Source organism: Anas acuta, chromosome 7 (assembly GCF_963932015.1).
Source record: "Anas acuta chromosome 7, bAnaAcu1.1, whole genome shotgun sequence".
In the NCBI taxonomy this organism is placed as follows: Eukaryota; Metazoa; Chordata; class Aves; order Anseriformes; family Anatidae; genus Anas; species Anas acuta.
In genome coordinates this window covers 24230977-24466526 of record NC_088985.1, presented here as the reverse complement: position 1 = coordinate 24466526, position 235550 = coordinate 24230977, and the positions used below count along the sequence as shown (strand labels likewise).

Here is a 235550-nt window from a genome sequence, read left to right as displayed (position 1 = left end):
CCAGAGACCGTGTGCAGTACACCACATGCATAGGAAGGGAAGGCAATGTCCTTCAGCACCCAGCATAGGGAGCAGAGCAGCCTCCTCTACGTTTTTGGGGGCAGAAGCTGCATTGAAACAGCTCCCTTTAATGGGGTGAGCTCCCACCGCATTCTCGGTCAGAAGCTGGCCCCGTTCCTGCTGCAGAGGAGACCTCCACCAGCCGGCCTTCTGCACTGCTCCAGCTGGAGCCGGCTCAACAACAACATGACAGGAGCTCCGAGGAGCTGAACCGAGGCCCAGAAAAAGACCGGCGTTACACAAGCGCACCTCGGATGCCTCTGAACTCGCTTCCTCCCGCAGCCATCTGGCTGCAGCACACAGCAGAGCCATGTGCAGCTGCAGCCACGCACCGGGAGCGAAGGAGGCAAGGAAAATTCTGCTTCGTGCTCCCTTAAAGGAAAAGTTCTCAGTTCAAGATCAAGATCAAGCCTGGTTCTGAGGCTGAGATGAGATTTGCAAGGCGTGGGTGCAGCTTTTCTTTCCTTCACTGCCAACCTAAGCCCACTGTCTACGTCCAGAGCACATCAAGGAGTAAAGAAAATGTGAATCCCTTCTTACAGAAGGGATTCTGCAACAGAGGGAGCAGGGATGCCTGTGTTTATAACAGTTTCCTAACTGCTCGACACTGAGAGGCAAGTGGAAGCAGTACTGGGATCCACCCACTCCCCAGTAAATTTCTTTAACACTCCCACCGTGCCAGCTGAACATCCGAGAGCACAAATTACTGGCAGCAAAAGCCTTACCTGCTCTGTGTTGTAGGGCTGCAAGGCAAAGGCAGCGAGCACGAGACAGCCAGCCAGTGCCTCCTGTCAGTGCACAGTGAGGATAAAAGCAGAGAATTCGATCCTTAACTGGTAACACACTCATTAAGCCTCAAAACAGGCAGTTCTCTTCCTCCTGAGCACGTCAGATATTCCAGCTGACCATATTAACACCTGGCAGTTATGACCATCCTCAGCAGCACCAAGGCACAAGTTTCCACATCCCATTCTTGCCATCCCACGCCAATCAGACGGGACATCACCCAAAACACACAAAGGTGTGCCAGCTTCTCTCCCTCTCTAGCTCTGCAACCCCAATTTCCCCCAAATTCTGCAGGAACCTCCCTTCTCTCAGCTCACATCACCCACAGGTGTTCACGTTACACCTCTGTTCCCTCCTGTACCACCTCCCACAAAGAGGGGAACCTCACACAGCCCCCTCCACCACTCAGCCTTAACTCCAGAGTCACTGCTCTAACCCCCCCACAGCCATCCTCTGGTCTGCAGTCACCAGCTGCAGACCACAGCTCCCACCAGACACATTCCTTAAACCACAAACGAAATCAGATTTTGACCTAAAAATCATTTTTTTTTTTTTTAAATTTGCTTTTATTCCTGTTTGACACTACGAACTACAACTCCACTCAGAAAGCCCCAGAACATAAAAAGCTACTCCCCAGGAAGATATATACACGTATAGATTTTAAACATTTTTTAAAGCAGACAGCTCAAAGTCCAGAGACCATTCGCCTTGCTTATTTTTGGCTTCAGGTATTCAGTGTTCCCAGGACTGGGGGATGTACAGAATGATTGCTTTGGAAAGTACTGTGATCACTACGTAGAAGTTGTAGAAACGACTGAAGTCCCTTTCATGCTGAAAAACTCACCCTGCACAGATTACACTTTTTTTTAGGCCTGCCCCTGGGCCCTTGAAATAGGATATTTGGTCCTATTTGTAGCAAAGAATCCTTGAAACAGGCAAATAAAAAATTGTGGCTAGTGATGACAGAGTGTAACAAACTGCTCATGGGGCAGATGGGTCTGCCAACAGCCATTCCAGCAGCAAGGTCCCATCACCCTTGGCACCAAACCCAACAGAGCTCTGACAAGTGCAGTGGTTCAGACAAACACACCACAGCACTGAACAGCTAGCATGGTCTAGCATGTCACCTGCAAAGAGAAGATGAAGAGCTGAATATGCTTGTTTAGCATGGGAAAGAGAAGACTCAGGTATTAGAAGGTTGCACTCCCCATAAGAAGAGGGTACCAAAATGGAGCTATTTTATTTATTTTTGAGAGCATTTTCAATTCAGAAACCATTGCTGTTGCTCTACTACCATCAGATCTACCTGTGACTTCTCATGCATTCAGTCCCAGAGCAGAACACTTTGTTACGACAAGGAAAGAACACACACACACACACAATTATAGCTGCAATTCCTAATTTGAGAGATTATTTCCTCTGCTGCTAAGGCTATCTGCCAATACTTACCTAGTCAAGTAATTTTCATTTCATTGCTGAATCAATTGAAGAACACTTATGCCAATTTTCAAGCACTTCCCATGCTCAGTGATCTCTTCAGTGCTCTAATTCCGTGACAGAGCAGTGGCTGCTGCATTTAATCAAAACAGCCTCCCTGTACTTTTCAACTGCTTTTGCATACTTGATTCTTTACGCAGCACGCATTTGAGGAGGGGTGTGATCCAAGACCTTCCAGTTTTTGCAGTTGGCTTACTTTGGACAGCCAAGTCACTGCCATTTCTGCTGCAACTTCACGAGAAAGGCTGCAACACCACAGATAGCTACATGCAACACCTGATATTCTGAAGGAAAAGTATCATTTTAATGTAACATGTGCTTACTGGATTAGGAGAAAAGATTTTAATTACTAATCTCCCTACTTAGTTTGAATATTATGTTCTACACATAACTGTGAACTTCTATGGCAGGTGGAGGGATGTTAAAGCCATTCTTGTGAAATGCCCTTAACTTTTTTTTTTTTATAATTAAATACACCCTTTTACTTGGCTGTAAAACCCATCTCTTTTGCTTGGTGGCAATTCTTCTATGCAGGAAGCTGCTTGCTTTAGCCCATTCCCTGGGTATTTTCTTCCTCACTTTGTTGCTGCTGCCAGGCTGATTTGGGTTTCAGTAACTCTCAAAAACCAGCTGCTGGCTAGGAAAGAAAAGGCATGAAAGGGTAAACAAGTGCTGTTGCAACAAAGTTCCCACCAGCTTTACCAGAAACCAAAGATCACCTTGAAAAGACCAGATTTTTACAAAAACAGGTAACATTCAATTGAGCACTGCCACTCTGAAGATTTTGGAGTGAATATTTTTGAAGGATCTCAGAAAACTCACCTATGATAAGCATCAGCACAGGTAAGTGTCCACCATGCAACACTGCCACCACCAAAACCCACGAGAAGTTTCTGTGACAGCTGATCACACATGGCGTGACGCAACACACACTGCCGAGGCATTTTTGGTTTAGAAACCTCACACAACAAAAATACACGTTTCTTATTTACATTCAATTCTCAATTTTTATTCTATTTCTTGCATGGTCTTCAAATACAGTTTTACAGGTCGTTTTTTTCTGCTACAGATACTGTTGATCTAAAAACAGATTAATGAAAGTGGCATTCCAACCTTAATGAAAATTCTTAACCATGAAAGATATGTCAACGTATCACTTTACAATCCTAGAATGATGGTATCGGCCTGACATTCCATAGGCTTATACAATTAACTTCTATAATAATAACAAAGTCATACGAAGAGAAAATGTGGCAGTTCCTTAAGAGCCAAGAAATAAGGCCACAAGCATCCTATGCTGTAATGCTATGAATCCAGATAAAATAAGTTGACTCTGGTATCCATGAAGAAACAAACAACAAAAAAAAAAAACCTCTCCCACCTGATAAATCAAGGTATCAGCTACTCAACATGCACTCAAAGCTGGATTAAAAACTAGTGGCATTCAGCTCTGACTTACATGAAATCCCATAGCACAACCCCGTACCTCTCTCTAAAAAAAATGAAATGAACTTGTTGCAACTTAAATATTTTGCTACCGCATTAAAAAAATTGTTCACATTCTGCAAAGGAAAAAAAAAATAATCCTGCACGTGACTGTACCGGAAGGCCAACCACAGCATCTCCTTACAGGTTGCAGACAACATTACTGTAGTCTTAATGCCGTTCGTTATAGGCTGCGTAACTTCTCTGCAGATGGAAGCTCATATAAGGAACTGAACTTCCTTTGCGCACCACTGAAATACCCCAGGAAACTTCAAAAGGAAGATTAAGACAGCTGATGGCAGCAGGTGAAAGAAGCAAGGTACTGCGAGGTGTATACCGTTGGCCAATCACATATCTTGGACACTGGGACTTCTGTGAAATGCTGATTTCACAAATGACACAGCTACCTCGCTACCAGATCCCATACCATGTTGATTTTATCACATAGCCAAACATGTCAGACCTGGATAAAAACATTAAATTCTTGGAACATTTAAAAGTAGGTAACCATTTAAATAATGTGTAAAAATGTGCTTATTGTGGCATTTCTTATAGAAAAGTTATCTGATACAAATGTGCAGGACTTGAAGACCCTGATTTAGTCAAACTAGTACGAACAGGCTTTGAAACATGGTGACTGTTCCAAGGATAAATCCCAGCTGTGGGCCAGCTCTCTCCCTCTCACCATCTTCCATCCACAATTCTGTACTAATGCCACCAAAATTGACAGGTTCAGCAGACCACCCTGTGAATTGCTGTTTCAGTCCCAGAATGATGATAGCCTCGAGCAGCGGCAGCCTTGCAGGGAACAAACTGACATCTGAAGGAAAGATCAGTTGGGATCAGCACCCCTTACCCAAGATGGTCAGTTTCTAGCCCTGGACACGAGGCACAGTTTAAAAAAAAGAAAAACAGGTCAGTGCTGAGGACAAATTCACTCTCCATTGTGGTTTTGTTATTCAAAAGTGCCATCTTGGACCTATACCTTTTCACTTTTTAAAAGAAAAAGTTACAAAAACTGGTAAACAAAAAGTTAGTCTGCATACAGCTAAGTTTATATACACTGAAATTTACAAGTTTGTCATTAAGTGACTTCTGCCACAGACCACTGCACATTTGTCCCTAACAAAGCACAAAGCTTGAACCAATGGTCATTAGAAGTGACAATGGGTCATTGCTTTATCAACAAGCATAAAGATAGTCAAAAACAGAACTGTAGCTACTTATCTTTAAATTTGCTGATTGACACAAGTAATCCCTCCCATTTCCGCAACTTCCAGTTGCATCCTACTCTACAACAGAAACAAAACTGCATCTTTACAGGTACTTCTGATAGAGACCACTTCTGATGCTTGAATGCAGAGAACTGTTGTCGACCACAACGCCGATTGAGAGGGATTCCTCCGAGAAGCTATAGCCCATGCAAGATTCCTTGGCACTTCACACACGACCAGGAGAGGACAAGGTTTCTCTTTGTTAAAACAGTGTTTTCAGCAGCATTATCCCCTTCCAACAAATCATAGTCTGCACGTGTGATGGGTGATTTTCGCATAGCCCTCTCTACCAAGCTGGCTTATTGCTGGCTCTGTGCAGCTAGACCATATGAAGATCCCCACCACTACCTGCCCAGCTGTTAAGGGACTACAGTACTGGAACAGTTCACTGTCAAGCGCTTCACAGGCTTCTCCCAAGGATAACAACATCCTTTGGAAATCCTTCCATTTTAGCAATTTCAAAACAACCCAGCTTGCTGTAAAATTCCAGGATTCTTTTATCGTCTGGTCTCACTTCACAAAAAGCCCCACGGGAGCCTGAAGGGGGAAGACAGACAAAACAGTAAGGGAGAATTATCGTAAAAAGCACAGACATCAAATATTATTAGAGCTCCCACCTAGTTTGACATTTAAACCCAATAAAAATCACTGATCCATTTCCATATGCAGCACAGTGCCCCCAAGGAGACCAGATTTATGGCAACGTAGCTGACCATTCCCCAAAGGGACTGCATAGTGCAGGTATCCTGTTGGTTTGAACAAACCATCTCCCTCTGAACATCTTTTATTTCACATAAAAGCATCCTGAAACCCTAACATTGACTGAGAAAACAGCACTACAGAACGGTACCAAATAGCACAACAGAAGACCTGTGAACCTCAGGTGTGCAGTGAGGCAGATGGCCAAGAACTTCCCCATATCGAAGGTTTTGGTAATCATTCACCACGGCACACTGCCACAAATAAGTACCACTGCCAGCAGAGGAGATATGAATATTTGTGTATTGTTCAAGATGCAACAAAACGTGCTTTCATTGCCAAGTTGCTCCCTCAGTTCTTCCTATCTTCTAATTTGCAGGATAACAGCTCAGGCAAAAAGCTGCCTCTTACTGAAGACAGAAGCATAAGTTAACTATCCAGAAGTCTTTTATAATGAGTTACCTAAGACTAGAGTGCCAACTATGTTAGGAATCCAATCTCAGGCTGAGATTAACAGCATATTAGTGTAATGATCCCAAATTTGTCCTGCATCCCAGAACTAACATGTAATTAGGAAACAAGCAACGCTGAGTGCAATAAGCTTACCATTAGCCTTTAGAGAAGAGAGCAGGCAGGCCATCATACTTTTGGCCACGCTTGGATCCGTCACTTTTTTGTGGATATCAATCTTTATCAATGATGGGAAGTTGGCAAGGAATGATTCTGGCAACACTTCCTGCTCTTCATGGAAGCTTAGCATTATTTTCTGAAAAGAACATGGGAAACAGACATTCATTATTCAGCTTTTCGTTTTCATTCGTCTTTAAGGAAAGCTGTTTTGCTCAGTGAGTACACCTCTAAATCAGCACACTTTACAGCTACACCTGATAGTCTACCTGATGGCTAGTTTTAAGTGCCCTATCCTCCTTCCACACATTTGTTGGCTCACAGCAGCCCAGAACCATCGCTAAGGCCTATGCATTTAGTTACACTGTTTGCCCCAAAGACAAATTTGTTTCTAGCTTTATCACTGAAGGATACTGTTAATCACTGAAGGCTCCACAATTACCCTGAAAGGTTTTTGAGAGCATGACATCAGATAGCATGGGAACTGAACAGTTGCATGAGGCAAAACACAAGTAGACAAAGCCAAAATGAAACACACTCATTTTCCCTGCTGGTTACTGAATTTTAAAATCTTTAGGGAACACTGGCTAAAGTAAAAAAAGCTACCTAACTTTGTTTCTCATGGAAGTAAAAGCTGCAGTCGTAAAAGCCAGAACTAAGGCTTCGTCACACGAGGACTCATAACATTAGTAACTTATGTGCTTTTTTTTTTCAGATCAAGTTTAAATACATTCCTCTTGATTCAACACACTGCAATGTAGAAGAATAAAGTCAGAAAACTTATAAACTGCAGAATTAGCACCACTTCAACAGCAGTAGTTGAGCAATTATACTTTCTAGTCATACCCAACTCAGGAACAGTGACATTTGGAAAGAACACCATTTGCTGCAAGTTTGTTGGTGGTGTTTTTTGTTTTTTGTTTTTTTTTAAAAAAAAAAGAAACACTACTTCCCTTTCTCCTTTATTGAACATACATGTAAATAGTTGCTGATTTTCACAATAAGGTTAGTGGTTTTTTGTTTGTTTGTTTTTTAAGTGAATGAATGAAAGGGGAACTCCTAATTCTTACGCTATCAGCATTTTGTCATTGACTGCCAGTTCATCCCAAAGCATGCAAGGGAAAGAAAGGCTAAGAAGTGATGTTTCTGTGCCTGCTTCTGCTACAACTTTGTCCAGACTTCCTTCAGCACGCAAATAAGGAGCATTTCTGAACATTAAGCAGATTTCTTTTCTTGTCAAGAATAAATCAACTAGAATTTTCATGATTTCTGACAGTTCAGTAACCTTACTTCCTAATTTCTTCCAAAACCAATTCAACATATCGATCTTTAGCACTTGTTATATGCAAGATGTCATTTTGCACTGTTTACAGCTATCACAACCACCTCGTAGATTTTAACATCAAGAACTAGCTTGCTCTTTCATTTTGTTTCCATACTTAAACTAATGTGACTCTCAGGCCTTGGCCCTGCCTATAGCATGCGGAAACTGATACCCCATACTGCTGGAGAATACATGTGATCTTTTATTTTCAAATATGTAGTCTTTTATAAGCTAAGATTCTCTGCTGGTTTGAAAGTTCCTTTCACTCTGCACTTCCCAAATTCTACCATATACCTATTGCAGCCATTTCTACTGAAGTACACCTCATGGGCACATTACAGCACACAAGTATATCTGACTTGTAGTTAGTAATACCAGTGTCACAGATACCAGACACCATGCTCAAAGACTACAGAAAGGTATCAAAATTGAATTACACAAGCACAACTTGTAAAATAAATAAAAGGCCTGCCTCTGAAAGAAAGATGAACACAATTCAGCACACAATTCTCATCTCATGGGTTATACCAACCTCTGCCTCAGACAGCTCCTTGTCACTATTTGGTTTAGTATATTTTTCTTGCATGAAAGGGATCCAAGACATTTTGCATTTTTTAATGAAAGGAGTCACATCGACTGTTCCCAAAGCATAGCCACATATGCCATCCTCATCTTCCAAGACGAAGCAGTAATCCAGGCTGAGAGTGAGTAGACCTCCCACTAACCTGCAGAAAGCATCCAAATTCAGTCAGTCAGAAGATCAATTTGAACAGGTATGCTGTTCAGGTATTCTGGAGAAAACTCTGGGGTCATCCAAAGAAGTGACAGAGTCCTCCAGCAATGCAATTAAGCTTCTACGATACATTAATTAGCAGACTGATACACTGTCAAAACTCAGCAATGAGCAGCAGCAGCTCAGGATCCCACAATTCTTTACATACTGCTCTTCTGACTCACCAGACAAACTTTCTTCATGTTATGTGTCATTTTATCTGCTGCTATTACCTCCCTGTTCTTTTTGGTTTTTGAGACCTGTTACACATCATCTTGTAACTACCTTCCTGTCACTCACAGAGCAGTCTCCATAAAAGAGTTCCATCTAAAATAATCACTCAAGACAGTAAAAATATTCGAAGTATCTTGAGCTCCAGAATGAGCAGAAATGAGCTATAATGCTTTTTAAAAAACCTTCATTTCACTTGTCATTGTTTTAAAATGGCAATGCAGGTAAGTAATAAAATGTATTTCAGAAAAAAACTTCAGGCTGTTGACTGGTAGGTTGGTCCTCAAAAAGAATTTTCAATTTTTTGAAGAACCACGAACCAAACGAGGCTGCAAAACATACCAAAGGGTAACCACAGACTACAGACACGCATGATATACTTTCACAAAATCTGAAGCAATATGATATTATGATGCACACGTTTGATAATAGAGGTCTCTGCTCAATCTTCTTTCTAACAGCTCACAGCAGGTGACTGGAGCATAAACCAGCACATAAGTGATAGAAGTATCTTTCAGAAACTAAAACTTCAATTTCTTAAGGACTGCAGAGTGCAGATTTTTCTTTTTTTTGAATCAGAAGAGGTTTTTGTTCTACATACACATGCATACTTCTTAAAATTCAAATTAAATTCGATGTCAGGACTTCACCCTTCAGAAACACTTCTGTCAGGTTGTTCATTTCTAATACGTACTTGTCTCCAATCAAGTCTGGCAAACTATGGAAAGGTTGATCAGCTCCATCAGCATACATTTCTCTGCAGATCTTATATACAGATGCCTAAGAGGAGAGAGCAGATGATTTCAAGTCGCTGAACTCAAAGGATAATAATTTTGTTTTAGAGATTTCATTAAGAGCTCTATTGTAAACTAGTACTGACAGAAATACAGGTTACACAGAACAGGAGCGCACGTCAATAAGAAAGGATTGATTTTTAATTATTTTTTTCCTCCTTCAAAGTTAACTCAAAGTTGCCTATCAAAAACACTGTGGTTAAGTTCAATGGCAGGGAAAGAAAAGCTGGGGATCAACTTTCTCCATGTTGCTACAGCAGGAGATTAATCCTGAGTATTAGTGCACATTAGTGCACACTCAGTGCACATCACAATACCGTTGATTAAAAAAATTGCTTTTCAAGATCTTCAAGGTTTCAGTGCAATAAATTTAACCATTGAAGGACAGGTGCATCCTGATGGACTTCTTCAATTATAAGGCTTTTAGCTGAATCTCTTTAAAAGGGAAAACTTGAATCAGTTACATTTTATATAAGAAAAGCCACACATTTCACATTTTTTACAAAAGTAGCTTAAGTACAGTCCTGAATTAAGGTATTGAAAAGGACCATTTTGCTGCCCATGAACAGTACAGGACAGATCTAGACTAAAGCTAGCAGACAAAAGACAAGTCTTCATACAACAGCTCAGTCTGTCTGAGGGGCTTCAAAGTCAGGATTCATTTAGGCTGAGGCAAACAACCTAGATAGTTATGTTTCAAATTAAACGTGTTTCATTTCAAGGTAGCTGCAAAAGCAAAGTTTAAGCCACATTAATCTTTACATTGTTTAAATTATATTCATAAAGGGTGCTGACTTGCCCCATCAATTTAAAGTATTCATGCTGAGACAGTATGAATGAAGCTACATTACAGATTTGTTGAGGGACATAGGGGAAAAACACTCTTGTAATTGAAGATTAATACAAAATTCCTGTTTCAAAAATCAAATGCTCCAAGACAGACTCAATTAACAATCCTTTCAAAAATCAGTTAGAAAAGTCTGAATAACAGCTGAAATAACACACTTTCACAACTACATTTTGAGATGCAGTATCAACTCAAAGTTCTGCCTACGTAGCTCTGGAAACACCAGGAATTACCAGAATGATTACTAAGAGAACAGGTATACACACCCACCTCTACAGTTAAGTCACTGCATGTGTTCCCACAGCAACAGTTCCACTACTAGCAGGGAATAATTTTAACTTACTGTTCAGAAATAAGTAAGGCATCACATAAAAAAAAAGGGATGGGAAGGGTGGGAGACTGGGAATCAAGCTGTGGGTATAGCTGTACTGTTGTACAGCTGGCTGCTGAATGGTAGGCAAGTCACTTAACCTCCATTTTCCTGTGAGCCTGCATTTATTTGTGCAAGATATCCGTACATCTGTTTCATTACAGGCTGAAGGAACTTGGTAGGAACCAATATTAAATGTATCAGTAACAACAATAAGAGCCAAAAGCAATTACCTCATCTTTAGGAAAGTAGGGTCTTATGGTGTACACCTTGGAAGTAGGCGTTAATGGAGGTGGTTGAAAAAAGAGGTCATTTGCCCCATCAATAGGTAGCAAACGCTGTGAAAACAAAATACTTGATATAAGTGTATGAACACCAACAACCCATCACTCTTGGGCGTGCACTGCAGACTCCCAAATTAACATTTGCTACTTGCAGGCACCCCAGAAGAAGGTGGGGTTGGTAGGCTTTACAAATGCAAAGACCTTACTTGAATAGGAAATATCCAATTGGTGTTTTTAAAATATGCAATTCAAACAGCATATTAAGAGTCTGTTAATCTTATCTACTTTAAAATACTTTTACCAATCATATCTACACTATCTCTGCACAGGAACATAGAATGTCAGGAGGAAAGGTTTGGTCTGAAGAGGGTTAACTGGCCAGAGGAGACGCTTTATCCCAAAAGCAATGCGCTGATTCAATTTGCTGCGCGCAGAGCACCTGTGAAGGGGGAAAAGTATAGCACCTGAAAAATCCATGAACAAATTCGAACATGGCATAAAACAGATTTTTGAGCATTTGCCAATTGAAATCTTTCCAACAAAAGGCGTTACAGCTTTATTTAGAGAGGAGCCAAAATTTGCGTCGCTATCCCTTTTTTTGCTCATGGAATTCCCATTGGCAGACAAGCATGCGCGCATTGTGCAATTGCGGGCGCAGATAAAAATGCTGTGCGACCTGCAAAGAAACAATGTGAAATGTACAACTAAAGCCGCTGCGCTTCGCATGCGCGTGGGACAGGCAGCATCTCCTTGAGAAATTACTGTAGAAAGGGGAGGAAAATTATTTTAAACCAAGCTGTAAGGCTAATGGGCTTTGGACCAGAAAGCCTTCGGCAGACCAATCCTTCCAGACCTCTGATGTGCAACAAAAGGTTTCTCATAAAACAAAGAAAATGTCATTCAGTTGTGAAGTCATATTGATACCTGGAACTCTCCTGCTAGACCACCTCTAAAGGCCCAGGGTTCTTGGTCTCCACTTAAGAACTGTGCTGAAGATTGACTACGACACCCTGTTGAGATCAGATCCAAGCGGAGAATGTTACGAGAAGGGGGATTTCCTGGGTGTCTTACATGTGCAAAAAACTAACACACTTGTGGAAAAAGCTCTCTAACTGAGCTATAGTCCAGGGGTTTGGTAGAGGCTGTAATAATGTATAATTCATAAAGATTTTGTGCTCATGCACTAAATGCAGCTTTTGATGTTACGTAACAGACTAGTTTTAAGAACTAGTTTTTAATAACACATCTCATTCTGGTCCAGAAGGCACAAGAATGGTGCTACATACAATGGCACCACCTCACCAGGCTTTTTGTACATTCTTTTGTTTGCCCATTCGTGGCAGAAATGTTTTCGTTTCCAAAAAGAGAACATCTTGGAAGCTGCTTGTCTCAAAAAATAATGCTGTAAGTTTTAGCAGCTGAAGACCAAATAAAATTCCATTATCACAGCCCCTTGAAAGAAATGGACCTTTCTGAAGTCACATTTTAGTAATTATTGTTTCTAATCTTGTCAGAAAACTAGGACCGGCAATACGTGCAGTCTGGAACAGCTTGGACAGCCAGGACAGTTTTATGAAACAGCATTCTTCAGAGAGACTAAACGTATTTACATAATCCTGGCCACACCTTCACAATGCTGTTGGCAAGTTAAAAAAAATAAGCTGTGAGTTAATTCCAGTTACCACTATTTAAACTAGTACATCCTGTTTGCCACAGATAATACTAGCTCTGCTTTTTCAGCCTCTTGTTTTTTTGCCTTCAAGCATATCAAGAGGAAACAGGGTCCCTGTTGAACAACCAGCCACAGCAGGCCCACTAAAAAGTGCTCAGCATTAGTTTACACTTGCTTTATAAAAGAAGCTTCCACTAGCTGTTTGACTTTTAATACCGTTCCACTAGCAAGGCACCACAGCCTTCAATGGCCATCATAAATGACAACTCTGCTGGGGGAGTTAAAAGATGTGCAGTATCTCGAATGGAAATTACCTGCCTAATTTTCTGACAAGATGAGCAGCGCAAATACTCTTTTCCTTTTGTAGACAGCAGTTTAACTCCTGTTCAAGTAACAGTCCTAGATCAGTACAGACAAGTGTGTTGTGCTAGTCAGAGAGTCCCAAAGTGTGCCAAGTTTGACATTTATGAGAGTTTAGGAATACGAATACAAACTACCCTAAGGATGGACAAATATCAAAAGTGATCCAAAAATCAGAATTTGGTTTTAGTCCGTTCCCACATTTTAGAGTTCTCACATAAAAGAATTCCCTTCACAAGGGAATTTAGTCAATAACTTGGAAGACAGTATCTGTCTCTCCTTTGAGACTACAACTTAACTAGCACTTCCAATTATTACAGTAAAGAGCTGCGTGAATGAAGAGCTGTATAAATGAAAAACATAGTTAATGCCTTAGTCGCTGCGCAAATGTGACTTCAGTTCATGCCTATCACATATCTAATCTATCTGAGCTGCCTCACAGACAAAACCTTTCCATTTTAATTAATTAATGACGACGCGCTGCGAACATCTGGCGCTGTCCATCCAATAGCAGAAGATACTTGTGCTGAGGATTCTCCCATCTGTACACAATGGGGAAGAAGACAATAGAAGTCATTAGTAATCCATAGTACTGTACAGCCACACTAATTTAAGGGACTGAATGCTAGCTGGACTTGGGAGGAGAGGTGAAAAATGAATGTTCAGTGGACCATTAAGCACACCATTGTGAAAACTCATTTGTTTGGATTTGGCACGTACTTCGCTCCATATGTACTCATATTAATGATAAAATGCAAGTTAAGGACAAAAATACCTCCTCTCACAGAAGCATTATTAGCATAAGCCTATTTAACTGTACGCATCAAAAACTCTTAAATTTAATTTTTCAACTCTCTAATGCCAGTTTCAGTACTGGAAAGGGCAGTGCCAAAGTTAAGAGCTGGTATTTACAGAGTTAGCTTAAGGCTAACTATTCCAAGTATCTGATGCATTTAAGACTTGAACCCAACTTTACAGGGACATGGAATACCAGAAGTTATTTCAGCCAAAATTCTGAAATGCAGTCATAAGTTGGTCTCTCAATCTTTATAAAGACAGCAGTGATTCTTGTGTCCTCTAAAGCTTTGGTCTAGAGTTTTAAACAGATTAGGTTGTCAAGAAAAGAGCATTCCTCATAGGTGAAGGTCAACATACAGCAAGAATAGTAAAGTTGGGGGAGTTGTGTTACACTGGTCTTAAGAATACATACCCGCTAAAGGCAGAGATGTTAATTTACTAGCTTCCCTTCCAAGATAGTTTTCTTCTCTGTACTTTGCCTAAGGCAGTTCTAAAAGCTCATTTTCTTTCTCAATTAATCAACCATAAGTACAGAGATCAGATATTTAATAAGCACAAAACTAATGAAATTGTTGAGTCGGAACTGACTTGATGACTTAATAGGTCTACTCTGTTCCTATTTAAACTTCTCAGCTTTTAAGAGTATGACTTAATAACAATCCAAACACTAGGACTGGACCAAGGTTGTGTAATGGTTAACCACTGTGAGTTTTTTTTTTGACAGCTACAAGAAGTGTGACATAAGACCATCAGCTTTGCTGCCTGCTGTGTATGTCAAGCAAGTCCACAGCATATTCCTTACAGGTGGATTGGAACCTGGAAGTGAAATGAGGTCACTAAAATTACCCAGGCCATGCTGGTGCTATCTGCCAACTCAGGATCCCCCAAAAATCTTTCAGGAAAAAAAAAAGCGCATTTAAAAATCAGTTTAAGTCTCAGACTAAATCGGTCTAGAGAGCTCCACAGTTTCCACCCTCTGCAAAAAAAATAAAAAAGGCAATTTGGAAAGTGTTTAAAGGAAACTATTTTGCACCAGAATAGCCTTATGCTAAAGCTCGCATGCGCACAGGGCTGGGAGGATCGGCTTCCTCTTGGCCAGGCCCACTGAAAGGTCGCTTCTGCAATTGTTCCTTTGAAGACAGCAGTAATGTCACCGCGACAGAGCAAGCAGCAGGTGGCTGATGTGGTCACATTTCGTAGCGTCATTTCCAATCATATGCCAGGGTACCCAGGGAGTTACGTGGCATAGTCCAGTGTGCATTCAGTCAAGAGTAAGTTAAAGTCAACACTTACGTGTCAGATGAGATTCAAGTTTCATTAGCCCAAGAAGAAAATCAAGGTCTCCAATCTTAAGCATCCAGCAGACTTCACTTTAATACCAAAGCAAATTCACAGCAATCATTGCTTCAAATAGTGAGACAGGAAAACCTTTAAAACAGGGTCAAACCAGACCCCACGTTCAAGAAAACACATCTGCATAACACTTTGTTTTCCCCGTGGGCTAATTAAAAACACAAAAAAAGATATGCTATCTGGGATTATAATGGCTCCCAATGCACCTACCTAACCACTGCACAAAAGATTTCACCATTGACATAATACTCTTGATATCCCAGACGTAGGAGTACATATCATACAGGATTGTCCTGTTGGCACAATTGGAGAGGCGAGTGAACATTCCCATCACCAAGCTGCACATCTCTTCAAACTTAGCTGCTCGGTTACGCCATTCTTCTATCTATGGATGGAGGCAAAAGATCCACAAGATCAAACACGGCTTTGTCTACGTATGAAGGATGACTATGCAATTCCCTATTTTGTTCTATCAGCAAAAATATCACACCACATGTGACTCACGGGTATTCTCTACTGCTGTTAGAAGTGAAGCCAGTACAGGGATCATTGTCCAAATGCAGACACAGAGCTGCCTTCAGTGCTACACCACTTAAAACAGTTACTGTGACCTGTGGTTAGTTACACACTACCCTTCAGCTTCTAGGAAACAGAACATCCATTTCCATTGCAGACAACAGACAATATTGCTCAGGATTTTGATTTAAAAGGAGAGAAACAAGATTAGGTGACACTCACTTTTTCAGCATCCTTTCCTTTGCAATTAACACTGACAACACTGCTATTTGCTCTGAGCCACTGGAATTCTCTCAGCATCTGTGCACCTTTGGGCCCATGCTCGTAAGGGAGATAAAACAAGTCAGCAAGAAGCTGCAAGTCCTCTAAAGTCACTGGTTCTACCGTGTAGAGAGGCTTTTCGTTTGGCCCAGGCACAAACTGGTCTTTGTTAATCTGTTCATCAGTCTGCATAGGGGCAATGTCACTACCAGAGTCTTCCTGCATAGACATCTCTGGGGACTTGGATTCAGCTATGCTCTCCTTATCAGTATCCATTGGCTTCAACTCCTCTGCCATCTTTGCTTCAGCAATATCTGTCAAAATCTGATTAGCATTCTTGTCTGCGTCATCTTGTTTTTCCACAACCATGTCCATTGGCTCCTCATCAGATTGCTTCTTCTCTTCCTCTTTTACCAAAGCTGGTGACTCGCTGCTCAGCGCTGCCCCCTGACTCATGATGGGTTCTTGGTAAACTGTGGTAACCACAGTTGCTGCATTTAAAGAGGATGGTGCCACCAGAGGCCCTACATCCCCTACAGTAGTTTTAGCTCCACTGTGGGCCACTTGCCTACCTGAGAATAAGAAGAAACAAGTTTAAAGTTTTCAGTATCTGCCAACTACCATTCAAAACAGCAACTTCTGCAAATCATGGATGGTTCTGCTATCACAGCATCCAATCAGTGCAGCTCCCTTCTGGCACTTTGCCTATTGGCTTCTGTCACTGTAATTCTAACTACAGACTTCGCATTTCGGCAAGCTCCCCCTTCAGATAACCACTAAGCAAAGATAAGGAGGAGGGGAAAAAAGTTACAAAAAATAGTTAAGGTGTACTGCTAGCATCAATTCTGACTACAACAGAATAAAAAGCTTTTGAAGTTAATTTTTTTCCTCTGTATCAACTGACCTGATGTTTCTATTTCTATGGAGAATAGACTTCAAAATAAAAGGATGCTTAAATACTCCAATCACAAAAACATCTTTAACCTAGGGAAATGAAGATACTGAAGGCTCAGCTTGAAAAGGTCTTGGGCAACCTGTTCTAGCCCCCAACCTATTCTGCTTGAGCAGAGGGTTTGGACTAGGTGATTTTAAGAGGTATCGTCCTAAGCAACTCCATGAAAGCAAAAGAAAATGACACCTTGACTACCACTCCTCATTCCATGTTTTTGCTGCAGTTGAGATTTAGAAAGCTCTGAAACACTACAGCAGCTGAAAAGGATAATTTGATAGAGTAGAGATGGAAATCAGGAGATGTTCTTCCAGCTCTACCATAACAGAGAAGGACACTCTGATGACCCAAAACCTATGTTTGAGAGAAACAGATTTTACCTCAGATACCAAGCTCCCATTGCTACAAGAAAAAAAAAAAAAAGTGTACAATGCTGGAAGGAACCCAAGTGGTTTCTAGAGACAGAAACTCAAATAAACAAAAGCCAGCTCAAAGCAACAGGGAGAACGTGGACTCTTCTGGGGCAGTACTATTGTTTACAGTCATCTGTAATACTCTCTTCAAAAAAAAAAAAAAAGCTACTCGATTTTCTGAGGTCCCATGGAAGTCTAGTAACAACTGAGACCAACAAGATCCAAACTTGTCCCTGTTTTGTATCAGAAATGCCAGAGGATCATACTTGATGGGTACTTCAGCTGATCAATTGGGCCACTACAGGCACACTGCAGAATGTAAGCCGTCTGTCTTTATTAAGGTTTCCCCACTGAGTAAGGTAGTAAATACAACTGAAAAGTATACAGATTGCTGCCATCTGTAAAATAGTTTTAATCTAAATACATGAACTGGTCATTTAATGACATTTTTCTACCAGAATGATACTAAAATCAAACTCACTGCTGTATTGTTGAGGTACCCCAAATTCCTGTAGCCATTCCGTTAAGGCCAACTTCAGGGCCATTTGTGGGCTGTAGAGAACGTCTGTTTCAATGTCTTCATCACTCCCCTCATTTTCCAGTTTAATCTGGATAGAAACTGTACTGTCTTCCGTATCAGCTACAGATAGAAGTTTATAAAAAAAATGTTAACATGCGAAGTTTATTTAAAATACATGTAAAAAGATGTTAGAAAAGTCACTTAAGAGCTCTCAAACAGCCTTACTTCACAAGGAAGGACAAGGAATTACATCCCACTAAGACAAAATAGAAAACTATGGTCACCTCCATCAGCACAGAAACAGGATACAGGAATTAGACATTCTGGCATCCAGTTTCTCTTTTAATCCGATCTGTTTCTATTACAATGAAATAAAACCCATGGTCACTTCTGTCAAATTTAAGCTACTATTATTGCTCTTATTGATTTCCTGAGAAGTATCTGTAGCATGTTATAAAAAGCACTCAGTAAACAATCTGGATGCTTGCTATTTTTCAGGCAACCATCATCCTTCAGTTACAGTATAGAAAATGCTAAGCTATCTTAAAAAGAGACAGTTGGTAAGGAAAGGCTAGAATAATCAAAAATCAGTATGATGTATACAGTTAAACATATGCTGCAGCAAGAAGTTATGCATACTTACTCATTACCACATCTTTCCTCACTCCATTCATGTTAGACTTGTACCAGGTTGCAAGCGTGTGAATAGCAACGTAATTGGCTTCAAATTCACAGTTTGGATTGGTCAAAACTCCCTTTAGCCGAGGGATGAGCTCGGTTGACCGACCTTTGTAAGGTCCAAGAAAAAGCCTCTTTTGATCATAATCGTTAGCATGAATGTTATCCCAGATAACTGGTGCTCTCCTGATGATCTTAGAAACTTCTTCAATGGACTCTACTGGAATGTCTTTGGATACAACTTTCGGACCTAAGAGTGAAACAGGATGATCAATCAGCAGGCTTTGCATATACATCTCCCACCCTGCATAGATGGACAGCGGGTGGCTTTTTGCTGGGTTGGTTTCTTTGTTTTTAAGACTTATGGTAACACCAACTCTGAATTTAAGACAAATAACCCAGTTACTTTTACCTGTCCATAACACATCGATGCCAGGGAGCAACTTTTCTCCTACAGTCCGTAAATACGGAGACTGGGCGACATTTGGGTAACAAAAAGTTCCGCAGTACTCTGCAAAGGAAAAGAGAACATCACTTATCAGTAAGATGCACATGTGTGACTATACACTATCATATGAGAAGTGAAGCCTCAATAAAATCCCCAAATCCCAACAAGTCTAGATAGAAAGGAGATTATAAATGATACACAGCAAAAACATCAGAAAGCAAAAAATTGCTCAACTATCAAAATTAAGAAAACCACAAGACCGATTATAAAGTGCAAATAAACTTTTAAAAAATAGAATGTGATTTGTTCAAAGAGGAAATCTGCAACAGAACCAAAGTATCACAGGCAAGGAGATAAAGTAATTACATCGCTACTGAACTGAATTTGCCTTCCAATAACCTGTGCCACCAAACCTAGTAATATTGTCACCCTTACAATAAGATATTCTTATAGGTGTTAGATGAAGCTTAAAATTTGGAAAAAAATAAAAGCAGTGATCAGACCTGAGAGTCATCTGATATTTCAGAAACAAACAAAAAAAAATCAGTAATGAGTAAAAGCAGGTAATCTTACTAAAACTTGGTACCAGTGAAAGAAGCAAATAAATCAGAATATCCAAGTTACAAGGAATTCGCAAGAATCACTTGGTCCAACTCATAGGTCCCCAAAGGACCGTTGTCCAAACACTGTTTGAACTCCAGCAGGCTTGGTGCCATGTGCTGTATCTCTATTTTTAAAGAATTCTCAAACTAATAGCTATCCCAAACGAAAAAGGAAACAGACTGCTACATGCCAATTAGAAGTGTAAGTTTAACCTTATTTTTGGTTCAAACTTATTCAACCATTCTATCAAGCTGCCCTCTTTGCTTGGCAATAAGCTTTTCAGAGATGTGCAGACTTGGAAAAATCTCTACATATATTTGAACCACTTCAACCTTTCTTTATAAGTCCATTTCTTCATATGACCCCAAAATAATCCTTAAAGCAGTGATGAAATGTTAAACCAGCTTTTCAAACAGTCAGATAACAGCCCCCCTCCTTTACGTCTGAATGAATTCATCTCGTTTTACCTGTAGGACAGAAAAGGAATGTGTCCGGTTCTCCTAGATATTGAAAAATTTCGTTTGTTATTGAGACTTGAGCATGAGCAAAGGAACTGAAAACTTCTTTGTCTGCTGCACACATGTTGTGATCAATATCATCAAACAGCAGTGCAAAAGATCTGCAGCCAAACTGGGAAACCTAATATAGGAGACAAGAGTAAAACCTTATTAAAAAAACAAAAACAAACTACAGACTTTTGAAATCTAATCTGAATTTACAAGAGCATAAAACATTTAAAAAAATAGAAAAAACATTTGAGGAATTATTCTTCAGTTTATAAGCTTGTACAAAGGAAAAGATACAGGAACAGGGGCGAAAAGGCACGAGAGACAAGACAGGCTTTGTTAACTGTTTACAATGAATGCCTGTCTCTGATCCACCGCTCCGCTTTTCTCAACGTTGTCTCTGAAGACTTGCAATCTGTTCCAGTTTTTACAATCTAAGCTGATCTCACTGGACAGACAGCTGGAAAAGAGCAAACTAACTCTGTAACAGCATTCGGACAAAGGAGAAGAGTTAATTACGAGAACAAAGCATATATACATGTCAGGTCTACCTCTGGAGGATTTATTGTGGACAAGAGTTCTTGCTTTGTAAATGCATCTTAGCTTTAAGGTCCTAAAATAGTCTGAAGACAACGTCCCCAGAACAGCTTTCAGAACCTGATAAAAGACTATTTTCAATCTAGATGATCTACGGTCATTTCTGCAACATAACCCAAATTTACCCATTCAAATTGTTCACTAGGGCAACCGAACTAATGCTAGTGCTGAAAACATCAAAGCAGCTAGGAAAAACGTGCAAGAGCAAGTAAGGCACTGAAGTTTTCAAATGAAGTAGCAGTGTAACTGCAGTAAGCATGTGTCATTTACCTGGTCCAGCTTGCGTTTCAATGTGGATACCTCTTTGGGATTTGAGAAAGTGATGTCAAGTCCAGGCGAGATTGCATAAATGAACTCTATTTCATGTTCTCGTGCAGCTGCTATTAGGGTCATTAGCTGCTCTGAAAATCAAATTCCAATATTTCAGAGGTATGCTCCAATAACCAAATCTCAATTATATGTAAATTTTAAAGTGCATAAGCCAGTTTTACTGCAGTAAAAATAAATTGAGGCATTTGCTGGAATTCCTGAAAACTAACACAGTAAAGAGTGCCAAAGTACTTAAGAGTTCACAGAAATGATGCCAAAAGAAACAGAACTGACCCAGTGTTATTTTCCACATTAATTTTTTAAAAGATATTTTAAAAATTCTCTTGATCTCAATGTTGTGTGACAAATATGGATACAGTCTGTTTCTACGGCGTGCACGCCAACAGTTCTAGAACCATTACTCATTTTTTCTACTTCTGTCATGCATACTAAGAGACAATCCAATGCAGTAATATCACCCTGCATGACGCTAGTTCACATGTTATTCCCTTGACTGAAGCTTGGTACACATGAAAAGGGCTTTCTTAATACCACAGGACAGAACTAGCTGTTTTAGGAAAAAAAATTAATCTTCCATGCAATAAATGGAGAGAATTAGTTATATAGCATTTAACAATATTGTTATCGGAAGCTATCTTGTGGTACCCCCTAAATTTCTGTAGTGATTCAAAGTTGTATCCAAAGATTATTTAATTTCAAGTGGGTATCTTTTTTCCCCTCAGCCAAGGACAACGATAATCCCACAAGAAAAAAATACCACTGTAGATCCTGTAAAAGCCAGGAGTGGATAAAAAGCCTCACAGCACCTTTTACACAGATCTTTTATGTTCTGACTAGCCAGAAGCTGCTTTTCTAAGCGGTACTCTCTTCACTGAGACAAGAACATAATGAATCACACAGAAGGGCATACTATTCTCTCAATCTTTTTACTTTCTGAAGCAAATAATTCTGTTTCACAATATGGCCCAGATGATCAAGAGCCAGAGGAACAATTCTAAGCAACCTTTTCCTGAAGAAAAAAGGTAAATTTACTGAGACAAAGCCTGAAAAGCAATTTTAGGAGTCATCTGTGGAGACACAGTTAAAAGAAGCAAATCCATGCTTCTAACATAACTCCATTAAATACAGCTGCAGGGTACTGAGAACAGGTCTCAGCTCACTTTTGGAACTGGCTACCGTGATTAAATGCACAACCATATGCAGCAGTGACCAATTCATTAAAAACAATCTATGTATCAAAAGTGCAGAGGGGAAATAAAAGTAATTACCCGCTTCCTCCACAGAGTACATTTCTCGCCAGAACATCCTGTGCTTGTAGTCATCCTTTGGAGCATACAAGTATGTATTTAGTCCCCACTTCTGAAGTCTAAGAACAGAGGATAAGAGCCTTAATTGAGAGAGCAATCTACAAGTTCAGAAATCCTATGTTTTATTCAATTTAATTATCAGGCCTTTTTTTTTCCTCTTCACTGAATATTGTGCTATACTATCAAATCACATTTTTATGAACTCTGCATACACCTGGTATCTGATAAATGCAATTAGCAAGATAGGAAGGTGAATACCCCGGAATAGGCACTACGTAAAAGGTTGCTCTAGGTTAGGCCTGAAGAGAATTGCTGTTCCAAGTGGAAGATTATGATTATATTATACTGGAATGTGCTGCAGCGAGAAGAAGCATGACTTGCCTTCTAAAAAGTTCTTTCCTCTGCTCCATAACCCAAGGTCTTCCATAAAATCCTAGAGGAAATAAGATTAAAGTTATCCGGTTAGATGTTAGATAATGCCTGCTCTGTGAAATATTCTATTACAACCATCTTCTTCTCTGCCAATAAGCTACTTCTGAACACTCATCAAAAAGCTTCCCCAAGCAAAAACAAAAATCTAGCTCCACAGCATTAGGAAAGTGTAATAAACTAAGCTGATCTAAATTTAAAATGCAATTATAACATATTTAATTTCTTATGATTCGAGGCCTGATAATTTTGGGCATGGAAGCAATTAATTTTCAGAATCCAAGCTGTATTCCTGAGCAGATGCCCTTCACAAGTCAAGTCAGCATTATTTCAGGGGCGGACTGAGCAGTCAGAACCTAATTAAGCTATCACTCCAGACACCTCTAAGGTAGATTTGATTATAACAAATACTGGAAATATTTACCAGCTCAAAAACACTCAGCTGTTGATACAGATTAGGATTCTAAATACAAACACATAGTATACAAATGTGTACTGAGTAATTTAAATTAATAAGTAATTTAAAATGTGCAAGAGACAATAAAATGCTTAGGTTTTCATTCTTTTTATTCAGATTAACAGGTTTCTTGTCAAAATTAACTCTGATGTTAGTATTTTTACTTCCCAAATGCCCACATCTTCACAAGCTAACAATGTCTTTGAATAATCATATAAAAACACCTACGCAAGTAATTTTAGAATATTCTATCTTCACAGTCATGTATTTCTACAAATATTTTAATGGATTCTGGTTTAAATTCCTTCCATTCTAGAAACATAACACTAAAAAGCACTCTCAATCTATTTTTATTCAAGTAAATTCACTTAGACCTCTGTGCAAACAGTCCCATCACAAGTGGGCACTTCAAAACAAAGCTTCGGCTTGGCAGCCTGTGCAAAGACCCAAGATTAAAATAACACTGAAATTTAATAAGCTCTTATTTCCAAACACGAACGATGAATGATGTTCTTAATACACAGAGCTCACTAGTTGCCACAGAACATCAGTTCAAAAAGTAGGTATCTTCATTTTCAGAGCTATTCACCACTGTAAATATATATCTGCTCTTAATAAGGCCAAAAATGCCCTCCTACGGCCTGAATGCAACTGAAGCATTTTCTCTGTCTTAAGTATTTCATTTACCTAAGTGACCAACGCTCAATTTAAGAAGCTTAAAGCAGGCTCAAGTTTTAAAAATTAGCCTCCCAGAAAGTGAACTTAGGCTAATTGGCACCAAAAAGTGGCAAAGCTAACTATCACTGACACTGCTAGGTGACAAACCAAGGGCAATTAAACAGAGCAACAAACAAGAGAGCAGTTGCAATGCGTAAGAGACTCCAAAATCATTTCACCCAGAACAAATTTCTTGTTTTCACTTGTTATCTAATTCTTACTAATGCTGCCCCGAGGAAGCTCAACAATCCACAAACGGAAAGCATTACTGTGCTATCTAGTCAGCACCACCCACATCTCATAACTGCACAACAATTTGTCTTCCTTACGATGCCATTGTTTCACACCTAGTAAATTGAAGTAGAGCAGAAGCCTCCTATAAAACAAAATGAGACACAAAGAACACACCAAAACCTGGTTCAATAGAAGGCTGAGAACACGTTAATCAGAACTGATACAGTTCTTCCATCTGTCACCACACCTCTTACATTACTGACGTCACCAGCTGATGACAATCCTGGGATGCTTCTACCTAAAATCGACCTCTTTTGTATTGATCCCTCAAGACTGCATGGCAGGGTCATACAAAGGCAACAGATCACATCAAACACTTGATCCCAGGTGCCACGCTCTCCATTATTAAAAGCTAGGATCTCTTGGAGGCTGAGCACCATGGCTTTGCATCCAGGACTCTTAAATCCTATTATTCCCAGAACGGTGCACTGGACGCATTACAAGTTCTTCCCACTCTTGGACTGCACACCCAGTATCCTTGCCTGATATCTCCCTTATTTCCTGCCCCCCACATCCCTTGCAAGAAAAACATGCAGGCTCTCCAGCTCACCGTTTAATTAGCACAGACAAGAGATACGGTGTAACTGCTGCACCGTGTCCAAGTGTGTATCCTCACTCCTGAAGTTAATCCCTGCTTTCTCTGAACCCTGTAATTTTCCTGCGTCACTAAAGAGACCATTATTTTTCACCCACTACTGTTTACCTCATTCACCGCAACTGCTTCTTTTGTTTTTAAAATCCCTTAATCCTTTTTTTCCTGTACACATTTTTAAGGTTAAACAGAAAGCTCCCGGCTAGCACTAGACTGCTTCAGTGGGCAGGGGCCATTTTCTCGCTTTGTTTTACAGCGTAGCCAAGAACACCTCTGTTTAAAGCAGCTGCACCAAAACACACGCAAAGGAGGTCTACAAGGTAATTAAGACAACAAAAGGATGGTTATGATATACACAGCTGCTTTGACACATTCCCGGATGAATGTGTGATACCACGGTCAAGGTATACGGGCAGGAATGTGAGAAACCACCCTGCCACAATCTATATCCTTGATTTTTTTGCTTATCTCCAAAGCATCTTTCTTTAAGGAAATAAGTTCAATAACTAAGCTGAGGAATTTCTCTCCATGCTGACTGTATTTAAGCTCTAGCAACACTAAAAACTAGAGGCATTAACTGGGCCTAGCGCACTCTGCACGAGGACATTTGCTAGAGCCAAATGGCCTTCTCTTTTTAAGATATGAACAAAAGGCATTCTGCAAGCAGTGCAGATACTGACTTTGATAAACTGCCTGCTTCACACTCTATTCCATCTGTTAATCATTTTGGTCTCCTGCTGGAGATTCATTATAGGTACAAAAATAATAGCAGTCGGCAGGAATTCAGAGCTATTCCAAGCCAACGTTTACGTAGGGAGCAAACCATTTTTCTTGCTGGCTTTCAAATATCTACCTTAACCAACCTGCCAGAAACACACGTATGTTCTGTAATTACTGAGCAACAGAATAAGTCCCTTTATTGCGAAGCTTCTAGAACAATTTAAACCTCTTATTAACGCCCCTACGCCAGCATACAGAACAAGCACCGTTGTGCAGCACAATTAAAGCGTTACGCTGCATTACTGCGGAGAACAGGGAGCGCTTAATATTAATTCCAGAGCAGATGTCTCTGTGATCACCTATTCCCTATGCAGGAAACCAAATGCGAGCCTCTGGCGTGCAGGAAGAGCATGCAGAGCTGCGATAACCCCACGGCAGCTCCTCTCTCCCTCCTTCTTCCCTCTTTAACACACCAAGCGAGCAGCAGCCGTGCCCCATACCCCAGCCAGGCCTGCCCTCGCCCCTCCGAGGGTGCTCCCTGCCAGCGAGCGGCTCCCAGCCCCAGCCGCCCCAGGGCCAGCAGCAGCAGCAGCAGCCGCCCCGCCCGGCAGCCGCGGCTCCTCCCCGCCCCAAAGCCCTCTCTAGCGGCCAAAACCCGCGCACCACGGGGCGGAGGCGGCGGGGGAAGGAGGAGGAGGAGGAGGGGAGGGGGAGGGGAGCAGCCCCTCCGTCCCTCACCTTCCACGACGCCGCAGAGGAAGCGGCGGGAGCCCAGCGCCGTCTCCGTCTCGGTGTCGGTCTCCTCGCCCCCCTGTACCGGCCCCACAGCAGCAGCAGCAGCAGCGGCGGCGGCTCCCGGCGGCTCTAAGGGAGCTCCGGGCACCGCGGCCGGGTTGGGGCTGCCCTGGGGCTCCTCCAGCGCCGCCTGCCCGTCCTTCTGCACCATCCTGCCGCCCGCCGCCAGCACCCCCGCTCTCCGGGCCGGGCCTGGCCGGGCCCCTTTGTCTCCGCCGCCGCCCCGGAGGCCGCCGCTTCCTGTTTACGGGGCCCTGCGCCTGCGCGGGGAGCCGGCCCCGAGCGCTCCGCTCCTCGAAGAGGCTCCCCCACCGGCACGGAGCGTCCCGCCGCGGCCTAACGGCCCCCGCCGCGCTGCCGGCCCCGTGCGGCCCGAGCGGCGCCGAGAGACTGAGGGCGGGCGGGCGGCGCGGCGGGAGTTACCTCACGGACTGAGGGGGGGGAGCGCACTGCGCATGCGCGGAGAGGTGCGCGGCGCGCACTGCGCATGCTCAGAAGGTCTGCGAGGGGAGGGGGGAGGTGGGGGGAGCTCGCGGCGCACGCGCGAGGGGGAGTGAGGGGCGCGGTGCGCATGCGCGGAGTGCCCCCCTCGGGAGGGGGGGAGGTGGCGGGGCAGCACGCAGGTGCGGGGAGGGGGAGCGCGCATGCGCAGTCGGCTTTGTGTAGGGAAGCGGCGCGGAGGGGGGAGGCGGGGTGGGTGGGGCGGGAAGTGTTTACCCCGGAGCCGCGCATGCGCAGCGCGGGAGCCGTATGGGCGCATGCGCGGTGCCGGAGCGGCGCCGCTGCTGGGCGGGGCTCCCGCGAGCCCTGACCTACTTCGCGCGCCCCGCAAGCTAAGCAGGGTCCGGCGGGGCTGGCGGCTGGATGGGTGACCGCCAGGAAGGCGATGGGCTGAGGAGAAAAACAATGCCAAGCTTTAAAGCAGAAAAAATATAAATTGTAATCTGTGCTTACTTGCCAAATAATTTGTAGTAGGAGACCGCGGGAGGGTCACCTCACTGTGCCTCGCCCCGCTGTTAGCCCTCCCTTAACTACCACCCCCTCAGCCTTGCCCCAGTCCCCTGTCCCATCCCAGTCCTTGGGGAGCAGGAGCAGAGGGACCCCGGTGGTGGCTTTTTGGCAGCCCCCTGCCGCAAGAGGGCACGGCGAGCACACGGATGGCATCGCCCCCCACCAGCAAATCCCAGTTCTTAGGTTAGACTGGGCAGGCTGGAGGAAATGCCCTCGGAAATTGCCATCGCTATGTGTGGACCCAGCTCATTGCCAGCAGCTGCAAATGGCCGCCGGGGAGCCAGAGGCTTTGCAAAGAAGCTCACGGCTTTCACAGCCCCACACAGGCCGTTTTCCCTATATCCAGAGCCCAGCCTTTTAGGACATTTGTCTCTTTAGCTTTTTGCGTTTGGCCATCACCTCCTGGAGCACAGGAGGCAGGGTGCTGGGGGGTGCCACCACCCCACACCGGCTCCTACATCCCTTTCTTAACACTGCTTTTTTCCTCTTTGTTTTACTTCAGACCATTTTTTCCTCACTTCTCAAGGCTCCACTTTCCCCAAAACCCTGCCCCATGCAGCCTCCCTTCACCCTATTAGTGCTTCCACAAGGAACCCTATCCCTCCCCCCCATATATCTGACAGAGGCAAAGACATACCAGCAGTGTGCATAGCGTGGTTAGATTTTATTGTCCTTTTTTTTTTTTTTTTAACCCATAATATTATTATAATACAAAATATACAGACTGGAGATGCCAAGCGGGTCGTGGGTCACCATGCCCTGGGGCGAGGGTTTGGGGGGGGTCACGCCATGCGACTGCAGCGTGAGGGAGGAGGCATCTGCTCCATGAGGGGGGGGACAGGAGGGGTTGGGGTTTGGGGTCGGGGTACCTGCCCTCCCTCCCAGCCGGGAGCGGGGCGGTGAGATGAACAACGTGGCGAATGAACCTAAAAAACCACAGCAACGTCTGCGAGGGCTGGGCCAGGAGCGGTCCCGGTGGGGGTCAGCCCCATAGATCAGGGCCCCGTGGGGTGCTTTGAGCCCTGACACCAGGGGCTCGGCCTGGCTGTGGGGCCTGGCCAGATGCTGGCCTTGCTGGCCCCGTCCCCATCCATCCCAGCTGCCCCTCAGCTGCTCGGGACACGGGGCTGGAGCAGCAGAGCTTGGGCACGTCCCCAAAACCCATGGGGTTGCACAGAGGGGTTGGTGTGGGGTCATTAGCCTGTAGCATCCCCATCCCGGATAGGATTTAGAGGTGTACACGGGCAGGACAGGCTCACCTACACGCACCCAGCTCCCAGGAGCTGTCGGTGACAAAAGCAGGGAGTCCCAGCACCCTGCTCCATCCCCAGTCCCCTTCTCCCCCCACCAAAACCCTAACCAGGTCCCCCAGGAGCAGGGTTTGCTGCCCACAGCTCACGCTGTGATTACCCCTGGGTGGGCAAGGAGAGGGACAGGAGAGCAGGGTGGCTCCTGTCCCACGTACAGGACACGTCCCCATGTCAGGGCACGACTGGGGCAGGGGAAAAGGGGAAAGCTGAGGCACTGATGCCCTCTGTAAGACTCTTTATTAGTTCCTAGACAGTGGTGCTTTGGGGTTTGGGCTGGAGCCAGTGCTGGGGCTCCCGGGGAGGGTTGCGGTGTGGGGGCCGTGGCTACCCGGGATGCTGTGCACGGGGGAGCCCCTACAGCAGCATTCCCTCCGGGATCGGGTGCAAGGATGCTCGCCCAGGCCAGATGCATGCCCTGTGCCAGTCGTGCCCACACTCCAGCGCCTGGGGGCACCTGCGTGGGGCTCCCCGAGGAAAGCGGGGATGGCCCAGGGGGAGGGAACGTCCCGGTGCCGACCACGTCTCCGGGTGGCAGCGGGGAGGCTCGAAGGAGAAGTCGAGAGAGAAGCAGGTTCTGGGCCCGGTGGCAGGAGAGCTCGGCTGGAGGCAGGTCCGGGAGCTAGATCACGTTGTCGAAGAGCTGCATGGACCGCATGATGTTCTCGTCCTGTGGGGAGGAAGGGGGGGGATTGGGGCACAGAGCGGCTCCCGGGGCAGCTGTCCCCAAACCTGGTGTTACCCCATGGCTCCTGTGGGGCAGCTCTGACCCACGGGATGGGAGCTCCAGGGATTACAGTGTTCATGTTCAATCTCTTCTAGGATGCCCAGCCCTTCTCATCCTGAGCAGAGCTGGGGGCACGGAGGGGTCCCCCCGGGGACAGGGAGGTGGCCCAGCCTCAGAGCAGAGCCGGCGGTGGCTTTACCTTCTGGCAGGACTCCAGGAACTCCTCGATCGTCACCACCCCGTCTTTATTCCGGTCCATTTTCTGCAGCCAAGCACAGCACAGAGGACATGGCAGGGACAGCTCCACAACCACCCTGAGCCCCCTCAAGCCCCAGGCAGGACCAGGGCGACATATTGTCCTGCTGCTCGCGCGACCCCTTTTCATCCCCAGCACAGGGTGTTCTCTGGGTACCAGCTTTGGGGCAGGCATCACAAAGCCCCGCTCACCTGGAAGAAGTTCTCCACGTGCTCCCGCGGTGCCTCCTCCCGCATGGCCGGGTAGGTGTACTTGCCCATCATGTCGTAGATGGACTTCATGATGTCCAGCATTTCCTACAGGGAAAGGAGCAGGGCTGCAGGCTGGACACGGGGCTGTGCCTCCTCCCAGCCCCCAGCCCTTTGGGGTCCTGTTCACGTCCCCAAAAGACCTGCGAGGTGCTCGAGTGCATTCCTGCACGTGGGCACCTGCCACCCCAGCGACACGCCGGTGCTGTGGGGTCAGGGGAGCTGACCCCATACACAGACCTGTCGGCAAAGCCGAGCTCGGTGGATATCGGCACCCACCTCTTTGGTGATGCAGCCGTCTTTGTTCAGGTCGTAGAGGTTGAAGGCCCAGTTCAGGCGGTCATCAATGGTGCCCCGCAGGATGATGGACAGCCCGGACACAAAATCCTGCAAGGACAGGAGGCAGGGGGGTGTCACAGCCACTGGGGGGCTCACGGATGCTGTGCATCTTTCACCCCACCCAGAAAAAATATTTTTTTATATTGCTTTTCACCATTTTTCCCACTTCCTCAAGGAATTAAACTCCCCCAGCACCTGTGAAGCTGCACACCCATTTAGGCAGCCCAGCCCGCAGTACCCAAATGGACGAACCCCCACCCCAGCCACCCCCCAGCCCCTCCTCGGCTCACCTCGAAGCTGACGGAGCCGTCGTGGTCGGTGTCAAAGGCGTTGAAGAGGAAGGTGGCGTACGTGCTGGAGTCTGGGGGAGGCGGACAGTAAGGGGGGGGGTGCCGGTACCACGGCCCCAGGGGGGGGGCACGGGGATGGGGAGCTGCGCTTACCTCCCTGCGGGAAGAACTGCGAGTAGATCTGCTTGAAGTTCTCCTCGTTAACGATGCCGCTCGGGCACTCCTGCCAGGGGAAATCACAGCATCACCCCATCAGCACGGGGCTGGCTCGGGCTTCCCTTCCCCTAAAGCCCTGCAGTTTCCCCTCCCCTTACCCCCAAAGACCTCCTGGATACCGCTTTCACCTCCGAGGTCCCCAAAACCCTTCTCAAGCCCTGAGCACTGGCCAGGACACAGAGCACCCCTGAAGGCTACTCACGTTTTTGAAGCCTCGGTACAGGACCTGCAGCTCTTTGCGGGTGAACTTGGTCTGCTCCTGGAGCTGCTCCAGCCCCTCGGGGCGGTGGCAGACGGTGGAGAGCTCAAACTCATCCTCGACACTGTCTGCAAGGAAGCCGGTGGGAGAGAGGGCGACTGAGGCCAGCGCCATGCCGCGGGCAGATGTGCTTTGCACCGCTCAGGGCGGCAGCTTTTTGGGGTGCCCTGCTTGGCCAGGGCCAGATATACACCAGGAGGGGCTGCTCGGGGACAGCCTGGGTGAGAAAACGCCCCCAGTGCATCTGCCCCACGGAGCTGAGACCCTGGATGCCCACATGTCCGTGCTGCACTGGGATTTGTATCTGCCCCCCAACCCCAAATACCCCCCACAGCCTTGTTGGGACCCTGTCCTGCCCTCTGTGCCCCCCCCTCCACCCACAGCTTCTCCCCATCCCCATCCCTTCATCCTTGCCCCCCCATACTCACCTCTTTCCTTTGGGGGGGGGGGTTCAGCTCATACCATGGGGCAGGGGGACCCCTGGTCAGGCTCTCCCGAAATGCCAAATGCCCCCAGAGCAGCTTGGGGGGCTCTGTCCCTGCTCAGCCCCCTCCCTCCCCATCGCACCTCCATCTCCGTACCATCACCGAGCTTCCAGCCACATCCCCCAGCCCTTCAACCGGCGCCGGGGGGGGGGGGTCCTGCCACCCCCAAACAGCTCCAAAGCGGGTCCAACCACTGTGCATCCCTTGGGAGCCACTCCAGGGCGCTGGAAGGGGGTAAAAACAGCCCGGGAGCAGGCAAGGAGCGAGGTGGGTGCAGAGCCCATCGGATCGGACCCCTCCGGGGGCAGGACTGTGATCCTGACCCCCCCCTTCCCTCCCCCAAAAAAAAAAGCCACGGGGCAGGGGGGGCGGCAGCCAGCAGCACGGCTGGGGAAACACACACACACAAAGGCAAGAAGAAGCCACTTGCTTTCGCTGAGCGAGGGGATGGATTTGGGCCGGCAGCAGGGCAGCAGTTTGAGGAATCGCTGCTTCAGCGCTTTTTTAGTTTGGCCCGGCGGGTTGCCTGGAAGAAAGAAGGAGTCACCGAGCAGAAGAAGAGTTAACGGAGCGGGGCCGCAGGCAGCTCATGCACGCGGGGACGCGGAGCAGGGAGGCAAAGCCCAGCCCAGGCTCTGCTCGGCCTTTCTGCTCCATCCCAGGACCAACCCAGCCCTGCTGGTCCCATCTTGGAGGGGCCAAGTGCTGAGCACCCTGGACACCCATGGGAGCACGCCAGGGCGCAGCAGAGGTGCCCAGAAACCCAGGGCCAAGCTCTGCCCATCAGCCCCAAAGCCAAATGCTGCTCCCCGGGGACCTTTCCGCACAGGGCTGTGCAGGATGGAGCCCGAGATGGGATGTGTTGAGCCCCAGCTGGCACCCTCCCGGGGTGCTGCACCCTCCCCGGGGTGCAGGGCCGGGTTTGGTCCCGCTGGCCCTGGAGGGCCAAACACAAAGCATGCGCCCAGCCCAGCCGTGCAGCCCCACGTGCACCCCAAGCCCCAGACCCTGGGCGAGGACAGCCAGGAGGGGACGGGAAGCGGGGCTTCTGCCTTTTCCAGGGGTCCCCTCGCTCTGCAATCCCCTCCCCGGGACCCTCTATCCTCCATCCTGACCCCGCTGTTGGCGCACGGCCACGCACCCGCTCCCCGCTTCACCCAGGGCCCCGCAGAAGCCAGCAAACGGCGCAGGATGAGCAGCGCAGGCAGGGAGGGGAGGAGGAGGAGGAGGGGAGGAAGGCCGTGCTGGGCTCCAGCCCCCGAAGGCAGGCAGGTGATGGGGCGGGAGGTGCGAGGTCCCTATGAAATCACGGCTGAGTGGGTGGCACCAGGGGTTTTAGGGGATGGAGATGGCTCTAAGAGTTGGTGGTGAGGGCCAGCACCTTGGTGCTGGCAGGACCACGTAGCCTGGTCCTGTCTAAGTGAGGAAAGGTTTTTTTTTTTCATCCTCTAAGCAGGCATCATTTGTGCACAAAGCCTGATTTTACCCCAGCTGCTTTTCAGGGGGGTTAACTCACAGAGGGACATCGCACCTTCAAACCTGCCAGGGATGCTCCAGGCTCAGACCTGTCCCCAGCAGAGCCGAGCTGTGGGACCAGCCCTGGGGGTTCGGAGCAGCCCCAGGATGGGACGGGATGGACGGACAGACAGAGGGACACGCAGGAGGGTAGGGGGAAACCACACAGCGAGAGATGCAACAGAGAGTTAAACCGTGGTTGGACTCACAGGGGCAGCAGGTATAGGCACGTGCAGTAGGTCAGGTCGGGTGCAAGTTACACTTTAGTTTGTTATAAAGGAAAAAAAAAGAAAAAAAATAATAATGATGTGGGCATTTTCTTAAAGGAGGAAACCGAACAGGGCACGATTCCGGGGCACCCAGGGCAGGGGAGGGAGCGGGTTCAGCACATGCAGCTTAACAAGGAGAGGGGTGACCGGGGCTGGGGCTTTGCTGTCCTGGCTTTGGTGCCCCCGAGGGCTCTGCTGGGGAGGACACGCTGTCCCCTCGCTGTCCCCTCGCTGTCCCCAGCACCCTGGCTGTGGCGGAGGACGGGGAGCATCGCCCTGCCGCTGCCAGCCCTGGCACACGGCTCCTTTCTGAGCGTCCCCGAGAGCTATCGAGCGGCTGGCACGGAACAGCAGACAGAAAATGCTGATGGTGTTTTATCTGCCACCGGAGGCCCGCCGGGTTAAGTGGCTTGTCGCCTCCCATGCATCACTCCACATCTTCAGACCGTGCTCACACACCCAGCCTGCATCTTGGGGCAGCACCCGGGGGAAAGGTTTCCCCATCCCCACCTCCACGTGCTGCCGAAACGAAGCCTCCCCTTCCCTCTCCATCTCCCCTGACAGCCAACACGCGCTCGCAAGGCGGAGACGGAGCTGCCCCGGCCGCCGGGGGTGCAGGATGAGGCCAGCAGCAGCCCTGCAAATGGCCCTCATCACTCAGCCCTGACAGATCGGAGCGGAGCAGGGCTCGAGGTGCCTGCTTGTGGCCGCGGGGGCCAGGAGGCAGCAGACGGCCATCCATTAGGAGTGAAATCAGGGCTGGCATCGCCCGGGGAACAGTGCCCAGCCTGGGGGTGGGCACCCAGCGCAGGGGGGCAGAGCTTATGGGACAGCCAGGCTGGGATACAGGTGCCAAAGAACAGTGGAGCCCTACAAAACCCCTGTGCAGGGCCACGTCCTGCCCCATCCATCCTGCCCCATCGCCCCTATCCCCCTTTGCCCCATCTCCCACCCCAAAATCCGCCAGCACGGAGGGGAGGCGATGCGCAGCCCCTTCCCCTCACAGCATCCTCAGTGCCGGCCGGGATGGGGCAGAGGGAGACTCCCAAACCCCAAATCACGGCCGTGCAGAGTCTGCCAGCTTCTGTCTTCATCTGAGACAGGCTCAGAGCTCGGAGCCAGCAGCTCGGAGCGGGAAGGCAGCCAGAGGAGATGAGACAAGCCGGAGCACCGAGCGGCTCTCCGCGCTCCCGCCCACTCCAGGCACAAGCAACAGGTCCTGCATCCCTCACCCTGATATATTTTGGGGTCCTCGTGCTGGCCCCGTCCAGCCCTGCCCTCAGCACCCACTCCTCGGGCAGGATAAAGGGGCTGGGGGCTCTTTGAGCCACGCTCCCCCCCAAAAAAGGCACCAACCCTACAGCAGCGGGGGAGCTTTCCCCACATGGTGCTGTGCCCCACATCCCTCCCACCCTGTCCCAGCTCCCACACCCGCAGCATTTTTCCCCCACTATCTGACAAAGCACCCCCAGACCCCAAAACTCCTGGTAGCCTCCGTCCCCACACATCACTGCACCCCAATACCATCCCCCAGCCTCACGCTCCCAGATACCCCACTCCATGGCATCCTGCACCCCAAAACCCCACATCCCAATACCCCTATACCCCCAGCCCAGCATCCCTGTTACCCCTACACCCCAATGCCCCCCACACCCAAGCACCGCAACGCTCCCAAACACCTCACCCCCCAAACCCCAGACACCCTAGGCTCCCTCCCACACCCCAATGCCCCCCAAAATGCCCCAAAACACACTAAGCCTCCCCTGAGCACCTCATAGCTCTGTGCACACGCTGTCCTGGGACAGGAGGCAAGGAGCAACTCCACCAAAACATCCACATCCCATTGCAACCCCATCCCCATTGCGCCCCCATCCCCATTTTTTGCTCCCATCCCCATTTTCACCCCCGTCCCCATTTTTCGCCCCACCTCCCCCGGTCAGGTCGATGATGCCCAAGGCGTGGAGCAGCTTGAGGCTGGAGCAGAGCAGCAGGATGATGCCCACCGTTTGCAGCCCCTGAGGGTCCCAGGGTGCCCCATTAACCGGCATCCCCCCCGCCGTGCAGCCCCAGCTGGTCTGGCAGCTGCAGACCTGGTGAGCAGGAGAGGGCAGGGCAGGGGAGGGGAGGGGAGAGCCGCCTTGGCCCTCCCTCTTCCCTCCCCAGCACCCTCCGAGGTCCCTCAGGGCACCCAGGGGAGGGGAGAGCCCATGCATGGACCCACCCCAAAAGCAGTGCGTGGTGGCAGAGACCCCAAAGCCGAGCTCTGCATGGGGACCCCCCCCCAAGCTCCCCACTCACCCTACTGGGATGATACCGTGCCTCATCCCACACCACCAAACCCATCCCAACACCTTCCCATACTCTCCAAATTTCCCATTTTATCTCCAGCCTGCGATTTTCTCACCTCCTGGTGGCCGAGGGACCTCCCTGCCCCTACATCACAGCCACCCCCGGTGCAGGACGCAGCCCCGTTTCCAGCCGCGTCCCCTCGCCCCCCTCACATCAGCGACACGCAGCGAGAGCCCGGCCGGAGGGAATCGGTGTGAAAAGTGATTAACGCGAGGCCGGAGGGGAGAAGAGATTCAACAAGCTAATTACGTCTGGCTGGGCTGAGCGGGACGTGACACCGGCGCACGCCGCAGGCACCGCGGTCCTCGGGGACGCTCGGTGCTGGAGAAGTGCCCCCAGCCCAGCCCCAGGGTTACAGGTGAGGGGTTCAGGATGCGGGGCCAGGTCCTGAAATGAGGGCACAGCAGCTGCCATACGTGGCTGCCCCGTTGCATCCCTCTTTGGGAGCAGCTCTCTCCTGATTCAGCCGCCAGTCGCTGCCCAAACCAGCTGAAAACCCCTGGGAAAGGCAAGGCAAAGGGAAATCCCGGGTGCATCCCAATCCAAGGACCCCAAGAACTCAACCTGGGGCACCTGCAGCCACGCCAGGCTGGGATTTGGCACTCCAAGAACTCCCCGAGCTTCATCCAGCTCTCACCGACCTCTCCAGGACCGTCCAACCCGCCAGGATCGATGACACCCTGACCCCCGGGGACCCCTGGCACCGTGCCCCAAAGAGCTGGTCCTTCCCCCAGCCAGGGCACCGCGCTCCTGCCAAAGGCATTCCTGGAAAGCAGGAGGAAAACGGGAGGAAAGCAGGGCTGGGCGCAGGGCTGGGTGTTCTCCAGCACCGTGGGGATGCTCCAGACCTCGCAGACCTCGCAGTGGCCAGCACACCCCATGCTGGGGGCTCTCCAAGACGACCCCCTCCTGCCCACCCCGGGGCACTCATCATCCCGCTGCGTACAGCCTGCAGCTCCATCTAACATTCACCAGAAGCTCGCTTACGCAGGCGGCTCCCCCAGCCTTTTATCTGCCTGCCCAGCCCTGCTCGCAGCCAGGCCCGATTGCTCCTCGCTGAATTATTGATATCGCACTTGGGGAGCCAAAAAAAAAAAAATCGATGGTGTTTTTCTTCGCCTGCCCCTCCCTAAGCGTTCAGCCAGAGTGGGCTTTTGGCAGGGGCTGGGAGCAGGGCAGCAGCCGGGGCTGGGGCCAGGCTGGTGGCACAGGGCTGTGAGGAGGCTTGGTGGTGATTAACCGGCTGATAAACCACGCCGGGGCTGGCACCGACCGCCCCGACCTCCCGGAGCGCAGCGCACCCATGGGAGACATCAGCGGCTGCATCCATCAGGCACTGGATGTGACCCCAAGGGGGACGTACAGCTGGGAACGGGTTGCTCAGGGCCACATCCCGCTGATTCTGGGAGCCCACCAAGGATGGAGACCCCCCCAGCCTCATCCCACTGCCCTCTGTGGTCCCCCAGGGTTGGGGACAAGCTCTTCCAGAGCTCCATCCCCAGCCCCCCAGGACAGCACCAGCACAGCCTGGGCACGGATGAGACCCCAGGGATGGGGCAGGGGGGGCCCAGCCACATCCCCAGCACCCCCAGGCAGGGGAGGCAGAGCCACAGGCGGTGTCGCTGGCCCCGAGCAGATGGCAGGGCCCCATATCCATTAGCGGCCCTGAGCCATTAGTGTAGGGTTTCAGGCTCTTTGCGGTCCCTGGGCTGCCGCTGCCAGCCCTGCACGCCGGTAAACAACAGCCAGGCAGGGGACTCAGCATTTCCCCACCCCAAAAAACCCCTTGGGATGATCCCCAGAGAGCAAAGCGCCCTACCTGCCACCTCCTGAGCCCAGGGGGGTGACCCAGCTCCTGCCACAAGGCGCAGCACCCAAAGCGCAGCACCACAACCCAGCTCAGTGCCCAAAATCCCAGCCCTGCCCCAATTTTCTGCCTCTGGAGCAGGGCGCTCCTCGCTCCTGCCTTCACCTGCTTGGTGATGGAGCAATTGGTGCCAACGCGGGGCACCTGGGTCCCCCTCCTGTCCTTACAGCGGGGCAAATCCCCGTGCTCCCCGCTGTCCCCACGCCGCACGGTGACACCCCGAGGGTCTCAGGGGTGTGCCACCACCCCTCCCGTCCCCTCTGGAGGATGCAGGACCCCTCCCCTGACTCGGACAGGCAGAGCCACTTGGGGGGGACGTGGAGAGTCCCCAGGGGACATGGGTGCAGGGCCAGCAGGGTTGGGACCGGGGGGCTCCTCTTGACCTCCCCCATCCCCAAAGCAGCAGAGGGACCCCTCTGATGTCCCCCCGTGTCCCCAGAGGGGCCAGCACCCCCCGCCCCCGTTACCTTCCAAGGACACGGGCTCGAAGAGGCCGAATTGCTCCAGCACCTTGACGAAGAGGACCAAGACCACCAGCACCGCGATCATCTCCAGGCCTTCCAGGTTCATGGTGGGGGCGTCTCATGGCCCCGCGCCCCCCCTGGCCTCCCTCACCCCGACGCAGCGGCCGCCAGACCACGCATCCCTTGGGGACCGCTGTCCCCAGGGGGGGTTGGTGGCTGTCACCCCTCTTTTTGGGGACGTCTGGGGCTGGCACGGGCGGCTCCGGGAGCTGGGAGCCAAACGGGGCCGTGCCTGCGCGGGAGAGCGGAGAGAGGCCAAGCCAGGGGGGGGTGTGGGGTGGCGGGCCGGGGGGGCAGGAGGCATGCCCTCCCATCCCAATGACACCACCGCCATCGATTTGCTTAATGCAGTTGCTACGGAAACGGGCCGCAGATATTAAAAGGCATTCGGTTCCCGGGGGGGGGACACGCACACACACACGGTGGGGACAGGACGCTGGGCACCGGGTAAACATCCAGGATGGGGATGACTCAGGCTTGTCCTCTGCGCCTCTCCCCATCCCATCCTGTGCACCATGGGGACCGGCACCCCAAAAACACAGCAGGGGCTGCTCCCATGTCCTCCCGACCCCCGGGGCAGGATGGAGCCGGGGGCACGGGGAGCCCGAGGGACCCGGCCAAGGTCACGCAGCGGCGGGCGGAGGAGCCGGGCGTCCGAGTGCCTCCAGCAGGCAGCCAGCGGGGCTAAATTTAGCTGCCATGCATTTTTTACAGCGTCCCAGCCCTTGCTCCAAGGGTGGCCCAGTCCCACGTGCGGGGACGAAGCAAGAGCAGCCCCGGTACTGGTGGGGAAAGCGGGGAGCGGGGCTGTCCCCCAGGAGCTCGCCGTGCCACGGGGCTGGATTGGGGTGGGGTGGCCGTGCCCAGGCTATAGGGCAGCCCCCTGCCCACTTATAGGGTCCTTCCACCTCCTGAAGGTGGGACCATGGGGAAAACATCACCAGGGGAACCGAGCGGCTCCGTGCCACCGGGCTCGGTGTCTCCTCCAGCCCCGGGGCCTCTGCTGCCAGCAGAAGATGCCAGCAACGCATCACAAGTGGCTCGGGGAGAGCACCGAGAGCCCTCCCCGGGGAAGCATCCCTCAGGCTGGAGGATTGCGGGGCTGGCAGCTCCCGTTCTTGGAAAGCGGCGAGTTTCCAGGCACCGAGGCTGCTCCCAGCTTCACCTCCGCCCAGGGTGACTCCTTCGGGGACAGGGTGGCCCTGGCCTGTTGCACTCTCGGAGGAAGTTTCCCCTTTTTTTTTTTTTAAAGCCACTCCTCTGGCCGAGCCCTGCCTGCATCCATCCGATCCTCTCCCCCAGCCTCCCGCTGCTCCCACGACTGGCAGCTGTCCCATGTGCTACGAGACTATTTAAGCAACCTATTTTTGGGCAGAAACAGCCCAAACACCCCCAGAGGAGCCCCTCCAGCCAGGACTTGTCCCTGCAAAGAGGGTCAGCTCCTCCGCAAGGGAATTGTCCCCCTGCTGGAGCTGCTCTGAGGACGGAGGGGACGCATGGGACAAACCCATGGAGCTGGACCCACCACCACCTGCAAGGGATGCTCGAACGGGCAGCCAAAACCCACTCACCCTGGCAGAAATGGGACAGGGCTGTGCCCCCCAGCCCCCCCAGGAGCATCACTCCCAGCGTTTGGCCACGCCATGGGAAGAGCCCGGAGGCCCTGGCAGATCCGTGCTGGCAGAGGTCACACGGGTGGATGGATAAATGCGTGCCCCGGGCAGGAGAAGCCCTGCACAGCCCTACACAGGGCCACCTCTCATGTCACACCCCGCTGCTTGCCTTGGGGTGTCACCGTGCCACGCACCCAGCGTGCACATCCCACTGCAGTGGGGTTCGCCAGCAAATCTGGGACCCCTGCAGCAGCCCACAGCCCAACGCAGCAGGTGAGGAGCCGGGATGTAGGTCATGCCCAGAGGGACCAGGAGCCCTAAAACACAAGGTGGGGCCCCCAGCATCACCGATTTGCTCCGAGGTTAAATGGGAACCACTGGGGTGGAGGCACCCGGACGTCCCCGCGGCTGGCACCGGCTGCTCTCCCGCAGCAGGACCAGGACGGGCGGGCATCAAGTGACCGAGGAGGACAACGAGGTGCCCCAGAGACGGGTCCCCGATCTCTTTTTCCCACACCAAGTGCCCAAGTCACCCCGCCAGCTGGCTTGCGGAGGGGGGACGGGATGGCCCCCGTGCCCCCAAGCCCGTACCTTCGATGCCGCTGATGATTTTGAAGCAGCGGGTGGTGAACCAGTAGGAGATGAGCAGCAGGATGGCGATCAGGGAGGCATAGAGCAGGCTGTCGTTGTGCAGGGATGTCCTCTCCATGGCTCCATCCCCAGCACCCGCTCAGCACCCCCAGCCCAGCCCCAGCTCGCTATCTGGGGCAGCCCTACCCCGGCAGCCCCCCGGCCACGGCGGGCAGGGAGGCGGGCGCGCAGGCAGGTAATTGGGGGCGGCGTGTGAGAGCCAGGCTCCCAAACCAATTACCTTAATTGTGCTCAGGCAGCACATGGCAAAACGGTTAAAAATAACCCTGCCGGCCCCGGGGGGAGCCCAGCACCAGCAGAGCAGAGAGGCAGGGGGCTGAGGGGGGCTGAGCACGGGGAGGGCTCGCCACACGTGCGGCCGTCGCCGTGCCACGAAGGCTGCTCCGAGTTGGGCAGCTCCCGGTGACCCCAGCGGGAGGAGCACAGGCTGAGGAAGGGCTCAGCTCCTCGATGTCACCCCACAAGAGGAACTGGGAGTCCTGGAAACTGGGATTCCCCCGGGGGATGATGCTGCAGCCCAGCAGCAGCCGGTGCCGGGATGTGCGTGCCCGTCCTTGCTGCAGACACCGCGCCTCGAAGGAAGGCAGCTCCTGCCTGGAGAGCTGGGTCTGGCAGAGCGGCGTGACAATCTCACCTCCTGACCCCCCCAGTTTGGGATCAGCCTCATCTTTTTTCATCTTGGAGCCAGACCCACCTGCCTGGCTCCTGCCCTGCAACGCCAGGGGACATCGCACAAGCCCCAAACCCCACAGGACAACCCACATGCGTGCCCGAGACCCCTCCAGTCCCCAAACCATTTCTCAGCCACCCCGTGGGACATGTGGCTGGGGAAGATGCCACCCAGGATGTGCAGCCCAGGCTGGCTTAGGGGAAAATCACCCACCCTGACCACAGGACGGGTGCCCCTAGCCCAGAGCCACAGGGTGCTGGGGCGCAGTGGGGTTTGGCTGTCCCCCGGGACGTGCCATGGGACCCATCGGGTCACAGTCCCCAGCACAGCTGGGTGACATCTGCCCAGGCCCCTCAGGTGCTGCCGAGCCCCCTGAGGGGCAGCCTGGTGGATAAAAGCCTCTCTCTTTTATTTTATTTTATTTTTTTTTGCTTCTCGGGGCCATCATCCATTAGGGAGAGTTAAATTTAGGTTACAGCTGATCCCTTATTACCTCGCTGCTAATCAGAGCGCGAGCAGATTATTAATAAGCACATTAAAATATTGGCGAAATGCTATTTCGGGGAGGTGAAGTCACAGTTTTAATCTGGTTAATTGATTGAGTCATTTCTCTTTTCCCCCCATTGACGACCTGCCCTTGCCTGGCTCCCTAGGGTGCCTGGCCGGGGGGCATCCCCCCCCCCGGGTCCCTGTGGCCGGGCACCTGGTGCCATCCATGGTGAGCTCCGTGGCATCTCCTTAGCCTGTGCAGGGAGGGCAGAGGGGCTCATCCCCCAAAAAAGGGGCAGGTGGGGGCTCAGAGGGGGACTGGAGCAGTGGCTGGGGAGGAGGAGATGTGCAAATCCCACATCCCAGCCCCAAACACCAAACCTTGGTAGGGCACAGACCTGCCCAGCTTGGGGTTTCCACCCACTCCAGCTTTTCCCCAGCACAAGAGGACCCCAAGAAGAGGGTGAGCAGTGGCAGCTGGTGACCCACTGCCAGCCCTGCCCTCCGTGCCTGTCCCAGCCCAGCACGGCCACGGGGACATCACGGGGACAAGCCCTTGGGGTGGCTCAGCGTTGCACATGGGGACACCCGCTAAGGATCGGCCCCATAGAGCCCATCTGGGCTGGGTAGGGAAACCCAGGGCGGCAGGACGAGGACCTGGAGGACATCCTTGCGTGTTGGGGGACAGCAGCACCCCGAGGTGCCCCGTCACCTGCAGCTCTCAGCCGACTCATCCCCTGCTCGGGACGAGCGGGATGGTGCCCGATGGAGATGGGCACAGCACCTTGGCACAGCTCAGATGGGAGATGGCACCCCCATGTCCCCACAGCCCTGCCACCAGCCCCCAGCACAGCACCGCGGGTATCCCCACCTTCCCTGTTCCCCAAGGGGCTGGGAGAGAGGTGGATGAGGAGGGGACGGAGCCCGGCAGGATTCCTGTGGGCAGCCTGGCTCCTCGGGGAGGCGGCGCGAGTGCCAGCCCTGTTCCAAGGAGTGCCGTGGCCACATTGGCCCAGCAAGGCCTTCCCCGTGCTCCCAGCTCCTGGGCATCCCGGGCACGAGGGCGGCTCCTGCTCCGCACGCACCCCAAGAGCAGCTCAGGGCTTGGCCCCAAAGCAGGGGCTGCCGTTGTCCCCGGGGTCCCAGCACACACAGGCACACCACGACCTCCCCGAGCCGTGCCCACAGCAGTTAGGAGGTGGCTCCTGGCCCTGACCAGACAGGGGGTGGGACGGGGGGCTTGGCAGCAGAGGGGACTCAGGGAGGGCTGCGGGTCCTGCCACGGCTGTGCCATCCCACTGAGGGGCACAGCCCTGTCCCCAAGGCCAGGTGGCATCCCAGGGCGGAGGGGCAGGACCAGGGCACCAGGAGTGTCCCTGCCCCAGCTCTGCGCACAACCAGGGCTCCTCCTGCAGCCCGGAGGGGCATCAGGGAGGGGCACGCCGGCTGCGATGGACGCGTCCCCTCCCCAGCTAAAATATTCCTGGCACCCCAAGTCCTCAGGGGACCTCCGGGGGCTCTCATCACCCCTACAAGCATCATTCGCCTTGCTCCCCATGGAGCACGCTGCGACCCCCCTGCCTTGGGGCTGAATCTCTCAGCACCCAAACGCCCCCCTCCCCAAATAACCCCGCAGACACAACCCCACGGAGCCCCCCTCCCGCAGCACGGAGCCCCCAGCCCCCAGGGCAGCACCTACCTTGGGAGAGGGTCCCGGTGACGAACTGGTAGAAGGAGCGGATCACCCGGCCCAGCTGCCTCTTGCAGCGCTGCTGGCACTGGCTCATGGCTCCAGCTCGCAGCGCTGGGGAGGGACCCGGCCTCAACCCCCCCAAACCCAGCCACCAAACAGCCCCCGGCTCCTCCGAGTGCCCGGCGATGCCTGGGGCAGGACAGAGCCTTCCCAGCCCGCAGCGAGCCCGTGGGCATCAGCGGCGGGTGCAGCAGCCCTGCGGGGAGGGCAGCGGCAGCGCGGCAGCCTCCAGGCCCTGCTCCCGGGTGGCAGGCAGGCAGCCGGGAAGTTTTGTGCCGGGATGGTCCCGGGAGGCCGGGCTGCCAGCCAAAAAGCCACCAGGGATGGCTCTCCCCAGGCGGAGGTGCACCAAAGCTCAGCCTCAGCTGCAGGGCAGGCAGTGGGGTGCCAGGGTGAGACCCCCGGAGCTGTGCCAACCCGCTGCCCCCTCTGCAAAAAGGGTTGCGGGGAGAGGTGGGGAGCAGCAGCCGGGGGATGCTCGGGGCTGGGGAGCCTCGGGGAGAGGCAGGCGGGCACCTCCCGGCTGGCAGAGCCCCGGCTTGCCCCCGGCTCGTGGTCCGCCCCTTGGCACCAGCTCGCCCCAGGAGCCGAGGCAGGTTGGTATGGCAACCCGCAGGCTCCACAGGTCCCGCTGGCCAATGAGGCACTGCTGCATCCCGGGGCCGCCTCTCTCCAAAGGATGCTCCTTCCGGAGGGGAGCTGAAATGGAGAGCGTCCGGCATCCCTGGGCATCACCCATCCAGCGCTGAGAGCGTCCTGCAGCCTTGGGTACCTTGGGTACCATCCTTGGTACTAGGTGCCGAGAGCATCCTGCATCCCCAGGCATCATTTGTCTGGCACAGCGAGCATCCCACATCCCCAGGCATCCCTCACGGCGAGCATCCTGCATCCCCGGGTACCTCCAGCGGGCTCCACACAGCGAAGGAGAGGAGGTGCAAGGATGGGAAAAAGAGGATTCAGGCTCCCACGCTGCCCGGACTCAGAGCTGCTCACTCCAAAGCTGGGGCTGGCAGCGAGCTGCTGGTTTGCACGGTGTGTCAGAGCCAGGAGAGAGTCTGGCGCGTGGCAGCAGTGGGATTTCCCAGCTCCCAGAGCCAGCCCGAGATGCTCCGTGCCTCCTGGCAAGCACGTCCCTTCCCCGAGCCCCATTTCCCCAGCTGCGGTTCCCTGCTCCGCATCGCTTCCACCCCCCGTGCCAGCAGGATGGCAGCTCCGCGTCCATCCCGGCTCTATTATCTCATGAGCTTCATCTCTTATTAATGGGGGAGGAAGCGAAGAAAAAGGGACGTGATGGAAATTACAGCTTCTGCTCCCTTGGAGACGGAAAGGGTGCGCAGGCACGAGCCGGCCAGGCACAGCCGGAGTGCCCAGTCCCTGCCAGGAGCCCTAAGGGGCAGGGCAGGAGCCCCCCCAGGGTTGGTATGGGGTAACCTCACCCCCTGCTCCCCAAAAGAAGGGGCATCCTACCTCCATCAGCCAAAAGGTCGGAAATTTGGGCTGCCAGCAGTGCCCAGTCCCCTCCTGCCGCCCCACAGGGACAGATCAGGGTGCCCAGACCCTCGTCCTCGCCTGTGGTGCCCAGCACCCAAAAAAACCCGTGGGACACCAGAGAGGTGGCAAACAGCCACAGGAGGGTGCCAGAGCCCACAGGACACGACAGCAGCAAAGTTGGCAGAGAAATCCCAAATCCATCACCCCGCTCCTTGGGAGCAGGTCTGCGGGAGGTGGGCGATGCCAGCACCATCCTGCGCGCCCTGATGTCCATGTGGGACAGGCGCCCCAAAACTGCATGCACAGAGCACCCCACGGTGGCCTTGGGGACACGGCTGGGGAGAAGAGCCCGGCACCGATGTCACCCCCCAGCCCTGGCTGCCCCACCAGCACCCTTGGGTGCTAAACCAGGCTGGAACTGGAGAGGGGTTCCCAAAGAGCATCACCCCTTTGGTTCAGCCCTCGGCTCTCCAGGGGGGGCCTCGTGCAATGACAGCAGGCAGAAGCTTGCAGGGACCCCCTGGGCTGAGCCTGGGGACTGTCCCCTCCCCACCCCACATGCAGCAGGGGGGTTGCAAGGAAGGACCCCACAGCAGCTCCCTCCTGGTTCCCATCCCCAGCTCCCTCCGAGCGCACGGTCCCCGGGCTGGCAGTGGGGACACCGCCTGCCACCCGCCCAGGAGAGCAGCAAAGCCACGGGGTCACCCTGTGCCACCTGTGGGGTGACAAAGCCCAGCGGGGTGACAGAGCCCATGGGGGTGACAAAGCCTGTGGGGTGACACAGGCCGTGCAGTGGCACCGTGCTGCTGCTGCTGCCTGACGCTAAGAGGAGCCCCCGCACAGCGCAGAACCAGGCCACGGGGAGGTGAGCTGGGGACAGGGCTCGTTCAGCTGCCTGGTGGCACTCGGGGGACAGCGGGGGACGTGTGCGGATGTGTCAGCCACGTGTGCGTGGATATATGGCCACGACGGTGACAGCTCTGCCGGGGAGGGGACACGCACCACGGTCCCCCCCCAAGCTTCCCCGGGCCATGGCCGTGGGGCTGGGGGCTGCCAGGAGAGCGCTGGGGGCAGGGAGCAGCCGGGGGAATTTGTGCTGCTTCCCTGCCATGAAATATTCATCGGCACAGCCGCAAAAAGAGGGGGGGAATCAAAGGTAAACAGCAGCGGGGGGAGAAGACAGCGCTGGCAGGCGGCACGGCGCAAAGTCTGTGGGGTGGCTGGGGCAAGGTATGTAGGGCTGGCACTTTTATGGGGTCCCTCGTGCACACACAATGCCCATCCCACTGTCACGGTGCCGTGGGCATGGGAACACCCCTGGGAAATGCTCTCAGGTGGCAGAGAGCCCCCCCAGAACTGGGGCAAAAGGGATGAGGAGAGGCACGACTCCAGCCCCTGGTCCCCAACAGCACCACGGCGCGGTGTCCCTCCAGCCCTGGCCACGCTGCCTCCTCCCAGCCCTGGGGACCTGCAGCCTCCGGGAGGCAGGGGAGTGCCGAAAACACGACGCCACGATGCCGGAGGAAATAAATAAGGCGGCTAATGAGGTAATTTGCATAGCTATTAGCAGGCAGGATTTGCAGCGCATCTGACATGGGATGCGCCGTCACAGCCCGGGGCTTCAGCAGGTGCTCGCGGAGGAAATCGTGCGCCACCAGCTGCAGGGGCCCTTTGGTGGGCCTGTCCCCTGATCCGGGGATGTAACGGGGACAGGAGGGAGCTGAGCAGGGCACGGAGCGGGGCAGACATCCCGCTGTCCCCAGGGGTGCAGGGGCAGCTCACGTGCTGCGTCCCGAGCTGCTGTGCCAGGGTAAATGCCCCGTAACGCATCCCCGTGTGATGGAGAGGGGTGGCGTGCAGGGCCACCCTCCCGCAGGCTGCCACAGCACGTCTGGCTTTGATCAGCGACCTGCCGTGACAGCTCGGCTCGTTCCCAGCTGCTGGAGCTTGTTAAAAAATGCATGTGGTGTGATCCCGCTGCTCGGGGAGGTGCTGCCAGGGAAGGAGCCCAGCCCCGAGGCTGCTGGCCCCAAATGCCATCCTGCCCGTGGCTGGCACGCAGAGGGAGATGGGGCAGCAGCCCGGCACTGGTGGCACAAGGCTGGGGTTGGGGACACGTCCAGAAAAACCCAAAGACGGGTGTTTGGACAGACAGACACCAGCTCCACCAGCAGCTCGAGCCAAAGCCCCCCCGAGCTGCACGCCGGGGCATCCATCGCACCCATCACCGGCCCATGGGAGCTGAGCTGCTCCCGTCCCAGCCCCCAGGTTCCACCAAGGCTCCTCCCAGGCTGTATTTTTAAGTCAGTTCTGCTAAATATTTCAAGGATTTACACAGAAAAGCTCTCTGTGCTCCGCAGCACACGGGCGGGCTGCGGCACCCCCGCCTGCGGGGCGTGAATAATTCATTGCACCCGGGGAGGAGGGGACGGGGCGGGCTGGCTTCACCACCCCCAGCCATGGGTGCACCCCGAGACCACCCCAAGACCCTCAAAGAGCACAGCTGCAGCACCTCCTAATCCCAAAAGAGCACCAGTGGGGCTCATTTTGCCCCTTGGATGCCCACCCGCCCCACGGGGGTCAGCAGGGTTTCCACCCCCGGCACAGCACCCCACACTTTCCATGCCCCCAGAGCCTTCCCTGCCCTCTCCAAACCTCACCTGAGCAGACTGGGGAAGAAAAATAAATCTCAGCTTGGCCACAGGGATGGGAGCAGCGCCTCGTTACAGCCCCCACCCTGTCCCCAAACCTGCCAGAGACAAATCAGCAAGCCCCGTGCGATTACGCACAGGTTGTGCTCCGATAAACGGCACCGGGCTCATTTCCGTGCAATCAGCGCCAGCTCGGCGGGGTGACGGGAGGTGGGGACGGCGGGGACAGAGGTGCCGGGGATGTCACCTCGCCTCCCAGGCACGTGGGTCCCGGGGGTGTCCGTGGGCTGGCAGCGTGGCCCCCTCGGTGCAGCACCAGGAGCGCCGGCACGCAGCGGCTGCACAGCTGGAAGAGCAAGATAAGGTGTCCCACGGATCCCAGGGAGGGAAAACAGTCTTCAAAAGGCAGGGATCTCCCCCAAACGGACTCGGCTTGAAGGCACGGGGAGTGTTTGCTGCTATGAATAACCCCGGTGCTGCAGCAAGGGGCCTGCTCCCTGTTCCCGGAGATGCAGCAGGGAGGGAGGCTGGAGATGGGGCCGAGACCCCAACCCACAGCTCTCCCCCCTTGATGTCCCCACACCGGCAGCCCCCCAGCTGGCCTGACACCCCCGCTGGGTGACATCCTGCCTGGGGGGGATCCAGGGGTGGCTTTTTTCAGCCTCAACCCCAAACACTTGGGATTGATGCTCCCCATGCCAACCCCTCACCCCCTGCCCGCTCCTGCCCCCCCGGCCACAGGGCACCTCCAGGGCACGCGCTCAGCCTGCTGCAAGCCCCGGGGGGGCCCTCAGCATATGCCGTGTTAAAGTGACGTTTTGGGGACAGGAAAGCTATTTTGGGTTGTTTCCGAAGCAGTGCTACGGTCTCTGTTTGCCTGCCTCTGCCGCAGGGAGGGATGCTCTCCCGGGGGGGTGCCGTGGTGCTTGGCTCCCTCCAGCCCTGGTGAGAAAAACACAGGCCTGGTTTGCAGCCTCGGCACAAGGGGCAGGAGCTCCCAGCCCCGCGGCCAGGTGAGGGATGGATCAGCACCAGGGGGGAGCAGACGCACGGCCGGACACCCCCTAAAATAAATGGGGGCTCCCCTTGGGTCCCCCAGACAGCAGACCCGCAATGACGGAGCAAACCCCTCTGCTCCAGCACCCTCCTTGTCCCCACTTTTCTGGGACACCCCAAAAATAAGCAGAGGGGCTGAGCAGCCACCCCATCCCCAGGAGCCCCCAGGTGCCCCCGAGAGGAGCGAGCGAGCCTGGGGAGAGCTCAGCCTCCCGGTGCCAGACCTGCCGAGAGGCTCAGAAATAAATCTGTTAATAACCAAATATCCATCCCGCGCCTGAGCTCACGGGAGGACTTTCAAGTCTAATTAGCAGCAGATTTGTACCAGCGCTGCCTGGGCTCGAGGGACGATTTGCGGAGGCTCCCACGGAGCGAGAGGCTCGGCTGGATTTAGCCAGCAGCCTCCGGCTGCCAGCACTGCCTCCAAATCCCCCCGCGCCCTGGGCTGGGGGCAGGCAGGGCCCAGGTAAGCCGAGATGAGAGATGCCCCCCAGGCTTTGATCTGTGCAAAGCCTCAAAGTCAGGGCTGCAAATCCTTGGCAGCGCTCAGCTCCTGCAGCAGGAGGAGGAGGAAAGGCACCGGCACCCCAAAGCTGCAGGTCGCCCCCTGCTCTCCTTGCCCCGCTCATCCGTGAACCCCCCAGCCCACAGCACCCTGCCATGAGGCATCCCCAAAATCTCACCATCCCCAGATTTTGCATTTCCAAGCCCAACGTCTCGTTAGCAGCAGCTAATCATGGTTGGAGGTGGCTCCCAGGATTTTGGAAAGGTCTGCCAGCTCCCCAGCCTGTGCACCCTTTCCCACCCCACAGCATGTGCCCACCTGCACCTTTATCACCCCGTGAGTCCTCCAGCATCCCGCCAAGATCTGTGATCCGCTGCCCCGCTGAAACACCCCCACTGACCCCAAACAACAAATACCAGCACTTCTTATCTAGCACAGACACGGGGGTACCCTCGTTTGGCTGCGCCCCCCCAGCAGCCCTCCCCGTGCCCCTCTGCCACCTCCCCAGCACCACGGGGTTGTTCGTGCCGGCACACGAGGGGTTAACGGCCCCTCACTTCCCCACGGTTATTTAATTAAGCAGTGATAAAAGCCAAGATGTATTACGGGAGAGTGACAGCGGGCTGTAATTACAGCAGGGCGGGCGGAGGAAACAAACAGCGGGGAGGGAGCCGCGCGGCGTCTCGGGGATGGGGGGTCCCCGAGTCCCCGTGCCCCTTGGGCATCCCGACCATTCCCATTTGGGGTTTCCAATGGGTTTCTTTTAAATCCTGGGCACCGTCACCTCCCTCTAGGCCCCGAACCCCCCCAGGGGACTGGTTGGGGACACGGCCACCTCTCTCCTGCCCGTCCCACACCGCTGGCCCCTGCGCAGCCCCCAGCCACCTCCCTTCCCATCGCCAAACCCTGCTGCTCTCAGCCTCTCAGGCTCCCCATCTCCCATCGCAGCACCCTCAGATGAATAAATTAACCCTGGGAGGGGCAGGGGGGCACCCTCTATGAGGATTTTTAGGGACCGAGTTGTTCCCTGCCCTTCTGGCAGGGATCTGACCCTACTACGGAGAGCATCTCCAGCCAGGGCAGCAGCACGCACACCAAAACCAAGGGGGGGGGACACTTCTTATCCCCACAGAGCCCCTTGCAGGAGCCACACGAGGAAGAACAAGCACCGAGCAATGGGGCAGGACTCAGCCCTTTGGGGAAAACCTCCCGGGGAGCTGCCAGCATCGCTGCCGGCACCGTGCGCCCATGGGGCCGTGACCCCAGCGGGGCCAGGATGGTCCCAGGGGATGGTGGCACCTCGCTGTCCGCTCCCATCCCGACCCCGGGGGGCACAGGGGGGAGCCGGGCAGGCGTCACCCCCCGGAGCAGCGCTGGCGCCCAGCCTCCGAGTTACGCAACGAATTATTCCGCTCGCATTAATGACTTTGCGGCAGAGGGGGAGCTGACATGAGTGATTCCCGGAGCCTGGCAGTGACTCACTTCGCACCGCCGAGGGGAGACGCGCCGGGGAAATGTGAGGCGTGAGCCCCATGTGTGACCCCAAAACCCAGCCCCAGCGTCCGCCCCTCTGGGGTCCCCGCAGGTGTGCGCAGAGCTGGGGGGGCTGTGCCCACCCGTGTGCCCCCCAGGCACACCAGGACGGGCGGCTGCCCGCCGTGGTTTGTAGGATTTCCTCCCGGAGCAACCTGAGAGCCACCGAGGGCCGGCCAGCCCGGCCACACACCTCCTGGGGACCCCAGGGGACACGCAGAGGGGGTCAGCACACCGCCACCGTGTCCCCAGGGGGCATCCTGTGGTGACGGAGAGCTGGGTGGATTATTGCTCCGGGGGCTTGCTGTAAGCGAAGCGATTTTTCAAAACGCAATCTAGGAAGAAGCAATTATCCAGGGGGGCCAGGAGCAGCGGCTCATCCGCCTAATCTCGTTAGGGAGCGGGCTGGTTCTCATCTCACCCCACTGCAGCGACCGGGTGAGAGCAGGTGAGGGTGTCCCCGGCTCCTGCGGGGTCTGGGGGGCACCCATGGGTGCGTGGTTTGGGGATGGGAAGGGGCAGGTAAAGGGGACAGGAGCAGGAGGCCCCATTCTGCCCCAGGGAGGCTTGGTGACGGGTCCTGCCAGCCTCTCATCATCTTGCAATGAGGCCAAGGGGATGTGGCATGGGGTATCCTGACCAAAACCACCCTGCTGTCTCTCCTCTGCTCCCCTTGAGCACCCTCAGCTTGCAGGCAGCCACAGCAGCCCCAGTGTCCCCAAATTGGGGAGCGGGAGCAGCGTGGATGGGACACCGAGCTGCAGCAGCAGTGCCAGTGCTGTGCCAGAGCCGGGGATTCCTGACCCGGCAGGTCCAGAAACTGGGCAGCTCCTGCCGAAATGGGGCTGGGGTTGGGTGAAAGAACAGACAGAGATGAGCCCAGGAGGTGCACGCACAGCCCCGCACAACCTAGGGCACCCCAGCCCACGGGCACTGCCCACAGCAGAGGGGAAACGTTTGGAGAGACCAAAATTCAGAGACGCTGAAGGTGCCGACCCCCTGGCCCCCAGCAGCTCATGGAGAACGAGGCCACCCCCTGCCCCGACTCCCCTCCTGCTAAACCCACCCTGGGGGCTCAGCAACCCCTTAACAGGGGATTTTGATCCCCCCAGCCCAAGCTGGAGCCCCTCACCGTGGCGTCGGGGCTGCCCGCACAGCCCCCCCAGGCAGGGCAGGGAGATTCATTTGGCCGGAGGCTCATTCATCTGCAGCACAATTAAAGCCCGGGGCCGGGATCCGTGCCGGCGGCGGGAGAGCGATTTGCCAGCAGATGGATTTATCATCTCCCAAGCACAGCAATTTGGCTTAAACGAAACCAAACCACTTCTCCTAATGAAAACACCGCTAATGAGCGGAGCCAGCGAGGGAAGGGGGGTGAGGGGTGGCTCCGCTAACAGGGTCCCCGCTGTCCTGCGGGCTGGTGCCACCGCCTGGTGCCCAAATCACGAGGCAAAGGCTCTGTATGGACCTGGCACAGCCCGTGGTGGCCCCTCATCGTGTCCCACACCACGAGACGTGATGCTCAAGGAGCAATTTGGGCCCCTCTATTGCCAAAATCCAGCCTGGCCATGGCAGCATCGCCCCCGGTGCCCACCTCTGCCCTGGCTGCTGGGGGTCACCGCCCCACCTCCCCACCATCAGAGCCCCCCAGGAGCTCAGCATCCATTTAGGAAAGGCCGCCGAGCCCCGTGAACAAGCCAGGACAGCAAAGAGGACCGAGGCAGGGGGGGACAGACGCCGGAGGGGGGGTGGCAGCAGACAGACGAGGCGGTCAGGCAACGCTCCCATCGCCCTGGGAAGGTGCAGCATCTGCGGGGACGTTTGGCACAGGGGGACCCCACGGGAGCCCCCACCCCGGTGGGAGCCCATTCCTCGCTGTTCCCCACCCCAACCAAGGATTTCCCGGGGACATTGGGGACCTGGATTTGGGGACAGCCCGGCTTCCAGCCCAGCCTCACCGCCGGGCAGCGGAGCAGCAGCGGCAAGCGGAGGGGTGGGCGCAGGGGGTGGCAGCAGCAGCAGGGAGAGGAGGTGGACTGGGGAGCAGCAGGAGATGGGCAGCAGGCTCGGATCCCACGGGGAAGGACTTGGGAGCTTGTGCGAGGAGCTCCCACCCGGGCTGTCCCAGCACCCCCTCCATGCCTCTAAGTGGGACAGCAGAGCTGACACCATCCCCCTGGCGGGTGTGAGTTTTAGGCTGGGAGATGCCTTAAAATACGTGCACTTCTCATCTCATGGGGGCTCCGAGAAGTGCCAGAGCTGTGGGGTGCCCACCCCTCCGTGGCACCCCGGGAGGCAGGAGGATCCCAAAGCTCTGCGGCTGGTCTCTATAGCAATTGCTCACCCTCTGCTAGCGCTGCGGCTGCCTTCGGGGTGGAGCAAAGCTGTTGCTCGGCGCCCCGAAACGCTACGGGAGGGAAAAAAAAAAAAAAGCAAGGAGGAAAAGCAACCCTCCTGCAGGTGAATCCCTCGCCCTTCCACCCAGCAGCTGAGGGTGCCTGGTGGGGACCCCACGCCGGTGCTCGCAGGACATGGCGGGGAAAGGCTCACCCCATGGGGTGACGTGGAACCCGTGGACACCCATCCCTGCTCCTCCTGGAGCATCAGCCAGGAGGAAAAGCCCCCTCCGGGACCCTCTATTCCTTGGGGAATTTACCTCCGGTCCTCAGGGCAGGGCGGCCCTCGGGTCCCATCTCTCCTGCACCGAGCGCCATGGCCGGAGCAGTCCCAAGACACGGGCTCGGGGCTCTGCCCGCGCGCTAATCACCGCTGTCATTAGAGGGCTGGAGGAATAATGTAATTTATGGATGGCTTTTATTTCTCGCTGGCGTCATCTAACTCGCCCCGAAATGGACCGCTTTAATTTCCTACCGGCGGAGCCCTTCAGCTTTTCTCTCCTTAACACCCCGGCGGGCGCACGGCCCCCGCTCAGCCCCCTCTCCCCACGGCTTGCACGCTCGCCCTGGCCTCTCACACCCACGGCCACGTGCAGCCCCCGTGCTGCCACCGCCGCTCCGACCGGCACCGGGCACGGCGACGCTGCTGGTGCGTGGCCAGGGCGAGCTGTGGGTGCAGCCGGGTTGCCAGCAGCTCTCGAGATCTAAAATAAAAATCCCCGTGAGCCGCTGGGGGTTCCTGCAGCTGGGGAGCCCTTCTTGTGTTCAGCCTCTCTCCTGTTTGTGTGTCTGGCCCTTCTGTATTTGTGTATAAACGGGGGTCTTGTCGCCCTCACCCCTGTTTTTGGGGGGGTTGGGGATCAGCTGCCGGCCCCGTCTGCAGCAGCAGCAGGTGCTGGAGCTGCCGTGGGGACATCTCGTGTCAGGTCTGACATCAAAATCATCTCTCGGTTCACAGCTCGCACTGCAGATGTCCCCGGACCCTGCTGGAGCTGGGGGCTGAAGGAAAACCCCATTGCGCTCATTCTGGTCCCCAAACGGGGCTGAGACACCAAACACCAGGGGGACACCACCTCCACCCTGGGGCTTTGCTACAGCCCCAGGGGCTCCTCCCTGCATCCCTGGAGGGAACCAGAGAGCCCAGGCCAGGGTAGCAGGCGGGGGCTCGAGCTATTAAACCCTGCCCAAAGCTCAGGCTGCGTCCCCCTCTCCTGCCTGCATCACTTCTACGCTCTTTCTAGGAGAAAAACAACTTTTCTCTACAGGCAGGGACAGCCTCGGCACGTCCAGCCAGCACCAAAAAGCCACCACAGGGGGACCGGACAGCGATGGCACATGGGTGGCGTGTGCCTTCCCCATGCCTCGCTGTGAAATGGGACAGCTGCTTCCAGCCCTGCTCCCCAGCAGCCCCGCAGCAGCGGGCACGGCTCTCCCCTGCCCAGGTCCCTGCTGCACACCTTGCTCGGAGGCAAACCCGGGTGGAAAAAGGGTCTCGGAGAGACTGGAATTTATTTTTACATTCGGTTTGATTTAAACCCATATGGGCATTTTAAAGTTACCGGAGAAACCGAAAGTTGTGTGTGGGTTCCAAGTTCCTACACAGCTCAAAAATATCCTTCCCTGCAGCACGCCCGTGCAGGCAGCGAGCGGCATCCCCCATGCGCCGAGCTGCTGGGAAAAGCGGCGTGGGGGTCCTGCCCTGCTGCCTCTGCCTCCTTGAAGCTCCAAAGCAAAGCCCGAAACCTGCAGCAGAGCACGGCCAGAAAAGCACCCTGGGGATGGGGATCTCCCTGTGTGCACACCCGCTGCCTGCGGCACGAGGGCACCCGACTGCGCCGGCCACGGAGAGGCTGGGCTCCACCATGGGCCCCGAAAGCAAAGGGGGAAGCTGCTGCCCCATTTCCCAGCTGCTGGCACCCTACGAGGGGATGGGGCTCGGCCGGATCCGTGGAGAGCACGCGGGGAAGGAGGGGAGCCACGGCTCCAGCCCAGGTACCGGACAGCAGGGCACGAGGTGCGAGGCAGGGAGGTTGCGGTGCCGCGTGGGAAGCCGGGCAATTCCCTGCTGGAGGCAGAGGGTGAGGTGGGGGGGATGCTGTAGGGTTGTGGATGGGTCATATCTGGCCTCTCCCTGCCCCACAGCCACCCCAGCTCGGGGGCTGAGGTGCTCTGCCCCACGGGAGGCTGTGATTGTCCCCAGGGAGCACCGGGTGCCCGGTGGAGGAGAGAGCGGGCTGCGGAGCCGCTGGGGGATTTTCTGGGTTGGGGACACCTCTGTCCCTGGGGGACCCTGCTGCTGGGGTGCTGCTGTGGGGTCTGGGGCATTTTGGAGAGGGCCCAGCACCAAACCCTGCTGTCCCGGGCGGCGATGCGGGCTTGGGGGCAGCCGAAAGGGCTCCAAGCACCCCTGCGCGCCATGGGGACAAACCCTTTCCCTCCGCAGGGCCACGACCCCCCTTTGGGGCACCCAGGACGGGGGCTGCCCCCCTGCTCCAGCACGGGGGTCACCGCCACCCTCCACCCCCGGGGCGAGGCGTGCGGCGAAGCGGGGCGGGCAGGGGCCGGGGCTGGAAGCGCGCTGGGAACGGGGGCTGGGGGCAAAGGGGGAAACCCGGGGGGGGGGGGGTCGTGGTCCCCGAGCGGCTGCTGCACCTTCCCCGGGGGCTGCACTCACCCGTCAGCTGGTCGTAGGAGCCGTCCAGGTCCCGGGAGTCGGACAGGCTCTCCTTCCTGCCTTTGCTCCGCATCTTCTTGGCCGGGGTCGGGGGGATCCGCGACGGGGCGCACGGGCTCCGCCGCCGGGCAGGGGGTTGGGGACACCCCCCCGGAGCCGCCGCCGCCGCCGCCGCCTCCGCCGCCTCCCCCCGCCCCGCCGCTCCCGGCGGCTGCGGGAAGGGGCCAGCGGAGCCGGGAGCTCGGCACGGCTCGGCACGGCTCGCAGGAGCGCGCCGCCGCCGCCGGGGCTGGGCACGGCCGCCCCCTCCCCTCCCGTCCTTCCCCGCCTCCTCCCGGGAGCCGCCGGCCCGGCCCCGCCGCCGCGGGGAAACTGAGGCACGGCCCGGGCCGGTGGGGGGGTGAGGGGGGTGAGGGGGGTCGCGTCTCGGCCGCTGAGATGCGCCCTAGGGGGTGCGGGGGTGGGAGAGGGAAGGGGAGAGGCGCTGGGGGATAAATCGGCTGTCCGGGGGATCTGGGGATGGTCGGGGGGCTGCGTGGGGATGGGGATGGGAATGGGGATGGGGAAGGGGACAGGAGATGGGGAAGGGGATGGGGATGGAGAATGGGATGGGGAATGGGACAGGGATGGAGAAGGGGACCAGGAGGGATGGGGATGGAAAAAGGGATGGGGATGGAGAAGGGGACCGGGATGGAAAAGGCGCAGGGCAGCAGGAGGAGCGCAGGCCCCCACACCCTGCTGCAGGGAGGTGAGGGCACCCCAAACACTACTTTTTGGGATCCCCAAGGGGGTCTTCACCCCTTCCTCAAGGAGACGAAGCCCAGGCTGGAGAGGCTGGTCTATGGGGGAGAAGCTGGGCTGGGAGCTGGCCGGAGGCAGAGAGGCCGTGCAGCAGCCAAGACACCACAAAGGCGCAACGAGGGTGTCCCAAAACCCTCCTGTTTGCACCCAAAGGAGGGAGCAACCCCCCCCTGTGCCACCCTCATCCCCAGCACGAGTTTCCCACACAGGGTCACAGCAGGGTTCCTCCTTCCAGCCCCACAGACGGGGGTGCAGCAGCAGCACGGGGGGGGGCAGGTGCCTTGCAGGGGCTCGGTGCTGCCAGGAGCGGGGCTCACAGCCCCACGGCCACATCTGGTGCTGGGTGCTGGCGGTGCCACTGCTGCCCCCAGTGATCTGCTGCCATCTGCGACCGAGGGGGACTGGGGGGACGCAGAGTGTGCTGCAAGTCCCCACGGCACCGTGCCACAGGGCCTGGGTGCGTTTTGGGGGCCGATGGCATTTGGCATCCTTCATCCCAGGGAGGACGCACGGGGAGATGGAGGGGAGCAGGGGCTGGGGGCAGGCAGGGCACCCCGTTCCATCCCATCCCATCCCATCCCATCCCATCCCATCCCATCCCATCCCATCCCATCCCATCCCATCCCTGCTGGCCCCCGGGAGCTGCAGGGCAGGAAGGGAACGCGGAGCAGCGAGGAGGGAGGGCCGGCGCTCACGCGGCGGCGTGTTGTCAGCGTGCTTTGGTGTCAAGCCATGAAAGAAGCCGCCTTAGCGAGGCAGCGATGCTTAGCAACTGCCTGGATCTAAAAATAAGAGCCATTTAGCGAAGAAAACGCAGCGGAGAAATGCTCGGAGAAGGGCTGGGGAAACACGTTCCCTCCCCACCGCCCAGCCACGGAGCTGGCGTGCAGCAGCCTGGCTGGAGGGAAGGAAGCTCCTGGGACAGCCCTGCCGCTGCCCCTCTGCTCAGCCCAGCTGGGGCAGGACCCCAACCACCCCAGGGACCCCCTGGGGACCCCCACATGGCCGGGCTCATCCATCCTCGCCCACTGCTCCCTGCTCCAACACATCCCCAGCCGCATCCACCAGCAGCCCCCAGGGACTGGCCATGTCCTGGAGAGGTGTTGGGGTGGGGAGGGCTGTGGGGGCTCACCTGGGCAATCCCACCTCGCCTCCAGCACCCTCGGACCCATCCCGCTGAGCTGCACGGGGAAGTTTTCACCTTCTGGTCCGTGGGGAGGCGAAGGTGGCTATTTTTATCCCGGCTAAGTGCTCCTGCAGGCGAGTGTGAGATGCTTTGCCAGGCTGGGGAGAGGGGGGAAAGGCTCGGTGGGTAGCACGGGGTGGGATGGGGAGCAGGGATCTGTGGGTTCAGGAGGGGAGCAGCCTCCGGGGGTCCTGCAGGAGCTGCCCATGCTGCACAAAGGGGATTTAAAGGATGAGCGTGTGTACGGCAGGAGCTGGCAGCACCCAGCCCCTTGAAGCTCAGGCCGGTGCAGGGGGCCAGGGAAAGACGTAATTTACCACTTCGTTAGGTAACCACAAGGCAGCGATCCGCCCTCCCAGCCTTGGCATCGCCTAATTGCGTATCTCCAGTCCTATTAATTCTACGGGAAAAGCAGGGAGCAGGACTGGGAGTCTGAGCCTAGCTTTAGGAAATTTTAAACGTGTAATTGCTGAGTGCTCTAAATCATGGGGATTTATCCCCTGTTAACAGTATTTTAAAGCCGTGGCCATCGATAGCCATCCTCGGGCCGTGCTCCCAGCACGTGCCATCAATCTTATTTTGGCTGTGGTCACCTCTGGGCTGTGGCTTACGCTCAGCAGCGAGGGGCAGCTCTGCTCCCCCCTGCCAGAAGCTCCAGGAGGGAAGGGCAGAAACGGGAGCTCCTTCAGCCAGCTTTGCCTCCTGCACAAGTCCCCCCGGGGAATTACCGAGGACACGGCTGGGAGCAGAGGAAACTCACAGCCCTGCGAAGGTGCCCGGCTCCACGGGGAGCGCCTCCTGCTGCTGCGAGACTTGGATCCGGGGGGAATTTCAGCTGCGGATCTCGAGGATAAACAGACGCCTGCAAGCTGCTGGGGGAGCCTCGCAGGCAGGAACACTGCAGGAGAAAGGGAGCCTCAGCTGTAACGTGCTAAACCAGCAGGTGTGAGAAATCTGGGCACGGGGGAGGGAGGAAGGGGTGTGCACACTCTGCGCCCTCAGCTGCCCTGCCCAGGCTGCCAGCAAGGAGCGAGGCCCCAGAAAGGCTCTGGTCCCGCTGCTGGGTGGGCTGTGGGGGCTCTGTGCCCACCCTGAGTGTTTTTTTCCTGCCACTTCTGCAGGACTCGGCAGGGCTGCACGTGGCAGGGAAAGGGGTGAGAGCTCACCTGGCACAGCAGGGCTGGAGGAGAGCCCTGCCCTGGGGGTGTCCAGCACCCCGCAGCCTCCCCATCCCCTCCGTGCCCCCGTGGGACTCCCGGGAGCTCCCAGCCTCCGGCAGCAGGGCTGGGAGCTGCGCTGCAGCGAGCGGCGAGCCTGGCTCATTTAATCTTTTCAATTGAATTCAATTTCCAGCCACATGATTCAATTAGCCCTGGAGGGACGGCACGGCAGAGCAGAGGCCGCAGAGCGGGGCCCGGCCTGGGCTCCAGCAGCCAAAGTTGGGTGAGAGGAGCACGGCGAGGAGCCTTCTCCAGTCTCCTGGCCCAGGTTTCCGTTCACGATGTACTTTGGCAGCTGCTCACCCCCTGAAAATGTCAGCGAAGGCAGTAATTAGTTCCCAGCGCAAGTTCTGGGGGAAGAGGCCAGCTTGCCCTGCCCCGCTGGGATGCCTGCAGCCCCCAAAGCTGAGCGTTTCCACTTTCCTTCCAGGTTACCACAACTCCTCACCTGCCCAAACCCCACCACCTCCCCAGGGACAAAACCTCTGCCCAGTTTTCTGGTTTGATCCATGTTGGGATGAGCAAATGCCCTCATCCTGGCTGTGCTGAGCAGGGCTGTACTGGGCAGAGCTTCCCACTGAGCACCCCGAGCCCAAGGTGCCTCCTCCAACAACCCACCACGGACTGGGGACGCCTGGCACCCTGAGAGCTGCCTCTCTCTCACTTTGGGTGAAAAACGGGGCTTTTAAGAGCTAGGAAAGAGGAGCTGGTCCCCAAAAATCACAGTGGCACTTGCAAATCAATTTTTAATAACTCCCTCCAAAGTTGAGCCCAAACTCAATTTTTCTCCTGCAGAATTTGGTCATTATTTTGTAAAATATTTGTCTCCCTGCAGCGGCTGCCTAATTTAAAGGCAGGAATCTGCTTTCTCCCCCCCTGCTCCCCAAGCCTCAGAAACAGCTCTTCCAATAATAGACTGGGTTATGAATTAGATATAATAAAACACCCGCAAACTGCTCAGATCAGATACAGGGAAGTTTGGGGTCACGCTCCACGTCCTGAGGCTGAGTGCTGGAGTTAAATGACTCTCTACTCAGCTCAAGCTGGCCTCAAAAGACAAGCAGTATTACGCTGATTACCAAAACACGCAAATCTGTTGCAAAACCTGTGAGGAGGAGTTTGCTGGCTCCAGCAGCAGGGAGAGCATCACACTGTGCACAGGTCGGTCCCCGTGTTCCTCCCTCACACCCGCAGGCTCTCAGCCTTATGTGTGCCTTAATGGCAGCAAGAGGGGCTTGGAGGAGGCTGATGAGTGCTGGCTGCTGGCTGCCAGACACCTGCAGCCTGGAACGAGGAGGAGGCACCACAAGCAGCCACCGTGCCACCAAACGGGGCCAGGGCCACCCCAAAACTCCCCGACTTTCCCCTCGGTGAAGGACAGACGCTGCACATGCTGGCCAGGCAGGGCTCTGTTATTTATTGAGCTCTAGATCTGTATGTACATCCATTAACAGCGCTTGGTTTGGTGACAGTGTGACAAGAGGACGTGCGTGACAGCCTGCCCCGGCTCAGCCCACCCGAGGAGCTGCTCCCAGTCACAGCCGGGGTGTGCCAGTTCGTCCCAGTAAGGGAGCACCGTGGGGAGATGAGTCCTTGGGCAGCTGAGCCCAGAGTGAAGAGCTGAGAATCCCAGAGGTGAAAAGCTGAGAATCCCAAAGGCTGCAGAGGCAGAGCCAGGCTCATCCCTGGCTCTCAGTCTCCCGTCTAGTCTCAGTCTAGACAGGATCAGAGAAAAGGAGGCACGGGACTCCGAGTCCTACCTCGAGCTGGTCGACTCGATATTCCAACAGCGACGATGCTGGGGCTGTGCTGGAGGAACTGGAGCCCCCTTGGGGAGGAAGTTTACCCCTTGGAGAGGAGTTGGTCTAAGCAAGAGCTTCTCAAACACACTACAGACTACAGGGCCACGTGCTGCAACTATTCCTACTCGTTTGTCCTGTTCTTGAGCAGTGACTTCACGGAGCCTGCTTCTCCCAGGCACCATCCCTCTGACACGCACTCACCTGGCAGGAAAGCACGGAAGCGCCTGCCTTAGCTGATAAAAGCCAAATGATCCGTGCTGGGGAAAAACGTCCTCTGCTGGGAGAAGCCAGCGCTCCCGAGGAAAACATGTTCTTCCTCTGGTTCTGCGAGCAGCGGGTGGCCAAGGACACAGCTTTCAGTTTCCCATGCTCACGGCAGGTAAAAATGAAATACTGAACTAATTAGCACGTGTTAGCATGAACAAACATTGCCTAAAACTGGCAGAGAATGAGCAGGACACCACTCACACTACTCCAACCTATGATGCTAGGAGCAGGACTAGGCACTTTTTTTTTTTCCATGTTTTCTAGGAAAAAAAGTGGATCTGGGATGTCATTAAGTTCTCTAGTTCAACCCACCAAGTCAGGCCACATCCTACCATACACTGCCAGGAGCTGAAAACGCATGAGCAGGGAGAAGGTGTTTGTGCTGCATGTTCCTGAGTTGGCAGCCTGACACAGCACCCAGAGCGGGCTCCAGCTGACACGGGCACCTCTGAAACGCTGGCTCTTGAGCAGAAAGGGCTCCCAGGGCTTCATCCTGGAGCTCTTCCTTAGCAATTTTGTGGTGAGTCACTTAGTGAATACGGATGGACAAGCTAGAAAGTGAAGTAACTACTCCTCTTTTTAACTGCAGTACCTGCAAGCTACACACGAGGGAAAAACTGGGGACTTTTTAGCTCATGAACATCACCAGGCACTTGCAAACGTGCAAGGCAGACATTCCTGCGAGGAAGAGGAAGATTGTCACAATGCAGTCTCTGATGGGCAACAAGAGGAGCGTGTGTGGGTGGGAGCCAGCCTGTCCTCTGCCCCATGGAAGTGAAATATGTCAAAGTTTCCCTCAACCTCAGGAACAGCAGAGATGAGATGAGCAAGGGTGCACCAACCAGAGGTGTTCTCCTGTTGCAGATGGCTCACTTCGATGACCCCTACCCTTGCATACTGGCTCAGGCCGGACCAACAAGCTGGACTGGTAAGCTGAAAATTTTATCCTTCTCCAGTAATTTGATGGCTTGGTTCAAACACTGACATCTGAAACCAGCAGCAATCAGGGTATACTCTCTTAGGAATCTGTTTTATATCCTCCCGAAACTCCTGGTGGGATGACAATGGGTTTGACCTACGGGGTGGAGGGAGGGTTGATCCAGGCTGCTCGAAAAGCGCAGCCCTTGCCTGGGGTCAGAGCTCTCCAGGGGAACAGACAACAACCTCAACCCAGAACTGCCTCACACGGCTGGACTGATTTTATTACTTTGGTTGTGAGCTCTCCCCACCTCTGCTACGAAGGTTTCCAGTGCATCTTCCCTGAGGCTGCGGAGGGAATCTCCCATTGCTACGTGACAGAAACAGCTGCCCACCCCCGTGGCACCTTACAGAATTGCTTCCTCCTCCTCCTCCTCCGCACGCCGATCACCTCTCTCAGCCACAGTCCTGTTGAAACACACGCCTTTGGGATCAAACACACAGCAGCAAGGCTCTCCCCTGGAAGAAATGCAGTCTGTTCTGCAGGTGAAAGGCGAGGGGCGATCAGCCGCGGATCCGCGGTGTCCCCGTGAGACAGGCCCATCTCCGGTCAGCCCTGCGCAGCTGCCGCTCCCCTGCTTCAGGAGATGGTGGAGAATTCCTTCAGCAGGAGCTCCTGGCTCAGCGTGTTGAAAGCAAGGTTCTTCCTCACGTTGATGCTGATGGACCGCACCTGACAGAGACAAAACAAGATGGTTTAGCCGAGGGACTCGTCTCGGCTCCCAGTACAGCAACGCTGACACTGCTGACCTCTGTGCTCAGCACAAACTGTTCTGCGTGCTGGTACAGCTCTGAGAAGTTCTCTACTGAGTCTCCACCTCGGAAAGAAATCCCTAAGGATCAGCTGCTTTGTGGGATGACAAGAGGGTTTAAAGCAATGTCCCAGGAAGGAGAGTAAATTCAAAATAAAGAGATGGGAGAGGAAGCTCTGCTCGGATGCATGAGCTAACAAGACCTGAGGTATTCCCTGTTCTTGGGCAAAGCACAGGGAAAGCAAGCACTTCCAGGCTGCAGCTGGAAGAGCATTTTCTGTGAGTGCCAGCCAGCGTTGCCCTGGATGGCTGCAGTGCCATGGCCTGTCCTGCTCCAGAACCCACAGAGCCAAAGATGGGGAGTCAAGGGAAGGAGAGAGGACGTGCTACTGTGCTATCAACACAAATTACAGCCCAAGCTGGCAGGAAACCATGGGTTTGGAGCCAGCTGTCCGTATTCTGTGCTGAGTGCCCTACCCTCGACGTTGGATCACTGGCTGTCACTGAAGCATCTTTATCCCTTAATGATGTCCGACTCGTGGTCACCCACACAGCCTGCGAGGGAGAGGTGGGCAGACCCATGGTAGAGCAGCTTTCCTCCCCGCTGCGTGCCTGCAGACGTGCTGGCCAAACGTGCCAGCCCCAGCCTGGGCTCAGTCTCAGCTGCACTCAGCAATGAGAAAACAGAGTCAAACATCGTCTGTGGCAGCAGTGACAGGGAGCAAAACTGACACAAACTCATCCAAACAACGGGATTACAGCTCCCAGAGACCCGGAGCCTGTGATAATATGGTTGTTGATGACCTGGTTGGTGTTTTGTGCTTTTTAAAAGCACTGGGGGATGAATGAAATAAAAGTAGAATGAGGAATCCAAACACTTAGGGCTGGAAGAGAAGTTGGCTGTGTTTATACTGTTGAGGATCCCACCTGCTGTCCTGGAGGGAAGGGCAGAAAGCTCCCCCAAAGGCTGAACGTGTTAAAGAGTGGGAAACAAATCAAAACACGGAATGTTAAAAGGGAAAGCTGTGAAATGAACCCCAGTAAAACTCATTGAACTGACCCTAGCAATGTGAGCAAGCTAGCAAAGGTGTCTGGACCTAAAGATGGCTTATTTAAGATCTAGGTCTCCAGAAATCAGGTCTGCACTGGGCGGTCTCCCCACCAGGAAACAGGAGCCCTGCTCATAGGACCTGGCCCCACTCAATTTGTACACGCATACAGGTCTGTAGGACGGAGGAGGCAGCAGTCTCTGCAAGCCCAGAAAGGGAAGCTGGAGTGACAAATGACGAGAGCACAAGGCTTAGCAGAAAGTGTAGCTATGGGGCAGAGCACAAGAAATTAAACCTGTTTAATTTGCAAAGAGGAGGTTTAGGGGGAATAGAGCAAACACTCGCCAGTATGTAAAATGAGGTCAGGAAGAGAACAGTGAGTAATATTTCTCTGACTCCCTGGGGATGGGGCAAGAAACGCTCAGCTTAATTTAAGGCAAAAGATATACACCGGAAAAGAGGAAATTCTTTTAACCCTGCAGGTTGGGAAGCAATGAAACAGATTAGCTTGGGCCAGCGTGGAGCTGTTTTCACTTAAAGATAGCTCTGGGTTTCAAGAGGAGCTTACTCACAAACTTTGGTCAAGAGCAGTGTAGGTGGACTTCCATCTGCTTGAACACAAGTTTGGGAAAGTGGGCATAACGACACACAAGATGACCCTGACATTTCTGTACATCTCTGCCCAGCGATTTTTTTTTTCTCCAGGATAGCAAGCAGCTCTGAGCTGACCAGCTCAAAAGGTAAGAATAGCTCAAATGAGAGTTAAATTGAGTTATCCTCAGCACAGGGAGCTGGAGCTCATTTCTCTTTTGGGGTTGGAAGAGCAGACAGTGACACGGGGAGGTGTCTGCCTGTAGAAGGAGAAACTTCAGACGCTTCCCGCGGTCTGGCTGAGCTGCTCCATTTGCGAGGCTACACCCCAGGAGTCCTCCCAGCTCCCGGTGCAGCAGGCAGCTCGGGCATAGCTGCCAGCATGGAAGCTACCAGAACTCTTCAGAGAGGCTTGTACAAGCCTCAGAAAGTAAACCCAGAGTTGAACGTTTATCCTGCAAGGAAATAAAGGCAGAATGTGTCCTCTCTTCTGTACAGAGCACGCTGAAGAGCTTTTAAATTTGTTTTCTCCCCATTAACAGCTTGGATCACATTTATCCCATAGGCTTCAAAAGAAACTGGAAATGCACGAAGTGCATCACCTGGAGAAGAAGGAGCAAAGGAAAGGATGAATGAATCGGGGGCAGTAACTATGGGAGTAAAACATAATTCAGTTCTAGTTTTGTGTCATTATAGCTCGACTTGCGTAACGCTGTACAGATACTCCTATTTTGTAGCAAGCCCTACCAATTAAACCGGTTTCCAATCAACGAGCAGCTCTTAAGAGATTTGTACAATGGGAGGAGGTTTACACTGACTACTATATCTAATTAAAAGTCAAATTAGTGTAATTTCCCCTGCAGAAATCGATCCCTCATCAGACTATTTTGAGACTCCGCTGAAACCTAGCTGCAGACAGAGCCTTTTGGAAAGATGCTGAATCTCTTTCCACATATTTCTTCACATCCACACCATTCATTCTATCAAAGCACCACGGACCTCAAATGACATCCTTGGGGTTTCAAAGAAACGGAAAAAAAAGTGTTAGAAAACTTCCTAACTTCCTTCCTTTGGGTCCTCTCAAAGGCAGCACTACAGGCCAGAAAGCCCAATTGATAAAAACACTCTGCACATCACCTTCCAGCACACTGTGGCTGCAGTATTGCAGGCCTTTGAAAGCTTCTTTGAAAAGGGAATGGGAGAAGAAAGCGAGATTTTTCTTTGGGATTAGCAAGAAAGAGCAGCACAGAGGCAGAGCCAGAGAAGTGAAGCAGTGCATTAGCAAAGGACGTCAAAGGGGTGAGGACGAGATTGCTAAGCATAAAGGAGCCAGGAGAATGGCTTGGGGAAGTTTCTGCTCACCCATTTAATGGGAGCAAAGAGAGATGAAAAGAAGGCTGAAAAGGAAAATGGCTCCTGCATGTCATTCCCTACCGAGAAGGATTTGCTTTAAGGCAATCCCACGGATAGAGGCAGGGATTAGAAAACCAGGCAGAATCTGGAAAGAATTGTTCCCAAACAGATCCAGTTCAGGAAGACAGGATGGGACCAGGATGAGTTTGGAAACCATAGAGGAAACCTCTAGCTCCCCATCAGCCCTGCTCCTTTGGCAGAGCTCCTGAAACAGTTTCACTCTGCCCCCTCCACAAAATCCTGCAACTCTCAGCAGCTGAGTACAATGCTCTGGGTACGGGGACATCACCCCACAGCAGACCAGCAGCAGAACCTAAAGTAAAGACATGGATGCCTAGCAAAAAGGGATCCTATTACCTACTTTGAAGAGAACATGGGGGAGGACAGGGCAGACCGGGGCCTTTTTGACGAGCTGTTAGAACAATTAATGAAGCCATCAGTTTCTGTGCACCTAGAGGAAAACCAGCGTGGAGGACAGGAGGCTGGCTGGGTCTGCCGAAGACAAATCATAACAGATCAGGTTGGTTTCCCGCTGTGTTGAGGGAACAGCTAAATGGGATGCAGGGGATTTTCTGTAGCTGTGAGTAAAAAAACATTTAATAGGGTCCCAATTCTCAGGGCATCTCGAGAAGCGTGGATTAGACAGATTCACAACTGGGTCAGCACGTTTAGACAGTAATTATTTGGGCTTTCATACGCTCTTGAGGACAAGGTCCCAGGGGTACCTGGACCGGCGATTTTCAGAAGGCAGGACTGGATTATGATGCCAAATTGATTCTTAAATCATGAAACTTGGAGGAATCACAGGTATTGGAAAATAAAAGAGGCTAGAAATAAAGTATTTTTAGATGAATTGTTTGTAGCTGTGATGATCTTAGGACCGTTAACGTCATTTTAATCAATTGGCATGATCAGCCTGAGTTTCTGCCAGGCCAAATGGAAAATGGGGCATGCAGGAAGCGAATCAGTCATGCGGCCACGAGGCTGGGGAAGGAGAAGCTGGCTGAGGGCAGGAGCCCATGGGACAGAACAGATGACAACAGAAACACGAATGTGTCTTATTTCTGGAGTACAACAGTAGAAGAAGCCTGTGTCACAGGGAGGCTATCATCAAATTTCTTTGTGTGTATTCCAGATACGGTATCAAATAGCAGGGCAGGAGACAAGAAGAGGCACAAAGGTGCCAAGAAAAACATGAAGTGGTCAGAAATGATTTTTGCCCATATCCTACCCAATGGTAGCACTGCAAAGATCTAAAAAACATTAAAATGTTAAAAAGTATGCTGTGGAAGGAACCAAAAACAATTCAGGCATGCCTGCTCCGGAGCAAAGTAGACAGAAGGAGGCGTAACCTTCCCAAACTCATCCAGGCTCGTGATGGAGTGGGCAGGCATCAGTTACTCATCAATCAGCAAGGACAGAGCTAGAAGAGAGAATAGGTTCTCAAACTGGTAAAAAAAAAAAGCTGCCAGTCAGAGGTCTCTCCTTTTGTTGAACACCGAGGTTGATTCAACAGCGAGGAAAATGCAGGCTCTCCTCCGAGATACCAGCCACTACAAAAACACTGTCTCCCCGGTGATGCAGCTGTTGGACAAGAAATTGCCCTGACCCAACAGCTATAATGCAGCTCTCTGGAGCAGGGCGAGCAAACTGGCTTGCTGAAGAACACAACTACCGACCCACACTATATGGGCACGGGTTTGTCTTTGCTGCATTATTTTTTTGTGTTTCTTCCTACCTATTTGCTCTGTGTGATAAGGTGGGAGCAAGCAGCTTTTCCACCATGCACACTTACCAGCACAAAGCACGGCAGAAGGAAGGGACAGAGACCATTTACTGACCTGAGCAGTCTGGCGGTTCCTCCCCAGCCATGCACTGCAGGGCAGGAAGCTACAAGGGAGGTTTCAGACCAGACGAGACATGCAGCATCTGTTCAGGTTCTATTCCTGCCCCAGCTTTGGAGGCAGTCCAGTGGAGTAACTAGGCTGCTCAGCTACACTCCGCATGTCGCTGCCCAGGCCGTAAACAAAAGCTTTGGAGCAGGGCTGGTGATTCTGCAGTGTCAAGGCAGCTTACCAGCTCTTTGAAGAAGGCAGCCTCCTTATGCTGCTCCGAGTAGCGCTCGTACTGATCCAGCCCATCCTGCAGTTTCAGGGTCAGCGTGTCATAGTTGGACCGTACCACTTCCAAAACCTGCCAGAGACAGAAGAGGAGTCAGCATCCACAGCTGCCTTAGCATTGGAGGAACAAGGCTGTGACAGAGCACAGCTCTGGCACCTGCTTTTGCAACATGCACGGCTTTAACAGCCAATATTTGGTACATGAATAACAACATGGAGGGGGAAATGAAAACATTGCTAATGCCAGTGAGGAACTGTCCTGGAATTTACAGAATTTCTCCATTCATGAGAACAGTGGATGAGCCCAGAACTACGACAGCAGCAGTTGCCCAAACACAATTACGTCACCAGGAGAGGCAGACGTGATCTCATTAAATGAAGCAGCTAATTACTGTGCGTACACCCACATGTAACACAGTAGACACTATATAAACATAGGTTTGCCTGACCCTTAGGTCACAACAATGCTAATTTTGCCAGCACACCACCCTCCTGGCTTGCTAATTACAATTAGAAAAGAAAAAAAAACACCAACCCTGCTTAAATGTCAGCTTCTACAGCTGCTCAGGTCAGCCTCCATACAGAGCACTGCACTTCTCTCCTAACGGGACCAAACTTCTGATAGACACTAAGGTAAGACCAAGCCTGTTACAGGCTCTGGCACTAGAAATAAGTAGAGACACAAATCCAGGTCTCCCTGCCCAGGAGATGCTCTCTTATTGTCTGTCTGCGCTGCAATCAAAGCACTCCAGCTTCCATTAACGCCTTACTCTGCTCCCAGCACTGGGCTCTACTTGTAAATTCACAGTTCCGTCTCTCTGTCCTATTGAACTATTCATTTTCCTAACTAGGGAGCACCAAGAGGGACTCCCACGCTGCTTTATAGCTTCAGAGCACTGCATGGACAAATTCATTCCTCAAAGCATTTGTACGATGGTAAGTGACAATAATCTCCCTACCAGGAACCATATAGCTCGGTACTCCTGGGCAAAACATATGCTTGAAACAATTCTCTTAAACACGTGAACCTCTTTCCTAGGCTGTTACCACTTGATCTCAGAGCTAAACAGAAGCACAGGAAAAACAACAACATCAGAAGTTTGCATTGCAGTAGCTTACACTCACGAAAAGCCTCGGCCAGGAGTGTGACATAGGGCATAAGGTGCAAAAGAAGAGTCCCTGTCCCAGGAGAGATCCTAAGAAAAGCATTGCAGAGGATGCCAGACAGCAAACAGCAATGAGGGCAATAAGGAATTATCCTCCTCTTGTCCTCCCAACAATATAAGCTCTACCCTCAATTGTCTTTTTAGGCAGCTGGCAGCTGCTGCCCTTTACAGGACTGAATCGTGTCCTTCCATCTCTTACTCTAGGAATCCCAGGCTTGTTTGGAATCCCTTCAGATGCTTTTCCATGTTTTATTTCCCCAAAACTTTGCCGTTAGCAGTTGTACACAAATGGGCACTCATGCAAACACCTCGAAGCAGCCTAGTGCCGGGGTCCCACTAGGGCAGAAATAAAGGGCATCACCCAAATGAGGACTGGGCATAAAAAAGGGGCCCAGAAGTGGTTCCCTGGTGAGATAGTGCCACGGTAGCCTCTTTGTGCAGCTCAGCTGTCCTCTGGCATTGCAGAGGCAAGCTAGGGATAGGAATCGGTATTTTGCAAGGTTATTTAAGAACAGCCTGTCAGTGTCCTGCTGCTGCAAGAGCACGCAGCCTCCTCTCCGGGAGGACTCATTTCCTAATTCTGTTTGTCAGCTCCGCTGGCAGAGAGGAATAACTCCCTGCAGTAACAGCCATCTCCACACTCAGCCTGGCCCTCTTATTCCTGCCTGCAGAACTTGTGAGAAGCAGCACAGAGCCAAGAGCAACGGTAGAAGAAAGAAGGCTGGGTACGGGAATAATTTACTCTGGGGTGCAAGCATCCACTGGAGATGGAGACTGCTAGCACAACACACCTTCTGGCAGCTCGCGTGGATCAGAGGGCTGTCCTCCTGTCAGTCCAAAGGAACCAAGTTGACCAAGATTAGTAAAATGCAGGGGAGAAACCCGGTGTGAAAGGTGAGGAGTATAGCAGGCTTCTCCAGCAGTAATTTAGGGCTTTTACACCCAACTCTGCATGTGTCCCCTACCAACACACACCCTGTGCTCCCCGTGCCCCTACACTCAGGGTCACCCCTGAGGGCAGCGGTGAGCTCTGTAAGCAGCACCCTGTAAACCAGCCCTCCTGTGCCACCTCCAAGAGGCAGCTAACAGCCCCGTTTGGTGCTCTAGGAGGAGGACAGGGAAGGGAAAAGGAGCCCCAAAGTCCCTGCTGTGCTACCCACTCCTTACCGTGATCTCTGTAAACTCAAGATCAGTTTATCCCTTTAGCTGCACATATTCGCTGGCTTCCACTCCTCATCTCTTTTAATTATGAAATAAAACTTAAAAAGAAAGGGTGAGTTAAAAATAAACAGCTTTTCTTCACTGCCTAATAATTTCCCTTTCTTGCTGCTGCTGAAAAAAAAATGCTACGTGGGATCTGAGATAAACCCACTCACAGATCATTTCACTTCATATTCCATAATGGATAGGAACTGTTACCGAGATTAGGACCTGCCATCCTTGAGACAATTTCATCTGCTCTTTAAGATGCAGCCGTGAGACAGAGGGGAGGTTAAAGAGCAGCAGAAGGTATTAAGAGCATCTAACATGAAGGTTTGAAAGGCATCAGCTTTCTATCCAGATGACAAATACGCACATCCTCCATATAACACAATATTCTCATCCTTTGCCCTTTTTACACCTTCTTTGACTTCTGCTCAGGAAAACTACTGCAAGGATGCTCCTGTACGTTAAATGCACAAGAGCTTTATCTGTCAGACAAAAAAGACCTGGGAGAATTTAACTTTGAGACTGAAGCATTTCTTTTTCCAGATCCTGTCCAAGCTGGTTTCCCCAGAAGTCTCCATGGAAGACCAGAAAACATCATTCCCAAGATAGTGAAATACAAAGAACTGAAAAAGGAAGTGACTTTTAGCTGGCCTCTTCCAGGTGGATCTTAAATGGACATCCAGTTTTAAAATCTCACAAGCAGCTGAGAGAACACCACCTCGTGTCAGGCAAGCAGAAAGGAAAATGGACTGTAGGTGACTTCCAAGGAGCTTCTTAGCAAGCAACAGGGAAGATAAGACATGACATCCCTCAGATAGCAACGATGAACATACAGGGCAATTTTTTTATTTTTATTTTTAAATGCTTTACAGCATCTTTATGAAGAAAAAAAAAAGCAGTCACAAGCTAAATCTTCTTTTAAGACTGATCCCTCTAAGATAACCTACAAAAAAGCAATACGAAAGAAGTGAGCGACTCAGATACGGTGCAATGAAAGATAAATGAAGGCTGCTGAATTCCTTTCCTGCAGCTACCTGTATCAGCCCCAGAGGCTGCGTTCTCTCATTTACTCCGATGCAACAAACCAGAAGTCAGTGGAGCTGCACCGTTGTAATTTAAAGATAATTTGCCATCAGATTAACCCAGTGCCCCACAACTCACTCACTGGCTGCTTTACAGAAGTTCCAGACGACAGCTAGCAATTCAGGCCCCCATGTACGTGTACGTGCCCCCAAACCCAGCCTTGCAGGAGCTGCTCTGAACAGGCAGTGCTTTCTGCAGCACTCAGGATTTCAGCATCCTCCTGCATCTCTACCTGCCACATCCCGTCACTCCCCTTCCCAGCGACTGTCACCAAGAACCGGTAACAAGAGGCACCCCCCTGGGTAACACAGCAGGAATCTTGGGGCTGGCTTCCATTGGAGGGGGTGATACAGGGCTCAGCTGTCTGTGGGATCCTGCCCATGCCATATGGCTGCACCCACAGGAACAGGATGATTTATTCTACAGAGTTGTTGGTGGATGCAGCAAAGTAAGGAGACAGCTTACTGCTTCTTTGCAATCTAGACGGACAGCTCCCGAAGAATCAGAGCATCCTGGACGTGAGCACTGGAACCCATTTCCCCCACCACCAGTTGCCCCTGCCCTGAAACTTTCAATTTTCTAAACAGACCATGCTCTGCTCTACCATTACCTGCACACAGACCCCTTCCTTACTGCACCAGGGCTGTTCCTCTGACTGATCCTCAGCAAGAACCGACCTTCTGCACCATCCTAGAGGAGACCAGACCTGGAAAGCACTGGATGGTGCACAGCAGTATGTGACCAGGAGAACACAGCCCCATTTAGCAGCAAAGCCAGAGAGAGAATTGCACTAGCAGTGGAATCTAATGGGCAGCACACAGAACTGGGGTCCATCTCTCTAGCAGGCACAGCACACTTCACTGATCAGTAACTTTTTAACCCGCAGAATCTTTCCTCACCCACAGCTGTACCGACTTCACAATACATCAGAGAACGCCACCAATTTGTGCCACCCAGCAACAAACCTGGCAGCGTGTTGGTTCTGGGAAGCACGCACACGTAATGAGAGAAAAACAGGAAAAGCAGAAGCAAGAAGAAAGCAAGGTCTCTGCACAGTCTTGCTAATCAGAGCAGGAGAGGGTAAGAATGCAATCAGTCAGCAGTGCCAGCACCTCGCTAGAGCCTCTCCAGCCTGCAAGATGGTCATTAGCTCCCATGGCACAAAAGCAGCTGGAAAAGAACCAACTGATTGATCTTGCAGTAAGCAAAAGGCCAATAAAATCCCAGGTTAAAACACTCTCCCCCCATATCCATGCTCCAAGCCTTGTGGCTTACAAGGATGGGGCTTGGGGAAGCTCTCCAGATCAGGCTAGCAAGTCCTCACAGGACGGAGAAGCTGGGTGTGTGTCCCAGCTGTCCCATGCTGGAGGATGGAGCAGCCAGTCTATGGGATGGATATGTGCTGGTGATCCCAATGCTACTGCATGGACACACACACGTGCCTCCTGTCTTCTCTAGGATGTTCCGGGCACTCCAGCACCTGAGGGAATTATGGCAATCCCACCTCCAAACCTTGGGCAACGGCCAAAAATACCACGAGCAAACCAGCAGTTTGTCCCTTCAGCTTGCAGGAAGGAGGCTGTAAGGAAGAGACATTAGGGTTTTCTTGTTCCAGAAGAAGGAATAGGAATGTATATTTTATGCTAGAGTCCTCAAAGTGGTTTGCTCACTCCAGGTTTAGTACAAATCTTCCCCCCCCCTACTAATCTACACAAGCAACTCATGGTCCCTGAGTGTTTTTCCTAGTGAATTCAACTGCATAGCAACATTCCTCACTGTAATGAAACGGCTGCTGCCACCTGGACTACAAAGAGGCTATTGCCTCTCCATAATAAAGTGCCAGATAATTGACATAAATTTTACAGTAGTATCTTCTAATTAATATGGAAAATGATTTTTTTTTTTTGTTCCAAATGGCATCACACTTCTCACAGAGCAACTGAAAAGTTGCTGATGCAGGCTGAAATCTCTGCTGGAATTAATCCCCAGAAGCACCAAAGACAGAGCACATAACTAAATAATTAGAAGTTAAGTAAAAACACACACACACAGCTGCCGCATTTCCCACCAGACTCTGCCCACACCCCTGCCACAATCACCTCCTTCTCCCCTTCCTCCTGCACTGTCTGCAGGAGCCAGGCTCACAGGGAGGATCCCCAAGAGGATGCACAGAGGTGCGCTGGAAGCAGCTCCCAGCACCCATGGTGGGACAAGCAGCAGCGCAGAGCTTTGGTCTGACCCAGCACTCCCTCACCTTTGCAGCTGTCCTGGAGCTAAATGATGTGCTAGTGCTTCAGCACCACCCTTAGCCCCCAAGCTGATCAAGACATGGGTATTAATTCCATGTTCATGACTGCTAGGAGGAAGAGGAGGAGGAGGATGCTACAACAGTCTGACAATTCAGATATGCCCTATCGAGGGCACATCCACAGATCCAGAGGATGCAGAGTGGATCCGGTGAACACAGTGGGAAAGACAAAGATCTGGGCATGAGATGCACGTATATATGGGCATGTTACATGTGCAAGATATGTAATGTGCTGCCATTCCAGCTCCAGTGCCCCAGATGCCCTACATCAAGCCCCCACTGCCTGTACTACACCCAAGTGAAGGACCCACAGCCACCTCCTGCTGCTGGCTGAGAGCATACAGCCAACACAGCCCCCACCAGCTCACAAAACTGTCACTCTCAGGGGAGGAAGAAGCAGCCTGTCTAACCTGAGGGCAGGAAAAATTCCTGGAAGGAGGGCTTTTCCAAGAGTTTAAAAAAAAAAAAAAATCCAACTAACCTAATGCCAAACCATTATCTAGCTCCACCAAGAGGAAGCTGTAAATGTGCAGTGAAGTCCCCATGCCAAGCTCTTGTACATGAACGAACATCCATGTACAATGCTGGCATTTCCAAAGCTCATGCAGGGAAAAAAGTTAAAGATAATGAAAGTAATTACATTAAAAATCATCAATTAATAAAATAAACACCCTTCAGAGCAGACTTTTAGACCTAGATGGTGAGATCTGGCAGGAACTGGAAGAGGTCCACTAAGCTTGCCTGTTGTTAGAAATTTTGTGAGGAAGGCAGGCAGCAGACAGGGTGATGGCAAGAGCATAAAACCCCAAGATAGACAGATTTGCTTTTTTGGAGTTACAGCCCATTTTGGAGTTGTGAACCCTTATCTCCAGCTGGTGGCATTTATGAAAACGTTTCTCACTGCTAGGTATGTAAGAGCACTTGCCATTCTGCCAAGGCTCGAAATGCACTGCAGATAGCTATGGACTGGACCGTTAATTTTTTTATTTCCCCATTGTGCTTACAATTAACTTAAGTGCTGAAATGTGATGGGCTGTTCCAAGGGATGCTTTTACCTAGCAGCTGCATTCTAGCACAGCAATAAATCAACTGCTGTCACCAACACGTAAGACAAGAGGAAGAGCATCCTAACGCTCACTGTGCATGCTACCTGTTCAGCCAAACTGGCTACCAGCATTCTGCAAATGAATGCTCTGATTTGTGTAAGTTTGTTGGTGCAATCCTCTCTTTAGAGGAAGACCTTGTCTCCCTGGACACAGAGAGAAAACAGTCAGCAGCAGCTCTCCAGCACAGCAGTTAACTGACCAAATAAGACCAGCACCCCTGGTGCCCAAAACAAGATAAAAGTTTAAAACAGGTTCTAAGGATGGAAGTTGTGAGCTGCTGCTCCAGCTGAACTAAGAAGCTAGCACACATGAAGCTGTTACAGAAATCAAAGACAGCTACAAGAACCTAAAAAATAGCAGCTGATGATGATTTTAAGAAAAGGTCAGAAAAAATATATATTTCTAGGGACAGCAGGCAGAAAGCATCCTGGCAAACTTTGAAACCAAAATACACAATTTTGGGTTCAGATTGCTTCAATCAGGTGTTAACAGCATACACGGTGTACACCAGACAAAGAAGAAGATCAGGAAACTAATTTTTAATAAAGAAATTAAGATTTCCCAGGAGACAACTGGCTCAGAAATAAGGCTTTCTAGAGAACTGATTAGGACAGGGTATTCCAAAAACACCCTTGCCATTCAAGAGAAAAAAAACAAATGGACTGTTCCTGCTTGAAGGAAACCAAAATCTACTTGTGCCCGACAGTAAACAGCTGGGAGATTTATTCTGGTTAATCAAACATCTACAATCGTGGGAGGTTTCTGGAACTACATCACCTCTTCCAGGTTCACAAGAATCAGAAAAGGATGCAAGAGAGCTTGTGCTCCTCATGCAGCCACCACTGACTTCTACAAGATATACTGATTACAGGCTTAGAAAAAAGCTCAATAGGAGCCTGACTTGAAGATCAAGATGAATAAAAGGATAACACAAACACTCCAAAAAGTTATGGAGCTTGCCACGCTTATTTTTTTCTGCTTCTTAGAGTAATGATAGAGAGAAACCTCTATGAATGCTACTAGCATAGCCCAGGGTCTGACACTTGCTGAGAAGAAGTAGATGCTAACCTGGCTCGTGGCTTTTATCTTTTAAATGATCTGAATCTTGCACACTTTGTGCAACATGAATAAAGTTAAAGGAAGCAGCAAAGTTAAATAGCAATATGATAAGAAAAAAAAAGCCACAAACCAAGCAGATGCTGTATATTTAAAGCAACCAGGCAACTAAGAACAACACAAGGACATTCCAGAGAAAAATTCTGCTAGGACTAGGGCAGGAAGGTAGGTACTTGGAGGGGGAGAGCTCAGAAAGATTTGTGCCACAGCTTCTGCTTAAATTTAAGCAATTAGCTCCAACAGAAGGCTAGCTATTAACTGCACAATGAAAGCGATAAAAACGCAATGATTCAGTGGCCTGAGGAGATGCAGTGAGAATGTCAAGGAAGAAGAAAAATAGAACTCACCTGCTTAACTGACCACAAAAGGAAAATGAACTCAAGTCCATTAAGATGGGGAAAACCAGAACTTTTAAATGCAAGCTAGAAGTCTGGATAGCCAAAGAATCAGATGAGCAAGTAATTGTTTGATTATTTGTACTAATTTGCAGTTCTACAATACTTTTTTCCTGAAATAAGGGTGCTTGAATCAACAAATAACGTTTAAAACATGGGTTATCAGGCTTGTACAGTGACAACACAGTACTCCTGCTTTATTTTTGTTCATTCTCTAATAACTTCTAATCCTCTGTTTGCCTTTCTGACGACTGTTGAGCCCTGAGCCAACATTTTCAGACTTATCCCAGTGATTCCCAGAGTCCTTTCCTGCATGGCAGTATCTAGCAGACTTCCCTACAGCTTAAAGGCTCTAAGAGCCTTATAAATTCAATCTGCAAAAATTCTTTCTAAAGATATTGCCCAGAAGAAACAGGAGAACTACAGTCAGTTGGTTAGCTACAAATAGCTGCTTTGCCTCTAGGGACAGAAGCTGTAGTAGCAGTGTGTTAGGGGAGCTAGCTATTAAGGAAAGGTGGGCAGTGCCTGGAAGTTTGTGTGCGACTCAGCCTGTAGGAAAGTTTTAGCTGTTAAGGCTTTTGCAAATCTGGAGTTGGAACAGACAGCTATAAGCTGCCGGATGATCCTTACAAACAGAAAATCCTGTAGTAAAAAGCGAACTTCACTTGCAAAACGTGTGCTCTAAGGCTGCAATTATAAAATTGGTTTAATACAGTCTAAGTGCAGGCTACCTAAGCTGCACTACAGCATCTACAGCTCCTCCTTCAAAGGCACTTATTTCAGAGTTAAGGCATTCAAATGTGCAACTCAGAAGTGTCTTCATTAGGTATAAAAACACAGAGTGCTGAATGACCAGGTACAATGCTGACAGCAGGAGTAACTGTGAAGGCAGGGAAGAACAGACCTCTTGACTGTCCCCTAGAAACAGCTTGCAGCTGTACAACTTAAATTTATAAGAATTATGACAGCGATGAGATTCCTACAAAAGCGACAGGGTCAAGTCTGTCCCGCTAAGTGACTCCTCACCAATCCCAGACACATTCTTGGATCCTACTCTAACCACAGCTGGGAGAAAAAGAAGGGAAAAGTTTCTGATGACAACAGAAATAAGAGAACCAAATAATTTCTGATATGACATGCTGAAAGAGAAAAGCTTGTTGACGTTTTAATTTGTTAAATTATCCCCTTTTGTGCTGCTGGAATGGGCCATTCATTTTAAACTCCATCTGGGCAATGACCAGAGCTGAAACGGAATGAGCTTGTTTATGCTTGGAAGCATTCGTGGCCACCATAGAAAAGGTCTTTTGCCTATAAAAAATAATAACAGAAGAATCACAGAGCTGCTTAAAGTTGATTGCTAAGTTAATTTGGAAGAAGCTTTTGAATGGTTAGTGCTACCCAAGACCATCACTTGCAAGGGCAGATAAGACACTAAACGTAGTGGTGGGCTGAGACGCTTCTTGACTGAAATGGAAAGGTAGAAGATAGCTGTCAGCAAGATGAATTTGAGGGGGAGCAAAGACTTGGGCATTGACCATACGTAGAAAACAGGTCAGAGTTTTCTCAAAAATGAAATGTCTGCTGCTTGTTACTGTCCTGCTCAGGGAAAGAAGCCTCTGTGCACTCTTTGAAATAAACACAAAGGCACCAAAAGTTGCTGACTCTCTGTTATTTCTAGCCATTTCTCCTTATACCTAGCAGAAGCAATCAGGGCCCAAGATAATAGCTATGTCTCTCAAAAAGGATTCCTGCCACGGCAAAGTGGCATCTTGCAATCCAAAGATATTTGGAGGACAAAAAGGGCTTGTGTGCCTGGGAACTTAGCGTTTATCCCTACAACATTTGTTCTTTAAATCAAACCTACTGATTCACCAGCTTCCTCGCAATTCAGACACTCTCAGCAAGCGCCCCAGAACACCACAGAGGACATATCCCTTCAGAAGGTTTGGCTGACAAGAGGCTGAAAAGACACATCTTACCTCTACGAGAATGACCGTGCTATCTCCACGGAGGTTTAGATGCTGGATGGACAGAAAGGACACGAGACAAAAGGGGAGGTTTATTGCTAATAGCCCAGATAAGATTATTGTGTTGGCTGTATGCCCGTCATTGATGTATAAGGGAAAGGTGACTTGTGCTGGCACTGGACCCACTCGCTCCCAAGAACGAGGAGAACAAAACTTATGCTTCTTTTCCAAAGCACCTTTTGCTGTTGAAGCCTCAAGCTGAGCTAATTGGTACACAGAGCAGCAAGCTGCAGAACTACCTGTCCACAACGCCTGCCCTCTGAATCAAAAAGCACGTACCCCTTGCTGTCACTGCTCCCAACTGAACCTGCTGGCTGTAGAGATGGGATGTATTTGTACTGCACTACAGAAGGCTTAGCCAAAAGTAATGCTACTCTCTCTTGGGGGAAGAAGTTGATCACCAAGACTTCCACTTTCTCTCTAAATTTCTTTAACCATATTCCTGGCTAAGTTCTTATAGGATCTATAAGGGAAATATCATCTCCACGGTAATTTCTGCAGTGCTTGGAGGACACCATTGTTCTACAGCCTAAAAATCCCCGTGTGAGGATTTAGTACTCCCAAGAGCCTCTTGGACATCAAACGTTTTCAAAGCTATTAGCTCTGATGGGTTTTTGAATAAGGCTCAGGGAAGCCACTCGCTTGGAATTTCTCATAAGGAAAAGGTAGCTCTGACCTGGCAGGATAAAAATTGCTGAGAAGGAGGAGGAGGAAGAAAGCCCACACAGCCCACGTTCTCTGCAAGCGAGGAAATGAGATTTGATTTACTCCGTGATTCTGAGGTGTGTTCAATTTCAGCTTGAATTTCCACTGCATAAAATTCAGCTTGGCTGAGCAACGTCCCCATTAGAGACTGTCCAAAGCAATATAAGGCAATGCACACAATGATCTTTGAAACTGAAAGTTCAAAGCCTCTGTGATTTTTTTTTCCAGCACATTTTTGCATATGCAACCCATAAACCTGTGTCTTCCAAGAAGTAAGAGGAAGATGATATAAAAAAAAGCAATTAGATACAGTGCATACACAGCTCCTTATTGTTGCCAATTAATCAATTTATTTTGCTCTCTGGTTAATTTCCTCTTACTATACAGCAGAGAACAACTCTAGGTCTGTTTTCCACGTTTCAAAGGGATTAGATGACGAGCAGAAGTCACTCGCTTAAAAGGACTTAAGGGCTTCAGTTCAGAGATTAATAACTCAGTTGCTTTTTCGCCAGGTTTTAAAACCACTAATTTATACTGCATCAGCTTGTAGTTTTACTTGCACAACTATTTTTGTTTTAATGGGAATATTAAATCCTGCTCCTCCCAAACTGATGCTGCATTGCCCTCTTGATATTATTCTCACATCTGAATTTTTGACTATATTTAAAGAGGATTTCATGCTTGCTTAGCAAATTCCTTATGAAACAGCACCTAATGCTAATACACAATTAATACATAAAGTGTGTGACTTTTCCTAACTAACCAGGTTTGTTGAGCAGCCCACTCAGGAATTCAACATCACCAGGAGGCAGGTTGGGTGGAAGCTTTGGATTGCTCTGCGTCTCCATCTCGCATGGCAGAAAAGCTCTACAAGAACTGTGATTGCACACATTTGGTCACACAGTAACACACCTCTAAGGTGAGAAAAGCCATCGGGTCTCATTCCCACCTTGGGTTAACAAAGAACACTTGGCACCACACTTACCCTGCTGAGAAGCAAGGCACAGAAGCTGAAGGGGGGCACACCTCTGCATTTAATGGGCTCCTGATCTCACAGTTCTGAGAACTGCTCACAAGGGGGATTTTCACTGAAACGGTGCTAAAATTTAACTCCAACGCTTCTGCCATCTTCATCCGTATGAATAAAGCTAAGCAAGTTTGCTGGTTGAAAAAAATCAGGTACTTTAAGGCGTTGGCTTTTGTGGTAAAGCTGCTGTGGCCTGAGCAGGCCTTACTCAGGGAATATTCACTTCCATATGTCGTTTTAAGGACTGACTTGTGACTGTGCCTAGGGCTTCTGTTTGGTGCATTTTTATAAATGGTAATAAGTAGAGCTGTTCACTTGGTTTACTGCTTCTAGATGACAACTGCCAGCTACAATCAGCTCAGGGAGAACAGGAGGGCAGGCCTGGCAGCAGCCGCAGGACGCAGCACCGTAGCAGCGAGAGATGGTTGTGCATTAGGAAAGCTGTCACAGTTCTTCCTTTTCATCTCTCTAAAACATGTCAAGGGCACTAATTAACAGGATATCCAAGGCACACAAAGGCTGAGAAGAAAGAGGATGTCTCTAGTGGTCTGCTAAGGCCCAGTCCCAAGATGACTATCAAGACTTGAGGAGCCCGCCGAACTCTCCCAGTCTCCAAAACTGTCTGATACGCAGAATTCAAAGATCACAAGAGCTGCAGAACTGAGGGAAAAAAGGGAAATAAAGTGACCTACTTTATATTCTATCGTCACATGTTGGCATTTTACGATTCCTTCCTTTTCAAAAGAGGCATATGTAAAGGAATCCTCTCAAACATGTGCTGTCAGCAGCGTGAGAGCACACAGCCCCCCGCAGAAGAAACAAGGGCAGAATAAAACCCAGGCCAAATAATGTTGCCAGAACAACAATTCAATATCCAGAGGGAAGGGAACAAACAGTAGGAGCTATACCGAGTAAGAGAAGCCTGCGGTCTGAAACACCACTCAGCACTCCCCCAGAAGGCCTTACAACCTCTGCCAGGAAGCAGAACGGTCTGATCACCTTTCTCTAACAGCAAGTAACAATGGATGGGTGTGATCGCAGCTGTTCCCATCTCCGTAACAAGGAAGGGAGCAGAAGAATCTGCAGTTTGCAAGCACCTGGGCACAACCATGTCAGGTTACTGGCGATGAAGCGAGCACTCCTGAGTCCGGATTCACTTTGTAAGTCACAGCCCTGTCAAGAGCTGGAAAGCAAGGCTTTCTGTGAGAGTACAGGCGGGTGATTTTCCTTTCATTTTTAAAGAGGGATGCTATCAAAATAAAATCCTCCCACTCCCCAAAACAGATATAACTTCTAAAAAAAAAAATACAAACATTTCGAACAAGTTCAGGATTGAACCAACCAGTCATTTTTCTTCAAGCATCTTGACCTGACCTTTTCCAAACACATCACAGAAAGAGCTCTCCCTGACATACACAAGCCAAGGCCATCCCGAGTTATGAGCTCATATAAAAAGCATGGTGGCTTCAGTCCAGGTCTCCCAACAGAGCAGTTACCTCCATCCACATTTTCACTCAGGTGAAGGGCTTTTGGGTGAGGATAAGGGACCAGGCTTTGCCTCAAGCTAACAACGCAGCTGAGACAAGGCCACAAGTTGCTGGTTTGACTAAACAACTGCCTTCAGATGAATAACTGGGACAGGCTGGTCAGCAGTCCCAGAACAGTGACTGGCTTCTTTATGCTGGGAGGTTTTCTGTGACATTAACTGCCCAGCCCTAGCATCGAGCCCTAGTTCTGAAACCTCGACATACTAAATAACGACAGACGCACTTTTAAGACTTAAGCAGTCCTGGTATATGATCCCTCTGGGCACCACTGAGAGCAGAAAGCTCAGCAAGAATTGGATGATGTGGGAAACTGTCATCAGCTAGAGAAATTAAGTTCCCATCATGTTAATATTCTCCCCTGCAAAAAGTGTGTCATACGCTCAGGTGTCTGCGAAGAAGGCTGAGATGAGGCATTACAGAAGCTTTCTTTCTATTCTTCTGAAAAGGGGAGTTTTAGCTCAGCAACAGACCTAAGTTTCCTTTCTATACCTACAAAGCAGCTTGTAGGTGGTACCGTAATTAAACAGGTCCATCACTTAAAATAGAAAAGCACATCCTCATAACTGAAGTAAAAATTAAGAGTCTGTAGTGAGATGCTTCCATCAAATCGTTGGCTTTCAGAAATGTTAGCTACTGCTTCAAAAATTCCCAGCAAAACAAGTCTGGAAGCAGAAAACAAGAGACAGACAGGAAGCCAAAGTTCCAGCACAGCTACCTTGGCTCCCTTGGAAATCCTCATTTCTGCTTCTATCAGCTGGAAGACTGCACCTGTCCTGGTGTTTCAAGATGTTCGAAAAAGTAGTTAATGCAAATAAAACATGGCCTAAAATAAGTCAGTAGCACAGCTCATGTCTACCTTTTTGAAGAAGGGAAATGGACAAAAAAACCTACAGATATAGTCATGCGAAGCTCCATCTGGACCCATGTTTGGTGTTACATCCCATTACAGAAAATTACTATTGCAGTGACACGACAGGGTGACAACAGGTAATATTTCATGCGAGTTAGACAGATGTTTGACTCCACACCTACACGATGACATGACTGAGGAAAGGCTAGCATCTAGGTTTGGGGAGAAGTATATGCGATTTCTAGTGCAGGAGAGGAATGGAAAGGGAAGCTCTATCACTAGCTGAGCACGTTCTTCCTTTAAAAATTTGGAAGGAGGACTGCTGACAGAGAGAAATCCGAGGGTAGGTTATGTATAACCTCCATATTCACCTAATGATTGCTTTGTCCCGGGTTTGGAACATTAATTTTGACAGAAGTAGGAGAAGGCTGTAAAGGACAACGCAATGTCTAAATGAAAAGATTGGTGTCTTAGCAAACCATTGCTCTAACTGCAAGTTTCTCGGGTACTTTCACTTCACAGATGTTGCTGAAGAAGTATAAGCAGTGTGGAGTTGATAGCATTACCCAGAGAAACAGACTCTCACAGTATCACCATGATGATATTATTTCTGGCTTCTCACTGTGTCAAAGGTGCTCAGAGAGCTCTAGGACAGCTCAGAACATGAGCGGAGTGGCTCAGTTTGGTCTGCAAAAGATTGTGTAGGCCTTCCTGAAGTCAAAGCTCCCCAAAACAAGCCAGCTAGCCCCATTACGCCAGCTTCCTGACCTAATCCCAGACGCTAAATCACATTGCCAGAAAGATGTCATATCCTTCTGTCATTGCATGTCACTGCAAGTGGATGTCATCTTGGAGAGACGGTGGTCACTAGTGGGAGAGGAGCTCACTCACACCATCACCAGTGGGAGGAGAAGCACTCACAAGAACCTCTCTGCTTCTCCTGCACGTAATACACACTACAGCAGGGCCCCAACCCAGCATTTTCAGAGCAGTCAGGAAGTCCGAGAGCAAGAGTTCAACAGCATTTGGTGTGTTTTTACATCCACCTCAAAAACAGATGCTGTCTGCTGAATTACAATTGCTGAGGAAAATGCACTTGGGAAACCAAGACGGGGTTTGTGTGTAAGTAAGCCTGAAGCACTAATTACCCTTAGTGGGTTCTGCACCCAGTAAGACTTCATGGCAAAGTTTCCAAAGAGGACACTAGGGCATGGCAGGGGTTTCTGGAAACAAATGTTGTTAGATGTCAGTCTGTAAGAAACTACCCCGTTCTCCAAACCTTATGGATATATCCACAGAATTTCCATACTACTACTGCCAGAGGTCATCCCAACTAACCCATGCTTTCATGGAAGAGAAACGCTTCCTACTTCACAACTACTACTGATGCAACTGTGACAACAGTTAATGTAAATGGAGGTTGTTGGGTTGCATCAGCTTATTTCAGAAATCCTAGGCATTTTCAGACCATGGTCCAGGTTGCTTCATCAGCTTCTTATCTGAGAGGCTGGAATATACTTATCCTGTTAGCTCTTCTTGCTGCCAAGCATTTTTCGATGGAGAACTTAAATCCATGGTTTGGAAAAGGTGGAAGAGGAATTCCTATGAACAGGTGCTCGGGTAAAAGCAAACACAAAGCTAAGAATTAACATCCTTCCGTAGGCCTGCTCTCATACCAGCAGTGAGGCAGATGCTGCTGCTGAAACAGCATGTGCTGCTAGCAAGACTTTGCTCCCCAGGAGCCTATTTGTGCCTTAACTGAGCCACGAGGGAATCCAAGCGCCCTCTGAATACGGCAGTGGAATTGATTCATAGCCCCAGGCACCTGGCTGATGCAGAGCCATCTTCCCCAGTGCCATCTCTGGACATCCATCCTTCCCCTGCTTGTTGTCTTTGAATGACACATCTCAGCTCCCTGAGCAACCCCGCTGTCTGCCTCAGATCTCCCACGAACACAGAAAGAGTGACACACATCAGAGATGCCTCTTTCTCCTCTATTAAGAGGTTTGCCTCTGAGCTCCCTAATGCGGACAAGCAATTTGAACTTACTGTCTTAACATCCAAATGCCAAGCGTTAGAGAGCCAAAAGAACACATCTTCCAGCTGAGCAGAGCTCTGTTCAGGTGCAGCACCTTTTGGCTCAGCAGCGTTTACTCTCCTGCTCTGGGAGGCAGGGAGACTGCAAAGCTCTATTTGCTTCCCACTTCGAAATCAGAGCAATGACCCAATTTGTCACTTTGGGGAAACAGCTGCAGCTCCAGCTAGAGGATCCAGAGGAAGAAGACAAAGGCATCATCTGTTACAGCAGGATACTATCAGGGAGAACAGCGACTAGCAACCTCTGAATTTTATTTTAGGGGTTTTATCCGACAGAAGCCCCAGAATGAGCGTGGCTGGCAGTCACTGCACAAAGCCTGTCCCCTTCCGCAAGACGAGAAGCTGGCTCTGGGAAAGACAGACAGTGATGTGGCTGTAATCGATGCAGCAGGATACAGCCACCTCCTTTCAGGACTCCCAGGCAGAGAGATGACTGAGTGTAAGGAAGCTTAGGGTGGAGCTCAGGACTAGGGTAACAAAGTACAGTGCTATAAATCCAGCTTTACAGGGAACGATGAAAGAGAAGTCTGCACGGTATCTGTACACGTTAGGCACCTGGCAACATCCAGTGCCTATTGTTCCCCATTTCATAAGGGATTAAAAAACCTCCTCAATCTCAAATTTTACAAAATGCAAATTGAATTGCGGATTCTCACAAGCCAGCCGTTGACAGTTCCTCCTTTAATCGCAGATGTGGAAAGTTGTAATTTAATCTTTATAAATGCAGACTGTTTTGATCATTCTGTTGCAATCCTCGGTGGATCTCTCCGTGCCCCATACAGGCGCTTAGCGGTGACGGCAATCCGTAACACTCTTGGCACCGAGCGCAGCAGCCTTCCCCAGCACACTGCGAGCACTGCCTGGCTCCCCAAGGGCTGCAGATCTGCTGCCCTTTCACCCAGGGAGAAATGGGGCTCCGGGTTTTCTCAGGGCAGCACAGAGACAGCCAGGAAGGAGTTCTGATCACAACCCACAGCCCCTTTTCCAGGCTTAGTTAAGTACTGTGTAAAACCACAGTCTAGCAGGCATTTGGGAAGTGTTTTGTGAAACACTTGCACTGGGGGTGCAGGACAAGCACTGGAACATGGACGGGGAGCTTATTGCAAAGTTACTCCTCCTGCTCTTGCTCTGCACCCTTCCAGCTGTGATTCAGGTTGAGCTCGTAACTCACAGCCCAGCACAGAAACATACCTAGCTCCGAGTGACTTTATCCTTTCACAGCAGGCTTCGAGAGCCGCTCAGGAAGGCGGATGTTCTGGAACAAGTCCCCAGCATGCAGCGGTCACCTGGCTACAGCAGTTTTCAGGCCCTTATCAGTCCTGGTGGTACTAGTGAGAGCCAGGCAAGGATGTGAAAAAAGCCACAAGAACTGAAGACGAGTCTTGCTTCAAAGTTTAACAGGCTTATTTTGTTACCAGGCTGTACTTTTATGCAGTCCCTGATCTGCCCAAGGGGACAGCTCACAAAAATAATAGGAAGCAAGACGTGCCTTAGCATTTACAATGCACAAAGGGCAGGAAGACTGCTTTGTGCCAAGGCGAGCCATGGTCACGCTGCCTCAGACAGAGAGGCCCAGAGCAGCTGATTGCCATGAGTGGTAGTGGGCAGGATGCTGGAGAACATTTATGTCGAGCCTGCAAGAGAAGGGAACTGAAGGGCAGCTCCTATTTCTTAGCTGAGATTTCTGTGACTGAATTAGGAATATGGTTACATCTCTCCGCCAGCAGGTATCTCTTTTTAAAAGCAAAGCCCTTCTTTTGCCCCTCTAATGGGCTACCACAGTTGTTCCCCCACTCCAGTGACACACAGTTCATTGCATTCTGCATGTTAATAAAAGCCACTACACGGCACAAAGTCACTGCTCCCAAGTTCACCTCCAGCTTCAAATCTCCTTGCAGCAAAGCTGATCAGTCCTTGAGGCCTCTTCAGACCCATTCAGTATGGCACACTGCATAAAGCAGTCTGAGGCGTTAGCAAATTGTGGGGAGAATTTCTGTGGGAAACCAAAATAAAAGAAAAAAAAAAGAGAAATATATCTAAAATCAAAGAACCGCCAACCAGCCAGGCAAACTGGTAATTTGCCAACTTCAGAAGACACAGAGGAAGTTCCATCTAAATATGAGAAAACACTTCTTTACTGTGAGGGTGACCGAGCCCTGGAACAGGTTCCCCAGAGAGGTTGTGGAGTCTCCTGCTCTGCAGATATTCAAAACCCACCTGGATGAGATCCTGTGCAAGCATCTCTAGGTGATCCTGCTTGGCAGGGGCACTGGACTAGATCTCCAGAGGCCCCCTCCGACCCCAACCATTCTGTGATCCTATATAGAAACCTTTAGAAAAAGCTGGGATTAAAATTTCACCTGGTACAGTTCAGCTCTTTCCAGTTAAACAATAAAAATCTGTTTCAAGCCATTAATCATGAGTAGATATCTGTAATGAGGCCATGAAACCCAGCACCCCTGCCTAATTTGCAGAGATGTAAAGACTTTACATTGAGGCTTTGTTTTGGTGACCCCTTAAGCTAGAGTTTCAGATATCTGCTGCTGTGTACAACATAGCACCAGCAAGCTTGATACCTTCTACCCCAAAACTCATTGCATTTTGGAAGTGAAGTATCGTTAGACCAACACCATTTAGAAGTATTTTCTGGAGCCTTAACAACATGCTGCATTAAAATAAGAGATTAAGAGGAATTACTGTAGTAGTACTTCACACTGATGGTACTCAGCGTTTTAAAAATATCAAGTACACACATGCCAACAGGCTTTTAACTCTTAACCCCACTGCCAACAGTGCTAAAAGAAAACAAAGCACTTTGTATCTGTTAATGGTTTTGCTGCTAGTTATGGAAAACAGAACGAGTTGAATAAACTATGACGTCAATAGCTCAGGGTAAGAATACCTTTGGGCATCTAAATCCAATTGTGCCGTTTTGTGACTCTGAGCAAGTCACTGACGGAGGCTGCCTGAGCTGCAATTTGGATTAGTGCCTTGCAGCCCCACCTGGTAACAAAAAGCCACGTGGACTGCAGGGGGGCAGAAAAGGAGGGAGTGGGCAGAGGGACCATACAACAGTTGGCATATGACCTCAAAAAACCCTTTCCCTTTCCTTGAGATTGCCTGATCAAGCCGGATTGCAGCTGCCCGAGCTATAAAGGTATTACAATGTGGAACGACCCAGGTATTATACTCATTTGTCACAATTTCAAAACCAATACAGTCATTCTGTTTTTCCATCACAATCTGTTCTGCCTCCTAGCACTTTCCATCTGCAGTTACCAGACTAATACATGCAGTACAGGTGTTCACAACCGTCTTTCACACTGAACTTCGTGCCACCTCCCAACCTGAGGTACCGAGTGTCCCTCCGTGGCTGTGAAGAAAGAAGGACTTGTATTAGAAAAAGCACGTAAATGTTCCTGACTATAGAAAGCATTATCAGTCCTGTGCCCGCCGCCTCAAATACAGGACCCTTACAGAGGAGAACGTAGTGTGAACAAGTACCAAGGAGAAAAAGAGACGTCAGTGAGCAATTTTGCTACCTCACTCTCCAGCAAATTGGCACAAGACTTTCTTAGCGTGCAAGGCACCATGAGACACCTACAAAAAAGTACCAGGTCCTTCTCCTTCTATAGAAAAACCATGCTACATCACCATCGGGCAGAGATCTGCCTCCTTAAACACAGCTCATCTTTCACCTCCAGAAGAGGCAGATGTGAGGCCCCATCCAGCCCACTCACATCTCGCGTCCTCAGCCTGTTTGTCCATCTTTGTCCTTCTGGAGCAAATTCTGTGCTGCTGTTTTCTCGCCACCTTGACCTGCTTCTCTGCAACAGCTCCCAACGTGTTTTCCAGCAGAAGCATTTCAAATCAGATATAGCACGGAGAAAGCCTGCTGCCTGTAATGCATTAAGTACAAGGCAGCCCCGTCATCTGGAGAGCACAGATAAGCCTACGAATTCCTATCACAGCAGCCTATTCTGCCCTTTGACTCGAGAAGGGACCCGAGCATCTTTGAAGACCTGTGAATAATCATTTACATGGAAGAGCTAAACCTACACAGGATTGGCCCTTAACTGCCAATCTTTTTGACTGCGCAGCATCCTTCATCTCCTTAAAGGACACGCAGGCAGAAGCGCTGAGAGGGAGAATGCCACATAAACAAAAATTAATACTGAAGTCAGGTTTAACAAATCAGCAAGCGAAAGGAAGGGGCCAAGAACTGGCTAAGACATTTTGTGCTACAACAAGGTCAAAATAGCTAACGACTGGGATTGATTAGGAGCTTGCTTTGGCAAGTAGACCCTTTGCAGACTGGCACTAGCAGGGCTGGCATGGTGTTCCCAGCTTGAGGTGGATCAAAGTCAAAACCCTGGCATCAGCTCACTCCTGGGAATCTCCCACTCTCTGCTCAAGGGAGTATGGACAGAAAAAGGCCATCTTCCCAGTATTTCTGATCCAAAAACTGAATAAACCACAAAATAGTCAGCAGAGCAGTACCACGAAGTCTCGTGAACGTACTTGTCTGAAGTACAGATGGGTGTATTCGAAATACGATTCCTGGAGATCTACAGGACTGAAAATGTGCAGCGGTAGGAGCTCATTAACAATCTATCCTCAGAACAGTCCCATGCCTGTAATTTTCAAGGGTCTGTGAAACCCCTCGGCATGTAATAACGTTAACATTAATGCTTATAAATAAAAAAAGAGAAAGCACTTAAATGACAGACTGAGAATGGCAATAAATGGACATCGGCGATTAACAAGGTAATAAAACCTTCAACAGGATTAGGAAAAGAACAAGATGGAACAAAACCTCTTTCAGCCAACTACTTAGCTACTTTTAAGGATATTAAAAATAAAATTAAAAAAGTTAATCTAACACATGAGCAGAACAGTCAGGACACAACAAGTTTCGTACAAGTTCAAGTATGAGCCTGTAAGCTCAGTAGGTTCCAGTGAACTGGAAGCAACTCAGAGCATCTGGAAAATCCCCCTCTGGTAGAGGAATGTCAAAGCCATGCCTGCTTGATTAATAGGAGATGCTCAGATACCACAGAGGAGTACAAGCAGCCATATGAAAATCCAGCCAAAGATGAGTTTCTTGGCTCATAAAGAAAACGTCATTAAAAGAAAAGTTCGGTCCTCATAATTGCAAAAATAAGTGTCCTTAATTGCAAAAACAAGTGTTGTCATGGAAAGAAGTGTTAGTCTTCTGGAACCAGCCAAATAACTCAAAGGAGCAAACGACCAGTCCCAAATGCAGTGGGTACACAAGTTGTACAATTACATTTTAAACGTCAGCATTAAATGTTTTTATGTGGTACACTTCAAAAAAAAAAAGGACTGGAAAGAAGGATTGATTTTGTGTAGAAGTATTTACAAAGAGACGAGGGAAGGGGAAGTAGGTGAATACAAACAGAAAGACAAAATGTAGAGCAGAAAGGAGAAAAAAAAAAAAAGAGACTGCAGTGGCCGAAAGGAGAGCTTGACCCTCCCACCCTGTGCTGAACCCCTAACACTGCATGAAAACAACAAAATCAGTTTGTTGAACAAGCCTGACCCTGACCCCAGCCACCTACCTTTACTAGTCACGTATTTCCCACGTGGGCTGGCTACTGATGGAGGGGAAACTGTGGCCCCAAACACAGGTCTGAGTTCACTGGCCAGTTAGATGGAGAGGCGAGTCTTCTGTCACTCTGTCACTGTCGCAGCAAATTGCAGAGAGCTGCCTAACCACCCTCCCCGAGACCACACAGTCCCTCTCCACTGACATCTCCGTTATTCCTCTGCAGTTCACCAGGGCCTATTATTGTTTTGCTTTGTTTGATGTTCTCCCTACACTGAGAGAGCTCATGAAGGGAGAAAAGAAGAGGAGAAATATGTCTTTCAACTTCCTAATCATCTTCCTCAAAATGCTCCGTGCATCAGCGCTGATTTCATTATCTGCCTGCTGCTACAGATTTTATTTAAAGAATAACACAGGGAAGAAAGGATTTAACTTGACCTCCCTGAACTGCTGGGGGATGAAAACTATGCAGAGCTGACAGTGAAAAGCTCGTTTCCTTTCGCAGTCTAACCTAAACACTACGCAAAATTCCTCTCTACCCAAGTTCCCATTTAAATTGGGCTATCAAAGGCTTTTCTTTTTTTAGAGGCCTGGGTCGATGCAATCAGTGTATCATCAATGAGCAAGGATTTATAACAGGAGCCATCACAAAGCATAGCTGGGGGTACAGGGGCTCTCAGAGGCAGAACAATACAGAAAAATTGAGTAAATTAAAACCAGTGTTCTTCTAGCCAGCTATATTAAGACGAGAATAAAAAAAAAGCAGTAGGGTCTGTATTTTTTTCCACCACATTAGTACAGCATTCAACCTGAGACTTTGGGGTTTTACTCGTTTCAGATCAAGTACGATAATAACCAGAAAGGTTAGTGGGAAGCATGGGAGGGTATCAGCAAGTAATGATGAAAAGTAGCCTGGACAGGGGGTGAAAGAGAGGGAGAAAAACTAGTTGTAGAGTAAGATGTGGTCAGGACTGTTTAGCGGACAAGCACAGGACCCCATCAGTGGAAGCAGCAACCCAAGGTGACTCCAAGGTCTGTCCAAGGCTGCTTACATAACTTCTGCTCCAGAAGGTCCAGAGGTGCTGACACATCTGTGTCTTGCCCAAGTGGTATGGCAACTCTATATTTTCTCTACCACGAGCTCCTGTAGTCATTCACCTCTCCAAGAGTGACTAACATGCAATCCAAATATTTTAATTTTGCGAAATAGGCCACCTCTTCCCTTCCCGAGACCATGCACAGCAGCCTATTTTCAAGAAGCCACATTTCCACATTTACACAATACAGGTAGGACACGAAGAGAGGAAACCAGGCCAAATTAAGGAAGGGAAACCTAACCCTATCACCTTCTATATTTAAACCTCCTCTCTTCCAAAAATCCACCTAAAACAACTGTTCAGGACACTGAATTCAATTACCCTAGAACATTTCTACCAACTGTTGCTCAAGTTCTAATTGCCCACAGCAAATATCCAAGTAGATTCACTGCCAAAAGCTTCCTGCCTCCTTCTAAACACCAGGATTCCCGATCTCTAACCACACTTGCTGGCAGTGCTTCACATTTTTCATCATTTTTACTTTTCCTTCTGCATTTGCAGGACCAAGGTGTCTGCACGTGATAGTAAAATTACTGAAGGCCTTGTTTGTCCTCCTCTCACCCACACCTGAACAAGGAGCAAGAGTTCTGCCTCCATCCCTCACACTGCTGCAACATCACCAGTCCCACCGAGCACAAGGTACTCCAAAACACCCATATTCCAGAGGTCAAAGTGAAAAGAGAGGTCGTCACACGCCTGGCTTACCTGATCCTCGGAGAGCTGCGATATGTGATTCACTGCAGCATAAGACTCTATCTTCGGGTTGAAGTGATTGATGATGGCTCTGAAACAAAGAAGGGAAATTTTCACAGGTCTCCGGCACAGCGTAGGGATGCAGCAGAAACTCCTCATCAACCTGAGCTGGTGCACTTGGAGCCACGGTCCTCCAAGAAGTGCTTCTCCCTCAACACACTAACTGCTTGCTCTGCTGAAGGCAAACTCCCCGCTGAGAGCCCCGTGCTGATTCAGTCACACGCTCATTGGAAAATGCAAACGCAGGCACTGCCCTGTGCGTGGGTCCGTCTGTCCCAGCAGAGACAGGGCTGTGCTCGTGGCTCTGGCAGGGGGAGCCACTGCCTTGCTGGGACCAGCCTGCAAACTGCCCAGTTCCAGGAAAGAGACAGCAAAACTGGACGTTGCTGCCCCATCCTGCTCAGGAACTCTATCTCTTGATCCTGTCCAAACCTGGCATTGCCTGCTGTCTTGCTTTATGTAACCTGGTGGCTTTTTGCTGTTGATTTCCACTCGGCTTTGAAGCGCTGTAGTCAGCTTGTACTTGTGGCCATCCATCACTGCAGCCACCACTTTGACTACCACAACGACTTCAGACCTCAGTCCCAATTTAGGTCACTGGCAATAACTCATGCCAGCATCCCAAACACAGCAGCAGAATGCTGATCAGTCCCACTCCTCTGCCTTGCATCTCTGACTGCAGCAATGTACCACCCCAATTCCCTTCCAGGTGGATCTAGAGGCAGGTGTGAGAAATCCAAATGAAAAGTAAAATATGAAAAAAAAATGAAAATAAATCCATCTGCAGCAAGAATATTTTTCCTCAGCCTCCCCTGTGCTTTTCAGGTGCAGCTGAGAAGACAAATGGCAAGACAGGAACGCCTCCCCATGCTAGGTTTTGCAACTGGCCTGCCTGGGACTTCACTGGTGAGACCCAGAGCCAAGGTAAAGGCTCGCGATGGGAACAGCCCACATCAGTGCTCAGCACAGATGTGTGCTGATGGTGCCTGGAGAACACTTGCCTGGCCAAATTACATCGCAGCAGCAGTCAGGGCTTTCGCTCTCATGTTCATCAGCATGGAAATTCACTCCAGCTCCCTCTGTTGCACTCTAATGGGTTCCCTCCTCCCCACTCCTTTCCCTGCCAGAAAGGCTTTCAGCTACTTTCTCAAAGCCTCAGCAGAGCTCAGAGCTGGTGGCTGAGCTCAGGAGGAAGCGATGCTGGAGCTGGATGGGGATTTGGAGCTGGTGGAAAGAGAACCAGCCTAGAAGCACCCTCACCTCTTCAAATACACAGATAAAGAATAACCATGGGGGGGAATAAGGAGGAGAGGATGAAAGGAGGGGGGGGAGGAAATCCTTGCAGCATTCCCAGCCACACATTATCAACACAACAAGTCTAGTCCATGCACAGGGCAGACACCTCCTGTGGCTACTCCTACAGCACCAGGACATGCTCAGCACTGGGGAGCCTCTGTTGTCTCGCTTGCCTTGGCAGTTACATCAGTAAAACCAATCCAGGAGGGCCCCTGCCAAGCTCCCTGTACCCTTCCTCCCTCCAGAGGAGAGCAGGGAGGCAGGTAGAGATGTTCCCAGCCTCTTCCTGTCTCAATTTGACAAGAAAAGCAGCTCCTGTGAGTCACAACCACACTCCCCATTACCCAGCCTCGCGAACGCTGTGGCTTTCAAGTTGCATGTTTCACGCCTGGCTGGAGTCATATTTATACTCCTACAGGACACACTACAATCTATTGAAAAAAAAAAAAAAAGGGAGCACAGACTTAAAACAACTTAACTTCTGGCTTGACAGAAGGTTTGGCAGCTCGGCGGGGTTCAGTGCACTCACACGGTTCCAACATTTACCAGGGAACAGATTTAGCATTCATTTGTATCCAACTGCTGTGAAGCACTCCAACACGGGCCGCCTGCTCCCAAGTCCCTGCTCGGATGTGAGCTAGCGGAGCGGCACCTGCAAGCACAGCTGGGACTCGCCCAGGGAAAGCAAAAGGCAGCAGCCAGCTGCCAGCGCAGGAAGAATCAACAGACATTAAAGAGGAGAAGGAATTCAAGCCTCCTTCCTCTTTTCCCTAAAGGCAAACGGACAGCTCCTCAGCAGCTAGAGGAAGAAGTTGAGCCATTTCATTTGTTTCTCCTTCGCTGAGAACGCCTTCCCAAGGTGGCTTTCTGCAGAGCTGGTTTCCCAAACCTGCAGGCAGCCTGGGGACAAGGAGCACGCGAAGGGCTTGGATTCAGCCCTGGCTCTGTGCAGCCAGGTTCTCACTGCCGAGCACACCCCAGCGAGGCCAGGCTCCGTGCATGGCACAGCTCCTCACACCTGCTAGGAGAAATGCCATCCTTACCCAGCCCCTGCAGCAACGGGGCCGTTCTGCACCAACGACTCGGATGTGGCTGTGCTACTCCTCCAGCTTCTGAAACCCCACGCTGTCCCTGGGGCATACTTGGAGGCAACTGCCCCCCTGGGCTGCCGAGAAGCAGCTGGAATTTCACTTTGCAAAAGCTGCTGCTCCACAGGCGTGTGCTCCTGGAAACAACGGGGGACTGTAGCTTTTAAGCACAGTCTCCCCCTTACGGACAATAGAACAGCAGCTTTGCTGTCATTAGTTCACACGCCAGCATGTAACAGCTGAGCCTTGGCAGCGTTTTATTTTTATACTGCGATTGCCTTGATTATTGGGATATCAGCCAGTACACGGTACCTTTGGGGAGAGGGAAAGGAGTGGTTAAAGCTCTTCTAAAAGGTTTCTGATGGGCTGTGCTCTGAGATTTTTGTATCGACCATCAAGGAAAAAAAAGAAAAGCCTTGTTTGGCATTCGTGGAACAGGAGCATCTTCAGCACGTCTGAACAGCAAGGAAATAGTAAAACATCAGCTGAAAGACAAAACATTGCAGAGTCCCATCTTTGCCAGCATACACTCTTAGATATTTCCACACCACAAAGTCTCCTGGCGGGGCTGGCTGCCATTTGTCGTACAAATTTGGAAGTGCTTTGGGGACATCAGTTTTTAGGGACCAGAAATCTCAGCAGCTCTGGAGAGGTGTCACTTCAACACTGCCTCCTCTGACAGGCTCACACTTCGGCAGTCTACCAGCAGCACAGGAGACTGTCACTGGACAAGGGAAGGAATTTTAACAGGCAGAAGGTGAAACAATGGTTCAGGAGCCATAAAAACCCAGTGGCTTGCCTCGAGGTCGATGCTTAGTGCTCTGAGGTGCACCACAAGCGATCTCCACTTTCTTTATTCCTCGATCTCCCAGCAAGAATCGTTCACACAACAGCCGTGCCAGTGCTCTCACAAAAACACATTCTCATTGCTCCATGCAACTCGTAGGGAGCAAGCAACCTAGATGCCATGGTGCCAGAAGGCATGCAGAGACACAAATTAACCTTTTTTTTTTTTTTTTTTTTAAGGCTGTACAACATAGGACACTTACATTTATTTATATATACACATTACATACTTCTTTTCTGCATTTATTTCTTTCGGAGGAAGGGAAGGATTGCAGGAAAAAATATGAAGTGTTCTGCCCTGATTTAGGAACCTAAATGCCAATGAATCATTCGTTTGCACTAGTTGCATTAATCATGTTATTAGACGGTACAAGTGGGTCCCGCTGTAACTATAGAAATACATTTTTAGGAAGCCCCTGTTCCAAAGAGCTACTGGTCTCAAAAGGCAAGAGGAGAGGGAAGGCTCAGAAACAGAGCAAGAAGTGCAGTGGCAAAGAAAATGTAATGGCACAGCTTTTACTAGGGATCATGGAATATTTCAGTTAGAAATAAAATAAGGTTTAAAACGAAAATAATACTGAAGGAAGAAGCACAAAGACAGGGAAGAGGAGACAGATAGGATCAAGGAAAGCAGAGGTGAGAAGACTGCGGGACAGAGATGATCAGAGCAGCACCGGCTGATCACAGGGCAGCCTGTCCGCAGCAAGTGGGGAAGCTCTGACAACCACAGGCTTCTATTTTGGCTGCTTAAGGCAGCTACAAACCAGTCTTGAGCTGACTGCTATTAGCCTTTTCTCTATCAAAAATGCATGAGTTGGAAGGTGACAAGTGGGGGAACCATTATGTGGGCCTTTTATTTTTTTTTTTTTTCCTCAAAAAACGGGGACATTTCCCACTGCAGCTGTCACCTCGAGGCAGAGTGCAAGAAGGACCACCTCCAGGGAGCTGCATTCCCACCCCTCACTGTCCTCCCTCCAACAGGGCTTGCTTTTGCACTGCCAGCAGCAGCTCTCCAGCCAGTATGAAACATTTAAAAATTGTTGGTCTGCCTTGGTGTCACTCCTCAAAAAGCAGAAACAACCAGTGCTGCCCTTCAGAGGGGATCCGGGCAAAAACAAGGAGAAACAAATGGTGAAGATGCAGAGCGTGCTGCCGGCAGTGGGCTCCTGTGAAAGCTGATGTGACATGCATGGAAAGAAGAGATTTAATTGATTCCTCAATCTGATTTGCCACTAGTTGTAACAACACATATGGGAAGTGAAGCACACCAGCACCACTGGTCCCTAACTCCGAGCATCTTCTAGTCCACGGCACACGCAGAGGCAAACAACAGCACCCTGCCCGCCGTCACCTCGTGATGAGCTGGTCTGGGTCCAATGTGCAGGGAAAGCAAAATCACTATGCTCAGGCAGGCAGTGCTTCTGCACGTCTTCTCTGACCTCCAAACTCTCCCCATCAAGCTATTGCAGATGAGCTGTCTAATACCCACTCCTGCTTGACGGCAGCTACATTTCCAGAGTCCCACAAGACAACGCTGTCCTCTCGTCCTGAGCGGTGAAATTAAGCACCCGAGAGGTGCTGGAAAGTAGGCTAAGGGAGGAACAGAAAGGTTGCAAAGCTCATTTTGGAGATGGAAGTGCTGAGCTTTCATTCACCACATGAACCTGGTCTTTGCTCCTGCTTTGCTGGCCCAGTAAGCAGAGCCTGTCATAAAGCATCCTTGTGTACACCTCAATGTTTCTTGTACAATAAAGGTAGCACCACAAGCTCATTTCTTCCTGCATCCTGTTACAGTGGAACAGGGAAGAAGCAACACTTGGGTGGTATTTAGAATTCACAAGAAATCAAGGGTGATTTTATATCCATTTACACCATTCGTCTTCCCAACCGAGGGCTCGTGGCAGCACAGCGCACGGGGCAGGAAAGCAGAATGCAGGGTAAAGGCAGCCAGTTAAATGTCCTCTGCAATAAAAACTGACCATTTCTGAGATGGACAAGACCTCCAGCGTGCACTAAGCTCGTATGAGCTACCACAATGAGGGCTAGGAAGAGGCAGAAGCAGGAAGAAGCATAACAGTCTTCCATAACACTCTACTTTATAAAGCTGCTTCACTACAAAAGGGAGACCCAAGATACAATGGTTATTGTTCAGGAACAGGAATCAAGAAACAACCAATTTCTTTCAGACTTGCAGAGACAGATCCCTCACCCTCTTACGTGCCCTAGCCTCTCCCTGTATGAAATGTATGAACAATCACCTCCACAAGATGACAAGGGCTTGGTGCTTTACTATGCAACACGCTGCAAACTGCTCAGGCACAAGGCAGCAAGTAAATTACCCCCAGAGACCAAAATGAACAAACCCCTCATGCTCTTGCCCCGTTCATGCCATCATGCCCATGGTTGTTGGGGACCTGTGCAAGACCTCCCAGCCACAAGCCCTCCTTCCTGCAGCGAGCTGCAGCTCAGCAAGCTGCTGTTTGGGGCAAGGATCCTGCTGGCATTGCTCTCTCATGCACTCCCAGCACCCAAGGCAGTAAAACCCCATCTGTTCAGTGCCTGCAACAATTAGGTTGAGTTACTCTGTGCGTACAGCTCCACCTGGCAGAAGGTGAAATGGCTGAGATTATTTTATCACGTGTCCATGAGGCATCACTATAAAGTACGCATACCTGCCATACGTAAGCTGTGTGCACCAATTAAACCCAAGCAACCCCCCGGAATGGTTCACTAAATTCTTCCTTCTGCTGCAGTTTAACTCCAGTCTGTTAAATTTCTTCTGCTCCTGCACTTTAATGAGTACTGACATTAAGCTGAAAGTCCACAGCTCACAGGGGGAGGCATCTTCCAGACACAATAACAAACCGCGGGGAAGAATCCAAGACAAAAGAATATTTTAGTCAAAAGCAGTTACTTTACAGCTTACAGAAAACATTTGAGTCAGCACTTCTGTAATTTCACAGCAAGAATAAGCCCACTACACCTATTCAATTCTGCCATACTGAAACCTATTGATTGTGATGACAGGCTCCGTGGTATAGGGAGATGCATGGTCTATTTATTTAATAAGGAGGGGACTCCAGAGTGCACACTTGCCAACTGAGCTTCTAGCAGTTCCCTGCATTGTTTTACCAAGCCCTGTTCTGCAAGGAAAGCAGCAGAGGATGTGCTTTTTGACCCCGCATGCAGCTCTGCAGTGCATCTTCCCACTGCTTGCTGGATACTGACCTGATATCCTTAGAGCAGGATGAGCTGACTGTCTCTTCTTCCAGTCCAAACCCATACATTTAAGCCAAGCAAACCAAATACCTCCATCCTCACACTTAAACCACTTCTGCTTTGGCTTCTTTTCTAAGGAGGTCTTCGTGGGTGAGCAGCTAACTCTTTTGGGATGGTTGCAGTGCCTCACTACGAAGCACAACTCCGTGAATTTATCAAGTCCCATTTCTGCAGCCAGTGCACTGCTGGAATCATTCTGGCAAGACTCTCCCAGGCGTACTCACAGCTCAGTCATAGCCTAGATGCATTTCTGTTCCCTTTTCCAAATAAAAAGGCATCAGAATTCCTAGATATGCATATGACAACACATCAAATGACACGCTTCATGACACGTTTCATTGCTCTGAAACAACTGACTACCGGTGATGAGACTATGGTCATTTCTTACTTTGACCAAAGTAAGGGCATTAAAAAAACACCTCTCCTCATTACTCCTGAATTCCCAAGAGCAGCACTCAGCTTACACCTGCTCAGGTCTACAAGCTGAACTGGTTCTGTTTGACAGAAACTTCACAAATATAAAACCAGCGCTCTGGTCTGGCTGCTGGGCACTAACACACAACAGTCTAGCATGTTCAAGATATGACAGCTGCCCACGCCAGGCTGGATTGCTTGCCACCACATGGGATGTTTAAGCACAAATGTCACAATGTCTAGTCTTCCACGGTTGTCTTACCTTCCACCAATTTTGAATTTTCAACCAAATTCTAGAATAAGAAGCTTTCTAACAAGAGCTTTTCAATATATGCTTTTAGAAGGTGCCTACCACCCCAGGGCTCTGGTCCTGCCTCAGTATCTGCACAAATCCATAACAAATAATATTAATATAGAAGTGCCTTGTCCAGATTCTAATCAACCTTTTCTGCAGTACACCTCATAGCTCATATATATATCCATTTGTTCAGACAAAACTCCTCAGATGTGCCAAGCAAGCGGAAAATGCAGTCCATGAACCAAGTAAAGTGGTTGGTCTTAGTATTTAAGCAGCCTTTGACGCAAACAATGCAATACTCTGTAGTGGCTAGCTGTTTTAGAGCAATGAAAAATAACACCTCAATACCACGTACAGCCCTTCAGCCATAATTCCCTCCCGTATAATGCAACCTGCTCTCCAAAACAGAGAAAAAGATATGAGAAAATGAAGAAATGATTAAGTCCAGGACAAGATACGAAGAAATGAAGAAACAGCTAAGACCAGAAGGTAGAAAAAAAAAAAAAAACAGTCCAGAAGGTGAAAAGAAAAAAAGACGGGTGATTTTCACAGTGATTTATCAGACAGGTTTGCAGAGCCACCTTCCCTGGCGAGGACCACAAGAAAAGATCTTCTGGCAAATATTTATTCTCAACAACCACTGTAAGTGGGTCAGCGTCTACCCGTTGGTTTGTAATTCACACTGCAGACTTCCATCCAAGCCTCCTGAGACACAATACATTACAGAACCTCAAACGGGATAAAAGCAACTTAAAATATTTCAGTTTTACATCCATTAGTAACATAATTATTATTTTATCGCAGGGTGCTTAACTTTAAGGAAAGCAGAAAACCTGGCTTATTGGATGCCGGGTTTAGTGCCAAACACCCTGTGGACTGCACGCACCACCTTCCAAACACAGCAAAGAGTGAAATTTAAGAAGTTTATAAATTGTCCCACTGGGACCTCTTAAAGCACTCTGAGAAAGGCAATGGGTATAGCTGCTAGTCTAATTAACTTCGTGAACACTTGGCATCAGCCTCATATTATCCAGAGGATGTGGAAATGACCCTTACTACCCCATCGTGTCAGGTGCGAGCCTGCTGCTATTGCAGGTGGCCCTGCACACCCCGTTCACACATGGAAACACGACAGAAATCTCTCTTTAGGTCACATAACATAACTTTATTCTACTGACTCACCGTAAAAACCGTGCCTGCGACAGAAGTCCCAGAGGGAAAGGAAGGCGGTGAAGCATCACTGTTTGTCTGGATTGAATAACAGGCCAGAACAATGCAATCTAGTTGTGAAGTAGCTGGGATATCAAATCACAGCGAGGGAAAGAGGGAGAGAAGCATTGCCTAAGCAAGAATCAGCTACAGTCAAGCCCACATCACTAAGGAAATGAAGGCGAGTCCCACAATGATATTTAATTAACTTAATTACAGTAAGTGTCACTACAGCTGCACCTGCACAGCCATATAATAATCTAAACAGAGTTCACAACCTTAACCACTCAGACACTACCTGCAACCACACAGACCGAAACCTGTAATTTACAACCCATTCCTCTGAAAACACAAGATGCTGTAAACCTCCCGGTATTTTCTCACCAGGCACATGCAAATGAGAATCACATTTGCTGAGAAACACCTGATGGGAGCAGCTACAGCTATGCCCTCTCCTCCTCGCCTGTGGAAAATCCAGGACCAAGACCAAATCATGGACTCTGATGACTACCTCAGAGCAATTATAACATCTCCAATAAGATGTTATCACACGTCATTCAGGACAGGGAAAAACTGGTTTTCAGTATTACAGAAAGCTGTAGAGCCAAATACCACTACAGCTGAATTAATGATAGTCTTATGATATTTATTTCATGTCTGAAAGCCTGGAAAATCTGTAGTTGACTACAATTCTGTTTTCCTAAGACAGAATATTCTGTTTATGGACCAGTGGAGAGCATCCCACCATAGATATGTAACTCCTTTACTATACCTCATGTGCACCTATCCTTTTTCCTATTTAGTTCCCTTAACTAGATCTGCTTCCCTGAAAGCCCAAGCTCCCTCCACCCCAACCTCAGCAGACCTCACAAACCTACTCTCAATATTTAAGGGGTGACAATGAGAAGCAAGTGATTTATTACAGTCAAACAAGTTATCAGCTGACCTACTGATGACAGGTGGGTATTATTAAATCCATTGTGACTGCACAGAAAAATGCCATACATTTTTTTTGTGCACATCCTTATCCCGCCCCAAACATCAGTCCAACATTGATAAAAAATATTCAGCTGAATTGGCAGCTGAAGGACAAGAGTAGCATGCTTTGGGAATATAATCTGTGCTGCACAAAGGAGGAGAGGATGATTTTCTTGTCAAATTCCCAAACTCCACTCACCCACCATCACACCTGACATGTACACCCGTGTTCACTGTTCCCTGAAAGCTCTAGTTTAGTAATTTACACCTACATTTATTTTTTCTGCTCTGTTCCTTGTATGGGTGTTGCTGAAGGCAAGGCCAGGAGTGCAATTTCTATTTAGAAATGGTTCTCCAGGCTAAAAAGCAATGATGGAGCACCAAGTGCTTCAAAGTTAATCATTGACGCTTCTCTATCAAATGAGTAAAAGTCCAAACTCCTACAGTATTCTGTTATGATGCCTTTTATGCTTTAAAAGTTTTAAAGCGTTCTTCAAGGCTCTTAAGAAAACATAATACAAAAAAAATAAGGCACGTGGTTTTTCATCTGTTACATGTGATATCAAACAGGTGGGACAGGATCTGCAAGCAGAAATGAGACCTGGGCTTCTCTTTGTGAAAAGAGCTGAAGGTTTGCTTTGCTTTTTCTCTGTAATAGGAAATATACAGCCACACGGTGGGGAGGTCCCTCTGTTCAAACATGGCACTGACTTCAGATCATTCAAGCTACTTTCCGTGTGAAGCTCCACAACTCTTAAACCAGCATCACCAATTACACCTCCCAGACCTTTGGCCAGCCTCCGAGTGGTGCAACCCCAAATGTGTTTTATCACCTCCCTTCCTTTTCTTTTTTAAACACGGAGCATCCATGTGTTCAGTTGTACCTGACAGGGTCTGTACGCACTCAGAGGATGGAGAGGACCACACAGCTCCTCAGGTTCAGCAACCAAACTGAGGCCACATGAAGAGAAGTTGCCCTCAAGGAAAACCAAGCAAAACTAATGTAAAGAGACAAGTGGGCTCTTTATATTTACAAAATAACCAATATCAACAAGGAAGTCACTGCACGTGGTCGCGTTTCTATACGCTCTCTCTGATTCAAAGTCTTGAATTGCCATTTTACTGTTACGCTTGCATTGGCAAAAATGCAGTGCTGACTACTTGTATTAAGACCCTTAATTTTTCCTTAATTCCTGTTAGCTCTTGCATTCAAAGACTGCAAGTGATACTTTCCTGGTCCACTCGCTGTAGGAGACAGCCTCCTACTCCTCCTCACCATCCTTGTGTCTTCACACACGGGACTACATCTCATTCCTTGTGAACCACCTTTAGGAATATTATCTCAGCACTAGAAATTTTTGTCACACACATACTGTATGGCCATGTTTGCCATGCACTAACAAGGGAAAGTTCCTCAAGTTAAGCATTTTAGAAAATATGGAAGATTAGGCAGATCATACAAAAGGTATTCCATACATATACAGGTCATTATTACACTTAAATACCACCAACAGTTACTGTACACTCATGTGACTGATATGGCAGATTCATCCACATTTAGAAAGGAAAAAATCCGCAGTTTCAACTGCCTTGGCTTGCATTCATTATCAGTATGTGCATAATTACGTATTATTGAGGGGAACACGCTCAGAAATGCCTGACAACTTAACCTAGGTCAAACGCTGCTCTACTATAACTGATACAGCACTGCCAGGTAAAATGCTGTAGAAGACCTTGCTCCAAAAATACTCGTCAAACTTGCTCCAGAAAGCCTGTTAATGCTACATGAAACAATCAGGCTGCCTACTGTTCATCCACCAAACCCCGTTTTCCCTTCACCCACGCTGCAGTTGCTTAAGTCACTCTTTTCCTGACTGCATTTAAAAAGCAATCCTCAGCAGCAGCTTCCCAGAGCTATGCAAGTTAGCTTGCGTGGCAAAATTCCCTTGTCTGTAGCAAGGCTCCTATTAAGCCATGCAAATCATTAGAGAACTTAGGTTATTATTTTAAATACCAGGTCAGGTGATTACAGAACCCATTCAATATCAAAGGGATTAATTGCTGCTTTAACAGCCAACACGTGCTGGCTGAGCAACACAGCAAAAGTGATATGGGCTGTGGCATTTGATGCTAATGAGCAACGACACTTACCAGTTTGAGAGAGCCAAGGCTTGGCAACATGCTATATGAAAAAGAGAAAAAAACTGCATATATGTGTCTCAAAAAAAAAACAAAAAACACCAAAAACAAACTGAAAAAGAAAAAAATCGAATGCTTTCTAAAAGGGCAGATCTATATTTGGCTTTACAGACAAGCCACATTGTGATACTCAGCAAGAAAGAGGATCAAAATTAGAACAGAGTTTAAATGCACTTTCTTAGAAAGGATTTAAGAATTTAAAAATCTGTTTCAAATGACACTCTATGATCTTTAACCTCCATGAAAATTTAATATTTCTCTTTAATTTGATCAAACACTTCATTTGGACAAAATTCAAGATTTCAGCCTAACTTTGGCATACAAGACTTTGGGGGAGGGGGAAACTGTTAAAAAAAAAAAAAAAAGTGTTCCCGTTGAAAGCATCCAACAATTAAAAAATGAGGTGAGGATGTTTGGATGTTTCAAAATAGGAACTGGCAAAGTATTTTGCTTTCGATTTCCACTGGAAAAATGATTACATCCAAGTTCTTTCCAATCTAATATAAACCCAGTGGCTCCTGCATGAAGTATTTCATTGCAGAGTGCATCTATACACACAGCATACCCAGTAGGTCCTCAAGGCTAACAGTTTCCCCTTGCTTTCTAGCAGATCTCCTCTTGCCATGCAGCAGGAAGCTCAGCTCAAGATGCACAGACGTGTAGCCTTCAGGTGCTGCATCCCTGCATTCAGAGGAGAGGTACAACTGCTCTGTACAAAATGTGGCCGTCAGCCCAGAGGTGCTGACATCAGGACCACGTTTGGGGTACGTTACCCTAGGCTGATGTGCCCATCCATTCCTCAGCATGTTCACCATTCTGCTTTCATGGGAGCCAATGTACTATCCATGACCTTTACTTCTCACAGTTCTCTAAGAGCTTGACAAATTAATATTCAGGCAATCCTCTAAGTCTTCTTTTTGTACAGTGATGAGCAGGAAGAGCCAGCAGAAGAACAAAGAACACAGGAGAGCAGGAGTAAACACAGCACTCAACGTGAATAATGATGGCAAATCTTAATGCCTTTCTGCACCCAAAACACCTCTGCCATTATCCAACAGATGGAATTAAGAGGCAGCATGACAAGAGCAAAGATCAACCTGTAGCTCCTATAGATTTTTTTCACTTACACATTGGGGCAGCTAACACGAGCTCCAACACAGGCTGTGCTGAGCTTTTAGACCCTTCCCCAAACCAGCTCTTCATGACCCAGTAATAGAGCTACGGCAAGTATTGACTGCCTTCCCAGTTTCATTAAACAGCTTTCAACATACCATCAATCATACCACTGCTTTAAAGTGGTTTTAGCCATTTCACGGAAACTCAAGGCAGACAGTTAACCATTAAAGGTCAGCTTCTGCTCCAGCTCCAGCAGGAGCTATGATTCAGCACAGCCCACTCTGCTGGGGCTGAATCCTGCTCAGCTGACGTTTTCCTGACAGTGGGCACCACTAAGTTTCAGTTCCTGCCCTACCTTTACATGTAAAGCATTGCTATGGGAAGTGCTGCTTGTATTAAAATTGCAGAGTGCCTGCAAGCATGGAGACAGTGGCCTCTTCGGGCTGCCAGACCCCAGAAGCTGACACGTAGCACCTTTTAAGTCAAAAGGTTTTTTGACCTAAAGACCCCAGCATCCTCAAGACCAGTGTTGGACACCAGTACTACAACACTTACACTGTACTTGACGGTAGCTTCCACAGTAGAGACTGAAATAAACATCATATTTAATTCTCTAAGTTCGAAGCCATATCCCAGCACGTATTTAATACTCCTGTCCATCAATTTCACAACATGGAAAGCTGAGGAAAATCGGTCTGGAAGAAAAACATTTTTTTTAAACAAGTAATAGACTAAAAAATAGACTCTGAAGCACTCGAGCTTTCCTTTGCCATTACAGCTTATCATAAAGCTGTTGCCATTCTAAAACACAATGGGGAAAATTCCAGCTCCCATATAAAAACTAAAGCATGTATGGCTGAAAATACAAATGACAAATGTGACATTTTGGGTGTGAGTCAAGCCAGTCAGTGATTTCTCCGCATTGCTTTGCAGCACAACTCATCTACCCTGGCCCATACGTACTGAGTACGGCCATCACTGTGACTGCAGGCTACAGAAAAAAATGAGAAGGTTGCAGCCCACTGTCATTATCTTGAATCTCTCCTGCCCCATGCAACAACCCCTCAAAATAAATCTCAGAATAGCCCGTTTGTTTAACCAATGTGCTGATAAATTTCAGGAGGTTTAAGGCTGATGTACCAAGGCAATTGTCTCAATGCAAAAACACAAGCCTGAAGCACAGGAATCAAGAATGAATTTAAGTTTTAAATGCCAAATGAGATCTTTGAGTCTGTAGCTGATTCATGTAACTACAAGTCACCAGATCAGCTTATCTGAACTTCTGTACATCACTGGCTGTTGCATTTTACATTACCCTTGCCTTGTGTAGTCTCATACCAGTAGCTAGTTAAAGCATCTCCCACAAGGTATCCTGTTCGTATACAAAGAGGGCAAAAGAACTAAATCAATTTGTAGTTTCAGTTTGGTTTCAGCATCTAGCCTCGAGTTCTGTTTTGCCATTTTGTCTTCTCAAAGATGCTTCAGTACTCCAAGGACAGTATCTCAACTTTTCTTTTAAAATTTAAGATGCTGAAATCTCAAAAGCATTTTTACTAGCCTCTCAGACAATCAAGTCTCCTCTGTCCTTTCTCCAATTTTTCAATACACTTTTTGAAAGACACCAGCTAAACCTGCAAAAAAGTATATGATTGTAAAAGTCATTTTCCCATTCCTGCTAATAATTCAAGAGTCAAATAAACCTTTTTAGCTGAACATTTCATGAGAGATCTATAGCAAAGCTGACACTTGATGCTTCTTAAGTCACTGCTTTTTAAGATATAGCCCCTCTTTGGCAGGCAAGAACTTGATTTTTTTTTTTTTGTGAACTGCACTGCCTGATATGTTAAAAAGCAATTCAGATCACTCTGCCTCATCCACTTCTTGATTTAACCTTCTGCCTGCCTTCCAGTAACCGCAAAATATATCAGAAATTCATATGTCCTTCCTGATCACTGGAAAACATACCATGCAGCACTACACTTCATACTCATCACCTGTGGAAGCCCATCCTTGCCATCCTTCCCTTCTGGTGATGCTCCATGATAAGTGTGCTGTCACATCACTTATTCTTGGAATCTGCAGCATTGATATTGATGCACGCTGCTGGCACCAAAAGAATTACTGTGAAATCCCATAACTACAATAGTCTTCGGTATAAAACTAACACACAAGGTTCTTAAATACCTCTTGACCTGACTCTCCCAAGTTTTCTAGGTGTGTAGATGAGCTAGAATGCATGCACATTGGCAAACAACACTTGGAGAAACAACGGAGAAAATCTCCAGCCAAGCCTGGCCAGCAGCAATCTGGCTTCTGTTCCACCCTGTGCTGATGTTCAATAGCTCTCAAAGTTCCTTTGGGTGACTGCAGTTTCTTTGGTAATGATCTCTGATTCTTAAAAAACTGTCTTCCAAAGCACAACCTACTTCATATGGTTTGCCTGCTCTAGCTGGGACACAGTGCCTAGTGAGTTCTGAAATTAGCTTGTAACTGTAGTCTGCAGTGTACCATTTGATCACATCAGCAGGTTTGGGACCATCAAGTGCAGAAAAACGACAGGAAAATAAGTCTCAGCTCTGGAAAATAGGTTGTAGCCATGTTTCCTCAATTAACAATGCTCATAGCACGTAAACACATTCTTCATTTTGCAACTGTGGTAACTAACATCAAGTAACTGCCAGGGAAACATTGATTAGAGTGAATTGATGAACATGCAAATACATTCATCTCCTCTGCAGGAACCACTGTCCGTCAGTTGGTCTCTCCAATGCAGAGAGGAACCCAAGATCCCATGACCACAGAACACTGAAGAAAAATCATCTTTCCACAGCTGTGACATGCTGGATATTTCTAATAGAACAAGAAAAAATAAAAACCCTTAGTCTAACAAATACCACATCTCTCTGCCTTTTTGCTTTCTTTACACATAATAAAATAGAGCAAAAATCCAATTAAATTTCTATAAGCGGGTCACCTCTAAAACTCCCATATACTTTCTACAAGACTGCCAATGAGTTCTCATACAGATCTGGACCTAGTCCAACCTGAAATACGTTTTGGTGCCCTAAAGCCCACGGAATCTCAAAAGGACAAATTATTCATCAATGTCCCCTACTAAAATGTATTCTGCAATGTTGCTAGCACAAAATGGCTGTTTGCTGTGAGTGGGCAAAATGATTTATTTAGTATATATACATATAGCCTCTGAAGCACTGCAGTCCTTCTGACAAAGAGGCATACAAATGTGAGGATTATGCAGATAAATCACAGGCTCCGGACTGGATTTTACTCTACTTCCACCGTGTGTATATTTGCAACTAGTTTCAGATGAAGTTTTGTAATATTTTAACATTAAAAGCTCTTGTTTTATAAAGTTGATTACTGCTTTCAAATACCTACCTTCCCACTCCTGCGTATTGACTAATACATTAAGATAGAGTAAGACAATATACTTTTTTGCTTCATAGCTATTGAGAAACTCCTAACCATGATTAGATTAGCTCAGTTCAACACAGACCAAAATGATTTCTGGGATGTTTCTACAGCACATTTCATCTAGTACACCTGCATTATTTATGGCATTTACACAAGCAGAATTGAAGGCTTTTATAAACTAAGACACAAATCAATACAAGCTCTTAGCAGATGGGGTCTTAGTAGGGTTCCACAGCAGCATCGTTCCACACTGAGCAAACTCTTTCAACTGAGTAACTGACAACACACAAGCAAAGGTTTCCTTGGAAAGTCACGAACTGGAAGCACCCTTAGCACCCAGCATTTCAATGAGTGCTGTTACCTGCTTCCTCTACGGGCTAAATAGCAAGGGCTAAGTTCCCGTGCAATAGGTAACCTAAACTGCTGCAAAAATATCAGGCTGCAGGCAACACAATAGCTCTGCTTCGCTCCCCTCCCCAAGCTCAGATAAAAAGGCTGTAACACAGATGGCTCGCTCTGTCAGAGGCGCCACGGACTAGTGAGGAAGCGGATGGGAGGCAAATTCAGTTTGGCACTTCGTCAGATCAGCAGTGTACTCCAAAGCAGATCCTCTCAGTCTCTGCTGTGGCGGTGCTTGCGGTAGGCAAAATAGCAGGGCACAACTAATCTGCAAGACCAACACTGGGCAGCAAAATCAGCTGGAGCCACAGCGCCTTTATGTCACGGGGAGGGAAACACCCTCCCCACCTCCATACAGACACGGCCTGTGACCGCAGCTGGGCCAACAAGAGATGGCAGACAACGGTGCAATGCACTGCTTCGCATCTGCCTGTTCCCAGATAATGCTCTTTTAATCCACCGTGGCTGGTCTTCATAGATAAATGCTCTATATAAAGAACCGATCATTATTTGAGGCACTCGCAGCAGAGGTCTCACCCTGATCCATTTGTTTTCCTAACCCGTCTGACTTGTGCACTGGATGAGAACTGATGATTTTGGATTTAGCGAAATCGAGGTTTGTCTTCAGAGCTTTCTATTTATAGAGCAGTGCAAGAGGATCTGCAGCACTCAAAGGGAAAAATGAATGTGTAATAAATTATCCAACGTGAACTTCTTTTGCAACAGTAACCTGCAACAGAAGAACTGGATTAGGTCCCTGTTCAATTCATTCTTCTGCAAAGGCTCAAGTAACAGGATTTGTCCCCTTACCCAAATAAAACACTAAGTGCCTTTAATTTTTTATTATTATTATTATTTTTTTTTTTTTACGATCAAAGAAGTCTCACAAGGTCCGAACAACTCATCCTTCTTTAGCTGACAAACTGTAGGATATTGAACTGAAGAAGACCTTTCTTCCCCACAGTTATATTTGAATCAGGGCTAGCAAGAAAGAAAAAAGGGCAAAAAATCCTGTTAGTCTTAATTAAAATCATGCCTTGCTCAGCTGGCATGGTTTTTACTTTCATGAGATTTATGAGTTCATGATCCTGACAGCTCTCCATGAGTTCTTTCTGGAGAGGAAAAAAAAAAAAGGAACAGCGAAGATAATGACTGAAATTCTGAAGTAAAATCACAAGAGAAGAAAAAATATCCTCTGAGGTTTGGCATTCTCTCCACCAGTGCACCAGAAAATGACACAATTCTTTGCCATTCCCAGACCACAGCAAAAGGCTGCTGGATCAGAGAGCAGCTCAGAGGAAAGCACGGTCACCTCAGACATCCCTCTTCTAAATCACCAAGGACAATATTTCCTGGGCACATACAAGCAGCAGCAGAAAACCCCAGAAAGGCTTGGGGACCACCTTTTGTGTATAGAAAGCTGGTGTGGGTCAAAATGTCAGCAAGTGACACCTTCACATAAGAACACCTCCAGACATCTAGGATGGGATTTCAGCTTTCTCGACACAAAATTATGGACAGATTTAACAAGCCTCATGTATAACCTAGGCGGGTGATTGTAAGTAAAATGTAATCTTTCATCCTGAAAGCAGTAGTATAGGGATGTTGGCATGTTGCCTTACTCTTGATAAAGGGGCTTTAAAGTAAATAGCTGATTCCTGAGAAGTTGCTGACATAAAATTTACATAAACATTAAAAATTGCCACACTGAGTCAGGTAGCAAAGGCCAGCTCAGTTACACGAGTTTGAAAGTGGCTAGAAACAGAAGCTCAGGGAACGGTATAAAAACAGGACGTGAATAAAGTGGTATCACCCCCGAAATGACTCTCACTTCCAGTCCCATGCAATTCAAGATGATACCTGAGGCAGACGTGATATCTGTACCATCAGTAACCCACAATGGAATTTTCTTCCATTAACTTGTATCATCGTTGCTTTAAATTCATATAAAACCTTTCAGATACCCCACAGCTTACCTAAGTTTTACACAAAGCAGCATCTATTTGATTTCAACTTACCTGATTTTCTGATACATCCTCTCTTTGCAGATACACTTCCCTATGACATTTAATATTTTATAGTCTTTTATTCTCTGCCATCTCTCTTGCAGACTGGAGCCTTGTCATGTATACAAATGCTTCTCATAACCCATTTGGTTTCATACCCTCAGTCATCCTCACCGTCCTTTCCTGAAACTTTCCTAGTTCTGCTACATCTTTTTGAATTTTCTAAGCTCTGGATGAAAAGCAAATAAAAGACTGGACTAATTAATGCAAAAAATTGCCTTTGGGAATCAATACTAGTAGAAGAGAAGACACTATTTGCTGGGAGGAGGGGAGCAGCAGTGCACAGGGAATGGTGTGTGAAAAATCAAAAATATGAGAGAAAATAGCTGGGTAAGAGATCTCCAATTTTAGACCCAGAGAATGAATGATTTTAAAAATCAGTTTATAAGAAAAAAAGAAAGAAACCAAACAAAAAACTTGCCTGTGGAGCCACTGTAAGATTGCTGTGAAAACATTGGGTTATATGCAAATCCCATACTTAGTGATGCAAAGGGGTAGAACACGCACATGGGGGTAGTTGCACACAGTCAGGTCCCCAGCTGATGAAGGGGGAAACAAACCAATACCCTAGAAACCAGGGCAAGTCTTATTATGAGATTTTAAAATGGCTTTTTCTGACATTTTCCTCAAGCTATTTACTCACTCCTTCAATAATTTCAGGCTGATACCACAATTCTGGTGCCATTCAGCCTTCTTGGGATTCCCCTTTGTAGATCTTAAAAGACTCTTGGGTATGGTCAGTGAGTACACAGAAGGCCTCCAAGAAAGAGGAAAATCCTTATTTTATCCCTCCAAATCTTCTCTGAAGCTTCAGCAATGTCGACAGCACTGAACTGCTGAAGTGTTCATTTTTGAGTTGATACAGAGAGCAAACATCTTGTTCCCTAGGTAAGCTTTTCACTTCTCAATTGTTCCTATATTTTGGTAGCACAGGAAAGAAAATACAGGAATATCTCAGAATGAGTCGTCTTCAGTGTGTGATACTCTAAAGGAGTCCCAGAACATTTCTGGAAAAAGGGCTGGAAGGTTATATAACAGTGGTCAAAAGGAAAACACAGACATCTTTTCTGAGGCTAGGAGAAAGCACGCTGTGCTAAACAATTTAAATTGAAGAAGAAAATACCCTTGTAATTAACATACAAAGAACCAGCATGGCCTAGCTAATCTCATCATGAAGAGATCGAATAAAGTAGTGTGCGTTTTATGGAGCAATTTAATCTGGCAAGCAATTAATCGTAAGAGCACTAAGTCAAACGAATAGATTTCCCTTTAAGGAGATCACATTCATCATCTGTAATGTATTCTAAACTGCAATTTGTTAGCCAGCCCCTGAATTTTACTGAAGACAGTAAATGTCTTCCTTTACTGGAAAAGTGATCCCTGAGTGACAGGAGGGAGTGGCATCAGTCTTTTTGAACCAGCTAGCCTATTAACACTAATAGGTTCCAAATCAATGATGCAGGAAGAAAATAACTTAGAAAAAGATGCTACAAGTTTTTACAAGCCTTATACAGAAAAAAAAAAAGAATCTACAACGCTATTTACTAAACTATTTGAATCATGTCTTAATCCACTGCCCAACCCTTTGGGTTTGAGCCACCTCGGTAATGCTGCGGAGGTGATATTACAAACGAGGCTGCTAATCTTCACTGAGAGCCTCAGCAGGCTTCCCTTACCTGGGCTCCTACTGCTGCAAGGCTGGGACTCTGTCCTCTCATATCATCAGCTCCAAGATAATCCTGCCCTGACTAATTCTAAATGGAAGCAGATCCGTTTAGACTGTTTTATTCTAGCTGATCACAAGACTGCCCCGGACAATTTTTGAAATCCTTTGACTCCCAAATTCTATTTATTCATCATACTCCGTGCCCATTTGTCCACATGACATTTCCGCTTCAGAAGCTGTTCCAGTTTGCATTTCCTATTACATTAGGAACTGTTAGCTTTCATTTTGCTGGGCTGGCAAAGCACACACCAAGCATCCTTTTGAAGAAAATCATGATGATCCCCCTTCTTCGTATCTGTGTCCATCCCCATCCAAGTTCATCTTACTAGGGCATGAATTTGAAGGCCCTTTCTCTTCCTAGGAAAGAAGATCTGTTTTCCTATCTCACTACGTAGAAGTATGACTGTTCTCCTCAAGTGAACGCTTTGGATCATGAAGACCTGCAGGCTGAAAGCAATCAAAGCTCACAACCTCTAGGTGTCCTTGGGTCCAAACTGCTTCCCCTCTAAACACAGTAAACTCTTTATCTTGAAAAGTGTAATCAGACAGGAAAAAAAAGGACCTCAAGAACCATTCAGTGTAGATGCAAGCCAAGCCCTGACAGGGAATGCTAAGCTTTACTAAAAGATACGTGGCAATGTTTCACTTAATCTAGAAACCACACAAAGTTCACTCAAGTCAGCTGAGACTACGAGCCATATATGAAAAAAAGATTGCTAGAGAATGCAGCTCTTGCCCCACTGTCACACAGAATCAATTCAAAAGTTATCTTCTGGCTGCGGAGTTGTGCTGCCAGCAACAGAGTAATGACAATATGAGACCTCTGTCTGGCTGCTTTCAGTCCTCTTCCATCCTAGTAATTCCTTTATGCTCAGCTCAGATTGAAGGCATTAATGTAAAGTAGCCCCGTGCCAAATCAAAGCTAAATAAAGTGTCCTGGAGATCAAGTGCAACGAAAAAATAAATCTATGAGCTGTGTTCCAAACCAAGTTCATGTGGTATAGTCTCATCCAGAAAACAATTCAAACAAAACCCATATTAAAGTAATTACGAGTAAATACTGCTTTATTGCATTGTAAAGAATTTACAAATACAAAATCATTCAAAATACAGATTTTGGTGCTCCAGAGAAGGTAGGGAAAAAAAAAAAAAAAAAAAGCAAAATATGGCTACGTTGGTGAAAAACTTATTATGGCTAAGCCTCTCAACTTCTCTGGCCTGAACAGTATTGGCTCCTGATGCCTTCCTGCTATATAACATCATACTTATAATTAGACTGATACCACATTAAAATGACAGCAAGTGCAGGCACAATTCATTTAACAATTAATCTACCCTAGCTATCATTTTCACTTGTCATTAACTGCCTCTTAAATGCCCTCAATTTCATATAAGCATAGACTCTTCCTTTAAACATACACACGGGGGAATATGCCATTATAGGCATTATTCAAAGAAGCGCTTTCTGTCCTCATCATCAACCACAGCATTAATCATACTGGAATAGTTTCTTCTTACAAATGACTGAGTTGCATAGTTGAGTCTCATCAGCAGGATCCAATCGACTGGCAAGCTCAGAGCCAGCAGACAATGCTGGGCATCTGCAGCAGCACCCTGCAAGACCTCTCGTTTTTACCCTTTACTGATCTTTCAGAGAAAGAAAATAGATGCTGAGCACCACGAGCTCTTATTGATTTCAATAAGTGCTCTACTCAGCATCTTTAACAACTGGATCCAGAGGCAGTATGGAGCACAGAGAACCCAAACAAAATAAGCCTTTTTGCTTCTTTTACCATTTGTCCAAGCCAGAATCACAAGATTGCAGCATGCCTTAGATGGGAAGGGACCTTTGGAGGTTATCTGGTGCAATGCCAGATTGCTCATAGCTTTGTCCAGGCACAATGTGACTAACTCCAAGGATGATGACCGCACAACCTTTTTCCAGTTTTAGATCATCTTTGTTGAGGAGAGTTTGGGAAGCACCTCCAGTACTGCAATCTGAGTTTATTTCCCAGTCAAACTTAAAATCTTGGAGCTGTCTTGTTTTGCAAATCTTCAATTCTGGCAAAACTTCATATTGAGAGTGGAAGAAAAATAGGAGCTACTCAGTGAGAATTGTACAGTGGCTCTGTTCCTTCAGCAAGGGTCAAGGTATTGCACACAGGCTAGCCTCAAAGCAACCAGAGCTTTCAGATGCTAATGGACAAAGGAATTAGGACCAACATATGGCAGACCTATTGCTTCTGGAGTTTAGAAAGGAACGTCTGCCTCAGGCAGGCTCATCTCGAATGTCCATATAAAGTTAATGTCAAGTCCAGATTCTGAAGCAAATGGTGCTACAAATTAAAGAGGGCACTAAATAATTTAAAGAAAAAAATTAAAGTGTAGGTAAATTGCTCAATTGGCCTTTGAGCACTTACACTGTCCTGTTGAAGAGGCTCACTGGTAAGCCTTTCAGACACCCCATGAAGGACACTGGGAAAGGTATTTCATATTCACACGCCCTCTGTCAGCAGCAAGAGCTTTCCATTAATTAGCACAATCCACAACCTTCTGAAGAAGGAGCCAGCTTAAAGTTTCTCATCCAAAGTCTTGGCAACATCACAAGATTGTTTAGAATAAAAGGCATTTATCCTGCCCTCAAAGCACACCCCAGCTATACCCTCTATAGCGGATAGAAGCATTTTTTCCATGGTACCCAGAGACACCACTGAAATTCAGTGTTTTAAAGTTTGAAGTGATCCTTCACTTGGTCACAAAGGTTGCATTACTTCCCATCCTACAGACTCAAACTTCCCATACTCCACCTAATGAGAAGAAAAATGTCACTGTAATTAACACACGAAGTGATGACCTAATTAATCACTAAAGCAGCAAGATGACAGAGCTTTTGGGCTTTCAAAGTCTGCTAGCAAAGTCGGGTAAAAGAACTGCCAGGGAGCTTTTCAGGTCATTCCACGTTTGGACACCCTCAAAATAAAAGACATTTGAAACAAATTGTTTTTATATCCTATCAAACAGGAATCCAATGCAGCAAGGTCCCCTTCTTGAGACACTGCCGGGCAGCACTCACGTTCTCACTTTTTTGGGCTCGTGGCAGTATTGTCTCAAGCCCAGTACCCAAACTGAAACTTTAGGCAATAGTTGCTTTTAATGGAAAAAGCTGTTTGCAGAAATCACCCTGCCCTGCAGCAGCACAAAAGAACATCTGCTTAGAGTCATGCTAAGTTGCATCAGTGATGGAAAAAAAAAATAATCAAACAAACAAAAAAAAAAAAAACAAAACAAAAGAAAAAAAAAACAGGCTCTGGCTAAAACACATTCGTTTTTATTTTTCCTGCCTACGTAGTCTTATCTGGGGTCAGATCTCCAGCCTCCTCCCTTACACGCAGCTAATATAATCCAGGCCGTTGCCCTCATGCAGAAAGGCAGCAATGAATGGCAGGTGAATCTTCCCATTCAGCAACACAGCCAGCTAACACCTGCTTCAAGAGATGGGAGAACACAGGCTGACAAAGCACACTGGGGCATTCCTAGCACTAAGTAACATCCCTGCAACCAAACCCTTACAAGCATGAGATATCAAACTCTGACACCCATCATCGGTGATTTTCCTGAGATCAGTGTTACCTTAATTTGTTTGCCTTTGACAGCTGAGGACCTGCCAAGCATATGGACATTCTGACTGCCAGAGCTTCGCGGCAAGCTTCCCTTGAGGCAGGCAATGAGATGAGATGAGCTTGCCTTGAGCCTGGCCTCAAAGCTCAGGAGGACAGGGCTACCTCAGAAGCATTACCCCATCATTTTCTGAATCATCTTTCCAGATAGAAGATTTGGGAAAAAAAAATGAAGAAGAAAGAAATGAATGAAAGCTTACATTCCCAATCAGCACTTTCTCCCAAATATGCTGGTATTTCAGTCAACAGAATCCAGACCAGCTGAACCTTCTTACAGTCTCTAACTGGACACACATATCTGAGCCCAGAATATTTTCACATTTTGGAAGAAAAATCCCAACTGAGGTGTGCTCCCTTTTTTCCACTGCAGGTAGCGTTTCACTTTCACCTTGCTATAGGTATACACAAAGTCTTGGCTTTACCAACCAGTTCTTACTGCCGGCTGCAAAGCTAGCCCCTGTGCTAGGGGCAAGGCAACTTTCTCTGCCTTCAGTAGGAAGAGCTCCTGAACAATAAATATTTTACCTTTGCAAGGGAGGATGCATGTTTCTTTTAACGAACAAAGCCTTCTAAACAAGATGCCCTCCTCCCACGGTTCCCTGGGAATGGAGCTCCAGTTTCTGGTGCAATCTTCAAACAGACAGCAGTTCTGCAGTCGTGCTAACAATGCATTATACTTGCTTGTAGTTTGAGATAAGGTAGGTACTTCATTTCCCTAATGAGCAGATGTACTTAATAAGCAGGTACTTTATCAATTTAGTCCTAAAGGGAGAATTAAGTGAATAGGACATTTACATTTCTAGAGCAAAAAACAAATTTTAGGCCCCCCGCTAGTCGAAGATAATAAGAAATACATGTTACTGGATTCTGAAAAGCTTTTCAAAATAAGTACACATCCCACAGCCCAGACTTTCAGAGGGAATAATAATTCCAGCTGCTGCTGTGAGCAACAGATTTCTTTTTAACAGAGAGCAAAGCAGCATTATTCTACATTATGTTTCAAGGGATAAAGGTGTTATTTAAGCTCACAATGATTTTTACATTGTTTGGGTTACGAAGAAAGCACCTTAATGTTCTCCCTCCATTAAAGCAAATCTTGAAAGCTAGACTTGAGACCGGTGGAGATCAGAGTCCCTTATATTTACTGAAAGAATAAGAACAGCATGGGCGAAGTTTTGACAAGCTGTAAGCAGCTGTTTCAAACTGTGCTTCATTCGTATTCCAGTAGGGCCAGTTCTTTGGGGCCAAGAGACTGTGGCTGCAGAACCTATTCATTTCTTGCTTCTTGGCTTCAAGAGGGCTACCAACAAAGGTATCTACCGTAAGGTTGAAGTCTGTCAATTAGGATTTGAACTCTGGCCAGCCCTGATACCAGAGGAATAATTAAGACTGTTCTCGAAAGCAGAATGAAACAATACAACCATTCAAAGTGGGAAAACAGCAGACCTTTTTTTGATTTTGTACTGCAACAACAACAAGATGCATACAAAAATGCATCCCAGCTTTGCAGCATATGCTTTAATGTATCACTGAGCTCATACATAACTTGCCTGTGCCTAGCAAGGGAATTCAAGAACAAAATATCCGCAAACAAGTCAGTAGAGAAATGAATACTAGGTCCACCACTATGATAAATCAAAAACACTGCCAATGTAAATAATAAGTGCCTTTCATTTTTTCCCCCCTGATGGCTATTCTCAATAAGCTCCAGACTCTGAATTCACTAGCCCAAAAGTTGAAACTGTGTGCCAAGCATATTTCCAAAGCTATTAAGCTATCAAGAAAAGATTGGTAGCAGCTTAAGTGACTCCATCTTATGTGTTCACATTCTGCAGACACAAATCTAGTAAACAGGGGCTGCAGACAAACTTCCCTATTTACAGGGCAGTTGCATTTAGAAGCACAGAGCCGTTTAGGTTGATAATCTTACAGGTCTTTTCCAAGTCCAACCATTAAGCTAGCACTGCCAGGTCTACTGCTAAACCACATCCCTAAGAACCACGTCTACATGCTTTTTACATGCCTTCAGGGATATTTGGCATCTCAGGTAGAGACATTTCTTTGCCATGCAAATAGTTTTGCTCAAAATCAGCATCAGCTCTAGATACCTTCAGTTACCATAAATAACAACCCTCCCAAAAATCCACTGCAGAAAATTAAGGTAGAGCAAACCAAAAGAGAAAACAGCCTTGACATTGTAAGAAACACCTCCCAGTAAGGAACGACTGAAATGGAATCTACTGGCAAAAAGAGGGAAGGTGACCTGGGATGCACCTGACTTGCTGAACCATGCTGCTGTGTTAGTGGAACTGGTCCATACAATGTCACTCCACTGGCAGATTTGCTCTCTGGATTTGGGCCAGTGGCAGAGACAACATTTAATTAAGCCACTGCATGAATGAGAAAGAATGAAGGCAAATTATAGCCGAATGAAATTGGCTAGTGTTCTGTAAGCGAAACACACCAAGATGAATCAGCTAGTAAATAAAGCGCAATAACCGAAGGCTAACACCACTATCTCAACAAGAAATCAGAGAGTGTAAAAAAGACGTGAAACGTTCAAAGTTTCACAACTAGAGAAGAACCCTAAAAGTTAACAAAAACACTGGAAGCACGGGTAGGGTGCCATGGAAAGATGAAACAATGCATCCTGAGATAAGAATGCCTCTTTCTTTTTTTATTCTTCTGTTACTAAGCTGCTGGTAGCAATGGCCTATAAATGAGGTTTTTGCCTTTGAATCCACCTCCTTCCTTTGTTGAGATGCCAGCTAATGCCAGAACCTGTTCACATCAAAATCTGTTGCTCCTAGCAAGTAAACTTTCCCTACCAGAGACTGCAAGGTCAAGTGAAAAAACAAGCAGTGGCAGCAGACAAACTCAGAGCAGCCAAGCTCCGCCGTAAGTGCTGTGGTATCTCAGGAACTGTTCTGATGCACCAAAATCCCTGTGTAACAAGAAAAACATGCAACACGAAACACGTCAAATGATAAGGGTCTACTAACTTTGCTCCTTCAGTTAAGGCTGGAGTGATTACAACTCACCAGAAAAGACCTAGAACCAAGCCAGAATCCTTACCTAGAATTGACTTTTCTTAGATCATTTTTTCAGGCTACCACTTCAAAAAATACATGAATTAATTCTTCAAGTAAGTATGCGTATCTTGAAAGTTCTCCGACAGCATTTTAGTAACAATTTGATCCTTAACCTCAGCAAAATTTTATTAGCATTTTAAAGTACCAATAAAACATGTTTATGAGTTTCTCTTTGGGTTTCATTGCCTTTTTTTTTTTTTCCCTTTCCTAATTTGTTAACTGTCTTGTACTAGCCTATGATCTGAGCTCAGCTAGACTGATTAGCAGCGACAGCATGTCAGAGGTCATTACCATTAAACATACCTCACTGAACAATTTAATGGAGTTGTTATTCCACCAGTGGCAGCCCTCGCAATTGGGTTTAAGAGTCAGTAGGAAACCAACTCGAGATGAGACAGGGCTAACCTGGATGCCTGAGCACCCCCTGGTGTCAGCACTGAAGGGCTCAAGCCCAGCAGTTCTGCACTGCCCAGCTTTAGGTTACTCCTGCAGCACAGTCCCACTGGCAAATGCTGCTGATGGGAATAACAACTCAGCATCTTTAACCAACATTGGAAATGTGTCATGATTTTCCTCCCCTCCAAGTGGGAAGTTATGGCTTTAGATTAGCCCATCATCCCAGGCAAGATGTGTGTGGGTTTTGTATACACACACAAATACATGTAACAGAGATTTATAAAAATGTATTCACACAGGCATATGTACTCATTTATATATAAAACATCATAGATAAATTCATGTGTAAATACATAAAATATACATTATATATATACACATCCATTTTTTTAATATATGCAAATGGAAAAATATTTTCTTGACCACTTATTTTCATGAGCAGTCTTTGGGTTTGCCTTCTCTTTTCCATTATTCCTACTGGAAGGAAATATGTTTGTGTGTGTGTCTGCATAAATGTGTGTGGTTGGGGGCGGGGGAGATGGAGAGAGAAGAGCTGGGGGGAGAAGTGAGAAATATGTATTTTAAATAGTCTCAGCTGATTGTAATCCCCAGGCCCCCACTCTACAGAGAAGCCCGTACCTATCAGCATGTCTGATCTTAAATGTATCCTACATAAACGCGACAGGCATCCCTTACAACATGACTAGGTCAGCAGCATCTCGCTCTTCTCCCCGTGAAGAGATGCTGAATTCATTGCCATAAAGCAGAACAATGCTGAAGGTACAATGTAGACTGCTTGCAGCTGCTCAGTTTCTATCAGATCTCTGAACGGAGCCTCCTCTGTCAGGTTTTCAGTAAGTGCAGTTCTGTGGAGCGCTGGTCATTTAACATGAGCTATAGTTCAGGGCGGGGATGGCAGGGATCCTACAACAAAGTACAGACCACCTTGGCCTTCTTTCACCCAAGTGAAGACATAAATGTTCCTTCAGAGTCCTCCTGCCTACATTAGTGGCAAGTATAACCATTTTATATACAACTGTGCAATGCTATAAGTGCTCCTCCAAATCCCCAATCTCTCCTTTATGACCCCAAAAGGAGCTTTGGGAGAAGCAGCCCCTCCTGTACAAAGAAAACATCACAGTGTGTGAAGTAGCTGCAAAATGGCAAAGTGAGTGAAAGCACCCAAGTGAGGATTGCAGTGTGTGCTACAGCAGCACATAAAAGATGCTTGGGAAAAAAAAAAATATCTCTTACCTATTCCATACTACAAACTTACTTTCCACTTGTTAGAAGTGTTTTGAGTGAGAAAAATAAAATTACTTTAAAATGATGATGGGACTGAATTTCAGACAATGGGGAATTCAATCCATTAATCATCAAGTTAATCTATTTATTCACCTTGGAAAAAAAAAATCACAGATCAGGAGAAAGTCTATTAAAAGAATACAAGGCTTCAGCTGCCACCTTCCTCACTGAGTAAGCAATCAGAAGGTGCCCCTTTGAACTTGGCATTAATAAAATTCTCATTAAATGCAAACCTGCACAATGTTATCTTAAAGAGGCTCATTAGCTTCAAAAAAAATTACTCGTATCAAAAGTTGCTTATTTCCTCCGAGGTGAGGAGGTGAGTTTTCAAACCACTACCAGCTAGAGCTCCTCATTTCAGCCCCATCAGTGCTACAGCCACATCTTGCAGTCCATCCTAGCTCAATTATTTATGCAAAGCAGAGCTGAATTTGCAGATAGAAGTTATAAGCACTATTATGAGATAGGACAGCGATGTGGATCACTAATTTCAGTGTGGTATATAAGATTTCAGCCAGCTGAGGCTATTACTCTGTCTTCTACTTTCTCTAGGTTGGTCAGAAATTATGAATTATCTCTAAAAGGGAGAGGTATGGAGAGAAGGTAGGAGTATTTCCCCTTCTCTCAATACTCAATGAAAATAACATTCATGATTATTCTTTACACTGGAGTAAGGAACAGAAAAAAAAAAACAGATGAAGTTATAGCAACAACAAAACCCAATTACGCTGCCTCCTGGAGAACATGGTCCAGCTACACAGTTAGTACAATAATAGGATACACAACCAAAGTGGGATCTCTCTCCAGCTGAGAATAAACAAGACTATATCAAAGATTCTCTAGGTGTTCCTCAGCCTGCCTGGAACAAGCAATTAATCAGATGACCTCGTCAATCCGCCACCGTGGGGGGTACAAACGGGATGCTCTGTGCGTCTCCCCACCCGTTCCTCCTGTACATAGATCCACTGCACCCTTGAGAAGCTGTAAACAAACACTTCTCTCCTTGCAGAAATACACATAAAATTGTACATTAGGATTTAAGACACTTAGTAAAGCCCACCATCATCCATTCACACACGGATATTTTTTTTCTTACATTTTTAACCTTTCCCAGTAAAGGCCTTACAATAAGGAAGTGACAATTTTTACTATTATTTTTAAATAGCAGTTGTAATGAGATGGAGATATAACCAAAGCGTGACTTTGCACTGCACTGATGCAGCCAAAAGCAGGTAATCATTGCTCATAAAAACCTGCCAGAACAACGGAACAAGCTGAGGAGAATAAAATCCAACATGAGGTGGATTTCTCTAAACCTATTTTCTTCATGGCAAAGGCATCAAGTAAGAAACCGTATGCTAATGCCACCCTAGGGGGAAACCAAAGGGGCATAAACACCAGGCAATTCAGACAATGAGGAGCTAAGGCAAGTAGAAACCAGCATGTTCTTATCAATGCATAACATAATTACATCTTATAATAATATTGGCACGTGTTAACGTACTGCTTCTCTAATAAAACCATCAACCTGACAGCCCTAGAGGGTTTATTCTACTTAAGCATCCTCTCTCCCTGTTTCTCCTTGCTGATTTGGGCTTGCAACATCTCCATGATTGCGTGCAGAGAGTCACAATTATGTTTGCACGAGGCTCCAGTGTGCATTCCTGATCCGACATCAGAAGAAAATATATGGCCCTGGTTTTAATTCTTCCTGTGGATGCTGCTGCTTCAGACCCCGGAAGGCTCAAGGTATTCCTGGAGGAACTGTCCCCTTGCGTCTTTTTCTGTTGCATGAACTGAGATTTTCAAATGCCTAAATTCAGTCTTCAGGTCAGAAAAATACTACATCACCACAGGCCCCTGACTTCATACAGAAAAAAAGTGCATCTAGTCCTATCCCCACTCGTGACAGCGTGATGCTTCCATCACCTTCACACAACTACAGCACCTGGGAATTTCTCCAGCTTCCAACAGCCAGCTGCTCTGAAATCTACTCAGTTAAAGACCCCTTCAATTATAAGGCTTTTTGCTTTGTTTTTTTTTTTAGCATGAGAAGAAAAACAAGCAAATTAAATACACCGCTCTCCCCCCCACTTCAGGAGAGAGGAAAGTGGATAAATCAAACAGACTAACTTTAAAGCCTAATCCCTCTCTAGGCCTTGAATTATATCTAATTTAGGCTTTGTCTAATTTCACCAAGAAAAACAAACATTCACGAAAACTTCAAAGGCTGTGAAAGACCAGATGAAATTTCAACATAAATAAGCATTGAACAGAACAAAGGAAAAATCTACTTAAAATCTAGCACAGAAACATGTTGAAGGCTCCACAGGCTCCAGCCAGCACCACCCTCTGATACAGGCTGTCCAGAGAGAGGTAACAGTGCCATTTTTTTGGTATCTCTTCTCAGTTGCATGCTGATCCTTACAAAAACAGTTGTTAAGCCAATAGTAAATGAATAGACACAAGATCTTGGTTGCACAACCCAGAGGCGAGCGTAAACCCTTTATGACCTCTTGTATTTTTGTTGTTTGTGCTGGTGGCTTTATTTATTTATTTTTTAAATCTTTTCCCAGATTAGACTTCTCTCTCTGGTTATACAGAGAATTCCCACGGCAGACACGGTGTCACATGAAATGACATTACTTTGCCAACAGCTATCTGTTCTGCTGCTTCATTCAGAGTGCATTATCTGCCCACAAGCATTCATTTATGTCTGTTTACAAAAAAAAAAAAAAAAAAAACAAAAATAACGGTAGGAGAAAAACAAATCTTCCAGAACTAGACGTGAGGTTAAGCTCACAGACTTACTAAGGTAGTTTATAGACATCTAAGATGTATGCTGACTTGATAGATGCCCTCAGACAGTCTGCCCTACACAATCTCTGTTGTACTAGGAAAAATGACAAGTACTAGCAATACCGAGCTACTTGCTGTTACACAGAAAGACACCGTACCTCTCAGAAAGAGCACCTGAGAAATAAGCAGGGTAGCAATCGGCAGATGCTTTTTCAGTGTATGGTCTGCTTAAAAGCCAGAAACAAACAGTAAATTCTCTCTCTCATTCTTCTATTTTTCAGTCACCCAGATCTAAGAGCCACTTGTCCCAGCAGCCCATCCTCCAGCTTGGTCAGTACTAGTGGCTTCACAAGCCACAAAGAGAAATTACTGCTGCCTTGGAGGAATAGAGCACAAAACAACCCCAGATATTCCCTAACTTTACAGGTAGAGCATAGCTTCTGCCCTTTAACAGAAAGAATAAGTTTAAAAGAATATTGAAACATCTAAATAATCAATTTCAAACATGCACTGAAATCTTGTCATCCTAAAAGAGGCTTGGGATCTGCTTATTATAGCTGCCTTATCGTCCTCTTCATAGCTTCATAGAATTGCAATAGAATCACGCAACAGAAATCCATTAGGCTACAATCGTCCTGCCAGCACAGCATTGTTCCCTACTGTATAACTTCTCCCAAGGATGCTGCGAGGATTAATTCATTACAGCTTGTGGTATGTTTTGAAAGCACTCAGTCTACAGAAGAGCTGAGAGAATTATTAGGAAAAGGACAATCAAACCCTGGTGACCCTCTCTTTATCCCAGAGGGTCCTGCTCAGAGCAGCAATTTAGCCCAACAAAGCAAACAAATTCAAAACCAAGTTCAATACAACAAATGGGAACGTGTCATAATAAGAATGCAGACACACAAGACAAGAATCTCTGAAATTGTCATTAACTTTTACTCCTTACCTAATATTGACTAACGCATGGGTCACCTTGCTTGCAGGCTCCTTCCATTGACCGGCATTGGTAGAAATCCTCAGAACTGAAAGGAAAAGACAGTTACCAGTGCTGGCACAGAACTGACAGTCTTCTCATCCAAAATGTCACAAGTCTGCCCAGGTGGGATGGCAGCCTGCAAACCACAACAAAGCAACATCTCAAGGATGACCATCTGTGATGCAAAGCAGTTCTCTTTGAAGCCTGTATAAGAAAATGAAGGAACATGGAAGAGGTGTGCAGGACACCTGGGAGGCAGGAAACACAGGGGAGAGAAGAGTCTTAATTCTCCTGACTGATTTCATTACCACGTACTAAAGTTGCTCTCCCTCAGAAACGGGACAGCATCCCAAGTCTATTAAACCTTTTATTCTACACGCTGCTATTGTCCTGCATCTCCTGTTTATGAAAGATCCCACCTGAACAGCGCTACATCCTGTGATACAAATCTAACCCAGCAGTGATGGATCCCTTACCTCCCTGTTTATCTGGAACTGCAGAGAGGGATTACACACCAGCCTAGGGAAAAACACTCCCTGCAGGAATGAGTGTGTTGCTCCGTTGCACAGATGGTCTCTGACAGACTTGGGAGCAGATCTGAAAACATTCAGCAATAGGAAGAACTTCTAGGGAATCTTTTTTTTTTTTTTCTCCTGCCAGAGCACCCAAAATATTTATCTAGGTCAGAATCTGTAGCGTTTCTATGGTGGCAGTTACCTGAACATCTCTTGCTAAGGACTAAAACAATGAAACAGTAGCAAATGTTTGGATTATTTTTCTGTTTTGCCTGAACAAAAGCAAAATTACTATGAATTTGTATATACAGGGTTTTCTAGCGTTGCACTCTACAATAAGAGTTTGCCTTAGACTTGGAAGTGAAGCAATAGCACTTCATCCATATTGTATTTACGATCAACTAGAAATATGGATGCTACAAGTGAATCCATAAGCGCAGTGGCTGCACACTCTCGCCTATTGTTGCACAAGAAAAACTTTTAGTCTTTAAACATCTGGATAAATCTCAGACTCAGGAAATTTTAAAAGACATCAAGACACCTAGATTCCACTTTACAAAGATTCAATATATTAACAAGAAAATTAAAGGATAAAGTCTTTTTCTCATCTGTGGGACAGATGTCCCAGGGTTAGGGGATAGAAGGGTGACTGTAACCCCTGTGAGCTGGACTGACAAAGCCAAAGGAGGCTGTTAGTTTAGTCTGGCTAAGTTACGGCTTTCATCAACTCAAGACAGTGCTGCCTTATCACTTCCTTGTGCTACCATTACATGTCATCTGCAGGGGAAAAAAAAAAAAGTCAGTTCTGAGTAATGTTATTTTGTCAATCTGTAGGTACTGTACTTGAATATCTGAAGTAACGTATTCAGAGTTTCCTCTCTGCAGACTTCTACAACATTAATTCAAATGAGTTTGTCCTATATAGCAGGATGGAAAACATTCATGTGATATATGAAGTGTTGAAAAAGGTCAGATGTGCCTATTGCAGCCTGACTAAGTATTTCAGAGTATTATTTATCCAATCCACTTTCCTTCAGCTTTCACAAGAAGGAGGTTTGAAAAAATTACTGACTAGTAAAATCACCTCATCTTACTAACTGCAATTCTCGGGAGTAGGAAATGGGTTAGCAAAAAATCTTTTGAGCTCAGAGAGCAAAATTGACCAACTGATCCCTTATATAACAGATGAAAACTGTAGGAAGTTCATACAAAAAGGGCGATTCATTTTCGCTTGCAATTACAGGGAGTATTTGGCTCCTTTTATTTTGGTGAGGATGACTCCCTCCCATGTCAGCAGAGTGTTGTGGCCAACTGTCTCTGTCCCACAGCCCCTAGCTCCCCCTAAATGCTTATATTAACTCCTGTTGTTCGATGGGCGATCAAACTGAGAAGGGAGCAGGGAGTGCATGGAATAAAGGTCCTTCTAGAACAAAGCAAGCAAAAAACACAGCTTCATTCTTTTCTTCACAGCTTCAAGCATGTAGGCACTCCACCACTCTTTGCTGCAGCTACCCCTAGCTACAGGCTCCTGTGTATACACAGTCTGATTTTGCCTCCATGCATTCTTTGCTCTCCTTTGTTCCTCTTTTCCCTGCTGGGTTTCACTTGGTAGCACTCCAGCACGTCTCTCTCTCTCTGAAGGATGGCAGCTTCTCCCTATTTTGCCAGTAGGCACATTCTTCAGTCCAGTGATTTGCTTGTCATTGCAAGCAGGTTTGCGAGGGCTGTTCTCTTGGTTTGTTTTGGCAATAACTACTCTAGATGTGATTTGTCTAGCACAGCAAGCTTCCTGTTATAAAAGTTCCTCAAATTCTTTTCCAAACTCTTGTTTGCACTGAGTGCTTCTCTGTGCTGGCTAGTTCTGCAGCATGTACTGACCTTGACTCTTAAATGTGATGGATGCAAACTACAAATTGATGGACCAAACAAAAATGCATGAAATGTGTAATACCACATAAATTTGTTGGCACAATTGGCCACTTCAAATCACAGCAACTGGCTGTTAGAGAGGCAATGGGTCTGCTCCTATTTTCTTCTGACTAAAAATATGTATTGCTTTAACAAGTTTCTCTCTCTCAATTCTTAATTTACCAAATATATCAACACAAAACATGTCCAATCAAGGAGACAGGCATCGGCAGCAGGTGGACAAAGAACACCTGACAAACACCCACCACCATCCTCACTTCTACTCATGGTTAGAATTCATTCCTGACCAGTCAGGAGGTACTCACCCATAGAATAAAGGTTGTCAAAATTCTGGTGCATCCGAATGATTTCATAGTACAGCTCATCATAGCTGCTGGGCGTGGGGAGAAAGGTGTCTCCATAAGTGATAAACATGTTGAATAGGTTCACAACCTATACAAAGAGGTGAAAAGAAGTTACAACATGAATATTTACACGAAGCTAGACTTCAAGAGAATACAAGCTATGTTCAAAACCTTCAAAGAAACAGCTCTTGTTTCTGTTACCCAGTATTGCATTAGCTCATTGTTCTGTTGTCTTCATCACAGTACAGAACAGACAGACAAGCAGGTTAAATAATATCATATCTAGGTCCAGAAAACCAGCTTCCTAGTATTTTGTATACAAAGAACCATACAATGAGAAAAAACATTACCAAATCTGGAAAATTAAGCTAAATCTTTCCTCACACAAGCTTGTTTATTTCAATGAGGAGACCATACAGTGACTCCAAGCTCCCCATTTTCCAAATATCTGGCAAAACCAGCCAGTGATGTTCCTCAGCTTAGTTGCCCTGTCCTGATACCTCCTTACCCAGGCAGAAATTATGAATTCTTTCCTAAAATTCATTCAAGTTTAATTAATTTGTTTAAAAGAAGAGGATTTGATTTGTCTGTACTCACCATAAGAGCAAGGGTGAAGATGTTGTGTTTGGCCAGCAGCACTGTCTCATTAGACATGAGAAACTTCAACAAGTTGATCAAAGCTAGGAGAAAACACATTTTTTTGGGGAATAAAACTAAAAGCAAAGCCATTCTCAACAAGTCACTTAAATACATATGCATTTTCATTATCCAATATCAACTAACTTAAATGACAGCTGCATACTTCTCAGAAATATATCAATTCCCACATTTATTCTCCTTCACTGACTTCCAAATCAAGTTCACACCGGCTCAAGGTTAAGTCACTTGTTAGCTTAGATGGTTCAGGTTTTTTCTGTGTGTGTGTTTTTTGTTTTTGTTTTTTTTTTTTTCTACCTGCCAGACCTTCAAATGAGCCTTGGAGCTGGAGAATCCAACTGTCTCCTTTCTGCTTCATACATCACCAACATGATGTATGCAGTCAGCCCCAAACTGTCACTCCTGTTGATATGTGCAGTTTAAAAAAAAAATAAAAAGATGAAAAAACAAAAAACTCAGCATAGCTTTTCTGTAGCTCTGTGTCACTGCTGCTGCAATGGTACAAGGAAGGATGTACTACTTTATTGTGTCAGTTATCTAGGGCTGTGCAGTAAAGACTACAGATCTGGTTCACGCTTGTCTTGAGAAAGAAAACAAAGGCTTCTGCTGTAACCACCCAGTATCTGTTAGTGATAGTGGGAATTAACAAAAAGGTTGGCTAAAAAAGCTTTAATCACACAGACTTTACAATAAGCAATTGCATTCTATACACTTGAATGAAATGGAAATTTCTTTACCTTGTTGCTTCAAGTTCTGGATTTATTTTTTGTTTTTTAAAAGAAGAAAGCTATTTTATTCTGCAGGATACCTGCTCAGGACTAAAGCTGACACCTGCCTAGAACAGATTCCTAACGTACTCTCTGCTCTGAAGTCAACAGGTTTCAAGATTTTAAAAAACTGAAATAGATGGTCTACACAGTCAAGCTGGAACACTAAAAAGACTTTTAAAAAGGTTCTTGATTACCTGCTAATTGCTAGCTGCATCTACTGATTTCTTACAGGTGAAACTAGAATTTGTTAACCTGTTCCTTTTCTCCCCGGTTTGTGGCAGCACTTCCACAAAACATACTGCTGCTCATGGTTTGGTGCAGTCAGGAAAGAACATTGGGAAAACAAAAAAAAAAAAAAGAAAGAAAAAGAAAAACACACAATAGCTCAACAGTCCCAAGAGAAGCCTAGGGGCAGATATTTCTGGTGTACTAATCTGGAGCTATTTCCAGCCAAACAACCAGGAATACTTGGATTCTCAAAATTCACCATGACTTGTGAGGCTCTAGACTGTTAGAAACCACATTCCACAAGTTTTAGATGCTAGAAGAGAAACCTGGTCAGTGAGACACGTAAGCAGTTACCACCCAGTACCAAATGAAAGATTTGAGATATGCCATTTGAACAGGCAAAACAAATTGTCCATGAATTTATAAAGTTTAAATATGACCTCAGATTTCTACGCAATATGAACTGAAGTAATTACTGCCACCTTCAGACACTATCATTATCTACTCAACTAACACATACTAGTCAGTAAGCCTGCACGAAAAACAACTTTAGTTTGGAAGAACCCCACTGCAAATAGAAAATGGATCATTCAACTCAGCCCAAAGGTACGGGCTATGAAACAGGAGTAGATAAAGTACAGGGAACAAGAATGACGTAAGGGCAAAACTCAAATCCTCCTTTCAACATTCCTTCAGGAATGCAGGGTACTCCAAAAAGATAAAAACAGAAAGCCTACAGTGAAAAAGCAGATGTGAAGAGACGCGTAAATTCTGGAATTAAACTTTCAGAGATTATGAATACAGACCTGCAACCACTGCCTTCCAATACTAGAGATTCACAAGGAGGATCAAAAGTTTATATATGGCCCCAAAAAGAGAAGTCTACAGTCCTTGGGAGGATATTTACTCATCGCAGACAGAAGTTACTTCAGTTTATTCTGATCTATCAGCGGGTGGCTTGATGTTCAATTGCAAACCAGATTGAACAAAGTTCTCTGCAAACTCCAGATGGGCAAGTGACTTTTCTTGCAAGTCTATTCCAGGAATTAAGTAGCAGCAGCAGCCTCCCCCCCCTTCCATGACAGACGACAACTTTGTGGAGCAGTAATACTGATAACTTTTCAGTCCCACCACAAAACTCCTAATACCATCAGCATCTCATCATCAGACACTCAAACACCTGGGACCAAAATCAGAGTGAAATCAGAGCCTGGATTCCAGCTCTGGAAACACTCCTGTCAGGTATTTTTTCTGCAAAACAGCCATTTCAAAACAAAGAAGTAGCAGGTACAGATTGGCTCTCCACTGGAGCAGAAATCCAGCTAAAAACAGGTTTCCAAGGTAACCAAGCCTCCAACAGCAAAAAGTACAGTCTCCCGCAGCCAGTGCTTTGGACTGAAGACAGCTGCCCTGCATCTCTGTCACAGCAGCTTGTTAGCCATTCCTCTAGTTAATGCTTATAAGCATGATGTTACCTCTTTTCCAAGCCACAAGACTCCATATAACCACTTCTCCTGCCCCTGCGCTGCTGTTCAGCTACTTGCAGTTGGGGTTTCTGAAGGCAGAGCAGCAGAGCTCTGTTTTTTCCACAATAAATGGCACGAAGCCTCGTGTTTTTGTACCATCGCCTCTCACATTTCCAGCAGAACCCTGTTGAAAAGCCTTTGGCAGCAGGTGGTCGCACAGCGTGAAGAGAAGGCGCTGAACATCCAGACACCGCGAACACGAAAGCTGCTAGTGGTGAGAAGACATTATTTTTAAAAGACAGAGCCTAACCATCACTATCTAGAGCACAAATACTGACTGACAGGGGCAAGCACCCCACAATTGTCCATTGCAGTATATCTCAGACACCTCCCTGAAGCACTTGCATTGCTCTTTTTTTTTATTTAAATGTTGTCATCAATATAAAGACCCGCTGCTGTGCTCTACCCCAACATCTGCTGTAATAAGTTTGCTTGTGTTTAATTTTCCTGTTTCAGTTTGAAAGACAAGATATTACTGCTTGAAATCCACCTTTGTACTTGAATTGCACGGCATCAACTCACAACTTACCTGTGTTGTTACTTCCTAAGAAGTAGGACAGAGAGGGATGCCTCACATGAAGAAGGAACTCAATTTTGGGCTCAGAGCTGGTCCTCCAGGTTTACAGTAACTGTGTGCACTGCACAGACTAATACCCAGCAGTTTGGGAACCCCACAAGCTGTAGTGCTCTTACCTGCACCAATGCTCAGAGAACGACCAACCTCCTTCTCTGCCAGCACATTCTGCACCAGCCTCTGTTCAGTTTGCTCAAAGAAAGGCACAGCAACACTGTGGATATGAGTCTAAATCCATGACTACCTTTGTAGCCTCTGCTTGTAAGGCAGACCTGCATTGAAAATGAAGGCAGCTATGCCCTGAAGTTTTCGGGATTAACAGCTCTGAGACCCAGCTTCAGATGCCGAGTGCCCTTCAGTGACAATTACACACACCAAATAAATCCTGAGAGCAAAGGTCCAGCTGGCTGAACATCCATCCATCCCCGAGCTTCGACAGGGCACTGTTACCGCTGTTCCCGAGCAACCTGGAGCCAAAGCAGATGTGTCACTTCTTCCCTACTGCAATAAACTGTTTTCCTCTCGTACCCAATCTGCAGGCTGCCCTCTTACACTAGCCATGAAATTATCCATGTTTGCTCCCAGTGGAGCAGCAGTTTCAATTTCTCAGCTGTGCAGACAGACAGAACTATAGTCCTTGCTTCGCCACAGCCACGTTATCCAAATTTCTGTCCCAGGATTTAACAGTGATGGATGGTTTGGGCAAGAGAACTGATTCAATATGAACTGAAAAACAGCACTTGTTTTTCTGCAATACACTCTGGAGTATTTTTTTTTCTAAACATACCTGTTTTTGGCATCCCTCACCAGGATACAATACACCCACTACAGTAAGCCTCAAAATCCGTAATTTCACATTGCAATAAGTGTCACCGGAACTTCTTTAGCAACAAAACCAGGAGGCTGTAACTGAAGTAAACTAGCAGCAATCAGCATTTGTATGTGAGCTCCTCATTTTGTGCCCTTAGCTGAGCATATTGACTACACTTCACAACTTGACAAGCAGAGAACAGAGCCTTGAACACCTATATTTGCAGCCTCAAAACCAAGTAGATAAGCACACTAAGTGGACACTTAAATTGGGCATGAAGCCACATGACTGGCTGGATGTGACAGTGGTGCAACTCATCCAAACCAGGTTTTAGGCAATTTTCACTCCCAAGGATTATTATAGCCAAAGGGGGAAAGAAATGAGATCATCAGCTTTTACAGATACCTTCCCAGCTTTTTAAACTGAAATGGCTGCACTGAAAGAGGTTCTTAGCTCCTCCACCATGCAGCTGCTTTTGAATATTGACATTTTTTCCTTATCTGCTCTTGTGGCCAGTCTGTGCTGAGGAGCAAGAGTACTCCTGCTCAGCCATTTGCAAGCTAATCTGCTGTAAGGAGGCTGTGGGCAGACAGCTTCTCTTCCTCTCTTCTACCACGAAAAAGGCAATTCCAGGTCTGGACAGCTGCACTCCCTCTTTCCCTCCTCCTCCCCTATATTCCTCCTCCCATTGTAGACTTACCTCCTTTCCCTGTAAGCTTTGTTTCAAACAGAAGTAAATTCAGGCTTGGCACATCTGGCATTCAGACAGTTTTTGTTCTGTTCAGTGTCTGTGTTCAGCCTTTGGCTCACGTGTAACGGAACAGGAGCATGGGGATAGGTTAAGTAGAAAAAAGGGAAAGGAAGAGAAGCAACACCGTCCCTTGGGCAAGTCAGAATGTAGCACAGACTCTGCCACAAGCATCAGAAGGCTCTGATGTGCTATTGCACAACAGAGCAGAAGAGAACAGCCCTGAGACACACATCAATGAGATCTTGGATGAGTTGAGCACAGTATGGAAGCCTCTGTCGCCGCATCTGCTGTGCTCGCAGGTCAAAAAATTTTCTAATGGTGCATATAATGGCCTTCAACAAAGGAACAAAGGAGGGGAAAAAAAGATGTGAGGGCTCCCCAGAAGCTACAGTGTAAGATCAATTAACAAGGATCCTGTGCTCTACTAATATCCTCTGGTTTTCTACCCTCAGATTCTCAGAACACACTGGGAAGAACAGTGATTTCCCAATTCCCCCTGGAGGTTATCACTGTATCATCAATATGCTCAGTGCCCTGCTTTCAGCATCTCAACTGGCATCCCCCTTCAGATGATCTCCACCCACACGGCACTACAGGGCAGCTGATAATGATGAGGCAATGCCTCCCTGCCACACAGAAATCCTGAGCCAACAAGCACTTCAGCAGCACAGTAACCCTCCTGGACTCCTTACAGGCAGCCTGTTCACTTAAACACATTCTCAAGGCAAGGTCCATCCCACTCACAGGAGCACATGGCATACCAGACCTGGGAAGAATCGGTGCGCTAGGCTGGAACTAAGAAGAAACTGAATTCAATTTCTCTGGAAGCAGCACTTCAAGTCTTTGTGTGCTTCAACTGCTCCAGCTTTAGATAGGAAACAGCACTGTTCTGTCTGCTGCAGCACCCAAAGTGGAAACAGCTGGCTTCAGTCTTCAGCAAAAAAGGAATTACCTGAGCTAGGCTGCTGAAGGCAGCAATATGACCTGTAACCACCAGCCATACCTCTGCTTCTCTTCCTTGTTCCTGGAAGAGAGGGATCAGGCTCTGGGAAGCAGAGATCCCCCAGAAGCTGGTCGCTGTTTCTGAACACAGATCTGTCCCCTGGCATCTGAGCAGCTCTACATCAGGGAGCTAACAAGAACAGCACCGACTGTACCAGGTCAGAGCAAAGGCCCACCTAAACACAGTATTCTGTCTCTAACAGTGGCCAACATCAATTACCTGTTGAAGAATAACGTGCCAACCAATGCTTTCTCAAACGCTCTTCCAGACTCTAAAATTCAGCATGACTCCCTTCACGTGTTAGGGAAACTACTGCACAGGGTGGGGAAATAACAGACTCGCATGACTTGACAATACCATAACCACAGCCCAGTCCAGTCTCCTGTTCCAGGCTGGAGATCATAAGAGCCAAGCTGGGATAACCACATATCCTCACTGGTTTCACTGTGCTGTTACAAGGAGGAAAAGAGACCCTGGAATAGAGTAATCACCTGTAATAAATGCCATACCTGATGAGAAATTCAGAGGTAGGGAAGCAAAAGGCTCGAATGCGTTACCCAGCGATGACCTGAGCGTTAGGAAGGAGCAGATCTGGCTGTGTTCAGCATGGGCAACCACTCGGCTGAACGGTGATCAAAACAAACCCAGCAGGAGACGAATGTCTACAGATAGGTTTTGACAGCAAAGAACCAGAGGTAGTTTCCAGATAGAGCAGTAGGAACACGAAACGTGTCCAAGAAATAGCTCCATTGCTATTACAAACTAATGCACCAGAACCCCCCGAGGCACGAGCTATCCCGGCGTCCCTGGACACGCTAACCAATTACTCAGGGACACGGCGCTTGCTGCTTCCCGTCAATCAGCCAAAGTGCTGGAAACCAGAGCTGCTGCACCGTCGCCGCAGTCCCCTCTCTCAGGAGGGCAGGGGAAGCAATACAAGCTTTGTCAGCATCGCTATTTAACATGCTTCAGCTCCTCTCCTTTGCTCTGATAAGGAGGAAGAAACCTGCTTGCAGGGGGAATGGCCACCTGGCTGGAGGGCTGCTGCCACCGCTGTCTCCCTGCTTGCTACATTCCTGCTCCCGGCCACCAAAGCTCTGCAGCAGACAGCAGCTTATTATTGGCAGGCCCCCCGCTGCCAGCATCTTGGAGATCTACAGCTGTTCCCTCTTTTCCCCACGAATTTCAGGGCATAAGCATGAAAGCAGCCTTATTCTTCATCAGGAAGAACAGCATGGCAAGGGCAAGGGTGCATGCTGGCATAACCCATGGCTCCCGGGATCAGCCGAGTAAGCCACTTCGTTTCCAACCCTTTACTTACCTTACATAGCCCCTGTTCCTGGTACTCACTGTTCCCACCTAACTACAGCCAACGGTGTGCAAATTGCAAGCTTAATGGAAATGCTGATTGCTGCTGCCAGAGCAATGCTGCTTGATAGCATTCCAGCACGCAGTAGCAGAGAAATCGCATCTTCTAACTTCAGCTGAAACTCAGATGAGCGATGTGTCTTTTTCTTAAAAAGTTAAATAAAAACTGTGAAATAATTAAAAAGCAAACACCTACAAGCTACACGTTCCTCTTTAGAGGAAAGGGAAGGATTGAGCTTAATTCTACTCCAGCCGATGGTGCAGGTTCACACTTAATTAAATAGTAGTCTTGGGAGTTAAGATTGCACGTTTTTGCACAGGGTCTAAAATCAGAGCCAGTTTAGAAAGGATGAGCATGAGAAAGAGCAGAAACACTGAGCAGGGACATGGGAAGACAACAAATGGACCTAGGAGCGTTGCTTCTTGAAAACAAAAAGGGCATGGGGATAAGTCACCGCATTTGGAGTGCTGCAACCCCTCCACACAGAAGAAATGGCTGTAAACGGCTTTGCTGTAACCTTTCTATCATCAGTAAGACTGTTTCCCCCAAGATATTATCACACTCTACTAGGTCACCATGATCTACAAACTCTTAGGGATGCACAACCCAATTCTTTGGTGTTAGCTGGCTTTACTTAAATAAATACATTGCAGCACAGAGCAACGTATCCAGGTGAGACCTGCCAAGCAGTATGACTAAAAGGTTGCCAGATGGCCACTGAAATGCCTGAACTTCCTTTGTGCACATCTGAGCAGAGCAAGGCTCTGTTGATGAAGAATTCCCATCCTGATCTCACCAGGTGAACCATAAAAAATAACATCAGATTTTGATTATTATCTTCCATCAGTAACTGGAGTCAAACTCCTTACTGATAGTGTTAAAATATATTAATAGAAAGTGATAGTCGCTACAATTAAGTAAAAGTACACTAACAAATACATAAGTGAAAGGAGATACTTCCTAAAAATGCTGCACATAGGGAATTTAGAATATTATTTTATAAGAAAGCCACTTATTTTTATTTATTTATTTGCATTTCTTACACCTGTACTTAACCAAATGTGAAATGCTGTTACCACAGAAGAATTCTAGTTTTGGTTGAAAAAGGTGACGTGGAAAGGTTAATATGAAATTGGCCAACCAGGTGAGAAGAGCATTTGTAGCCTTTCTTCTGAACATCATACATCATCTGCTTATAGTTCGCTTTGTAAGATGGGACAGGGATTTTCTTTGGGATAACATGGAGCTACAGAAGTAAATTTAAAAAAAATAAATCGATATCAACCCTCAATATTCATCATAGCTACAGACAACATTTCTTTTATAAGATGATCTTTCAGTTTCCATCCTTTCCTGAATTCTAACAGGGCTAGTTAAGTAAATAATACTAAATACCAGTAAAATCAATTAATAGCAGAGAGGAAAATAACACAACTTATACAAATCTACAAGTTCTTTTTTATAAACCAACAAATTCATCCGTTCAGGTGCTCCATCACCTGAACTCTGCAGAAACTGCCCAATTTGCCCCAGGGAGCTGCTACCCATCAATCAGGAATCCCAGCAGCCTGCATCCAAACCAAGCACACGGAGCATAAAACTGCTGCCACACATGCCAGGGGCCAGTGCTCAGCAAACGTCGTTTATGCAGTCCCACGACTAACATCTGCCCTCAGGATGTTAATAGAAGACCTATGAAATCCTGCTCATGTCTTTCTTGGCAAAGAAAGAAGTCACAAGCACGGCTGAAACAGGCTAGACATCATCCTGATAAGAAAACATCCTTTCTTCTTTCAAGTCTACAATAAATTAAGAAGCACTGACAAATAAAGCAGGCTACACACCTTAGCTAGACACTAGCTTTCATTCCTCGGTTTGCCATGCCAAAGTAAGGTCCCAGGAAGACATTCAAATCCAAGAATAGGAGAAGGATATTTAGTCCCATCCCTGAAAGTTAAAAATACTGAAGATTCACATGATGATGTCTAACCCAAAGTTCCTATCCAGTAGCACTTCCCAGCCTCTCCAGCCCTCTGAAGAAGCTACATACATTAAGAGTGTCTTCATTCCTCCTCCTACTCCAACTTCCCTCCCCTGTGCCATTCTACCCAGTTTCTCCAAGCTTCTCCAAGCTCTCCAGCACAGTATAGGTGCCTAGGAGACGTAGATGCTGGTATGTAGCTTCAAAAGGTTGGACCAACCTCCCACAGCCATAAGGCATGGTGAAATTAGACGGTGAGCATCAGGTAAAGCTTGCACTAAGTAGAGACACAAAGGAGCTAAAACTCCAGCATTTGTTCTGCAGTTCTCTTAGAATTTACAAGCAGCAGAGTGAAGTCAGAAAGCATTTTTGCTGGAAGGTGTTTGAAAGGTCAAGCCTCACATAACGATTTCTTTCTCTTCCCAAAACAGAATGCTTCAAGTAGAACCAGTTAACAAACAGGCCTTTGTTCTCACCGTAGATCTCACTTTATGAAAGGATTTTACGATCAACACACAACCTCCTGTTCCTTCCACCCTACCCCTATGCATGACCTTTATTATAACCTTTGAAGATGTTGTGCTGAAGAGACATTCTTCTACGCTTGTGTCATCCTTCTCAGCTTGAAAACATTTCTTTGTTCCTATATCTATGGAATTCCTAATTGCACAAAAATTACCACAGTAGCATCGTCTGTATCATCAGCTGGAGAAGGGCATCGGTTAAATAACTGCCTCCTCTGAACTCCACTAAGAGGTCACCCACATGCAGAAGACACTGTCCTTGGATCTTCAGCCTTGGTAGTATTTTCAAAGCCACATAAGACATTTTGCATGTTTGGAAGAAGGTCAAATTTTAGGTCTTTTATTCAAACAAACAATCTTAAGTAATTTTCTAACTGACCAAGCAGCTCTATACTCTGTCAAATTCTCATAGCGCCTAGTGATCAGACAATTTACCAGTGCACTAAACAGTGTATGAATCTTGTCTCCACAAAAGCTTCGAGACAAGCTTCCCTTGTCAGGTAGCTGCTGCAGAATGTTACAGTGATGGCAGAATTAGAGATGACGGGGAGATGCAACAGTACCTGATTTCCAATCTGTTCAGCAACACAGATCAGAGCGTTGAAGCAGACTATCAATTGCTGGAGAACCAGAAATGCCATAGGTAATAAGCACTATTAGTAATCAATATGTCAACAGAACTACCAAAGCAAGATACAAGTGACTAAACAACACCAACTTAAACATACACTACAAAAAGACAAGTGCGTTATATGTACTGAAAGGGTTACTTTCAACCTCCAAAATATTCTTTACTTTAATATGTTCCAGAGGAACCTTTCACCTCTTGAGTATTCCCCCCAAAAAAGTTCAGCATATTATTCCCACATTATAAATACAGAAACTGATAAAAAGATCCAAGGAGTCCAAACAAAGAATAAAATTATATTTTGCCCAGTAGCACTGCAAAAGTCTGCTTTGACAATCCAAATAAAAATGGATAAAAATTAACTGCTTGATGATGCCACACACTTGAAGCACCTCCATTTAAAGAGTACATTCAGCATCTGTCAAAAATAACCAAGCTACGAGACAAGCTGTAGCCTGTATGTTACAATAATTTGGGAACCTGTCTTCAGTGCTTTCTAATAGCAAATCTCATTTGTAATCCAACTTCATATTCAATTGCCCTGATAAATAGTTATCTCTCCATTATTCACTACTATATATTTTTAAATTATCTACCTCTTCCTATTATAAGTCTACATTAGAACTGCTTTTCTGTTTCTTTAAATATGACTTTTGCTTAAAGCAAACCATAGCAACTGCAAAGAAGTTACCTGCACCCCCCCCAAGCTCGGAGTGAATTGCTCAAGCATTACTAATTTTGAGGTGGGAGGAGTTGAAGAAATGAGGTATTTTTAAATAAAAAGCTTAAATGACTCACGAAAATTCTTTTGGCATAGCTTATACATGCTTGACAACAACAACATATATAGCACCTTTCAGCACCCAAGTGCTGTCGATCTCTTTTCTAGCTAGTATGTACAATTAAAACTCAACCCCAACTCTATGACCAGCAAAATCAACCTTTCTCACATGGCAAGGAAGGGAACCTAAGAAAAACATCGGGTATAAAGTGGTATTTCTCAAAGCAGGGAACTGGTTGCTACTAAGTAAAGTTTCCTCTTTAGCTCTGAGTTAACTTACACTTGACATTCAATAAATCAGCTTTTAAAAAGTATCAGCTACCCTGCATTAACAGCCCAGCAGATCTGAAAATTGTCCAGAATGGAAATAGGGGAACACAATCGTATCTACTTAAGATTTCCAACGTTGGCCAAAATTTCCACGCTAGTCATCAATAATAGCACAATGTCATAGAAGAAAAAAATGAAGGTTTTCTTCAGAGCTCAAAGGAAAGAGACATACACTAATGACAAACAACTGAACTGAAGATAAGCTGCCATTAAGTTCTCCTTATTAGGAACCAAGATCAGAAGGAGTCTCTGGATCTGAATGTCTTATCCATCTATCAGCAACTGCACATGGTAATTATTTCCATAGACTGATCAAGATGCAATTGCTTTTGCACTAGTACTGTTTTTAGGATATTCTGAAGTCCAGCTCCACCAGCCATCAGATACTTACTTTCACACAGTCTCTAGTCAGAGCCAGTTTACATGCACTACTTTTGCCATCTACACATCTTCCTTCCTGTCCTGTCTGTTCTGCACCTGCACTCACACCATTTGCAGTCCCATGGATCATTCTCTGGCAGCTAAACCTTCTCAGTCACCTGGTCAGCCCAGCTAGAAATGTATATTGTATTGAATGCCTTGGTCCTGGCCCCTTCGCTTAACAGGAAAAATAATAATAATAATAATAAAAAAACAGTCTAATGTGGAAGCTAAGGCTAGATCACAACTGAAGACTTAGAAACAATGTTTTCCTTCTTCAAACTGAGATACTGAAAAAAGACGACAAGCAGAAGTAAGATCCCATGCAAAAAACATGGCATACAGCAGCACATCCAAAAAATTAAAGTATTGAAAACTACAAAAACAGACAGATGCGTGTCCTGAGAGATGCCAAGCATGTAGCTCCGCTGCTTCTCTCTGCCATCTTTGTAACTTAAAATCAAAAAAGGAAAGGCAGAAATTTTCTTGAAGTCCTGCTGGTCTTCCAAAGACAAGGAACCCACAAATGGAGAGCATCAATCTATCCATCAGATGACACACGAGCGGCTTATCTTAGAGAACAGCTAACTTTAGAAACAGTAGGTGAGCAGAATGCTCCCTTCGTTGCTACTGCTTCCACCTACAACCTCTATCTTGGATCCTCCACATTCCATACAGACTACCTCCTCACCCCACAGTATTCCCTTTGTCTTTTTCTCCCACTCAGTTTTCTTCCTGAAACTACTCTCTGCCTGTTATGTTCTAGGTACACTTCTCTCCCCTCCTTTCAAGGCTTCCTTACACCAATTCTCTCCAGCTGCTTTGCTCCACTCAGCTTTGTTTGGGGGCTTCCACTGCTGTTATCCACACTGCACAACTGCAGCTTTGCTCCAGTCATCACGTACCTTGTCATTTAAGAAGACAAGTGTGGACTTGAAGACCTTCTGTAAAGCTTGCCTGGTTGAGCAACTGAGGAGATCTCAGACCTTAAGGTGAGTAGATGTTCCCTTTCAGGCACTCATCCAGCAGTGACAACTAATCCTTCAGCCCAAAGGGATGGAAATGAATGCAGGAGGCCCTGTACTCTGGTTTGGTATTGCCTGTCAGGCTGATCAAGACTAGAAAAATACCTTTTTCTTTTTTTTTTTTTTATATCAAAGGCAGCAATGTTCTGGGTAATCAATGAGCAGCCTTGATAGGGATAAGAGTTAATTATGAAATACATCTCAAGATAGAGCTGGCAATTAGCACTTAGTCTGCCACAAACAGCACTTTAGAAATACACACCTGGAGCAGTTAGGAAAGGCCCTTTTACAGGTGCACATATCAGTCAACACAAGGCCTTGCCAGCCTGTATGAATCACCTAGCAGCTGCTGAAGAATCTCTGTTCACCTCAATATCCTACAGAAAGAAGATTTAAAACACTTACTGTAATTTACTTCTGCATGATTGGATCTCCCTACACATGCAGAGATCTATACTAAGGGAGGTGGAGCTCTTCAGCTACATCAGGTGTGCAGACATTCCTGGTCCTTCACAGAAACTTGATCAATCTGAGTGCTTTTTACTATACTGCTTTGCTTTCTAAGCATGTGCAGTACCTAATACTCGTGCAGCACTTTACATTTCCTAAGCACTGTGCAAACACCAGCTAGAGACAGCTAACAAGGACATCTCAGAATACTGAATCAATGTGTAGCAAGGATTACTTCTTTTTCCCCTAAAACAGGAAAAGTTAAAGATTGAAAGATGTCTCATACTGCTCTCTGGACTGTGGAATAGTACCTTCAAGGAGAAAGCATTATATTTGAGACTTGAATAACGCCATTGTGTAGGAAAGATCCAGCTCACCCTGGCCAAATAGGAATGGATCCAGGTTGCTGGTAACTGCTGAGAAGACATCACACAAACTGTCAGATGCAATTTCTATTCACCACAGACATTCGCATTGTAAACACTTCTCCTGAACTAGTACTACACTGCAGCCATGCCTCTAGGGGTTCTGTTCTGAAGAAAGCAACAGAAAAGAAATCACTAATCCCTTAATTAGGAGCACCCACTTCACCTTCTATAGGAATAATTTAGAAAGCCTGAATGGGCCACATGTCACACAAGGCAAAAATTTATTAACTGAACCTGACTCAGATTGTCAGTTCGTTTTTCTGTACCTACACTCAGCTGTGCAAAGCTACTGAAGGGAAGTACTCAGCGTTAATTAAGAACAGCTTCAGAAGCCACTCATCACCACCTTCTTCCCTCTCAAATTTCTGATGGGAGTTACATTACACCAGCAAGTCACTGATCCTAGGTCTCAAGTACATCTCCAGCAATACGCAATTAGGGCCATATTCCCTTGAATTTTCATAAACCTCTTGTTTAAGACACAACAGCTTGGGGATTAACTGTACTTTCCTAGCTGAGCTACTTCAACACTTGCAAGGTTAAAACAGAAGCACACACCATAACCACAAAAGAAACCTGTTAGTCTCCTTATCCATTCTGCTGTCCTCCTCTCCAGACCTCCCACACAATGATGGCATCATAAAACAGTCCTAAAATGCTACATCCACTACATTATGAAAAAAAATAAATAAAAATCAAGCATTTTAAAAAGATACCAGTGGCATAAACCAGACTATCTGCCATCAACGCAAAGGTCAGACCTATACACCTCTCTTCCTTCCCACTGACATTTCTAGGTTGTTCTCCTCAACAGGAGATTTAATGTACACTATTCTATGTATATCCACTTCTTACAGTTAAAAGGAAAAGTAGAGTCCACCTCCATTTTATCTAAGAACCTACCTCCCTTTCACTCTCAAATAACTGAGAGAAACACTGCTGCATAAAACATTACTTCATTTCTCCAATCAGGTGAAGGAGGACTCAGGTAATGAAAACCAAAGACACTTGGATACCATGGTGATCATGGCCAGACAAGAAAGTAAATTAGCTACCATTATGATAATGACCTGGCTTTCTAAAAGAGGTAATTTGCATGTAGCAAGTAAGCTGCAAAATAAAGATGATTTAACAGAATTGATGCTTGCTGTTTAACCCTGTAGCACTAGAACAAGCACTCATGGACAAACAGCTACCCACTCCTTGGGCTTTTTATATTTGACCATCTCTGTAGATGCAAAGTACCTGACCAGAGCTCCCTCCATGTGTAATGAAGCCTCACTCTGCATTTCTTCTGGTAGCACAGCAGCTTGTGCACAATCTGAATACAGCGTCTGGAAAAAAAAAAATAAATGCAAAGGATCAACTGCATTGCATTTCCCAGTAATTATACACTGAAGCTGTCAGCGTCTCAGAAATCAGCAGGGAAGCAAACACAAACCCTAACAGAGGAGAATGGAGCTCATGGTTTGGGGCTCCAAGAGGGAAGCAACAACCGTACAGGATGAACCAGACTAGACCAGAGGAAGGTGCCTGTATAACAGTTCAAGCTCAACATGATTGGTTGCTCTTTACATTTAATTAATACTTTCCACTCTTTGCTGACTTTATCTGAGGACCTCATAAGCTCTACAAATGTAGTTACCTGACTTTCAGGCTCCAGATGCATGAGATATTGCTACCAGATTTTGGAAAACCTGGCCAGAATGGAGCTTTTTGGTTTCTCTGGCCCAGGTGACAAGGCTGAAAGAACCTATACAGTGAAACTAAATCCGTAAGGTATTTAGTTTGACTGAATGAGGCATGCAGTTTAATTTTATATATATAATACATATATATATAAAATTCTTTCAGGTTTAAGTATGAACTTCAGAAAGATCAAGCAATACACTTATGAGCTCTGAAATCCCCCCAACATACAGCTAGTATAAATCTGAAGTCTTCAAATCATGCAGGCCTCTATAGCACTTTATAGTGGTTACAACACCTCTATAGCAGTTATACAAACTCCTAGGTACACAAACACATTTCAGTACCATCAAAACTAAATACATCATATGGTGAGTAAATTCCCTAGCACTTGCAATTTTTAAGGACAAGATAGAAAACGTATGCAAATTTGAATTTGATAGATCAATCTACTTTTAATCACTGGCACTTAGAAAAAAACAGAAAGAAAACAGACTTCAAAAGGAAACAATTCCTTTTTTCCTAAACTCTTATTTCTCAAAAATACATTAATATCAATACCTCTCTGGAAAGACACTCCTGAGAGACATTAAACATCACACAAACAGAGAAATCAAATTAAAAACATTGCATGGAAATTGTTCAAGATGGGGTGAAGAGTTCAAAATAAGACTTTCAAAATCCCTAAGAAATAATATGCACATGGTATATGTTCTTTTTAGACTCTTATACAATCCCCAAAACACAACAACGGGCTAAGGACTGAAGTGGCTAACTTCAGAGGAATAAAGGTAAAACCACTTGTAATAGCTGAGCATCACATTAAACACTGCGTTACAAATTGGATTCTCAAATTCAAATAGAAAAAGGAATCAAAACTGCCACGATAGTAGAGAGCTGTCTTCAGATCAGGAACAGCAATTGCTCTGGGGAGAAAGCCACCATTTCTGATGTTACTGGCACCAGACAATGCCCAGTGCCTTTCCACCTACATATTTACCTGGCTGTAAGATGAGAATTGGCCTCTTCAAAAAACTACTTAAGGCACTGACCAGAAAGAATCTTGTAAAGGATAAAACTTTTTTTTTTTTCCTTCAATTACAGCAGTGTTATTGCAAAATACTCTGCAGAGATATCTCAGCACTGAAACCTATGTGTAGTACGCAGCAGCATACATTTTTCTGAGTGAAAGCAAGGCACGGAAAAAAAAGGGTTGGGGGGCATTACAGTTCCAGTCCCTCTGCCTGAGGGGTCAGGGAGCCAGCTACCAGCCCTCCAGACTCCCAAATCACACTGTGGAAGTCACATCCGTCCTGGTGGGGTGTCTTTGCTAATTCAGCTTTGCACCAAGAATTCATAACACACTTAATGGACAAAATAACACCTTTGGGCTGGATTTCTCTTTCCAATATTAATATGCCTTCCACTGAGCAGATTCATATTGCCACCTATTAAATGTAATGCGGAGAAGTATCACACTATTTGTGCATTCAGAATATCCACTTCGTCTGCAATATCTGTGTCTGCTCCGGGATGGTTTCAGACAGGAACATAGTGAAAGGGCTGCACAAACATGCCAAAAGGAATAGATACGGATGTCTACTGATTGTTGCTACAGCTCATTATTTTTATTCTCATGGGGTTTCTAGATGCGACCTTACCTTTGAGCCCAAGCATTTCTCAACCTTCTTCTCAATCCCAACATACTACCCAACTACAACTAATTCTGTAATTGTCATTAAAAATACATTTCTCACAAAGTTTTAATTGAACTCTATGACCCTCACAAAGGCACTGTAATTTCAGAGTTATTTGGGCAAAATCAGAGCACACTGAGAACTTACGGTAAGGGAAAACAACCTATGTATGTGTATCCCTTCCACAGAATACAGTGCTGTTCAGGCCTGAGGGAAATTCAGTACTGTACAAACAGTCAGAGCAAAGCCAATGATTTGCCTAAATCCTATTTCTGCCCTCCAGGACAAAGCAGAACAAAGCATTCTAAGGGCCTAGTGGGACACAAAATGCTCGTGTGCAGCTCTGTCCTCTTCTCTTCTCCTTTTCCCCACCGCCAAGTATTACCCTAGCAGCCTATTTCAGGCTTAAACTTCTTTCCCACTCTCCACATCACCTTCCAGGCCTCACATCAGTCATCCCCACTTTTTTAAAACTGTTTTTTCAGTTTCTAGACCAAGAATTCTTGCCATGAGTGCATATTATGAAGCTTCTTTCAGATTGAAAAGCTCTTTGTATTTGATCAAGTAAATGATGAAATCAGTTTAAAAGGTGGAAATTCACTTCACTTTCAATTTTCCCATCACAAAGATTATTTTAGAAATAGAAAAAGTTGCCAGAAGAGTTCATGAAGAGCCATCCTGCTCCCCACCAGCCACCAAAATGTTATTTCAGCCAGACAATTGTTATATGACTAGAATTCCATCCAAATTCAAACTTCAAATGAAACTAGGAATCAACCAACAGATACTTACACGTAGAGATCCATAGGAAATTCTTTCATCATGTGTGTTACAATGAACTCCACCATCAAATCTGAAACAAAAGAAAATGATAAAGCATTGAGCTAGCTACAGCTAAATTTTAGTAGACAATGATGAAGAAATCAAACTACCCCACCAACCTCCCTACCAGCTAATAGTCCTGCTTAGAATAAACAAATTTTGCTGGAATTAAAAAAAAAAAAAAAAGTACACTGGAAACCGAGGGCACATAATATAATTTTGTTTGAGGCACTGCTTTCCTCATATGCTGTCCTTCACTATTAGTCAAATAAGGAATACACTGTGAATTCTGATGCTTAGAACTGCTCTCGTATTTCAAGCCCTGTCACTAATGGAAAATTCCATTGAGAAGCACATTTTAGAAAATCATTCTCACCAGAAATCATACAACCCAGAGGTTTACTTTCAGAGAAGATATCGTAGAGAACACAATTATTTATCCATAAAATCAATTCTGAAGCAAGTAAGCCTAGTCTGGTCTTAACACAGACTATACTTCTGCTTAAGACTCATTCAGGAAAAATAAAAATAGAAAATAAAAAATAAATCAAGAACGTCTCTAACATTTAAGGGAACCCAATGTGAGGATAACAGGTAAAAAGCTCCAAAATACAATTAAAACAACTGAAAGAGATAAGTTACTATGGTTCAGCCAATAAATCCTAACCAAAGGCACATCCATGTATTCACCTGAACGTAAAACACTTAAGTTGTGCCACTGGTAACAACTGTGAGGTGTAACCTCCTACGGTCCTAAGCACCCAGCAACAGGACTCTATAGTTAGCAAAAAACAGTCCAGGGGAAAAGTACATGATATCTGGTAAGTCTAGAAAGATTCATACCCCATCAGTTTTGTTGTACCATCAACAATCACCTGTTTGAAAATCCTGGAGCACAAGACTGCTTCCATTTCATCAGGCTTAAGAGCTGCCCAGAGATTCAGTCTCCATCCATCTCTGTACCCATTTATATTTTTGGCCTCTGCAGCCATGAGTCTCACAATTTAATCATTCACTGTGTGAAAAGCTTTCAGCTGTGCCTCTACATCCACAGGCAAAACCAATCCTTGCTACTGACATTCTTATTGTTATTTTTTTCACTCAGAAAAGGCTAAATGCCCAGCAAATCTTCCTCAAAATGCATTTTTGTCTTTTCCATAGGTTTGTTCTCATTATATCATCTAGACAGTACTTGTGACCAACCGTCATTACACTCACCTAAAACTCCTAATTTATTAATCAACTGCCCTGACTATTGTTATGTAATCAAGTGAAAGAGGCCAACAGGCTTCCACCACACTTGCTGTAAATGTATACAGGATTTCTTGCTACAGAGCAGTAATCTTGAATTTAATTTCTCTGTGAAGCAGCCAGGTATAGAGATGGACTGTCCATAGCTGGAAGTCTCTTTAGTACTTAACTGCTTTCTTTTTATGTCCATCCACCCCTCCCCTTAATCCACAAATCTCATTTTTCTGCTGCAGAACAAAGGGTGCTTTGGGAGCCCAAAGCAGGCAGGCACTCTAGCAATACTCACCGAGCACTGCACACACCAGCGGGCGACAGGGCAGGTTCTTGTCTGCCGCTTTCTTCCTATGCCTCATTGGCTTCAAACACACAAAGATGAAAAGAAGTCAGAAGAAGCCTGAAGTGACATTCTGTGTATTACTGTATTTTTCATGCAAATAGTACCATCACAGACTTCCCCTTGTCTTTCTCTCCAACTGCTATCTCACCTAGATTAATCCTGAAGGCCACAGCTGAGGCAAAATTTTGCTTGCTTTTCAGCACACCGACCACTGGGTTTTTGTTACTCTAGCTGCGTAACTGGAGGGCATTGTTATATCATAGGATAGAAAATCACACAGCAGTTCCTTTTGCTTGTTTAACATCCTGATTTGCTCCTGACCCAGATGCCTGATCTGCATTCTTAACAGCAAGTGCAGTATTAAATAGTTTCAGCCTTGACAGTAATAAACCAGAGAGGCTAACTGAACAGAGAGTTTTCTGCCAAGTGGGAAAGACTAGCACCCTTGCAGTATGTTTACTATAAAGTAAGATGTTTGCTTCTGTCCTGGATCAGTGACACTTTCAAGCACTGCTCTGGTGTCAGATGAGGTAGCAATCACCTGCACCTTAAAAACAGGATGCATTAAGTCAGAACTGCTCAGTTACTTGTAACTACCTAAACACCTCGTGAGCTAGGTAAGGAAACTTCCTCCATGGATACCTACAGGAAAAAAATATGGAAAATATATTTTCCTCTTTGAAGACAAATCCCTCCATTCAGGAGAAAGCATAAGCCAAATCAGAGCACCCAGTGTAACTCCAATTGCACATTATTACATCAAGAGGGCTGAGGCTTGCTGAAGCTTAAGGAAGAACATTCTGTGTTACTGATCTCTTCAGAGACATCATAACACACAGTTCCTACCCAGCTACACAGGCTGCCGAATTCACCAACAGGGCAACCTGTCTTTTGAAGGACTGAGACATTCTGGGAATTATTTTTAAAATCCTTCTCTAACTGCTGCATTTCTGAGTGTTTCCACATGCCTTAGCAATCTAGGTTAGACGTCTGTGACACAGTTTTCAGCAAATGGGGATTGAATCCTGTGTTCTCATCTCAAAGACAATGCAATGCATCCATAGGAAAAGACTCACCATCCTGTGTAGGTTTACTCGAAAATTCATATTGTCATCATGGAGAAAAGCATTAGCATATTGATCCTATTGAAAAGGGGAATAAAAAAGAGAGATGAATAGCAAACCAACTGCACACCAGCTTCCACTCATCTCTCAAATCACGTGCTTTAGTGCAAAGTTCCTAATAAGTAGCTATAAGGTTAAAAACACCCGTGTAACCTTCTAATGTCCACACACATCTTCAATCCCACAAAGCTAACCTCCCTCCTGAACCCAATTCCACATTAATTAAAGTCTGTACTACTTGCTGTTTTACTCACTATTTATTTTCCATTACCTTCTTTGCTCATCCAAACTGCAGACTGTACACATGGCAGTGTCAAGATTTTAACAAGTGCTATACATGTATAATGCACACAGATCTTTGTGACAGTGTGGAAGAAGGTCCAAACTGGCATTTTGATGGACCCATCATACCAGAAGTCACTAGCAAATAGGTTGATAAGCTGTCCCACCCCTCAGGCAAAACTTGTTTCAAGACCAGCTCTAAATCAAAGTGATTACTCCGGGCCATACAGCCAAGTTGTTAAAATAAATACACCGTTCCTTTAGTATCAGAGCCAAAACATGCCCTTACTATGTAGAAACAGCATTTCTTATCTTGTATTCACCCACCTGAAGAACTTGAGTGCCACAAATACTTGTTTATAAATAACAGAAATGCACATAATTAGCTTTTAGACTGCACCCCGAAGAAACATTACTTCAGAATCCTTACACTGGTTATGAACACTGCTGTTTTTTACTCTTTGCTAAGAAAGGTCTTTACTTGCAAGCAAGCAAAATGTAAATGCCACACAAACTCCACACCATTCAGGTCAAGCCATTAGTGCACACTTCCCACAAGACAGGACCACCTTCACCAGCACTGCTGACACAGCCCAGCGATCCTGCTTTCTCACCCTACTACAAGATTTCCTACAGTCCTACAACCACACAGCTTTCTTTCACTCACATCCTTCTTGGGCAGATGGGATACAGCACTACCCATACTCACCATGAGTAGCAAAGAGGTGAAAGGTGTTAGTAAACTATTCATCTAAAAGCCTGCAACACCACAAGGTGCTCAGTAGCTAAGTGAGAACAGGCATAGGTTCACTGTTTTCTCTCTCTGCCCCTGTGAGTTGGCTATACCAAGTAAGATTATCCAATTTTCAAGTAAATTTTAACAGAATGGCATCAGTTTTATTAGCAAAACATTAATTGCCTGAGGGCCTCATTACTTAGAACCACTGTGGATTTTCAGCTCCTGGTGAACAGGAGGCAGGGGATGTGTAGACAGACAGGGCCCTGTAACACACCATCTGCTGAAGGGTCCCACAAGAAACCTACCTCTGCTATGCACGTCAGGATAATCAGACACAGCTTGCCACTGTGTAGCCGGTGCTCATCTGCAAAGAAGCAAAAACAAGTTCTGCATGAGCCACACAAGCCTGGCAATGCAAAGGTTATTTCATTCTGCAGCAATGAGAGAAAGCCCAGCCTTGGAGAGTCTTCATACCCCTACTTCCTCCAGGATAGCTAACAATCCAACTATTCTCATTAGGCACTCGCCCTCCTGGTTAGACATCAAATCCCACAAAGCTTTTCCCCAACGAAGTTTCTGATTTGAATCTCCAGCACCACTACAACTATCAGTGAGGTTTCTGTCTCACCCAGTTTTACTTTTGCAGGTATTCTAAATGCTAGTATAAATCCCTGCCTTTCTGTGACAATGGAGGTGTGCTTTTCCCTCTCTGAGGCAAAATGGAAAGGAGATCACCTTTACTGTGGGTTATGAAACAAAGTTTTGCTAGAGGCACAGCACAGTGTAGCAGAGCAAGCATGTGGGGAGTTTAAGCCCCAAGTTTTAAACCCAATGATGAGAGACATGACCTAGTTTGTTCTATGTAAAACCATGAATGAAGTCAGCAAGGATAGCATTTTAAGGCAAATTAAGAGTTAAAGAGCTCCACTTTGATCAGGTCCTGCAAATTCCTATTCTTCTTAAAACTTCAAGCAGCTTTTGCAATGACTTATTATTGAAGGGCTGAAAGATTCACAAATAGAATGAATTCTGCAAATAAGACAAGTGCAATTTTTGATTGGATTATTTAGAACTCTTCTCTCTCAATTTTAACCTTAAATGCATCTCAGTTATTTAGTGTATAAGTCACAGAGTAACTTTGTATGGAAGAAACCTCTGGTCCCATCCTTGCTCAAAGGACGTGCATAAAGTAATCTATAAAAATAGACAGAAGGGGTTTAGCTGGCTATTCTGTATATGTTGATGCCTCACCTTCTATTCCAGGCTGCTGAGGGACAGATATTTACTAACAAGATGTGTCCTGTAGTATGCTGATTTCATCTTGCTGCTCTGAGTAAGAGGAATTTTGGAACAGGGCAGTTAAAAGTCTCGCCTATGTCTCCTTACCTCAGCTAAGGCATGTAACTAAAAAGTTTTCTACACTAGCAAGAGAAGAAAAAATGGCCTCAGAGAGCTCTGATGCACTGAAGCCTTATTATTTTGCTATTGCAAGGCCTCACTGTATATTTCTGTAGGTGCTGCTACTACTTCTCCCTGGGGATCATGCTGTAAAGGCTCCTGTTCCATACTAAGTACTCTGCCTTCAGCCAGCGTGTTGTGAAGATCATGCCATTTTCAGCAGAGTTATGGGGCATCTACGCAGGCAGTTTACTCACACAGACACTCTGTACTTTAGCAGCATCCTTCATTAAGGGAACAAAGCAGACCACTTCCTAGGGGGGGTGTATCAGTATGAACCCTATTTTACAGATGGGAAAAAATGACACAGAGTTTTTGTTTCTCCCGAAGCAGCTGCCTCTGACTGGCACAAGAGAGATGTCAAGAGGAAAATCTAGCAAAATGCAATCTATTAAATTATGCTCTCTGGGACAGGACTGAAACAACTGTCTAGTCCTGGATGTGGAGCAAACCAGTCTCCCCTCTAAGTGTTCCACCTGTCTCAAGACATACAGAGAAAATTTAAGTTCTTCATTTTTCTTCCCTTGTTGCTATATTGGTTTCACGCGCTTTCTCTTACACAAGAAGAAAAAAGTCAGGCAGGACCCCATCTATCCTCAAAATAAAAGGACAGGAATATACCCACTAGAATTAATAGGCAGCAGTTGGGAAAGCACATTTTTTGTATGACTAATCTGTAGAACTCATTGCAACATACTGCCATGGAGGTGAGGAGATAGGTCTATCAGCCACACAAATTTAAAATGTTTTACAAGCTAAAACCAAGGTGATGCTTCTTTCTTTAACTCCTGTCTCATACCAGGATAAACTCATTTTTAGCTGGCTTGTTTAGTAAGGAATCTCCTCTATCAGGTTTCATTCCATCTGAGACTAATCCAGCCTGATAGCTCCTGAGGCCCTATACACACTTCCCGTATTATAGTGACTAATAAGTGTAGCAGTTAAATTTAAATACATAAAAATTGTTTCATCAGAGACTTGGATCAGCAAGAGAGACCCTGAAAAAAACAAATGAGAATGATTAGAGAGCTAGTAAGCCCTCCTCATGCATGCAATCTATAAAGAATGACTGAGCGAAGATTGAGGTTGTTTAGTTTAAAGACAAAAGCAAGAGGAGACATGAAAGCAGACTTCAAATACAGAATGACTGTCACAAAGAAGAAAGAAATAATCCATTCTCAATACCCATCTTGGAGAAGATAACTAGTAATTAATTTAAATCTCACCGAAGAATTTAGGATGCACATGAAGCTTTTTCACACTGAGGGTAGTTAAACAGTTGAATAGTCTAAAAACAGTACTCCCCTATCAGTGTCTCATCCAACCTGTTAGCAACAACTCTCAAAAAAAAAATAAAATAGGTAGACCTCATTCTGCTTTGGTTTTGAGCGATGTGCTAGATACATTCATGAAATCCTTCTAAGTCCTAATTTCAATTATTTGCGTTTTCCTTAAAAAGCTTGCATACTGAACAAGAATGAGACTGCTGGATACAATTTCCTTGCAAGTATGCGTACAAAGAAACTCTCCTACAGAAACTGTCCTGCCTACTCTCTTATACAGTATGTTCATATTATAAAAGCATTCATCAAGCTCAACAATCAATGTATCATAGGTCTGCAGCCATCTTCCTACCTTTGTTCAGCTGTTACATCTAACTTAAAACGGCACAAGTTGGTAATGGGCTGAAATATGGTAAAAAGATCACTTGTCATGTTCTTGCTATGGCCCTGCCCATACAAGCACTGGGCAGAACAGGACCCTTAGGTACCTTGAGCAGGAGATGAAGCAATGCATCACCAAGCTTCATCTCCTGAAAGCTGAAATTACTCCCCTCCAAAGCTATCAGAAGAAACAAAAGGCACAGCACGGAAATGTATCTCATCAAGTAAGTTACTGTCGGTACAGTGCAAATCACAGCCACCACCTGTGTAATTAAAGAGCTGTCTGTTTAACCAGCAAGTACCAGAGGACACCAGAAACATTTCCTCCTAATGCTGAGCTTTGCCTCATGTGTCAGACTAAACTTTCTTAAAAATAGAGTTCTCTGTTACATGACTTTCCCTCTCTGACAGGGGGGTTTGGAATCAGGTATTTTCACAGCTCCTGCACAGGGACAGATTTGGTTATTAGGTACTATTATTATTATTATTAAATTCTTCCTGTAGTTGACTTCTCTTCTGCCAGTATTAGGTCTCTCCTAGTATCAGGTAACTTATCTCACAGTAAGAAATCATTTCACTCACTCTAAAGGTGGAACTTTCAGTCATCTGAAGGTATTCCCGTTAGCTTCTGTTTCTGGAGATGTGTTCCTATGTCCTCCTGATTTCAAGACCGCTGCATCGACAACTACATCAACAGAATTTACTTACCTTTTGTGTCCTGCATCACAATCGAGCTGTACTTCAAGAAGGTTATCAGCAAGTTGCTGGTTTGCACGTCAGCATCCAAAGGCAGCTCTGCAGAGCTTATAACTAGAACAAAGCAGATAAGACACATTCACCCTCCATAAATACAAAACAGAACTATACAAAGAACCAGGTCACAGATTCACAAGTCTGGGATAGAATCAACTTATTTGTAGGGTCACCTGAGCTCCTTCTCCCTCACGATCACCCAGCAAAGAACCTGTATTTGAATACTGGTGCTATTCCACCAGAGTACACTCCTCCTGCTCTAAGGGTAGGCTGGGGTATCCTGCAAAGTGATACACCTCTTTTTCCTTGCCTGGTGTTTTAGCACTCATCGACACTCCCAGCCTAGGGAGACTCAACAAATTCTCACAAACACATATCTAATTTTTACAAGCAGTTCAACAGTGCAAAACGTAAGGTCAAGAATAATGGTATTTACTTCCGTGGTAGGTTGATCAGCTGGAAAAGAACCAATGCAATACCATACTACACTATCAGGTTATTAAGACTATAATCTACCAACACAGAGCTTGATAAATTGAAGGGACAATGATGTGCTTTTAACACAAGGCACTAGATACAAGGGGATCTCTTCCAGTTTTACTTTCCTGTCCTGATATGACTGTACCACTTCTGTTCTGGCTGCCTAGGAGCTCCTGACAAACTCTCAGGATTTAAAACATAGGAGGCCATATGTGGCTTGATTTATGATTGCCTGAAGGCCTTCTCCCTTCTCAATCCACAAAGACAGCCTAAGAAAGGGCTCCCTTTGCACTGGAGAAAGATCTGCAGTTGACTGGAACACATATCTTGACAACTATATATTCTCTTTTCACTCTATCGGCAGTAATTTTCAAGTCTTTCCTCAAACAGATCTTGGGGGAAGAAAAGGGTATTTATGACGAGACTGGAACTTGCAAGTAGTGAGGAATTACGTGCATCTGAGTTTTGGATAGCTAGGTTTGGGGCTCTGAGGAGGAGCAATTTGATCCCGTACGTAACCGTGCTTTGGCTGAGACAAACGTTTGTTTTAACAATGCCTTTTACAATTCAAGCTTTCAATCTCATAGCCCTGTAATGTGGTAAATAAGGTTTATTATTCCTGGAAGTGGGGCATGCATAGGCACAGAAAGGTACGGGAGACGCACCAACAACAAAACGCAGGATTCTTAAAGCAGAGCACTGAGAGGCCCAGAGCTCAGTGGCTCTCACAGAGCTCGGGATTATACAATCCCCTTGAATACAAAATTGCAGCCCTTGGAAACAACGGGCCAAGTAGATCAATGTAACCTCGCTGTTCGAATCACATCAAAGAAATGATAATGGAGCTTTTAGCTTCTGGAGGCTGCACATCCCTAAGTGCGAGCCGCTTTAGTTTCTTCAATCTTGAAACTCTGGAGCTCCCAATGTGTTGTTCACATGCCCAGTCTGTTGGCAAAAAGTCTAAGCAATGAGACTGGAAGCTTTTTCACCCCCAATATTATGAATAGCTCAAAGATTTAGCTAAGAGACTGAGAAAATGTATTTATATCCCCAGTGGGTCCTTCTGAAGCTGTTACAATGAACGCAGTGAATGAATATTTAACAACAGTAAGCAAACTGACATTTAGATAACTATGGTGACAGGCACAGTCAATTTACATATTATGGATCAACAGTTTCTAGCAAAAGTCTCATTTAAGAAAAAAAAAATCACTCTGAAGAACACATCACTGCTTACCCTGGTTCATGCTATAGATGTTTGGGTGTGGTGGTTTTTTAAAACTGGTATTTTGAAACTTTAAAGGTCTTAGTTCACAATTTAGACTTACAGAAAAAATTTAAACCAGATATGAACCCATTTTTAATCCCAGTCAGCATTAAAAAGTGCCTGAAAAAAATCAGAGGAATTTCTACATGTTGCTGAAACTTGAAAATAGCTTAACTACACTTTTCTTTTCTGCCTCTTCCTAACTCTCAGCCATAGGCAAATTTTACAGCTGACTTGCAAGACGTCAGAAAATGAAGAAAATTCTGACATACCTTTAAAATAAGAGCAAAATTAAAGAACTCGGCTCAAAACTAAGCTGAGTTCCTCAAAACATAAAAAAAAATTTAAAAAATTTAAAAAAAAAAAAAGAGAGCAGGGATCAGTAAGGTGACAGGAAGTAAAAATAAAGAACGCTTCCCAGTGTAATTGCTGCATGCTAAGATCAGCTCCCATCTTTAAACATAGCAATCTTACAAGCAGCAAGAAGCCTCAAGCTTCATAAGATCACTGCCTCTGCGGAAAGCAGGATGAAGTTTTTGTTTTGCTTTTGTTTTTCAGTAAATTAAAAAAAAAAAAAAGGAGAGAATGTGAGCAGGCAGTAGATGTAGGTAAGCATAAATTCTGTCAGTTGTGTAATACAGCGTGTGGGTGGATACATTTGCAACGAACACGTTGAACAGAAGCCCACAAAATGCCCATCCCTCTACATTTTGTGTTATATGCACATGGAAACTTGAGACATAGGGGGCTTTTTAACTGAAGCTTTTGATATCCATGGTAACCAGACAGAATTCATCCACAGGGAGGATCATCCTTAACTAGGATATCAAATGACCTGAATAGCTGATATAACTAAAGTAACCCAGACTGCTTTTCGTTTCATTTCAGCACTTCCAAATTGTGCTCTATTCAAAGTGCCTCTATTCTTACATTGAATGCTTTCCTCAGATCTAGATGATGCCATCAAAGTAGGTGGCAACAGCCATTTCATCTCCTCTCTTAAACCGGACTACACCCATCCATAACTTAAACAAAAAGGGTTTTATTTTAAACGATTTTAAAGTGTAACTATTTGGGCATATAACATCTCATTTAGAAGTATGATCTCAGTGCAAGAAGTCATTTACAAAGTGTATCAAGAGAAAAGGCAACCAGAGGGAGGAATACTTCAATTCCCAGGCTGGATTCAAATCCCAGTTAATTCAAGGCTGGGGACAAGCACATGAATAACAAGCGGGAATCCAGCATGATTTTCTGTAAATCTGTTCCAATGACAAGTAATCTCAGGCAGGAAACCTGACACTGGAAACACTCAAAAGTAAAAGCCTGTGTAAAATAGCTAACATGCTGGGTGCACCTTCATGCAGATACTGGGACAACAGTGTTTTCAGAAGGAGCATCAGAAAAATTTCATTGAGAAACATAAGAGGCAAAAGAGAAACTACACAAAACATCTATTGAATTGAAGCCAAATACCATTTCTTGCTCATGTTTAGTACAGCAGCTCCCCAGGAAGAGAACACCAGGTTACATCTGCTCCAGACAGACCTCATTAGTTGCCATCACAAGGAAGTGCTTTGCTAGTTATTTTACTTTTTAATAGTTTTTCCCCAGAGGAACATTACATTTCTTACCATCTGAAGAAGGTGGGGTGGTTCCAAGTGGAGTGACAGGCGTTGTTGGAATCGGGCTGGTTGGCGTTGTCATAAGACCCATTTCAGGATGGCTCTAATCGAAAACACATGCCCAAACACACAGAGGTTAATAGCTTCCCTGCGCAGCAGTCATACAGACCACTACTTGTGCTGCTCCGCGCTCACACATCAGACACACGTCAATGAAATCACAAGAAACTTCAACCTCTCCTCCAAAGATGAAAGCTATGTTTCACAACCTCGGCCATCTACAATTAAACCATACATCAACTTCTTTACTCAGCAAAACATACAAAAAGCAGTGGCTGTCTCCAACAGACAAGTAACATGCCCTTCCCCAGAATCACAAAATGCATGCAGAAGTCTACATTGTTTATAGTTTCTGATCCCCCCTCAAAACAGCCCAAAGGTGTGCATTTGAAGTGTTTCTCTACAATCCTTTAATTTGTCTTTCTAAAAGCAAATCCTCTTACCCCTCTCACCCTCCACCTGCTCGTATTCAAAGATGATAGCACTTTATTACCTCTCTGTACCGTAAAGCCCAGGCAACGGAGGAAAAGAATGCAAAACATTAGTAACACTACCGTTATCGATCCCCTCTGATTCCATCAGCCGGTTTCTCTGCACATTTCATCTTTGCTAACAGTTGCCTGCCTAATTACCACTTTGATTTTACTCTTTGTAAGCTCCCAGATCTATCCAAACTGGTGATACAGTAGGCAATCTGCCATGCTATTTTAAATCTGGCTGCCAAGCAGAGTGTCCATTTCACAGAGCATGTTTTACATAAACGCATCATCTGCCTTACTATATCATCACAGTTTCAAAAAAGAAAGCGATATAGAGCTGCTGATTTGATGTCGGTTCCGAAGGGTTCTTCACAAGTGAATAGGCTCAGCATTGTCTTTGAATATCTCATTTTATCAGCAACTATAAATGCATGTATTTTATGGGAAGCACGGACACATACTACAATTCAAAGACAATTTTAAATCATCACATGCACTAAATTAAAATGCAATTTTCCATTGAGAATTTTACATAAAGTAGGTTTGCTTTCATAGATTTAGCCGTGGTGTTTACCTTCCTTTTCCCCAAACATTAACTCTCAGTTGAGAGATAACAGTGCCACCTAGCAGCAAAAACTGAGGAGCAACAAGCTAGGAAGTAAATACACAAAGAGTTCACACTTCAGGCATCAGAACTGTATCCCTGCTCTTCCTACGTGCTCTTGTAGGAGCAGGTAGTCATTCAAGCAGTCTGCAGTCCAGCAATGGACACAAACTTGGACAAGAGCTTTCATCAGCTTTTATGAAGTTGTTCAAAGGACAGCATGCCCTGCCTTGACCTCTCTTAAATGAAGGATTACAAACAATTCGCTCAAGAACAACATTAGACCTCAATTTCAATCAAGCTCACCGAACAGTGACTGCTTCAGCTACCACTTTCACAGATAACTAGTTTATCCTTTCATTATTAATTTAAGAGCTTTTACTCTGGCTGCTCTTTTCCTACCTCATTTTTTTCCCTGCCAAAGGCCTCTTCTCCCTCAGGGATATCTTGGCCATACAAAGGCCTGAATTGGAATTACACAGAACTGAAAGCAGAAGACTCTCAGAAGCATAAGGAATGAACAACCTGGGAAAAGAGAGCCAGGGAACTCGAGCAAATTAACCACCCACGGAACAGAAGCTTTCTTTGGAGGCAGTAGATCTGCCTATCAGGCTTCCTCCATCAACACCATTGTCAGGGGTTCCCCAAAGGTCTCTACTCCCTCTGTCACACAAAATGTCTAGCCTGTGATGTATAGCTGCACTCTCTGAGGAGCTGAAGTAACTGGGGAAAGGCATTAACTGTTTTGCTGTCATCATTTTTGTAAGTACTGCTAGTAATCTGTGAGAAAAAACAGAATGAACAGCCTAAACTGGAAGGTCTTCCTAAATTCACCAAGCCATCCCTCCAGCCATCCACAGCACGATCATCATATCAGACAGACTTGTTATTTCTTCCCCAGCAGTGACAGCCTTTGCAAGTTTGCACACTGTTTAAAAAAGTGTCCAGAGGTTTGCGATCAAAGGTACAGAGCAGCCCGCTGCTTCTCAGAAGGCTGCCATAGCTCTGCTTCTTCACCATAAACAGAGCAAGGAGGAATGCTCTGTTCTGGAAGTGCTCTCCCAAGCAAAAGGGATCGAGCTCTCCAAGCAAAGATTGAACACAAAATAATATTTAAAACAACAGTCCTCACGCATGGATTGGTCCCAAAGCGAAGGATACCTAAACAGCATGCAGCATGTCCATACCCAGACAGAACACTTCATCCAGCTTGGAACCCATAAAATGATCTAATGTATCATTGGCATGAACTGCTCTAATAGCTGCAGCAATCTTGCCCCTACCAGTCATCACACTGCATCTTGCCTGAAGGCAGTATCAACAGGACACAGAAGGAACTCCATGCAGCTCTTCCCATTCAGTGGGAAAAATGGCTCATCCTAGCATGAGCTGTGCCATCAAAAAATTAATTGTTTTCTGGCAAGGCAGGAAGCATTGCCTGAAAGTAAAATAAACCTTGGGCTGCTTTTGATCTTTCGTGCCCGTCTACACCTATGACAAGTACCTAGGAGAAAACAAAAAGAAAACTCATCTTTCCACCAATGTGATTCCTGGCTCTTTTAATTTCAAAAGACATCTACCATGAAGGAAAGGGCAAACATCATGCTGAAACTCACTTGTGCTAGAACTGTGATGAAATTCCGGTTTAAGTGAACGGCTTCATAGAGGGCCAGTAGTATTGCTTCATTCGTTCTGTGGAAGGGATACAGACGAAAGCAGAGTTAATTAAGGGCTAACACCAAATGCAAATCCTGAGATCAAAGCTGCTCAGGAGCACAGCCCATCTGAAATAACTTTTTTTTTTCCAACCATGTAAAAATCTGTCTCTTTTTTTTTCATTATTAATAATACTGAGCAGTCCATAAAAACACCTCTTTTTAGATCTCAGCTATAATCTCTGTTTCCCTCATGCTGAATGTCTCCCTTGTCAGTCTCAAGCAATGTTTTCTCTTTAAAGCCCTTTCTTTTTAGGCAGAGTTTTAGGCAACTACCACAAACCCTTGCATTTATCACTTTCCCCCTTGATTTAGGGAACACATTCTTGGAGACAAGAGTACATGAACCATTATTTCCCATCTGCCACTTCCAACATGACTTTCATACATTAAAATCACCTCATACAAATCACAGGTTTGTTTTGTTTGTTTATACACTTCAGTACAAGCAATTCAGCTGTGGGTCCTCCTGCCACACCTTTCTCTCACTTAAGTAACCAAGAAACCCATTGATTACAGGAGTGGTACCATTTCAGTTACAGGAGAACTGATGCCTCTGTCATTTGCTACATTAAAACAGCTCCATGATGGAGAAAATCACATTGACCGGAGTGGTGAATTGCCACTCATTGTGCAACTAACATCTGTTCACTTACTGGACTGATATCTTCTCATCAGCGTCTGCTATGAACATGCTGCCCACCTATGGAAAGAAAGAGTATTACAAAAGAGGACCTTCTGAAAGTTATTAGACAAATTAGACAAGAGAGAAGACCTGGATTTAACTAAATCACAAGTGCCTCGGAGAGGTGCTCTCATCCAAAGCACAAATGCAACTTTCTTTCTAATACCAGTAAAATACAAATGGGAAAATTCCACAAAGGACAGAACAGGATGACCATCTACAAACACATTTTATTTTGTTCTATTGTAACCGACCAATGCTTATTCTGTCAAATGCCAGAAGGAAAAAAAAAAAAACAAAAACCAAAAACAAACAAACAAAAAAAACCCTCTATCTTAAATCCCAACCCGGATTTATCTGTGATTCTGTGAAAGGACAGTAGAGATCATTTCCCATCTGCTTGTCCCAAAGCAGTGGCAGTTTTACCCATGTCACTCCTGACAGCAATTAACACTGAACTATCCTTATTTTTGAAAGTGCTTTCCCAGCCACACAATAATATGGTCCTCAGAATAAAGCTATTTTAGTTGTGTTTGGTTTGGATCAGATCAGTGCATCCCCTCCTCCAGAACCAAATTCTAACTCAGTTTTTGGAAACTTTCACCCTCCTCCTGACCTTCCATGAGGCTCCTCTTTTAAGAATAGAAAAGCACTGCTTCCTTGCTTACCATATTAGTTAGGGCTGAGAAGAAACCACTCTGGTGCTCCTCTTCCTTATCTTTGTATTGCCTGAACAAAAAGGAGTAAGAAAAACTTAACGCTTAGAAATGGAGGTAGGGTTATCTTCTCTAAATCCTGAGACAGCTTTATCTGATTTGGATACAGGCTGGAGAAAGTTCCAATATTCACAATTCCTTTTCAAGAACCCACAAAAAGGGATGCAAGGGTGTTAAAATATTCATCAGTTGCTTAAAGTAGCAGTGCTGAAAGGTGCAACTGAACGACGTCTGTGTTGTTATACAGAATACATTCAGTCCAGGCTAACACTAAGGAGAAGGGATAAGTGACTTTGGAAATTTTGTCCTGCACTGGTGACACAGTATACTACGAACCATATCAACACAGCCAGTAACTACTCAATCATCATCAGCTACAGACTAAACCACAGCTCATCACCCTACAGCCAGCAGAAACCATGAAGACCATTAGGCTGGTTCATGGCCCAGTCCTGCCTGATCGCATGTTCCTCTCCCCAAAGAGGGCACGTTAATCTGACCTAATGAACTGCTCTGCTGACAGCTGTCCATTCCTGCCTGGCTTCCTTCACAGCAAACTAGAAAGCACAAGGATGTTCTGGAGCAGTCTCAGTAAACATGACAACATAAGCAAGCATCGGACCTATCATGTACGTAGAGCTGGTCCAGCAGTCATGGGCCATGACTTGAGGCCCTTGACTGGGGACTAGAATAGGAGCAAGTCAACAAATAGATTGGTTAACTTAGATTTAAGTTAATTTGCTTCATTTTACAATGAAATGGGCTGGCAGAGATGATATGGCCATGTACTGTCTTTTGTACAGCAATCTAATTACATATAATGCAACAAGCAAAGAAAACAATTCTAAATTTTGGGGGAAGGGGAAAAGATAGAGATAAGCAGAACAGGCTATAGTCTAAGACAACTTTTGTCAGAATGAACAAGGTGGGTGACTTTTTTTTTTTTCTCCTGTTTTACTCTAATATGTTAAATGCATTTGCACGGTTTGCTGACTTACACTTGCAGGATAATGCATCTCTAACAACAGACCTTCAGAAGGAATTAAAACATTTTTCTGAATACTTTGAGAATCCTTTTGTCATCCTCCCACCCCCCAAAAACCTTCCTGGGTTACCATTTTTTTCTGAAGAACTTTCTTCTTAGGAAAACTTACATATTTTGTATTGTTATTTATTGAACAGAGGTTGGGAACATTCTATCTCTACTGCTGGCTTGCTGGCTCTTTCTTTAGAAGCGTTATTGCTGTCCATCCCTTGCAAGAGTGCAGATTCCCTGATCACCTATGATCTGGCATTTGTATTGCTCCAGACACATTTGTTTGTAGATCAGGTCTCAGTTAAATTGGAGAAGAACTCAGCAAATCATTTATCTTCTAACCTGGGACCATAACATTTTACACAATACAGAGGTAACGCTGTGACAATAGAAACACCTGGTACATATGCATTTACACTTGCAATGACAACATCAACTGAACAGAACTACTTCAAAGCATGACTATTCCCTGCCTTTCCAGATGCATCAGAGCTGTTAAGTGATAAGTACTTTAACTTAAAAAAAGTTTGTGGAAATGGACTGCAACTACCATACACTTAAAAACAAGAGACATTTAGGTTTTACCTGTTATACTCTGATAAAGCCTGGGCAATTACGAGTCCCATTCCCTGCAAAAAGTGTTAAAAAAAAAAGTTTATATTACAAGTCTCGATGCAGGAAAACAAACACTGAACACAGATAGCAGTGCTGCACCCCCCAGTATTCCCTAGCATGCTACAAAGAATTTCCCCTGCAGCAGTTTGAGTTAATAAGACACACTGAGATAACTAACTAAATACATAAATAAAATCTAAAAAACAAGGCATCAAAATTTAAATTTGAGTATCTAGTTAGGTTAATTCAGAGAAGAAAGTTTACTCTCTTTGGGCCTCCGGATATAGCTTACTCAGTCAAGAAGCCTCAATAAAGCTGCAAGAACTTCAGAAGGAAGCTTGTGTCAGAGGAAGTGTATCCAAAGGTTCGAAACAAAGGCCATAAACACTAATGACATTGTCAGTTCTCACAAACAGCCTCCTCTATTGCACAGCTACTGGTAATCCTTCTCTGTCAAGCTAATTTAATTTAATTCAAAATAGCTGTTCTTACCCTTTACTCAGCATGCAGTTTGCTTTTACTTCAAATCTAAAGGAAAGCTTTCAAGCCCACACCTCCCAGAGCTCATAGTGCACTGACACTTTTTATCTAGGTTTGAACACAAAAACATACAAAGTAGCTGCAACGTAAAGTACGTTGCAGGACTCTTGATTTGGGTACAAGCTTCTAGTGAGCTGCAGTAATTGACGTGTGGACTTGTTAAAAAAAATAATCAGATAACGCAGCAGCGGAGAGATGTCCTTTGGCATGAGGTATCTCGTGCCACTTTGGCAAGTGACAGCAAGTAACACAGATAGCTGACAAAAGCCTAATAGACCAACCTTAGCACGTTCCTTGCTACCTAGCCTTTTAACAATCTCCACCGTTTAACTGAAGATCAAACTGTCCAAATCAGGAGCTACCAAATCTATCACAAGAGTACAGTTAAGGCAGAAACCCACTAAACGTGTTCTTTACAGCAGTACTGCTCCCAGACCCTCTTTGCACCAGACACCACGACTGCATTTCTTAACACCATGCATGGAAGAGTGTTCCCAGCAGCACTGGGTAATCAAGTCAGATACTCACATTGAGCGTGGCCTCGTCATCTACAATGGAGAGCTTCACAATGTAAGGATTCACTGACTGCTCAGCAGCAGGGGAGAAAGAAGAAAGAAAAATGGTTTTAAGTTTAGTCTTTATGAGGAAAACAAACAAACAAACAAAATGTTTATCTTCAAAGTTTACCCAGCAACCTGGAAAGATTTTCTCTCCTGTCCCACAAAGCAGAATGCACACAAAGCAACAGTAGTCACATCACATGTATGTAGTCACATCCTGATGTATGCTCAGGACAACTCTTGCTCAGCCAGGCAGGTTGCTGATTTTATTCAGATGGAGATGGGGAAGCGATGGAGTTCCTGTTCCTTTGCTAGCTGGACTGTCAGTCTTGGAAGTGGAACAGCTGTCCTGACAGCACGTTATCAGTGACACACACACTGTTATGCAGCAAGCACAAGCAGTGAAGCTGGGACTCGACATAAGTGTTCTGATATCTCTCTTCTGCAACACCTCACAAAGATTGCTTAAAGGAAGGAGGGCTCAGGAAGGCATGACAGTATTACAGGCTCATCTGCTACAGGGTTAGAGCTCAACTCTTAACAGTTACCACCGAGAGCCAGAAGTCTCTCGAGAATACAAATTCTTTCAACTAACCTGAACAAAGCACACAGGCACCATCTATAAAGATAAGTCCTAACAATTTAGGAAGCATTTTAGATTAGCAATGTATATTTGTTTTTAATTTGTTTACACGTGTCAGTGCAAAACAAGGTTGGTTTGGACAGAGAAGAAAAAGTTCCATCTGTGCAGTAAGTCCAAAGTGGATGGGAAGAATAAAGCAAAAAAAAAAAAAAAAAAAACAACAAAACTATCAGATAATGCCTAGCAAGTTACGCAGTTACCTGTTTTGCCCAAGATTTAACAGCAGGTTAAAAATTAGGCTGATCAGAAAACACTCTTGCTATTGTTTTGTTTGGGAGAACCGATTTTCTCTTTGGTCCAAGGAAAAAACTGATCAGAACATACCAAAGCTCAACTAGTCGGTCAGCCTGCCTCCAGCAGCACTATCTGCTGTCACAGAAAATGACACAGAGCCCATCTGTGCATGAAGCACGCAAAGAGATTTCCCTGAGGCAGGAAGGGAGGTTCCTATTGAGAAACATACATGCTCCTTTCTGTGCAACCGTTCACCCCTTCAGAAATTTAGTCTGTCAACAAAGAAGCAAGCTTTAAATGTACCTATATTTAACTACAAGTTTTTGAAAGAATGAAGTTAAAGCTTAGTTTGTCTAATGTCAATCATTCTCTTGCTCTCATTATACCACGATGAGAAACTAAGGCCAAGTCACCACACCACAGCTCACCCACAGGAGGCTGCTCAACCTGTGATTTGTGACCAATAAAAGTTATGAGGCTTTTGCATGCAATGGGCAGTGGGGCTGTGCTGAATTAGGGGCAACAGAGATATCCAAATTCCCAGCTAAGCAAGCTGGCCAGTGTAAAGAGGCTGCCCTGAGACCTAAACATACGTTCCATCCCATCACAGCAAGGACAGGGAACAGGTTCCTTGTCATCTCCAGCCTATGAACAACTCTTCAGGCTCCCGTTGCCCTTAACTCTCCAAGATGTGTGCCACATGTCTCCTGCCTCTCGGCAGCAAGAACATAAAAGTGCTTGGCCAATAGAGTGAAGAAGTCAGCCTTGCTTGCTGTGGATTTCTGCCTTCCTGCCTGGCAGTTGGAACTCCCAGAATTGCAGAAGGCTCCTTCATGTTTTCTGTCTGAAATTTTCCATTCCTTTGATACACTCCATGCCTCGTCTGGGCTTCCCTAACTCCTTCAGCAGCAAGCAGATGACTAACAGATGGAATCTATGCACAGCATTGCTCTGTACAGGTAAGGCAGTTTTTAGTGCCTTTCCATTGCAAGTCTGTACCAGCATGATGAGAATAATTCCTGGGCTGCCCAGAGGGAGCACAACTTGCTCCTGCTACTCCTTCAGAGCCAACAGTTGTGAACAGTTGCTTCCTGTGAGCATTAGTCTGCACATCTGTGATGAACTTCAGTAACCTACAAGTTGTACAGGCACCACTCAGGCCTCCCCATATTCCTTGCCTGCTTCCCTCTTCCAATCCTGTTATCTCAGTCTCCTTAGTTTTCCTCTCCCTGGGAACTACAGCAAAAATTTTGGAAGTCTAAATTACACCTGCCACTCCACAACATGCACAAACATGCAATAGCCTTGAAGAGTGGCTAGTAAGCACTTTGAAAACTCAAGAGTGCATCAATGAAGTGGCGACACAAACTTAGAAATAACTTCTGCCACCAACTCCCTCCAGAAAGAGCAAAAAGGTGATTCTCAGCTCTTTGAAGAACACAAGCTTTAGCATTAAGGTCTTCTTTTCAGTGATGATGGATGTACACAATCTCCTGGAAACTGGGAATACTCAAGTTGTCCTCTATGAACACTGTTAGGTATCAGCAACCTCAAAGAAATGAAAGTGGAAGCTGGGAAGAGATCATTACCAAGTAATTTCTAAAAGACAAGCCAATTAACACCAGATCAGAAATGTAATCCCCAGGTGAGACATATTATGTGAAGTTGAGAGGTGTATGTAGAAGCACACAGATCTGATAGAGGGAGTGAGACCTTCCCCATGCCCCTAAGTGGAGCAAAGCTCTGGAAACAAACCTATGGAAAACAAATCTTTGGTAAGAAAAGAAAGCAGAAAAAAAAAACAACACATATATAATCCCTAGTTAGATGCTTAACTTCACATCTGTAACAAATGAAGACCAGAGTCCACTTGATTATCCCTCACAAGACTTTTCCCCTGAACGCTCATTAGGGATGATTCAGCAGCTTTGCTGCCAGCCCTGATGAGGCCATCTTCTCTGCAGACAGGCCATCTTGCAGGGAATTAGAGCTTGAATAATGACTCTTTTTGTTAAAGAGATTCGTGGAAAATAATTTGAGTTCTGAGAGAACTAAAAAAAAATAATAATCCAACTCTTCAGTGTTTTTAAGTCTCTTCAGCACCTGCGGCTGACTATATCAAGGCAAAAAAGTGTGTGTAATTGAATGTGAAGAGCCATTGGATATACTATATGCAGCCAAATAAGTACACAAAGAAGGAGGAGAAGAAAAAAAAAAAGTATTTTGACTAATTTCTTTCAGTTCTGCCTAGCAAGAGATGCAACGAGCAATTCTATTAGGCTGAACGTGAGGCAAAGAAGTTTTCTCCTAAATGTTATTGATGAATCTATTTAAAACCCACTGCCTGATTTTATGCTTTAATGTCTAGCAGCCACCCCTTAAGGTGTTGAGAAAAGGACACAGTAAACACTTCATTGCAGTGTTTCCTCTGTTTGGCAGCCTTTCGATTAGTTAGTTTCACAATTTCCCAATGTAGTCAAATATTTAGTTAACCTTTTATGGTTCTCTCACATAGCATCACCATAAAAATATTTTTAAAGAAATCAGGAATAGGATCATAAAACCATGAAATATAGCTGAAAAATAAGTGTATACTTCTAACAACTTTTGAGAATGATTAGGTTTCAAATCAATGACATCTTTTTAAAAGTACTATGTAAGGACACATAAATCATTTTACTCCTAGAATAGAAGTTACTGAGCAAACCAAGATCATAGATACACTGGCGACAGAAGTACAGATGATATTCCACAGGAAATTTAAAGGGAGAATAGAAAATTCACATCCCAAAAATATTAAAGAACATTCTCATGTAAAACACACCGGTATTCACATTAAAGTCAGAAACAAAATCACAAACAAATAATGAATTTCCAGACTAATTAGACCTGCTTAAGCAGTTGGGACCACAATTTAGCACCAATGGAGTTCAGAACAAAATAAACAAATAAATAAATAAATAAAATCTATCAACAGCAGCACAGTTAACAGAACTCTAAAGGATTTGAGGCATGAAACTCTGCCACAATACACTGACAACCAGGCAACCACCAAACTGACTTTAAAGGCTATGACTGCCTTACAAAGATACTGTAGCTCTGTGCTGATGCCCTGATAAATGTTGCTGTGTGTACTGCTAAAAACTGTAATGTAAGCTTTTTTAATAAGCTCGAGGACAGTATTAAGTAACAGAGAGATGTTTCTGCTACCCAGTAGAATGCTTACCTCATACTTTCTGTAGTTGACCAGCAAGGCAAGAAGGACAACAGCATCATAGCCATGTTCCCTCCGACTAAGTGGGCTGGACAGGATCTGAAATAAAGAAAGAATCACATTATTAGGTTCAGGCTTGTTTCAGGAAGCAAATTATACCCTGACTGAAAGGGGATATCCACGACTTAGGGAGCGTCAGTGCTTCCAAGAAACAGAGAAGCTTATCACACAGAGGATGTACACAGGCTTTCTGGGCATAATGGGCAAACATATTTCTCATTTCTCAGTGCATCGCCAATATTTTCTGTTTCCCCAAACCCAGTTCCAATTCAAAAAAAAAAAAATATATATATAATTCATCAAAGAGAAAAAAAAAAACAAAACAATATATCCAGACTGCCTTTTGAAAGAAATTCCTCTGATAAAGGAATCTTCTATGCAACTGGCCTACAAATCCATTCAGCTTCTATCTAAGGACAAACGTCTCAAGTGAAAATACCTTAAATTCTCAGTAGTGACTAAAAACAGCAGACTGGAGTAAGGAGGAGACAGCATTAAAAAAAAAAAAAAACCAGAAACTGTGACTGAGCTATGAATGGAAGCACCATCCACTGCCAGTTAGCTATGCTGCACTGAAAAGGCTGAAAAGCAAACCTAAGACTGAAAGCTCTCACTATGTAAAAAGAACCCCTGCAGCTGAAGGAAAAAAACCTTACCTGTAAAATAGCTTCGAATATGCTGTTAATCATCACATACTCCAGGATGGTGTTCTGGCTAATGTTATCTGTCACCTAAGTACAAACACAAGTTAAAATCTCACCCAAAGCCTCCCATGATGCTCTAGCTGCCTCTGGCACACACTGCGAACACAAGAATTATACTACCAGATGGACCATTTATTCATAATCTCTCACTTAGTCAGCAAGTCAAGGGTGGGACTAGCACTAGAGCTAGACGTGAAGTAAGGGAAATCTGTCCTGTTTTCTACTTCCACTCTCTCTGGCAAAAGCATGAGCCATGTACTAAGAAGCTCTCCATTTCTTCTGCAGATTGACATTTTACACAGCTGCATGACAACACTACCAGCAGCTGAAGCAGCCTGCTACACAGGAGGCAGAGGATGAAAAAGCAGGGTTCATATGCTTGACTAAGCAGTTTTCCATCACACACAGCAGCAGAGACGTCCACACACATCCAACCATCTCTTATCACAACCAAGATAGTTTGTGGTTGACCATCTCCAAGAGATACTGAACAACCCTTTTATCCAACTCATTCTTCTCATCCTCGCTACTCATCTACTCCACATTTCCCGTCTCTCCTCAGCCCCTCTAGTCTGCTCCCTTTCAGTTTATCTGAGACTTCTAATTATCTTCTTCCCTAAAAAAAATTAACATGAATCCAATTGACACTTTCTACCATGTCTCTCCCCTTTTGCCCCAGTTGGCACCTATCTCATGAGGCAGAAACAGTCTGCCAGTCTGTTGGTGTTGTGGTTGAACTTTGAAGCTTATTCTGGGCTGTCCTTTCTTCCCCCCTCCTAAGCTTCACACAGTAGCATTCTGTTCAAGTTTTGAGCTAGTTCCATCCCTCAAAATGTGACACATATGAAATTTTAAGTTATTATACAGCTGGTATTTATTTACCGTCACCAAGCAGAGAAGCAGTTTCAGACACAAGCTTTTGAGGCTTTCAGAACCTTCTGCACAAAGGAGCGAGTCTAAGCTCTCCATCAGATTCTAAAGAAGAACAATAACATAATTTTAAGTATTATTTTTAGGTTATTTGAAATATTTCCTATAAAAGGACAGAGATTCAAAAGCGCCAACACAAAGCCATGTTATTCCAGAATCAGTAATTGAGCCATTAGTACAGCTATACACCACAGACTGTATTCACACCATCGGTTCTCAATACTGCTTTGTGTTAACTACATTTTAATGACTACAGGCATAACATCATGATCCAAGAGCTTTCTCTAGATGCATGAGAGGTTTTTATATACATGTAATAACAGATTTTATTTGCAAAGTAAACCTGATCTCTACAAATACAATCTTAGTTTTTGTTTACAAGCCAGTAATATCATTGATTCCTTTTTTTCCGGCCTTTTTATCTTCGATGTTCCCCTATTTTCCTTATAAGCTCTGAGAGAATTTCATGAAAAGCACACCTCCAATTTAATAGTACGTACATTAATTATTATTCAAAATAGATACCATATAGCTGATAGGTATTCACAATTAATTGCTTTCCAAATACTAAATTACAGGTAATACACTAATTCTCAAAGGGAAAAAAAAGTAGCTCTAATATGCAAATAACTACTTAATACTTTCCCCAAGCACTACTACTTTTCATAGAGAGATTAAAAACTATTACTGTCTGCAGAGAGATGAAAGATAGAACAGGTATTCAGCTTTATCACCAATTCCTTTGTCATTTCTCAAAACTCAGCAGCTTTACAACGAAGAACATCAAATAAGTTTATAATGGTATATGTGCTGATGGAAATGTGAGCACAGAGGACGTTACTATTAGCTAAAAGTTAAGTGCAAGCTATGAGGTTCAATACGAGGTGGTAATGGCCTGTGACAGCCTTTCCTGGCCTAAAGATTTCTTAATCAGAATGAATGCACACCAGGGAATTAAAGGAAAAGAAGGTAAGTGCTCTATTAATGAAAAACATCAGGATTTCACACATCTTTGGGCCACTAACAAGTCAAGAACTTCAGGACAGCTATGTTTAATCAGTGGCTGAAATATTTACCCAAAAAGGTGTATCTTGATAGACACACCTGTCTACAAAACACTGCCCCTGCAACAGGGCTGCTGTGCAAGCTGTTCTGTACGTTGGCAAGGCCTCACCTTCATACAAAGCTCTGCCTTATCAAAACCCACAAGCATGTTGATGATGTCAAACCCTGAAGTGGACTTGTTCTTCTGATGGACACCCCGAATCAATGCACACAAAGTCTGCAAAGGGAAAATTCAGAGGACAAAATGTAAGGCAACGCCTACAAATCCACAGCAAAACCTGCCCTAAAGCCCTCCCAGAACACTAGCAAAACACAGATATTTATATGAATACCACCAGCCCAGAAGCCATGTAATTTGACTGATCTCAACTATCTCTGCTGTTTCTAAGGATTATAACCTGGATGTTGACCTCTCAAAAGACAAGAATGTATTTGTCCACATTTTTCCTGTCCATGCCTCCTACGGGTGACTTCCCAAACCTGAAATTTATATCCCGTATTCCTGCAGCTGAGAGAAGCTGGGTCAAATTCATTCAAACAATTAAGAATCAAGCTGGAAACTAATAACGTCAAGTGTCAAAACTATGGAAGCCGTCTCCCATACAAGACAAGTGTTGGTAAGGCACAACCTGCAGGAAAGCAGCTTCAGGTTTTGGGTGATGACTCTTCACAGCTTCCAACAAGGATCTGTCCAGCAGGGACCGTCCCCTGTATAAATTTGACACCAGCTTCCCCACTACTTTATTTCATTTTTGACTCATGAGGAAATTCAAAAAGGAGTCCAAAATGGAGGTGAACAGAAGAAAGGAGAAGACAGACAAAGCTACACACAGTATTCTTGAGCCCTCAAACTGAGCCTGTAGCATGAATAAGCCCCTCCTGTCCCTCCACTGCAGGATCCACTTCATCCTGCAACACCAGACCCACCTGAATTTTCAATCAAGCTACTGTTTCTCAAGCACTAAGGATAAATGTCTGTAACCTACACCAACCAGAAGCTGAAACTGCTCTGTAGACATCACTTCTCACAACTAAAGAAACAAGAACAAGATGCTTGATACCAGCAGCAAGCATTTTGTCTCCTCAGAAGCAGATGAGAGCACTCCCTGTCTCTCAGCTGTGGTACCTGTAGTGCATTGACCACTCTGATCGGGTGCTCCTCACCCAGTGCCTGGATGCAGTGCTGAAACAAGCAGTTGATGTTATCTTTTATCTTCATCAGCTCTTCCCCATCCAGAGCCTCCAGCTTGCCTTCCAGATATTCCAGGTTGACCTGTCAGGTTAAGAAGAATATTGTGCATGTTACACAACTGCTGACACCTCAGAAAAGCAAGTCCTTGTGCTGACAGTCTGCCACCTCCTAGGCAGAACAGCAGCACCAAAGCAGAGGACGCTCAGCTCCTGTTACCTTCATGAGAAACAGCTCCTCCCAAAATCTAGGGTTGTTCTTACTTGGGTCCTCTGTCTGAAAGAGAAAGGAACGGCCATGAGAACAAACAAGAAATTATTCATTATTTAATCAGAATTTAATCAAAATCACTATCACAAGTAGGTCAGTTGGGATCATCCCGCTGGATGACCAACTGGTCTCATAGTACAGAGTACTGTCTACAAAGATCCCCAGAACCAGAACACCAAACAGAAGCAGTTCTCAATCGAGATGCCTCTGTATACTTTCTGGATTAATTTTGGAGAATTATCTGAAAAGCCATGACATCTTGTAGATCACAAATGGTCCTGGCAGACATCAGGATAAGGTGACATTAAGGCAGAGAGCTCTGCATGCTAGCAGGAGAGCCTGAAGTGTGCGTGGCTATGCTGTGCAACCCTTTCCTTGGGAAAAAAAATCGACCATGCAGAGTCCTCAGCACAAACTACACCAAGAAAACATCACAAACTCGAGAAAGAAGAGGTGCCCAAGTCCTTACCGTGAAAACCTCATCGTACATCAACACGACTTTCTCCTTCAATGGCTTCTTGGAGGCTGAAGATTTCCGGAGCAGTCCGCCTTTCTTCTCTGTTTGGGCCATGTTGCATACCCTGAAGGAAAGAATCAACAAAAAATGACTAGGGAACCTTGAACTTTCCTTCAAGGCGTATCTGGACTGCCACAGCCACAGAAGACTTCACTACACAGAGGTACTAAGACTCTCACAAGCTGCAAATAGGGGCTTTAATAACTATACCAGATAAGAAATCAGACCAAAGGTCCTCTCCAAGTCCTCTAACCTATTTCAAACAAATATGCAAGAGTTCACCCACAGGCAGACACAGAATAAGCAGCTTACGGATCAGTTTTCTTAATTCTTCTCTGCCAGAAACTGATTCATGATCAGAACTACTTTACATCTAAAAGGTATATTTTTGAAAAAATATCACTGCACACACTGTGATGGTTGTTATCAAATAGATATCCAGTCTTCTCTAAAGTTACTCAAGCCTCAAGGACATCTTGCAACAAAAAGCTCCAGAAATGGTTTGAAAAAGTCTTCTCTTTTATCTGTTTAATATGATACCTTCCAAAATACTTCTCTTTTATCTGTTTAATATGGTACCTTCCAAAGTACTTCCAGTTCTGCTCGTGCACTCCAATGCTACAACCAACACAAGGAAGCATTTGGCAGCAAAGACTCCCTGAAGCACTCCTGCCACCCTTGCTCATCCCTACCTCTGCACTTTGACATTCCCCAGCTGTGCCAGCTGCTCTGCAAACCAAAGCAGAAAAGAACCCCAGCCTCAAAAGCATCATGTGTGGTTCGGGTTCTGGAGGAAGATGGAGGAACACAGGGAAGAAGCTTTGCAGGATTATTTTTTTTTATTATTTTTAACCAGAACTTCCTGGTTCCTTTGACAACAAAGGGTTTTCTAGAAACACTATCAAGGTTTACTATAATTAATTGATGCCTCATGCCTACTGATTATCTTATTTAAAATATATATATATCATTGCTACAAAATCAGCTGTTGAAAAAGCAGCCTTAGCTGTAGTCCTGAACGATCTGCACCAGTCAAGCCCTGTCAGGGGCTGACAGTCAGGACGTGTGACTTGCCACGTACTCTCAACGTCTCACACTGCAAAGCACATCCCCACTCTGACCTTGCAAATATGCATTTATCTGCAATCTCGGAATTTTCTGGCAAGCACCAGAGATTTAGCAGTGTCCTATCCTCCTTTATCACTGCAGCACATCAGAGGTACTTAGCAGAAAGTGAACGCTACGCCCTGGCGTCTCCCCAAGCTCCAAACCTTTCTCCCAGACTTCCGAAGGTAATTACACACATGGCAGCAGCACACCTCAGGCAGAGGCTTGACTGATGTCATGCTCCAGAAAAACAGAGGCAGGCTCTTGTGGCAGCTGCACTCAGCCATGCTAAATTATGCATAGAAAGGTAAGTACACTGCAGCCTGCCTCTGAGACCCCTGAGCTTTCTGAGTTGGCAGCCATGGAGACAGCTTTGGATTTCGCCTCCACCCCAGACTGCCTGAACACCTTCAGTGACGATGGCATGCTCAGACCCACCTTTCTGTAAAAAAAAATCAGGTTCCAGAGACCACTGAATGCCAGTTCCAGGTCTCTTCTGCACTCTTTCCTCTGCAGGCAGCTTTTGATTATCCTAAGACTAAACTACATTCCCAACCAGGACTCTCAGGCTCCCAAAGCCTGCAACAGGTTATTCAGACATCCATCCCTTGAGCCATGAAATTCAGTCTTAAGTAGGATAAAAACATCTTCAAGGCTTGAAAGAAACTCTGCTGCTGCAGAAAAAAGCCCTGCCCCAGCTGCGAAGGGCAGGAGGTTTGCCTGGCTGGCAAAGCAGTGGACAGAGAGCAGCAGATGTCACACCTCAAGAGCTGAGGTTGACATACAACAGGGGAGAGGTGTTCTCTCTTCCACCTAGGATGGGAATGTGACCAGCCAGGTGGTTAAGGGCCAGTTTGTGTGCACACTAGGCTGAGTAAAAACAGCCCCAAAAACATGGCCAGAAGAATGCTTAGGACCTGCTGCACCATAACCTATGTAAATACAGAAACTGCATCCAATTAAGATGGAGAAAAGGTCTAACAAGTCTAACAAAACGAAGAAGAAAACATTATTCAGTCATCCTGATAGCTTCTCTTTTACAGACTTTGCATTATTTTTAAACTGTCATGGGAAATAAGACATTAATTAGAAACATAATTGGAAACAGAGAGAAATCTATTAAAAACCAAATCAAGAACAATGTCACTTTTAGCTTAGCAAGACAAATCTTACCCGAGATTGCACAAAACAATTTCTCAACTAGAATCGTAAGTTTCTGAATCACAAGCAGCCACCATCCCCTGAATACAAACACATCCATCAGCATGCTTCTAATTGAATTACAGCTAATGAATCCCAATGTCAAAACTAATAAACTAACTCAGAGTGCTTCTGGGTCAGCGTTCACATCCCAAATGTGTATGCTTACGGGAGAGGATCAATACACTCTGCCTGATCCCTGAACTTTGCAAATCGTATTTTAGCACGTTTCCTACACTTCCAGAAAGATGGAGAAGTCTAAATCCCAGAAGACACAAACGTCTGATGCTGAAAGAGCACCAGAGGGCCCACACGATCACGTGAAAATTCTAGTCTGGGTCAAAATGGGACTTGGGATTCATATTCTCTCAACCAGAGCTGCACAGAGCATACAGAGATGACTGCTGGAGGCAAGGATTAAATAACATTCTTGTTCATAACTTGCTGTTCTACAAATGAGCATATGGAGGAGCAAGGGGAGAAAAGGAAGAGTTGCCTTTCATGCCAACGCTTTATTAGGCTATGCTTGTTTCGTGACCTATGATGATCAGGCTGCACAAATGGCTTTTTCTTTTCACTCCATGCAATTACATTCTCCAGATGTCAGAAAGACGGAAACAGGAAACTGCATTTTGTTAATGGGGACCTTGTAGACAGCTGCAGAAAACAGCAATCAACTGCACTAAACATTTACTAGTTGCAGAGGTGTCGAATTATCAGGGCATCGTGACAGATTATGAAAACAGAGACGCTGAATATAGTTAAGAATTACCCTTTAAAACGTATCACGTTTCAAAGGCATCGGTGCAATTTCCACGTTTCAGGTTCAAATGGATAATTTATTCTGTCAATAGGTCAGTCCCATTAACACATGCTGCTAAGTGAATCCTGCTGCAGTCACTGACTGCACAGAGCTGTCCCTCAGGGCTGAGACGTACGCGCACGGGGGTTTCGGAACAGCGAGTACTGTGCTGTGCTGCAGAAGATCCAAGATGCTTCGTCTGGAGCTAACAGAAACCTTGACAGAGCATGAGTCTTGGCAGCTCCAAGGCAGGAAGAAAAAAAGCCGTGGCAGACAGAAGTTCAGGCAGACCTTTGGTCTATCTGTCATCAACCCCAGGATCAGCTGATCCAGGCAGGAACAAAGGAATGAGCACATCCGAGCATCCACCTCCCGTCCATTTCAGTCCAAAACTCATTCCAGAGATTCAAATCAAACATGTGACATTCAGATGAACACATCCCTGTCAGCTTTCAGTTAGAATATCCACGGAAGAAGAGGAAAAAAAAAGACATTTGGAGTCTGAAGTTCACTCAGACTCGTGCGGATTGAAAACTGCGGCTTCTCCGAATTGTAATTCAGCTCCTGTTCAGACTTACTGTTGTACAGATCTCGTAACAACAAAAATACTACTGTAGAGAAAGGAACATTAACATGCATCAACACTATAGTGAAAACAGGATCCAAAACGTGAAACTCCTGTAATCTTGCACACACACAGCCTGTCAACCACTGTATTTTGCATTTAACAAACCTGAACGTTTTCAAAATTACACAACCCACAAACACAACCAAACCTGAATATTTTTTTTCAGTCTATAACTCTCAAAAATATACTGTGACACTGCTAGGCTAAATAAAAACAAAACAAGCAGATGACAATAAATGGTATTTTCACATATTTAGTTGGCAAACCGTTTATTCTGTATCTGAAAAATGTAGTGCAAATGATGCAACATATTATTATGCCAAAGTCAATATCGATCAATATTAATGAAGGCTCTGAATAAGAGCTGAGATACTTTTCCTTTTAGAATCCAATCCCTTGACTTGCCACTGCTACTCAGACTGGACTACTTGTTTAAAGATTTCATGCTGGGTTAAGATTTCAAGCTGGCAAGATTTCAGGGTGGTTACCACAACCAGCCCAACACCAACTGCACACTGCTAGGACCCAGTATGATCCATGCTCTGTCCTTCTGGGTATATCCCTTAAGTCAAAAGGACAGTTGTTTAAAAATTATCTAAAGGATGCAAGAAGGCAGGAGATAAACTTCTGCCTAAAGTGAGACCATGGCTTCTAAAGAAACAGATTGTAATCCAAATGGTCATTCTACTCTTCGGTGAAATTCCAGGAAAAGCTTGCACTTAATCTATGTAATGAATCTGCAGAGTCAACGCTGGACCCAGGAGACAGGCAGTTAATTTCTAGCACTCATCCACCAGAGGAAACAACCAACAACCTGCCCCCTGCACAGCAGCCTACCAATACCAAAGCTTGGACAGCGCCTTGACCCAGCCCAAACTCCAGCATTAAACCCCCAGGAGCCCCCTAGCAGCACTCTGGGCAGAACCCCAGGGAAATCAGAGAGGAGAGGGCCGCAGTGCGTTAGATTTTGTCACGGCTTAAGCAACCAACAACCAAATTCCTGCTACGAGCCCTTTTGCAGCTTATGCTCTGCCAACATGGGCAGTTACAGTTCATGCTACTTTTATATTTCATCTACTCTTTACAGCCTAGTTTGTGTATATTTGTAAACGTTATTTGGTATCACTCACAGCACATAATCTTTGGATCGATCTGGCAGAAATTTCAGGTGCCTTCCTGTAATAATTAGCAAGAAATAGATTCAGAGGGTATGACACTGACAAAAAAACACAGCAACACAACCTCTAGCACAGTGTCAGTATATGCACTTTTACCAGCAAGCCCTTCCATCCTCTCAGAGCAGTGTGCTACGTGTTTCCACATAGCCCAACCTGCAGTTACACCACTGCTTGCCTATTTTCCACCCCTTGAAAAACAGGAAAAGCAGCCTCCTAACGCAGATACAGCCACAAACTTCCACTACATGTGCTTCAGCAACGATATGAAGAATAACGTCCAAGTTACATTCTCAATACTTCATCTGTAACTGCCTTCCATTTCTACCCGTCCAGGTAAAGTAGCACCCAATCCATCAACTCCGCACCGCCAACCAGCTACGCTTCCTCCTGTCAAGCCCATGTAGACAAGAGGCACACGCTCCACCTCCATCAGTTCAGACCCTTTTTCCCCAATTGATTTTTTTCATTTCCTCGCAATTCCTTTCCGTACTTCTAGCCCCAACCCTTAGCTCTCGTGTGAGGAAACCTCCTGGGGCTTCCACTTTTCAAGCCCTTCAAAACCCACCCCACTTATTTCACCGTGAAATACTCCATGCCCACAGCTCTGGCCACCTGTGGATATTTTCAGACGCTGAAACTGACGGGAAACACCCTGCCTGACCCCTTCCCTGCCCTTTTCCCAGCTGTGAGGTGGGAAGAGCCGAGGAAAGAGGAGGCAGCAAGGTGAGGGCGGCAGGACTGCAGGGAGGTGAGGCTGTGGAGACAGGGCGCAGTAGCAGCACAAGCATTTTAGAGTAATATTGGCATGTATAAGGATGTTTATGGCTATAAGTGCGTGTATTTAAACACATTTAACGCGTGCCCCCCCGGAACTCCCGGCGCGCTCCCACCCCGCGCAGGGCCCGCGGGCCCTCTGACAGGACGCGCTGCCCCCCGCCCGTTATGGCCGTTAGGGCCGTTAGGGGGCGTGGCCTGCCCGGCCCCGCGCGCGCAGGGGGGGGCCCACGACCCCCTCCTCTTCCCCCCCCCCCCCTCCCCGCCCCGCCGCTCACCTGCGGGCCCCGCCGCTCCCCTCCGCAGCGCGCAGGCGCCGCCCGCGCCACTGCGCATGCGCCACGCCCCCCCCCCCCCCCCTCCCAGCGCCGCCGCGCGGTCCTAGCGCCGCCCGCACCGCGCGGGGCTCCACCGGGGAGCTGGGGAAAGGGGGAGGGGGGGGGGCAGCACCGGGAGCCCTCCGTGCCCGGTGATCCCGGCACGGTGCCGCCCGCTGTGGCACGGCACGGCACGGCACGGCTCTGCGCAGCACGGCACGGCTCGGAGCGGCTCCGGAGGGGAGAGGCTCCTCCCGGAAGCCCGCCGCCTCGTGATTGCGCAGCGCCGCGTTGTACCGAGCCGTGCGGTGCTACCGCCGGGACGGCCCCGGCACCGGGAGCGGCCCCGCCGCAGGTAGCGCCCGGTGGGTGGGGGGGAGGAAAGGGGGGAGGCTGGGGAACCGGGCGGAGGGGGGAGAAGGGGGGAGAAGGGGGCACCGGGGGGGGTCCCCGAGGGACCGGAGGGGTCCCCTAGGAAGCGGGGGGGGGCTGCGAGGAACCGGAGGGGGGTCCCGAATAACCGGGGGGGTCCCCGAGGAACCGGGAGGGGTCCCCTAGGAACCGGAGGGAGGTCCCAAATAACAGGAAGGGGTCCCCGAGGGACCGGGGGGGCGTCCCCGAGTAACCGAGGGGGTCCCCGAGGAACCGGGGGGAGGTCCCAAATAACCGGGGGGGTCCTCGAGGAACCGGAGGGGGTCCCCCAGGAACCGAAGGGGGCACCCGAGGAATCAGAGGGGTCCCGAATAACCGGAGAGGGGTCCCCGAGGAACCGGAGGGGTCCCCTAGTATCGAGGGGGGGTCCCCGAGGAACAGGAGGGGCTCCCCCAAGAACCGGGGGGGTCCCCGAGGAACCAGAGAGGGTCCCCTAGGAACCAGGAGGAGTCCCTGAGGAACCGGGGAGGGGGGTCCTTGAGTAACCAGAGGGGGTCCCCTAGGAACCAAGGGGTGTCCCCCAGGAACCGGGGGGGTCCTGCCGGGCTCCCCGTGATGAAGCGAGTGGGGCCGCTGCGGCGGGTGTCAGAGTGGAGCCGTGGTGGCGGGGGGCTGGCAGAGCTGCTGAGCCCCGGGGGGGAGCCCAGCCGCGTCGTGCCCAGCCCCGACGGCGGGCACCTGGTGCTGCAGCGTGGCGGCCGGCTGCTGGCCTTCCAGCGCCTCAGCGGCACGGGCACCGAGCTACGGAGGAGCTGGGAGCCGCCACCGAGCCGGGAGGCACCCGTGGGGCTGCTGTTCCCTCACAGCCCGCGGGCAGCGGGCGGCTGGGTGCTGGCCGTGGTGTGGGAGCGCGGCCGCACCGAGCTGTGGCGCCTGGCGGCGGGCTGGCAGCCGCTGCGGGCTCTGGAGCTCTGCCAGGGTGGCCGGGCACGAGTGGCGGCCGTGTGCTGCCAGGGCGAGCGGCTGGTGTGGTGCGAGGAGAGGCCCCCCTCGGACGTGCACCCGGACGCCGGTAAGGGTGCCTTCAGGTTCTGCGTCTGCGCCCGGGCGCTGGAGGTGGAGGAGCAAGGCGTGAGGCTCGGCCCCGTCAGCATCGTCCTGCACAACAGCCCCGAGTACCGCGTCCTGGCAGCCCCGCGGCATGTCTTCATGCTGCCCACCTCCTCTGGTGGCACCGCCGCCGCCAAGTTCCTCCTCGTCTGGCACCCCGAGGAGGCCAGGCTCACCCTCGCGGCCCCCTCGGCGGGCGTTGTGCGCAGCAAGGTGCTGCAGGCCAGCAGCGAGTCGGACTTCAGGAAGCTGCTGCTCGGCTCCGTGGGCCTCCTCTCGGTGCTGGCACCCCTGGACGTTCACAGCTGCGCCGTGTCTGGCCGCGGGGCTCTGCTGCTGGTGAGCACCGAGGGCGCTGTCAGCGTGGTAGAGGCAGACGGGACGCAGAGACACGTCTTCGATCTGGATGGGGCCCCCCTGGCTCAGGAAAATAGTGTGCAGCTGAAAACTTTTGGCAGCACCCTGGCTTGCATGCTGGCCGGGGTGCTGTACCTCGTCGACCTGAACAGCGGGAGGCTCATCGAAAAGAAAATCCTCAACATGAAGGAGGTGCATTTCCTGGAGTCCCCAGGAGAGGAGGACAGCATCCAGCTCCTCACGCAAACGGGCATCTACAGCCTGGGCTTCTCCAGCCCCGAGGACAGCAGCAGGGCCGAGCCATGCCTGGTGGAGATGGTGTTCGAGGAGGCCTGCCGGTACTACCAGAGGAGGAGCCTCAGCAGCTCCAAGCTGACGGTGGAGAAGCTGAAGAAGGGCGGCGCGTTCCAGGCCCCCGTGGCTCTCGCCGCCATCCTGCAGCACAGCCTCCACCAGAAGCAGAAACCAGCCCGAGGCCTCCAGGACACTTACGCCAAGCTGCTGAGCACAATGAGCCTGGAGCTGCAGAGCTACCTGAGCCTGGAGCTCCTCAAGAGCTGCGTGGTGGCTGCCCCGGAGAGCGAGGTGGAGAGTTACTGCGAGGAGCTGGTGGAGCAGGAGGTCAGCCGCGTGCTGCACTCCGACATAGACAAGGACAACTTGGCCTACCTGAACTCAGTCTTTGCCTCCTTCCCCAAAGCTGCCTGGAAGGCCACGAGGAGCTGCCTGCAGCTGCAGCAGAACGGGGACGGCCTCGTGGTGGCCAGGGCCACCCCGGAGGTGTGGAAGAAGGTGCTGGGGGGACCGCAGCAGCAGGAGGAGGTGGGGCAGAATGGCGTGGTGCCGCTCTTTGAGCTCATCTGCGCCTCCTTCCTCAGGTTCAAACCCAAGTGGCTGCCCGGTTTCGTGGAGCAGACCCAGCAGTACGTCGGCCTCTCCTGGGCGTACAGCAGCAAGGAGGGCCCGGAGGGCCGGGTGCCGCTGTACAAGAGAGCTTTGGGGGTGCTGGCCAGGAAAAGCAAGCGCAGCGAGGGGGACGATGAGATGGAGCTCGAGCTGCTGCTCTGCAGCCAGCGGCCGAAGGCTGTGCTGCAGGCTCTGCACCTTCTCATCCGCCTGAAGCGGTGGCAGCGGGTGGTGGAGGTGGCGGAGAAGTTCTCCAAGCTCAGCCCCTTGCTGAACAAGGAGATTTTCACCACGCTGCTGGCAGAGTTCGCCCAGCACCGCGAGCTGGACCCTTACGTGGACACGCTGTGGCCGCTGTGCCCCGCTGAGCTCACCGCCTCGGACATCCTCACCGTGGTCCTGCAGCACCTCCCTCGCACCCAGGGGGACCCGGTGCCCTTCTCGAGCGAGGGGAACCAGCTGACTGTGGGCTTGCTCAAGCCGCTGCTGCAAAGGGTTGTGCAGCGTCCCTGCGTGCAGCACGAGATGTACTCGGACGCCTTGCAGAGCCCCACGTTCCCCCCTCCCGCCCCACCCCGAGAGCACAAGAACCCCCAAAAAGCAGCGGGCGGTGATGCTCCTCAGCCACCCGTGGCAAGGACTTCCTCTCCCTCGGCGCTGGCACAGGGTGACACGGTGTGAGGGGGGGAAGCACGACGGGGTCTCGACCCTTGGGTGCACGAGAAGGGGAAAGCCACATCCTCCCCTGGAAACTCTGCCCTGCCTGGCAGCGGGAAGCCTGCTCCTGTTTGAAGCCTGCTCCTGTTTGAAGCCTCCTTTCAGCAGCAGCTCAAAGATCCCTTCGGGGGGCTGCAGCTGGGGTGTCCCCCCTGGGAGCAGGGCAGGCTTTCTGGTTGTGTATAGCAAGTGCAATTTGTGCCCCAGTGGAGGAGCAAACGCCGGGCGCGTTTGCAGATGAAAGCACTGGCTGCACTCCGGGACTGCGGGACCGCTCCCTGCCCAAAGCACTTTGTTTTCAGTTTGCTTGGCTCCTTTATAACTTCACCTCTACCCTTCTGATCCCTGGGAGCGGTGGCGGAGAGGCGCACGGGGACATGCACAGTCCTCCCAGCCCATTCTCTGCTCGGGAGGTTGGGTGATGCCTCCGGGCTCTGCCAGTGAGGATCCTTGCACGTTTCCTGCTGCCCCGGGCTGGGTGAGATGCTGAATGCCAGCGTGGTGCAGCTCCATCATACCGGGCAGCCCAGCACGTGCGCTGGCAGCTGCGGCGCTCCCCGTGCTGTCTCGCTGCAATTCCTCTGGGATCAATCCTGTCGCTGCGACTGATTGCAGCTACTTAGCTGAAGAGAGCAGCCTAATTCCCTTATCTCGCCATCCCAGCCGGCACCCAAACTCTCTCTTCTGAGCTGAGGAGCTGGCAGCAGCCCGGGCGAGCTCGGGGCTGGCCCTGCCTCTCCCTTTCCTTTGTGGAAGCCCAGATTATGCTGCAGGACGCCAGGGCCCTGTGTTCCCATCTCTCCTACCTTTGCCCTTTGCACACAAAGGGGCTTTGTCAGGGCTGTCTGGCTCATCTTGTGCCTCTGTTTGCAAAGTCAGTGTAACTTGAGAGCGCTCGTGCAGGAAGAGCCCAGGTTCCAGCCTCTCCGAGGTGCTCGGGAGAGAGACCCCAGCCTCTCCCCCTCTGCGTGGGGGCTGTGGGGTGGGGTACGGCGTGGCCGGGGGGCACCTCGTGCCTTGCTGGGATCGGGGGGACAGGGGGAAGTCCATCTGCATTAGTCCTCCTCCTCCTGAGGCTGGGGCTGAGCGCAGAAGGCAGATTCATTTTAAAAATAAAAGGTTCCCAAAGCAGTGCCGGGCCGGTGGTGGATGTTGTGAGGCTGCTCCCTGTTTCGTTTTGCTTTTGCCAAGCTCAACTCAGAGCAGCACTGCCCAGCACAGCTCCCCGCTGGTCAATGCTGTGCCCAGGCGGGCTGTCCCCTCTGCACCACTCAGCCCCTTGCTCCCAGCCTCCCTGGGGCTGTTCGGGGCCACGAGCAACCCCTGACGGCCATCGGGGGATTGTGGCTGACCCCAATATTGGTTTGAAGAAGGGAGGAGGTTTTCTCAAGACCTACAACGTGTCCCTTCGCTGTTTTTCCAGCCGGCAGCACCAGGCTGGCCACAGCACCTTGGGGTCCCAGTGCAGACCTGCCTTTAGAGGGATCCTGGCCTGTGCAAAGGCTGGGAGGATGTGCCAGTTCCTCCCCCAGACAGCCACCCTGCTGCAGAAAGTCCCTGCGGTGGAACAAAAAAAAAAGAAAAACACAGGCAAAGGGGAAGAGGAACTGCTGCAGCGGTTCTCCAGAGACCGGCTGGCAATGGAGGGGACCTTCATGGTGGGCCTCGTGCTGTGGCTGCAGGGCATCGCAGCCGGTTTCCTGCAGCTGGCACGAAAGCAGAGCGTGCAGCACCCTGGTGGGCAGTAATTTGGAGGGAGTTTTTCCATTGCCAGGGCTGGGGATGGATGCAGCAAACGAGGGTCAAGCAGGGAGCAAAGCCCAGAGCTTGCAGCTCCTGGTTCCAAAGGGGAAATCCTCAAAGCTCCCTGCATCCCAGAGAGAAAACCCCAGGGAGGGAGCAGTGCCCGCAAAGCCAGCCAGCAGGAACCGAAGCCAGCAGCGGGCCACAGCACAGAAAGAGGAAGCAGAGGCTGTGCAGCGGGGACAGCTCTCCCAGGGGGGCAGGCAGTCCCAGCCCCAGAAAGGGTGGGTGCCCCTGGGGGGACAGGGGCTGAGCCGCCCCCTAGGACACAGCCAGCGGGGTGAGAGGTGAGCACGGGGCTCTGGTTAGGGGCAGGATGCGTGCTGGGGGCAGATAGCAGGAGGTAAGGGCAGTGTGGCTTCAGATAACTCCTGGAGAGGAAAAAAAAAAAAAATAGCGTTTCGGAGATCCGAAAGCAAATGGAGAACGTGATAAAGCAGATGTACTTTGGGGAAGGCGAGCTGGGCAGCTCGAGCTCATCGCTCCCGCCGATAAGACTCGGACTTTGCGATGAAGGAAGTGAGTCAGGCTGCTCACGGACACCTCCCATGCCCAGGCTGGCTTTTGGGACAGCCCCAGGGCTCAAGCCGAGGAGCAGCACACCAGCACGCCTGCGCTTGTCCCCACCACGGGGGCAGACCAAATCTGGTGGCCGATGCCCCTTGGTGGGTGGGCACCGGAGGGGCAGCGCGTGGCACCTCCATAAAAAGGGAAAGCCCTCGCCCCCGGGAGCACCGTGACACCAGGAGCATGGCCACAACCCCAGCTCACACCAGCCGTGGGACACCAACCCACCCCAAAACCCCTCCATCCCGGCCAGAAGCACGCATGCTGCTCCATGCCTCCTGCACACAATCACCTCATTTATTGTTCCACACCAAAAAATCACGGGATTGGGAAGAGCTGGGCTCCCCCAAAAAATAAATACTCACATTGCCTGCTCCCCCTGCAGCAGCAGGGGTGCTGCCCTGTGCCCACGGCGCCCGGCACGGCACCGGGACACGGCTGGGACAAGCCCCTCGGGGATGCTCAGCTGCCTCCCCCTCCTCCCTGGCAATTCGGGGGGTCTCAAAGTCCCAGGTGGGGCAGCACGAGGGGCAGCCCCCCGCTTTCACACGTCACCCGGCTGCAGAGCATCGTTGCGCTTTGGGAAATGGGGTGGGGGGAGAGTCCAGAAGCGGGGGTCCGAGCCCATTCTCCAGCACCCGGGGGGAAGGGGCGGCCGTGTGCCATGTCCTGCGTGCCGTGGTGGCGGGGGCTAGTGCCTGGTGGCTGGCCGGGGGATTCTGTACAGGTTGTACATGGGTCCTCTGCAAAAAAAGGGCACCTGCATCAGCCCAGCCACCCAGGGGAGAAAAAAAAACTCATCCCACCCCCGTGGCACAGCCCCGCAGGGAACAGGGTGCTGAGATCCCCCCCTGCAGGCTTGGGGGAGGCTGAGAGCCAACACCGACCCCAAAGGTGACAGGGGAACCCCAAAACTGCCCGCACCGCACAGGTCCCACCCTGGTGCCCGCACCCTCCTTGGCTTGCGCTTTGCTGCTTCCTCTCCTTGTCCCCCCCTTTTTTTCCCCCCGTCCCCCCCATGCAGCAGGATGCGTGGCATTGCTACTTACATCTCCACAGCCTCGTTCCTGGGCAGAAGGAAAAAAAGGGGACAGCATCAGTGGGGCAGGAGGAGCCCCCAGGACAGTCCCCCAACCCCGCATTGTGCTATGGGGCCGGGGGCACACAGGGGAGACACGGGGGCTGCAGGGGGTGTCGGTGCCCTCCACCCCAGCCACCCCATCTCAGGGGGCTCCTGACAGCCCCCCTGGGCTGTGCTGGGAAAACGGGACCCCAAAGAGCTCAGGCAGCCCCGGGGCAGCAGCAGCCCCGCAGTGCACCCTCGTGGTGACACCAGCCATGCTCCGCGCCTCCTTCCTCCCCGCTGCGGGTCCCCGGCACAACCACGGTGAAAAAAGGATCGGGGCCAGTGGTGGAGCCCAAAACGGGCTGGGGGCTGCAGCCAGCGCTGCACAATGGGGACCTGATGGGGACCCCCATGCTCGGCACCGTCGCGGGGCAGCTCCCCACCTGTAGACGTCGGCGATGTGCATGCGGCGATAAAACTTGGCGAGCCTGATGGCCAGGATGATGGTGGGCAGCAGGAGGGCGGTGCACCAGCCCAGGCTGAACCAGAAGGCGTTCTGTGGGACGGGGGGGGGGGCTGTCAGCGATGGGGACAGCATCTTCCACCCCACAGCCAGGTCGCCCCGCTCACCAGGGAGTCCAGGAGGTAGTCGCAGGTGATGGCCTCCGCGTTATCCAGGGTCTGCGCTATGGGTTTGCACCGTGCCACGTCTCTCCTCAGCTGGGGACACGGAGTGGGGGGGGACACAGGACACGTTAGGGCCCCCCCAGAAGCCTGCAGCCCGTCCCCGCTCCCCTCCACCCCGCTGACTCACGCTGCTCTTGGCCCAGGCGATGTAGGTGTTGAAGAAATCCAGCATCCCCTCCAGGAAGGCCCACGTCTCCTGGGGGGGCAGGCAGAGAGTGGAGATGCCTCACCCCCCCCCAGCCCGTTCCGTGCCCCGTGTCCCCTCTGTGCCAGCACCAGGGCTTTCAGGCCACCTCCATCCAGCAGCAATGGGGCTGCGAGCCCCCCCAGACCCCTGCCCACATCCCCACCCGGGCGGCCCCCCAGCGGGGCAGGGCGAGCTCACGTTTTTGATGATGTTCACCACCTCCCTCCCCAGGAACTCCTGGGTCTCCTTGGCTGTGTCCAGCGTGGTTTTTGTCTGTGTCTGGGGCAGAAGGTGCTCTCAGGGGGCTTTTTAGGGTGCCGCGGAGCAGGGTGGATGCAGAACCCCCCTCCACGTGGCTCACCTCGAGCTGGGCAGCCCGGCTCTGCGCCAGGTAGATGTTCTCCTTCAGGCTTTGCTGGGCAGGATGGAGAGGGAGGCTCAGAGACGTGCACCCCATGGCTCAGCCCCGACCCCCCCAGCCAGCACCCCCAGCAGCCCTCACCAGCGGCCCCGAGAAGCTCGCCTGCAGCTCCCTGTCCAGCTCCCTCAGCTCGGCAGCGCGATCCTGCAGGTCTTGTTTCACATCCGCACCCTAAAACGAGGAGCAATCAGCAGTGCCCCCCGCCACAGCGATGCAGAGGGACAGGGGGAGCCCCCCCCCTTTGCTCTGGAGGCACCCAGGGGACACCCCCGTGGCTTTGGGGACAGGGTGGCCGTGGCCCCGGGATGCTGCCGCCTCTCACCGCTTTGTCCACCAGCTGCTCCAGCTCCGTGGCCAGACCCTGGAGGCTTACCAGGGTCAGAGTCTGATCCAGCTGGAAAAGGCAGAGACAGAGCCACGAGGTGGGGCTGAGAGAGGGGCTTCACCCCCGTGCTCCCCATCCCCGTGGGGCAGAACGGAGCCTGGACCTCCCCCAGGGTCTCCCCCAGCAGCAAAGCAGAGGGAATGGTGGCCCCACAACGTGCACCCGGACCCCCCGACCCGACACCAGGCTGCCCCCCCAAGCCCACCCACCTGCTGCAGGGTGTGGGTGAAGTTGGGGGGCTGCGCAGCCCGGCTGGCGTTCAGCAGCAGGTCCCCCTGGCTCTCGGAGAGCAGGGAGATGGGGCTCAGGGTGATGTTCACCTCCTCGAAGGCTGCAGAGATCTCTTCCGTGTACTGCCGGGGCGAGGGGGAACGTGACACCGTGTCCCCCAGGTGTGGGGCACGGCCTGGCACCGCTCTCCCCCCCTTGGCACCCACCTGGCTGATGTTCAAAAGCTCATCCAGGGACACCCTTTGGTCCAGGTGCAGCGTTTCCCACAGGGCAGTGTCCTGCTGGCACTGCCTGCGGGAGGGACACGGGGCTGAGAACGGGGCAGGAAAGTGCCAAGCCCCCCAGGTGGGCACCTCGCTCCTTCCCTGGTGCCCCCCTGCACCCAGGGCTAATCCCACCTGTATATCTGTGAGAAATTCAAAGTGCCGCTCTTGTCGCCCAGCGCCTCTGACAAGTTGAAGCCAGGGATGAGTCCGGGGGTATCCACGAGCTGAGGGCAGAAGAGACGGGGACAGTAGGCACGGTGCGGGGTGGGACACCAGGGGAGAGCATCCCAAAGGGAGCAGCGGAGGTGGCCGGGCGGGGGCATCCCACCTGGAAGAGCTGCTGGCTGCGCCAGGACTCGCAGACGAGCATGTAGGAGTTCCCCCCCAGCAGGAAGGTGAGCAGCACCACCAGCATCAGCAGCCAGGAGAAGATGAAGCTGAAGCCGACGCCTCTGCAGGCACAGAGACCCCGTCGGCACCCGGGGAGCCACGCAGGCGAGCCCCTTTCCCTGGCACTCACACCCAACGGGTCCCCATGGGGCACGACGTTCAATAATTGAAGTGTGGGAGCTGGGGCAGCCCCAGGATGACCCACCCTGTCCCGCCACCCCAAATTTCTCCCCGTCCTGGGATCCTCACGCCATGAAGAAGTCCCCGCCAGTGTTGGAGAGGCAGCTGCGCTGCGTGGGCAGGGCGCTCTCCTTCAGCCCCAGGGGTCCCAGCAGCAGCCCCAGCAGGTAGCAGAGGACCACCAGCAGCACCAGGCAGCACAGGAAGGCGCACACGTTCCACCTGGGGGCACGGGGACGGGCAGGGCTCAGGACCCGCCGTGCCAAGCAGGCGGACGAGGCCGCGGGGGGACGCGGGGCCAGCACAGCCCCTCGCCCACCTGATCCTGTCCAAATCGGTGAGCGGCTGCTGGAAGTTGTCCAGCACCGAGGTGACGTTGCCGATCATGTCCCCAATGCTCTCCTCCGCATCCAGCAGCGGCAGCTGCTGCTGCAAGCTCCTGATCTCCTCCCGGATGAGGCCCAGCTGGTCCTGGGTCTCTGCAGGGGACGGGATGGGGACGGGATGGGGACGGGAGCTGCCCCGTCCTGCTCACCGAGGAGAGGGTGGGCAGGGGGCAAGGAGGACATGATCACAGCCGCCCTGCTTACTTGTCACCACGTCCCGGGTCTGGTTCTGCACCTCATCGGGGGTCTTCTCCAGCGTGCTGTTCACCTGCGAGGAGGGGGCAGCGTGCTGACCATGTCCCCAGTCCCAGCCCAGGAGCCCGTCCCCATCCCCATTTCAGCACCCCTCACCTTCTCCAAATCATCCGCGAGGCTGGAGCCCAACACCTCCCCCAGCGCCTCCAGCTGCTGCTCCACGCTGGGGACCTGCGGGGAAGAGCTCTCGGTGACGGGGCCGCGGGCTCATGGGTTTGGGGGGGTGGGGGACAGCCACCGGGACCCCCGTCCCGTCCTCACCGTGCTGTAGTTGGCCGTGAAGGTGACACCGTCCAGCGAGACGTTGGCGCAGGGCTGCCCGCAGCGCTGCAGGGTCTGCCCGAGGCTCTCCCGCAGGTTGCCCAGCCGCGGGCTGTAGTTGCCCTGCAGCTCCTCCAGGCGCCCCTGGGTGCTGCTGATGGTGCCAAAAGCGGCCGCCAGCGTCTCCACCTCTGGGGAGGCAGCGAGGGCTCAGCCTGCCCGTCCTCACCCTTGCCGTGTCCCCAAATTCCCAGCCCTCAGCCCACGGGGTGTTACCTCCCAAAAGGCTCTGCAGGGATCCCAGCGCCCCGTCCACGCTGCTCCTGATGCCCGAGATGATCGTGCCGCCCAGGAGGGGTCCGATGTCTGCAGGGATGGAGGGCTCAGTGCAGGGTCCCCAGCAGCAGCAGGACACGGTTTCACCGTGCTGGAGCCTGAGCACCGCAGCGTCCTTCCCAGCATCTCAAAACCCCCCAAACCTCCCCAAAATCCCGGCTGTGGGTGCAGGAGGCTGCCCCAGCCCCCCCGGGCGCACGCACTCACTCTGCAGGCTGCTGTTGGTGCGTTCCAGCGGCACGTCGCTGCGGTCAATGACAAAATTCACCTGCTGCAGGGGGAGAGACGGGGTGTCAGCACGGGCTGGGGGGCTCCCTGGGGACCCTTCCCCACCTCCAGCCCTACTGCGACCCTTCCCGGAGTGGGGGGGGTCCCTTTGGGCATGCCTGGGGGATGGAGGCCAGGTAGGTGCCGAGGTTGTCCACCGTGGTGTTGATGTTGGGGAAGGTGCCGCTCACGGCCTGGGAGAGCCGGGTGTTGCTGATGAAGGCGCACACATCGCCGGCCCTGCAAGGGAAAGGTGGGGGGTCAGGAGGCAGGGGGGCACCGTCCTCGTGTCCCCCTCTCCAAATCCGGGTGCTGCTGAGCATCCCTGCGCTCACAACCAGCAAAAAAACAGACCCAGAGGGACGTGCCCCAGCCCCGGCCCCTTCTGTTACAGGGAAACTGAGGCACAGGAGCCCCGTGGTGAGGCTCTCGGGAAGGGAACGTGTGGAAAAAAGAGCTCGGCCCCGCAGGACCAGCTCCCCACGGCCTCCGCTTCCTCTCTTTCTTTGTCCTGCCGTGCCGGGAGCTGCTCCTGCAAACAATGGCAGCTTCCTGGCCCGGCCGCCCCCCGGCCAACCCCGCCGCCGCCTTCCCAACCCTCACACTCACAGCAGGAGGGCAGAGAGCAGCAGCACGGAGCCGTAGAGCGCCCGGCGCCGGCACCCCATCCGCCGGCCCTGCTTCTGGTACATGCGGCCCCCGCAGAGCCCGCAGCAGCGGCAGCAGCAGAAGCAGCATCCCACCAGCGGCACCAGGACGATGAAGAGGAGCCCGATGGCCGCGCACACCAGGAAGCCCAGCTCGTAGAGCAGCAGCTGGGAGAGGAAGGGGGAGAGGCAGCACGAAGCCGGCACCCCCTGGCCTCACCAGCCCCACGTCCAGCCCCCACGGGGTGCGATGGGTCTCGCCTGCTCACCTCCTTCACATACTCCTTGGACCCCTTCTCGCTCTGGGGCTGCGCCAAATCTGCGATCAGCTCTGGGAGACAAGGAGCAGAGAGGGCTGTGAGCTGCCTCTGGGGCTGGGGGCTCTCCGAGTGGGTCCCTGCACCCTGGAGAGGGGCTCCCAGCACCGAGCATCACCCCCAGCCCCGTGCACATTGCACATCCCTTCCCTTTCCAGCTGTCCCCCCCCAGCCATAATTTTTCACAGCCCTTTTGGCATTGCCAGTCCCCAAACTCTCTGTTTTCGGGAGGTGTCCCCAGTGGCTGTTTCGGGGAGGATGCTCTGATAAATCCCTCGCTGCCCTGGCTGGGTGCCCGCCTGCAGCCCGGCCCCGCACAGGAGGAACAGGCTGGCATCGGGGCTGGGGACTGGGAAATCTGCACAGATGGGGACAAAGTCCCCCCGTGGTGCTGCTTCCCTTCATCCCGGGGCTCGCCCTGCCCTTGACAAAAGGCCCTATCATTGATGTCACACCGCGTGGTGTAATTGCACCCTGCCACTTCATCAAATCACGGGATCATGCAGGTCGGAAAGGAGCTCGGAGATATCCGGTCCAGTCCTTAGCTCGGTACTAAAGTCCACCGCTAAACCACGTAACCAAGTCCTGAACCTCCACCTTTCTTGAAAACCCCCAGGGTTGGTGACCCAACCGCTTCCCTGGGCAGCCCGTTCCAGCCCCACACAACCCTGTCAGTGTAGAAATTTCCCCCGTTATCCCACCCAAACCTCCCCAGGCTGCTCCCCCCGCTGCTCCCCCATGCACCCACCGATGGGCAGGCCGCGGGGCTGCACCAGCCGCAGGAAGCCGTGCACCATGCTGACCAGGCCAGGAGTGCTGCTCCCCGGTGCCTCCAGGCCGGGGCCGTACTGGGGCTGCGGGACGTTCCCCAGCTCCATGGTGGTGGCTCCCGAAGGGCACCTGGGCACAGAGTAGGACCGTCGGCGGTGGCAGGGCGCGGGGCTGCCCGTCCTGCCCTGCCTCCGAGCAGGAAATGCGGGGAGAAAAATCAGCCACAATGCCTGGGAGCCAAGCGAGGTGGGAGAAATGGGGAGGTCAGGGGCAGCGAGGGGGAGATGCCAGGTGGGAGATGCCCGTGAGGGACCGGAGGGACTGGGGACAAAGCACTTACCCCTTCCTCCGGCACCTTCCCGCACCCACCGCAGGGCCCAGCTATGCAGAGCCAGCGCCCGGGCTTTATGGTTTGTTTAAGTTTCAGCTGTGATTACTGAAAAGCTGTTTGCCAGCCGAGGTGGCGATGCCGGCATCGCCCCACCCTGTCCCGGCCACCTCCTGGCACCCGGCCACCACCAGCTGCCTCCGCGAACCGGGGCCAGGGTCCGCACCGAGCCTCCCCAGGGGGTTCCCAGTGGGCACGGGGGAGAAGAGAAGCCCCTCACCTCTCCTCTCCTCTCTTCTCTCCCACCCCCTGCTTTCCCCTGTCCCAGCCCAGAAGCTGAACTCCCCAGAGCCAGGTGGGTCATGGGGGTCCGAGGCAGCCCCCCGGCTGCCCCACCCCAGCACCCTTTGGTTTGGGGTCCACCACTTGGGCACGACCTGGCTGCAGCACTTAAGGAGCGCTCCCCAAGCAGGGCACGAAGCAAACCCAACCTTTTTTAAGTGCACCCTGACCCCTCCAAAGCTGGGAAGCGCCACGCCAGGCCCCGGGGACCAGCAGGGGAGATTTTTCCCCCGAGACTCCCCCAGCCCCCTGCCCAGCTCCCTCCCCGGCCGGCCAGCGAGCCCACCCGCAGCGGGTGCCACCGCCCCTTGGCCCCTCTCCGGCTGCCCGTCCCCTGCCCCTGGGCACGGGGGGATGTCCGGGGGGGTGTCCCCGCGCCCCTCCCGCTGCCCTGAAGACCCCCGGGGCTGGGGAAGGCGGAGGGAAGCCGGGGAGGGGGGGTCCCGGTGCCGGGAGCGCAGGGGACGCACCCGGTGGGCGCAGGGCGCAGAGCCCCGGGGCTGGTCCCGGCGGCGGTAGCGGGGGCTCCCTGGCACGGCACGGCCCGGCACGGCTCTGCACGGCGGGGGGGCGGCCCGGCACGGCCCTGCCCAGCCCAGCCGGCCCGGGGCCGCCCCTTCCGTCCCGGCTCCTTGCCCGGGGCTGGGCGAAGCCCCCTGCGCCCACCCCGGCGCGCCGCAGGGAGCCCCCCGCAGCCTTCGCCCTGCCCACCCCAGCGCCCCAAAAGCGCCCCCCAAAACCCCCCGCAGCTGCCCAGCCCCACGCACAGCCGGTAGCAGCTCTCTGCCCCCCTGTGAGCCTCTGTGCCCCCCGGGAGCCCCCCTGCCACAGCTCCCACTGCGCTGTCCCCATCACCGCCCCGTCCCCAAGGAGCCACCGCGTGCCTCTGGCTTTTGGGCAGACACCAGTGGGGACACGAGGCCGAGCTGTCCCCAAGCTGTCCCCTCAAGTCCTCGGCTCCCCGGCGCTGCTGGCTCGCTGGCTGCCACCTCCCAGGTTACTGCTTAACTGTCCCTGGCACATGCAGGCGTCACGGCTCTTGGTGACCTTGGGTGAGGGTGGCACTGGGTGGGGGGCAGCCTTGGGGCTCACCTGGCCTCGCTGCTGCCGGGTGCCCCGTGGGATGCTCTGGCTTGGCACGGGCACCAGAGGATGCAAATATCCCAGAGAAAAAGGGAAAATAAACCAAAAAAAAGCAACTATAAATGTAAAACTCCAATGGGGTTCTTGCAGCGCTGGGGCTGATGCGGGAAGGGAGGTTTTGGGTTCACCCGCAGCCCTCCCTGCCCATCCCTCGGGGTTTTGGGGTGGTTGTTTCTGGGTGCTTTCCCCCGGGGTATGAAGCTCGGCATTTTCCTGCCTGCTGATGCCATGCACCCTCCCGGTGCGCACAGGGGACGTCCCCGAGCTCCTTCCTGGTGCAGCCTTGGGGACACCCGGTCCAGCCGGTCCCCCCCAGCTCCTCGCAATGCGGGAGGTGAGGAGCGGCCGGGCCCTCTGCCAGCTCCTGGGCACCGGGGGGGGGAAGGCTCTGAGCGCACCCCAAATGAGCTGCACGTGGGCAGGATGCGGCCAGGTGACATCCCTCATCCCTCCTGTCACCCCCATCCCTGCCCCTGTCCCCTCTGCTATGACGAAGCAGGCACAACCCCACCTCCACGCTCCAGCACACTCCTGTTTCAGGAACCCCTTTTTTTCCCCAATTTTCCTCCTGTGAATGCCCCCCCCTTGCTGCAGCGTTACCCACAGCCCTGGGGGGGGGGGGGGGGGGTCAGTGGGTGTGAAACGCCCCCAGTCCTGGCTGGGAAATAAGCGCTCGGGACAGCCTCAAACCGAAAAGTCGTTTTATTGGTACCATACATGACTCATAAATGGCACAAACTATGGAGAAGAAGGGGAAAAAAAAAAAAAAAAAGAGAAAAAAAAAAAAAAAGAAACAAAAAGGCATTACAGTGTGTGCCGGGGGGGTGACGGGGGGCAGCGAGGGGCACGTCACCACCCCACGGGAGCCCCAGCAACGCGGCAGCGGTGACAATCGTACCTAAACTGCAAAGCACAGCCCCCCCCCCGCCGTGCCAGGCCCCCACCGTGGGGTCCCCATGCTGGGGGGGGGGGCCCAGGGCGCAGGAGCCACCCCAAGGCGTCTCCCTGGGGTTTTGGGGCCGGGAGCAGGCCAGGGCTGAGCACGGGGCTCAGGCACCATCTCCCAGCCCCACCCCGGGGACAGCAGCAGGGGGGGGCGTCACGGGGGTCCCCCCCACACTTTGGCCACCCCCCCAGCATCTCAGCCACAGGTGGGAGAGACACAGAGTGCGGGCAGCCCCCCTGCTGCACCCACAGCCCCCCGTGCTCACTGGGGGGGTCCCCACGGCACCATCCAGCCCCCAGCCCCACGGCGCAGCGGGGGACACCGGCTGGGGGGGGGCTGGCAGAGGGAGGGGGGTGCAGACCCCCCCATTTCCCCAAACCGCAGGGCTGCTCCGCGTGCCCCAGGCTCCCTAACACACGCACACGCTCTCGCACACGCACGTGCACCCAGCAGCCAGCCCTGCCCGGCCCCCCCCAGGGCAGCACACGCTGCAACCCCCCACTCGGGGGGGTATCCCAGGGCCCCAGCTCCCCCAAAAATGCACCACTGAGGCTGTCTGGGGGAGCTGGTGAGCACAAACACCCCCCCCCCTCCAGGCACCTCCTGTCTTCTCCGTGGAAGAAGCCTTGGAAGGAAATTATTTTTTTTTTTTCCTTTTTTTCTTTTTTTTTTTTTTTTTAAACCAAAAAAAAAAATAATAAAACCCAAAAAAATTATTATTATTCTCGTTGTTTCCCCTAACATCGATGGAGGCACCTGCTCTAGTGATAACACATTGAAAGAACAGTATCGTACACACTGTCTACAGCGCGGAAATGTACAAGCACGAGGTACACGAACCCGAGGGGGGGGGGGGGCAGCGGGGACAACAGCACACAAGATTTACATTGAGGAGGGAGGCGGGGGGGGCTGCCCCCCACCCCCTGGAGGGATTTAGAAAGGAAGTCTGCAAAGTCTCTCCTTGGTTTGAAGCTCTCCGAACTGGATATAAAACGAGACTCCCAAGAGAAGAAGCCTGTACAAAAGTCAGGACAGGGTGAGAGCGCTCAGGGCAGGGAGGGGGGGGGGGCACCGGCGAGGGGATAGGGGGGGGGGGTGGGGGCTTTTCCCATCTTTTTTTTTTTTTTTTCTTTTTTTTAAACTTACAATTTTAATAATATTATTTTTTTTAAAAAAAAAAAAAAAAGACAAAAGTAGGAGGTACCGGGAGCCGGGGGGGGGGTGGCCGGGGTGCTCCGGGCAGGAACGCGGGGGCCGCAGGCACGGAGCGAGGGCACCGGCCACCGGCACAGACCTGTGGCCTCGGCCCCCCCCGCGCCCCCCAGCCGCCTCCCTGCCAGGCGATTCCTATGTACACAGCCCCCGTGGGCCCTGCTGTGGGGCGAGAGAGGGGATAGGGAGCAAAACGGGGGGGTGGGAGAGCGGGAAAACGCCAGATCCTCGCCGGCACCCCCAGCGCAGCAGGATCTGACCCCCGGCTGGGGGCTGTGTCCTTCGCTGGCCCCCCCAGCCCCAGGTCGGGCTGGAGATGTGCAACCAACCCTGCGGGCTGCTGCCCAGCAAACCCCAGCCGCCAGACCCGGGGTGAGGAAGAGGAGGAGGAGGAAGAGGGTCGCAGAGCTGGGCTGCACCCCAACGCGGGGCGGCTGCGCCCCCGCTCCCCCCGTTCAGCAGGCAGGGGCTGGGCGCACCGGGAGGGGACGAGGAGAAGCTCTCCGGGGAAGAAGCAGGGAGGGAAAGGGAGAAGGGGGCAATAACGAAGCTACGGCCCCGGATACCCACCCCTGCCCCGGGGTTTTGGGGTGGGAGCAGGGTGGGGGGAGAGGGCTGGGGCTCGCCCCCGGCCGTGCATCCCGCCGGCCGCGCGGCGCCGGTGCGCCCCGGTACCTCGCCGCTTCCCAGTCCCTCTCCGTTGCAAATGTACAGGTAGATCGGTTTGGACTGAGTCCGCGGGGGGGTCGGGGGGGGCCGCAGGGCCGTTACTGCGACGCCTGCGACGTGGGGTTCTCTGACTTGCTCTCCTGGCTGGAGGGCGGTTTGCTGTTCCAGGGGCTGTTGGCCCCCAGCGCGGGCGAGTTGTTGAAGCTGTCCTCGTCGTCGATGCCGTTGGCGGCGTCGAACTGCGTGTTCTCCAGCCGGGTGATGAGCCGCTCGTCCTCGTCCCCAAACTCCCCCCCCATCAGCGTGGGCTCGCCTACCACCATCACATCCTGAAAGGGGAGACGGTCCCGAAACATAATCGAGGTGGGGGGAGCCCTGGCCGCCGTACCGCCCCCCACACCGCAGCCCCTTCCCCATCGCCAGCCCCAAGGTTTGGGCACCGCCTGGGTGGTGCTCAGGGGCTGTAACCCCCCCGTCCCCAGGCTGGGTCTCGCTCTCTGCAGGGGCTGAGACCAAAGGGGGGGGTCCTGGAGACCGCCCCCCTGCTTGTCCCCATCGCCAGGAGAGGGCTGGGGGGCTCGGACAGGCAGCCCTGGGGCTCTCCCCTCAGCCACTCCCCGAGGCTGGGAGCCCTCCCCTCCACCCCGGGGAAGGAAGAGAGAATGGAAACGGGATGCTTACAGGTACCTGACTGGACAGGGCAAAGGTGCTGGCCGGGCTCTTCTTCTTGCTGTTGCTGTTGTTGGTGTTTCCCCCGCCCGAGCTCATGGTGCTGCCCCCCGACATCTTCCTTTTCCGGCGCTTGCTGGGCTGCTGCCGCGCTGGCTCCGCTGGCCCGGGAGGGAGAGATGGTCAGCCCCAAGGAGAAGCAGCTGGTGCCCCCCAAAACCCTTTTTCTACCACCCCCACCTCCTCCCGTCCGTGCCGGGAAGCCCGTTGGGCAGCGCAGACTCACCAGGCGGCGCGACCATCCGCTGCCACTTCTGGAACAGGCAGGTCTTGAGGCAGTCCCGGGGGCTGAGGCTGTAGGTCTTGTGCCGTGACATGAGCTCCTGCATTGGTTCTAGGATTACACAGAGCTGCAGGGAGCAGAGAGGCTCGGGGTTAGACAAAATGCCCCTGGCACCGGCACGGGGCCCTCTGGCACGCAGCCGTCTCCGCGTTGCGCCCACCCGAGCCGCGCGTGGGGCTCGCAGGCTCTGGCAGATTTGCTGCCCCACTGCTCTGAACCCCTCTTCCCAGATCCCCTGCGCACTTACTCGGAGGTAGTTGAGTGTGGAGTTTGAGAGCCCACAGCGGGTGATGTTCTTGGATAACTGGTCCAGCATCTGGGGGTCCTGCGCCTAGGGGCGAGAGCGACAGGGCTCAGCTGCGTCCAGGATGCGTCCTGGTCCCCCCCCAGGCTCCAGATGGGGGGGGACAGGAGGGGCCCCCTTGTGCACGGCAGGGAGAGAACAGGAGCAGAACTCACATGCATGGCGAGGATGCTGCGGGGGATGAGCTCTCGATGCTGGCGGATGCTGAAATGCCACGTCTTTATCCTCATCATGTCATCGAACATGAACTCCAGGTAGAGCCGCCCTTCCACGCACACCTGGCCAGGGCAAAAGGGTCAGGCACACGCTGCCAGCACACGCTGCCACCCTGTTCCCCCAGCCCACACCCCCGGGAACCCACTGCACACCAGGACACCCTCCCCGTGCTTGGTACAAGCCAAACCCACGAGGCTGCACAAACTGGGGGGTCCTGTGCAAAAAGGGGATGCTACGGGGCACCCCGTGCCATAATCACAGCCGGGTGCTCGTGGGCACAGCCCCGTGTGCTGGGTGCTGCCGGTACCTGGGTGAACATGGGCTTGCCGTGCTGGGTCACCATGGTGCACTGGTCGCAGTCCAGCGAGACGAAGTTGTTGTGGAAGGACTCCTTGGGGTGCTTGAGCACGTAGTAGAGCTCCGTGGCCCCCCCTTCAAAGATGCTGCGGAAGTAACGGGGAATCAGAGTCCGGCCGATCGCTGGAGTGGGAAAAGGAGGAAGATGAAGTCAGTCAACCCGGCTCCTGAGGGTGTGCTCGCCCATTCCTCCCCGCGCGGCACCGCGGCGAGCCGCAGCCACGGCCCTGCTGCTACTCACTGTATCTCTTTGGTCCATCCTCCAAGCAGAAAGTGATTGTTAGCATGGCATCGTCCTCGAAGAACTCCGTGGTGAAGGCGTCCCACCACAGATTGTCACATTCCTGGGGGTGCCAGAGAGACGCCGGGTCACCGACAGCCCCGTGCCGGGCTGCAGGGAAGGGGCTGTCCCCATCCTGCCAGAGGGACCCTGTCCCCAACACACCCAGCTGGGAGCATCCCCCCGCCCCTGGCCACCCTCCCCTTGAGCTCCCCACCTCTGTCCAGTTCTGCAGCCTCTTGTTGAGCTCGAATATCCTGTAGTCGGTCTGGTTGCCGTACGGCGTGTGCCTCCTGCCAGGGAGCAGAGCGAGAGCGCTCAGAGCGGGAGGGAACCCCCGTGGGGGTCACAGGGATGGGGACACACAGACACACCCCCCCTTTAGGGCTGGGCAGAGCCCCAGCACCCCCCATAAGTCCCCACGGGCCAGCAGCATGCCCACCCTGCAGGGCACCCCCATCCTTACCCGATGCCAGGCTCCAGGTACGTAGGTGGGTACATGGGAGTAGGGCTGGGGGGAGAAGCAACACAGTGGGGTCAGCAATGGGGACACCTCCACCCCTGCCCTCCCTTCCCTGCCACCAGCATTGAGCAGTCGGGATGCTGACAGGGGGACTCGCTCCCCAAAATTGGGCTCTGCTCCCCGGTCCCAGGGACCTGTCCCACAGCCCCTGGGAGCTGCGCCCTGCTCCTCTGCAGCCGGGCAGGATTGGGGTTGGAAAATAGGACATTTTGGCAGGGGCTGGGACTGCTCCCTGTCTGGAGTCACCCCAGGAGTTTGGCCTGGCGAGGGACTTGGTCCTGCAGCGCTTGGGGACCTGGGACCCCCTCGATCCCAAAATTTACCATTTCTCCACCCGGTCCCTGCTCTGGTCCCGTCTCTCCCCTCGCACTACCTGAACTCCACGTGCTGCAGCCTCACCACATTTCTGGCAAGCCAAAGGCTCACAGAACCCCAAACCCAGCAGACCCCTCCCCGAGCCCCAGCTCACCCCACATCTCGATCCAGCATGGTGCCCGGGTGGAAGGGGGGGAAGGCGTTGCCGTTCGGGGGCTCCTTTGGCGAGTACAGCTTGAACGACTTAGAGGAACAGCCTGCAGAGAAAGCAAAGGCATGGGGTCAGCCGGCTGCACCCCGGCACCGACCGCGGGCAGCCTGCGAGAAGGGTCACCCTGCTTCATCCCCGTGGCGAGGAGGAGGAGGGGGAGGAAGAGGCCAGACCCAGGGGTGCCCAGGGCACACCGGGTGCCCAGGGCTCACCGGTTCTCAGCCCAGGGATGGGTGCAGCCGGGGCGCTGGGGATCACTCCAGGCCCTTTCCACCCCCCCAGCCCTTCCAGGCTGCTCCTAATCCCGCTGCCCCGACCCGGGGAATGGCAGGGGATCGCTTTGCTGACCTTTCCATCGCCATGGAGACGGGTGAATAATCGCCCGGACGGCGGGTCCCCAGGCAGCCACCATCTGCCACTCGGGCAGCCCGGCGCTTGCCGTGCTCGAGATGGAAGCAGCCGCCACCAACCATCCCCGCCGCCCCCCGGCACCCCGCGCTGACACCCTGGGGAGTCGGGGACCGCCCGCACCCCGTGTCCCTGCTCCCCAGGGGACCTCAGGGTGGGCTCCCACGCTCCCCGGTCCCCCACCCGGCAGCTTCCCGGGAGCGCCGCGGCACGCCCCGCTGCCGGCAGGACCCGGCACGCCGAGCCGGGCGCCGCCGAGACACGTGCGGCGGGGCTGAGCCACTCCCCGCGGCCAGGCGAGGGTTTGGGCTCGGGTTCGGGCTCAGGCTCGGCGCCGGCGGGCAGCCAGGCAGCCGGGCTGGCCCGGACGGGCACGGTGCCAGGGAGCGCCGGTTTCACCGGCTGGGCCGGCCCCGCCGCCGCGGGGACATCCCCGGTGGTGCCGTGGCACCGGCCGGCTTGCAGGGAACGTCTCCGTCCTCGGCAGGCACAAAAAGAGGAGCAGAAATCCGTAAGGAAATTGGGGCACAGCCCCTCACCCCCACCTACATCGATTTAAAAAAAAAAATTGCCACGGAGGTCGGTGCTGGCGCTAGGGAATTTCTGCTTTCTGCGCCACTCCCGCTCAAGTTGTGCCCCACGGAAATTCAAATTCCACCGAAGCCGTGCTGGAAATTCAGCATTTTCCTCGCCGCCTTGCTGCTGCTACATGGCATTAAGCTGAAGCGTGCTTGATGCACAGGAAACTTTCCAAAGGCGAGTGTCTTCTGTCTGAAAGGAGCCGATCCATCAGGCGCAGAAAGCAGCAGCGAGGCTGAACCCTGCGTGCTGCCGGGCACCACGTCCTCGAGCAAAAAAAAGAGAACCAGCGGATCTCACCCTCTGATGTTTTGTTTTTATTCATCGATGAGAGAAGGGAGGAAAAGCCCCCGAGGGTTCCTGCTTTGTGAGCTTCTCTGTCCTCGGCCATGCGTGGATCAGGGCTGAGCCGCAGAGCACGAACACCCTCGGTGGGCACGGGACGGTGTGCCAAGGTGGTGATGGGGGAGATCCCTCCCTGCCCGCTCTGCTCCTGCTGCCTTGCTGACAACCAGGACGGGACGGAGCCCTGCTCCACCCCGAGCAGATTTAGCAGCGATAGGATCAGTTTTGGGGCCCTGCTAGGCACCCTGCCGCAGCAGCTAGGGGAGGGAGAGGAGCCGGTGACGTGATCCCAGCAGCTCCAGCACCCTGAGCACGATTTTCAAAATACGCTGCTGTGTTAAGTGGTTTTAAGTAAGGTTAGCAACAGACCTGAGATTTACTACGGGCTGCCCGGATGCTAAATCCACCGCAGCTACTCACACACTACCAAGTGCACACGGGACAAGGCCACGATTTTGTGACAGCAGCACCAGCACCGATCTTCACCCAGGCACGGACGGAGCACACCGTGTGCTCAGTGCGATGCCACTGCTACCCATGCTGCCCCTTCCCCAGGGGCATGGGGTCCCGGACCCTTCCCCACCCTCGCTCTCCCCCCGGCAAGAGGCTCGGCGCCGCGAGAAACGCGCACGTGGTCGGCGAGGAAAATCCGGCTGAGGCTGCGGCGAGGGAGCTGCCGGCCCGGGCAGGTCCAAGGGGCGGCGCGGAGCAGGAGGAGGGGACCCCCGGGGGCAGCGGGCAGCCCACCCGCACGGCACGGGGCGATGGGAGCAGCGGGAGGAGCTGGGGAAGCGGCTCCGTGCGTCCGTGAGGGAGCCACGTCCCAGCCGGCGTGCCCAGCGCTCTGTCTGCCTTCTCCCCTGCTTCCCCTGCCTGTTGTGCTGAGTGTCCCTGCAGCTGGAAATGGGATAGAAAATCCCCGGGCAGCCCCCAGAGCTGGGGAGTGCAGTGTTTGCAGAGCCAAAAGCAGCGCCAGCACCTCGCTGTCACCCCTGCACCCCCGCAGGTGCCCTCTGGCCAAGTGGAGCCTTCCTTCCCCAGCTGGGGAGCGACTGCGCTTTGTGCACGAGAAGCAGAGCTCAGAAACGAGGCATTAACAAAAATGAAAGTACAAGGGAAGAAGCACGGCCCAGCGAGGCCGCAGCTCAAGCAGGGAGCATCCTGCTCCTCCCAGCAGCCGGTGGCACAGGGGCGAGCCTTCGCGCGAGGGCTGCCGCTGCTTCCCGGCATGCTCCCGGCCCGCTTCCTGGCTGCCTAACGAGGCTTTGCAGTGTAAATAGCCGCATTGTTTCGCAGGCGCTGCTTTGCCGGGCTGTGGGAGCCGTGAGAGAGGCAGGAAATCCATCTGCCCAGCCCAGCCCTGCTGGCGAGGGCGCTCTCCGGAGCTGGGCGCAGGGCGGCAATTCGCACTCGGGTCAAGTGGTTCACGTGGCTTCGTCCCCTCAGGGTTTCTGGTGCTGGGGGGGAGAAGCAAGGAGAAGCATCCAGAAAAGCCAAAACACACGGAGAGGTGCACGGTGTGCCCCGGCAGAGCTGCTCCTCCATCCCTCCTTCCTCTTGTTCGGAGGGCACGGAGAGGGCAGCGCGAACCAAAGGCACCACCCCACACCCCCTGCTGCAGCTTGGAGTAAAAACCAGCACACAGCAGGGCAGAACCCACAGCACTGCCTGTCCTGAGGATTACACTCTCACTTTTCTTGAGCCACGCAGCAGCTGTGCCCACATCCGAGCAGCCTCCGAGCTCACCCTGACCATTAGCTGTCCCCTTGCCGGCACCGTGCGGCACCCGGCGATTTGTTGCAGCACACCTGGGGACTCCCAAAAGTGCTTTGGTTTGCTGCTGCCAAGCTGCCCAAGGAGCCGTATGGCTGAAAATCAAGCACGTCGGGTTCCCCAATCCCTGTTTAGAGTCAGCCTCCTCCTGGGGACACGCAGGGGACACGCCAGGAGGCACCCCAGCACATCAGCACCAGAGCACGCTGAGCAGGGAAATCCCAGGCGCTCCTTCCTAGTGACCGAGTTGGAAACTCAGGGGGACAGCGGGCGGCCAGAAGAGCAATAATTAACTGCAGCCTGGCGGATCTGGACGGCGGGAGATGAATTGGGAAGGGCTGATTAAAAAGCTGTCACAGCTGGAAAGCTCCCGTGCCCCAGTGCTTCCGCGGCGCTCCATCCCCCAGCCTCCAGCCGTGCGTCCCTGGAGCAGCTCGGGCACGCCGGAGAGGTTTGGGCCAAGCCACAGACCTCGGGATGTGGATTTGTGCCCTCGTCTCTGCTCTGTCTGACGCTGGGGTCTGGCGGGGCCGGGTGCTCAGCAGGGTGCTGGGCTCGCAGCCGGGGCTAGCGGGAGCCCCCTTCGTGGCCAGGCCCGCAGACGCGTGGAGGGAGATTCGAAGCGGGAGGCAGCGAGCCCTGCCAGCTGCACGACGGGCTGAAAATTGAATCCCTTCCAGCGCTGCAAGCCCCAGATGCAATCCCGCAGATAACCCACTTCTCAGCTCCACTGCCATCAATGTGGCGCGAGCCAGGCATTTCCTGGGACGCTCAGGGACGCATCCCACTGTCCCCAATTGTTCCTCTCATCTTGCTGGCTCGGACCAGAGATCCCTCATCAAACATCACCGGTTTCAGCCTCAGGAATGCACCTTTTGCATTTCCAGTCGCTCTCCCTTCCCTCCAAAGCCCTCCACCTCCGGGGCTCCTACAGCAAAGTGAGGGTGCCCAAAGTGAGGATGCTCGGGGCTGGACTTCGGCTTCTCCCGCTGCCAGCACACGGGCGGCACATGGAAGTAAATAAACACCACAGTGCTGGAACCACAGGGCTGGAGAAAACCCTCGTCAGCATCCCGTGGGGAAAAAGAGCAACCAACGCTCCTGACAAACTAGGATTTGCATTTTCAAAGGGTTTTAGATTGTGGCAGCAAGGAAAGATACACAAAGGTAGCCAGGCACGGTGATGGTCCTCCAGGGCTCACAGACAGCTCCTGTGCCCCAGCTCACGGCAGAGAAAAAAGGCAGAGAAAAGCCCGTCCGGCCCCGGCGGTGGTGCTGCTCCCGGGGCCGAGGGAGGCTGTCAGCCCCCACGTGGCGCATGGAGATTGGCAATCCCGGGATGCACCGCTCGCTGCCGGCCGTGGCGAGGAGCAACGAGCGCTGCACGCTGGGACGCGTAGTCCCCGGGGACGCAGCCCCGCCGCCGCCGCCGCCTCGCTCCATGTTGTTGTGTCCCAGCTGCAGCCCGGGGACGGGGACGGGGACAGCAGCACCGTCACCCCCCAGTGGGATGCCCGCCCGGGGTAGGGAGGGCACAAGCAGCGCTGCACGGAGCGCGGGGGGAGCTTGCTGGCATCCGAACAGTTTGCAAAGTGCCACATGCACCAGCTGAACGTCTCTGTCCTGGGTTAAACCGAGCAGAAACAGCCCGTGCCAGACCTCAGAGCAAATGCTTTCGGGTGCTGGACCTGCGTGGTGCTGCCCCGATGGCAGCACGTGCTGTACCTGGTGTCAGGGCTTTTGGCACAGTGCTCAGGATCCCTCCAGCCCGACACCAGGCTGCTCGCTGTCCTCACCGCCCTCATATGGAGCAATATCACAGCCCTGCGCCTAGAGGCACCCCCAGCCGGCTGGAGGCAGGGGAACCAGCCCCTGGATGTACCCACAACGCAGCCCAGGGCTGATCCCAGTGGGACTGGGATCTGCCAACGGCACCAGCACCCCCCTGCACATAGCACAGCAGTTACGGAGGAGCTGAACCCAATTCCCATCCCGAAAGAGCCGGCAGACTGATCAGCACAAACCGTGCCGCAGCAGGGAGGGACAAAACCCCGGAGAGCCACGGGTTTGGGACGCATCCACCCGCTGCTCCATGGGCACACGTGGCCCAGGGGGAGCTCCCCAACCCAGGAGCAAAGCCCTGCAGGAACCACCCCACCTCTGCTGCCCAGCCCCGGGCCCACCTCACCCGGGCATCCCCACTTTTCAGAGCAGACTGCCTGAAACAACGGCCAGGAGGGCAACCGGTGGGACAGCCTCGCCACCGCAGGTGTCGCAACCGCATGGAGCAATTAGCAGCCGCACAGAGCAATTAATGTCAGAGCACCCTGCCCACCGGGTCACTCGCAGGACGGGAGCTTTCCGAAGGAGAGGTGGTCAGGAGAAGCGCTGCTGCTGCTCCGTGGCTGTGCAGGAGCCGTGGTTTGTCCCTTCAGGCAGAGCTCGAGCTCGTGGCAGGGTGCTCGGAGCTGTGAGGGCACAGAGGGCTGGCACGAATGGCTGAGGTGCTGGACATGGTTCAGAAGGACAGGTCCTCGTGCCCACCTGGCCCACCTCTTCCCCACACCATGAGGGATGCGGGACGTGCTGCCTGCTCTCACCCGTCTCCAAAAGAAGCCGAGAGGCTCCGCATCACCAGTGAAAGGCTCCTCAGCTCACCGGTGAACTTTTGCATCCTTTCACTGGCACCTTCCTATTTTACATCGGCTGCGGCCAAGGGGAAAAGTCCCCAGCAAACCACAGGGAAAGCCCCGCATCGCCAAACCTCCCAGCGGGAGCCTCTCTCCCCTCGGATCACAACTTCTCTGTTTTTAAAACAACACATCTCGCACACCTTTCTGCTCAGCGCTCCTTTCCCCAGTCCTCCAGGTGTGCTTGGATCACAGATTTGGGATTTCTACATCATCAGGAGGGCAGAGACCACGTTCCCTCCTCCTTCAGAGGAAACCACAACTCTCCCACAACAAGAACACGCCACAACCCGAGGCTTTCAAGAAAGAAGACATCCAAATCCACCGGGACTTAACACAAACCGTGAGAGCTGGCACCCGACCGGCTCCGGAGGAGTCGCTACAGACCCGCCGAGACAAAGCGCTCCGGGACGCACGGCGAGAGCAGCGCCCGCGGAGCTGGGTGAGGAGGGTTTGCTCCCACACCTGCAGCTGAAGGCCACCGGGTCTGCCCCAACATCGCCGCGAGGAGCGCCGGTCTGACCTGTAATCCCAGGCGGCGCTTTTAGAGGAACAGAACAAGCTGTACTGATTGAGGGAAGAAAGTTTTCCAGCCCCCGCAGGATCCCGCAGCCTCCCAGTCCTGCGCTCGCGTCTCGAGCAGGGACCCTCGTGGCACGGCTGCCCTGCTGAGCCCTTCTTCACCCCGCTTCTCTCTCGGGCTCTCTCTCATGTTGCAGCCCCGCTCTCTTGGCCATGTCCCCAGCTGAGCCTGCACTTGCCCATCGCCCAGGACCCGTCTGGAGCCACGAGTGCCGTGTCCCAGCCACGCAGCCCTGCGGCAGCTTCGGGGCTCGTCTCTCCCGGCCACTCAGGAGAGGCGTGGGAGAGCCGAGATTTTCAGTGGGAAAATTACCTGCTCAGCCCGAGGGCCCCATGCTGCGGAGCAGGGACCCAGTCCCCTGCCCGGGCGAGTCGCTTCAGCTCCCCGGGAAACCGCAGGGACGGGCCCCGGGGAGCCCCAGGGGCGAGGGCTCGCGGCCCCGCAGCTCGTGCCAAGCCTCCGTCAGCACGGGGCCGGTGATAGAAACGGGAGCACACGCAGGTGCTGCTCCCCCCGTGCCCCCCCTGCGGCCCCGAAAGGCTTTGTCTGTGGGCAGGGATGAGCTGCGTGCTCCCACAACCCCAAAGTCTTGCAGCACCCCTGCTCGTGCACCCCCTCGGACGTTTCGTTCCCTCCGAGGTGCTTTGGAGACGCTCACGGGACCCTCGGAGCTGCGGGAGAGGACAAAGTTGCGGCGGGCAGGGAGGAGAGGTGGGCGAGCAGCCCCCCGTGACAGAGTGCCCGGAGGGGGCCGGGGGGGCGCGGGGCAGCTGTCAGGGGGCTCGGCCGAGGGAAGGAGCCGGGGGAAGAACAAAGGGAGCTGCGGGTCGGGATGGAGCGGGGCACGAGGGCTGCCGGCAGCGCCAGGGGACGGGGACACCTCTCCGAGAGGCAGGAGCCGGGTGATGGGGAGAGGGGACGGGGAGGGGGACAGGGGGACAAACGGGGGAGGAAGAGGGGAGCCCGGGACGCACGGGGGAGCTGGAGACGGAGCCAAGGCGAGCTGGGGATGGGGCCGGGAGCCGGGGGGGCTGCAGCTCGGGAAGGGAGAAAAGGAACAGGGGCACCCGGGGCGCGCACCGGGAGCGCACCGAGCGCGCACCGGGCGCGGGACCGGGGTTGTTGGAGAGGGAGCTGGGGGGGGGGGGTCGCCGGGGTGCCGGTGCCTGCGCTCTCAACTTTCCGGGGGCGCGCAGAGGAAACTTCCCGGGGGTGTGGGGTGGGGGGGGATGCGGAGGAGGAGGATGGGGGGGGCCGGGACTCACGGCGGGCGGCGGCGGCGGCGGCGCTGGGGCGGGGGTCGGAGCGCGGCGGGGCTGCGGGCCGCCATGGGGCCGGGGGCGGCGGCGGGGCGGGGCGGGGCGGGGCGCGGGGCGCTTCCTTTGTCTGCGCCGCGCCGACCCCACAATGGCTGCGGCGGCGGCGCGCCCGCTGCCGGCCGCGCGCACCCCCCCCGCGGCTCGCCCCGGGGCACCGGCACCGCCGGCGGCACCGGCACAAAGGGGAAGGGACGGGCCCGTAACGGGGGAGGGGGTTAAGGGGGTGTTGGGGGGGTGTTTGGGGAGGTAAAGGGGGTAGGGGGGTGGCCCGCTGCTCGCCACCGAGGGTGGTTGGAAGTTTGGAGGGTTGGGGTCCTGCGCTGCTCGGGGGGTGCTCTTGGGGTGCTGGGGCAGTCTGGTGTCTGCAGCCGCAGCATAAACACCCCCTGCACCCCCAAAACCATATCCAAACCTACATACGCCCCCTGTACCCCCCTGTCCATATCCATGGCTGTGCACACCCCCTGGTCCATATCCCCATCTCTGCACACCCCCATAACCCCAAGTCTGTACCCACATCTGTGAGCGCCCCCTGCACCCCCATATCCACATCCACGCTCACCCCCTGTACCCCACACCCACACCCGTGTCTGTGCACTCCCCTGTGCCCCCACATTTATACACACACAGCTACACACGCTCCTACATCTGCCTGTCCCCCGTGCACCTGCCTCTCCACGTGCACCCCCACACACCCCCCTATGCCCCCAAACAGAAGGCTGCTTGCTTTACACGCACAAAAGCCACGTTGCCACCCACCCCATTCCCCGAGCCCAGCACAGGGACCCCCGGCGGTCTCCCCACGACCCTATTTTCAGGCACATGAGGACCAACACCACGAGGCCGGCAGCGGAGAACGGCTCCGCTAAGGGATGCTCAGCGCCTGGAACACACCGCAGGCAGGCTCGAGCCCTAGCCCAAACACTTCAAACTTTGCATCGACGCTGCTCGTGCTCACCCATTCAATGCCTGAGTGCCCAAAGATGCTTTACAAACCCATGGGCAACGTGCACAGCACCACCAAGGTTTGGTCCGTGCCTTGGGAACCTCCCTCGCGCACCGCTGGGGCTCGGGGAGGTGCAGGACGGGCGCCGTGCGAGCGGAGGGCCCAGGAAGGAGCGGTGGTTATTTATTTGGCTGAGCAGAGCCAGGGCTGTCGCGCACCGACGCCTGTGAGCATCGCACCGACCGCCTCCACGCCTGGGAGGAGAAACCACCGGCGTGCAAACAGGCGGCAGCGCCGCGGCTGCCTGCGAGCCGCTGATGGCTCACGCCCAGGGCGCAGCCCGAGCCCACCGCCCAGCACCCCCCCCCCGAGCAAAACAAAAAAAAATAAAAAGAAAATGGGAAACCGAGCAACCAAGCCCCCAGATGCCCTTTTTGCTGCTCAGGTACCCACCAAAGGGCTGCGGGCTGGGAGAAGCAGGCCCATCGCACGGAGGTGCCCCCATTGCAGCTCGTCAGGGCTCCGAGCACAGCCCAGGGCTGAGCTTGGCACCAGCTGGAAAATATCCCTTCCCCTGTGAAAGTTTCAATAAAAGCCTACTTTTCTCTAGTTTGCTTTGATTTTTCTTTGAAGTTTTTCAGGGTTTTTCTCGCTTAAACTTATTTCCCTTTCCCCCGTTTTCTGGTAAGAACAAAAAAATAAATAAAAAATAACACACCACGCAGCTCATTGGGGAGGTGGCACGGCGAGTAAAACGCAGCGTTTCGCAACGGGCAGCACATCCACGAGCTTTTCTCTCCTTGATGAGCCTCTTAACTTTTTCCAATGAGGACTTTTGGGTGAAAATTTCCATTTTGTCAAAAAGCCAAAATCATTTTGGGGGGGGGCAGAAAGCCACATTTCTGCAGCAACCCGCCCTGCTGACACCGCGTCCTCCCCACGGACACCCACCAGCCCAGCCCGGGTGCCCCTGGGTAACCCCACAGGCAAATTTGGGATCCTCCTGGGCTGGGATCCCAAAGCTCAGCCTGGCTGCCCCGTGCCCCGAGAGCCCCCCCAGCTCCAGGTGGGAGAGCCAGGCTGGGTGCACGCAGCAGGCACACACATGCGCACACCCGTGCGGCTCGCCCTGCACACGCACACTCACAGGCAGGCTCCGGGCCGGCACGCACTTGCACGGCTCCTGGCACAGCCCCGGACACGTACGCGCACCTTCCCACACCCCTTCCCTGCCCCGAAGCAGCAGCCGTGGGGTAACACAGGCAGAGCTGTGGGGCCCGCCACACATCCCCTTCCTCCGTTACAGCACGTGCAGGGTGTGCGCAGAAACCTCGTCCGGCACCGCGAGGTTTTGGGGTGTTCTCCCCAGCCACCGCGCCTCCAGCCTCGTTTTCTCGTCACCTCACAGGCAGTGCTGTGGGTAAACAGAGGGAAAAGCCCCACAAAGGCAGCTCTGCAAGAGGCAGGCACAGCGGGATGGGCACGCGCTGGCCGTGCCATGGAAACGTGCAGTGCCCAGGAACGGGGCACAGGGGACGCTGAGCGCCCCATCGCTGCCCGGCTCCTGCCAGCCTGCATCTGTGCAGAGCGGGTGAGCCGGGCTCTGGGAGGCCACAACCTGCTGTCGTTAGAGCAATAAATCACCTGGCCGTGACACCAATGACAGCTACGAGATGGCACAGCTCTCCTGGTCAAGACTGGCCATTAAAATGCCCCGTTCCCTCTCCGGATCTCAAGGCTGCACGATGCGCACCCAGCCACAGGCACAAAATACTGCAAAAAGGGGTGCTTTGCCCCCAGAACAGCTACTCCTGGTGCCCGTGCCATGGCCACGGGGCTCGGAGAGGAGCACCCACCAGTGCGTGGGCTCCACAGCCCAGCACATCCACGACAAACACGCCCCGAGCAATTTATCCCGGGGCTCAGCAGCCCGCCGGGACTGCTCACGTGTCCCTGCTCGGCTCTGACGACAGCGCTGGACTGGTCCACGTGGCTGCAGCAGCCCCAGCTGTTTATGGTTATAGCCGAGTTAATAATTAAATAGATGCTGGATGGAGAGCAGAAAGGCTGGGATGCAGCTGGGAAGCGTGTGTGGTGGTGGTGCTGCTGGGGGAGCCCCTTCCTCGCGATGCGCTCTCGCCCGCAGCGCGGGGCCGATTCCAGCTCCTTGCATTTCCACGACGGGACCCCCCCAAGCATGGGCCCCTCGTCTTCCCTGGCTTCCCAAAAGGCCAGCAGGGCTGCAAACGTCCCCACCAGCACGGCAGGGCCATCACCAGCTCCGGCTGTCCCCAGGGCTGTGGGACACCCACCGCTGGTGCAGCAGGAGCCAGCCCCAGGACACATCCAGGACACGTCCCTAGTGGGATCACGGATGCTCCAACAGCTCCGATTCGCCCAGCAGGGGAAGCTTGGTGCCAGCCACACAGCCCAGCGAAGCAGGGCACGCTGCATGCATGCAGGACACACAGCAGCACGAATAAAACCCTCTGCACCTCTGTGTGCCCACAGCAAGCCTGCTCCCGCTGCCAGCTGGACCAGAGGTGGCTGGGACAACGCTCCTGCTCCATGGGATGTGGGAATGGTGCCACCATGCCAGCTTCCCACCCCCCTGGGGCTCTTCCCCTCGTGTGCCATGTCCCCACAACACAAGCAGGGCAGTGGGGGCATGGAACGGGAGCCTGCAGCCCAGGGTGCCCGCACTGACACCCGGTGCCCACCCTGGCGCACGCAGGCACGGAGCGGGGACGCAGAGACACGCTTACAGAAAAAATAACAATAATAAAAAACCTGCTAGCCATGCAAACTGCACAAACAGCAACGGGGAGACGGACTGGCCTGGCACTTCCCAGCATCCGGGATTCATCCAAACCATGGCAGGAGCGGGGCACCCCCGCACGCAGACGCAGCCCGCAGCGGGGAGGCGCAGCGCGCACCCCGGAGCACCCCTTTGGGGGAGGCACAGCCGTCCCTGCACCACAAAGCCACCGCCTTTCAAATGGAAATCGGCTCTGCTTCTCTGCCTCCCCCAAGGGGGCCTTCCCTCGCCTGGATCAGGGGGGTGGCAGGGGCAGGTGGGCCCCCCTTTTTCTCTGGAGAAGGCACGGCTCCATCCATCGCTCCCCAGGAGAGAGGCTTGGGGGAGGCTGGAAACTCAACAATGACTCATGCTGAGCAGGCGGCAGATCCTGGGGGCTCCCGGGATTAACCCTTCCAAAACAAAACCATTTCCAGACACCAAGACGCGCAGGGAAAGCCCGGGGGCTGCGGGAGAAGCTGCCTACGGGGGCAGATCCTGAGCGCCCTGGAGGGAGCAAGGAGGAGGACCTGGGTACGTGCGCGCTGAGCGCTGCCACCCCGTGTCACAAGGGGAGCTGGAGGAAGGTGCCACGAGGGGCGCAGGACACACGAGCGCTGTGCAGGGCCACCAGGCTGCCCACCGGCTCCAAGAAGGAGCATCCTGCACGTAGGTTGTGGCAGGTCCTGCTGGCGAGGGGCTTCTCACAGCGGCCCCACCACCGGAGAAGCGCCCGCTGTGCTCCCACGCCGTGCTGGAGGTACCACAACGCGCATCCTGCCCCAAAAAAATAACCCAGGAGCTGGAAAACCCATCCCATCCCTGGCCACCACCTTGCTCACACCGAGGGGCACATGGGGTGCCAGCACAGGGCTCAGCCTTGCCCCCGAGCCCCGGCTCCTGCACCCGCAGGCTTCGTGGCCCCGCCGCGGCCACCCACGGCCGCCAGCCCTGGCCCCTCTGGCAGCGGCCGGGGGCGAGCCTGCCAGCAGCGCGGGGTTTACGACTCCAGACGCTCCAGGTGGATTCTCTCATGTTACAAGAATGGTTCGTTTTACAGCCAGTTTCCTGGCCTGGGGCTGGTCCCCGCAGCCCGGGCCGGGCTGGGATCCTGCGATGGATGGAGAGAGGCGCTGGGGCAGCACAGCCCAGCCAGCACCCCGGGGCCAGGTGGAGAGGGGGGCAGGCAGCATCGCAGGGGGGCTGGAAATCCTCGACACCACCCCAAAGAGCTGCTTCAGGGGAAAAGCAAGGCACAGGCTCAACACCCAGCCCCGCTGCCCTGGGGACTGTCACTTGAGCAGGGAGGAGACGAGGTCCCTGGAGCTGCAGCAGGGCCCCGCGGCGCTGCTCCCTGCCGATTTACGCTGCTGAAAGCAGCCACCCACGACACCCCACTCCTCAAAGATAAGCAAGAGGGGGATGCCACATCCCCTGTACCCACACGCGGGGGTCACTGGGACCCTGTAGGATCCCCGTGGCGTGGTTGGGAGGGATGCTGCAACCCCCCCCGGACCACACGTGGGACGCCTCCCGTGGGTTGTTTCCCGCAGGTAACTCCAGCAGCAGAGCCCACCCCCTCCCCTCACCCCCGGCGCGGTGCTGCTCCGAAGCAGCTCTCCGAATATAGCAGCATCAAATAGCTCTATCAATAATGCATCGCTTCTGCTTCCTCTCGCTGCTGTGTTTTTGTTGCTAACATGTGTGTCCTTCCTGTTAACAGCTGCCTCCGCTCCGCCGCCTAGGCCAAACCGGGACACGGCCACCGCTGTGTGGGGACGGTGGCTCCTGGCCCCCGTGGCTCCGGGTCACAGCCCCGACGTTGGGGACAGCCGGGGCTTTGCAGGGGAAGCTCGCTGCTGCTCCGAGCCTCCTGCAGCAGGCACGGTGCTGCTGCACACCACGGCTCCCCAGAGCACCCAGCACGGTGCAGAGCTGGGAGGAGAGCGCGGGCACCTCCGTGGGGACACGTCCCCCTGCCTGCAGGCTCAGCCCTCCCCAGCACCGCTTCACCCAGCTCCCCAGAACCCCACAGGGGGCTCCGTCAGGGGCTCCTGCCCACCCTACCCCGGGCTCACCCCGCTTCCCCAGCCCGGCAGCCTCCAGCCCGGGGCGGGCGAGCTGCAGACCGGTCGCTGCACGCCGGGGCCAGGCGCCTGGGCTTGCCCCGTGCCCGGCGAAGCAGCGTGCTGCGATCTGCTCCTGCTGGCAGCGAGGCAGGAGCTGGGGCCGGGTGCCTGCTCCTCCATCTCCAAGGAGGGTGGCAGCGGGGCCAGGGCAGCCCCCAGCCCTCACCGAGGAGCCCCAAGGGCTGAGCACCACGCTGGCAGCGTCTCCAGTGCCCGAGGACGCGTGCCAGAGGTTTGCGCACGCTGCTGCGGCAGCGCAGAGGCCTGGCACACAGCGGGAGCAGGGGGTGACACCCCGCTCCCCTCGCTGTCCCCGGAGCAGCCGGCGTCCCAAAACCACTCAGCCGGTGGCTGCTCCGACCTGGGTTTGGCTGCACAAACCTGGCTCTGCTCCCAGCGCAAGCCCCTCGGCGCGGAGGAGGGGCTCGGGGCCGGCGGCTCCTGCAGAAAGCAGGGGGCCCCCCGCTCTGCTGGAGCTGGGAGACCCCCGGGAGCCTCCCCCCCGTCTGCTCCGAGGCCCTGTGGGAGCAGGCAGGGCGTTATCTGCGGCCCCACGGGCAGGGTGGGGTGGGAGCAGGGCAGGGGCTGGCAGAGGGGAGATTACGGCCCCATCTAACGCCCTGGGAGCGAGCGGTTTGGGAGGGAAGGAGACAAACAGCAACGGGGAGCTGGGTGTGATGGCTCTGATGGGATCCTGCCCCTCTTGGTGCCCTCTGTCAGGGCAGGACAGGGCGCAGAGCCCCGCGGGTGCCCGTGCCCACAGGGGTGCCCCGGCACGTGGCCGTGCTGCAAAGACGAGCGTGCACCAGCCCTCGTGCACGGCCACGCTCCTGCACCTCCGTGCTGCCTCCCCAAAACACCCCGGCCACGGGGACGGGTCTGGGGGTGCCAGGCTGCCGCCCCCCCTCGCCTCCCCGCTCCAGGTGGGGCCGGCAGCGGGCTCCCCACCGCCCTCCCCCTGCAGCAACAGCAGGAAACCACAGCCCCAGCCTGCAGGCGCGCTGATAACGGTCACCGGCCCCATCCTGCCTGCCCCGGGGGGCCGGGGAGGGGGCACCCAGCCCCTGCCCTGCTCCGGGGCTGCCAAAAACCCCCCAGCACCCGCTGCTCCCTGCTCCAGCAGCTTCCCCAGAGCCAGAGCAGCAAAGGGATGTGCCCAAACCGTGCGCGAGGCAGGCCCCCAGCGCCCACCTCACCGCGCACACGCGTGCGTGCCCTCGTGTGAGCGAGCTGCACGGATGTGGCCGGGGGAATCCCACAGCGAAGGTGTGGAGAAAGAGAGAGGGCGGCACGAAATCGAGATGGGAAAGTGAGCCGAAGGTGCAGGGTGCAAGCAGGAGACACCCGTGTCACCGCCGCCACTCGTGCAGGGCAGGAGGAGATGGCCGTGCTGCCGTGGAGCTTTTTGGGGAGGGTTCGGGGGGTTTGGGGAGGGTCTCGCCGCCGGCTCTGGGCGGGGAGGCACCCAAGCAGGCGGGTGAATTCCCAAATTCCCGGCTCTCCCGCTCCCAGCCCGGAGGACAGGGGCAGTGGGGATTCCCCGGGCGGCTCAGCACGCAGCTGCCTCTCCTCCTGCCTCACCTGCCTCCCCCCGGGCCGGCCCCAGCACCCCGTTTCCCCCCTGCACAGCACATTCCTCGCGCAGGGGGCCGGGAGCGGCACGATTCACCCGCGGGGCGCTGGGGGTGCAGCTCCAGCACCGTGGAGGTGCCGGGCACGAGGCTCAGCAGCGTTGGCGAGGCAATAACGTGACTTGTGGGGTCAGGAGCTGAGCCCCCGGACAGGCTGCAGTCCCAGTCCACGTCTCAAAGCACTCACACATCAGTTGTCCTCCCCCTGTCCCCAGCGCCGTGGCGGGGCTCTGCTCCTGCCCCGATTTTGGGCACGCTGACAGCGCCCCGTGCCCACCACACACGGCCCTCCAGGCCTCGTGCCACGGGGCCTGAAGCGATGGCACACGTGTGTCGGGAAGGAAAACCCCGCTGGGGCGCACGGAGAGCTGCCCTCCCTCCTGCAACGGGGCGCAAAACAGGCCCGGGGGCTGCCGGGGTGGCTCAGGGCTTCGCCGCCAGCCCGGGGCTGCGCTCAGGCTGGAGGAACCCGCTGCAGCCTGACCTTGGGTGAGTCCCTTCCCCGCTGCAAAAGGAGAGGGCTGCGGAGCCAGCCCTGCAGGGAGGAGAGGCCGGGAGCCCCGCGCAGGGGCAGGGCTGCAGGGCTGCGAGGGAGGAGGGAGCAGCGTGCCTCTGCTCCCCCTCCCCGGGGGCCCCACGGCACCAACACCGTTACTATGGCGGAAAACATCACCGGCTTTTTGTTGTTTGTTTTTTAATCATAATAATAAAAAATAACAGCCCAGAGCACGCCGATCCCGAGTGCCAAGGCCTGCCCGGTGCTGAGGGCTGCCCACGGGGAGCCTGGCTGCTGGGGCCCCCCCCCCTGCTCCGAGCGGGCCCCGGGGCTGGTGGCACGGTGCCGGGCGCAGGGCGGCTGCTGCTGCCTCGGCCTCCTCCGGCTCCATTCAGCTCGTGTTTACTTCCCCGGGCTCCCGCTGCCTGCCAGCCCCAGCTCACGGCTCCTTCCCGGGGGGCAGAAAGCACCCCGGGGGCAGAAACCACCCCCGGGGGCACTGCCCTTGGCTATGGGGCCAGCAGCACCTTGCCCCCCACCCCAAACCTCCATCCTGGCACAGGAGCAGCCACAGGGGTATGGGATGGTGCAGGCCTACAGGGGACCCTACAAGGGACCCCAAGGGTGGGCACAGCTTGCAGGGGGGTGTTTCAGGGGTGAGCCCCCCCCCTTCCACGGCATCTCCCAGGCAGGAAACTCCTCCAAGTTAATGCAGCCCCGAAGAGCAGCCTGGGCAAAGCGGCTCATTAAATGTTTCTGGCTGGCAGGGGGCCAGCGGCAGAGCTTGTTTTTTCTATATTCCGATAAACAGTCCGGGGAGGGGAGGGGGAGAAAGGAGGAGTGGGGGGGCGGGGGGGCGCACAGCCAGCGGGGAAGCCTCTGGACGTGCCACCAGCTCGGGGAGGTGGGCAGGGAGGGGGGCACGGGCGCGTGCACACACACACGCACGCACACCCAGTGCGCACACGCAGGAGGCTGGGGAGAAACCAAGGGGGGGGGACACACACAGGGTGATGATGAAGCCCCCCCGCCGCCCCTTCGCCCACCAGCACGGCGGTGACACTGCCGGTGGCACAGGGCCAGCTCCCGGGGGGGGTTCCCGTGAGGCAGAGGGGGCCGCGTTGGGGCTCTGCCTTCGCCCCCGTTCCAGCCGGACCCTCGCCAAGACCGGGGTGCGGAGGGTTTGGGGAGGTGGGGGCGCACGGAGCCCCCCCGTGCCCTCCGGTGCCTGTCGGGGCTTGGTGCTTTAACTGTTTGGCCTGGCTGGGAGGCAGCTTCACGTGACTTTCTGCTTGAGGAAGCAGCGCTCTGGCAGCTTCCAGTGGGAGATGGAGGAGGCGGTGGGGGAAGGGGCCGCCTGCCTGCATGGAAACGCGGCGGGGAGGCGAGGGGGGCGCGGGGGCACCCCCGGACCCTCCGCCCCCACAGCAGCCCCCCTCTTGGGGGGGGGAAGGCACCAGGCACTGACTGGTTGGGGACCCCCGTGGGGAGGTGTGGGGGATGCAGGGGGTCATGCCCCCATGGGGGGTCCCCAAGTGTTGTGGTGCTGCTGCCCCAAAAGCCCCCCCGGCTGCAATGCCAGCGGGTTGTGGGGTGCAACACCGGGTACCCAACGTGGCACCGAGAGGCATCCTCGGAGCTGGGCCATCACCCAGCGAGGTCCCCAAGGGAGCGGTGTCCCCGCTGTGGCCCTACACACACCCCCCCGGGCCACACCGAGTATAGGAAACCGCACAGCCCCTTCCCCAGGCACCACCGAAATCCCCCCCCCAGGACCCCGCGCACGGGGCCACCCGGGACCCAGTGGCGGAGCAGCCTCCAGCACCCCCCAGGAGCTGCTGCTCCCGCACCGGGCATCCCACACCGAGCAGCGGGCAAACCCACAACCCCACAGCCCCCCCAAATCCCCCTCCCCAGCCCCTGCAGCCCCCCCAGCCCCTGCTGCCCGCCTCGCCGAGCATCCTCACCTCGGCACACCCCCCGCCAGGGCGCCCAGCACCCACATCTCAGGGGGTGCACGGCCAAACCCCGCTGTGTGGGGGCACCCGGAGCCCCCCACCCACACGGGGTGCCCCAGGGAGGTGCAGCCCCGGCCCCTCTTTGGGGTCACCCATGGCTGTGGCAGCCCTGCAGCGGGGCTGCTGCAGGCACCCACAGAAAGGGGGGCCCAGCACCACACGCTGGGGGGCCTGACCCCATAAAAGGGCCTCAGCATGCAAGCCGTGGGGACCCCAGCCCCACAGCGTGATGCAAGCCTCCATCACTGGGGTCCCAGCCCCATAAACCGACCCCAGCATCAACACACGGGGACCCCAACCCCATAAACAGACCCCAGCATCTAAGGCATGGGGAGCCCAGCCCCTATAAACAGAGCTCAGCGCCCAAACCGGGGGGACCCCAGCCCCTATAAGCAGAGCTCAGCATTGAAAGCATGGGGACCCCAACCCCATAGACCTCAGCATTGAAAGCATGGGGACCCCAGCCCCTATAAACACAGCTCAGCACCCAAACCAAGGAGACCCCAACCCTATAACCAGCCCCCAGCATCCAAGCCAGGGGGACCCCAGCCCCTATAACAAACCCTCAGCATCCACACCATGGGGACCCCAGCCCCTATAACCAGACCCCAGCATCCACACCATGGGGACCCCAGCCCCTATAAGGAGCCTTCAGCATCCAGGCCAGGGGGTCCCCAGCCCTATAACCAAGAGCTCAGCACCCAAACCAGGGGGACCCCAGCCCCATAACCAGCCCCCAACCACGGTGCCCCCAGCCCCATCCCCAGCCCTATAACCACCCCCCAGCCCCACTCACCAGGGCATGCACATCCCACTGACATCTTCACATGCCTGGCCCTGCCGGGGGTCGCTGCGCGCTGCCCGGCCCGCGGGGGTCTCTCATGGACGGCGCCCCGAGGAGCTCCGGCGCCGTTACCGGCGGAAGCGGGGAGGGGACACACGGAGACAACGGGGAGGGGGGGGGACACACGGACACACACACACGGATAACAACGAGGTGGGGGGGGGGGGCGCGCAGCCCCGCGCGGCCGCGGGCACGGCCACGGGCAGCGGGAGCGCGCGGGCGGGGCGGGGGCGGCGGCGGCGGAGCGGGAGCGGGGGCGGCTGCGCCGGCGGCGGGCGGGCGGGCGGGCGGGCGGGAGGGAGGGAGGGAGGGCGGGGGGCGCGGTGCGCATGCGCGGGGACACCCCCCCCCTCTGCCTCCCCCCCCCCGCCCCGCCGCCGTCTCCTCCCTCCCGTCGTGGCGGGGCCGCGCCGCGCGCCCCCGGGGTGCTGCGCACGCGCGCGGGAGCGCGCCCCCCCCCCCCCACACACACGGTGCTGTGAGGCGGGAGCCGCCATGTTGGGGGAGGGAGGGGAACTGAGGGGCTGGTGCCACAGCAGCCGGTCCCAAACGCGGCCCGACTGCCAAAAAAGGGCCCCAGTGCTGCCAGTACTCAAAAGGACCCAAAAAATGAGATTTGTGCCCCAATGCGGCCAGCCCCAAGCAGACCAACACTCAAGACCCAGACCCCAATGCATCTGGTCCCACACACAACCCTACACCCAAGACCCGTACCCCAGTACAGCTAGCCCCAAACATGGCCCAACAGCCCAAACCCAGATCCCAACGCAGCCAGTCCCCAAAAACAACCCCAAAAAACAAGGCCCATACAATACTGCCAGTCCCAAACACAGCCCAACAGCCAAGACCTCTACCCTAACACACCCGGTTCCAAACACATCCCAGCTACCAAGACCCAAACCCCAATGCAGCCAGCCCCAAACAGCCCAGACCCCAAAGCAACCCAAAAAACAAGACCTGTACCCCAGTATAGCCAGTCCCAAACACAGCCCTACAGCTGAGACCCAGACCCCAACGCATCTGGTCCCACACACAACCCAACACCCAAGACTTGTACCCCAACACAGCCAGCCCCAAACACAGCCCTACGGCCCAAACCCAGACCCCAACACAGCCAGTCCCCAAAAACAACCCCATAAAACAAGGCCCATACAATACCAACAGTCCCAAACACAGCCCAACAGCCAAGACCTGTACCCCAACACACCTGGTCACAAACACATCCCAACAACCAAGACCCAGACCCCAATGCAGCCAGACCCCAAAGCAACCCAAAAACCAAGACCTGTACCCCAGTATAGCCAGCCCCAAACAGCCCAGCCCCTGATGCAGCCAGACCCCAAAACAACCCCAAAAACAAGGAACCATACAACAACACCACCAGTCCCAAACACAGCCCAGCAGCCAAGACCCAGACCCCAGAGATGCCGGTCCCAAGCACAACCCAACACCCAAGACCCAGACCCCAATGCAGCCAGCCCCAAACACAGCCCAACAGCCCAGACCCAGACCCCAATTCATCTGGTCCCACACACAACCCAAGACCCATACCCTAATTTAGCCGGCCCCAAACACAACCCAATAAATAAGACCCATGCTCCAACACAGCCAGTCCCAAACACAGCCCAATAAATAAGACCCACACCCCAATGCAGCCAGTCCCAAGCACAACCCAACACCCAAGACCCATACCGTAATTCAGCCAGCCCCAAACTCAACCCAACACCCAAAACACATACCCCAACACAACCCACCCCAAACACAGCCCAACAAACTAGACCAGTACCCCAATACAGGCAACCCCACACACAGCCCTACAGCCCAGACCCACACCCCATGCAACTATGGGGTGGGTGCCATTCCCCAACGCAGCCCTATGCCCTCAGTAGGACCGTGTGGGGGCTGCAGGTCCCCTGAGGACATGGCAGCGGGTAGGGGGGCTGGGGCCAGGTGGCCACAGAGCAGTGGGCAGGAAGGAAGGAGGCTGGTGGGGTGTATGGGGAGCTGGAACCCGCTGTGCCCTACACAGCCCTCTGTGGGGACAGCAGGGCCACGAGGCAGGGAGAACCCATCACAGCCCAGGTGACACCGTGGGCAGCCCCCGGAGGCTGGGATTGGGTTGGGGGTCCCGGTCCCGGTCCCGGTGGCTCCGCGCACTCCCGCCCCCTGCCCACGTGTTGCCGCGCACCCGGCACCGCGGGAAAACGCGCGCCGGCCCCGCCCACCAGGGCGCTTCCCGCCACTGACGCCACCCGGCCCCGCCCACCGCCCCCCCTCCTGCCTTTTGCCCGCTGCCAACATGGCGGCGAAGCCTCAGCTCCCGCCCTCTCCCAGGATGGCCGCCTCCCCCTCTATCCGTGCTTCCTCGTCCCATCTCCCCCCTCTGTCTCACTCCGCGCCGGCAGCGAAGGGGTGCTCTCCCAGCACGCCCCGCGCGGGGCCGGGAGGTTGGGGGGGGGCTCCCCGCGCGGTGCCCGCTGGGAGTTGTAGTCCGCGGCCGGCGGCGATCACGTGGCGCGCCCGGCAGTGGCCGCGTTGGGAGCGGAGGCGCCAAGATGGCGGCGCGGCGGGGCGGAGCGGGGCCCGCCGGGGCCGGGGCCGGGACCGGGATCGGGGCCGGGATCGGGCCCGGGGGCTCGGCGGGGGCCGTGTCCCGGGGGCCGTGTCCCGGCGGCGCTCCCCGGGCGGCCCCGTTCCGCGCCGGCAGCCCCGTGCAGGTAGGAGGCGGCCGGGGAGCGCCCGTGACACGTGGAGGGCCGGGGCGGCTCCCGCCGGGGCGGCGGCGGCTCCACGTGGAGCGGGGGGGAACGGGGGGAACGGGGGGAACGGGGGGGAACGGGGGGGAACGGGGGTGTCCTGCACCGGGGGGCGCTGGGCTGGGGGGTGCGGGGTGCCGGGGTGTCAGGGGGTCGGGGGTTTGGGGGTCGGGTTGTGGCACAGCAGGGGTTGGGGTACGGAGGGGTTTTGGGGCCGGGGGGTGGGTTACCGGGATTTGGGGGGTTTTTGGGAGCCCCTCGTGGGCTACCAGCACTGTAGGGTATCAGGGTTTGGGGACCGGATTGTGGGATACCGGTGTTGTAGGATACCAGGATTTTTGGGACCAGCTTGTGGGCTACCAGCACTTTAGGATATCAGGGTTTTTGGGGCCAGGGTATGGGTTACCAGCGTTTTAGGATATCAGGGTTTTGGGACCTGCTTATGGGGTTACCAGCATTTTAAGATATCAGGTTTTTAGGGACCAGCTTACAGGCTACCAGCACTTTAGGATATCAGGATTTTGGGGACCAGCTTATGGGGTTACCAGCATTTTAGGATATCAGAATTTTGGGACCATGTTATGGGGTTAACAGCACTTTAGGATATCAGGATCTTGGGGACCAGCTTATGGGGTTGACAGCATTTTAGGATATCAGGATTTTGGGACCCCTGTATCCAATACCAGCACTTTAGGATATCAGGATTTTGGGACCCCTATATGTAACACCAGCACTTTAGGATATCAGGATTTTAGGGACAACCTTATGGGCTGTCAGGATTTTAGGGTCCAGCTTACGGGCTACCACCACTTTAGCATATCAGCTTTTTGGGGAAGCCACCCTCCTGTCACCGCCCCACACCCTTTGGCCGCGCTCCCTGGGCGAGGCGTGCGGCAGGTTTTTTGGGGCCGAGCGGTGGGATTTTGGGGCTGAGCGGCGCGGTGCTGCGTGACGCTTCCCCCAGGCAGCCGAGGAATCCTCCGAGCATCCTCCCCGCTGCCGGGGCCGCCCCGCGCGGCTCTCCCCGCCTTGGCAGCTCGCGTGTCCTCGCTGACAGCCCCCGGGCTTTGCGTGGCTCTGTGGGGTCCCCGCTCACCCCACAAGGAGCTGGGATGGACGCGTGCACGTGGAGCCCTTAATTTGGGTGCTCGGGTAGCAGGGCAGCGGGTTAAACACCCCGTTGGCATACCCAAATATTTTTTGGGGTCGTGGGTGTCTTCTTGATGCCCCGCTGGTGATGCCCCACGTCCACCCGGGGTGCCGCGGTGCCCGACCCTAAACACAAAGCAGGGGCTGGGGAGACGTTGGGGGCTGTTTGGGGCTGTTTTTGGGGAGGGGAGCAGCCCGGGCGGCTTCGTGCCCCCGCCCCGACGCGGTGCTGGCGGCCGGGGCAGGAGGAGGTGCCCGGCCCCAGGAGGATCAAAGGCAGTCCCGGGGGGAACGCGGCCGCCGGTGACTCAGAGCTGCGGGGCCTCCTCGCCAGGTGCTGAGTCAAAGGAGTCGGGGAGGGCCGGGAGATGCCGGGACGGGGCCGTGCTGCCGTGGGGATGGGTTCTCCCGGCCTGGGTTCACCCCCTGGTGTGTTTTGGGGGAGGCCGGCTGGCTGGCGGCTCCCCCCCGGCTCTCCCAGGGCTCCGTCCTTGGTGCCCTTATCACGCCCGTCCCTGTTATCTCTGCCCCAAACCCGTCTGCAAACGGGATTCCAGTCCTGTCCCGTGCGCTGCACCTGGCCCAGGGCAGGATCTGGCCTCGGTGGGACACCCAGTGCTGGGGGCCGGGGGGGAACGGGGCGCTGGGGGATGGATTTTGGCTCTGGCGGCCGCTGAGCCCTGCTGCTGAGCCCTGCACATTCGTGTGAGTTTTGTGATGTTTGGGGCTTAGCCGAAGCGCTGGAGCTGGAGAGCTGTGGGGTGTGGGGCCAGGCTGCCTTTTGGGTATGAGAGGAGCGTGGAGCTGGGAGTCGCTTTGCCCGGTTCCCCTTCACCAGCCCCAAAACTCCTCGAGAGCTCCGGGCATCAGCGGGAAATGTGGTGGCCCCTGGGGTACCCCAAAGGGTCTTAGGATTAGGAGGTCCCCATGGCGCTGAGCTGGCTGCCCTCGCCCCCACAGTGCTTCTCCTTCGACGAGGACGACCTGAACCTGGCGTCGCTGGACGCAGAAGCCATCCTGGAGGCCGAGGAGATCCTGGGGACGATGCAGAACTACCTGGACTCCTCCGTCATCTCCATCATCGAGGACCTCTCCCTGAGCGAGGTGGGGCCCCGGGAGCGGGACGGGGCGGCTCGGGGGCAGCGCTGCAGCCCCCGTGGGGTGGGGGCTTCGGCGTGGCCGTGCCCCGACGCCCTCTGAGCTGTCTCCTGCCCCTTCGGCAGAGCAAAGCCTGCCTGGACGCGCAGAACGAGCTGTCCCTGCTCACGGCCATCACCGAGATCCTGGACAGCACGGACGACGAGACCCTGTCCCCCTTCGACACCATGATGGACGCGGAGCTGCTCACCTCGCCTCGGGAGCGGGACAATCCCTCGGTGAGCCCACCCCGAAACCCGTTGGGGGTGCCCTGCGGGGGGTTTTTGGGTGTCCGTCTGCGTGGCCAGCCAGGGGGCGAGGTGGGAAACGGCCAGGGGGGCTCTGCCTCACCCCCTCTCACCTTCTCTCAGTTTCAGAAGTTTCTCAGCTTGTCCCGGCCGGCCCTGGAGTGCGAGAGCCCTGCCCCGGAGCACCCCAAGGGGCTGCGGCCCCCGAGCCGCGGCGGCGGCGTGCCTTTATCCGGGAAGGTGAGCAGGGGGGAGCTGGAGGTGGCCGTGCCCAAAGAGCAGAAGGAAACGGCTGTGCCACAGCCCCTCTGCTCTCCCCGACGCCACGGGGGCTGATGCGAGCTCTGCTTCCTCTCCCCAGCCCGACGTGGAGCTGCCGTGGGAGCGCGAGGAGCCGGCGGGGCCGAAGAAACAAAACTGCAGCACCCCCAGGGTGGAGAGGAAGCAGGGCCGGCTGCGGGCCCTTGGGCAGCCCCTGCCGCAGCGCAGCGACGGCGAGGAGGAGGAGGAGGAGGCTGCCTCCAGCCTGGAGCTGGACAGCAGCGTGGAGGCCGCGGGGTTGTGCGCGAGCGGCGCCGAGGTCGTGCCCGAGGAGCACGAGGACCCCTGCATCATCAACACGGGCGACGTGTCCCTGAGCGAGCTGGTGAAGTCCATGCACCCCTACTGCCTGCCCACCTTCACCGTCTGCCTGGACCCCGAGGCTGAGCCCGTGGCCAAGGAGCTGCTGAGCGGTCCCGTCCTGCTGGAAATCGTGCCCGGCGAGGGGGAGAGCGTGGAGATCCCCGTGGTGCTGCAGCCCCTCGCCCCTGGCTTCCCCGGCACGGAGCCCCAGCTGCTGGGCGCAGAGGACAGCGGGGAGCCCGTCCCTGAGCATCCAGAGGAGCTGCCAGGAGAGCCAGCGCAGGAAAAGGGCACGGAGGAGGAGAAGGAGCCCGGGCAGGAGCCCTCCAACTGCGCTCCGGAGAGCAAAGCCCCGGCGGAGGCCGTGGGGGCGGGCGGCAAGCGCCAGGGCTGCGAGAAGGGGCGCGGGCGCGAGCGAGCGAGGAAGAGTCGGAAAAAGAAAGCGGAGGAAGGGCTGAGCGAGGAGCCCCGGGCGGGCAGGGACTGCGTGGCACACCGCCTGCGCTCGGGGCGGCCGCGGCGGGCGGCACGACCCTCGCCACAGGTCTCGGACTTCTTGGAGCGGCAGCTGGAGCGCGCCAAGGAGGAGGGCGGGATGGAGCTGCGAGCACAGCGGGCTCCGCGGCCACGCGGCCGGCCACGGGGGGCCAAAAAGGAGCAGCCGGAGCCACTGAAGGAGCTGGAAGCAGAAACATCGAGCGTGGAGCCGGAGAAGGGTGAAACCGTGGAGGTTTTGGAGAAGGTTTTGGAGGAGCCCCAAGCGGCGCCGCAGCCCAGCCCCGAGGAGCGGGATGAGGGCGAGGGGACGGCGCAGGCGGGCGGAGAGGTGGTGGAGGCTGCCCCCGAGCAGGGAACGGGGACGGAGCCCCCCCAGAGCCTGGTGGTGACGGAGCCCAGCGAGAGCCTGCCCAGAGAAGCCAAGCCCAAGGCGCTGAGCCTGCGGGAGTACCGCATGCGCATGCAGCACCGCCAGCCCAGCCCGGGCGGCAGGAAGGAGGGCGAGAAGCAGGCGGCCAGCAAGTGGCCCAGCGTCCCCGAGCCTCCCACGGAGCTGGCGGACATCCCCTGCCTGGTGGCCCCCATCTGCCCGGCCCCCGAGGCGCCTGGGGCTCAGAAGAGCCCGGAGAAACCCCCCAGCCCCCTCGCTGCGCCTCCTCCTGCCAGCAAACCTCCCCCAGCCCCGGCTCCGGCACCGGCACCGGCTCCGGCACCGGCACCGGTCTCGGCCCCGCCACCTCCGGCCACGCCACTGCCTTTTGTCGCGCCCCCCGTGCCCCCAGCTGCTGGGGCGGCCCCCCCCGGGCTGCCCCCAGCCCCCGCGGGTGCTTACGCCCTGTACCCACCAGTGCCTTCCTGGCCCTGCTTCGGCCCGCAGCCCGTGGGCTGCCACGGGATGCCCCCACCACCCACCGCCGGCGCCCCCGGTGCTTTCCACATGGTGCCTGGCCTCCCGCCCCCACCCATGGCCTGGCCCCCCCCTGCCCTGCCGCCCCCGCCACCGTTCGGCCCCTACGGCCCCCCGGTGGGCTGGGCCCCCCCATCCTACTGGCCAGGGATCCCCATTCCCCCTCCAGTGCCTCCCCTGGCGTATGGGGACCCCGGAGCCGCGCTGCAGGGCGCTGCACCCCCTGCGTTCCCAGCTGCGGCCCCCCCTGGCACGGCCCTGCTGCACGGGCAGCCTCCCGTGGCCCCCACCCCCAGCTGCCCGGAGCCCCCGGCTTTCCCCGTGCAGCCCCCCCCGAGCACAGAGACGGGGGGTGCGGGTGGGCAGCCCAGGCAGGCTGCCAGCAGGGTGTCGGACCCCAGGAGGCAGGCACGGCTGGCAGGGGAGAGCCCCCTCCCCAAAGCCCCCCAGGTAGCTCCAGCAGCTGCCCAGCCCAGCAGGGTGCCCCCTGCGCCCCCCCAGCCTTCGGAGGAGCCCCCGGCTGCAGCCCCCCAGCCAGCAAAGCCCCCCCAAGTGGTCACCCCAAGCCCTATGGAGGTGTCGGCTGCTGCTGGCCCCGCTGCGGGGTCCCCTGGCACGCACCCTACAGAGGAGGCCAAGGGGGCTGCGGAGAAGCCCCCTGAGGAGCTGCCCGGCCACAAGTCGCCCCCGCAGGCTGCAGTGCCACCCCAAAAAGCGTGCCGGGAGGGCAGCCTGCCCACCAAGCCACCTGCTGCACGGCTCTCCAGGCACCAGCCGCTCGTCAGCCCGGCGCAGCCCAGCGACAGCAGCAAGGACATCGTGCGAGCCTTCATCAGCGAGATCGGTGAGTGCCGACCCGGCAGGGTTCAGCTGATGCTCCCCGGTGGGTTTTGGGGGGTGTAGAGGGGGAAAGCTGCGCCCGTGGGCTCGCCCCGTGTGGTTGGGAGGCTGGTGGTGGCACGCCTGACTCGTGCTCTCTCTCCTGGCGCAGGGATCGAAGCCACTGACCTGTCCAGCCTGCTGGAGCAGTTCGAGAAGTCTGAAGGTGCGGATGTGGCGTGCCGTCCCCTGCAGGGTCCCCTCTGTGTCCCCGGGCTGGTGGCACCACGCGGGGGTGCCTTGTCCTGGGGTGTGTCTGCCTCTGTCTCTGTCCTGCCTTGTGACAGTGGCTGGGGGTCTCCGGGGTGGCCAAGGGGGTGGGAATAATACACTGGGGGGAAGAAGAAGGGAGAAGCTCCACAGGGAGCTGGGCTGGGCTGGGAAACCTCCCCCTGCTGTGTCCCCATGTTCAGGGCTGTCCCCTGCCCTCCTGCCTGCTCTCACCCCCTGCTCTCTTTCAGCCAAGAAGGAGGAGGCTCCTGCGCAGCCCCCCGAGGACAGGCGGCCGGCGGGGAGCACGGGGTGAGTACGGGGATGTCTGCATGCGCAGGCTCCATCCCTGCAGCTCTCGGATCAAAGTTGCTGTGAGCCCCAGCGTTGGGGAGCACGGGTGGGCTTTGGTGGCTGCTGGTGACCAAGCTCCCTTCCCCTTCTCAGGTCCGAGACGCAGCCGGAGAGGAAGCCCCCGGACGGTCTGCAAGCCTCGGAGCTGGCCAACGTGGCAGGTAAAGGCCAGGAGCAAGGCGGGGGGGCTGCCCGTGCCCCACCAGGGGCTGGGGCTGCCGGGAGGGGACCCCGGGGCTGGGGTGGGGGTGCCCAGCCGGGCAGGATGCAGTGAGCTCCCCTCTCTGCTTCACCTGGACTCGTCCCTGAACGCTGTGTGATGCTCCCCCAGGGCTCACCCCCCCGGCGACGCCTCCCCACCAGCTCTGGAAGCCGCTGCCCGCCGTCTCGCTGCTGGCCAAGACCAAGTCGCCTGTCCCCGCGCCGCAGGAGGGGAGCCAGAGGACCGCCAAGCTCCTCGCCAAAGCCAAACCTCTGCCCCAGAGCAAGCTCCCGGGGAGGATCCCTGCGCCCCCCCCCAGCCACGTGTGCTCGGGGGACCACGACTACTGCATCCCGGGCACGGCGCGGCCGGAGGGCAGCAGCAGCAGCAGCACGCAGCCCCCCGGCACCGAGAGCGGCTCCCGCTGGAACGTCAAGCACCACCGGGACATCACCATCAAACCCATCTCCTCCTTAACCAAACGGACGCTGGAGCAGCCCAAAGCGGCCCCCAACACCACCGGGGGGCCCAGCCAGGAGCCCCCGGGGGCGGCCAGCCCGGCCCCCCTGGATTATCGGACTAGCGTCCCCAGCGAGGCCGCCGCCGGCTGCAGCAGCCCCCCCACCTCGGTGCTCCTGTCTCCAGCCGCCTCCCCATGCCGGGACCAGGAGCTGCGGCCCCCCAGCGCCCAGCCCGGCCGTGCTGCTGCCAAGAGGTCCCTGCGCTGCTACCGGAGACCCCGGGACTCGCCCAGCCCCTCGGCCAGCAGCTGGAGGGCCGGCCGCAGCCGTGCCAGCCGCTCCTTCAGCTCCAGCTCAGACGGAGCTAGCGAGTCCTCATCTTCGTCCTCCTCCTCCTCCTCCCGCTCTCGGTCACGGTCGCTGTCCCCGCCGCACAAGCGGTGGCGAAGGTAAGTGGTGGGGCTCTTTGGGCATTGCCTGGTGTTTTGGCAGAGGTGCCCAGATGCCTCTAGACCCCCTCGAGGAGCTTTATTTCCTTGTGGGTGCCAGGTGAGCAGCATGGACCTGGGGAGCTGCTGTGACACTGGCATCTGGCTGAGCCTCACCCCTGGGCAGGGCTTCTCGCCCCTCCTGGAGCACCGCAGAGTGCTTGCTTGGGTCCGAGCCCTCGGCTGCACCGTGGCTTTTGGCAGCTTTCTGTGGGTTCTTAGTGCAGGCAGTGGTGTTTGTGCCAAGGAGCTGGCACAGCCCTGGGCGTAGGAAGGTGAACCATGATGGCAGCAGGAGCAGAGGAGAAAGCCACCTTGCTTGGCCACTCTTTATCGAGGTGGTCTCCTTTATTTTGGGGTCCTCGTGCCTCTGGGCAATGTCCCCCTGCAGCCTGGCCCAGCTGTGCTGGGAGGAGCTGGTGAGGGCTCCCTTGCCACGCTCCCCTGGGTGCTCAGCTGGTTTTGGAGACATCCCAGGGCGCTGGGTCTCAGGGCCTTGTCCACGCAGGGCTCCTCCATCTGTGGCTGGTAGGTGTGGAGGCTGGAGCAGATCAGGACAAGCACACGGTGCTGAATCCCACAAGGATGCAGCCGGGGGACTTGCTGTGCCAGGCTTGGTTATCCAGCAAACGCAGCTGGCCCTGTACTCAGAAATGTCCCCGTGGGCAGTGCCATCCTGACCCGCTGTCCCCTGGGAGCTGCTGCAGCCCACGACGTGGAGCTGGGTACAGCAGCCTTGGTCCCTGTGGGTCCCTGTGGGGCTGTGGCCATGCTGTGTGGCTCTCCAGTGCCCATTTTTTGCTCTTTGAAGGCTGTGCCTGGGGAGGCTGCTCCCGTCAGGCTTCAGGCTTTGGGGCCATGCCGAGCAATGTCTCTGCGGTGCCTTTGCATCCCCTGGCAAACTCGGGCAGGTGTTCCCATAGCCCGGCTCACCCTGGGGATGCTGGTGGGTGCAGGATGTGCTGGGTGCTCTGGGGAGGATGGGGGTCTCTTTGTTCCCCAGAACCGCCTGGTGCTGTGCACAGGGAGGGCTCGGTGCTGAGCTGTCTCTCTCCTCCCCCCAGGTACCGCTCAAGATGTTCGCACAGCTCCTCCTCCCGCTCCAGCTGTGGGTCGTGTGGCAGGTCCCGGGACAGGTCCTCGTCCTCCTCCTCCTCCTCCTCCTACTCGTCCAGGTCCCCGTCCCGCAGACAGTCCCGGTCCCGGTCCCCTTCTCCCCGCAGGAGGAGTAACAGGAGGAGACGGTAAGCACGGCCACCCTGCGGGGAGGGGAGCCCCAGCCTCCCAGCCGGGCTCCTCGGGCATCTCCCCTGCGTCCTGGTCCTGGGATCGCTCTCTTCCAGCACCCTGGAGCTCACGGGTCCGGTTTCTGCCTTGCCAGGTACAGTTACGACGCACAGGACCACTACCAAAGGCAGAGGATCCTCCAGAAGGAACGTGCAATAGTGAGTGGGGCGGCGGGCACGTGGGCAGCGCCGCGGGGAGGCTCTGGCCAGGTCGTGGGGGGGGGTGGGAGGCGATGCAGGGGCTCGGAGACACCGAGCCCTCGAGCCTGGCTGGCCGGGGTCCCCCCCCAGGTCCCAGCTCACGGCACGGTGCCCCCTGCCCGCAGGAGGAGCGTCGGGTGGTGTTCATCGGCAAGATCCCCAGCAGGATGACGCGCTCGGAGCTGCGGCACCGCTTCTCGGTGTTCGGGGACATCGAGGAGTGCACCCTGCATTTCCGCTCCGAGGGGTGAGAGCTGCTTTCAGCACGCTGCTAACCGAGGGGGGGGGACACACAGCCCTGCCATGGCTCAGCTCCTTCCTGCCTTTGCAGGGACAACTACGGCTTCGTCACCTACCGCTACGCCGAGGAAGCCTTCGCTGCCATCGAGAGCGGGCACAAGCTGCGGCGCCCCGACGAGCAGCCCTTCGACCTCTGCTTCGGCGGCCGCCGGCAGTTCTGCAGGAGGAACTACGCCGACCTGGGTGAGTCGTGCAGCTCTCCCCGAGCCTGGATCCTCTCCTTCCCAGCTCTGCATCCCTCCCCCTGCCAGCCCAGCTCTGGGTTTGGAGGCTGGAGGGCGAAGCGAGGTGGGGAGGAGCAGGAGGAGCTGCTGCGCTGGTGCCCAAAGCCCTGCCAGCATCCCCGCGGCTCAGGGTGGGTTCTCCCCGTGTCTTGCAGACTCAAACCGGGAGGATTTCGACCCGGCCCCCGTCAAGAGCAAATTCGACTCGCTGGACTTCGACACGCTGCTGCGGCAGGCACAGCGCAGCCTCCGCAGGTAGCGGCAGGCACGGCGGAGCGCCCGCCCCCCGCTTTTGTACTCAAAAAACAAAAAAACAAAAGACAAAAAAAGTACGGAGAGAGAGAGAGATGAGGTTTTTAAGAAAAAGAAAAAGGAAAAAAATTTGTTTTATAATCAATATTTAAGGAGGACGGGTCGTGTCCATTCGATGGGAGGGGCCCAGGCGGGTGGCAGCCCCTGGCTTGCCCCAGCCATATAATAAATGTGGATGCCCAAACAGCAGCGCTGCCTCGTCTCCTCCTTCATAGGGCCACGCGTGGCTGCCACGGGGAGGGCACCTTGGGGTCAGGGTGTCTGGGGAAAGCGGGGCAGGATGGGGGGTCACCGAGCCACTGGAGTGCCTGTCTCAGCCCCTCAATGGCTCGGCATGGGGTGAGTGCCTCTGCCAGGACACAGGCACGGTTTTTGGGGCTCTGTGGGAGCTGTGTCTCTGTCCCTGGGCAGGTTTTGGGGCCGCATGCACCTCCCGTGGTGGCCACGCAGGGGCAGTGCTGGATCCCCATCCACAGCCGCTCCCTGCCGCAGGATGGGGTCCGGGGGGCTCCAGCCCTCTGTGCTGGGGGGGCTGCGTGTGCAGGGACAGCGCTGTCCTCCCCTGTCCCCTGCTGCTGGCACGCTGGCAAGCCTGGGATGTGATGTGGGACAGGGCTGCTGGTGATCCTGCTTGGATCACGCTCAGCCACCAAAGGCTGGGGCGAGCAGTGATTTTGGAGAGCTGTGCCCTTGGTTCTGTCGGCCCTGGGGGGATTCCTTTTGGTGCCCCAGGAATGCGGGGTGTGTTCAGGCTGCCTGTGGGGTGAGGCTCTGGGGCCAGCTCCCCCCTGTCCCGTCCTGCCCAGCCCTGGACTTTGCACGAGGGAGGGTCCGAGGAGGTGGCTGCGTGCCCCAGCTGGGCAGGGGGCTCTTTGTAGGGCAGCTTTCCAGAGCCATCGGCCCATCCTTTGCACCCCGCTGGGTCAGGGTCTCTGCAGGCACAGCTGGAAGGTCATGGAGACCCTCCTGTGCTGGGACCAGGATGGGATCGGGCCCCATTACCCCGGTGAAGCTGTGGGGCAGCCCCACAAGTATGGTTTCACCCTGCGTGCCCGCGCTGCTGGGCTGCCCGCGGTCCCCTGCGCTCTGCCGCGGGTGCGGGGGGGCAGGGGGTGTGAAAGCGTTTGTGTTGCCAAAAGAATTAACACCCGGCCCGTGTGCCCCATAAATCTTTCAGGCGCTGGAGGCCGGCTTTATCCCCCCTGCGCTGCAGTTTAATGGTTTCCGTTGGCAGTAACCTGGCCCTGTGTGCTGGGGTTATTGATTTAAGGTCTGCCGGGGAGGCTGTGAGGGCTGCAGAAAGGTGTTTTCCTGCCGCCCAGCTGGCGGCAAAGGCTCTGTTGCGAAGAGGAGGCAGAGCACCGGGGTTTTGCTGGAGCCTTGGGTCTCGTGGACCACGAGTGTTTCTGCTGAGCTGTTGCATGGACACGGGGATTTTTAATTTTTATTATTTTTCCCCTTTGTATCAGCTGGGTTAGGTTCCATGCGCAAAACGCAGAGGGCCTGCAGGAGAGCCCGGTGCAGCTCTCTCCTTGCACAGCCCCTGCTCAGGGCCGGAGGCTGCACAGCCCTTGGCCCTGCTGAGCATCCCCCCAGCACCAGCAGAGCCCCTTACCCACGGGAAAGGTTATTCTGGGGCCCTGGGGCCAAGCACCTGCATTGCCACGGGGTGGAAGAGCTTTCCAGCCCCTGATTTGGGATGCTCAGCACGCAGACCCCAAAAGCTGGCTGTGCAACGCTCCCAACCCTCAAGATTTGGGCTGATTGCTTCGCCCCAGAGCTCAGCCCAAAGCAGGGGCTGGTGCTGCCCGGTGGCTGTGACCCCACAGCCTCGGATCCCTGCAGCAGGAGGCCAGCCGGGGTTTGGGAGTGCTTTAGAGCTGTGCTTGTGCAGCTGAGAGCTTGGTCAATTCCCCTGTTCCCTCCTACAGCAGCTTTTGCAGGCACGGCTCATCCTCGTGATCCTGAAGCTGCGAGGAACGTTTTGTAGGTGCTTCTAAATAAAACACCTGCTCCGGTCACCCCCCAAACCAGGAGCTAAAAATGCTTCTGACTTCCTAATGTCCTAATGCAAAAGCTGCACCAGGGCCGAGGAAGCAAGCAGGAGAGAGGAAGGGACCTAGGTCTGCAGCCTGGTGATGGCAGGGAGTTTGTGCAAGAAAATGGCATGGGATCTAGAAAATAGACCTGAACTTGGGGAAATATTCAAACAAACAACCAAAACACACACACACAAAAATGTAACCACCGTTGTTGGTTGATTTATTTTTATCAGTCCAGGAAAATTCCCTCCTGACCCTAATCTGGCACCAGCGCTAAGCCTCGGGTGTGAGCAGACCTCTGGAAGGGTAAGGCGGGGAGCACCCACGCACGAGGCCCGGAGCTGGTCCCTGGTGCTCAGGAGGAGGAAAGCCTCGGTACCTTCGGAAGCAAATTAGGAGGGAAGTGATTTCTCCTTCCCAGCGAGCAGCAGCAAGCTGGAAGCCTGGGCTGGGAGCAGCACCTCCTCCAAGCCACCTTAGTGCTGGTGGCTCCGTGGGCAGCCAGGAGCTGTGTCCCAGGCTGCAGTGCCCATCTCCGGGGGTTTTCTGCTCACAACTTCATGGAGGGAGCGTTTCAAGCCAGGCTGTCTCTGCCCTGATACCCTTTTGGGAAGGCTGGTCCAGAATTTCCCTCCTGGCAGGGCTAGAAAACCCTCCAGTTCCCCATCTACAATTATTCACGGCTTTGTGCCGTCGTGGCACGACTTCCAGCTTTTCATAACATTTTCTTATCTGTTATCTCCTTTCAGTGCTGCTTCGGAAATGTTTTTGTCTGCTCTCAGCCTCTGGCTGGGACAACCAAGCCTCCAGTAGGTCTGCATCAGCTGCCGCTTGTTTGTCTCCGGACCCAAAGAGGCTCTTTCTGCGCAGTGGAAATTTATCCTTTCCGGCTGCAGAGCTGCGGGGCTGTGCTGGAAGAAGTCTCACAATGCCTTGCGCAATGGCAATAATGTTTTCTGTCTCTGCTAAAAATAACTTGTCTGATGCATCCTCGCGTCGTGCCATTCCTCTTGCACAGAAGCATCACGCTGCCGCTGCGCGTTCATCCTTCAGCGCAGCCAGGTCTTTTTATTCCTTCGGTGCTTCCATTTCACCAGTTTATAGCAAACGTCCTTATTTCTCGTTCCCAGGTTCCCAGGCCTGCCCTTTCTGCTGTTATATTTCACCCTGTGGCTGGGCTCAGGCGATGCTACGGATTCAGGAGGAATCCCAGCTAGCTGACTCGTGGTTTCGCGCCCCAGTTACACCCCAGCCAAACTTTATTTCCAGCTCGGACATCATTTCTGCTGCCCTATTCCCGTTTCTCTAGGTCTCTGGTCGCTCCCTGCCTTCCCACTTTGACAGCAGAACAAATCCCACAGCTGTGGGGCTGGCAGGGCACCCTCGCCACCCTCTGAAGCCACATCTGAAATCGTCGTGTTTTACTTCGCAGCCAATCGATTTGGAAATTTGCCTCCTCTCTTGTCGGAGGATACCTGAGCCCTGCTTTTTTCCGCTGCTGCTTATTGCCTGGCATTCAGTGGGAAATTAAAGGCTGCTGTAATTGCACAATTTCTGCTCTTTATTCTCCTCGTAGCCTTAGAGACAGCGCAGTGGATGCTCAAGGCCGCGCCTGGTGTGCAGCCAGCCCCGAGAATACCCGCGTGGGGCCCTTTTTACTGCCCTTTCTCAGGCCACATCTTATCCATGTCACCCCTTTCATGCCCTCGCAGCAGCACTTGAGCCCTAGGAGATCAGGCTGCCAGGACAAACGGGCTTAAGGCTTCCTGGTGCAACTCGAGGGAGACCCGCACGGCGCTGTGCGAGGTCGATTGGGAGGCGAAGGGCACGGGGGAGCCACGAGGCTGTGAGGTGGCGTGTCGTACCAAGCCCTGCTCCCAGGTGAGCTGGCGAGCATCGGGAGCTGCTTCTTCACACGGCTTATTTTTAGAGGCAGGAAGGATGTGGAGAAGGAGCGGCAAATGCTTCTGTTACCTAGAGACAGTTGGGGATTGTCCCTAAATAAAGAGGCCGTCCTGCGAGCCCCCGGGGGCCAAGGGTTTTCCAAATGACGTGTTTACTAGGACAACGCTGCAGAGCTTAAAATAATGGTAATAATAAAACCCCAAACAACTCCGAAACCGAATTTAACAGCTCCAGCCATGCAGCTCGGGCTTTTCCAGGCTTTGAAGCCTGGCAGCCAGTCGGGTTTTGTTCCATTTTGTTCCATTTTCCCCACTTTGTTCCATTTTCAAGCCCACGATTGCTACCTCGTGTCTGGTGGGAGCAGAGGGACCTGCAGGATGTGGCTGCTCACGGATTGTGGCTGCCACCGGGGGAAAATGAATAAATCAGTGTCCTCCGGGTGCGGCCGGAGGCAGGCTCCGGAGACGGCGATGCTATCCATGGCCTGGATAACGGGAACGGGTCAGGGCAGGACAGGGTCCCTGAGTGCCGATAGCAACCGGGGGAAGAGGTGAGAGCAGCCAGCACCGCTCGCTGCCGTGTGCAGCTGTTCGCTTAATCCCCATCTCTGCCCACATCTCCAAACATCTCCAGGCGAGAGCGAGGCTGGGGAAGCAGCAGCCCCTCTGATACTGCAGCCCAGGCTCAGTTTTGTCTTCGCTCCCTCTCCCGCGTGGTGCTTTGACTAGTGGCTAAGTCCTCGGACCGTGGTGCTCCCCATTTGACTATTCACCTCCGTCATCTGTTCACGAGGCGGCCGCGGGTTTATCGGGACCGAAATCTGGCCTGAAGCCGTCGGTCACCGCCTTGTTTGAGCGGCGTTTCCTTCAGCCTGCTGGGAGGCACGTAACGGGGTGAGGCTGGTCCCAAACCTCGGGAGGAATCGTTCATCGACCCGTTCCTGTTAAACCACAGCTGCCCGCGAGGCACTGTAATATTGCAAAAAATTTCTGAGCGTGCACAGCGGCGTTTGGGAATTGGAGGCTCTGGTAAAGTCGCTTTTCTTGGCTCTTCTTCCCTCCCAGCCTGCTGTAGGGCCCTCAGCTCCCTGTAGGCTTCCTCCTACTGTCTAAAACATGTTTTTATTAGTAATCTTTGTGTTTTTAGCAAGCTGCTGTTCAAAAGCGATTTTGGCTGGCCTAAATGTGTGGCGGTTCGTTGTTTTTTTTTTATCTTGTCAGAATTTGGGATTTTCTGTGCTTTATCTGTGGCCATGACAGACTTCTTGAAGGATGTCTTTTTACTTCTCGATGTCGTCCTTGCTGAGCTGTTTGACTGTGCCATATTTGGAGATTTTTGTTGGTTAGCATATTTTGACTGACGGCATATTTAAAGCTTTAAACACAGGGACTCCGTGCCACTCGCGAGCACTTTGTCCCTTCCTCAGCTGCTTTCAAATTCTTAATTACTTTCCTGAAGTTTGCCCTTGTTCCCTTTTGAAGAAGGGTGGACTCCTCTCCCTTTTTGAAGTTACATCGCACTGCAATGTACTTTTTTTTCTTGATTTTTCCTCCCTGCAGTAATGAATTTGAGCACATTGTGTTCCCTACGTGTTATCGTTCGCTCTTCCATTTCAGACTCTCCCCCCGGTGCACTCCTCATGACTAACTCAG

At 51.3% G+C, this 235550-nt stretch overlaps 7 protein-coding genes across 23 annotated transcripts; 2 read left to right on the top strand and 5 right to left on the bottom strand.

The window, feature by feature from the left end:
- Positions 1–3323: 3323 nt before the first annotated feature.
- OGA (O-GlcNAcase) lies at positions 3324–26810 on the bottom strand. Its single transcript, XM_068688280.1, has 16 exons — positions 26309–26810; positions 22743–22794; positions 22323–22420; positions 20995–21125; positions 20089–20260; positions 18983–19081; positions 18536–18820; positions 17854–18012; positions 15972–16582; positions 15444–15618; positions 11975–12060; positions 11000–11104; positions 9450–9535; positions 8285–8477; positions 6408–6567; positions 3324–5639 (listed from the first exon to the last, which is right to left on the bottom strand). The coding sequence occupies exons 1-16, from the start codon at positions 26514–26516 to the stop codon at positions 5503–5505; spliced, it is 2757 nt and encodes a 918-aa protein (XP_068544381.1). The 5' UTR covers positions 26517–26810; the 3' UTR covers positions 3324–5502.
- Positions 26811–28038: 1228 nt separating this feature from the next.
- KCNIP2 (potassium voltage-gated channel interacting protein 2) lies at positions 28039–58571 on the bottom strand. 6 transcript variants are annotated; one of them, XM_068688540.1, is made up of 9 exons: positions 55510–55829; positions 31930–32029; positions 30962–31082; positions 30697–30766; positions 30544–30614; positions 30194–30301; positions 29858–29962; positions 29610–29672; positions 28039–29353 (listed from the first exon to the last, which is right to left on the bottom strand). In XM_068688540.1, the coding sequence occupies exons 1-9, from the start codon at positions 55580–55582 to the stop codon at positions 29306–29308; spliced, it is 759 nt and encodes a 252-aa protein (XP_068544641.1). In that variant the 5' UTR covers positions 55583–55829; the 3' UTR covers positions 28039–29305. The 6 variants fall into 6 exon arrangements, 5 of the variants coding, with proteins under 5 accessions (XP_068544641.1, XP_068544637.1, XP_068544640.1 ...); XM_068688536.1 differs by lacking the exon at positions 55510–55829 and adding an exon at positions 37971–38250; XM_068688539.1 differs by lacking the exon at positions 31930–32029 and having other exon boundaries at positions 30962–31086.
- Positions 58572–60114: 1543 nt separating this feature from the next.
- ARMH3 (armadillo like helical domain containing 3) lies at positions 60115–178803 on the bottom strand. 6 transcript variants are annotated; one of them, XM_068688273.1, is made up of 26 exons: positions 178376–178802; positions 172361–172472; positions 171841–171897; positions 171559–171705; positions 170542–170649; positions 169320–169412; positions 168390–168464; positions 167686–167772; positions 163551–163607; positions 162453–162496; positions 160784–160844; positions 160087–160133; positions 159332–159407; positions 156582–156675; positions 153156–153257; positions 149631–149689; positions 148257–148322; positions 147130–147199; positions 145563–145623; positions 142630–142718; positions 127726–127808; positions 127090–127216; positions 124311–124386; positions 91696–91774; positions 67645–67761; positions 60115–62436 (listed from the first exon to the last, which is right to left on the bottom strand). In XM_068688273.1, exons 2-26 carry the CDS (start codon positions 172460–172462, stop codon positions 62344–62346), a joined length of 2070 nt encoding a protein of 689 aa, XP_068544374.1. In that variant the 5' UTR covers positions 172463–172472; positions 178376–178802; the 3' UTR covers positions 60115–62343. The 6 variants fall into 6 exon arrangements, 5 of the variants coding, with proteins under 5 accessions (XP_068544374.1, XP_068544375.1, XP_068544376.1 ...); XM_068688274.1 differs by lacking the exon at positions 178376–178802 and adding an exon at positions 177889–178232; XM_068688275.1 differs by lacking the exon at positions 178376–178802 and adding an exon at positions 177764–177869.
- An 87-nt stretch (positions 178804–178890) lies between these two features.
- HPS6 (HPS6 biogenesis of lysosomal organelles complex 2 subunit 3) lies at positions 178891–183007 on the top strand. 2 transcript variants are annotated; one of them, XM_068688270.1, is made up of 2 exons: positions 178891–179035; positions 179119–183007. In XM_068688270.1, the coding sequence occupies exon 2, from the start codon at positions 179402–179404 to the stop codon at positions 181838–181840; it is 2439 nt and encodes an 812-aa protein (XP_068544371.1). In that variant the 5' UTR covers positions 178891–179035; positions 179119–179401; the 3' UTR covers positions 181841–183007. The 2 variants fall into 2 exon arrangements, with proteins under 2 accessions (XP_068544371.1, XP_068544373.1); XM_068688272.1 differs by having other exon boundaries at positions 178891–179088; positions 179170–183007.
- Positions 183008–184522: 1515 nt separating this feature from the next.
- LOC137859317 (prominin-1-A-like) lies at positions 184523–192570 on the bottom strand. Of its 4 annotated transcripts, XM_068688269.1 has the most exons (25): positions 192440–192570; positions 191277–191428; positions 190481–190542; positions 190174–190379; positions 189684–189804; positions 189505–189568; positions 189238–189327; positions 188962–189152; positions 188797–188871; positions 188650–188713; positions 188379–188538; positions 188129–188281; positions 187818–187941; positions 187622–187713; positions 187430–187514; positions 187202–187345; positions 186930–187001; positions 186689–186778; positions 186548–186601; positions 186385–186465; positions 186127–186195; positions 185943–186032; positions 185756–185868; positions 185296–185313; positions 184523–184989 (listed from the first exon to the last, which is right to left on the bottom strand). In XM_068688269.1, the coding sequence occupies exons 2-25, from the start codon at positions 191404–191406 to the stop codon at positions 184938–184940; spliced, it is 2400 nt and encodes a 799-aa protein (XP_068544370.1). In that variant the 5' UTR covers positions 191407–191428; positions 192440–192570; the 3' UTR covers positions 184523–184937. The 4 variants fall into 4 exon arrangements, 1 of the variants encoding a protein (XP_068544370.1); XR_011098226.1 differs by having other exon boundaries at positions 185296–185868; XR_011098227.1 differs by lacking the exon at positions 192440–192570 and adding an exon at positions 191640–192357 and having other exon boundaries at positions 185296–185868.
- Positions 192571–193796: 1226 nt separating this feature from the next.
- LDB1 (LIM domain binding 1) lies at positions 193797–217872 on the bottom strand. Of its 2 annotated transcripts, XM_068688279.1 has the most exons (11): positions 217668–217872; positions 199101–199203; positions 198575–198619; positions 198326–198401; positions 198070–198172; positions 197779–197951; positions 197411–197533; positions 197199–197282; positions 196895–197018; positions 196621–196769; positions 193797–196268 (listed from the first exon to the last, which is right to left on the bottom strand). In XM_068688279.1, exons 1-11 carry the CDS (start codon positions 217690–217692, stop codon positions 196038–196040), a joined length of 1236 nt encoding a protein of 411 aa, XP_068544380.1. In that variant the 5' UTR covers positions 217693–217872; the 3' UTR covers positions 193797–196037. The 2 variants fall into 2 exon arrangements, with proteins under 2 accessions (XP_068544380.1, XP_068544379.1); XM_068688278.1 differs by lacking the exon at positions 217668–217872 and having other exon boundaries at positions 196627–196769.
- Positions 217873–220236: 2364 nt separating this feature from the next.
- Positions 220237–230140, top strand: PPRC1 (PPARG related coactivator 1). 2 transcript variants are annotated; one of them, XM_068688267.1, is made up of 14 exons: positions 220237–220432; positions 222581–222724; positions 222844–222996; positions 223129–223245; positions 223367–225878; positions 226026–226079; positions 226375–226435; positions 226571–226638; positions 226809–227589; positions 228693–228872; positions 229010–229073; positions 229241–229362; positions 229447–229598; positions 229795–230140. In XM_068688267.1, exons 1-14 carry the CDS (start codon positions 220271–220273, stop codon positions 229896–229898), a joined length of 4674 nt encoding a protein of 1557 aa, XP_068544368.1. In that variant the 5' UTR covers positions 220237–220270; the 3' UTR covers positions 229899–230140. The 2 variants fall into 2 exon arrangements, with proteins under 2 accessions (XP_068544368.1, XP_068544369.1); XM_068688268.1 differs by lacking the exon at positions 220237–220432 and adding an exon at positions 220601–221954.
- The last annotated feature ends 5410 nt before the right edge of the window (positions 230141–235550 follow it).

Coding starts and splice junctions, on each gene's coding strand:
- OGA (XM_068688280.1), bottom strand. CDS start 26,516: ATGGTGCAGAAGGACGGGCAGGCGGCGCTGGAGGAGCCCCAGGGCAGC. Junction 19,082..20,088: donor ATTCCTTTTCTGTCCTACAG/GTAAAACGAGAT, acceptor TTTCCTTTGCAG/AGTACTGCGGAACTTTTTGT. Junction 5,640..6,407: donor CTCTTCTCTAAAGGCTAATG/GTAAGCTTATTG, acceptor TTCCCCCTTCAG/GCTCCCGTGGGGCTTTTTGT.
- KCNIP2 (XM_068688541.1), bottom strand. CDS start 35,500: ATGCATGGGCTCTCCCCTCCCCTGGGTGCCCTGAGGGACCTCGGAGGG. Junction 30,302..30,543: donor ACGGCTCCGTCAGCTTCGAG/GTGAGCCGAGGA, acceptor CTGTCCTTGCAG/GATTTTGTGTCCGGGCTGTC. Junction 29,963..30,193: donor ACGGCTGCATCACCAAAGAG/GTGGGTGCCGAT, acceptor CTTTCCCTGTAG/GAAATGCTGGACATCATGAA.
- ARMH3 (XM_068688273.1), bottom strand. CDS start 172,462: ATGGCCCAAACAGAGAAGAAAGGCGGACTGCTCCGGAAATCTTCAGCC. Junction 167,773..168,389: donor TATTCGAAGCTATTTTACAG/GTAAGGTTTTTT, acceptor TCTTTATTTCAG/ATCCTGTCCAGCCCACTTAG. Junction 159,408..160,086: donor GATGAGAAGATATCAGTCCA/GTAAGTGAACAG, acceptor TCCCTTCCACAG/AACGAATGAAGCAATACTAC.
- HPS6 (XM_068688270.1), top strand. CDS start 179,402: ATGAAGCGAGTGGGGCCGCTGCGGCGGGTGTCAGAGTGGAGCCGTGGT.
- LOC137859317 (XM_068688269.1), bottom strand. CDS start 191,406: ATGGAGCTGGGGAACGTCCCGCAGCCCCAGTACGGCCCCGGCCTGGAG. Junction 190,543..191,276: donor GCCCCGCGGCCTGCCCATCG/GTGGGTGCATGG, acceptor CTTGTCTCCCAG/AGCTGATCGCAGATTTGGCG. Junction 187,714..187,817: donor GCAGCCAGCAGCTCTTCCAG/GTGGGATGCCCC, acceptor TTCTGCCCTCAG/CTCGTGGATACCCCCGGACT.
- LDB1 (XM_068688279.1), bottom strand. CDS start 217,692: ATGTCAGTGGGATGTGCATGCCCTG. Junction 197,283..197,410: donor GCAGCATCCTCGCCATGCAT/GTGAGTTCTGCT, acceptor TCTCGCCCCTAG/GCGCAGGACCCCCAGATGCT. Junction 197,019..197,198: donor CCACACTCAACTACCTCCGA/GTAAGTGCGCAG, acceptor TGCTCCCTGCAG/CTCTGTGTAATCCTAGAACC.
- PPRC1 (XM_068688267.1), top strand. CDS start 220,271: ATGGCGGCGCGGCGGGGCGGAGCGGGGCCCGCCGGGGCCGGGGCCGGG. Junction 226,436..226,570: donor CGGCCGGCGGGGAGCACGGG/GTGAGTACGGGG, acceptor TCCCCTTCTCAG/GTCCGAGACGCAGCCGGAGA. Junction 227,590..228,692: donor CCGCACAAGCGGTGGCGAAG/GTAAGTGGTGGG, acceptor TCCTCCCCCCAG/GTACCGCTCAAGATGTTCGC.